Below are 288,358 nucleotides of genomic sequence, written 5' to 3' on the forward strand. Positions count from 1 at the left end.
GTTAAAAGAATCAAAAGTCATCTTCAGGTCTGGGAGAAAATACCACCTCAGGTCAGCTTCTGACTTTGACTTTAGAACTCTTCAGTGGGATATTCACAGCAGCGAGGCTGTAGTCCTGATTTACCTCTGCCATGAGTTGGCCATGTGACCCACAGAGAAGCATTTTTTCTTTTTTATTGTACTTTAAATGAAGAGTTACAGAGCAAACTAGTTTCTCATTAAACAATACACAAATTGTCTTGTGACATTGGTCGCCAGTCCCACAACATGTCTAACACTCTCCCCTTCTAGGCCTTGGGTTCCCCATTACCAAGTTTCCTGTCCCCTCTTCTCTTCTTGTCCTTGCCCGTGGGCTGGTGTGCCCTTTTAGTCTCATTTTGTTTTATGGGCCTGTCTAATCTTTGGCTGAAAGGTGAACCCCACAGGGAACCATTTAATTTATTTCTTCATCACCTCAATACCCCCTGCAACACAGAGAGATCCTTACCTCATCTTATAAAACTTTGTATTCTATAAGAGAAGATTTAGGGAGCTATTTCCTTCCCTTTATGACCATATGTTTATCCATTGGGGGGGGGAGGAATCAAATATTAATAATGTTCTCATTTTCAATAACGGAATTTTGATTTTGAAAGATCAGTGAGTAATTGCAAGGAATCTAATTGGCAGCAGCAAGTTGGGCGATGGGTAGGAGGAGGGTCAGAGACCAAATGTCTTGGATCTTTCTCGGCTGAGTTATGGTGTGATCAACACAAAGGAGCCCCAAAGAAGCTTCCACAGGGCTGTGAGAAACAAATATCACTGACATGTTGAACAAGCAGTGCTCTTGGGGTATAATTAAAAATCAGAAAATAACTTTATATTTTTCTCTCGCCATCCTTTTATTTATTCAGCAGAGGGAGTCCACCCCTGCCCTTACATGTAATCTGTAGGAGGCTCCACGACATTTCTGTTTACCTACACTCATAGGAAGTCTTTGAGTCCCTTTCAGTCATACACATGGTATCAATTCTTAACTTGGTTTGAGTAATAATAATTATAGTTCTGAATTTGATTTAGTCAAAATCTTCTCTTGCCTTAGCTGGAGACTACCATGAGAAAAGGAACCCTGCTGGTACAATGGTTCAACTCTCCGCTGCTAACCAAAAGGTCGGCCGTTCAAACCCACCCATTGACCCAGTGGGAGAAAGACCTGGTGATCCGCTCCTGTAAAGGTTACATGGTGATCTGCTCCTGTAAAGGTTACATGGTGATCTGCTCCTGTAAAGGTTACATGGTGATCTGCTCCTGTAAAGGTTACAGCCTGGAAAACTTTATGGGTCAGTTCTACTCTGTCACATGAGGTCTTATGAGTCAAAAATTGACTCGATGGCACCTAACAATACCAGCTATAAGGAGGGGTATGTGGACCTTTTCTCTTTTCCCAATTACCATTTTTCCTTCTCAGCTAGTTTACCCCTTAGTTCTGACCCCAGCATAGCTGAAGGGGTGGGTAGGAGGAAGGAGGGTAAGGAGGATGGAAAAATCCTTTTTTTTGATTGATACCATTGTAAGATGATTTCATGTTCTCTGGACCTGTTTAAAGCTGCCAATTTCCTTACCGGTGGCACCTGTCTTGGAAAATGGTCTCCCTGCTGCTGTTTCTTTAACTTGGGGATATGAACCTTATTCCTCCAGGACTTGGTGTCATGTGTCCAATTTCCTTTTGACTGAAGTCTCGTAGACCCTTTACATGGTGCCGTGGACCAATTTTCTCCTAGGCATCTTAACCACATGAGTTCATCAGAAACGCCCATATAATTCCTTGCCCATATCACTGTGGATATGGGGCTTTCTGTGGGCAAAGGAAACTCTCTGTCTCTCACTTTGCCACCAAAGTAGTTCACGTCTCTGATTTCCTGACTGTGAATTGACACAGTCTACCTTATCCTCATAAAACAGGGGATACTTATCAAGCTTTCTGAGTGGCCACGTTGAAGTCCCTCTCACTAGATTACGGAGAAAGGCAGGTACCCCCTCTCCCCAGGGGGAGGTATCACGGGGGTTGGACATCACAGCATAGCTCACTCCTAGGAAATCTGCTTCATTGGATCATATCTGTTTCTTTCCCATAGACTACCCTTTTAATCCTCACAGTGGTGAATTGGTCAACCTAGTGCTCAATGGTCATCCTTCTTACCATTCTCCTTTATAGTACAGTGGTTAGAGTGTGGGCTTTGGAGTCAGATGGATTGCCTAAATTCAAATCCCACTCTGCCTTTGTGTTAACTTAGTGTTTGTTAGAAAGTTATTTAAATACACCAAGCTTCACTTTCCTCATCAGTAAAATGGGACCATAATACCTCCTTCAGAGGTTGTTGGGGAAATTCAATGAGATAACGCATTAAAGGCCATTCATAGAGTGCTTGGCGCATAGTTAGCGCTTATCAAAATGGCCTATTTTGGTGTTTTCCTAATCTTTTGAGAAAATGGTACCGTATCATGAGAGAAGGAAAATCAAAGATATAAAAGGTACATATTTCTTGGAAGGGAGCCCTGGTGGCACAGTGGTTAAGAGCTATGGCTGCTAACCAAAAGGTCAGCAGTTCAAATCCACCAGCCTCTCCTTGGAAACCCTATGGGGCAGTTCTACCCTGTCCTGTAGGGTGGCTATGAGTCGTAATAGACTCAACAGCAATGGGTTTTTTAATTTCCTGGAGGAGTAATGAGGGACAATGAAAAGGGTAGGATTTGAAATAAGTCTCAAAAAAACTGAGTAGGATATGAGGGAATTGCAGAAATAAAGCCTAGATATTTCTCATGTGTTATGGGAACAGATGAAGTAGGTGGTGATACTAATAATTATAGCTGAACTTACACTGTCTTTGCTGAATTTTTACTCCTCACAGTGGCTCATTGGAGTAGATATTATTAATCACATTATCAGTAAGGAAACTGAAGCTCAGAGAGGTTTAGTTATTTTAGTAAGTAACTCAATGCACTTGGTCATAAATGGTGAAGGCAGGATTTGAACCCATGTCTGTCTGTAGAGCTCAATCTTCTTATCCATTATGACATGGCCAACATGAAACCCTTTCCGAGAACCTATTTGCATTATACCAAGGGCAGTATGGAGCAGGAGTTTCCTAATAACTCAAAGACCAAAAAAGAAGATGCTTGGAACTGTGAACATTTGGAGTGTTCCTCTAATTCACAGTGCCTAGGTAATATTCTGCCCCTAACCACAGATGAAGAAGAAAAGTCTGATGACCTGTTTCTCAAAACCAGCAAATGAAAACCCTGTGGATCACAACAATCTCACCCACAACTGATTATGGGGATGGTGTAGGACCAGGCAGTGTTTCATCCCGTTGTGCGCGAGGCCAACCCAACAGCAGCTAATAGCAACAGCCCACAGGGACTGTAACCCTTCTAAGGTGGCTTTAAACAAAAGATGGTCTCCATTCTCCTACTTCCCTAGACCCTAGGCGGAATCTTGAATTCCTAATAACTGCTGTGTTTACAACACGTACAACAAGAAGAGTTGACGGGGATTTTTCTGTATAACTGCTATTAGTCATAAAATTTCTGTTTGTTCCAGGGTTTCACAGGGCATTGTGATTATGGTGTAACGGTCTCTGTCATGCAGAAGGCCCCATCAGGGCAGAGAGAAGTACATTTCAGGAATGACCTATTGTATACACACTGGGTTCTAAGCCAATGCAAACGTGCTGAAAGTTCATCAGAGTTTGCACTGATTTTTCCTACAGGACCAATCCAGCTCTTGAGAACTCAGTTTCCATTATTCTCCTCCAAGCAGCAAACTTGCCAGGGACCTGGAATACAATTTAGGGTGCAGGCAGATGGAATTTGCACTTTGTCCAACCCTGAGAATTCACTCCTTGGCTATTATTTTTCACTGTATTGAAAATAGCAAGAGGCAGATGAAAAGGTAAAAAATATGTTGGTTGGAAGATACTTATTCTTGCCTACCTAGGGTAATCAAGGGGAGACATCAGCTCCAGATTTGGTAAGCAATAACTCACGTTTGACTTTAATATACCGTGATAAACTTTGAGGAATATATCTTTTAAAATATAAAATGCTTTACCTCTGATTTAAAGTTTGGGGGATTGATCCTGCACCGCAGGCAGGTTAGATTTAACATCTCTGGAAATTCCAGAGCAATTTTAAACTACTCTTTTTGATCACTTGCTACAGCTCCAGCTTTCAAAGAGAATGAGATGTTTGGGGAATGAATTGTGATGGACTTATATGAAAATTTATATGACCAAGAATTGGATTTGTTCCTCTGGAATATTACAGATTATGTTTTATGTCAGAATTACATCAGTGTGCAGAGCAGCAGAAGGCTGGCTTAATGTAGCTAAAAATATACCTTGACTTTCCACTTGGAATAGAACTCCCTCCCCGCCACACGCTCACCCGTTTCTCCCCTAATGAAAATAATGGCTTCATGACTCATATATGTGATAGACAGGAGGGAATATTTGAGTCTTAAAATAAGAAGAGTTTGAGAAAAGACTAATGGTCCTTTTCTAATTTCTTTCCCATCTATCTCTTCCCTCTTGTTGTCCCTGTCACCATCCTATTTCAGGCCATCAACATCTCATGCCTTATAGCAATGGCTCCTGTGTTCACCTCCAGTCTCTCCTTGCTTTAATTTGTCCTGTACACTGCTGCGTGGTCTGTCTTCCTCCCACTCTACTTAAATCATGTAATTCCCTGCCATTCTTCATCGGTCTTTTCATCTGCTTCTAAATAAATTGTGAACTGGCATCCAAGACCTTTCATGGGGATGACCCTTGCTTCTGCTTCTCCCTCCCACAGCTACCATCTTGGTCCAGGCCTCTACCAGCTCTTACCTGGAGTTGGATGGTAGCTTCCTACTGGTCACCTATCTGGTCTCACTCTTGTTTTCCTTTAATCTAGTGTTTCCCAAAATATTATCCAAGTACCATTGGCAGCATATAGGATGGTTTTTGGTGGTGTACACACACGTTTTTATTCTCAAAATTATTTCTAACACACAGCTAATGCATTATTCTACCACCCATCTGTCAGTTCGTCATACTGTGGCGGCTTGCATTGCTATGATGCTGGAAGCTATGCCCCTGGTATTTCAACTACCAGCAGAGTCACCCATGGTGAACAGGTTTCAGCAGAGCTTGCAGACTGACACACTAGGAAGAAAGTCCTGGGGATCTGTTTCCAAAAACCAGACAGTGAAATCGCTGTGGGTCACAACAGAATATTGTCCAATGCAGCGCTGGAAGATGAGCCCCCTAGGCTGGAAGGCACTCAACACACACAGTGGCCATAGCAATGGACTTGAGCATATCAGTGACCATGAAGATGATGCAGGACTGGGCAATGTTTTGTTCTGCTGTAAATGGGGTCTCCATGAGTTGGAGCTGACTTGATGGCAACTAACTACAACAATGATACATTATTATAAAAATGTAGCATCCCTTATTCTGACACATAGCTGCCCTATAGGACAGAGTAGGACTGCCCCATAGGGCTTCCAAGGAGTGGCTGATGGATTCAAACTGCTGACCTTTTGGTTAGCAGCCATAGCTCTTACCTACTGCTGAAAACTATGCACTCATGCATATTATTGCTTAGGATGAGGGTCAATACAAAAGTGAGCTAAAAGATAACTTCACGGGATCTGAGGATCTGTTGTTGAAGGCTCTGCAGCCCCATTGCCATCCCTCCTCCCAGGGCACAGTCCCACAAACTCACATCCTGAGCCACGGGGTTTACTGCCATGCCTTTATTGGTATTTATATACCTGTAACAATGGCAGAGTGGTGACATTGGCACCATGCTTGCTACTTGCCTCACTCCTCCAGTGCAGGGACCTGCATCTAGTATTGTAAAATTCCCCAACAGTGATTTCAAAGGTTAATGCTGCTTTCCAAAGAGCCTCAATTACACATGATGAGTAGCTTAGCTACTGAGAGAATTGTGTTCAATATTCTTACTTTATTTTATATTTTAAAAATTTTACGGGAACTTGTTATTAAATGAGGAAACATGGACAGAAAGTGCTGAAAGAGGAAACAAAGAAGATGCTGCAGAGTGCTGAACTCAATGAAAGCTCTGTATCCACAAAATAAGTTGTGGCTTTGAAAATTCACTCTAAGTACATTTTAGAAACAATAAACCATAAAAGAGGTTGCGGTGACCTTGGATTCTGCAGAGCTTTTGAGATAAAAGGTCTAAGTCTCAGAACGCATTTGGTTGACCATAGTGGTGTTGACTGATTAAAAACAATTCATGCTCCTAGAACCCTCTGGTGGAATGCTGATGAGGGGCTGGCCTGGGTGCCACAGTCAGGAAGGACTCTCTTGCGGCAGAGATCAAAGCTGCGTTGCTAAAACGGAACACTAAAAGGTAAGCCGCCGTAGCCATAGCTGAATGCGGCAAAGCTACTGACATACAGATTAAATTGCAATACGTTGACTTTGCATTTATTACTTAGTGGGTACATATCTTAAAAGCATTTTGAAGATGCTCCAAATTCTAATCACTGCACAGGATAACAACTTTTAAAACATTTACTACTATCCGCAGATGTGTTTCTTTGAAAATGGGCATTCTATTTTTCTGACTGCCTTAAAAGTGAATACTTGAGCTTTATCTTGATTTGATCATTTTCCACATACAAAACTTGTAGGCTTAGTGGTAACAAGCACTGGCTTTGGAATTAACAGACCTGAGCTCAAACCTTGTGACAATTGCTTTTTTGTTGCGTGACCTTGTATAAATTACTAATCTCTTTAAGTTTCTGTTTTCCCTAGTCCCTGGGTAATGCAAATGGTTACCATACTTAGTTGCTAACCAAAAGGTTGGAGGTTCGAATCTACACAGAGGTACCTCAGAAGAAAGGCCTGGCAATCTAATTCCCCCAAAATCAGCCATTGAAAACCCTGTGGAGCACCGTTCTACTCTGGCACACATGAGGTCTGCATGAGTTGGGGTCAACTCAGTCGCAACTGGTTGGTTGGTCCTTGTTATGGATTGAACTGTGTCCCCCCAAAATGTGTGTCAACTTGGCTAGGTCGTGATTTGTAATATTTGATTGTCTACCATTTTGTCATGTGACGTGATTTTCCTATGTGTTGTAATTCCTACCTCTATGATGTTAATGAGGCAGGGTTACAGGTAGTTATGTTAATGAGGCAGGACTCAGTCTACAAGATTATGTTGTGTCTTGAGTCAATCTCTTTTGAGATATAAAAGAGAGATGTGAGCAGAGAGACAGGGGGACCTCATACCACCAAGAAAGTAGAGCCAAGAGCAGGGCATGTCTTCTGGGCCTGGGGTCCCTGTGCTGAGAACCTCCTACACCAGGAGAAGATTGGTAACAAAGACCTTCCCCCAGAGCCAACAAAGAGAGAAAGCCTTCCCCTGGAGCTGGCACCCTGGATTTGGACTTCTGGCCTCCTAAAGTGTGAAAGAATAAATCTGTTTGTTAAAGCCATCCCCTTGTGGTATTTCTGTTATAGCAGCACTAGACACCTAAGGGAGCCCTGGTGGCACAGTGGTTAAGAGCTTGGCTGCTAATCAAAAGGTTGGTAGCGTGAATCCACCAAGTGCTCCTTGGAAACGTTTTGGAGCAGTTCTACTTTGTCCTATAGGGTTGCTAAGTCAGTATCGACTGCATGGCAACAAGTTAGATAATTAAGACAGTCCCCTTGGCAAATAGGAGTAATGATAGAATCTGTTTTATAGAAGTGTTGAGAAAATTGAAATTGTATATATAAAACAATGATATATTCTCTGTGCAACACTTTTTTCTCCTCTGTAAAACAAATGGGAATAATAATAATTGCTCAGCCTCTCTGGTCCACCTCTAACTATAGACTAAGTACATAGTGTAGTTTGGGGGGAGTAGATGGTATTACAACCCAGGACCAAGAAAGGTCTCAATATCGTCTTCCCGTTCACCCCTTCCTTCCACAGGTCTCTTGACAAAGGAAGCTATATGTAAAGGAAAATAGGTAGGTAGTGGGGAAAAAACTGCTTTATAGCTGTGCGAGCCTTTCTCAAGATAGGTTTTTTTTCACAAGACTAAATCGGAAAATGTGATTTAGGCCTCAAGACCTAAGAAAGGACTCCAGATTTCTACCCCTTGAATGGAGACAGCCCTTGGTTGAGGGGCCTCCTCAGTTGCCAGTTGTGATGGGAAGCAGAGACCACAAGACATGGTTAGCTTAATCTGAGGCAAAGGGCCCTGGACAAGCTGAGGCAGGGAGGAAAATGCGAGTGTCATGCTTGAAGCTGATCTTTAAGACAGGCTTCCCTGATCTGTCTTCAGTTCAGTTGTACTATGTTGTAAAATGTGGCTCAATGAATATCCTGGCCTTTGACCAAAGAGATAAACAACTCCACCTCTCTTGAAGTCTGGGAGGGAGCTGAAGCATTATCAGTTCCTTAGATCCTGTCTCAAAATATGGAGCCTTTTGAGCTAAAGTTGCTAGATTTAGCAAGTAAAAATAAAGGGCACCCAAAGAAATTTGAATTTCAGATAAGAAATAAATATTTTTAGCATAAATATGTCACATTCAATATTTGGGATATACTTATACTAAAAAAAGTTCCTCAAATTTAAATTTGACTGGGTGTCTTGTATTATAACCGGTAACCCTTTCAACAGACTTTTTTTTGGTCCTAAAGATCAGAAATTTATTTTCTGACAGTTCAGGAGGCTAGGAATTTGAATTCAGGGATGTGGCTCTAGTGGGTGGTCCCTCTTTGCCTGTTTCAGCTTCTAGGAGCAGCCAGCAATCCTTGGCGTTCCTGGCCTTGTAGATGCATCTGCCAAGTATGTCTGTTTTCAAATAGTGTCTTCTTCCCAAGTGTGGTGTGTCTCTGTGTCTGTTCTACTCTTTTCATAACTCAGCACCAGTGAGGTGTAGGGCCCACCCTACTCAGGTATAAGCTTATTAATATAACAAAAGAAAAACCCTGTTTCTAGCCAGGATCATATTTACAGGTACAGGCGTTAGGATTTCAACATTATATACATACATAGACACATACATTATATATATACACACACACACATATATGTGTATGTATAAATATAAATATATAAATACATACATTTATTGGAAACCCTGGTGGGGTGGCGCAGTGGCTAAGGGGTATGGCTGCTAACCAAAAGGTCAGCAGTTTGAATCCACCAGATTCTCCTTGGAAACTCTATGGGGCAGTTCTACTCTGTTCTATAGGGTCGCTGTGTGTCAAAATCAACTCAACAGCAACGGGTTTGGTTTTTGTCTTCTATGCATATATATATGCATACACCCACACACGCATATATATATACTTTTTTTTAGGGTTATTTTTCCCATTTTACAGATGAAAATACAAAGGTCAACAGTTTCTTAAGGTAAATTTGGTGATGGTTTGTCCAGACAAATGAAAAAGCTTCAGAGCCTTGACACTATTGACATTTGGGGCTGGATAATTCTTTGTTGTGGGAGGGACTGCCCTGTGCATTGTAGGATATTTAGCAGCAACCCTGGCTTCTACCCACTAGATGCTAGTAGTACCTCCCACTGCATGGTGGCAATCAAATATATCTCCAGGCATTGCCATTTGTTCCCTGGGGGGTGAAATGGGCCCCTGTTGAAAAACCACTGCTTTAAAGGTAGTGGGAAAGATTGTCATGCATATCCAGACGGCAGACCAGGAGGTGGCACTTTCATACAAATCGTGATACAGGTCCTGCTCCTGCCTTCATTCTGCTCTCCTCCTCACCTTCTGGGCTCCCTCCCTTTAATGGCAGGAGCTGGCCAGGCCTTTGTTTGAGGAGCCCAATAAGACAGTTTTAGACATGTGTTGATCACAATCACTAGAAAATCATTTAACTCTCTATCTACTTTGCCTTTCTACACAGCCCACAGGTGCCCATATGTGGTGACTCTTGAGGCTCTGTCTCAGATCTCTTCTTCAAAGAGCCCCCAACACACCATGAAATCAAGTATTTACATTTTATCAGAGGACACCATTGTATAGCCTGGGGGAACTTGGCATTTGATGGGCAAATCTCTTACAGTCAAGCTACTTTACTTGGTGTACGTATTACTCTTTTGCTCCATTTTGTAGAGGGCAAAACTCAGAAGCATTGGGTAATGAATTCTGTCCTTCACACATTTTCTGCCTGTACATTTATCCTTGAAAAAAAAAAATGCTGATATGCCCCAAATGATGTTTGCTATTTGTAATGTTTTCCTGCCTGAATATGTTTTCTTAGCCCTTCGGGGGGGAAAAAAAAAATGAAGCGAAGTTCGCTCTATTAACTTTGATTGTCCGGGATTGATAATTAATTTTGTAGGCCTATCGGCTTATGCAGTGGGAAAATTTCATTAGCAAGTTAAATGTAACTTCAGTCTTTGCTGCTTTCCATATTTCGTAGGCTTTTAGAGAAGCAGTGGTTTTATAAAAATCCATTGAGCAAAGCAAAGACAATGTAACTATCTGGTTATATTGCTGTGGCAAAATCTCCTTTCCCAATTTGCTGTAAAAGTTGTATATTCTCAAATCTCCTGTATTCTAGTGTGATTCCTTAAAGAGGAACAATCTGCTCCTTAAATAGCCCTAGCTGAAAGGACAGCAGTATCTTTATTTGTAATCACAAGCTTTCATCACTGCAGAAAATATCTGAGCGTTCTCAGATTCTGATATTTGTATTTAATCAATAACCACATCCCGTTTTGATCTGTCTTACCTCAGCAATTGTATTTTCCCAGCTGCGGATGTTTTATTGTGTAAGAATTCAATTGAAGGAACCATTCATGTTTGCAAAAAGGATGATGTTTTATTATTGGTGATAAAGAAAAGAAATTTCACACTTTGTATAGCCTACCCTTTCTGTTGTAGCACGGTGAATTCTGAAAGTGAGGAACAAGTTAACAAACCGTGGCAAGCAAGGCCGTGGAAAGATCTTGCAGTATTCTGACCACATTATAAAATAAAACCTGGTGGTTTTTACACATCTAATTGACAAGCATTCAATTCAAATTTGAAATGCACAATCTTTGTGTAACTTGAGGGTATGTAGACTAGAAAGCATAAAGGGAAGAAGATCAAAATCTGTAACTCCAATGTGACATGTTTGATCAATGAGGCCAGGTACCATATTACTGGGACAGGGTCCTATAGATGCCCCTGCAACACCAGGTGTTACTCCTTTAGTACTTGGATCCTAGGAAGGCGGGGTGGGTCCTTGGAGAGGGGCCAGGATAGTTCCGGGAGAGGGAGAAGCACTAAGGAGGTTCAAGCTAGCAACTATTTATGAACCAGCCTGGTAGTGTTTTCCTGTTTTAACAATTGGGGCAGCTGTACCCTTGTGTAGCAGCTGGACTAAGAGGTGGAGAACTATGGAGTGGAACAGTACGGTCAGAAACCCGGAGCCTGAATTCAAGTTCCTGACACTGTGCAGTCTTGGGTAAGTTCCTTCACCTCTTGGAGACCTGTATTTACTCTTGCCAAAAGATGAGAACACTGAATAGAATAGCCCATGTTCCCTTCCTGCTCTATGAGTCTACTTTTTTTTTTTTTTCTATTGGTCTGTAGGTTCTACGCATAGAGTAGACAGTTGTGTCTTTGTGCTTCGGAAAAGCAGACAGACTAAATTGTTGGTGATCCAGTGTGGGGTCGCTCTCTTGTCCTGAGGTTTGTGAATACCATGATAGTTCAACGGAAATGAAGCCAGCTTTAACCATGGCCGCGTTGTGTTGTTGGGAGCAAGTCAAGGGGAGTTCAGTGCTTTTTTAGAGGCAGCTTAACAATATTTTTTTTTTAAGATTAATAGTTTTCAGTGTTTGGGGGAAATTATTGTGGAGTAGAAAAAATGTGCTAATATGCTACAGAAACAAACAAAGGTTGCTTTTCCCTGGAATTACCTAAGTCAGGCCAATATGGGTATTTCAGATATTTTGTTAATTGTTTGAGTAGATCTCAAAAAACTCCTCTCAGTTCTCCATCTCACGTTACTTTTCTTTCTTTGGTTATTGATAAGGTATGCTTTTTTTTTTTTTTTGCTCAGTAAATATATTGGAATACCTCCTTGGGAATATACAAGCACAATTACTGAGCAACCTATTTGCCTAGTGACAGTAGAATTGCAAAGAAGCACCGAAAGCAGATTCCGAAGTAACTTCAACCTAGATGGGGGTTCCCCTCCAAATTGTTTGTTTTAATTTATTTGAGTAAAAAATGACTTTTAAATTTACAGCGTAGCTTTTTAAAATTTTTCTGTAAATGTGAAGATGTGCTTAACATAATTATTAATTCCTTTAATTATCAGAAAAAAGAAACAAATTACCGTTTTGGAAGCACATGCAACGTTAGTGAACTCCATGCTGAATAAATAACTGCATGTGTATTTCTTTTGGGTGCCTATAGAAATGATAGTTTCATAAAACGACCTGATTCGGCTTTAATATCCTGTTGCTTGTTATACCTGACAAACAGAAATGAGGAAAATGAAGAATTGATTTTCTGAGATCGTTTTCTTGAAACTTGCCCATAATTCCCCTTCATGCTCATTAGAATAAAGCAGAGCCTTTCTGTAACAAATGAAGAATGCATAACCTGTTATAACATCGTCATAGATATGTAATAATACGGTCTAGAATGAAGGCACTCTCTTGAAGTGCACCATATTCAAAATTCACTGGAGATGTTTTAGAGACATCTGTTGTAATTACAGGGACACGGCTTCTCATTCATCTAATTCCCTTCCCAACCTAAACTGTACATATAAGTGAATTTTAAGAGACTGTATAAATAAATTTTTAATTACAAAATGATGTTATACAATACATTATTAATAATCACCAACAATGCATAATGTTTATGCATGAGTCCATTACAGAGACGAGCTAATGTGTGTCAATTCTAAAAGAATGCACTCATTTGTCCTGAAGTTGTGAATGAGGTTGGATCCGTGACGTGAGCTGATGAGAACACTAACATGGAGCCGTGTACCATGCTGTTTCCTAGTCAAGAAACACCTTGTACCTACGGTATTTCAAAGGTGTGTAAAATATGCTCATCCCATGTGATAAAGAATTGTGTGTTTCAGCGAGCCATGCAATTGTGAAATTTGGAATAAGACCATTTAGCTGACAATATACTAGCTTTCCCAGACAGGTGCAGAATAAAATGGTCTACGGACCTAAAAAGTGTGTACTGTGCTTACATTTCAGCACATGGAAATCACAGTCTTAGTGTGATGAAGTTTTCCATCATGGCAAAGGGTCTGCCAGACTAGGGTGGCCTCCTCACGCTAGCGGTAACAGATTTCAGAAATCTCCATGGCCAGCTCCAGACACTGGCCAGTCTCGTGGCAGGATTCAAAAAGGCTGCAGTCCAAGTCACAGCTGCAGTTGCAATCATTCTGAGGTTGGTTTTCATCCGAGGTGTGGTGATACCTGTGAGACGGGCAGCACAGGTTGGTACACACAGTTTCACACGTGTCGGGGAGCATCAGGAGACAGTCCCAAAACTGGCAGAACAGACAGGTGAGGATAAGCGAGGCACACTCATCTGTTCAAAGAAGAAGAAAGAACATTACTAGTGGGAACTGTGGTAGGAGGGGGTCTGAGAAGGGCAGGCGCATGCCTGGTATACTTAATAACTTTATTAAAAAAAAGTAAGAGCAAGGTAACTGCCATTGAGTTGATTCTGACCTGACATATGGAGACCCCCATGTGTGTCAGACTAGAACTGTGCTCCGTAGGGTTTTTAATGCCTGATTTTTCAAAAGTGGATCACCAGACCTTCCTTCTGAGGTGTCTCTGGGTGGACTCGAACTGTCAACCTTTTGTTTGGTAGCCAGGCATGTTAACTGTTTCTACCACCCAGAGACTCAGATAATTTTATGACTGATTCTTAATTATTTATCCACATTAGGGGGAAAGCACAGCGCTCTCCTCTCAAGCTCTCCCACCCCCACGCCAGCTCTCACTCTACTTAAGTAATTGCTGTATTAACTTCCTGAGCGTTTCCTGTTGATTCCACGTAACCTGGTTATTTAAAGTGCTGTCACTTTTTCTAAGCTCCTTCATTTGCTTTGCCTGCAGAGAGGCGCTGGGAAGCCGTACAATTAGCTACCTATTTGGAAAATTTGGAATCTTCTGGAAAAATTGCAGGTCCTCCCCAAGTGTGTAAGGTTTTCAAGAGCAGTTAGAGTTGGGGACAAAAAGATTGCAAAATTCCTGCTTCTAATCGCAGTGTTTTTTTTTTTTTTTTTTTAATAGCAAGACTATGTTATTGGTTCAATGTAGATTCTCAGAAAGTTGCCACACCCATATTCAAATGCAAGGGAAAAGCACATCCCCAAATCTAATGTGAGTTTAAAAAAAATAATAATTATAGCTTTTTGGGGGTTGTGTTTTATTTTTAACCCCTGTTTCCTTTTTTCCTCCAGTAATGTAAAGCCTTGCTTTTATGTTCAAATTGTTGAAGTAGAGTACGTCATCATATTCCTAAAAGGGTATAAATCTTATCAACCCTTGTTAAGAAAATTTGTTTAAAAATTTACTGAGCAGACTTGTAAAATTCTGGAAAGTATCTCTAAGGCATTGATGGTAATTGATAATTCTAGCCAAACAGCTGTGATGGGTTATAGATTATTTTATTTTTGTTTCCATAAAGGGAATTAGTTAGAAGATGTAGCAGCTCTCTAGTTAAAATTACAACTTTCTTTTTCAAGTTAAAAATGTCTCAAAAACATATGTTTTATAAAGGGTAGGTAAGTGTTCACGTCATCTAATTAGTTAAAAACAGTATCCTAAAGAGTGTTACCGGTTGTAAGGAACATTCTATCATGATGGGCTTATCAGTGGATTTGAGTTTCCTGAGAGTCCCCCTGCCCAAAAAAAAAAGAGTGTTAATAACTTTTGGTTTTCAGACTTCAGTCAACAGAGACTGCATAAGTATACAGAATAGATAGATTTTGCCCTCTGAGTCATATGCTTATAGCCCCATTTATTTACTTCTAACAGTATTTTTCAGAAAATGTTTTTTTTAGTTGTTCCTTACTTGTTAATTTTTAAGAGAAGGGAAAACATGAAAATTTTCCCTAAATAGGAAAACAATTTACAAAATATTTTGAAAGGAGCCATTTTCATTTCTTGTAAAAACACTGTATCAAGTTCTAGAGTCCTCCATTTAGGTAAACAGAAATCAATTGCTATTCCTTTCCTCCTTCCCTCCCTCTTTCCTTCCCTCCTCCCACTTTCCTTCCCTTCCTTCCTTCCCTCCTTCCTTCCTTCCCTCCTTGTCTCCTTATCTCCTTTCCTCTTTCCTTCCTTCTTCCCCTCCCCTCCCCTCCTCTCCCTTTCCCTCCTCTCCCCTCCCCTCCACTCCCCTTCCTTCCATTCCCTCCTTTTCTGCTTCCCTTCCCTCCCTCCTTCCCTTCCTCCCTTCCTCCCTTCTTCCCTTCCTCCCTCTCTCCCTCTCTCCCTCCCTTCCTTCCTTCATTCCTTCTCTCCTTCCCTCCTTCCCTCTTTCTCTACCTCTCTCTCTCTCTTTCTGCCTGTCCTGCTCTCCCTCCTTTCCTTTCTTCCCAATAAGGTGGTAACTTTTATGACCACTTTGTCACATAATGTTGCAGGTTCTATGGCCATTACTTAGTATTTACATTTTAGGCAGCCTGCTCAGTAATAGCTCTATAGTGTACACACTCATCTCTTTGCCAGGCTTGGGGCCTTTTTATTCACTTAGAGCCAGCTTCTGGTATATGACCAGCTCACCTGTATCTCATAAGTCACCACAAACCTCCCACCAATTCAGGAGTAAGTTAGCATACTACATAGACTCTATTTCACCCCTGCATTTCCAAAGGGGCCATGTTGGTGGTCAAAGATGTGGGACGTAAGACCTCATCAAGTTTTACGAATGCCAAGGTGGCTACTATAGCAGCCCCTGGCAAAGAAGAGGTTCTCAGCAGAAAATATTCCAAGTAAATACTTCATGATCCCACAAGCTGGAGGCTCAGGAGACTTACTCAGGCTTATGACCATATAAAAATGGTCGCACTGGATTCTGTCCTTTATAGATGCCAGGCTGAAAGTTTGGTTTGGAGGTAAATAGGGCTGGACGCAGGGCAAGTTGTAAGGAGAGGAGCTGGTGTTTCCTATGAGAGTATGAAGAACCTGTTTGTAAAATGGCCGTAAAATTTCCTGAGGGCATGTAACCTTTTGGTCCAGTTGCTCTTGCCAATGTCTCCTTAAGTTGGCCGACTCTAGAGGCCTCGACTTCTGATGTACACCATAGATTTTATTTTTTAAAAAATGTTTTGGCTTAATCCTTTGGCTAAATTGGCATTTTTTCCCCCTCCCACCTCTCTATTTTGCACTTGAGAATAGAGCCCATTTTTGCTGTTTCTAAGTCAGTCCTTTTTATTTGGTTATAAAAGGCAGACTCTCTTGCCCAAAAAAACACGGCAACATTAATGAATTGAAAACACATTTTTCCAAACTTTCAGATGTGTTCCATGCTTTTCCTAAAAGGCGTATTAAATAATTCTACACGAGCAGGCAAAACTGTTTTGCGTATGGCCATTTTTGTTTGCACAAAAGTAACATAAGCAGTTCAGGGGAAAATTTGCAACTGTTTGAAGAGAGAGTTGGACTTGCACTTCTCCTAAATAAGTGTATTTTCCTTTGCCTGCATTATTTCACAGGGCTTTAAACTTTAATAAACATCACAGTCAAAGCCATAACGCGTGGTTAGCACCCCTTCTCGTGGTCTAACCTAGGGAGTTTGCCGTGTATCCAACTGTCTGCTTCACTGCTATAATGTCTCAAGAACATCTCACCCTTACCAAGGCATAAATGGGGTTATTGTTTTCCCTCTCTCCCCTGTTCCCCATACCTATCCCTCCTCTAATTTTCTCTCGTGAATGGTTCTCCTGTCCACCCAGATGAATTCACTAGAAATCTATGACTCAATCTTGTCATTTTTCTTCTTTTTCTTCATCTTACTGTCCATCCAATCCATTGCCAAGTACGACTAATTATACCTCTGGTACATATTTGAAATCCATGGACCTGTGTCCACCTCCAGTTCCAACACCTCAGTCCTAGCCACCCACACCCATCATCAGCTCAACAGCAAGAGTTTCCTGTCTAGGACACCCTGCTTTCACATGAACCCACCTCAGATTTATCACTCCCTATGACTCGATGGCAGTAGTTTTTTTTTATGAGAGCCTTATGGAGCACACTTCTACTCTGACACACATGGAGCCGTCATGAGCCAGAATTGACTCAAAAACAACCAGTTTGGTTTTGGGAGGGGGGTGATATTTTTAATTATAAATTGAAACAACTCATTCTCCTCTTAGAACAGAGTTTCAAATCCTTGCCATAGACTGAAAGTCCCGGCGTGATCCAGCTCCTGCCTCTGTCTGACTTCCTGACCTACTCTCCTTGCTCACTGCACTGTAGCCACACTGGCTAAATTTCGGTTTCTGGAATGCACTGAGCCCAGAGCCTTTGCACATGCTGTGCCTTCTGTCTGTGCTGCTCATTCTACCCACAGCTTTATTTAACACCTACTCATTCTCCAGGTATCTAGCTCAGAACATGTTTGTTGTTGCTGTTAGCCGCCATTTAGTCAGCCCCCCAGCTCTCCGCATCCCCATGCACAGTGGAACGATACGTTGCCGGTTCTCACTGTCCCCAATCTCTGCGCCACCGTTTGCGGATTGGACCATTGTGATCCATAAGGTTTTCATTGGCTGATTTTTGGAAGTAGATCATCAGGTCTTTCTTCCCACTCCATCTCAGTATGGACAATTTGCTGAAACTTGTTCTGCATCATAGCAACGTGGAAGCCTCCACTGACAGATGGGTGTTGGCTGAGCATGAGCTTCATCGGTGGGGGGAACTGAACCCGGGTCTCCCACATGGAAAGTGAGAATTCTATGACTTTACAACCCTCTAGAGCACACCCTTGCTGAAACTCTCATAGCATCTGATTTTTTTTCCCCCTCGTAGCACTGACCCCAGGATGACATTAAACTACTACTAGTAGTTCATTAGTTAGTCCCTCCTACTAAAACCTAAGCTACACAAGGCAAAGAGCCAAGTCTCTGTTGAATAGATGAATAAACGAACAATTCTAAGAGATATTATGATCCTCATTTTCTAGATGAAAGGCCTAACATTGGAGATGATCACTGACTAAAATCCTCCCAACCGTAAGGTCCTGGGGTAAGGATTTGAATGTCAGTCTTCTGACTCCAAAGTCTATATACTCTTCTCTCTTTATCCCATTGTTATATGTCAGTTGTTCTGAATAAAGCAAATATACAGTCCTCTACACCTTATATGCATCTTACATAACCCTGAGCTGAGTGTTGTTATTATTCTGATTGTACAGATGTGGCTCAGAGAATATAAGAAACGTGCCCAAGGAAATGGCACCAGGAGGAGGTGAGGCTGTAATTTGAACCCAGGCTGTCTCCCTCCACAGCTCTTACCAATGGAGCTGGCCTGCCCCTCGTAGTTCTCACCACTTCCTTCCTGCTGCCTTTGAGCACAGCCCAGGACCCCACGGGCTCGCTGATGGCATGTGCCCTCCATTCCCAGCTCTTACCCTGCTCTGCTCTGTGTTCATAAGATGAGCAAAGTACATTCTCCAAGCTCCCCTAAGTGGCTTCTGGCCAGGTTCAGTCCATTTTTGTTGTTAGTTGCCACTGAGTTGATTCTGACTCATGGAAACCATATGTGGGCAGAGTAGAACTGCATTCCACAGGGTTTTCAAACCTGTGACCTTTCAGAAGCAGATTGACAGGCTTTACTCCCTTTTGGTTAGTAGTCCAGGGCTTAACCATTTGCGCCACTCAGGGCCTTTATTCTGTCCATGGGAGGCAGCAATAGGAAATAGAGTGGGAGGAAGGGAAAACCCAGGATAAAATCCAAGACAAAGCCCTCCCCTCTCTGCTTTGGGGGAAGACAGGCCTGCCAATCTACTTCTTAAAGATCAGCCACTGAAAACCCTATGGAGCCTAGTTCCACTCTGATCCCTATAGGGTTGTCAGGAGTTGGAGTTGACTTGAAGGCAACTAGTGTGGTCTGTGTGCTCTACTTTGGATGGTGTCTCAGGCAGTGATTGTATCTTCTCTCTGGTTTCATTGCTCTCTGAAAATCTCTTTTCTCTGTGGCTCCAGCTAATACTGGGTTGTTCCTACTTAAGGTAGGGGAGGGACAAAGGGAAGAGGTGGTAGAACCTTCCTGTGGCCGCTAATTTCTGGGTTGCCTCAATGTTCCCTTATTTGACTTTTCAGCTCTTCCAAAACCTTTGCGACAAGTTTCCCGTCCATTAAATCCCCTCCGTTTGACAACCTGGCATCCCAGCATAGACTCCAAGTATTGCTGTCTGAGGACCCATCTGGCTTTCCCACCTCTTACCTTCTTAAACATGGATTAAAGAATTGTGGTGGACCAGAGACCTGCAGGCCACAGAGCCACAAATGGTTTGGCTGTGAGCAGAAAGCCATGACAAACATCCTTGCAGGGTTGTTTTTTCCCTAGGCTATCTTTTTTAGGACATGGAGGCTATAATGTGCTAAATGGTACCCTGATGACACTGAAGGATTAATGTAGCTTCCAGAGGTGCTAAGTGTACAGCTGGGGATTGGCTAATTAATAATAGAATCTGCCTCATTAGAAAGGAGCATGTTTAATTACAGTGGAAAAGTCAGCGGTGCAAGGAGTTTCCACAAAGGTATATGTGGTCAGCCCCACGGTCCTGTGCTCCCTGACTTTGCTGTTCTAGCTTTACATCTTGTCACCAGGATGCTCGAAATAAGGAGAGGGGACAAGAGGCAGCTTTAGCCACCCTCGGTAGTTCGTGCACCATTGCTCAACTCCAGAAAAACACCCCATGCTACCTTGGGGACCATTATCCACAATAGCAAGAATATGATTCTTCTAGAAGGGACCCCAGGTAGACAACACCCCTCCTCCACAGAGCAAAGGGACAAAAGTCCCAAACTGGCCGAATCCTCTCTCGTATTCTGATAAATTAATGTGCTATTCCAGAGAATTCAGCATAATAATGAGATTCATGACACATTAGCTCCAAATGAGTACCGAAAGTTTTTGACCAAAAAGTATAAAAACTCATTCTCACTCCTCCAACATCTAAGTTCTTAAAAAAAATCTGTAATGTAGAATGGGAATAAATAAAGTATGACTGAATGCCTTTCTCCAGCTGGAGTATCATCCCTGATGTTATCAATTTTAATAGATACTTAAATATGTCAAGATCTATTTAAGTTCAGACAAGCACAAGTAACATTCCAGTCAGTTCTTTAGAACTAGAATGACTGGATTTGGGTGATACTTAGTAAATTTGTGCTTATGTTTTTTTCTGAGCAAATGAACTGAAATAATTATAAAATTGAAACATTTTATAAGGTGCCACTACTGCATTTAATTGTATGAAATTTACAGTGTAGAAAATGTAATCATTTTATTCAGTAGTCCATGGTGTAATTAAGACTATTCTTTTGAGGGATCTCGTAGTTATGATTTTCCTCTTCCACCTGGATGAGACGTCTGAAATTCAAAATTATACATCAATTAGGTATATTCTCAGGACTTTTTTTTTTTTTTTTTAAGGAGGCTGATTTCTACTATCATGGGGGTCCCTGATTTTATCATCCACAGGGATGCTTTTGCAAGCAGAAGAGGGTAGAAACCAAAGCAGGGACGCAGAGAGTTCTTTGGACTTTTTCCATTTTATTCGGGAAAGGGACCACACATGATGAACCCCAATTTCATAATAATGTTGCAGCACATAGGCTGTGATGTGTAGTAAAGAAGCTTTTAAACTCCCATCAGAGCACACTCCATGAACTGTGCTGACGGATGTCACGCATTTTACAAAATCTGCCTGTGTGAGGCTTTTCCATCCTGTTTTAAATGGGGCGATGTATATAAATAATAAATATTAGCAATTAAGCATCCACTCCTTTGCACTCATTTATACATTTAAAAAGAAATTAACTACAAACTACATAAAAGTGGATGTAATCTGCTCTTTTCCCTTCTGTTTTCCCTGCTGTTCCCAAAAGAGATTTCTGTATTTATCTCAGTACGAACAATGACCCCAGCGCTCAGCTTCTGCATCCTTAAATTAATTAACTACCAAAAATTCCCCAAAAATAAAGTGAGTCCGATTTAACCTTTGTTTTTGTTGCTGTTTGCTGTTTAGGATAACGAACATTTTCTATCACTATTTGTGGGTCTTACTCTGGGTGTCTCCCCCCCGCCACCCCCCATGTCTTTCATCCGGGTCCCAAAAGCTCTTACCGCTATTGGGGAATTTTCACATTGGGAAAAAGGAAGGATGTTGTCAACTTAAAACTTAAATTTCCTGGGTGATACTGGCTTTAGCCCAGGCCATGAGAAAAACAACCTAACTCAGTAATCCTCATGAATATCCTTTGCTTTTTTGGATAAAGAGCAGTCTGTCGTTTTTCTGCATGAGGCTTGTGAGTATCAGTTGCTATTTTAATAGAGCAGTCATTTTGACCCTTCCCTGAGAATGCAAGGTTTCAGGTAGCATGCTAGCTGGGTTGGTCTTTTTCATTCCCAGGACCCCAGATAGGACAGATCAGAGTGGTTCTGGAGAGGCACTATGGTTTACTGTGCGCATATGTACAGTGGTGGGTCCTAAGTCTGGGATCACTAGCCAGAGACACACAACAAGCAAGATCCAGGCATCCCTGATACAATCCATTAAAATGCTGTAGCATCAAAACGTTCTTACAGATTATTTTAGGGCAATAGTTTCAGGGGTTCATCCAGCCTCCATGGCTCCAGGAATTCTGGAGTCTATGAGAATTCGAAATTCTGTTCTGCATCTTCCCCCCTTTTGATCAGAATTCTTCTATAGACTCTTTGATCAAAATGCTCAGTAATCGTAGCTGGGCACCATCCTGTTGTTCTAGTCTCATAGCAAAGGGGCAGTTGTTCATGGAGGCAATTTGCTACACATTTCATTTCCTTCTCCTATTCCTGACTCTTCTTCTGTCGCTCCAGACAAATAGAAACCAATTGTTATGCCTTGGATGGCCACTTGCAAGCCGTTAAGACCCCAGGCACTACACAAGGGAAACTATTTCTCTGAGATAATTTTTAAACCTTAAACCAAAAATATCTCCCGAAGTCTTCTTAAAACCAAACAGTAGTTTGACTTAACTACTGGAGAATGTCTGCCTTGAGCATTGTGTTCTTTTAAGGTTTATCTATATGGGATCAAATTGACAACAGCAACTCGAAAGTTAGGCAAGAAGCTTAAGAGGCAGTGAGTGAATTTATGTTAATGGGGAGGGACAATTCGGAAAAGGAGGGTGAGAAAGGTTACTCAACTCGAAGAATGTAATCAATGTCACTGAATTGTACATGTAGGAATTGTTGAGTTGGTGTGTGTTCTGCTGTGTATAGTCTCAACAACAACAACAAAAATTAAATACATGATTTAAAAAATGCTCTTGTAGAGGACTCTCCTATATTACCTGTTTGGCATCAATCTCTACCAAAGCCAGAAACCTGGGCATTATCTTGGATTTGAGGTTGTAACCTGAGTCTACAGGCTAAAGCTGGCCCAAAGATGTGTGTTGTTTGGAGGGCCTGAGGCTTCAGGAAAAAAAAAAAAAAAAAAAAGATCTAGTTGTCAACCGTTGAAAATCTGAAGATTTCGCAGTATACGTCAGGTCTCCGGTTTTACTTGAAAAACATGACTGTCTTCTAACTCTGGGCCTATATTTCCTTCTGGCAACAATTAGCTGGAGCTGAGTGGAGGCAGCAACGTTTACATCCGAGGTGTGCCTCTTCAGTTTGCCACAATCCTCACCAACCCTGTTGTTTACTTCTAGCTTACTTCATTACTCACATTATCTCCTGACAACTGCAGATAGTTGAGTCTGTAGCTTCTGGTCTAAAGCGTTCATGACAATTGCCCAAGACACCACAGGTTAGAAATCTCTCTCCTTCCTTTCTAAAACCATAATGAAAATGAAAGCTAAATCTGAGTGCATAATATATGCTAATTTCTGTACTAGATGCTTTACAGGTGTTACTTCATTTGATTCTCAAAACACCCTGTGGTGTGTTAATAGCCCCATTTTACAACGGAGAGACTGAAATTCAGAGATGATCAATAATTTTTCCAGGTTTATGCAGTTAATAAGCTTCAGAGTTAGGAGTTAAACCAATGTGTTTCTAAAGTTCCTGTTACACCAAGTTTATTTATTTAGTTCTTCTTATTTTCAGAAAGTAAATATACACTTAAAGACAGACAAGAAACTGTACCCTGTTGCATTTTCCTTTGGGAAACTCCAGGCTTTCTGTAAGTGCAAATGTAGATATGGAACACTACAAAATTCTTGAATGGTTTACGTCTCCTGTAAAGGCGCCTGCAAAATGAACCTGAATAAAATTCCTTAAGTCTTGGTATGGAGCCCTTGACTTTGAACTTGACTATGCTGACAATTTACCACCAAATCAATTGTAAATTGGCTTTGCAAATGGAATGTGCCTTTTATGTCATGTACGGGGATGGTGTGGTCTAGGTTTCCACCAACCAGAATGCCTAGGGAGTGATATTGCCTACAGAAACCAACCCTTTTTCATAGGCTGCTGATGTAAGCATCTTGATGGTTTATACAGTCTATATATATTTCCAGCACCTAAATACCATTATGCCACCTTCTGTTTGCCTGGAATCACAGGCTGAATAGTCCCAGATCCCGGAAGGGAAAGAAGTTTGTCATTTTTCCTCTTTTGTTTCATAGTCCTGTAGCAAGAATGCTTATACCCAACCCCAGCTATTTAAAGTATGTTGCCTCTGATTCCCGGCTTTGAGAACAATCTACCAAGCACCCCATAATTGCAAAGTGACCCTGACATGTGTCATTCACCAGGGTGTTCAAATCGAAGCCTTCCTGTTTAATATTCGTAGAGACTTTTTGTCCAATAGCACATGTGACGATTTTACAGGAACTGGGGGTTGGGGAGCTTTATTTAAAGATGGGTTGAATTCTGAGAAACGTACCCTCGGTGTCTCTCTGATGAACTGCAGTATCAGTTTGGAAGTAGGAAAATCTTGTTTGGCATTCTTCAAGGGAGGACAGTGATGTGCTGGAGTCTGACAGTTTTTTCTCATTGGGGGTTTCTTTGGCTGGTCCATCTGTGATAGTGAATTCAGATACTGAATTTATAACGATAGCATTAAAGGGTTTCTCGTCCGCATGCTTTTCGTTTGTGAGTTGTGTATCTAGACAAAAAAAGAAAACACACATACACAAACCCTCTACAGTTTGCAAAGCCTAGCGATCTAAGAATGGATATTGGTAGAAAAGTTCACATTCTACTCTTTTATAAGAAGGAAATCTTATTTAAAAGAATAAAGCATTATCGAACAGGGTATTTTTGAATGAAAAATATAAATAAGAATAAAAGAGTGCAACAATTATAAAGTTTAGCACACATTAGGATTTTCTCCTATTGCAGTAGTTTGTAACAGTTATTTCTAGTTTGGGTTTTTGGTGATGAGTGGGGAATCAAGTAATAGGTTTACTTCGATTAACAAAATCTCTTAGTGTGTTGTCACATTCTGTCATAGGCTATCATGGAGCTGAAAACTAATAAAAGGGTCTCAGATGCTGGATATCCCTGCTGAGTAATTTATATGGCCGCAGTCAAGTCACTTTGTTTCTTTGCCTCTATTGACCTCAGTTTTCTCCTCTACGAGAAAAGTGGAAATAGATGAAAAGTCTGTAAGCTTTTTTCTACTTCTGCTCTGAAGACTCCACTTTCTCTGCCACCCCTTTCTCTGCCTTCGTGTGTGTTAAGTGCCTATTCAGATGATAGCCTATACAGCCTTAGGGTATGTTTCTTGAGAAGACCCTTGATTTCTGTGTAACTGCCTGGAATAATTGTTAGAGACATGCAGGGAGCTTTTAGGAAAGTTCTTGACTGAGACTTTGGTTTGCAGGGGCATGGAGAAGGTTGGGGTTCCCAGAGTGGTGCAAGCAATTAACATGCTGTGCTGTTAACGGGAAGGTTGTAGGTTTGAGTCCACCCAGAGGCACCTTGGAAGGAAGGCCTGGTAATCTACTTCCGAAGGATCAGCCATTGAAAACTCTATGGAGCACAGTTCTACTCTGACACACATGAGGTCACCATGAGTTGGAGTCAACCACACAGCAGCTGGTGTAGTGCTTCATATGTTTGAGAGCTCATGGATTCATTCACTCATTCCCACATAATAATTGACAGTCTGTTATGTAACAAGCCCTGGGCTGGGTTCTGAGGTTACAGTAGTGACTAAGCCAGGCATGGTCCCTTGCCTTTAGGAGCATCAAGCAAGGTAGCAAACTGATACCAAAACCAGACAAAAACACCACAAGAAAAGAAAACCACAGGCCAATTTCTCATATGAATACAGATACAAAAATCCTCGACAGAATACTAGCAAACAGAATCCAACAGCAGGGATGATTCAACATTAGAAAATCAATCACGTAATACACATCAATAGAACAAAGGAAAAGAACCACATGGTCATCTCTATGGATGCGGAAAAAGCATTTCATAAAATCCAACACCCTTTCTCAAAGAAAACTTTAAAGAAGATTGGAATAGAAGGGAAATTCCTCAATATGATTCAAGGCATACATGAAAATCAAATAGCCAATATTATACTTAATGGAGAAAGACTTAGACCTCTCCCTTTAAACCTGGGAACAAGACAAGGGTGTGCGATCTCACCGCTTCTATTCAATGTTGTATTAGAAGCCAGGGAAATGAGACAAGAAAAAGAGATTAAAGGTTTGGAAAAGAAGAGGAAAAATAATCTCTATTTATGGATGATATGGTCTTATATATAGAGAATCCCAGAGTCCATAAGAACTTCCAGAGCTTATAGAAGAATTTAGCAAAGTTGCAGGGTACAAGGTCAACAAACAAAAATAAGTTGAGTTTCTATACGCCAGAAATGAGAAATCCGAAATGGAAATTAGGAAAACAATTCTATTTGCAGCGGCATCTGAGAGATTAAAATAAAAAATACCTAGATATAAATCTAACCAGAGACAGGAAGGGCTTATACAATGAAAATTATGAAACAGGGCTGAAAAAGATTAAAGAAGACTTAAATAAGTGGAAAGATGTGCCATATTCTTGGGTTGGAAGACTTAATATTGTTAAGATGTCAATACTACTCAAAAGAGTCTACAGTTTCAATGCAATTTCAATCAAAACTCCAACAGCCTTCTTTACCAAAATAGAAAAGGCAATCCACAACTTTATGTATAACAGCAAGAGGCCCCGAATAGCTAAAAAAGCAATGTTAAAAGAGAAGAAAAGAGTAGGAGGACTTTCACTTCCTGATTTTAAAACATACAGCTACAGTAATTAAAACAGCCTGGTACTAGTATAACAACATACACATAGACCAATGGAATAGCTGCTAACCGAAAGGTCAGTAGTTCAAACCCACCAGCCTCTCTGCGGGAGAAAGATGTGGTCTGCTCCCATTACAGCCTTGGAAGTCCTATGGAATGGTACTATTCTATTATGTCCTATAGGGTCGACTTAACAGCAATGGGTTTAGTTTTTGATTAGGTTGGCTGAGATTAAAAAAAAAAAAAACAGAAAATAACAAATGTTGACAAGGATATGGGGAAATGGGAACCCTTATCCATTACTGGTGGGAATGCAAAATGATACAGCCATTGTGGAAAACAATGTGATCGTTCCTCAAAAAAACTAAACATAAAAGTACCATTAAAAAAAAAAAATGCCTTTGATTTGATTCCGACTCATAGTGACCCCATAGGACAGAGTAGAACTGCCCACTAGGGTTTCCAAGAAGTGGTTGGTTGATTCAAACTGCCGATCTTTTTGATTAGCAGCCAAATGCTTAACCACTGAGCCACCAGAGCCCAGTGGAAGTACCATGTTGTTGTTGTTGTTAAGTACCATCCAGTCGGTTCCAACTCATAGCGACCTTATGCACAACAGAACGAAACACTGCCTGGTCCTGCGCCATCATTACAGTCGTTGTTATGCTTGAGCCCATTGTTGCAGCCACTGTGTCAATCCACCTCGTTGAGGGTCTTCCTCTTTTCCACTGACCCTGTACTCTGCCAAGCATGCCATCATTCTGGCCGCACTTCTTCCAAGACAGAGTTGTTCGTTCTTTTGGCAGTCCATGGTATATTCAATATTCTTCGCCAACACCACAGTTCAAAGGTGTCAACTCTTCTTTGGTCTTCCTTATTCATTGTCCAGCTTTCACATGCATATGATGTGATTGAAAATATCATGGCCTGGGTCAGGCGCACCTTAGTCTTCAACGTGGCATCTTTGCTTTTCAACACTTTGAAGAGGTCCTTTGCAGCAAATTTGCCCAATGCAATGCATCTTTTGATTTCTTGACTGCTGCTTCCATGGCTGTTGATTGTGGATCCAAGTAAAATGAAATCCTTGACAACTTCAATCTTTTCTCTGTTTATCATGATGTTGCTCATTGGTCAAGTCGTGAGGATTTTTGTTTTCTTTTTGCTGAGGTGTAATCCATACTGAAGGCTGTGGTCTTTCATCTTCATTAGTAAGTGCTTCAAGCCCTCTTCACTTTCAGCAAGCAAGGTTGTGTCATCTGCATAATGCATGTTGTTAATGAGTCTTCCTCCAATCCTGATGCCCTGTTCTTCTTCGTATAGTCCAGCTTCTCGTATTATTTGTTCAGCATACAGATTAAATAGGTATGGTGAAAGAATACAATCCTGACGCACACCTTTCCTGACTTTAAACCAATCAGTATCCCCTTGTTCTGTCCGAACAACTGCCTCTTGATCTATGTAAAGGTTCCGCATGAGCACAATTAAGTGTTCTGAAATTCCCATTCTTCCAAGTGTTATCCATAGTTTGTTATGATCCACACAGTCGAATGCCTTAACATAGTTAATAAAACACAGGTAAACATCCTTCTGGTATTCTCTGATTTCAGCCAGGATCCATCTGACATCAGCAATGATATCCCTGGTTCCATGTCCTCTTCTGAAACCAGCCTGAATTTCTGGCAGTTCCCTGTCGATATACTGCTGCAGCCGTTTTTGAATGATCTTCATCATATGACCCAGCAATTCCACTCGTAGGTGTATACCCAAAAGACTCAAACAGGGATTTGTACACCAGTGTTCACTGCAGCACTATTCTCAATAGCTAAAAGATGGAAACTACTTAAATGTCCATCAACAGATGAATGGATAAACAAAATGTGGTACATACATGCAATGGAATACTACTCAGGCAGTAGAAGAAACGAAATCTTGATACGTGCTACAATATGGATGGAGCTTGAAGACATTATACTGAGTGAAATAAGTCAATCACAAAAAGACAAATATTATATGACCTCACTTACATAAAAAGACAGGAAAAGGCAAATGTATACAGACCAGGGTTTATTAGTGGTTATCAGGGCAGGAGGGAGGGGGAAAGGAGAGGTTAATGGTGATTGAAAAATCTCATTGATTAAGGGTAGGATTGCACAGACAATTATTGTAATTGCTGTCAAAAGTTGTATATCTATAAAAAGTTGAATTGGAAAAGTTGTGATAGATATATTAACAGCAACAACAGAAAGCTGCTGAGACTGCTTATGTACAACTAAAAATATCACGAGATTTGGTTCCTTGGTTCGGATGTTTAGGGTCAGAGTTTCATGGGATATCTCAGTTAATTGGCTAAATAACATATTTAGTGCTTCTGTTCTACCTCCTAGTGTTTTGCATAGTGCCTAGGGTCTTAAAAACTTGCAAGCAATCATCCAAGTCATGACAGTTGGCCTCTATTTACCTGGAGCAACAGAAGAAGGAGAACCAGGAATAAGAGAAGGATATTGAACATGTGGCTAATTGCCTCTGTGGTCAGTTGCCTCTTTTGCCATGAGACCAGGAGAACTGGATGGTACCTGGCTACCATTACTGAACATTTTGATCAAAGATTCTGTAAAAGAGTCCTCATCAAAAGGGGGAAATGTAGAACAGAATTTCCAGTTTTAATGGACTCCAGAGTTTCTGGAGACATGGGGGCTGGATGAAATCCTGAAAATATTGTTCTGAGATGATCTTTGAAATTTAAACCAGAAAATATCCTTTGTAGCCTTTCTATATGGGATCAAAGTGATAACAGCAACTTGAAAGATTGGACAATGAACCTTAGCGGGCAGTGAGTTTATATTAATGGAAAGAGGAACAACTTAGAAAAGGAAACTGAATATGGTTGCACAACTCAAAGAATGTAATCAATGTCACTGAATCTTACACATAGAAATTGTTGAATTGGTGTATGTTCCGCTGTGTATACTCTCAACAACAGCAAAATAAAACAAAGTAGCAAAGAAATAATTGCTTAGGTTATAATATTGAGGAATATATTAAAAAGCATACCATGAAATCATGTTAGAGGTACAAGCAGACTATGTATGGAACAGATTAATTTTAACTCATCTACACCTATTAAGAGTAGCCGAGTGGTACAGTGGTTAAAGCACTTGGCTGATAACCCAAAGGTTGGTGGTTGGAACCCACCAGCCACTTCACTGGAGAAAGATGTGGCAGTTTGCTTGCATAAAGATTAACAGCCTTGGAAGCCCTATGGGGTCATCATGAGTCGAAATTGACTTGATCGTGCTGAGTTTGGTTTCTCTGAAGATAGAGAAGAAGCCCTGGTGGAGCAGTGGTGAAGAACTTGGCTGCTAAACACAACGTTGGCAGTTTGCTCCTTGGAAACCTTGTGAGGCAGCTCTACTCCATCCTATAGGATCACGATGAGTCGAAATCAGCTCAACAGCAATGGGTTTTGGAAGATGGGAAAGAGTTAATAGAAGAATGTATTCTCAAATGTGCAGCCAGGTTTATTGATTCCAAGGACATCTTTAGGTCTAAGCCATGGGCAGTCCTGGTGATTTGGTGGCACTATTGGGAGGTGATGAAGATGCGTTCTGCAGAACTGCCTCCCCTTTGCTAGCCCAGTGCCAGTCCCATTCAGTAACGACCACTGAGCGACTGGGACAACGAATAAAATTGCCAACCTCGTTTGATTTTATCAGGCTCATGCAGTTCAGTGCAGGAAATACATTGTTGCCAAGTTCATCATCCTTGTTCTTTCAAGGGTTGCTGCTTTAGTTTGGCGCAGATGAAAATCTCCACTTTGTTCTACCCAATACGGCTGTGGTTCCAAGAGTTGTTTGCGCATTAAAATTACCTGGGGAATCTTTTTAAAATCTGGAATTTTTAAAGCCCTAACAACTCCCCAAGACGTACTAAATGACAGTCTATGGGGGGATTTTTGAAGCTCCCCAGGTGATTTCAACATGCAGACAAGTTTGGGAACCACTGCCCCAACAGTCTCCTACTTTTGAGAATGAAGGAAGGAGAGAGAGCATCCCATTGGCTTGCTCATTAGTGATGTTCAGAAACTAATCACGAGGTAATTGCTTTCTGAAGGGTTCCAACCGCACCAGACCTAACAGTATGGGGCACAATTGTCTTAGATCATTTTTGCTTGTTTCTCATTCTGCAAACAGCCTTGGTTTGGAACAATGTTTAATTTTCCTTTCCTTCCCCTTCTGCAACATGCATTAAACCTTTAAACTAGTTGTGGTTTCATATAACCTAAAAGGGAATAGGGTTGGATCAAATAGGGCAGAAATAGGTGTTCAGGAAAACATCTATTGTATGAATGTTATTGAGTACTTGATAAAATTGGCTAAACAGATCGGGAAACTGCAGGCTTCCTTTAATCCCAAGAGGGATTCATCAAAATAGTGATGTGAGGATGACAACAATGCTTACGATGGTAAAAAGAATAAGTTTATTTTTCTTACTTGGGCATCAAAGCAACCAGGGACCAGCTAATATCACAAACACATGGCCATTCACGTTATGCCTTAGAGCAGAACTTCTCAACCTCAGCACTGTTGACATCTTGGGCTGGATAATTCTCTGTTGTAGGGCTGTTTTGTGCATTGTAGATGGTTAGCAGCATAGCTTCCTCTACCCACTAGATGCCAATAGTACCTCTCTCCCCTCATGCCCAGTTATGACAATCAAAAATGTCTCCAGTCATTGCTAAATCTCCCCTGTGGGACAAAATCACCAGGTTGAAACCATTGCTTTACACACACACACACACACACACACACACACAGAGTTATGTACATTTTATGTCAAACTCGATGGTCCCACTCACATATCTTATTGAAATTAAGCATCACGACAACTCTAGGAGGTAGATATTGTTCCCTGAATAGATGGGAAATGCATGAATTAATATCCCCAGTTAACAGATGAATGACAGTAATAAAGCTTTAAAGGTCTTATTTGGGTAAGTTACACAAGGTCTCCTAGTTAGTAAATGGAAAAACTGGTATGTGAACCCAGGTCTATCTGGTGGATTCCAAAAGCTTACTTTCTACACTCGTGTCTTATATTGCACAACGTTTTCTCTGATTTATTCTTAGCTTTTATCACTGACTCCTAACTGCTGAGACTTCACATCAGCAAAACACCCCTCACCCTAAATCCCATGATATTTCAGCTACCCCAAACCGAGCCTTGCAAATAACTTCGCTGTACAGATGTGCCTTTTTCTGAACAGTCTTGCAAAGCGAGGCTACCTTCTTGCACACTCAGGGAATCCTGCCTGTTCAGTTCCAGCTGCTCTATACCACACGTTAAAGAACAGTTCAGAAAAAGCTGATAGATAACGAAACCGTGATGAGTGTAGAGATTGCAGCAGCTATTTACTTACAGCGTTAATTAACAATCAGCTCAAATTATCACACGTAGTCGGGCTGTATGTAATTTAAATTGCTTTTGCACAAAGTAATTCGGTAACCAAAAAAAAAAAAAGTTGGATAGAGGTTACTGGAATGTAAGAACATGCGGAGAGTACAGTATACAGCCAAGTGATATATGATTCTCTTTTTGAATTTTGAGACAATTTTAAGTACAGCATTTTGAATGTAAGTGGTGCGTTACATGAAGCAACCATTTGGAGCACACTGGGCTTGTACTGAGAGAGTTTTCTGGAGAAGTTAAACTGCCATTCATAAAGTTATTTTAATTCCATAGCTCTGTTTATATTTTTATTTTTTTTTTCTTTCCCCAGTGGGAACTATGTTGCTCATTAGCAAATCATCTGACATACACATATTTCGGAGCCCAGGCTGTTCAACCCAGGATTCTAACATCTGAAGTGAGTCACACACAGTCTTTGGATGAATGTTACTGACAAGTTCCATCTTTTATAGATGGAATGCCAACAATAATTCCCCCAGATTTCTTCCTTTGCGGGGTTATGTGACTTGGTCCTCAAAGTATTATAAAGTAGCATAATCTAGAAGAAGAAACACATATGAAGAGGTATCATCTTCTGCTGAGAAAATTATTTTGGAATTAAATATGGAGCTTGTCAAACTATATTTGGAATGTCATACATAGTTCCGGACATTAACTTACAGGGAATCATGTTTTTTTATTCTACAGAAAAAAATAAACCAATATGGGGACAAATATTAGAAGCCCAACTATATTTCTTTGAAATAAATTGAAGTGTATCTTAAAAGTTAGTGAAATAGAAAATTCATGTTTGGGCTGGAAGTAATTGCAAGAACCAGTGGGCATAAACTTAAGTAACAGAAAAGACAGACAGTTAATTAATTTTTTATTACCATTGAGCAAATGTTATTAATTTAATTCAATTAACATTTATTGAGTACCCACATGCAAGAGATGAATCAAAGGGACAGGAGCTGTTAATTTATTTACTTTAAGTTATTAAGGAAGCATTTTAATGATTTTCATTTTGGCTGACGAAATGTGCCTTTGCATTTTTGGTCTTCGCGTAGTCTCCATTTGAGTCATTATATACAAAAGCGTTCAGATGATGAATAAGTGGTATCTTCTCTTCCCTGCCCCTTTGATTTCTATTCTTTTTTCTCTCCCTTTTTTTTCTTTCTCTCTCTCATTCACTGGCTGATCTCCCCAATCTCTCTCATTGACTTTTTTTTATTTTCCTCCAATGCCTTCAACATGTTTGTTCTCCAAGACTTTCTCCTCTGTTCTCCTAGTTCCTTTCTTTGTACTGTACCCTTGAAGGTCATAGTCACACCTTCAATATTTTCTTTGTGAAGTTGTTCCTCAACCTCTATGCAGACAGCCAGGCATGTAGGCAGTATTTGCTAAGCATAAACTATGTGCCAGGAGCCCTGGTGGTACAGTGGTTAAGCACTTGGCTGCTAACCAAAAGGATTGGCAGTTCAAACCTGCCTGCCAGCTGCTTCATGGGAGAAAGATATGGCAGTCTGCGGCCTTAAAATTACAGCCTTAGAAACCCTATATGGTGGCTCTGCTCTGTCCTATAGGGTCTCTATGAGTTGTCATCAACTTGACTGCAATGGGCTTGGGTTTAAACTATGTGCCTGGTTCTGTGTTAACCAAACCAAAACCAAACCCAAACCCAGTGCTGTCGAGTCGATTCCGACTCATAGTGACCCTGTAGGACAGAGTAGAACTGCCCCAGAGAGTTTCCAAGGAACGCATGGCGGATTTGAACTGCCAACCCTTTGGTTAGCAGCTGTAGCACCTAACCACTACATCACCAGAGTTCTGTGCTAAAGGCTGGGCAATTCGAAGAAGAATAAGAAACAATTTCAAGAGGCTCACAATTATCACAAATTGCCATCTCACACTAGTCTAACTGACTATTGGATATTTTATTTGGGTTAATAGCCAAATCCTTACAATTATTGTGTGTCTTTCTACTAAGCCCCCATTCTTCTCCCCAAACTGAATAACTCTGGATATTCCTGGAGATGTCACCGTCCATTTTCTTTTCATTGACTTGTCATTTTTCTAGTTCCTCAGGCTTAAAAATATTCTTGATTTGTTCCATCCTTCCATCCCAACATTTAGTAGTTTTTATCTATTCTTGCAAGAAACCCTGGTGGCGCAGTGGTTACTAGCCAAAAGTTTGGTTGTTCGAGCCCACCAGCCACTTAGTAAAAGACCTGGTGATCTGCTCCCAGAAAGGTTACAGCCAGGGAAACCCTATGGGACAGTTCTACTCTGTCATTTAGGGTTGCTATGAGTCATAATTAACTCAATGGCACACACCACCACCACCACCAAGATCATCCTTGCTTTCTCTTTCTTGGGGCTACCACTCAGGCTTAATCTTTTGTGCCTCAAATCTGTAGTATTTTAATTGTCGCTAGTCTCAACCAGAATAACAGCCTTCTCCACGTCATCCTATACACCGTAATCAAAATGATATTTTGAACAGTATTCGTCTGATCAGAAACCCTGCTGGAGTGGTGGCTAAGAGCTACGGCTGCTAACCAAAAGGTTGGGTCGACAGTTCAAATCCACCAGATGCTCCTTGGAAACCCTATGGGGCAGTTCTACTCTGTCCTATAGGATCGCTGTGAGTCAGAATCAACTCAACAGCAATGGGTTGGTTGGTTGGTTGGAGTCATCTGATCATGTTCGTCTAGTAAAAAAAACAAAGCAAAGCAAAGCAAAACACACACAGATATCATACATACACTCATATAGACAAAATGCTAATGGCTCACTATTACCTGAGTATTTTCCCTTGCTGTCAACGAACCTACCCATCCTACTGCCAAACTGCCTTTTGAAACAGGTAACATGTCACTAAGTTTTTCTTGTGAGATGGAAACTTTAGAACGCTATATGAAAATTATGAGATAAGCCTTTAAGGCAGTGTGGTTTTAATTTTAATTCCAGACCAAAATATTTAAAGTAAGTATATATTTCAAATATATGGGCCGTTTTTTAAGCTATGATGGTGAATTATATTTTCCCTTGGATTTAAACTATAATTTTTTTTTTATATATTTCAAATATATGGGCCGTTTTTTAAGCTATGATGGTGAATTATATTTTCCCTTGGATTTAAACTATAATATGCCTTAGAATTTACTACTGTAATTATCCATGGTTGAAATCAGATCAAGGCAGACAAGTGACATTTCAAGGTGTAAGTTACCAAACCATTAACAAATTATTATGGTAAGTAGAAGTAGCTAATTGAAGTCATACTGTAGAGGGGGAAATGCCTTTGTGTGTGAAGTTTGTGAAGTTACCACAAACGCCAGAAATGAATTCAGGTTTTGTTAGACTATATGGACTACATTCTCCACAGTCATGCATCCAACATAAGCAAAAATGGTGAAAACCATTAGGAAGAGTTGGAATCACACTTTCTAGACTTTAGATAACTATTATACCCAAATTGAGTAACATTTTTGAAAACTGATATATGGCTGAAGACAGATCAAAACTAGAATGATGAGAGTAGAGGGTCCTGGACAGAGCCGGAGAAAAATGTAGAACAAAATTCAAACTCACAAAAAAAGACCCGATTTACTGGTCTGACAGAGACTGGAGAAACCCTGAGGGTATGATCCCTGGACACCCTTTTAACTCAGTACTGAAGTCACTTCTGAGGTTCACCCCTCAGCCAAAGGTTAGACAGGCCCATAAAACAAACAATAACACACAAAGCTCAACCATGTATATGAGACTAAGTGGGCGCACCAGCCCAGGGGCAAGGACGAGAAGGCAGGAGGGGACAGGAAAGCTGGTAATGGGGAACCCAAGGTCTAAAAGCAGAGAGTGTTGACGTGTCATGGGGTTGGCAACCAATGTCACAAAACAATATGTGTATTGTTTAATGAGAAACTAATTTGCTCTGTAAACCTTCATCTAAAACACGATTAAAAAAAATTAGGGCGATAAAGATTTCTCAGCACTGACTAAAGTATAATAAAAGGTGATTGATACAAAAATAAGCTCTGTTTAAAAAAATAAAAACACGTTTCCTTTTTGGCAGTCAAGTGGGATAACTTTTTCAAACAGAGGGATGAAAGCTTCCTAAAAATATTCTCACCTTTTTGAAATGAATGGGAATGAGTAATTCATGGCATGTTCAACTGCTGTATCCTGTTTCTTCAGCTGGACAGAACAAAATCTTGGGTGCGTTAAATTTAATTTTTGAGAATAAAGGAGATAAATATAGTGGACATTTTTTCTTTAATTTTCAAATGCCAGCCCTTGTGGGAAAATGTCCTTTAAAGACATTCAAGTCACAGCAGCCTTCTCATACATCATCATTTTGATTTGTCTTCTGCAGAGCTTCAACTAAAACTCTGACTTGAAAACCGTTAGATGAAATGTTTATCAGAGACTCTGACAAGAGGACCTTTTAAGCCTTTTCCATCAACCTTAGTAAATCTCTTTAAAAAAAAAGAAAAAGGAAAGGAATATTATTTCTCAAGAAATAATAGCAGTGAGTCTTCAAGGTGGAAAGGATTAAAGGGTAAGAAAAACAGAGAGGGTTGAATGTGATCCATTCTCCAAGCTTCCTCAATACCTGCAGTGTTTGGGGCTGAGGTGGTTTTTTGGCCTAACCCTTCTAGATAATTACCTTGGGTTTCTGCTGGCTGCCATACTTTGCAGTGTAGACAGACATACCCATCCCTGTCCAGTTGATTCCAACTCATCGCGACCCTATAGGACAGAGTAGAACTGCCTCATAGGGTTTTCTAGGCTGTAATCTTTACAGAAGCAGACTGTCACATCTTTCTCCTGCAGAGCAGCTGGTAGGTTTGAACACCAGCCTATCTATTAGCAGCTGAGCACTTAACCACTGTGCCACCAGGGCCCATTAGACAGACATGGGACAAGAGATACACTTTGATAGCTAGATTATAATCTGTTAAGAAGGAGCAATTTGCTCCTAGGGGTTCTTTGAATCTTCTTCAGGCATGAAATTAGTGTCTCCAAATATGTCTCCATTTCATTTGTATTTATTTACCTTCACTTTCACATTTGTATAGTATGTCTCAAAAAATAAAGATTATGTTATCCCAGCCAAAAAAAAAAAAACCTTAGCGGTTCTTACAGCTTGATGCCACTTGGATTAGTAATACAGGTTTAGGCTCTGAAAAAATAGAGAAAACCAAGCAAGCTCTAAAACTCAGGCATAATTGGTATTATATACACAGTTGATATTTTATTTTTACTGTCAGTATTTAAATATAAATGTCAAAAAATTAAACTATAATTATTCTAAGTCTTCTCTATTATGTTAAAACCATTGTGATTTATTCATCCCAACCTTTTGAATGTCTTTTAAAGTCTCTTCCTTGCATTATCCCATTTGAGGCTCACAAGAGTTCTGTGAACTAGATATTATTATCACTGTTACTTCCGTGAGGAAGTGGATGAGGTCAGAGATTTTAGTGCTTTGCCCAAGATTACCCAGCTGGTAAGGGGAAGAGCTAGTACTTGAACTTCTGCCTTCTAATTCTTACGGCGGTCACACTCGGCATTTGCAGACAGCTTTACGAAGCCAGGCACTCTTGCTGTGTGCTTTTCTGGAGGATAACTCCTTTGTCCCTTCTGCCTTTCCACTCTGCAGGTTAACTGATCTTGCTGCTGTTTGATTAAGAGGCATTTTATGTGCAGTTTCAAAACTAGAACTCCTACTTAATAAAGAATAATTGTGATTTCCAGACGTACCCCTGAGAGCTCAGTGCAGTTGTCATCTCATCCGCAAAGATTCCTACAACAATCCTAACCCCACTGAAATTAGCTGTTCCCTTTGGGGGCCCCTAGAGACCTGAGTTGATATCTTCATGAGAAGCCCTTGCTTTATTTTATTGTACTGTGGTTAATTGTGGATCTATTTCTCTTCCTCTTTCTGTTGTGAGCTCCTTGTGGAAATGCGTGCCCCATTCACCTTCGACTTCCCAGCACGTGCATAGCACTGTGTTGGGTAGATCCAATACCAGTTGCCGTTGAGTTTGACTCATCTGTTATGAATTGAATTGTGTCTCTCCTCCACCAAAATACATGTTGTAAAACCTAACCTCTGCTTGTGGTTATCATCCCATTTGTGAATGGGTTGTGTTTGTTATGTTAATGAGGCAGGATTAGGTTATGTCAATGAGGATTAGGTTATGTTTATTATATTAATGGGCAGGATTAGGGCATATCTTGAGTCAATCCCTTCTGAGACATAAAAGAGATTAAACAAGCAAGCAAGCAGGCTGAAATGGAAGAAGAGAGATGCCAAGCCACGTGAAGATCGCACAGGAGCAGAAGCTCAAAGAGACAAGCACCTTCCTCCAAGCCAACAGAGAGAGAAAGCTTTCCCCTAGAGCCAGCACGCTAAATACAGACTTTTAGACTCCTAAATGGTGAGACAATAAATTTCTGTTTGTTAAAGACACCCACTTGTGTGTGTTTCAGTTATAGCAGTGCTAGATAACTAAGACAACACAGCCACCCCATGTGTGCTGGCGTAGAACTGTTCTCCACAGGGTTTTCGCTGGCTACTTTTTCTGAAGTAGATTGCCAAGACTTTCTTGTGAGGCATCTCTTGATGGACTCAAACTTCCAACCTTTCAGTTAGCAGCTAAGGGATTTAACTATTTGCAGTACCCAGGGACTCTGTCAGATCCCAGTGCTGTCGAATCAATTCCGACTCATAGCAACCGTATAGGACAGAGTAGAACTGCCCCATAGAGTTTCCAAGGAGTGCCTGGCGGATTCAAACTGCTGACCCTCTGGTTAGCAGGCGTAGCACTTAACCACTACGCCACAAAAAGGGTTTCCATCTGTCAGATAGCAAGTGTAAATAAATCTCAGCTGACTGATGAACTGACAGAATAAATGTGGGGTATCTGGATTTGCAGTTGACAATGGGCTCATCTTCTCTAGGACAGGTTTTCTGAACACATCGTCTGTCTATCTTTTCTCTGTCAGTCTGGACATGCCAGTTGATCCTGGTGAAAGTCTACAAATTTCTCTCTTTTTTACTAAAATATATGTTGATTTTTATTTCATTTTGAAAGCAATATTTGCATTTGTATCTGTATCTGTAAAACTGTAAAACTAAAACAAACCCATTGCTGTCAGTCGATTCTGACCCATAGCAACTCTACAGGACAGAGTAGAACGCCCCCATAGGGTTTCCAGGCAATGGCTGGTGGATTCGAACTGCCGACCTTTTGGTTAGCAGCCAAATTCTTAACCACTACAGCAATGCGGTTTTTTTTTTTTTTTTTTTTTTTTTTTGGTATATCCTGTTTATTTATTTGTTTACTTGCTTATGGTAGGTAAATCTCTCCCACTCTTAACTAAAATGCAACCTTTATGAAAGCGGAATTTTTGTTAATATTAATCAGATGCTGTAGCCTAGAAAATGCCTGGGACATAAAACCAAAAGTCCAAGCCCACTGTCATCAAGTTGATTCTGACACATAGCGACCCTATAGGACAGAGTAGAACTGCCTCATAATGTTTCCAAGGCTGCAAATCTTTACAGAAGCAGACTGCCACATCTTTCTCCTGTGGAGCAGCTGGTGGATTCTAACCACTGACTTTTTGGTTAGCAGCCGAGTGCTTTAGCCACTGTACCACCAGGGCTCTGCTAGGTACATAAGAAGGAAAGAATGCATAGATAGCATTTCTTGCATGACGTCTCTTAAATTATTTAACAATTCCCCTATTTAAAGAAATATATATTGTTTCCACTTTTTATTGTCATAAATATTCTTGCAATTATTTTCCATAACCTTCACACGTATTTATTTGTTTATGTAGGTTAAATGCATAGGATAAGACTTATCGAATATGTCTTGGAAAATAGTTGCTGGAACTTATTCAATAAGTCCTGTCCTATGCATTTAATTTTCGTAAAGATCTTAATATAATTTGCCAATTATCTGCCAGAAAGATTGTGCCAATTCATATCCATACCAACAGTTATTGGCAATAATTTGTTCATTTCTCTGACTAAATCTAGGTTTTACAATTAAAATAATTTATTTTTATCAATTAGAAAGGAACTTTGATTCAACTCTCCAATTTTCTATAGCTGAAAGAACAGCCTTCCACTACCACAAGCAGTAGAAGGCTTTTCAGACCCACTGCCTTTTTTGGAGAATTTTTGTTCCACAACTAGATTCCCCGGTAATTCTGAAATCTCTTGCGTAATACGGCATTGGAAACCCTGGTGGCGCAGTGGTTTAAAGCTACTGCTGCTAATCAAAAGGTTGGCAGTTCGAATCCACCAAGTGCTCCTTGGAAGCTCTATGGGACAGCTCTACTCTGTCCTATGGGGTAGCTATGAGTAGAAATCGACTCAACGGCAGCGGGTTTGGTTTTTGGAATATGGTATTAGGCAGTTAAAAGACACTTGTTCTGGGTTTATTGACCATTACAGTCTTAGGAAAAAACATTTGTTGAATGATTGATGATTGGATTTGACTTATCGACTCAACTGCAGTGGGTTTTTGCCTTCAGGTATGGAGCCCTGGTGATGCAGTGGTTAAGTGTTTGGCTGCTAACCAAAGGGTGGGCAATTCGAACCCACCAGCCACTCCGTGGGAGAAAGATGTGGCAGTCTGCTTCCGTAAAGATTTATAACCTTGGAAACCTTATGAGGCTGTACTGCTCTGTCCTATAGGGTATCTATGAGTGGGAATCGGCTTGATGGCAATGGATTTGGTTTGGGTTTTTTGTCTTCAATTCATGAGGGCTCTGAGATGACATCTGCTGAGGTAGTTTGGAGGCTCCCTGTAGGTGGATCAGCTTTGAAGAAGTTAGTGTCAATTGTGATAAACCTATACAAATGTAGGACAGAGATAAAGTTTAGACAGACCCTGGGGAAGTTAGAAGTGAAGCCACCCTGGGCAGAAGGATAAGAGAGTGTGTGCCCCATGTATTATGTAATCTAAGGGCCTAATGGGGGTGGGGTAAAATCTATTTTACTGGTTGCCCACCTGGTGGAAAGTGTAGCCCAGTGATCTCCACAGTGACATACCTAGGGATGCACAGTTCTGTCTAGGGGGTTAGAGCATTTATTTGTATTTATATTTTTAAATCCCAATATTATAGCTATTTTGCATATTTTATAATGTACATAGCAATTAATACGGTAACATGTATCTATTGAATAAATAAATAAATATACACGTATTAGGTAGACTTGCTATTTTTCCCTTTTTTTTTTTTTTTTACTAGTAAAAGTTCATAATAACAAGTTTGGAGACTGCTGTTCTATGTAATCGATGGAGGTCAGCTCTCTCTTGCCCTCTCGGACTAAGGGTGACTCCACTTTCTTATGCTTCTTCTGGCACCCAGGGCGCGGTTGCTGGAACATTTACAGCCACCGACAGCTGCAGTAGTGGCCTGAGTAGACTTCTCCTCTGAGTTTCTATAGTGGTAACAGGATTAACAGGCTCTATTCTGGAAGTACTTGGGTGGCATAACACCTCCCAGCAGCTATTCCTGACAAGGATGTGCAGATGGAAATGCATATTTATGTCACTTAAAGCCTACAAGAGACACAAGGATTTGAGCTATAACAATAAATAGAAACAAAAATTCTCTGGAGTTTTTGGTAACCCGTACTCAAGTGCATTGACTGTGCTTGGCGCGAGACCTACAGTGTGCTCTTTGTCCAAGCATAAAATATTCAGCGCTTAGGCATGTTGAGGTAAACTATTCCGAATATATTTTAGAGTGTTAAAAGTTACCATAAAGTTAGGTTAAAATTTCAGGTCTTAAAAATAAAGGACAATTTTATAAAACATTTGGGCTGTTTCAAGGAAAATAAAAAAGTCTTTAAAAAAGACTGCTCATTTGTTCTATTAATCAATGACAGACATTTAAAATTTATTACCAAAAGCCCAATAGTCACTGTAGTCACAGCTTCCAAGTTTAAGTTAATGTCTATACAGCAGCCCTTGATACAACCTCTCCTAGCTTCCTTCTACAGCCTCTATGAAAATACAGAAAGAGAAGAATGCTCACATGAACAATATTGGAGTTTGACAATCCTGGGAAAAATTTACAGTAAATATCAAGCCATTAGAATTGAACTGGAGAATTTAATCGGTATGGCACTCAGGCTAGCTATGCTGAGTAAAATGAACAATTTTTGTTTTCTCTCTGCTCCTCTTCCGAGGATCCATGTTCTATGTCAATCAGAAAACTGGCTACTGTCTCTTTTGAACAGGTATTGCTTTTTGATGTGACCAGAGACTACAGCTCTTTTTCATGCTAACCAGTCCAGAAATGATTTGTTACAGTAAACAGAAGAAAATTTTCGAAAGTTGTTTGAGGCTCTCTTTAGGTTGCAAGAAAACATGAACTCTAAGAAAAAAAAAGAAGAGATAATCTTAAGGAGAAAAAAAATTGAAAAGACAACAGGACAGATCAAAAGGACATGTGAAGTAAGAAAGATTCTGAAGAAGTCAAGATTTTAATTACAAAATTAAAATCTGCTGTAGGGGCAGTAGAACACAGAATCAATACTGCAGAAAATATCATTAGTAACACAGAGAGCAAACATGAAAAAGCCTCCTCTGACTCAAAAATGTTAAAGTTATAATGATAAAAATGATGTTAAATGCAGAGGGCGGGGCACATAGATCTTACCTGAGAGAGAGATTTTCCTAAAGAAGAAATTTAAATACAAGCTGTATTCAAAGCAGGGCTTTGAACCAGTTCATTCTGGTTCACCCTCCTGCTGAGAACTTGCATTTCCATTCCAGATATACTGAGTCAGAATCTACACTTTAAAAAGATCCCTGAATCACCTGGGGATCTTGTTAAAATGTAGATTCTTATTCAGTGTATCGGGTGGAAATGCAATTTCTCAGGGTCAACCCAGAAGGAACAAGTTCTAAGCCCTAATTCAAAGACAAACCTGAAGAACCTGTCCTGAGTACAGTTTTTGAGTGTATACCTCAATGCCTAAAAACCAGTAAAAAGGGATCCACAATCCTGGAAAATATTTTGAATTACAAAAATAAAGAAAAGACCTGTTGCACACCCAGATAAGCAAAACTGGATCACATAAGGACCATCCACAGGTTGGCCCGAAATCATTCTTACGCAAAACTAAGTACTGGAAGTACCAGTGGTGTAACATTTAAAAAATTTTGAATAAGAGAATTAGATGATATCTCAATAATTTTATTCTCAGTGTATCTTTTATGTGTGAAAATACAATAAGGTATCATCATGTATTTTCAGAAGAAAATATACTACCCTGAAAAAAAAAAGTTCTTGAAAAATCTATTTGAAGTCATATTTTAGCTGACTGAAAGAGCAAAAACACAAATTAAGAAATCAGATTTTGAGAAGCTGTGGCAAGAAAAGAATAAGAAATTGTCCCGAGGAACCATCAGTAGGTACATTAAACTTACTGTAGAAATATTGAGGTGAATTTCAACATACAAAACTAATCTTGACTTGACACAGTCAAGAACCAGCAGGTACATGGAGGGGTTTGGTCTCCTTTCAGGCTGGCATCTGAGTATAATTTATAAGAAAATGTTTTTATTATTAATTTTTATTCTTCATAGGGCAGTAACTTAGAAACTACACTTAAGAAAAATTCTCTGAAAAACCCTGTACCCTCAAAAATATTCCCTGAATATTCCACATTTTCTTAATGAGAATGAGTTTTCCAAATTTTCTGAATATTCCAATCTTTCGGAATGAAAAAAAAATTTCTAATGAGCATTTCAATGCAAAAAACCCTACAGTGTTGTAGAAAAAAATATATAATTTCTTCATTGAAGAAATATTCCTTTTAAAAACTACAAATATAAAATGAGGATTTGCAAAATGAGTGCTGCAAATACTAATGTGATGATACAAAGCCAAGAGAGTCAGCTGGAAACATTAGTGACCAGAGTGATCAGTGCACATATATTGATCATTTTCTTCTTTGGAAAGTTTTATGAACATTTCCTTTGTTTAATGAAAGGAACGGTAAAGGCAAGTATATGTCTTTATCCTTAATTATTCTCTAAAATATTTTCAGAAAGAAAGGAGGACATGAAAATTAGGGCATTTTGGAGAAGGCCTTGGAGGTAATAAATGTTTTGAAGAGAAAGCAACTTCAGGCTGGCTGTATGGTACTTTCAGGAGTCCCTGGGTGGTGCAAACAGTTAAGTGCTCAACTACCTGCTGAAAGGTTGGCATTTGGAAACCACTCAGAGGTGCCTCAGAAGAATGTCCTGCTTCCAAGATGTCACAGCCTTCAGAACCCTACGGAGCAGTTCTACTCTCCAAGATGTCACAGCCTTCAGAACCCTACGGAGCAGTTCTACTCTGACACACACGGACTTGCTGTGGGTCAGAATCAACTCAAGGGCAGCTAACAACAACAGCCCTTTCAATTCACAAAGTGTTTTCATATTCACCACCTCACTTGAATCCACATTTCCTTCTGCCAGCACCCCCATTTGTATCTCCAAATTCTGTGGCTACCCTTTAAAGATGCCATTCTTTTTAGTCAGACTTTCCTTTTTCAAGTCTTACCTTACTGAACTGCTAATCACCGTTCAAGACTTAGCTGAAATGGTACTTTATTTATTCAACAAATATTTAACAACTGCTACTGTGCTCCATGCTTTCAAACTCTGCCAGCTACTATGACTACCAGAATAAATAAAACCCATTTCCTGCCCTCATAGTGATTGTATCTTCTTTGAAGTCTTCCCTGACTTGTCAGCGAAAAGGTGGTTGTTTCCATGACATTCTGTTTATCTGTGTGTCTTTCTCGCTATGAGGGAAGGGAACTGCACCTTGGTATACCCGAGGCTACACCACCAGGTCACCAGTTGCCAAGGTGTGAATTCCAACTCATGGCAACCCTGTGTGTGTCAGAGTAGCATTGCACTCCACAGGGTTTCCAATGGGTGACTTTTCAGAAGTAGATCACCAGGATTTTCTTCCAAGGTGCCTCTCAGTGAACTTGTTCCCCCAACTTTTGTCTTAGCAGCTGTGCACATTAACTATTTGTACCACCTGGACATGAACTTAGCATAGTACCTGGGATAAAGGTCGAATGAATGTAGACATGCAACGGCTTACTCAGTAGTACCCGATGGAACATTTACATTCTGGCTCTCTGGGTTCTAGGCCTATGTACATCCCCCTATATTATATTGCATCTACAATAGACAGAGTTAATAGCCAACACTGGTGAAATAGTTTCAGATTAGAAGTTTTCAGATATGAGGTTTTTGGGAAACTGAGTAGAATTATAGAATTTTTCATATGGGATAAACTGTAGGTGTCCATCAGTTTCATCTCCCACATACCCATCCATCCATCCATCCATCCATCCATCCATCCATCCATCCATCCATCCATCCATCCATCCATCCATCCATCCATCCATCCATCCATCCATCCATCCATCCATCCATCCATCCATCCATCCATCCATCCATCCTTCCATCCTTCCATCCTTCCATCCATCCATCCATCCATCCATCCATCCATCCATCCATCCATCCATCCATCCATCCATCCATCCATCCATCCATCCATCCATCCATCCATCCATCCATCCATCCATCCATCCATCCATCCATCCATCCATCCATCCATCCATCCATCCATCCATCCATCCATCCATCCATCCATCCATCCATCCATCCATCCATCCATCCATCCATTTAGTGCCTGCTATAATAATAAAAATGATAGCTAACATTCACTTCATACTATAGGAAGCTTTGGCTAAGTGCCTTAAATGAATTCTCATTTAGTCTTCACAATAACCCAACGAGAAATGTATTCTCCCTTCTATTTTCCTAGTAGGGAAAATGCAGCTTCGAGGAGGAGGGTGCCCTGCTTATTCATGGTTGTATTCCTAAACCATTCACGGTTGGAGTAAGAATTTGAATTTAGGCATTCCAAGGCTACAGACTTTCCCATTAAGCACTGTGGTATATGCTGGAGATACAAAGATGTATGAGACATGGTTGTGCTTTGGGGGACTTTATGGTATATTTTGAGGAAGCAAACATGTCAACAGATAGATTGCCTCACAGGCATCCATGTATGCCATTTCTCTAACCTGATTTTTTCAAACCTATATAATCCCCCTTAATGACTTATGCCTGGCTGGAACTCTAGCAATGGGGCTAGATTCAAGTGAAGGGGGAGGAAGGACAGTGAGATAGTGTCTTATATGATAGGACCCAAAGCAATTTGGCCGTGGCTCTACTCCTGGGACTTCGATGCAGAGGATTCTGCCAAACTATCATTTTAAGGCAGTTGTCTGTATTTACAGGGCGTCACTAAATGAGATGATGAGCGTTAGTTCTCATCCCATCAGTCGGGTGGATTAATCACTCGATTCCCCCTGTAAGAGCTTTTATTAGGTTGTCACAGGAAAAAAAAAAACCAGTGAGCCTGGCTGAAATCCCAGGTGTCTGGTAGGTAAGTGTTTCAGCTGTACCCACTTAGTAAATAACATTAACTATTAAAAAATTTATTTTTTTTATTAGCGCACCCACCCTGTATGCGTTAGATCTGTCCAAAAAAAACCCCACCAAACCCACTGCCATTGAGTCCATTCTGACTCTTAGCGGCCCTATAGGACAGAGTAGAACTGCCCCACAGGGTTTCCAAGGAGCGCCTGGTAGATTCAAACTGCTAATCTTTTTAGTCAGCAGCTGTAGCACTTAATTACTACACCACCAGGGTTTCCTAGATCTGTCCAGCTGCTTTGATACTCTACATGCTCTCCCCAGAAACAAAAAGGTAAGAAGTTCCCTTTCTCTGTCTCTTTCTCTCCAACCAAAGTCCGGCAGAGCAATGGAGAGCTGTAGGCATGGGTAACATCTTGAGTTGTTCTTGGCAACTGGAGATGAAGGCTCTTTGAAATTTCAGTGGCTTCGCTTCTAAAATGCTTTTAAGTTGCCATAAAGATAAAACTAGTCGTTTTCCTGTACTGTGAAGACTGTTGGCCTTTACGTTTTTGTCAAATGAGTAATACAAAATGATGCATTTTAAATCAATTTAAATAATTGATATTTATTGATTTGTTTGTGCCTATGTACTTATTATTTAGTTCTTTGGATGGGTAGGCTTTCAACAAAGCAATTCTTTAATACTCCTAAATCTACTTTGAACTAATCTCACTTTGACTGTATACCAAATACATTTGCAGGAGCTCAAAAGGTTACAAACAGTAGCAGAAACTCTCAAGGAATAATACTTAAGACAGAAAATTATAGGGCTCCCTGGGTTATGTGCACTTCCTTACCACTTAGCTAAGGAAATATTTAAACCTGAAATGGGCAAGCCAGTCTTTGTTTGAACTTGTCCCTTGGTGATACAAACAAGTGTAAAAATACCAGGTGACTCCAATTCAATAATTGCGGTAGACAGAAAAGAGACTATTTTTCTCTCCCTCGGAAAGTCATCAGAAGATACAGCTGTTGCTTTACAGGAAGTAAGTCTACTATCATGAAGGTCGCTCTGACAGGTGGTCAAGGCGATCAGCTTGGTGAGTCCAAGTGCTGTATGTGTAGTTTACACATCATGTTGGCACAAGCCCACCCTGATTTTGTTCTACAATGCCCAGGACAGTGGTTCTAGCATTCACCAGGATCACCTGGGGTGCTTGTTAAAACACACCGCTGGGCTTTCCCTTCAGAGTTTCTGATTCCATCAGTTTGAATTGGGGCCAGACTTTTGATATGGGATAAATTTTGGTAGTCAGGGAGCGATGGGAAGCCTTGGCAATCTTATGGCGACACTTAAGGCACCTGCTTCTGATGAGTCTCATTATCCTATCCTACCCTTTTAGTCTGTCTGCGGGAGGATGTTAATATAGGAAAGCCACACTTTTGACCAAAAGTTTTCGTTTATTGTGTACCCCTTTTTGAACCAGGTAGTTTGTTAGTGGCTGTTGAGTTGATTCCAAACTCATGGTGATCCCATGTGTGCAGAATAGAACTGCTCCGTGGGGTTCTCAAGGCTGTGACCTCTCAGAAGCAGTTCTCCAAGCTCGTCTTCTGATGCCCCTCTGGCTGGGTTTGAAACACTAACCTTTTGGCCAGTAGTCGAGTGTTTAACAGTTTGAGCCACCCATGAACCAGGAGGCAACTGAAATTCAGAAAGATGAAGTAACTTGTCCAAAGCCACACAGCCAAGACTCAAGACTTTGTTCTGACTGCAAAGTGCTATCTCTTGCCATCACCTCTGCACAAATTCCTTAAAATCGACTGAGTTAAGTGCAGAGCACTGCCAAACACTTGTATTTAATAACTTGAGCTCTCATATGTTTTAGGAGATGTTTGAATAAGAATTAGGAAGGATTCCATCTTTTCTGAGCAAAGTTACATTCTAGATTTTAAGGAAACTGGTGCAGTGCCTAAATGCAGAAAAGTTGAGTCTCTGTACCCTTATAAACTGAGAAATCTATGGACAAATTACTGTATTTAGGGCTGTTCTAATGAGTCTTGTTTACCCCCCCTCCTCTGTAGCACCCAATCTTAATAGCATCCCAGAACAAAACCAAACTGGTTCTACAGCACCAAAAAACCAAAAAACCCAGTGCCGTCGAGTCGATTCCGATTCATAGCGACCCTATAGGACAGAGTAGAACTGCCCCATAAAGTTCCCAAGGAGTGCCAGGTGGATTCAAACTGCTGACCCTTGGGTTAGCAGCCATAGCACTTAACCACTACACCACCAGGGTTTCTGGGTCTACAGCAAGGTTGGATGAAATCAGTGTGATTTACATACAAACGGAAGTTAGGCTGCTTTGGATTCTTTTAGTGGTTTTCTCAGAGGTGAATTTGTTTTAAGGAGACCCTGGGGGCATAATGGTTAAGAGCTACTGCTGCTTAACCAAAAGGCTGGCAGTCTGAATCCAACAGGCGCTCTTTGGAAACTCCTATGGGGTAGTTTTACTCTGTCCTATAGGGGTGCTATGAATTGGAATTGAGTTGCCGGCAATGGGTTTGTTTGTTTTTTTCTTTAGACCTAATCTTTGGTTCTCCTTTATTACTCTCAATCTGACTTTTGTACCCTCTTTTTTTCCTATCTTTGTGGTTTTCTATCTTTTTTTTAATCTTTATTATAACCTGATATGCTATCAAGATTGTGTATCTATTTATCTATGTATTTAGATATATGATGATATCTATAGCCTTTATATATTTTCCGTGTATCTTAATCTTTACTCGTTATCACAACAGATTTTGTAGAAAACATCAGGTTAGTGTGAAAACCAAATACCCACGCGTGTCTTTATCGCTAACAAGCAGAAGGCAAATGGTTGAATGTGGATGAAACTAGACTGGTAAAATGGAAGAAATAGCCGAAATATATTCTAAGTTTGTAAGTAGGCCTTTTACATACTGATCCCAGCTGAGGACTCCTCATAGACCATCCTGGGTCTTCCAGGCACAGTACAGCGGTGGATGACTCAGCCCAGTGCCGGCAGAAATGGTCCATGCTGCAGCGATGTTGCAGCCTCAATGGCTGTGCTCTTCTGCTTCATTATGTTCTGCCGCCTATTTTGGAAGCCCTTTGGATGGGCTCCAGATGTTCCATAGAAGGTGCCACTTTTTATAAAGAAAAACGCTTAGTTCTCTTGTTGGCAGCACTTAATGAGTGTGTTCTCTGAAGATAGGAAAGCACCCTGCAGAGGGCACATTTAACACAACGCTATAATTTCCGCAATGCTCACTAAGTGTCTGACTTTACAACTGCCCCTTTGCCTTCACGAGGGCCAGAGGCAGTAATGGGGTCAGCTAGAGAGCTTCTTTTGACACTTGGGAGTCTGCCCTCTGAGACTTCAGTGGACTTAAACATCGGGAAAATTCACCCCTCTGTGTTTATCATTCATTTAGAGAATCACTCAGCAAAATGCTATTTCCAATTCTGCTCTCTATTAAAACACTGATGCTGATAACGTCCCTGTAATTTTTGCAGGTTTCTCGCCCCCCTTATCCATCCAACAAAGGAAGGCGATGGATGAAAATGTATGTTGAGTGAAAACATAACATTATATCTTCTTTTACTTTTGCGAAGGGTGTTAAAACAGATTCATTAGTTTTGACTAAATACAAGGTTTGCATGAAGATTCCCAGTAAGTGACATGACAATGTCGATACGTGCGCTCAAGACAATGGAGGTTAAGACTGTTTGGAAAATATGTTTCTCTATTATATCCCGGGTGTTGGAAAAGTTACAGAATAAATACATAGTAGATCTTCCTCAATGTAAGAAAAGGGTTTTTGAGGCAGGTCTGTCTTTTCATGCACTACCTTTTGTGCCGTGATGAGCTGGCCCACAAAAGAATTTTTTTGGTTTAATAAGAGAAAGTAATTTATAATAGTGATATGTCAATATGTTTTCCAGTAAACTTTTCCCCAGATTTCCTTGAATTCTCGTCAGTGGAAGGATTATAATTACATGTCTTCCTCCCACTTTGAAAGTGGCACAAGGTGCTCATTTGCAGAGTTCTGCCGTTCAAGTCGTCACTAGAATAGAAATGTCATGACTCAGTTAACAATGCTTTATTCTTCACGTTGATCTTTTTTTATAGTGTTCTTTATCTCAAAAACATGGTAAATCAGATATCTACCTCCCACTCTTTTGTTCATTTGCAAATTTTTATTATTCTAGCTTAAGAAAGCAATGGTGTGTCAAGAGTCAGTGTACACTGTTGATGCTCTTCCTGCTTAAGAATACTTTTCTCTGTAAAAAGTGAAGATGCCAGAAGCATGCCTAATTCCAACTTCTTTATACACATTTGCAAGAAAATGTTATTTCTCTTCTCAAGCAGAGGGGTTTAGTGTTTCTTGAGCCCAGAAATATTCAACAATGACATGAAAATATATTTTGACAATTAGAACAACCGTACTTTGGATTTATGGCTATTATATGAAATGTCATTTGCTCCTGCCTCAGTTTCCCCCTCTTTTGCTATGTACGTGGTATTTACTGGAATAATACCATTCTTCAGCTTAAGATATATGGTGGCGCTACTGTTGAAATGACTCTATAATAAGCCCCATTTAGACAGATGTTGCTGGTGGAAAGAGTGCTGCTGGCCTCCCAGGATTTAGAAATCATGGTATAAATCTTCTATCACCAGCTATGGAGATGTCTTTTGATATGACGAATATGTTATTGAAAAGATGTAGAAAGAGTGTGAAACGTAGCCTGTATTGAAGAGTGTGGTAGGCAAGTTCCAGTGTGGATTAGCCAACATTCATTAAAAAAATAGATATGTAACAGTTCATCACATCCCTCAGAAAACAACATACAATACTTCACCTATCAGAGCAATTAGAAGCAAGACCCACCCAGTAAGCAATCAGTAATTCAGTCACTCAACACAATCATTTGTGAACTCTTTATAACGTGCCAGGCAGGATGTTAGCTGTTGGTAGATATACAAAGGTGGATAAGACCTGGTCCCTGTCTTCAGAGTTCACTTTTCCATGAGGTAAGGTGATAGTCCCCCAGACAACTGATTTCAATAGCATATAAGTCATCTAATAGAGTCATACATAGTTCTGTGGGGGCAAAACCAGGCATATTCTATTTATACTTTGTGGAGCGTAGAAAGGTGTCTTGGAGAGAAGAAATTTTCACTAGATCTTAAAAAGTTGTTACTCAATTTCCAGTTGGTGTTAAGAGTAAGGATATACCAGGCATAATAAATGTTTGTGTAAGATGGAAAACAGTACTTAGCAGAGCATGGTAAGAAATGGAGGTGGGTGGAGGTGAGAAAAGGGCGTGGTGGAAGTTAAGGTGAAGCTTTTTACCCCTACTCATGGATTTTAAACTTTCGCCTATAGTCAATAAAGAGCCATTGGAGCAATGGTTCTTGATTTGGTGTGATAAGACCCCAGTAAAATCCATAAATCTTCTTCCCAGAAAAATGTACACATACACAAGTATACAATTGATTTCCCACCCTCAGCCTCCCAAACACACCAATTATATTCAATTTCCTTTAACTGTCATTGAAGAACCTGAAATAGGGGTTTTAAACAGGAATAAAACAAGATTATATTTTTGCTTTAGAAATGCCAATATGGAGGGTGAATTAGCAGGGAAATAGACTGAGCATCTAGTCGTTCTTATTTGACCTCTCTCCCTCGTATTAACCTGTAACAACAGCCTTTTCCTTCAAATCGTTTCTCCTACACTGCTTTCATATTATCCTCCCTGGTTTTCTCCATCTCTCTTCTCCTTATCCAGGAGATGAGAACATTTCAAGAAAAAGGTTGTGATTAAAGGACTAGATGCTGCAAAGAAGGCAAGGACACTTCAGGATGGAAAACAACTCATTGAATTTGGCTTGAGGACATTTGGTGACCTTCGCTAGAACAATTTCAATTTTGGCGGGGGGGGGAAGGATAGAGACAGATTAAAATGAATTAGATGGAGGAAAACAGAAATATGAAAGTAGAGAGGATGAACAAAGATTAGTCTGTCAACATGTAATAATAGCTAAATATTACCTGTTTTTTATTGACTATACAAAGGCATTTGACTATGTGGATCATAACAAATTATGAATAACTTTGTGAAGAATGGGAATTCCAGAACATTTAATTGTGCTCATTAGGAACCTGTACATAGACCAAGAGGCAGTCATTTGAACAGAACAAAGAAATAGTACATGGTTTAAAATCAGGGAAGGTGTGCATTATGGTCGTATTCCTTCACCATACTTATTCAATCTGTATACCCAGCAAATAATCCAAGAAGCTGGACTATATGAGAAGAATGTGGCATCAGGATTGAAGGAAGACTCATTAACAATGGGCTATATGCAGATGACACAACCTTGCTTTGTGAAGGCAAAGGCTTTAAGCATTTACTGATAAAGATCAAAGACTACAGTCTCCAGCATGGATTACATTTCAACATAAAAAAAAAAAACAACAACATAAAGAAAACAAAAATCTTTACACCGGACCAATAAGCAACATCATGATAAACAGAGAAAAGATTAAATTTGTCAAGGATTTCATTTTACTTGGATACATAATCAACACCCATGGAAGGAGCAATCATGAAATCCAATGACATATTGCATTGGGCAAATCTGCTGCAAAAGACCTCCTTAAAATGTTAAAAAGCAAAAATGTCACTTTGAGGACTCAGGTGCACCTGAACCAAGCCATAGTATTTTTAATCACCTCAGATTCATGTGAAAGATGGACAATGAATAAGGAAGACCGAAGAAGAATTGATGCCGTTGAATTATGGTGTTGGCAAAGAATAATGAATACACTATGGAATGCCAGAAGAATGAGCACATTTGTCTTGGAAGAAGTACAGCCAAAGTGTTCCTTGGAAGTGAGGATGGTGAGACTTTGTCTCACATACTTTGGACATGTTATCAGGAGAGACCAGTCCCTAAAGAAGGTCATCATGCTTGGTAAAGTAGAAAGTCATCAAAAGAGAGGGAGACTCCCAATGAGATGGATTGACACGGTGGTTGCAACAATGGGCTCAAACATAGCTATGATGGTGAGGATGGTACAGGACCAGGTGGTGATTCATTCTGTTGTATATAAGGTCACTATGAGTTGGGACCGATCTGATGGCACCTAACAACAATAAATATTTCTGAAGGCTTTCTATGTACCTGTGTTTTAAGATTTTCAATGTATTGACTTCTTTAATCCTCAAAATAACTCTGTGGATTAGGTACTATTATTATCCATTCATTTGTAAATGAGGAGGCTGAGGCACAGAAAGGTGAAATGAGTTGTCCTTTATAACTATAAATAGTAAGTGGCAGATCTGAGATTTGAATCCACAAAGCCTAGTTCCAGAGAAGAACATGATCTTTTAACTACTATGATACACTGCCTCTGATAAAGTAAACTTAATTGGTAAAGGAAATAGTAAGTTGTGTAGTAGGTGTGATATACTAAGCAATATTGATGATATAGTAATAATAATATTAAATATGATAATAGTAAGATAGTGTATAGTGAGATAATGATAATAGTAAGACTTGCACATATCAGTTTGAGTAGGTTACTGCTATTTTTAGAATAATGCATACTAAATGTTTCAAAATATGGATGTGAATAAGGTGCTAACAGTATACCTTCTAACCCGAAGTTTTAGAAGTTTAATATCAAGAAAGACGTTTTCATGGCTATCTACAATAAGATAAAAAATATTACCAATATTACCAAAGTACTAAAGACAATATATTATTTTGCATTTTATTGTGAATGGAAAATCTTGACAAAATATCATTCCTTTAATCAAAGTTTAATTTGAAAAGTAACCCATCTTCAGCCTAGAGATTTTCCCCTACCTCTCAGAAGGAACTGTTTGTCTTATAAATGATGTTAGACTGCCAAAAAAAAAAAAAAAATTCCCTAATAGAGATTCGGAAATGTGCTCTGCTTCATGAATACAGCGCAGACATTCTGGAAGGAGTCTTGTTGTGCCTGCTTTAAACTGTGTGTTCTTTTTCTGCCTCCCAGATCCTTAAGTAAACTAATGCCCATAGGAAAGAAAAATATTTCCAAAGTCAATTTATTGGAACCTGGTGAAGCACTTAAGGTTGTTGATTTATTTATTTTTTTTAGTATAGGGCCAAAAATTGAAAACAAAACAAAAACTTTTTTTTTAACTTTTATGAAAGAAAAAATATATATCCTTCCCACTAAATTTTTTCATGATAGACCACTTTCAAGTTTTCATTGATATTCTGGTTTTCTTTACTTACGAAGATGTACAGCTGGGATGTACCTCTAACATCCTTAATTCACCCAGTAAATGATCAGTGAGTGCCTACAACATGTGGTAGGGCACCTGGGTGGTGAACACAACCAATGTGCTTGGCTGATAAACAAAAAGTTGGAGATTCAGGTCCACTCAGAGCGATCTACTGATCTACTTCCAAAACATCAGCTGCTGAGAAGTCTATGGGGACGGAGCACAGTTCTACTCTGACACTCATGGGGTTGCTGGGAATCAGAGCTGACTTCCTGGCAAATAGCATACTCTATGGCAGACAGGAAAAACTGAGATTAAAGGCATAATTCAGCTTTCAACTCACTTCTAGTCTGCTGAGCAGAACCCAGTAACAACACTGAAAATAGTGTGAAGTAAATGCAATGGCAGAGGCTATGGAGACACGGAAGAGGGACACTCAGCTCAGCTTCCACAACCAAAGAGGTCTTCCCAGAGATGAATCGAGAGCTGCGTCTTGAGGAAGGGTGGAAGGGATGCTTGTTTTCTTTTGTAAAAACCATAAAGCTTTTTGTGGATTTTTTTTCTCTCAATTATCAGCATTCTCAGACACATTGAAGAAAAGGAACCAGCAGAGGGTCCTGAGCAGGAACAGTCAGGAAGTTGCAGAAAAATCCAGGTGAGGGTATAAGAGAATTTAGTGGTCAACAGCATCAGTGCTTATATTAAGAACATTATGTATTCAGAAAGCTTCTTATTTGCATATGCTGGTGTCTTCAATGCTTCAAGCCTGGCTAAAGAAAATACCCTCTACTATACTACATTTTATACTGTATTTAGAGCACAAAGATTGATGTCGGTGACAGAGACTGGCTAGATGCATACCAGACCTATTTCCTCATCTGGCACACAGCTACACTACATTTTCCAGCACCATTGCACCTAGGCGGGACCGCACAAATAGCTCCGGCGAAATGAATGTGGGCAGAAGTGGTGTGCCTCCCTTCGAGGTTTGGCCCCTAGAATATCCCACGTGATTTTCCACACTTTGTTCTCTATATATTGGCCAGCCGAAAGCAGAGAAAAGAATACAGGAGAAAACTCTGAAGCTCCCCTAGGGATGGTAGAGCCATAAGGTAGAAAAAACCTGGATCTCTGAGTCACCATGTGGTAGCCCTGGGTGGCCAAGAATGAATTTTATTAAGCTAGGCCACTGAGATATGAGGATGGTTTATTACATAATCTAATGTTAATTGCTCTCATGTCTAATGACATGTTCATTTGGAATGAAATATATCTGAATTAACCCAAGAAATCCATTTCTGTATTTATTATTGAATAATAATGATAAAAATATTTTATATTAAATTCCAGAATTTGTACAACATATATTTTATTATCTAATTTTATCCTGTAAAACATTTTATGAGTTAGGTACTATTACTGCCATTCCTATTATAATGATTAAGAAATTGGGGCTTAGAGAGTTGGAGAAATGTGGTTGAGATCATAGGATTAAAAATGGTGGAGCCAGGCTTTGAATCTATGCTGTCTGACGCAAGAGCCATCCACCTAATTGCATATTGCCTTCTATTGGTAGATACCATAATATATGTTGAACAATTAATATTTCACATTATTCCTTTCAGGCAGATAAACATAGTTTAACAACACCCGGTACAGTTTCCTTTATTCTGTAGAATCATTTAGGAGATACATTTCACCCTAAGTATAACAATACAGATTTCTTTTCACCAAAATATCCTTTCACAAACTATATTTATTTGTGGGCTGGTGTCAGACCGTAGTTTTTGACCACCAGGGCTATTATTTTTTGATTTTATTATTTTGATATTTGAGTAACAACGGAAGTCTTTCTTAAAATTGGCTGATAGAAGTTGTCTATTACTTAAAATCTGGTTTCATTTAACAATAGCAACAAAAAAATGGAGTTGTGCTAACATCAAGCTGTAATTTAGTCATCAAGGAATCTAGTTTTTTGGTGGATGCTTCTTTTAAAGTGTTGGTTTGTCTAAGGAACAACTGATCCTCAACCCCTCATCCCCCTTGAGTCTTGAAGACAATGATCCAGGTAAAACCAAGGACCAAACACACATCCACATAAAGGACATTGTATGTTCACCCATCTCTGTGTTCTCATCCTCCTCCTGGGCTGGAGAAATGCATTGAACAAAGCTCGTTATTGAAAAGAAGAACTTGAGGTTGAATAAAAAGGCCACAACGTGATCACATTTGGCTTCTTTTCCCTGTTCCAGGGGCTGGATTGAACCTTAAGTGAGGCTCACTGCCATGAAACACAGCGGCACTAGACCATAGTTTGTCTTGCCATTGCTCTGCATTTGTAAGAAATACTCTTCTACTTTTCCTGACGAAACAGCCCCATTGTTATCAACTGTAAATGTATTAAGAACACACAAGAGCATTTTAGTATGTGTACCATGTGTGAAAAATATTATTGCCTGACAGGCACCAAGTGGCAAGTGAAAGAGGTTTTCTTGAAGGAAATGGCAGTAGCAAACAGCTAGCAGTGTGCGAGGATGATAATTGTTCCTTTAATGCTGGCAGCACATGGTTGCTTAAAACAAAGCCTCCTGCCCCTGCCTCATCCACACCCAGAGGATCTGCTAGACACGCAGCCAGCCACCTCTCTCTGGGATCAAGCTGTCAATGCAAACTTGCATTCCTTCTCTCTTTCTGAGCTAAGCTCTACCCCCAGAGCTCCTGACGCCTTCCTGAGTGAAAGCTCCAAGAGAGCTCCCTTCTAAATTGCATCACACACCTTCCATACTATTCACACTGACAGAACAAAAGAGCCAAATTCCAAAAGTCTGGTCTGAGTGACTTGTTAGTTGCGCTGGGTGATTACTTCTTAATGGGATCTGAGAAGAGACTGCTGTAGTTTAGATGTTGCTTAACTAAACCTTACAGAGTTCTTTCCTAGTTAGTTACTAATCAAGCTTGAATTCCTTCATCAGTGAAAGAGACAGAGAGGGAGTGAGAAGGGGGCAAAAGGATGTTCCACTACTTTCCCTCACCCCAACCAATGAAGGGCAATATCATGAAATCACTTGGACCAGGAGTCACAAAAATAATTTCTTACCTGGAAGGACTAAACAAGCCTGTTGTGGTATGTGTGTTTTCTTCGAGAACTGAAGTGACACCAAAGAATAGTCCTGTTTCCTTGATGGCTGTTTAGCGTTGTAAGATCCCCAAGCCTTATTGTCTGCTCCTTCTGCCCTGCTCCCCCCTAACTGTTAATGAATATGTTCAACTGGCGAGGGTCATTTTATTATTCTGACATAATGAACTGGGGGATATGATTTCCAAGTTCTGAAGCTGATGCTGGCGAGACAACGTTTTCACCTCAAAGTGCCCCAACTGTATATTTGACACACTTGGAAGAATAAATATTGATCTGCTCTGTGAGGATGTGTGCCATGTGAAATGCTGGTGCTTTTAAATGGCTTTGGATATACAAAGTAGCTATTATTACCGCTATTATTATAGGGTATAAAATCTCAGAGAGTATCTGATCTTTGCCCTTTATCCTCATAATTAGTGCACATTTGTTGAGTGTCCACTGTATTCACGCCACCACTCTCGTGACCAGACATGACAGTGACAATACAAGACAAAAGACATTGATTCTGAGACTCCTCAATGAGGGAGGCAAAGATTACTCCCAACAATAAAGTGAACACATACTGTTTTGGGGACTATGGATAACAAATGTTTATTCTCTCGCAGGGCTTCACTTGTTATTTTGGGATTGGAGATTTTCTGTGTCTTTCCTGGGTGATTCATTCTTTTCATACAGAGAAAAGACAAAAAGATTGCCATTTAAAACCTTAATTGGCTATAAATGTTTGGGATTGAAAAACAGGTGGGGTTAATATCTGACCTTTGATTTGGCAAAATACTGGGGTGGCTTGGGTATAGAAAGTGAGTCCCTTCAAGCCATGGTGTAGGATATAGTCATAGTTAAACTGCCCTACATAAGAAATAAGCTAAAATTTGTAGGGTGGATTGTACTGGTGAAATGTGAGGGAAATAAGAGCACAGCAAGATGGCAGGAGGCAAGCTCTTAATATAGGATAATGGTCAATGAGAATGTCCAAGTGAATACGGAGATTTCATATCTTATTTTAAACCACTTGGTAGCTAGTACTTCAATGAAAAAGTGGAGCCCTGGTGGGACAGTGGGTAAAGCAAAAGCACATATACCCGTTGTTTTTTCATATTTCTTAACCTTAATCTAAATCTCATACACACACAATTTAGTATCGTTGGCATAGAAGAGTAAAGAGATTGGAGTCATATCCAATGATGCCAGCGGAGACCCAAAGTAGATTTGAGTGGGCTGTTGAGAAGTATTTGCACAGAATGACTTGGGATTGGATCTGGGACATTTCTGCTGTTGTCGAGTATTCTAGAAACTTGAACAGAGGGCATAGGATGAGACCTCAGTTAAAAAGTCATTTATTAATTTATTCATTGTACTAATGTTTCTTGAACATCTACTGTGTGCCAGGGACTCTGACGGAGACTGGCGATACAAAAGTGAACAGTACTGACGAGAGCCCGTTGGTTAGTAGAGCTGTGTTCAGAAATAACATGATACTCTTATGTCTACTTTGCAGCAATTGGGCAACTTTTAAAGATCCTTTGTGATCTGATCATGGACTGGCTTTTCTGTTTTCTCTCCCATTTCCTCTTTGCTTGGTTTGCTTTAGGCAAATTTATTTGTTTACTGTCTCTTAGTTTTTTTTTAGATTCTGCTCATGTTCTTTCCACCTGGCTAAATCTTGCTGGTTCCTCTTTTAAAGCCTACATTGGACATCCCTGGCCTGAAAAAGCCTCAAGGTTTTCTGATTTTATTCATGTGAAGGGTAGCCTGGGTATCAGGATTTTAGTCACTACCAAGATGGTTCTAATGTGTCTGTAGAATTGAGAACCCCTGTCCAAAAGTGATTTGATTGGTAGTTTCTAATGACTGCATTTTACTGCAAAATGTTTCTGTTTTTTTCATATTTCTTTTCATCCCCTATCAAAGAAGTTCCCTGCTCCTGTCTAAGGTTAACCTCTGCATTAGTGGTTTGGAGTCCTACCTTTTTCTTCATCTACAAGATGCCTTTTTATCAACCATCATCCCCATTCCTTGGTATTTTCAGCCTCCTACTGCCTCCGTCCTCCTTCTGTGCACATGCTTAGTTGTACCAGAGCCTAGCAATCCTTCTTGCACTAATTTTCCCATAACCAAATTCCTCAGAAGAGTCCTTAACACATACTATTTCATTATCTACTCACGCCCTAATCCCTCACTATTGGCCTCTGTCCCCACTCAACCAAAATAGATCTTTCAAAGCTCATGCGATAATTCGTGCTAGGTGCTTAATAAGTATTTGTTGAATGGTTGAATAAAGGAATGAATCCATGACTTTCTAATCACCAAATCAATGGTCTCTCCTCTGTTGGAGGCTTCCTCCACATGTGTTAGTCCGCTGCGTGGCTCTGTCCTTTTCTTCTGTAATGTAGAACGCTGGTTTCACCCCCCGTCCAGATGTTTCTTCTGTGATCCCTGCACTGGTCACTTTTCAGGAGGCAGTGATACACAATGTTTAGGGGTTCCAGTGGTAGACAAAACTGAGATTCAAATACAGTCCCTACCACTTTATATCTGTCTTAGGACAAACTGCCCCACCTCACTAAGCCTTGTATTTTTATCCATACAAAGAAGATAGTAACTGTCTATCTCAAAGTTAATGTGATAATTAAATGCCACTTGCAAAGACAGCAAATAGCTAGTCAATGTTAGCTATTGCTAGCCTTCCAGTAGATGGAAACTCCCTATGGGCAGTGACCATCTCCCTTTTTTCACCATTCTGTCATCAGAACCTACACAGTGGTTGGTACATTGTGCTAAAAAAAAATATTTAGTTCTGAAAGAATGAGCGAATGCATTGTTCCCCTTCTCTTATTGGATAATCTGTCCTGGGGCCTTAAATTCAACTCTCCTCTCTTTTTCTCTTGCTGTCCTCATTTGTTCCCTGATGATCTCTTGATCTCATTTCTTCAAGTATCACCTTCATGGATATAACTTCCAAATCTCAACTGCAATCAGACTCTGCCCATCTTGGTCTCCAGACCCAGATTTCCAGTAATCTTTATGACACTTGCCAAAAGAATATCCCCAAAGACATCACTTTGGTGCTTTAAATTCCTTATATTTAAAAAAAGAACTATTTTTCTCTCCTCTCAACCCTTAGTGTTCATTCATAGATATTTATTATATATATATATATACTTGTTTTTATACATATTTTTATAAATAGCCTCCTATAAAAAATGCATGTTTAATTTATATAGGAATAGACTCGACGGCAGTGGCGATTGATTGATCTTAATTAATGTAATATTTATGTGTATATATGTTTGTGTGTATATATATTTTTGTGTATACACATATATGTGTATGTCTATATATAAGTCATGGTGGTGCAGTGGTTAAAGTGCTTGGCTGCTAATTAAAAGGTCAGTGGCTTGAACCCACCAGCTACTCCATGGAAGAAAGATGTGGCAATCTCCTTCTGTAAAGATTTACAATCTTGGAACCCCTATGGGGCAGTTCTACTCTGTCCTATAGGGTTGCTATGAGTTGGAATGGACTCGACAGCAGTGGGATATATATAAACACCACATATAAATATACGTATATTTGAAATAACCTTCAAACAGTGCTACCTGCCTTTTTATTTATTGACTCTAAGATAACCCCATCCACAAAGTGTTATTCTTTGTAATGCATAGCTCAATATATTAGGCACCTGCCTCACTGACAATCGTAAATGATAACATTTTTTTAAAAAGCCCACACTCCTTATCCTGCAAATAATTTCACCCTTATTTTAATAAAAAACTTCCTTTTTATTTATGTGAAAATATGTCTTTAGTAAGCAAACAATAGAGACATTTTTTATCATGGAAACACAAAATAGCTCAAGCAACAAAGAAGTACAAAAGTAAAAGTAAAATTCTCTATTCGCCACCACTGCCTGCCCCGTTCTAACTACTCTTTACAGAGGCCATTAGTTAGTTTGGGGTAAATCTTTCCAAGACCTTTTACATACATTCATGAACATATGCATTTTTTTTTTTTTTTTGCTTAATGAAAAACGAGCGATACTGTATTTCTTATGCTAAAGACCAAACCTCTTGCCGTGGAGTCCATTCCAACTCATAGCGACCCTGTGGGAGACAGTAGAACTGCCCCATAGGGTTTCTAAGACTGTAATCTTTACGGACACAGATTGGCACATCTTTCTCCTGAGGGATGGTGGTGGGTTCAAACCACCAACCTTTTGGTTAGCAGTGGAGCACTTAACAACTGAGCATCAGGGCTCCTTTTTTATTATGCTAGGTGCTTAATGAATATAAACGTACAATGGGATTCCCCAACCCCTTATTAATATGTCTTGGAGTTGTGCTTATTTAGTTCTGCTTAATCCTATAGAGCTGCTGCATAGTCTTCCCTAGTACAAATGCACGATAATATTTTTAGGCAAATCTTTATTGAGAAATGTGTAAAAGCTACCTTGCTGTTATTTCCCATCTCTGCCGTAACCCAAACCCGTTGCCGTCAAGTCGATTCGGACTCACAGCAACCCTATAGGACAGAGTAGAACTGCCCCATAGAGTTTTCAAGGAGCATCTGGTGAATTCGAACTGCCAACCTTTTGGTTAGCAGCGGTGCTCTTACCCACTATGCCATCAGGGTTTCCATCCCTGCCATAGGTGTAAAGTTTTAACTAAATGAGAAAGCACACATCGATCTTTTCTGTCTTGGCCTTTTTTTGCATGTCTTCTTTTCCTATTCATTATAGTAAAATGTCTACATAGCCTTCAAAACTCAACTCAGATATTAACTTATACGTGGAGTCCTCTATACTAACTCCAGGTCAGAGTGATCTCTTTGAGGACAGAGACTGAAGTTTTTGTATTCTCAAAAAGCTAAACATGGTGTCCTACATATGGTAGATACTGGGTCCTTTATTGCATAAATGACTAATGATTTTAAACTTTTTTTATCCAACTTGTATGCACAAATAAATTATAAGTGCCTTTAAGGTAAAAAAAAAAATGTTTATATCTCAGTGTGCCATGAAAAATGTACATATTTGATTATTTACATGTTAGTGCTATTGCAACCTTATTGTGGGCCTGGACAGAGATGGAGCTCTTTTCTTGTATTGGACCGAAAGTGTTTATCACTAAATACAGGAAGGCACTGTAAGAAAGTGAAATGAACTTACCAGGATCTTCAAGAGTATTTCGAATTGAGCCTGGTAATCCTAAAAGGAAAATAAACATTATTTAAGTGGATATCTTTTGTGTTTTTGCCTGTCCAGGATTTCCAACCTCCCACCCGCCCCCCGCTTTTTTTTTTTTTCGGAAGGAGAATCCCATTTTCGAGTGGAGAACCTATCCTGTGAGCCCAGGTGGGAATGACATTGCCCACCCCTGCTGCACACGGACACATGGGTAACCGGAACTGCCATCTCCTAGCCACAGTGGTTTGTTCTGGGGATGGTTATCAGACTCAGTGCCAGTCAGGGTCTTCCCTGAGACTTGACGTTAGCGTGCTGCAATGAGGGTTCCTCTCCTCCTCTGGGTGGTGTAAATGGTTAGTGCACTTGGCTACTAACTGAAAGATTGGGGTTCTAGTCCATCCAGAGGTGCCTCAGGAGAAAGGCTTAGTGATACACTTTTGAAAAATCAGCCACCGAAAACCCTATGGCGTATGTGTCTACTCTGACACACATGGGGTCGCCATGAGTTGGAATTCACTTGACAGCAGCCGGGTTCAGGTGAGATGTAAAGATGTTGTGGGCTTGGGACTGACAGAGGCCATCTTCACTGCCATGTGTAAGAAGTCTGTCTGAGAATAAAGCCAAAACATGGGGCCAAAGACAGCCAAGAGAAAAAGGTAAAGGCAGGGTGCTGAATTTATCACTTGAGTCCCTGGATTTAGCTGTTTCTTAAGTCTATCTACTCCTGGACATATTGGACATGAGTCTAAAAATTCTGCTCTTACCTATGCTAGTTGAATTTCTATAACCTGTAATAGAAAGAGACTCACAGAATTATATAGCAGGCTTAATTAATTTTAAATATTTCTTCTGACTGTGTTTTCTTCCCTTTTCTTTTTTTAGAGGATTGATACTAAGGAAATTCTCTAAATATATTGTTTTGTCTTTGCCTTCTAACTCCCAAAATATTCGCAGAGTGGAAATGTTCAATTTTGTGAAGGTATGCCAAAAAAAAAAAGAGAGAGATCTACAAAAATGGCTCAAAAATGGAAGCTAGAATTTACAATAAAATGACTGGTAAGGAATAAAGGAACTGAGATGAGTTTTCTACTGACCTGGTTATTCATCAGGTCTATCCAATTTATGACAGAGAGAAAAGGAGATGGAAAATACATTTGTTGAGTACCTACTCAAGTCAATGGTTTCATGAAATTTACCCTTGTAATATAGATATTGTTATCCTATCCTGATGTGAAAGATTAAAAAAAAAAGAGTCCAAATGATTTTTAGAGCTTCATTCCTGCGCAAGGTCACCTGGCTATCAGGTGCAGTTAAGGAGGATTAGGACCCAGCCAGGTGTGGACTTCTCATCTCCCCTCCCCATCATCCTAGATGCCATGTAGTTAGCATGGATATTCACACTGTTCTCCGTTCTCAGAGCACATTCCCAACTTTAGGCAACTACCTCGGAATGCGTGGTCAAGTTAGTCCATCATTATTTTTAAGGGAGAAAAACAAAATCAGTCCTTTTCCAGGGACAAGTTATTGCTATCTAGAGAATATGAGATTTGAACTTGAAGACATGAGTTCGAGTCCTACTCTTTTCCATCAAAGAGTTCTGTGATATGGAACTTTTCTAGCCCTGAATTTCCTCTTCTGTGAAGTAAAAGGCAAAAGAATGGATCATCTTTCAAATTTATTTCAGTACTTTTCTCCTGCTAGAAACAGAACCTTGTATTTCCCCTATTAGAGATCATGTCATTCTGTATTATGATTGTTTGCCAGATACAGTGATGTCTTGTTCACCTCTGTGTTCCCAACCCCAAGCACAGTGTCTAGCAAGTAGTAGATGATCAATAAATTCTCATCGAAATGAATGTGAGAATGAAATCCATTCACGTTTGTCCACAGAATACTCTCTTTTATTTTATTTGCTTTTTATTATTATTATTTTTACTGCCCAAAGGAGTGATTTCTAGAATTGCAAGAAAAAAAAAAAAAAAAAAAAAACCTCTAATTCACTAGTAGAGATTAAAAAAAAAAAAAAAGGTGAATGATAAATTTGAATACTGAAATGTTCTATACATCAGCATGGATTTTAAAGAAGACTTTCCTTTAATCTAAAGCTCAAGATGGGCAAAGAGTTAACACAAAATTTTAAATAGAAGACATATCTTAAAGGGTAAAATGTTCATTTCAGATGGCCATTCCAATTCAACTTTTATGGCTTGGTAACCAAGACACCTGGGTAAACCTTTGGTGTGAGTGAAGCATTCCTAAATCGGCTTTTCCTGTATTATTTCATCCCAGGAAAGAAAAGCAGTAGCTAAGCCAGAAGCAAGCCGGAAAACAAAAAAGGAGTCTGTGGCCAAAGCAACAGAACTACTGTCTTTTTTTTTTTTTTTTTTTTAAATCTCTTCCTTGAGTTAGTAAAGGAGAAGTAAGCATCATGGTTTTTTTGTCTTTGTTTAGACATTGGACAATAAAAATCACAAAAGCATATATTTTTGACATACTATTTTTTTGGTATTCCTTGGAATTTGGACCCTAATTAAAAAATATGTGTTTCCTAGCCCTTCTTACTGTGAAAATCCTTGGCAATATAAACAGATGCAACGGTTGCTTTTAATTCTGACACCAGACTGTCTGAAATAATAGCTCTAAGAAAGTGTGAATTCTTTCATCCCGCAAGCTTCAATTATAAGTACTTAATTTCTTTTCTTTCTATTACTGGTTATAGCACCAATCTGGTTTATCTATCATCTGGCTAAACATGGTACACCTTAGAAGCATGTCATTTTGAAAAGTTTATTCTGCATGGAAACAGAGAGAAATAGGCTGCAAATTTGAGTTATTTTTATACTCCCCTGTAATTTAACAATTAAGATATTAAGCAGTGTTGTGAAAATTTCTGTAACAGGCCTGTAAGATGACAGAATTAGGATCCTTGATAAGCAGTTTGAAGACACTAAATATTTCCCATAAAAGTTGATTCATCATTTGAAAAATGAGCCAAGTTAATAGCATACTAACTCATCTTGACCTTTCACAGTCAACAATACTCCTCATTTTTTGTGTCCACCATCTTTTATATCTTGTAACCAAGATGCCGTCACAACGTTTTTAAGCCGCAGGATTTGACTGTGATGATCCTAAATGTTCTATTGGACGAGGTACCACAGATGGCACGTTAGCCAGATAAACACCATCAGCTGCTGGAAGTCGGGATGTTTTGGAAGAATTGCTTCCCATAAGTTTGATCTTTGTAAATTTTGTCATGTTTCTATTTTTAAAACTCTGCTACCCAGAAGTGTGTTTTTATATTTTAGGTTTAAATGTAAAATTAAAAAAAGGCAAATTATTGCTGAAACATTGTAAATATAATGCTGAAAGCCTTAGGCTTTTCACCCAATTGGTTTTTTTTTCTAAGCTTCCCTATATTTGTGCGTCTACATATGCGGATATTTCCACCAATTATTCTGGAACCAAATACTAAAGAAGTTTATGGGTCATTTTTCATTATGAGCTGTAGTTAAAACTTGTTAAGCACTTTATCTTTACTAGCTTATACTAATCCTCACAACAGTTCTAAAAGGTATTATTATTATCATCATCCCCATTTTAGAGGTGAGGAAACTGAGATTTGACAAGGTTAAGGAACTTAGAAATTCACAGAGCCAGGAAGTGGTAGAGGTTAGGATTTGAATCCAAGGAGAGCCAGAATGTTCAATTAGGTCCTCTCTGCGTCTAGGCACTACAGTTAATGTACCTAATGCTTTACACACGTCATCTCATTTAATCCTTCTGGTGGCACAATGGTTAAGTGCTTGGCTGCTAACCACAAAGTTGATGGTTCGAACCCACTCAGTGCTCCGTGGGAGAAAGATCTCGCAATCTACTCGCACAGCCTAGAAAAACACTATGGGGCACTTCTACTTTGTGACATGGGGTCACTATGAGTTGGAATTGGCTTGTCAGCACCTAACAACAACAACAACAAAAACCATTCATACAGGGATTATTATATCCATTTTACAGACGAAGAAACCAAAACTAAAAGAAAATTGCTCGAGCTCACACTGTTCGTAAGTAGTGGCGATGGACTTAGCCTTGAACGATGCCCAATTGCAGTAACTCTGTGCTCATGACCTTTCTTTTAAACTGCATGATAACATTTGTGTAGGGCTTTAGAGTTTATTCCTTAAACCTAGTGGATAGTACCAGCACAACTCTTCAGCCCTCAGGGACTGAACAAACTATCCTAGATACCGGAAAGACTTGAGGCAATTTCCTGTTGAGGGTAAAGGCCAATGACATATACTGCTGTTCTTGACATATTTATAATGGTGATGAAAAGGAGTCTGGGGAGATACATATTTCCAGTAGTAAAAGCAGACTTGGGATTTGGGCTTCCTGGTTTATTTTTCCAACCTTCTTTTACATCAGTTATCATTTAATTCCTTTGCCTCCGATGAATCTGCCTTCAAATCAAGTTAGCCACGATAACGTCTCTTCAGGAATTGTGGTTGAAATGCATGATGACATCCTCTTGATCTTTTTGTAAAAATAAGACAATTCTGTACTCCCCCCCCTTCCCTTTCTCCCCATGTGTAGAAAATTTCTTGGTGTGGAAATTGAATTTTTGAAAATTTTTTAAATCAGTAGGCTTTGGGATTCGTGACCATGTTTTGGAGCGAGAGCTTGGAAAACCATGATCGATTGCTGAGTGGCTTCCTGTTTCCCTTGGTCTGGATGGCCATCCTTGCCAAAACTTCCCTTCTTCTAGGCTGCATTAGTAATGCAAAATGGAATTCATTGTGCCCATTCTATCTGTTAAATTGTTTCCATTTTAACTTGAGAAAAGTGTATTGACGTTCATGTATTTGGCATGGAAAATGTGTATATCTGACGAAGATAGCAACTTGTCTGTTGGAATTACAGTGCATTATGTATAATGCTGCTTTTAGCTCTGCATGTCCATTTCCTGGAATCTTATTGTGTCAGAGCTTGGAAAGTTTACACAAGCATTGGTAATCTCATTTTTGTCTCGTGGGTGGCTGTGGAAATATGGAGTATTTGAAAAAGCAAATGTCTTAGGCATATGTGTCAGGGAGTGGTTTGGTAGCAGGGGTGTCTCGTCAGGTGGGTAAAAAACATCCATCAAAAAATGGTAAAAATATTGCCTGAGACCTAACCAGATATGAATTATCCAAGAGCAGAAAGATAAAACAGTTACTGTGACACGGGTTTTTAGCAGGCTTGGGGTTATTCTCTTTTTTAGGGGTTCTAATTGTAAGGTTGCGGAATCTGTTTTATCTCTCTCCTGCCTCTTGAGGATAATCCTTCCCTAGACTATATTGTTTCTTGTGTCTTTTGTCTTCAGCGGACATGAGTCTTTGGCTCATGAACATCTTGTTAAGGTCTGCTGAGGATTAGGGGCTGTGAAACAATTTTCTTGCTGAGTCTTTTTATTGGGGATTTTTCAGCTGGTTTGTCTTTGGAGGTCTTTGAAATGTTCTATCAAGCAATGATTTTCATTTCTCTTTGTTCTCTTCAAAATTGGGGTTGTATGTTGCTCAACTGTTCTGGGGTCTATGTAATGAATTGTATTATTTAGCAGGCGAGTGTGAATTTCTGCGTGCAGCAGCTGTATTGCTGCCTGCTTCTCAGCATTGCTTAAATCCTACTAACAGCACTGCTGCCGAACTGTGGTGGAGTTTTTGTCTTTTAGCTTTACGTGTGTTCTAACCATCCATCCAAAGCCGGGTTTCTCAGCCTCAGCACTGTTGTTATTTGGGCCTGGATAATTCTTTGTTCTGAGAGCTGTCCTGTGCATTGTAGGATGTTTAGCAGCATCCCTGGCCTCATCCTACTAGGTGCCAGTAGTATGCACCCTCGTCTCCCCAGTTGGAACAACCAAAAATGTCTCCAGGTATTCCTAACACCCCCATCCCCCCCTCCCGGAGCGAAACCACCCCCAGCTGAGAACCACTGATCTAAAGCAGTTGAAAGAAAAGGATGGCGTGATGTAAAGGAATTGCCATAAAAAGCACTGAAGTCAAGCAATGCAATGACAACGCTGAGAGAGCCTTGTGTCCTGGAGGGTACGTGGAGAAACTGTATCACTCATCCCTGGAGAAAATGCTGTCATAATTGTCTATAGTTTCTTAGACTAAGTACCAGACGAGTTAAGGGTCACCTTTTAACTGCTTTGCTTCTGATCTGCTAATTATCTTCTCACCCTGCGATGCCTTTTATCTCCCCACTAAGCAACTTGACTCACCTAAGGAAGTTTCAAATTCTTCTCAGACTTGCCACCTTAACTACTTTTCTACCCTCACCTCCCACTCCTCCATTTCCCCCCCTGGTTTTCTTTGGCTCAAATGGGAACATGGTGCCCATTTATTTCTTTAATCTACTTCACCGTCTAATAGTACCTTTTATTCTGAGAATGGATTCTTACAATATGCTTTTGACTCTGTAATGCACTCCAGTAAAGACCTAATGTTTACCGCGAGGAGTATCCTCTGTTCTTCCGGAAGAGAGGAGATGCTGGCCACAGCAGTGTAGACTTTTTGATGCTAATCTTTTTCTCAATGCGTCTTTGAGTAAGTTACATTTATTATAGTGAACGGCAATCTTATGGCCCTGTCAAAAGGGCATTTATTTTCTACCAAAGTAGCAATTAGGATAGAATGCAAACAAATAATCAAATGGATCTCATGGATAATATCAAGATTTTTTTTTTCTTTTTTTTTGGTAATGCTGTGAAAGGTGTGGAGGTATGCTAACAAGCCTATTTGATCAATATATGGGATGTAAAAGGAAGAGGAGACAAGATTGACTGACGAATAAAATGAAATTGACACAAACAGGCTGACAGCCAGCTGCAAGTCTCTTTAGGGCAAATGCAATTAACTTAGAATAATAGACTCAGATCTGATGGTTAGAAATGCATTTTTATTAACAATCACAGGCTGAATCATTATGCTTGTATGAATAAAATGGTACTTATAGTTTGTGCGTGTGTGCATGCATATATAAATACATATACGTATGTCTCTGTACATATACATCCATGCCTCTTACATTCCTATGTGCCCTGCTTACAATTTGGGTGAAAAAGTTGATTTTTAGAATAATGTACTTTAAAAAAGGAAATTCATTCATAAATTATCTCCAGGACTATAAATTCTGAATATTCTCCAAAATTACGTATATAAAAATCATACTACTTATCTGGTGCTATTAGACATAAAGTCAGTGAGCCCTGGTCCCAGAACTGCTGGTCCTTTGGGGATTTGGAATTGCAATCAGGGATTTACAGATTTCATTTTGAAGAGGAGAAGTCATTACTAGAAACCTAAGCTCATTTCCTCTCCTTTAATAGCTATTTTAAATCATTCATTTAGAAAATACATTAACTATTTAAGGTACTTGCAATGTGTTTCGCTTGGCATTAAGTCTGGATTCTTTAAAGAATTTTTTTCTCCCTAAAATGCCTTCAAAAGGAGCTGAGAATTAGGGGAGAAAAGGACCAAATACATTTTTGGTGATATAAAATTACTTTCAGTAATGTTTTCTTCTATCATTACGTGAGGAGAAACAATGTAGAACTTTCACAAAAATATTAGAATATTAGCAAACCCTTTTAATGCCACATTGGCGTTAAAAAAAAAAAAAAAGCACGTTGACACTTGGAAAACAAATGAACTTTGAATATGATTAAGAAATGGCATATGGTCTACTGCATTTTTATACAGATTTGTTAATAATCGAAATAGAAAACAATTTTCATTCCATACTACTTACTTCCTATCGATACCAACCTTAACTAGTAACTGGGCAATAGAAGGAAAATAGATTGCAGTCAAAAATAAGTAACTTCATAATTTCCACAAGGAATTCAGAATATGGAGTCTTGCATAACACTTTGCAAACTGCTTTATATATATATTTTTAAATGCAAAATAAAGTTCCCTGAATTATGTAATTGCTATTCTTCAAAAGGACATCCTGAAGGTTGACGCTTCAAAATGTACTCTTCCTGTCAGCCTCCAATTTTTTTTAATGTCTGCTGATGGCATTCAAAACAATCTTCACAGAAGAGGGGCCGCCATTGCCAATTTAGGACACTGGCTTTGTTATTAGCGTAGGCACGTTAGATCATCCTCTTGCTCTTCCTGCCTGCTTTGTTCTTTTGATATGGCAGGGAACTGAAATTGACAACAGCCTACATTTATATAACAATAACTCGCATTGTTAAATATATATGTGTAGATAGACAGATAGATAGTTCTTTTATTCCCCAAAGATATCAAAGTTCACTACACCCCATTAAAAAACCACAGAAATATGCAGATGCTTCTGGGGTGAACCATAGCAACTATTTAAAAGCATAAAGTATTGACAGCCTCAAGATTCTTAGAATAGTTCATAGTCATTTTTAATTTTTGATACTTTTACCAGTGTTAGGAAAAAAATTTTTTTTCCGTGAAGGAGGGATGGAGGTCATACTTGGTTACTTGTGCAATAAACCAGAAGCAGTTTAGGGAAGTTAACTAGTGATGTCTAAGTCTACGTGCTTGAAAAACACTGCTGTTGTAATCACAAGGCGAAGAGGGCTGCTTTGTATCTCAGCATTGTGCCATTGCACTTGTTAAAACAACATAAGTGAACTCAAAGTGTGGAGTCTGATGTTTGGATGGAGGTTTCTATAAATAGGGTTGCCAGGCTTAGGGAAAAAAAAACTAACCAAAAGGTTGGCAGTTCAAATCCACAAGAGGAAGATGTGGCAGTCAGCTTCCGTAACGATTTACAGCCTTAGAAACCCTATGGGGCAGTTCTACCCTGTCATGTGGGGAGGGTCACTATGAGTCAGAATCGACTTGATGGCAATAGGTTTGTTTTTGTTTTTGCTTTAATATATATGTATATACACACACAGTAAAAAAAACAAAAAACAAAAAACAAAAATGGGAACCTATATAAGGCAGAAACCTATCAGAGAAGGAAAACTCACGTATCTTCCACTAAATACAGAACGATAGAAAAGTGGTGACTGCACCTTGTCGAAGGCAGAAAACTTGTGAGACCCAGAAAAAAACAAGGCAATCCTGTTGAATTCTGGCTTTCACAGGTTTCGCTATACACACACGCACACACACACACACACACACACACGTATATGTATATGCACATGTACATCCACACGTATACACATACACACTAAATACACACAGTGTATATATACTGAGTGGTTTAAAATTAGGAAAGGTGTGCATCAGGGTTGTATCCTTTTACCATACTTACTCAATCTGTATGCTGAGTAAATAATCTGAGAAGTTGGTCTATGTGAAGAAAAACACAGCATCAGGATCAGTGGAAAACTCATTAACAACCTGCCATATGCAGATGGCACAACCTTGCTTGCTGAAAGTGAAGAGGACTTCAAACATTTACTGAGGAAGATCAAAGACTACAGCCTTCAGTATGGATTACGTCTCAAAGAAAACAAAAATTCTCACAACTGGATCAATAAGCAACATCACGATAAAGGGAGAAAAGATTGAAGTTGTCAAGGATTTCATTTTACTTGGATCCAAAAATAACGCCCATGGAAGTAGCAGTCAAGGAATCAAATGATGTATTGCTTTGGGCAAATATGTTGCAAAAGACCTTTTTAAAGTGTTAAAGATCAAAAATGTCACTTTGAGAATTCAAGTGCACCTGACCCAGCCCATAGTATTTTCGGTCACCTCATATGCATGTGAAAACTGGACAATGAATAAGGAAGAATGAAGAAAAGTTGATGCCTTCGAATTACGGTGTTGGTAAAGAATATTGACTATACTATGGACTGCCAAAAGAATGAACAAATCTGTCTTGGAAGAAGTACAGCCAGAATGCTTCTTAGAAGTAAGGTTGGTGAGACTTTGTCTTACATACTTTGGACATGTTATGAGGAGGGTCAAGTCTCTGGAGAAGTATATCATGCTTGATAAAGCAGAGGGTCATTGAAAAAGAGGAAGACCCTCAATGAGATGGATTGACACAGTTGCTGCAAAAATGGGCTCAAACATAGCAATGGCTGTGAGAATGGTGCAGGACTAGACAGTGTTTTGTTCTGTTTTTACATAGGGTTGCCATGAGTTGAAACCAATTTGATGGCACCTATCAAGAACAGCTATGTATATATATTTATTTATACACGTGTGCGTATATATGTATATGTGTGTGTGTATGTATGTATGTGTGTATGTATGTATGTATGTATGTATGTATATGTGTGTGTACATATGTATATGTGAGTGTGTGCATATATATTTGTATATATAGGATGCTCATTTTAAAATGAAATTCATACAAAAGGTGAATAGTTTTCCAGTGTAAGTATGTCTCATGCAATATGTGAAATGTACTCAATACTGGAATTGACAACAGCTTACATTTTTATATAACAATATGTGTAACATAATACTAAAAACACGAATCATTTATTGGAAACAAAAACTTAACTGGGCGTCTTGTATTTAATCCAGCAATCTGACTATCATCCTGTATTTAATCTGGCAAACTAACTATAAAAGCAAGATTTTGTGGAATCTTTTAGATAGTGGATTATACTTCGGGTGAATAAGTTTTTAGAACTCTTTTTTTTATTCTTAAAGCAATCTTATGATTTTAAAATTTTGTAAATTTTTATTATTCTTACAAAATCGCTGTTGCTGTTGGTGGTATTAGGTTCCATCGAGTTGGTTCCAACTCATAATGACCCTATGTACAACAGAACAAAACACTGTGCCGTCCTCACAATCATTGCTACGTTTGCGCCCCTTTTTGCAGCCACTGTGTCAGTCTATCTCACTGAGGGTCTTCCTCTTTACACTGACCCTTTATTTTACCAAACGTCATGCCCTTCTCCAGGGACTGGTCCCTTCTGATAACATGTCCAAAGTATGTAAGACAAAGTCTCGCCATCCTTACTTCTAAGGAGCATTCTGGCTGTACTTCTTCCAAGACAGATTTGTTCATTCTTTTGGCAGCCCATGGTATGTTCAATGTTCTTCATCAACAGCGTAATTCAAAGGCATCAGTTTTTCTTCAATCTTCCTTATTCTTTGTCCAGTTTTTGCATTCATACGAGGTGGTCGAAAATACCATGGCTTGGGCCAGATGCACTTTAGTTCTCAAAGTGGTATCTTTGATTTTTAACACTGTGAAGAGGTGTTTTGCAGCAGATTTGCCCAATGTGATATATCGTTTGGTTCCTTGACTGGTGCTTCCATGGTCGTTAATTGTGGATTCAAGTAAAATGAAATCCTTGACAACTTCAATCTTTCTTTTATCACTGTCTTAGTCATCTAGTGCTGCCATAACAGAAATACCACAAGTGGATGGCTTTAACAAAGAGAAATTTATTTTCTCACAATCTAGTAGATTACAAGTCCAAATTCAGGGTGTCACCTCCAGGGGAAGGCTTCCTGTCTCTGTCGGCTCTGGAGGAAGGTCCTTGTCCTCAGTCTTCCATGGTTGAGGAGCTTCTCAGGCACAGGCACCCCGGGCCCAAAGACGTGTTCTGCTCCTGGTGCTGCTTTCTTGATGGTATGAGGTCCCCCACTCTCTGCTTGCTTCCCTTCCCTTTTATCTCTTGAGAGATAAAAGGTGGTGCAGGCCATACTCCAGGGAAACCCCCTTTACCTTGGATCAGGGAGGTGACCTGAGTAAGGGTGGTGTTACAATCCCACCCTAATCCTCTCATCATAAAATTACCATCACAAAATGGAGAACAACCACACAATACGGGGAATCATGGCCTAACCAAGTTGATATACACATTTTTGGGCGGGCATAATTCAATCCATGACAATCATGGTGTTGTTAATTGGTCCCGTTGTAAGGATTTTTGTATTCTTTATGTTGAGGTGTAATCCACACTGATGGCCGCAGTCTTTGATCTGCCTTAGTAAGTGCTTCAAGTTCTCTTCACTTTCAGCAAGCAAGGTTGTATCATCTGCATATCACCAGTTGTTAATGAGTCTTCCACCAATCCTAATGCTGTGTTCTTCTTTATGTAGTCCAACTTCTTCAGACTTATTGCCCAATAATTCATGATTATGGTGCTAGGTAAAATGTTCCTGAAAAACACAAGGGTCAGGTCATATAATAGTAGGTAGTTGCTTATCTCCCTCATTGTCCATGACAGGTACAGATTTTCTTTTAATTTTTTTTTTAAGTTTATTTTTCTGTGTGCCAGACATCGTGCCAAGCAGATGGTAGAAACTCTACCCATGTTGCTTGAATAAATTTATCCCCTGGCCATTGAATTAATTTTTTTCTCCTTTCTTCTTTTTATCATTTCTTTCTTTTTTTACATGGTGCTGATATTCCTTCTGTGGTTTCATTTCCATTCAGTGATATTCTTTAGTATACCAAACCAATCCCACTGCCGTTGAGTTGACTCCGACTCATAGCGACCCTATATGGGGCACTTCTACTCTGTCCTATAGGGTCGCTATAAGTTCTTTAGTATATCTAGGGTAAAATTTGAGACCTTCTTATCAGTAACAGTGCCTTTCTCTGGCAGTATTTCTCACAAGATTGGGGGTAGAGGAGGCCTGAATGGTTGAGGGTAAATCTCCTAGCGATGGAGAGAATTAAACCCAGGGCCGTCGAGTTGATTCCGACTCAAATTAGTGTAGTATTTTTTAAAACCCGCCAAGTAAGTTGTACTATAGAAACTTGACTTAAATACTGTAACTGTGCTCTTGAACACTTCATATGTATCCTTTATTAGACAACGTGTACTGTCTATATGTATGAATGAGTTAAGAATTTTCTAGATGACTCTAAATACATAGAATTTTTTTGTCTTAGGCACTGTAATAACTTTTGAACCATAAACGCATCTTGCAACTTCATTTTACTAGAATTCTAATTGCAGTATATCTGTTTTAAGACTCAGAATTTTAAGACTTTCTAATAGCCAAAGGCAAGTCCTATTATTCCATTAACATTATTGATTTTATTCCTACTGTTTATATGCTAAAAGCTTTTGCAAAGGAAATAATAAGTGAAAGAGAGGGGGTACAGCAAGGAGAAGAGTGAGATAGAATCTTAAGGAAGATTCAAGGTTACAAACACACAATATAGGATTATAATAACCAAGAAAACAAAGAAACTAAAAGTATTCAACAAGCACAAAAATATCATATATTATTTTTCTTCTAAAGTATAAGTTCCTGTTTATCTGTTTTGAGCAGTGAAGAGATGCTTACCTTTCCTTTAGATTCGATTAGACATTAGATGAACAACAAATAACATGACCAGTTAACATGACCAATATAGAGTCTGAGCCAGTGAATTTAACCCATGTTTTTATTATTTTGTAAAGTGAGGAAGAGAGGTAGAGGAGATAGGCTAACATGTATTGAACACCTTCTCTATACAGGCACTATAGTAAGCACTGAGAATATTATACCAATGTCTTTGACCTAAAGATTTCACAATCTGATGGGAAAGACGCACAAGGAAGTAAACGATGGCAAGGCATTGTAATTGCTTTAAAGTGCAGAAATGGTCTAATGTAAATATTATCAATCTCCTTAAAAGATTGTAGGAATGGCAATGCTTAAGTTAGGGCCTGAAGCAGTTTATCAACTAAGCAAAAAGTTAGAAAAAAAAAAAAAAAAGGCATTTTACGTAGAAACTAAAAAACCAAGCCTGTTGCTGTGAAGTCAATTCCGACTCATAGCAACCCTATAGGACAGAGCAAAACTGTCCCATAGGGTTTCCAAGGAGCAGCTGGTGGATTTGAACTGCTGACATTTTGGTTAGCAGCCAAGTTCTTAACCACTGTGTGTAGAGGGCACAAAAATTGCCGGAGTTTTCAGTTGTGAAGCAGCATTAGAAACAGGCTGGTTTGACTGGAAAGTAAAGTCAAAGGCAGGAAGAATTTCAGGGAATGAAACTTGAGAGGCAGATACAGCTCAGAACTTGAAGAACCTACCTATATATCATAGAAGGAAGAATTTCAAGCAGGAGAAAGTGTGGTCAAAAGAGCATACTAGCAGCAGATTGGAAGAGACAAGTTTAGGTTAGAAGAGCAGTGTTTGGGCTCTTGCAATCAATAGGTCAGGCACGAGGTAATGAAGGCTTAAACATGATGTCCATTTGTGACTGGAGATGGATAGGATGCAGCTGATTCAAGAATTAATGACCCCAAGAGCCCAACAACTCAGCATCCTGGGGAGTGGTGATAAACCTGCGTAGTAGAAAACAGGGTGGTGTTGAGTAGGGTGCTGTATGTGACGTGTTTTCTGATGGTGGCCTGTATGGCTCAGGTGAAAGGAAATCAAGAGAAGGGATGCAAACTGACTTTGTTGACCAGGAAATGGGTGAGGTAGTTTTATACACATTCTTCCAATTAACTTCACGGTGATCTTTTTTCCTAGGGAGTTTTACCCCATTTTGCAGAAGAAGAAAACTGAAACTCAGAGATGTTAAATGTCGTATTACAAGTTCACAGAGCTAGGAAATGATGGGGTAGGGATTTCTTACTGAAGCCCCTCTAGACTCAAAGTCCCTGACCTTTCTTCTAAGTTGCATAGTATAAGGTTGGCTTCATACCTGTGTGTGTGTTTGGACCAAAGTTGGACAAGGATTTAAGTCTACGTCAGACATTTCCCATGGAGGTAGTTTCACGAGCTTTGGGTTTCCAATGTTTCCTAGCCAATTTCAGAAGACAGGATTGATTCATTCATTCATTCTCAAGATTTATTTAGTGCCTTCTTCCATATTTCAGTCATCATGTTAGGGCTACCTCAGGCTTTAGGGCCAAAGGGAAGAACTTATCTTGCTGCACAATTGTAACAATTAACAGATGCTTCCATTACTGTGGGCTTTAGGTCACAGGAGAAAAAAAAAGTAGAAAATAATTTAACATTTCGATCTTTCCCCTTACAACCCCCTCTTTTGATTAATCATCCCTTTTCCTGCCTTCTTTGCATCTTCGCCTTTAGTTCTGAGTAAACTTTTTCCTAAAATATATCATTGCAGGTGCCCCTGCTGTGAAAATGGAAAGAAATGTAATGTTTTTGGTCACAGGAGAGCTGCCAAGTCCACAGTACCAGCACGAGGAGAGTCATCCTCCTTTTATTTTCCCCCTTTTCCTTTTTTGGATGTTGATGGGACACTCGTGTGGCATGAAGCCTGTTTTCTGCTGGCTGTATTTATTTTGTTAAGATTAGAGTTGCTAAGATACGGTAGTTATTTCAAATTGCAACCGCGGAGGCCAGTGGTCATAAAATCAAAAACTAAAATTCCTTTATTTGCTAACTCTAATAAAAAAAAAAAAATTCTTGAAGGGGCAAGGGCATTTTCTTACAAAAAAAAAAACAAAAAAACACAAGAACAGAACACCGAGTGGCCTATGTGATAGTACATAATTAGATCCAGTAGTCTTGCTGATGTTGAGCTATTTGGCTCTAAAATCTAGAGGGAACTTCAGACTTCAAGCTGTTTATTAAATTATTGTTTTTGAACCAAGGAAGTGGTCACATTGTGCAAATTTTATGTCCATTCTTCTATTTAGTGGTTTAAGCCAGGGAATTTGTTTTTCAATCTGTTGTTAATTATTGTTCTCTGTTCAATAAATATTTTGAGGGATTTGGATTTTTAACACTTTCTCTAAATTTCTTGAGTTGGGTCTCTTAATTTTTCTCCTCCTCAGGGCTAGCTAAAGCAGTAAATATTTCTGTTGGTGACTCTGTGAGTACATAGTTTTTAAACTACTTGTAACTTTATTGCTGTCAGTGGCATTTTTGGGGGAATTAAGAAGCTACACCCTATGTTTCATTTTTTATTGTTCTTGACAAGACAACCTTCTGTATTTTTCTTCTTGATGCATCATTGTTTAAAGAATTCAGACTATTTTCCAACCAAATTTCAATTAACTCTAAGACATTCCTTTGAGCTTGTAGGTAAATATTTTCAACTAAGCCTTAAAGAAAAAAAACAAAAAAAAATGAAAGTATTTGGGTGGAAAAATGGTCTCTGAGCAGCCAGTTTGGCAAAGGTTTGTTCTGTGAATGTGTGTAATTTCAAATGACTGTGTGCTTTTATAACACCAAACTTTCCAGCTTCCCCAGAACCCTTCAAATACTAATATCCAGAGTTTCCACTGGCAATTCCTTTGTTTGTCCTGGAAGCATCTTGCAATTTGGGACCAAGAAAATGTTGTGTTCCTTTTGGATTTATAGACATAAACATATGTATTTCTTCATCAGCACACAGTTCTTTTCAGTGGAAGCCAGGTTTAATGGGCAGATTGTCAAATAGTAAAAAGGCTTCATGAAAACTATACAGCACATTTGGCTGGCAAAAAAAGTGATCTTTGAGAAAATTTAATCTATTTAAAGAAAGATAAACTATTAAAAAACGACATGTTCCGCTGTGGTTTGATTAAAAGTAGTGTTTTGTAAAATCATCACTGGAATACCTTTCTAGAGAGACTTGCAGAATGTGTCATACACTATTGAATTGTATTCATTAAGCTGAATTTGTTATGCCCAGCGGAGCCTTCTTCCACAACAAGCCTGTGGTTAATTGTAATTCCATTAGAGAAATTGCAAAAAGGTGGTTTCTGCCCACATCTTTGGAGACAAAGTGACTTCTCAGATTCTGTGGCGATTGCTGTCTCAGGATTTTGTGATGCCAGTACTTCGTAGAGTTTTAATTCTAACATCTGAGTTCTCAGAATCTCAGGGATCTACCACGTCTCCATGTTCTGTGTTGTTGATTGACCTTGTTGGGCACCATCTGAATTTTATTTTATCTGACTATGCTGCCCTAGAAGCCCTGGTGGTGCAGTGGTTAAGAGCATGGCTGCTAACCAAAAGGCTGGCAGTTTGAATCCACCAGCCCCTCCTTGGAGTCCATATGGGGCAGTTCTACTCTGTCCTATAGGGTCACTATGAGTCGGAATCGACTTGACAGCAAGGCTTTGTGTTTTTTTTAATGCTTCCCTAAGATTATAGATATACAGATTTCTGTCTGCCATATAGTGTGTAGATTGAACTACTGGTCTAAATTTTTTACTCCCCAAAATAGTATTTTATATTCACATCCTTGCCATAGACTCATGAAGGTGCTCCCTCTTGCCCTTTTTTTGGCTTAGTTACATCACTTAACTTGGCCAATTTAGTGAATACAATGGTAACAATCTATTTTCAAATTCCAGCTTGCCTTCTTATGCCTCTGCCTTTTGTACTGAGAAGAAAATACCTAGACAGTTGCTGAGGGACGTGTGGAGCTGACCTGGACCCAACCTGCAGCTTTGAGACGAGCTCTACTGTGTCCAGCCTAGATCTTCCAAACTGCAGCTGACTTATAGACGTGTACCAGTTGCCATGAGTCGATTCTGACTCACGGCAACCCCATGCGTGCGGAGTAGAACTACACCTCATGGGGTTTTCAAGGCTGTAACTTTTTGGAAGCAGGTCACCAGGCCTTTCTTCTGAGGTGCCTCTGGGTGCGTCTGAGCCACCAATCTTTCAGTTAGTAGTGGAGCAGCGGAGCGCTTGCTTGGTAGCATCACCCATAGGCATGCAAACAGGAAATACTTGTTTGCCATTGAAGTCAGGGCTAGTGTGTTACACAGTGTTACACAGTGTTACTGTGGCGATAGTCGACTGATACAGTGTACCCAGTTGTTTCCTTCACCAGTGTTTCCGAACGACTTTCTGCAGAGCAGAGGAGGCGTTGTTCTCAAGAGAGACATCTCTCTTTTTAATGAAATCCTTTGGTTCTCAGCTGCCTGTAGAGCTGCAGTTTGACTTCAGCTTGTGTAAAAAACATGGAAAACTTCAATAAAGAGCCATGTGTAATTGATGTATGCCCAAAAGCTGTTGCTTGGTGAAATTGAACAAAATAGAGGGGTTTTGAAAGCTTGAAATTATTTTTGAAATGGTGGTGCATGTAGTCCTGATGGAATTCTTGCCCAGTGTATTACTCAGGCTTAAAATGTAAGTATTATATGCTGTGATATTACATGGGGATATGATGAGGTATACCAGCATCCCATAAACCTTTCACAGTTGTTACCTTATTTGTATCAATGTATGACCTTTTTTTATCCCCCCATGGGGCATGAGAGCTTCAATGGAGGATATAAGCTACTATAGTAATGTCTATCAAGTGGGTTATTGAGATAAGTAGTTCACTTAGGTAGGTTAGAGAGATAATAGGTTAGAAGCATGATTCAAAGGTTATGATCTCAAAATTTAAGTGAAGCCAAGAAAGCAATGTAAATCAACAGAGTGGGCTTGGAAATAGGAACAGAGGCACCCATGGTAAACTGAAGAACATGTGCACTGTTCGTAAGAGTAGCTATTTGGCTCCAACTGGTTTTTTTCCATGCAGGCACTGAATTGCTTTTTATTAAAAACATATTTTTTGAACACTGACTCTTATGGGTTGAATCGTGTACCCCCAAAATATATGTTGAAGTCCTAAACCTGGTGCCTGTGAACATGACCTTGTTTAGAAACAGGGTCCTTCAAAATGTGACTAGTTACTAAGAGGACATACCAGAGTAGTGGGGAGCCTAACTCCATCTGAGTGATGTCTTACGAAACAGAACACACATGAAGATACACAGAGACAGGACAGCCATGAAGATACGCAGAGACAGGACAGCCATGTAAAGATGTATCTATAAGCCAAGGAAAGGCAAGGATTGCTGGCTGTCATCACAAGCTAGGAGAGAGGCCGAAGAGATTCTCTCAGAGCCCTCAGAAGGAATAAACATGGCCAACGCCCTTATTTTGGACTCCTAGCTTGTAGAAGCATAAGGCAGTGTATTTCTGTTCTTCCAAGTCACCCAGCTTGTTGTATTTTGTTACGGCAGCTTTAGGAATCTAATATACCTGCTATGTACCAGGAGCTGTTACAGATTCTGTACAGTGAACAAAACAAACAGAGCCCCTCATGGAGTTAACATTCTGGCTTATGAAATAGACAGAAATGAAAATTATTTTAGATGTGGTAAGTGCAACAGAGAAAAAACACAGCACCGAAAGCAGCCATAGCTTTTTAGAGAGAGTGGCAGGGGAGGTCTCCCTGAGAAGACGCCTTTTTAGAAAAAGACCTGTATGAAGAAGTAAAGCGAGCCCAGTGGATTGGGGAAGTGCATTTCATTCATAGGGTATGGCAAGTGCAAGGATTCAGAGACGGGAGTGTGCCTGGTGACCCATGGGGAGATCAGTGGGGAAGGAGCAGAATGAATTAATAGACAGAGGTCTTGGCTGCTTTAGGTTGCAAAGGGCCAGGGCTATCTATGCACCTTGTTTCCGCACTGAAAAGGTTTCATCCAAACCTAGAACTCTGAACTTTTAATAAAAACCAAACAAAACTATGTATCATAACCCAGGTGGAGAAGTTTGAAAGTCTTGGACCAATAAACCTAAGCAAAAATTTTTGTTCCAGTAGATAAAAATGTTTAAGTATATTAAATATACATAATCACTTCTTAAAACAAAAACACAGAACTTTTCTATTATGGTCATAGGCATAATATATCTAGTTTAGTAGAACAACAAAAAAAGGGGGGTTAACAAATGCAGAGACAAGATTAATTATGAATCTGCATCATTTTATTCAAACAACTTAGTTATTTAGTAGTCATATTTATATTTTTACATTCTTTTCAGAGCGTCATTTTTTCTTTTCTTTTTTTTTTTTGGTAATTGTACGTAACAAAAAACAGTTCCAATTACCAAAAAATTGTATGCTAAATAGTAATGATCAAACATTAGTGTCAATTGCATGATTTTAACAGCTGTGAAGTCTGTATTTGAATTCTGTTGAATTTAATGGATAAATTAAAGTCACATTTTAAGATTACTTAAAAGAAGCTTAAAAAAAACCTCAGCCCCAAACATTCTAAAATTGCTTATTTTTATTCAATCTATGTAATTATTCTCAACGATTATTTTGTTTTGTACAAGTTTTACATTATTATAAACAGATGTGAGTATGAACTGAACTAATAGAATTCATCTTAGATACAAAGGACACGAAAGAAAAAAAAACAGACATTCTTTCAGGCTTTGCTTCCACTTGACTTTGGGGAAAATTAATTTTCATTTAGAAAGCTTTTGGAGCAATAAATACAAGTGTCTTTTCCCTAATGGGAGGGCGGCTGAGGTAGTCAGACTTAAAAACTGAAAAGAGGAAAGCAGTTTTCCTCTATGAAATCAGGTATTGCCAAGAAGCATATTACTTAGGTTTATCACAGTGATACAAAAAGATAGTCTTTTTCTAGATATCATAAAATGAAAAACAGAAATCCTGTCTTGCTTTAACCACTCCACCTCTACAGAGACATCCAATCACCTCTCCATAGTAGTAAAACTATTCACAGTTTCCATATTTTCTTCTAGGTATTATCTGAGCATTCATAGCCTCTCTTCCCCATTTTTTTTTTTTTTTTTTAATTTAAGAAATGAGAGCATATTCTATGCAGTGGTCTTTTTCTTTTGTTTACTCTTTAGCATTGCCTTTTCGTGGTTTCATATTATTCCTATTATGGATATACAATTGTATCTGACCAGTAGCACCCTGATGAACATTAAGTTTGTTTCCTACAATTTTATAATAACATTTTTGGAATGAGTGGAGCAGGGCTTCAAAGCGGTTTGTTCTGGTTTGAACCCTGCTGAAAATTTGCTTTTTTTTTTTTTTACCCCAGATATCAGGATTTACATTCTGATGAGATTCCCAGGCGATTCTTCTGTTATGATAAATTTTGAGAATCACTGCCCTACCAGTGGTTCTCAGACTTGGTCCCTAACCAGCAGCATTAGCACTGCCTGGGAATTTATTAGAAACGTAAATTCTCAGCAGGGGTTCGAAGTGGAATGGAACCGGTTCAAAGCCCTCTAGTGGAGAACCAGCTCGAGGAAGAGAGAAGTGCAGACGAAAGCTGTAGACCTACGAAAGGCGCGCGGTTTAACCAATGGAAAAGAGCGCCCAAGTGAACTTTTTAAACCAGTCGTTTGGTAACAGTATCCTGAGGCGTGTCATTAAAAGAAAAGTGAAAGGAATTTAAAAGTGAGCTAAAGGATTAAAAAGTAAATTGGGGAGTTAGAGATACTTTTTTTTTTTTTAAATAATGTGAGACATCTATGAAACAGTATTTTCTCATTTTAAAGGCATTGCAAACGCACAAATAAAGGGGCCAAGGATGAGGCTGGGCTGTTTGGTATGTAATAGGCCATTTGGTATGTAATAGGCAGATACAGAATGGCATGCTGGGTCTGTGACTCGGGGGTATAGAAGCAGGCATACTCTCAGCTATGACATACATGTATGTATAAAATATATATGTATACACATACACATGTGTAGGGACAGAGACAAAAAGAAAGGCTGACATTGCTATAACCCTTGGATTCAGCCATGATTGAAGGTAGCTCAGTTCCTAGACTACATAAGAGACCGTAGAGTCTCATTTTTAAGTTACTTTGAGCCAAAACTTCTATCAATTGCAAATGGAGAGTACTGACTAGCACGATCTTTTAAAATATTCATATGCTCTAAGCCAGCTCTCGCACTATTGGAAATTTACAGAATGTAAAAAAGAAACTATACAGTCAAAGCTGTATGTGCATCGGAGCACATTTTAAGTAGTGAAAACACTAAAATTATATAAATGCCCATCAATAGGGAAATGGAACCACATAATAAAATGTTATTAGCCCATAAAAATCATTATTTAAACTACTGTTCAATGAAATGGAAAACGTATATGTTACAATAATGCTGAGTAAAAAAAAGTAGAATACAAAATTATATAAGATATACTTTCACAGAGTTTACACATACATGTTACTGGAAGGAAGGACATGTACAAAACTAGAAGGAAACAGACAAAAATGCTGGTAGGATAGGGGGTGATGGCCCTATGGTTGATTTTTTTTTTTTCTTTAATAGTTTTTTTGTTATATTCTAGATTTTGTACTGTGAATCTGTTATTTTTATAATTGAAAATGACACATAAAATTGAAAAAACTACTAAAACGGTCAAGAAAGGTATAAGAGATCTAATAGAGAAATATACTTAAGTTAGAGCCAACCAGCAGGTCAACAGGATGTATTCATTGGATCAGTCTCCAATTTATAATTAATCAATGGCTCCCAGCAGTTCTCAGGTTATATTCCAAATGACACAGAAAAGGCCCTTTGTTGTGTGGCCCTTTGCCAGGTTCTACAGCCTCAGACCTAGCCATTTCCCAGAATACATTCTGTTCACCGTCAATGCTGGAAACTGAAGAGGAAGAGTTAGTTTCACACTAGCCTTCAAGACCACTGACCTTTATCAGTCTAAAGAAGTCATCAATCAAGTCGTGCACTGAGGTCTGGGCTGTGTTAGCAGCAGCGTGTAAACACTGCAGGGCAGGGACCCTGCCTGCTTTATTCACTACTGTGTGGGAAAGTAGAGCTGAGTGGGGCTTTCCAGATAATCCCCCCGCAGGGTACTGTGGTTATTTACTCATTCAGATTTATTTTCTATTCTTTTACAACCTGAAAGCAGTGTTGTCGTTAGTTGCCACTGACTTGGCTTTGACTCATGGCGACCTTATGTATAACAGAATGAAATGTTGCCCACCCCTGCACCATCTTCATGATTGTTGGTATGCTTGAGTTCATTGTTACAGCCATCGTGTCAATTCATCTCTCTGAGGGTTTTCTTTGGCCTCACTGTCCCTCCACTTTACTGAACATGGTGTTCTTCTCCAGTGATCAGTTCCTCCTAATAATGTGTGCAAAGTAAGTGAGTTGACGCCTCTGACAATATTCTGTGATCCATAAGATTTTCATTGGCTAATTTTTAGAAGAAGATTACCAGGCCTTTCTTCCTAGTCTGTCTTAGTCTGGAAGCTCTGCTGAAACTTGTCCACCATGGGTAACCCTGCTGGTATTTGAAATAGTGGCGGCATAGCTTTCAGCATCATAGCAACATACAAGCCACCACAGTACAACAAACTGACATATGGGTGATGAGAAAGAGCAAGGCAGCCCATTGAAGACTGCTTCAGTAGGCTCCCTTGCCCTTCACTTTCTGGCTGTGTTAGGTCAAAGGCTAGGGGCCACTATCATGAAATCAGAGGGTAGAAAGGGAAGATGGCCTGGGTATTTTATTTATTCTTGTCTTTTTTCGTTTATGGTTTATTCCTCCATGACTACAGCCTCTTTCAGACAGTCCTTTCTATACAGCTACTCTTGCAAGACAGAGGTGTTCAAAACTACTTCCACCCCCTTTTTTTTCAGACCTAGGAGTGGTAATGACTCATTTCCCCACTGCTAAAATCCCCATGGTACTATGCTCTCTCGTTGGTTTCCCCAATGCTGCTTACACTTTTATAAATAGCCCTTTAATGAAACTCTCCTCTGTTACCCAGTTAAAGGATGTGCTGCCTTTTCCTGCTAGAACCCTGACTGATGTACCCCCATGTGATGGATAAACTGAGTCCAGAGAGGAGAAGCGATTTTCCAAAGGTTGTAAGATTTGCCAAATTTTAGACCCCAAATCCCTTGAAAATTTCCCTTTGGCATGAAACAGACTCGGTGGAAGCTATTCAAATAGTAAGAATATAAGCCCTTCAGAGGTTTCATTTCAAATTCATTTTCCATTAATTTTTGATACAAGTATATGTGCTTGCATATGCGTGCGTGCACACACACACACACAACAGATGAGCATGGGCAGAAAATGTATTTTAGTTTAGTTCTTCTCTTCTGCACTGCCTGAAATTTAGTCAGAAGACTTGGGTGGTCAGAGCTTTGAATCACTCACAAGAATTGGTCCTGGATTCTTAAAATCAAAAGCTTCCTTGCTCATGACTGCTACTTTTAATTAAAGGACTGAGTAGAGTGGAGCTTTCTCCTTACTGTTCTCTTGGCCTGCCCCTCCTTCATCCAACTCCGACAGCTATGCTTCAAAATAAGTGTGTATGCAACAAGCGTGTGCTAGCTCTGAACCCTCAGTGCGTCTCCCCTTGCCATTGCCTGTGGCCTTCCAATAGTTCAGGTTTAACTGCCCTTGACAGTTATGACTACATTTTTCCTCCTCCGTTCCCTATATCTTAATTGATAATCTAGACTTCAATCTTTTCCTCTTGAAAATAAGCCCACCGCCACACCTGATGTTTCATGAATGTTACACTCAGGCATCTGGGAATGTACAGAGGCTGGATAAGATAGTGGTTAAAAGCATGGACTTTGGAGTCAGACAAACGTAGCTTGATCCCTGTGACCTTGTAAAGCATCAAACTTTTCAAGTCTTATTTTTGCTTCTCTGCAAAATTGGGAAATGCTGCAACTGACGCTGTTGCCAAGAAGATTGCGATCCCGCATCTGAGGGCCTTAGCACAGTCTCTGGTGCATGTTGTCATTTGCTGTTCAGTCGGCTCTGGCTCATGGTGGCACCACGCACAACAAAGAGAAATATTGACCAGTCCTGAGACATCTTCATGACCACTATCATGTTTGAGTCCATTGTTTTGACCATTGTACAGGACTTTCTGACCTAGGGGACTCATCTTCTAGCACTATATCAGTGTACTCTATAGGGTTTTCACTGGCTGATTTTTGGAAGTAGATGGCCAGGCCTTTCTTCCAAGTCTGTCTTAGTCCGGAAGCACCACTGAAGCCTGTGTACCAATAGTGACCCTGCTGGTATTTGAAATGTTGGTGGCATAGCTTCTAGCGTCATGGCAACACACAAGCTGCCACAGTACGACATGTCTACAAATGGGTGGTGGCTCTGGTATATAGGGGAGTTCAATGGATGAAAGCTGTTTACATAAAGTGGTATTGGATGGGCTTTTTTCCATTTCCAACAATGTCTACCTTCAATGGAACAATCAAAAGAGATGAAAGAAGAAGAAATGATGGGAATAGAGAAATAGTTGTATCAAACACTTTAGACTAAAAACAGACACCAGGACTAGAACAAAATTTAAATCTGAGATTCCTAGCAGCCAAAGGAAAAATAGAAAATGTTGTTTGGTTAATATGCACCATCTGATAAAATAAGTTGTGATGAGGAAAAAAAAAAAGTAGAATTTAAGTAGCTACTTTTTACTTAAGTCGTTAAAAAGCATGATGGATAATGTCTTCAGCAAACGTTCTTTAAAAGATGCAGAAATAATATTAATAAGACTCTTTCTATAGAAATTTAAAAATACCACCTATAGTAAATGTGACTTTAAATATATCCCACCTGAATTTAGAGACCATCTCAAGAACAGATTTGATGCATTGAACCCCAATGACTGAATACCAGAGGGGTTGTGGGATGGCATCAAGGACATCATATATGAAGAAAGCAAAAGGTCATTAAGAAGGCAAGAAAGAAAGAAAAGACCAAAACGGATGTTAGAAGAGACTCTGAAACTTGCTCTTGAACATTGAATAGCTAAAGCCAAAGGAAGAAATGATGAAATAAAAGAGCCAAACAAAGGATTTCAAAGGGTGGCTCAAGAAGACAAAGTAAAGTATTATAATGAAATGTGCTAAGACCTGGAGTTAGAAAACCAAAAGGGAAGAACACACTCACCATTTTCAAGCTGAAAGAACTAAGGAAAAAATTCAAGCCTTGACTTGAAATTTTGAACAATTCCATGGCCAAAGTATTGAACAACACAGGAAGCAGCAAAAGAAGATGGAAGATACCTACTATACAGCCATGGTGGTCAAAACAGCCTGGTACTGGTACAACTACAGACACATAGACCAATGGAACAGAATTGAGAACCCAGACATAAACCCATTAGCCTCTGGTCAGCTGATTTTTGACAAAAGACCAAAGTCCATTAAATGGGAAAAAGATAATCTTTTTAACAAATGATGCTGGCAAAAATGGATGTATATCTGTAAAAAAAAAAATGAAACAGGACCCACACCTCACACCATACACAAAACTAACTCAAAATGGGTCAAAGAGCAAAATATAAAACCTGAAATGATAAAGATCATGGAAGAAAAAATAGGGGTAACACTAGAAGCCGTAATAAGTGGCATAAATTCAATACAAACCATAGCTAACAATGCACAAACACCAGAAGAGAAAATTGATAACTGGGAGCTCCTAAAAATTAAACGCTTAAATGTTCATCAAAACAATTCATCAGAAAGTAAAAAGAGAACTGACAGACTTGGAAAAATTTTTTGGCTATGACATATATGACAAGGGTCCAATCCCTAAAATCTATAGAATACTTCAACACCTCAATAACAAAAAGACAAATAATCCCCTTGAAAAGTGGGCAAAGGTTATAAACAGACATTTCACTAAAGACATTCAGGCAACTAAAAAACACATGAGGAAATGTTCGAAGTCATGCAAATCAGAACTACAATGAGATATCATCTAACCCTGACATTACTGGCACAAATCAAGAAAACAGAAAATAACAAATGTTGGAGAGGCTGCAGGGAGATTGGAACTCTTGTGCACTGCTGGTAGGAATGTAAAATGGTATAACCACTATGGAAAATGAACCTCCTTAAAAAGCTAGAAATAGAAATACCATATGATCCAGCAATCCCACTCCTAGGAATATATCCTATAGAAATAAGAACCATCACACAAATAGGCATATGGACACTCAAGTTCATTGCAGCGTTATTCATAAGAGCAAAAAGATGGAAACAACCTAAGTGCCTATCAACAGATGAATGGCTAAATGAATTATAGTACATACACACAATGGAATACTACCCAACAATAAAGAATAACGATGAATCTGCAAACATCTCACAACATGAATCAATCTGGAGGGCATTGTACTGAGTGAAATAAGTAAATTACAAAAAGATAAATATTGTATGATACCACTGTTATAAAAACCCAAGAAAAGGTTTGCACACAGAAGAAAATATTCTTTGATGGTTATGCAGGAGAAAGGGGTTGGGAGGAGAAATCATTAACTAGATAATACCCATTGCCATTAAGTCAATTCCGACTCATATCAACCCTATAGGACAGAGTAGAACTGCCCCATAGTATTTCCAAGGGGCGGCTGGTAGATTCAAACTGCTGAGCATTTGGTTAGCAGCCGAGCTCTTAAACCACATGTTACCAGGGCTCCAACTAGATATAGACAAGTGTTAACTTTGGTGGAAGGAAGGACAACACACAATATAGGGGAAGTCAGCACAACTTGACCAAGGCAAAGCCATAGAAGCTTCCTAAACACATCCAAACGCCTTGAGGAACCAAGTTACTGGGGCTGAGGTCTGAGGACCATGGTCTTGGGGGGCACCTAGGTCAATTGCCATGAAGAAGATGTTCTATGTCTGACTTTGATAAGTAGCGTCTAGGGTCTTAAAAGCTTTTGAGTGACCATCTAAAATACAGCTATTGGTCCCATCATGTTCAGAGCAAAGAAAGTTGAAGAAAACCCAAGACCCAAGGAAAATACCAGTCCAAAGGACTAATGGACCACATGAACCACAGCCTCCAGCAGCCTGAGCCCAGAACTAGATGGTGCCCAGCTGGCACCACTGACCACTCTGATGGGTAGAACGTTCCAAAAAGAGCAGAAAAAAAAAAAAATGTAGAACAAAATTCAAATTCACAAAACAAGACCAGACTTACTGGTCTGGCAGAGACTGGAGGAACCCCTGAAACTATAGCCACTAGACGCCCTCTTAACTCAGAACTAAAGCTGCTCTCAAAGTCCTTTTCAGCCAAAGATTAGATAGGCCTATAAAAGAAACAACACAAGTGAGGAGCACGCTTCTTAATTCAATCAAGTATACGAGACCAAATGGATAACACCTACCAAAACCAAAGACAAGAAGGCAGGAAGGGACAGGAAACCTGGAAGAATGGACACAGGGAACCCGGATGTAAAGGGAAAGGGGAGAGTTTTGACATATTTCATGAATTGCAACCAGTGTCACAAAACAATTTGTGTATAAATTGTTGAATGAGAAACTAATCTGCACTGTAAACTTTCACCTAAAACACACACACACACACAAAAGATGGAAGGAATACACAGATTCACTGTACCAAAAAGAACTGGGCAATGTCCAATCATTTTGAAGGTAGCATGTGATCACGAACCAATGGTACTGAAGGAAGAAGTCCAAGGTGCACTGAAGGCATTGGCAAAAAACAAAGCTCCAGGAGTTGACAGAATACCAATGGAGATGCTTCAACAAACGGAAGCAACACTAGAAGTGCTCACTCGTCTATGTCAAAAAATTTGGAAGACAACTGCCTGGCCAACAGACTGGAAGAGACATATTTGTGTCATTCCAAAGAGAGGTGATCCAACAGAATGTGAAAATTACTGGAATAATACCATTAATATCACAAGTAAAATTTTGATGAAGATAATTCAAAAAGTTACAGCAGTACATCAACAGAAAACTGCCAGATATTCAAACCAGATTCAGAAGAGGACGTGGAAGGAGGGTTATCATTGCTGATGTCAGATGGATCTTGGCTGAAAGCAGAGAATATCAAAAAGATGTCTACCTGTGTGTTATTGACTATGTAAAGGCATTCAACTGTGTGAGTCACAGCAATTATGGATAACATTGCAAAGAATGGGAATTCCAGAACACTTCATTGTCCACTTGAGGAACTGTACATAGAACAAGAGGCAGTTATTCGAACAGAACAAGGAGATACTGTGAGTTTAAAATTAGGAAAGGTGTGCATCAGGGTTGTATCCTTTCCCCATACTTATTCCTTCTGTATGCTGAACAAATAACCTGAGAAGCTAGGCTATATGAAGAAGAACATGGCATCAGGATTGGAGGGAGGCTCATTAACAACCTTCAATAACCAGATGAAACAACCTTGCTTGCTGAAAGGGAAGCACTTGCTGATGAAGATTGACTACAGCCTTCAGTATGGATTACACCTCAACATCAAGAATACAAAAATTCTTAGAGCTGGACCGATAAATAACATCATGATACAAGGAGAAAATATTGAAGTTGTCAAGGATTTCATTTTACTTGGATCCACAATCAATGCCCACGGAAGCAGTGGTCAAGAAATCAAATGATGTATTGCATTGGGCAAATAGGCTGCAAAAGACTTCTTCAAAGTGTTAAAAATCAAAGATGTCACTTTGAGGACTAAGGTGTGCCTGACCCAAGTCATGGTATTTTCAATCACACACGGGACAGCTGGACAACGAATAAGGAGGACCAAAGAAACATTGATGCCTTCAAATTATGGTGTTGGTGAAGAATATTGAATATACCATAGACTGCCAGAAGAATGAACACACTTGTCTTGAAAGAGGTACATCCTTGATGGCGAGACTTCGTCTCATTTACTTTGGACATGTTATCAGGAGGGACCAGTCCCTGGAGAAGGATATCATGCTTGATAAAGTATAGAGTCATTGAATAAGAAGACCCTCAACAAGATGAATTGACACAGTGGCTGCAACAATGGGCTCAAGCATGGCAACGATTAATAGGATGGAGCAGGACCAGGCAGTGTTTTGTTCTGTTGTACATAGGGTCACTATGAGTTGAAATTGATTTGATGGCACCTAACAACAGTTGCAGAGGAACTTAGTGTTTATCATGGGAAGTAGCTGGTGGTTGCTAAGAAGGCCATTTTACCTGAGTCTTTTTTTGCTGAATCTCAAAATAGAAGAATTTAAATTTATTTCTGAATAAGATTTTATGCAAAATTTGTACAGAGATGATACTGCAAAATTTAACACAAGTAGCCATTCACTCTTCAATCTTACACTTGTGTCACATAATTGGAAATTCTGGTGGTGTAGTGGTTAAGAGCTATGACTGCTAACCAAAAAAGCTTGACAGTTCGAATCCACCAGGTGTTCCTTGGAAACCCTATGAGGCAGTTCTGCTCTATCCTATAGGGTCACTATGAGTCTGAATTGACTGAATGACAGTGGGTTTTGGGTTTGGTCACTTAACTGGACTTTATGATTTGTGGCACATTATGCTTATTCTGCTTGTGGTCCATTGAGCTATTTTTATCTGTGAGTTTACAGTTTTCACCAAATTTGAAAACCTTTAGTCATTATTTCCTCAAGTATTTTTATGTCTTCAATCTCTGTCTCCCTTATTACCTCTAGTTATGCTTTAGACTGCTTAATACTATCCCACTTGTCAATAAGCCTTTTATTTATTTATTTGTGCTTTGCTTTGGATACTTTCTGTTGCTACATCTTCAAGTTCATTTTTTTTTTTTTTGGGGCAATATTCAATCTGCCATTAATCCCATCCAGTAAAATTTTTATGTTAGATATTGTATTTTTCATTTCTGGAAGTTTCATTTGGTTCCTTTTTATGTAGCTCATCTCTCTCATTATTTTTATGTTTTCTTTTACATATTTGAGCATATGAAACAGATTTATAATAGCTTTTTAAAAACATTCTTGTCTGCTAATTCCATCATTATCATTTGATTCTGTTTTTAATCAACTGATATTTTCTTCTGATTATTGATCACAATTTCCTGCTTGTTCATACATCTAGTATTTTTCGTTGTATGCTGGATATTATATATTTAACGTTATTGAGTGATGGATTTTTTGGTATTCCTTTAAAGTATGTTAGATTTTGTTCTAGCAGGTGTTTAAATTACTTATCGGCTTGATTCTTGCAGGGTGGGTCTATTATAATATTTACTTGAGGGTTCATTTATCCTCTCTTGTAAGGCATGGCTCTTCTGAGGTCTTTTCTGGAGTGCCTGTGTACTGAGAGAGGTTTCTTCACTCTTGCTGATGAGAATTAGAAAGATCCTTAGGCCTGGAAAATGTTTGGAAAAAATATATAGATTGGATTATAGATCCCTGGTTATTGTTATTTTCTAGAATGTTTGTCTTACCTGGCCTCATAGGGTTTTACCCTGCACATATAGATGGTATGTTGCCAATGACTCTAAAGACCACTATACAAATTTCTGGAATTATTTACCTACATGGCTATCTCCTCTTGGGTTCCCTGCCCTGCGTATTCTGGCCTCTTTGGCTTCCCTGAACTTCAGTCTCTATCTCCTCAACTCAGTAAGATTGCCTAGTTCCTCTTTTTGTATCACAGTTCAGAAATTACCTCCAGGCAGAAGACTTGAGAGATGGTAAGATCCACCTTGTTTGTTTTCTCCTCTCAGGGATCGCAGTCCTGCACTTCTTGTGGTCTAGTTGCTAAAATAGTTCTTCCCTCTATTTTTTTCAATTTTGCAGTTGTTAAGGGCAGAATTCTGCTAAGGGCAGAGGGATGATTCCAGACCTTCCTACTCGTGTGTCTGGAAGCAGTAAGTTCATTATGAGTTCTTTTTTTTTTTTTTTTTAATTCTGTGATTATCTTGTACCTAGACAATCATTTTGCATTATATCTTTTTGCAGAAAGCATTACTTTTTGAATAACTGCAATATAAATATTTAAAATGTTGCATAGTTTTTGCAACAGGGTTTGGATTTTTTTTTTTTTTTTTAAATACTCAGATTGCCTCAGAAAATAGTATTGCCTTGAGCCTTTCTGGACTTTCCTTGACCTCTAAAAGGCCCTGGTCTCATCAGGAGGAGATCAGCTCTCTCCCTAGTTAAGTTTATTTCAGTAATTTTCTACAGTTTAAGGCTTCATTATCTTATCATGTTAGAAACCTGCTTCTGTCTACCCTCTAAAAGTGGATTTACATTTAGGGGACTGACTCACAGCCACCAGGCACATCTAGGAACTGAGTATCAGCTTGCAAACTTACAGAACAACCACAAGGATCAAAGTGTGTGAGCCCACACGAGCAGAACGGTCTCTCCCTATAGGAGATGCCACACATGAAGACTTATTGGTAAGCATGGAATCTGAGCAACGTAAGTCAGGTGAATCAAATAGTTGCTGACATTAGGCCATAAAAATTAAAAACCAAATTCCTTGCCATCAAGTGGAATCTGACTCACAGTGACAATCTGACTCACAGTGACACTACAGGACAGAGTGGAACTGCCCCGCAGGTTTCTTTATGGAAGCAGACCACCACTATTTCCTCCTGGGGAGCAGCCCGTGAGTTCCAACTGCTGACCTTTTTGGTTAGTAGCTGAGTGCTTCCACCACTGCACCACCAGGGCTCCTGCATTAGGCTATACAAGTAGGCATTTATCTAACCAATATTTACTGAGCACCTACAACATGCCCTTCACTTTTGTTAGACTCACTTTACTAAAACAGTGAGCATGGCAGAGTCAGTGCCATGCTACGAGTTCTTAGGCGAACAGTTAACAGGAAGTGATAGCAGAGAGATGAACCTCATGATAAGAAAAGTAGAGGGAGCTATGGGAACTCCAGGGAGAAGGGGGAGTTGTCAGCAGGCTAGGCTTCAGTTAAGCTGTTTGGGAAAGCCATATTTTAATTGAGATATAGAGGATTAAAAAAATTACCCAGTTGAAGAAGACAGGAAAACTAACATAGTGAAGGAGTCCCCCAAAGTGTAGTATTCTGTGTACCGATGGTAGGCAAGACCCAGGTTGGGCATAGATTTGGGAGCATGTATGAAAAAAAGAAAGAGAAGTAGAGGAATCAGGGCATCTCTTTTGACTCTGGGACTTTGACGCCACCGCCACCACCATCCCTTGCCCCTTGGCACCTCCATACACCATGTGTGCACACGCTGACACACATAGCTCCATAAATGGGCCTTTCCAACCACCTTGGGATTTTTGGGAATAGGGCTGGACTATCAAGCTTGAGGTTAGTTGGAAACAGTAGTTTCTGGATCCCAGTATCTTTAAAAAAAAAAGGGCCCCTAATTATGTCTGACCCTTTATCCAGGGGATTTAGACTAAGTTATTTGGGAAAACCAAGGAGGAATTACAGCCTTGAAATATGACTCACTAGAGGGCAGTAGTTAAAAGCACAATCCTGAAGTTGAAATAGTCTAATGTGTTGCATGACTTTAGGCAAATATTGGGCTCAGTTTACCTAGGTGTATAAAGGATATAATAATGTACCCACTTCAAACAGTTATTGTGAGATTTAAATGAGGTGATATAAATGAAATGGAAGTGAGGTCTGTTAAACCATAGTGGCTTGTACCTAATAGGTGCCTAGTAAATTAAAGCATTATAATTTTATCTTGCATCAGAGACAATACCCCCAAGGGACTTAATAGAAAGATTCTATTAAACTCATTCATCCATTAACCAATTGACAAGTATCAAAAGCCTTTTCCTTCTCTGAACAGCCTCATTTTAAATCCATCTGAAGAGCTCCATGAAGTTGTTTTGCACATTATATAGAGACACTGGAAAGAGGTGATAAATGTGCTACCTTAGTATTATTCCAAACTGAAAGGCAACAGTAAATGGATAAGAAATATTTTCCACATTATTCTTTGTACCTTACCAAGTAAGTCGACATTTTCTGAAGACAACAGAAAACATGGAGAGCTCTTCAAATGTCTTTTCAAACCAAAAGTTTATTGAACAAAAGCTTCTTAGGCTTTTTTTTTTTTTTTTTTACTGCATCTTTGTCTTCATTTAAGTAGCCTTAAACAGAATGTCTCTTTATTATAAAATAATTCTTTTCTATTGGGTAACTTATTTTTTCGGAAACAACCCGATGGCACTAGTTTTTTTTCAACTTATTTTTAACTATGAATTTTTGTAAATTGATTCAATCTATAATTTGTTGCTTGTTATTAGTTGCCATTGAGTAAATTTCAACTCATGGAGACTGCCATGTGTTACAAAGGGCTGTAATCTTTACAGAAGCAGATTGCTAGACCTTTTTTTCCACAGTACTACTGAGTGGATTCAAACCACCAACCCTTAGGTTAGCACTCTAGCACAAATTGTAATCTATAGTTACTTAGATTTAATTGTTTGTTCCTAATGTTAAAATTTTAATTTATAAAGATTAACAATATTTTGTGTACAGTATAATCATTTTTTAATGTTAACTGCTTTTCATGGCAACCATAACTGCTCTGATTTTCTACCCTATCATAAAGATTCATAGTTTCCTTTTTAAATATAGTTATTCAAGATGTGAAGCATGAATCAGTTTTCAAGGAAATTAGGAAATATCAGTCTAAATAGCACACATATATGGCAAAAATCATTAAGGTAGAAGTTTGGAGAACATGGATCTGATGTATCCATCTTTACTAGAGCCATGGCCTCCCAGTGGGATAAGCTAGGGTGGACACTGCCAACATTTGCATCTCATAGTTCTCTTTATCCAGGCTGTCATGCATGACCAGTCTCAGCTACCTTCTCAGCAATGCACTTTTCTTTTGTTGTGTCACAAAATTAAGTTGGGCCACCCTCCAAAGTTGTTGGCTGAGGGTAAGGAGTAAGCTTCTATTTTCATAAATTTTCTTGGATTGATTAGGTGATGGTCTTATACTTAATTTTACTTTATTTTTCAGCTGGTGAAGGAAGGTTCGTTTTTTACAAAGGACAAAAGGTAAACCAAGAACGGAGGGATAAATCTTAGTGCTGTGAAAGTGTTTCTATCTTGTTCTAAAATAATGTAGTCCAGGTATAAAGTTTTCCACTGGGCTTAACTTCATACGATTGTAAACTCTAATACAGACTTGTTTTTTTTTTTTTTTTTTGATTGCATTTTCATGGCAACTACATAATGGATAATTTAAGATAAAAGGGTCTCACCAGGTGAGATCTAAACCATTTTGTAGGAAGCATGTTTTGTTAAATAAAAACAGGAATGTGACATGGTACTGATTCATTCAGAGGACAAGTTCACCTTTTGAAAAGTGGGCTTGAGAATTGGAATCTTTGCTCAAATTTCCTAGATCTTGTTTTCAAACCATTAAAATTCAGTATCCATTTGATTTTTTTTTTTTTTTACTTGATTAAAAAAAAAAGCTTTCCTTAAAAATTCATCGATTCTGGCAACTCTTCTAGAAGTACCTCGATTAAAGTATCCACTTCATGTCGGTTATTTGCATCAGGAATTTTTTCTTTTTCATTTACAAAAGAATTTAAACTATTATTACCAAATATTTATTGTCATTAGATGTATAAAAAAAACTCAGGTTATGAAAATAATTTTTTTCTGAGGTATATATTGTAGATGCCCAATATTAATAATTAACAGTGGAAGCAATTATACTGTAGCACTCTCCTTTGAACTAGAAAAGCCTTCAGCTTCTTGTGTATTGCAAAGGTTAAACATAAGAAGAAATAGAAAAAAATACTACCATGGTGGGAGATTTTAATATCTCGTTATCAATCTGTCAGGGTGCTAAAATATATATATATACTTATATACAAATAAGTAAAGAAATAATGGAATAATATAACTAATAAAGTTGAATTATATCAGAAAACATATTCTTCTTAAACATATATTCCTTTTAAACATCTGTGAAATATTCATTTGGAATGCCCTCATTCAATATTTATAAAAATCAATAATTACCCATCACAGAGTAGGTTCAAAGACAATACTAACAAATTCTAAAAAGCAGAAAATGTACAGACCGTATTTGACTACAGTGAACTAAAGCTAGAAATTAATGAAAACAGTTTAAAAAAGAAACGCCTAGACAACTGAAATTTTAAAACATGTACTCCAAATTGCATTAGGACAAAGGAGGAATCAAAATAAAATCACATGGTGTTTAGAAAACAAAGACAGTGATACTGCTGAATGTCCAAACTTAAGGTGTGAGTTAAATGTAAACTTAGAAAATTTTCTATTCTTCAGTGACAATACCTACAATAAGTATTCAGCTCAAGAAAATTGAAAAAGAAAAGCCACACTAAGAAAACAGAAGAACTGGAAAAACAGATTGAAGCAGGAATTAAAGGGTTGGACAAGAGTACAATGATAAATAAATCCAAGAGTTTATTTTTCTTGCAGGGAAGGAAGGATCCAAGTAAAAAGGACAAAGTTCTGGGAAGTTGAATAATGCAAAACAGGGTTATCCTAATACATTAGGCATTTTAGATTATTTTTAATTTTGGAAGATGTAGGCAAACAGAATAGACTAATAACTTTGGAAAAAGTGGTTGATGTTCCAATGACCAGTCAGTTTTACGGATGAGTTCTTTCAGACTTCTGTGATACAGCGAGTTCCAGTACTTTCTAAAATATTTCAAGGCATGGAAAAAAAAAAAAAAAAGAACAGTTTCCATAATGATTTTATAAAGAATATACGACCTTGATCTCTAAGCTGATAAAGAGAAAAAGAAATTTTTTTCTTTTTTTCTTAATTTCACATGTAAGTATAAGATCTGTATCAGGGCTATTTTGTGTTTCGTTCACTTGTCAATCGGTGCCTGGCTATCACAGCTTAAGTACTGAAGTACTTCAATTATGAAACTTTCTCTAGTTCTAGGCTTCTTTAGCCCTAGACCAGTGTTTGCAGAAGGATAACTAGACTTGCACAGCCTGGCAAGTTCTTTCTCTGAGGATACACAGGAGAATGTGACTTTGTGGGATGGGTTTTTGTCATCGTTTTTGTTAGTTGCCCTCTCAGGAGCAGTGTAGAATTTATCTCTGCACGGTCCACTCAAGGCACAGAGACCAAAAACCAAACCCAGCCTGTTGCCTTCTAGTTGATCCTGCCTCCTGTTGACCCTACGTGTTACAGAGTAGAACGGCCCCATAGGATTTTCTTCGCTATGATCTTAACAGAAGTAGATCGCCAGGCCTTTTCTTCTGCAATACCGCTGGGTGGGTTTGAACCACCAACTTTTAGGTTAGCAGTTGAACGCCAACCTTTTGTGTCACCCAGAAACTGATTTTTAATATACTACAATATTATTCCTAAAATTAGACCATAGGGCATTTATCAAAGCTGCGAAGTTGTTTACCTCCTGAGGGTGTTAATCGTCATTCATCACCGATCCAGTTTTAGGGTCGCAAACTCAAAATGACTCCAGAGGCAAGGCAGGGATGGAAATGATGAAGGGAGCCTGGCATGAACCACACAACCCGGAGAGTATTATTCATAGGTTAGAAGGAGCGAGGCTACCCAGTTCCAGCTAAAAGGTGCCATTTGGGAGGAAGATTCAGTACAATATTGTCAGATATTTGTTTTTCAAGCTAAGCCAGAAACCTGAATTTTTTATGAGAAATTTCTGATTCTTAAATATTGGAAATGAATTCAAATTTTTAGCAAACATTGTTCTGGCCTAACAAATGTTGCCAAATGTGACTATGGGCCTCAGTATGCAAACTTTAGCCTAGCCTATTACCTTCATTTTTTTTTTTTTTTTTATTACCTTCATTTTAGGGCTGCGAAAACTGAGACACAGGTTAAGTAAACGCTCCAGCTAAGGAGATCTCAGAGAGAGAACCAGGGCCGGGCCTTGAAATTTAGCCTCTGGGCTCATTTTTGCCAAGGCCGAGTTACCCTGAAATCCAATGGAAAGGCACAGAAGAGTGACGTGGTAGCCTTGAATTACAGTGGCAAAATTTTTAAGAGATAATAACAATTCCTCTCACAAGCCAAGGGTTGCTTTGCCTTTTATCTACTCTTTATTTTGTTCAACTTTTGCTGTTATTGTTGGTTACCGTTGAGTTAGCTCCAGCTCATGGTGACTCCAAGTACAACTGAACAAAATGCTGACTGGTCCTGCACCATCTTCCTGATCACTGGTATGTGTTATGTATTCTGAATGCCTTCCAACCTAAGCACTCTTCTTCCAGCACTATGTTGGACAATCTTCTGTAGTGATCTGTTGGGTTTTCACTGGCTAATTTTTGGACGTGAAGCACCAGGCCCTTCTTCCTCATCTGTCTTAGTTACCACAGGTGGTCCTTCTGGAATTTGAAATACCAATTCTGGTGGCATAGCTTCCAGCATCACAGAAATGCAAGCCACCATAATAGGACAAACTGACAGACAGGTGGTAGTCAATTTTATTGAAGTATAATTTACATGCAATAAAGTGTATCCATCCTAAATGCATAGTTGAGTCTTGACAGATGTTATATTTAGGTACCATAGAGTCATTTCTGACTCACAGCAACCCTAAAGGACAGAGTAGAACTGCCCCATAGGGTTTCCAAGGAGTGGCTAGTGAATTTGAACTGCGTGTATGCACTTGTAAATACCACCATGATCAAGAGGCAGAACGATTCTATCTCTCCACAAACCTTCCTCACGTTCCTTGCAGTCAGCCACTCCCCCACCATCCAGGCCCAGGCAGCCACTAGTCTGCTTTCTGCCACCGTGGATTAATTTTGCCTCTTCTAGAATTTCATGTAGATGGAATCATACCGATGTATTATATCTGGCTTCTTTCAGTTAGCGTAATGTATTCGTGATGGCACTGGGTTTTTTTTGTTATTCGTGATAGCCTAGTGTTTTTGAGTCATCCACGTTGTGGCAAATCATTAGTTCATTCCTTTGTAATGCTGAGGCATAGTTCATTGTATGAATAAACCACAATTTGTTTATCCATTCTTCTCTGACAGACATTTGAGTTGTTCTCCGTTTTGGGCTATATGTATAAAGTTGCTATGAACATTCCTGTACAGGTCTTTATGTGGACACATGTCTTCACTTCTCTTGGGTAAATTCCTAGGAATAGAATTGCTCGGTTGTGTGGTAAGCCTGGAGTGCCGTGGTTAAGAGCTCAGCTGCTAACCAAAAGGTCAGCAGTTCAAATCCACCAGCCGCTCCTTGAAAACCCTATGGGGCAGTTCTACTCTGTCCTTTAGGGTCACTGTGAGTTGGAATTGACTCCAAGTGCGGAGTTTTTGTTTATGGTAAGTGGAAGGAGCCTTGGTGGTGCAATGGTTAAGTGCTCAGCTGCTAGCCAAAAGGTCAGCAGTTTGAACCTACCAGCCGCACTGTGGAAGAAAAGACCTAGCGATCTCCTCCATAAAGATTACAGTCTAGGAAATTGTATGGGTCAGTTCTACTCTGTCGTATAGGGTTGCTATGAGTCAGAATGGGCTATACAGCACAAAACAGCAACATGCTAAGTATATGTTTAACTTTATAAGAAGCTGGTCAGCACACTTTGCATTGTGAGTTTAGATAGGATATATAGTATTGCTGGCATATATAAACCCTATTATCCATCCTGAAATTCTCCACGCTTCCCCCAAGTTCCCACTGAAAATCAAAAATTCACATATCCCATGTCACAGTGTTAGAAGTTTCAGCCAGACTGGGGAAGGAAAGGCAGTGAAAGACATCAGAGAAACTCACTCAAAATAAACAACCGAAGGGTCAGCTAGCAACTAACACTCCAAAGACACTCTCAGAAGAGCCAGGCACCACCCTGTGTCTGCTAACCGGCACGTTAAGGTCTCGGCCCAGGTCAAACAGTGTCCTTCCTCCTCCACCCCCCTGCAGATATTCTTCTCACACTCTTGCCCACCTGTCGCCTGAGGGAGTCCATCCAGAGACTCGGATTTTGTCTGGGAAAGGCTGCCGGTACAAGGAAGAGGAATAAGATCCTAAGGGGACTGCCAAGTCTGAGATTTACCCCAGTGATCAGAGACTTGAAAGGTATGCATGAGGTTTCATGCAGATGTGAATGTCCATCCCCAGAGGTGGAATAACAAGCTTGCTAAGCCCAGCTAGTTCATTAAAACTTGCTCAACTCAAACATTTCTCTGAAGATTACTCTGAAGAAAATATGTGTTTATATAGTACTTATCACCTCTTTTTTCTTCTTAAAAATGAGATGCTAAAACCTTTAATCCAAGGGGAAGTCTTAAAAGCTTCAGGATGAGATCACAGAATTGTTTCTCTCCAGGAGTAATTTGGGATGTTTGCCATCACCCGGGAGATGCTCCAGAAAAATCCTTCCTAAAACAGTAAACTCCAGATAATACCATAATATCACCTAATTGGGGAAAAGGTCAATCCTAGTGAAAAGTCTGAGTTATGAGGACGTCAAAAGAAAAGAAATGCAGGTTTTGTTTTGGGTTTATAAGAGTATTTTAATAGGGTCAGAGGAGAAAAGGGCAAGATAGGGGCATGCTTGGCACTCATATGCTGCCGCTCCCCATGTGCTTTGCCGGTGGCAGACATTACTAATCGATCATAATTTTTAAAAGGGAGCTTTTTTGGAGTTGTTCAGTAATGAAATACAATGTTTTCCAGATTTTGCTTTTGATTCCCAAGCATACTGCTGTTGCAAAAGCAAGCTTTTGCTGCAATACTTTAAATAAAGCAATAGCTGCATTTTTTTGTTTGTACAGAAGGAATTCCTTTAGGAAATATTGTGTATGTACAACTTCACAATATTTCCTAAAGGGATATTTCTTAATAATCTCAGGGAGTTCAATTAGGCAATTGGTGCTTTTGACTGTAGATCAATTACCACTGGTGCAAAGGAAACAAAGTTAGAGCTGTTGTATTCAACAAAATAAACTTAACTCTTTCCAAATCTGGAGTGAATATCTGACAGAGATGAGCCCTGGTATGTAAATTTTAATGACATTGTTCATCATTTTGTTATAAGCTACATTTGAAAATTATTTCTTTCCAAATAATTAATATTAAACTGATTGAAAAACTTAGTCAAGAGCCTCCAAATTGAATAAGCATTAAGGAATGTTATAAAAATCATTAGGTATTGCTAGTGACTCAACATTCAAATCTAATTTCCTGCTTCTTCTGTAAGCTATGAATTAGTTTCGTTAAAGTTTTTTTTTACCAGTTTTGCAGAACGTGCTACTTAAAAGGGGAGAAAAATTCTATTACCATCTGAAAGTACTTTCTGTGAGAATGACGGACGTTTCTCCGTAATTTGTCTCCCAAAGCAAACTACAGAAATGAGCCCCCTTTTCAGGGTGATATAGCCTTCAGCTGTCATTCATAACCTTTAAACGAGAATTCCTCTGCTTTCCAGAAATGCCTTGTCCTCATTCTCATTGACCTTATAACTATGTCAATAATACTAATAAATTGTTGTCTATTTATATATTGTGTTTCCAAATAGTATTCATCTAGAGAAACAACATGGTACAATGATTAAGAATGTAGGTCCTGGAACTGCACTGCCCGGTTCAAATCCCAGCTTTGCTACTCATAGCTTCTGGACTTCGGGCAATTCACTTAAATGCCACGCCCCATGACTCAGTTTTCTCATCTGCAAAACAGGATAACAGTAATGCCTCATTATTATAAAATAGGATAATAATAATAATACCTCTTGTGAGGATTAAATAAGTATATATTTGTGAAGTACTTACATTAGTATCTAGCATGGTGGTATATGAGGGTCTGGTAAATAAAGTAAATTTTATTTGAAACAAGGACTTCTCTGCCAAAAATTTTGAAAACCCATGCCTTACCCTGTGAGTGCTTAATTAGGTGATAATTATTTAGAATCAAGCCATTCATTATTGATGCATGTTGTAGTAACCAATCAGCTTCTATATTTTTCTTAAATATATTCAACTAATTTAAATGCTTTTCTTTGTACACTTAGCTTATTATAAATATATTTTATAAGTAAAATATATACTTACATATATATTTATATATAAACATATTATGGAGCCCTGGTGGCACAGTGTTTAAGAGCTCGCTGCTAACCGAAAGGTCAGCTGTTCGAATCTACCAGCAGCTCCTTGGAAACCCTATGGGGTGGTTCTACTCCGTCCAATAGGGTGGCTGTAAGTCGGCAATGGGTTTGTTTCATGTGTCACATACTATATATATATATGCTCTTAATCCAAATGAAATAAAATTACTCATGATTTTATTACCCCACAATTAATGGTTTTTAATATTTTGATGAAGAACATTTCAAACTTTTTAAAAAACATGTATATATAATCTTTTATTTCAAAACTGTAACCATGCTTCATTAAGATCGTATGAGAATATATGCTGTATGTGGACAGAATTTTTACCTGTTTTGTTCCTGTTGCATGTATCTCAGTGTCTAGAATAGTACTTGGACTTTAAGAGCTGTCCAATACATACTTGTTCAATGAATATACTTGTTTTTAATAAAATTCACTTAATATAGCTGAAAATGTTTTAAAGGCATTAAATACTATGCTTCTAATATCACACTTCATATTTAATGATAACATAACATTCCATCTTACGAATATACATATTTTCTTTATCCAATCCCCCCCTGAGCACTTCCATTGTCTGGCTATTATAAACAAATATTGTGACAAAGTAGCTAGTTAATGAATTATGTAGACTTTTATGGTTATGATTCATTTAATATTTATTTGGTAAACAGTTGCCAAATATCTATCCTGTGTTTAGTGCTAGCTACCTACCTGGGGAGACCATGGTGAATAAAGCGGGCATAGTCCTGTCCTCATGGATCTTATAATCTAGTGCAGGGTTTGGTAAACTATGGCCCAGGGGCCAAATACAGCCTACTACCTGCTTTTGCAAACCAGGTTCCACTGAGACACAGCCACACTCATTACTTTATGAACTGTCTTTGGCTGCTTTCCCACTATGGCAGTAGAGTTGAATAGTTGTAGCAGAGACTGTATGGCCTACGGAACCGAAAATATCAGCTATCTAGCCCTTGGCAGAAATGTTTGCCAACCCTTGGTCTAATGGATTATAATTTTTTGCCAAATTACACTCCAAAAAGTTTATGTTCTCAAATGTCATCTATAGGAGGTGCTCACATTCACAAGGTAAAGGCGTCTTCATTTCCCCTGGATTTATTTTTTCCTCCCTTGAAAGAACTTCTTACAAGTCTTTTTAGCACAGCATGCTTGAGTAATCGCCAAATCTGAAATTAATGGAATCAGAATCATTGAGATTTTACTTTATATGAGAAATGAAAAATACCGACTGAACCGGTGTGATTGGAGGAGCTGTCTACAGGGTTATCGGACTTTCCTTACATGCTAGAAAGGACCTAGAAGGCTTGGCCAACTAAAGTAGCCTGTATCTTCAGCTGCCTAGAAATAAAATACAAACAATGCTGGAATTGTTCAAAGCGATACTATATCATTTTACATTTAGAATCTACTTTGTTTACTCTAAAGCTAACCAACGTTACCTTAATGACTTACGTAACCGGAAATATCTGTTATTTGACGTTTTTCCCCCAGCACTGGCCTCACACAGGCAGGCTAATGATTATTTCTCAAAGTCACACTGTTTGCTTACAAGGTATGAAGGCTTTTTAGACACTATAATGACGGCTCTTGATTCACTTGATAATATTTAGAATAAGCCATAAAAGCTGATCTCGGAACAAACAGACCGCTTTTATTGGCTTTTAGAGCTATTACTGCTGTCGTAAGTGGAAAATTGGCCTAATGTGAGCAATATTGCTGCGTCATACTGCAAAACCACTGCTTGGTTTTCTAGTTTATTTCTTTTAACGAGAATATGATGAGGTATGAGGGGGTTCTACCACCTCCTGGGGTGCAGGGTGTGATGTCACTACAATCTATGGGACACCTCTGGAACAGGGAGGGAGACACCCTGAAGATGGGCAGGAACTTGATTAACAAAATAGCCATATGTCCATAATTGTTACATAAGTGCTTGCTGGATCCTACTATGTGCCAGGAGCAGGGGATAAAATGGTGAGACGGATCTGGTTAAGATGGAACTCTATCTTGATGGCAGATTGCTGGCAAATTTTACTGGCCTTCTGTGTTTTAGATTAAATTTTTATTTAAATATAACTTTTATAGAATAAAGTGCACAAATCTTGTGTGCCGCCCCATAAATTTTTACGTATGGGTACACCCATGTAACCACCACATGTCAAGATACAGAACACTCCCAGTATCCTAGACAGCTTCGTCACACACCCTCCCAGTTGGTACCCGGGCCCCAAGGATAACCACTATTCTAACTGTTAATACTATAGATTACTTTTGCCTGATCTTGAACTTTATACAAATGGGATCCTATAGTGTGTATTCTTTTAACCATAACTTGGTTCGCACTGTCTTATCTGTATGATTCATCCATATTTTTGCACAGAGCAGTACTTCATTCCTTTTATTGTTTTGTAGCACTCCATCGCAGGATTACTCTGCAATTTATTTTCCCATTGTATCGTTGGTGGACTCAAACATACCAACGGACTTAAACATACCAACGATCATGAAGTTGCAGCAGGATTGGGTAATGTTTGGTTCTGCTATACTTAAGGTCACCATGAGTCGGAGCTGCCATGATGGCAACTAGCAACAACAATTGTTGGTGGACATTTAGATTATTCCCAGTAATTGTCTGTTATGAATAAAGCTGCGACGGGCATTCTTCTATACGTCTTTGATGGATGTAAACACTCATTTCTGTTTGGTACAAACCTAGGGGAATCGCTAAGTTGTAGAATGGGCATATTTATACCTTCGGGTGGATATTGGCTAGCAATTTTCCAAAATTTGATTTCTAATTTATACATCTACCACAAGCACGTGAGCCTGCTTTGTTGTTGCCAGCACTAGGTACAGTCAGTCTCCATATTATTTTAATAGATTTGAATACCTTTATATTCCGCATGCACAGAAAATTCAAGAAAAAGATATTTCACTTTGGAATATGCTTGCTTTCTATGTACACTTGAACATGTGTGGAGAATGAGATGGACCACAAGGAAGTGATGGAAACCCAGGTTTTGGGATCAGAGAGGTTTGAGTTGGAGTTTCTAGCTCTGCCAGTTAATAACTAGGTGGCCATGGTAAAATCACTCACGTTCCCTAAGCTTCAGTTTCCTCTTCCGTAAAGCACAGTAAGACACCTCAAATCAAAGGGCTGTTTTGAAGATAAATGAGATAAAATATGTACAGAGCTATTGACTGGCACATGGCTGGGGCTCGTGTTCTCTTCTTAGTGGTCTGAGTGGTTAAGCAGAATAATGAAGCTCTTCCAAGATGACCCACCTATATGTAGCTGCCCTTGAGCATCCCATTTTCTACCTTGCCAGGATTTTTTCCTCACCCTGATACCCTCTAAATGCCCAAGCCAGACTCTTCAATGTCACCCTAGATTCTTTCCTCTGCTTTACTCCCTACATGCAGTAACAACAGCAATAAGTAACATTCCAATTTTTATTTAGCACTTCCCTGGGTGGTGCAAGTGGTTTGCAATCAGCTGCTAGTCTAAAGGTTGGTGGTTTGAATCTACTCAACGGTGCCATGAAAGAAAGACATGGCAAGGTGATCTGCTTCCATAAAGATTGTTGTTGTTATGTGCCATGGGGGTGATTCCAATTCATATGGACCCTATAGGACAGAGTAGAACTGCCTCATATGGTTTCCTGTAATCTTTATGAGAGCAGATTGCCAGGTCTTTTCTCCTGTGGGGTAGCTGGTGAGTTGGAACCATCAATCTTTCAGTTATCAGCCAAGCAGCTTAGCCGTTGTGCCACTAGGGTTCCTCCATAAAGATTACAGCCAAGAAAACCCTATGGAGCAGTTCTACTCTGTAATACATGGGGATGTCATCAGTGGGAATTGACTTGATGGCAAGAGGTTTGGTTTCTGGTTTTATATACTAGGTGTTGTAATAAATGCTTTACACACATAGTTTCATAAGAACCCTATAAAGTGCATATGGATGGAGAAGAAATTGAGACTCTAAGGGACTGAACAAACTATCCTCAATTACATGGAGATTAAGCCAATGCTCATCCGATTAAGTACAACGCTTTACAACAAACAGTCCTCTTGACTTTATCTGCTACGCATCCCTGAGCGTTTCCATTCATCTTCATCCCTGTATTGCACAAAAACCTTGATTTTCCCACTGCATCCTTCTTGCCAAAGGAGTCATCTACTTCCCAGGTAACCTCGCCATCACCTTTGCTGGCACCTGTGGTGAGTTCCTCTTTCCAGATGAAATCTGAGTTGAAGCCTCAGGCTAGCTTGGGTCTCTTGTACCATGTGGTGAGTGCTATTTGCATTCGATAGCTCCTCTATTTCTCCATTTACATGAAATGTACACCATGGGGTGGGGTCAGGCTTCCTGAGTAGTTGCCAAGGGGCTGGATAATGCAATCAGAAAGATTTTCTGTTTTTTTCAGTGCCTTCGAGTGGGTTCTGATTCTTAGCGATCCCTTGTAGAGCTGTGCTCCATAGGGTTTTCAATACAGCCACCACTAATTTCTTCCAAGGCACCTCTGAGTGGCCACGAACCTCCAACCTTTTGGGTAATAGTGGATCGTTTGAACTGTTTACCCTACCCAGGGATTCCATTAAGCAGATAAAGCCCCATTCGTTTACCTATCATGGACTTCTCTAAGGTGTGATTTCTTCTTGCATTCCTTCTAGAGAAATCCCTTGGGCTGCTCGGCCACATTTGCCAAGCCATCTGCTGCATTTTGTCACAGTTCTCTGTAAAGAAGTGGCCAGCACTAAGACATCATGACACATTGCATCACATAGGTTTGCATTCTTTCTTCATTTACTGACTTAGCTACCTAGGGTTGCTGTGACAAATTACCACAACTTCGGTGGCTTAAAACAACGGAAATTTAGTTTCTCACAGTTCCGAAGGCCGGAAGTCTGAATTCAGTATCGCTGGACTGAAATCAAAGCGTCTGCAGGGCCACGCTCCCTCTGCAAGATGTAGGGGGAAATCCCTGCCCTGCTGCTTCTGGTGCCTGCTGGCCTTCCGTGGCTTCTGGTTGCATGGCTTTCATCTCTGTCTCCATGGTCACATTGCTTTCTCTTCTGTATGTGTCAAATCTCCCTTTGCCTCTGCCTTATAAGGACCCTTGAGATTGGATCAGGTTTGAACCCCTGCTGAGAGAATTTGCATCTCTAACAAGATCCCTGCTGAGAATTTGCATTTCAAACAAGTTCCCAGGAAGTTATATTTAAGAATCACCTGGGGATCTTGTTACGTTGTAGATTCTGATTCAGTATATCTGGGCTGGAAATGCAAATTCTCAGCAGGAAACTTGTTAGAAGTGCAAATTCTCAGCAAGGGTTCAAACAGTACAAACTGGTTCAAAGATCTGGATTGGTTTTAGAGCCCACCCAGATAAAACCAAACCAAACCCAGTGCTGTCGAGTCAATTCCAACTCATAGCGACCCTATAGGACAGAGTAGATCTGCCCCATAGAGTTTCCAGTGAGCACCTGGCGGATTCGAACTGCCAACCCCTTGGTTAGCAGCAGTATCACTTAACCACTATTCCACCAGGGTTTCCCCACCCAGATAATCCAGAATAAACTCTCCATGTTCAAATTCACACGGAGAGATTATCACAATAATCACATCTGCAAAAATCTTTTCCTCCTTGTAAGGGATATTACAGATTTCAGGGATTGGGACCTGATATCTCTAGGAGTCCCTGAGTGGTGCAAATTGGTAACAGGCTCCGCTGCTCATAAAAAGGTTGGAGGCTCATGTCTACCTAGAGGCACCTCGGAAGGAAAGCCTGACAATCTACTTCTGAGAAATTAGCAGTCACACACCTCCCAGATAAGGCATTAACACTTAAACTTGCCACAGGCTGTGCGTTTTAGAGGAGCTGAACTAAGCCATTGCCTTTGCCATTAACGCCTTTCTGGCCATCATTACTTCTTGCTTATATTCTTTCTGCCGAAGGAATCATATCAAAACTCACATCTAATCGTGGCGCTTCCTCTTACAGATTTCTTTAAGACAGCATCCTGTGGATTTTGTGTCAACATTTAAATACTTTGGCTTGTATGAAAGCATTCAGGGCCTCCTCATCTGATCCATTATTTCTCAAACTTCATTATCTGACTCTTCTCAGTATACTGGTGAAGACCATAAGCTTTAGAATGGAACCACATCTGCTTGGATCCTGCCTCTATCATTCACTAGCAGAGTAATCTTGGCCAGGCCACTTTGATTCTGTGGCCTTTGCTTCCCTTAAATTTCCTTTTACAGTAAGTAAGGTGACAAAATGAGGTCACATATGTGACTGGCACAGAGGAAAGGCTTAAAGCATGTTGCTCCAGTTATGCCAAATCACATGGAGGACTCCAACTGTCTGCACACAACTAGTCTCCACACATCCCCAGGTCTACATCCATGATGGTTCCTCTCTTTGAAAGATTCTCGACACCACTGTGCTGTGCCTCTCTTCAACAGTTAATTCTTTCTTGCCTTTGAAACAAAAAAATCTACTTCTCCAGAAAGCTTTCCTGATTCCAGCTGTTCTCCACAATTCTTACATGTGTAAGTACCAGGGGGGCTTGTTTAAAATGCAGATTCTCTAGCTCCAGCCGTAGATCTTTTGGCTCATCGTATCTTGGGTGGTTTCCACACATCTTCAGTGTTAAAAAAGTTGCTTGGGTGATTCTAATATGGGTGGTTCTTGACAATTTTCTCCCACTCTACACACTGTACATGGCAAGTGCTGGTTTGAATGGAAGCCCTCCTGGACAGACACTTCCCACTTGTGAAGATGTGTCTAACCACATGGAATCTAGAGTCATCACCACCAAAATCCCAAACGCTCACATGTCTTATCCCTACAAACCAAATTTCGTGAATCGAATCATGTTAAACACACTCCTGAGTTCCCATTCCTCTCAGCCTAAAACAAAGTCTTATCACAGTCTACAAGGCCTTCAATGATGTGGCCCTATCCTCTCTGCTGGCTCATCCTACTTCACTGACCTTGAACATGCCAAGCATTCTCTTGGCTCAGAGACATTGCATTTACTGTTTCCCTGGTTGCCCAGTGGTTAAGAGCTTGGCTGCTAACCAAAAGGTCAGCAGTTTGAATTCATCAGCCACTCCTTGGAAATCCTATAAGGCAGTTCTACTCTGTCCTATAGGGTCACTATGAGTTGGAATCAACTTGACAGCAATGGGTTTGGGTTTTTTTGGTTATGCTGGTAATAGGAGTCCCTGAGTCATGCAAACAGTTAAGTGCTCATCTACTAGCTGAAAGGTTGGTGGTTCAAACCCACCCAGAGGCGCCTTGGAAGACAGGCCTGGAGATCTTCCAAAAGGTCACAGCCTTGAAAACCTTATGGAGCAGGTCTACTCTGCACACACAGGGTTGCCATGAGTGGGAAACGACTTGACACCAGCTAATGACAACAACGCTGGAAATACTTTCCCTCCAGATATAACATGGCTTTCACCCATATTGAAGTTCCAGTCTGTGCTCGGAGGTTGCCTAATCAGGGAGGCCTTCCTTGACTACTCGGTAAATAGCACTTGTCCTATTTTCACTCCTTAGCACCTACCATCATATGGAATATTATATACTTGTTTGCGTATTCCTGCCATCCCCCACTAAAATAAAATACAAATTCCATGACTATTTGTTTCTTATCTTCACAGTTCCTAGCACACTGCCTTGGAAAGGTTGTGGTTGTTAGTTGCCATCAAGTTGGCGCCAACTCTTTCCAACCTACAGAATGAAACATTGCCTGGTCCTGTGCCATCTTCATCACCACTGCTAAGTTTGAGTTCATTGTTGTGGCTTTTGTGTCAATCCATCTCATTGTGCATGTCCCTCATTTTCACTGACCCTCTACTTTACCAACCATGATGTCCTTTTGTAGCCACTGGTCTTCCCTGATGACATGTCCAAACCCAAAAACCAAACCTGTTGCCATCGAGTCAATTCCAACTCATAGCGACCCTATAGGACAGAGTAGAACTGCCCCGTAGGATTTCCAAGGCTGTAAATCTTTACAGAAGCAGGCTGCCACAACTTTCTCCCATGGAGCAGCAACCTTTTGGTTAGCAGTCAAGCTGACATGTCCAAAGTAGGGGTTAAACAAATATTTGTAGAATGAATGAAACTGCCAACATCCCGTCACCAATATGAAATAGGAAAATAGTGATAAAAGATGAGGCTTATAACAATTGGGTGTCCAGATAGACTTCTCTTCCCGACTAACTCAGGCAACAAGACAAAACAGAGCAGGAGTCTGAAGCAGTAGAATACATCCCAGCCATCAAGACATTGAGACTAGTGACTTGGATATCTCAGTATGCTTCCCTCCACCAATGGCTTTTGGGGTGATTTAATAACCAAACAATGGAATTCATTGTTCTTGACACTGGCAGCAGCACTTGGTGGTGGGAGGTGCAAGCGGTCCTTTGGCAGGAAATGCCTGTGAATTCCACATTTATTAGAAAGAAAGACAATGGCACAGATTTGTGGAAGCCTTGTAAAATCATACAGTCCTATAATTGATCGCTTTTTGTTTTCAGTGAACTGTGCCTGGCAGATGGTAGTCATTTAATGCTTCAGCAAGTCTCCTAACCTCTCCTATCCTCCTTTACCTCATCTCTACCAGGTGCCGTCAAGGCGATTCTGACTCATGGCAGTCCCGTGTGTGTCAGAGGAGAGCTGTGCTCCATAGGGTTTTCAATGGGCCATTTTTGGAAATAGATCATCAGTCCTTTCTTATGAGGTGGTGCTGGGTAGACTTCAACCTCCAGCCTCTCAGTAAGTAGCTGAGCACGTTACTCATTGCACCACCCAGGGACTCTATCTCATCTGTCCATTGGGCTTACCTGTGTCACCCAGTTCCCTGGTGCTTGGGCATACTAAAGGGAGTGATGCCTGGGTCAGGTTCTTCATAGCTATTGTCATAATAAATACTGTTTCAGGTTAGAATTCTGATTTCATACAGAGTAAAAGTGAATAAAGAATATGAAATGCTTATTTCTTAAATAAAAAAAAAGATAAGAAGAAAAAAATCTGTGGCAAATATGGCCAGATGTTAATATCTGTTAAATCTGGGAGGTGAGCACATAATATATTTTTTAAAACAATGTGTAAAATATCAAAACTTAAGTACAGGCAGTCCCTGGGTTATGAACATCCGACTTATGTACAACCCATAGTTGGGAACCAATCTCTGAAAAGCCTATTATATTAAAAATTGGAGTTACATACAGTGGTTTGTAATAACAATCAGGGTTACTTTGCAACACAATTCAAAACGTTATTATTAAGATTATTGCTGTATTATCAGAGATGTTTCAGTGTATGTGGAAGTGTTTCTTTAATGTTTTTTATGCCTAGAAAGGTATACCCTATCCCTTTCATTACTACGTTTTTTTACTTAAATTTTTAAAAATATTCTTGGATGGCATGTGTTTTCAGTATTGGAATGGATGCTTACTAACTGCATGTGTTTACATTTTTGGTTGGTAATACAGATTTTGAGGAATACAATTTGGTAACACGAGCTACCAATGAGGCGATTGGCACTGTGGTGCCACTGATGTGTGGCATGATGGTATGCCAACGGGAACTAGACATATAATTTATTGTGTGCACCTTTCTATTAGGTTATATGGGGAACCTCTGGTTTTCCAAATATGACACAGAAAAACCAAAATAAACCCATCAGGGCTCCCTAACTATCACACAGGAGAGCCATAATTATGCTTGCAAGCCTTATCTCACAGAAATAAAGGAAAAAAGTCAAAAGTTTACAAAACTAACACATTTATGAAGCATCACCTACTGCAGTAGGCTTCACCCATTTCAAAGGGACCCACCTTGCCACAAATGCGTTAGGACTGGGATACTGCCTTACCTCTGAGGCCCAGAGGCATAGAAAGGGATACAGTATATACTACGACAAACATTTGACTTACTGATGTTAGTTACAAACTGTACATAACTGTTTTGACTTGGGTACAAATTTGACTTAAAGACAGATTCCATGTTTTTTCAGTCAGAGATACTGGCTACGGCTTTCTAAAACACTGGATGAATTTGAATTTTATACCCATTTAGGCTGGTTTTCATGAGTGCAACTGTGAAAACTATTACCTCGTTCTATTTAAGGTTTCATGAAATCAGGGGTCATATTGTGTTTCATTTATAGTTTTTATCTCATTTAAAAAACAACAAACAAACAAACCACCCATTGCCATCCAGTCCATTCTGAGGCTGAATGAACATTAACTGGCAGGAAAAATGTTAATGGTAGTTTTCACAAGGCCAGGATATTTGTACTTGCTAATCCCTATGATTTATGTCTGTAATCCTTTCCTATAGTTTTATAGAGTGACATTAGTCTGATCCCAAATTGTAAACTAGTAAAATTTGTATTTAACTCTTCAGTGAAGCTCTGTTAACCTTTCTGAAAACAAAAGCAAACACACAAGAAAGAGTCACTTCTGTCTTTGAAGAGTGGTGAGCATCGAGAGTAAATGGAATCGATACAGCTGATCACTGTGTTTTTGAAGTTTCATTGACAGGGCTACGTAGGTTAAAATCACTAATCGCTGAAATTCCAAATGGCTTGTTTCTTATTAAGAAGAAGACTATTCTTGAAGTAATTTATTTGTCTCTATAGCCACTGCTGTTGAGTTGATTCTGACTCACGGAGATCCTATAGGACAGAGCAGAACTGTCCCATAGGGTTTCCAAGGCTATAAATCTTTATGGAAGCAGGTTGCTACATCTTTCTCCCAAAGAGTAACTGGTGGGGGTGGGTTCGAACCAGTTGGTTAGCATCGAGTGCTTTAACCACTGTGCCACCAGAGCTTCCAGTATTCCTGTCTACAGGAAACAAACAAACAAACAAAAAGATCCGTTGCCATTGAGTTGACTCTGACTTACGGTGACCCGTACATGTCAGAGTGGAACTATGCTCCATAGGGTTTTCAATGGCTGTGACCTTTTGGAAGTAGATTGCCAGGATTTTCTTTCAAGGTGTCTCTGGGTAGGCTTGAACCACCAACCTTTTGGGTAACAGCAGAGCACTTTAACTGTGTGTACCCAGAGGCATTTGTAGGAAACATACATAGTGCATAAAAAGTATTTTTCATGTATTGTAATGAGTAATATCTCTGGAACCAGACCATCTGGGGTTTGAATCCAGCATCCTCGTTTACCACATATTGGTTTTGGGCAAGTTACTTACATTATTTAGAGCTCAGTTTTTTCATCTATAAAATGGGTGTAACGATAACAACTACCTCATAGGATTTTTCAGAGTGAATTAATACATGTAAAGTGCTCAGGACACTGGAAAAATTGTAAAGGCTCAATATTGCTTGTTATTGCACTCTTACTGTTGTTACTATAACTAATTAATTGAGTCATTGATTTCTCCCAACAGAGCTCATAACTCTCTTCTCTGGACTGACCCAGTCTCCTGTATCTAGCTCTGTTCCTGGGCTCTTCACAGTGTATTATACTGTTTCTGTTACATGATCTCACCTTCCACTACACTCTGAGATTCTCCTAAGGAAGGACAATATCCTTAATACAGTGCATGTCACATGGCAAACCCATGGCAAATGAGCTTTTGCTATCCCCTCTTATTCATGAGAGACTCGATACCCTTATCCCACTAAGAATCCTTGTTGGTATGACACTCCTGGGAGTCACTGGCAACAGCTTAGAACCAAGCAGGTCAAGGTGAAATGTATTTGTTACCTATACAGTAGAGGTTCACCAAATATTGAATAATAGATAATATTTCACCTGTCTTTTTAATACTCTTCTTCCAAGGTGCGTAGTCTGTAGGCCTTGTCTTTGGTCTCCTGGCAAGATAGGCCTTGTCTTTGGTCTCCTGGCAAGATGTAGCAGATACGTGTTTCCTGTTTTCCCATCTTTCCCCTTGTGATGGTTGAGACTGTGCGTAATTCTCAGTGTTTATGTGTGATCACTCCCATGATTGAATCTGCTGTGAGTAGCCAGTCAGTTGAAAGGGAGCCTCCTTGGGGGTGTGGCCTATATCCAAATATAAGCAGAAGTTCTGGCTTTTTTGCTCACTCTGGATCCTGTGCTACCTCCTGTTTGTCTGACCTCCGGCTCTTGGCTCTTGGGACTTGAGCTATCAGTTTATCTGCAGATCTTGGTATTCAGATCCTGCAGCTGACCTTTGGCTCTTGGGACTTGAGCTATCAGCTTATCTGCAGATCTTGGAATCTATGGATCTTCATAGCCTGAGAGCAGGAGCCCCGCTCACTCTCCAACCTGCCTTGGGTTCACCAGACCCTGTGGCTAGCTGAATTGAGAGAAGCCTCTATCGTGATACAGGGGCTTGGGACATTTCAGACTACGATTGTGTGAGCCGTTTCCTTGATATAAATCTCTCTCTCTATGTATTTAGATGCTTTACTGGTTTTGCTTCTCTAGAGAACACAGCCTAAGACACCCCTCTTATGTAAATTTTGTCCATTGCTTTGCAATAGGCCTGCTTTAGTGCTAAGATTTATTCATTCGTTAAGCTTTACCTAACTGGGCTGCTAACCGAAAGTTCAGCAGTTCAAATCCACCAGCAGCTCCTTGGAAACCCTATAGGGGCATTTCTTCTCTGTCCTATAGGGTCACTATGAGTCAGAACTGACTCAACAGCATGTAACAACAATGTTATATATAAGACATTGTGTTAGATACCATGATGGTTTTCAAGATGAATTAATAAATGGTCCTTTCCCTTAAGAAGGTATACATTATTACACATAAAGCTATTACTTTATGATTAGTTTTCTGTATTTCGACCTCTCCAGTTATACTGTTCTCTCTGGCCCCCCTAAAGTAGTAGTGTAGCGTGGCCCCTTACAAACATGGGCTAATTATTCCATGTCTCTGAATTCATGCTTCTTTTATGAAATACTTACAAAGTTTTAAGGATAAAGTTTGATAACACACACTGTGATTTTCTTTTAAGATATTGATACTAAAACTCTTTTGACCCATTGCTGTCCAGTCAATTCTGACTCATTGAAACCCTATAGGACACAGTAGAACTTCCCAGTAGCATTTCCAAGGAGTGGCTACTGGATCCAAACTGCCAACCTTTTGGTTAGCAGCTGAGCTCTTAACCACTGTGCCACCAGGGCTCCAACACTAATTGCATTGGATACTAATATTGACACTAATATTGATATTAATTATGTTTAAATGGTTATTTATAATACATAATATCTGCCTCACTGGACAGGAGCCTCCGAGAGCTGAGAGTTATTGGTACGCCTGCCTTGCTCACCTACAGAGCTCCAGCTTCAACCATTATGCCTGGCACATAGTAAACTCAACTACCGCTGCTCACTAACCATGACATCACTGTTAACAATAAAAAGCTGAATCTGCAAACAGCTGGAAAGATGGAACTGGAAATCAAGTCATATGCATCTGGCTGTTCTGGTTTATGGGACATTGAGAAATTCAGTTCATAAGCACATGATCATTTTTTATGTTGAAACGCTTAGTATCTATTTCCCATTGGGGTCGATTTTCCTTCTCTTTGAGAAACAGCTCTTTCAAAACCCTTACAAATTTGACAAAAAACCAAATTCATTTCCAGTATGACAACGTATTATATGTTTTCTGCCTTATAATACACAAATGTTTAAACATACATCTTTGATGATAAGTGTGTGTGTATGTACTCACCACTCACATATATGTGCACACTTATATGTAGTCTACAGACAAAGGAAGAATTCCTTTTCATGGTTAAACAGTGAAATTGTTATAAAAAAAAGCACTTTTGTTCAAATGTTTTCCTTTCGAAAATAGACTCACTCCGGTAGATAGAAATCCTATACAATCAACTTTTTCCATAAGAAGTTTAGGATATTCATGATTCATAATTATCTAAGGAGAGAAATATGTGTAAAATTTGTTACTAAATGTTAAAATATTTTGTTATTTTGAAAGAATTAAAGGCTGTCTATTGGTAGTGCAATTGCAGGACTTTGGTTTTTGTTGTTTGAAACAAATGTAAGTGACATATTGAATGAGGTTCAGCATCAGCCACCCCCCCCTCCCGTGAGATTTCTGGAAGTGTTTTGCTTTTTTGTGTTCCTTTCGTTTAAAGCTCCTTAACTTGTGTGTGTGTGTGTGTGCGCGCGCGCACCATGGAAGTCTGGTGAAGCCTATTGACCCTTTCAGAACAATGTTTAAAATGCATAAGGTAAATATATAGAATGACAAAGGAAACCAACTACACAGTTGTCGAGATTTTTAAAAAATATAAGATATAATAATATATGTACCTCTTTTTTTCTTATCAATCTATTAAATACTAAGACCTAGAAGTTGAATAGCTAATGCTGGGATGAACATGATTTTTTATATTGGTAGCAATTGTAATATGACATGAAAATGTCAGGGGTCTCTTGGTGACGAAGCAACAGGTATTGCCATACTACTATTGTGATGTTGTCTATATTCATGATTGAAGAAAATTTTAAATTTTAGTTAGAGGTTAGTTAAAACAAGACACCTATACTTTAGTTGAGTGCTACAGTGAAATAGAATGGTATTAGCTTGACTTTTGCCCCCAAATTAAAAAAAAAAAATTTTGTAGGCTTGCTTCTTTCCTTCCCATGTTCTCTTTCCAGCACAACACTCTCTTTCGTTAGATGTAACAGGATTTCTTAATGGCATTAATATCCATCCAGATCATCTTCAGATAGAAAATAAGGTGAATGAGTATCTGAACCTTACCCAAAAGAAAGAAAAAAGAGCCTTTTATGGTCCTAGTTATATTTACTAATTGCCAAAATTAACTGTACCTCCTTCTGTTTCATTACTTTAGAGCCAGAGAAAGAATTGTCTGATGAAGGAGGGAAGCATACAAACATAAAAACCTCAAACTATCACTGAGGATTTAAGATCAAGGTTGGTACTTTGGGCAACAGTTGAATGAATTTTTATTATTTATCAGTTTTTATTAGGGCATAGCTTGGTTTTACAAAGACATTGTGACAGTTTAAGTTTTCTCATTTTAGTTTTTTTTTTTCCTCAGTGCTTTAGAAATGTCAGTTCAAAATAATCCTGATCTTAAAAAAAAAAAACTCATTGCCATCGAGTTGATTCCAACTCATAGCGAGGCTATAGGACAGAGTAGAACTGTCCCATAGAGTTCCCAAGGAGCAGCTGATGAATTCAACCTGCCCACCTTTTTGTTAGCAGCCAAGCTATTAACCACTGTGCTACCAAGTATGGCTGGCTCTAACAAAGAGGAATTTATTTTCTCACAGTCTAGGAGGTTAGTGGTCCAAATTCAGGGTGTCAGTTCCAGAAGAGGGCTTTCTTTCTCTGTCAGCTCTGGAGGAATGTCCTTGTCATCCATCTTCCCTTGGTCTGGGAGCATCTCAGTGCAGAAACCTCAGGTCCAAAGGATGCCCTCTACTCCCAGCGCTGCTTTCTTGGTGGATGAGGTCCCCAACTCTCTGCTTACTTCCCTTTCCTTTTATCTCTTGAGAGATAAAAGGTGGTGCAGGCCACACCCCAGGGAAATTCCCTTTATATTGGATCAGGGATGTGACCTGGTAAGGGTGTTACAGTCCCACTCTAATCCTCTTTAACATAAAATTATAATCACAAAAAGGAGGACAACCACAGAATACCGGCATCATGGCTTAACCAAGTTAATACCCACATTTTTGGGAAGACATAATTCAATCCATGACAGGTGGGATCCTGAACAAACTGAGGTTCCTTTAGGAGAGAAAAAGGAGGGGGTGGGGGGAGAATGGATGTGTGTAGGTAATCAACTGTGCCTGCTCGGTAGCCATTGTTATTCTTGGTTTTTGCCTTTGGAAACTGAGGCTCAGCGATGTTAGCTGATTTAACCAAGGTCAACATCTATTAAGTAATAGATTCAAATTTCAAATGCAGTTCTGTGTGGCTCCAAAGAACTCTCATCTTTGACTGTACCATCCTTAGGAGTATAAAAATGTCAGTAGAAACATTCATAATTGCTCTATCATTTGATCCATGTTGAATATCTTAGGCAAAGGCATTGCATTTTAGTGTTGATATAGGGCCTTATTTTTGTGAAAACTGAATATGGTTTAATAGAAACTTGTGCCCCTATTTTATTTTCTCCTTATTTCCCGTACTTGCTCATTCTGTTCTTTAGTCTTCACGGAAATAGTAAAGCTAAACTATGTGTAAAAATAGAACCAACCCTGACTTGCAAACCTCACAGCCTCCTAGCATGCCATTTAAGACTGTGTCTAATGTGTGTACCAACTTGTTGAAGGCATCAACAGAATTCCAGTACTGTTTTGCATGTCGTAAATCATTCAAACATAGCAAGTAACATTTCTACTGAAGGAGAAAGAGTGAAAGCCTTCCTTATCAAGATATTTTCTTCACTTTGTAATAAAGAGGTGGCATATGATCAGGAACCAATGGTGTGAGGGAAGAAGTCCAAGCTGCTTTGAAGGCATTGGCGAAAAACAAGGCTTCAGGAATTGATGGAGTATCAATTGAGATGTTTCAACAAACAGATGCAGCTCTGGAGGTGCTCACTCGTCTATGCCAAGAAATATGGAAGACAGCTTCCTGGCCAACTGACTGGAAGAGATCCATATTTATGCCTATTCCCAAGAAAGGTGATCCAACCGAATGTGGAAATTATAGAACAATATCATTAATATCACACGCAAGCAAAATTTTGCTGAAGCTCATTCAAAAACGGCTGCAGCAGTACATCGACAGGGAACTGCCAGAAATTCAGGCTGGATTCAGAAGAGGACATGGAACCAGGGATATCATTGCTAATGTCAGATGGATCCTGGCTGAAATCAGAGAATACCAGAAGGATGTTTACCTGTGTTTTATTGACTATGCAAAGGCATTCGACTGTGTGGATCATAACAAACTATGGATAACATTGAGAAGAATGGGAATTCCAGAACACTTAATTGTGCTCATGAGGAACTTTTACATAGATCAAGAGGCAGTTGTTCGGACAGAACAAGGGGATACTGATTGGTTTAAAGTCAGGAAAGTTGTGCGTCAAGGTTGTATTCTTTCACCATACCTATTTAATCTGTATGCTGAGCAAATAATCCAAGAAACTGGACTATATGAAAAGAACAGAGCATCAGGATTGGAGGCAGACTTATTAACAACCTGCGTTATGCATATGACACAGCCTTGCTTGCTGAAAGTGAAGAGGACTTGAAGCACTTACTAATGAAGATCAAAGACCACAGTCTTCAGTATGGATTACACCTCAACATTAAGAAAACAACATCCTCACAACTAGACCAGTGAGCAACATCATGATAAATGGAGAAAAGATTGAAGTTGTCAAGGATTTCATTTTACTTGTATCCACAATCAACAGCCATGGAAGCAGCAGTCAAGAAATCAAAAGACGCATTCCATTGGGTAAATCTGCTGCAAAGGACCTCTTCAAAGTGTTCAAGAGCAAAGATGTCACCTTGAAGACTAAGGTGTGCCTGACCCAAGCCATGGTATTTTCAATCATATCATATGCATGTGAAAGATGGACAGTGAATAAGGAAGGCCGAAGAAGAGTTGATGCCTTTGAGTTGTGGTGTTGGCGAAGAATATTGAATATACCATGGACTGCCAAAAGAACGAACAAATCTGTCTTAGAAGAATTACAGCCAGAATGCTCCTTAGAAGCAAGGATGGCGAGACTGCGTCTTACATACTTTGGACATGTTGTCAGGAGGGATCAGTCCCTGGAGAAGGACATCATGCTTGGCAGAGTACAGGGTCAGCGAAAAAGAGAAAGTCCCTCAAGGAGGTGGATTGACACAGTGGCTACAACGATGAGATCAAGCATAACAACGATTGTAAGGATGGCGCAGGACCGGACAGTGTTTCGTTCTGTGCTGCATAGGGTCGCTATGAGTTGGAACCAACTTGATGGTACCTAACAACAACAAACAACAAAATGAGTGAGACTTTTACATCATGTGCTAAGCACGGATTTCCTTTTCTCACAAGTGTACAAGTAAGTTCTACTTGGAAAACATGAGATGCTATGACATTTAACTCAAATACTATGCTCCTTTTCCCTCTCCAGGTTGTCAGCTTATTGTGTCCCTGAGTAACATACTGAAACAAACTCTAAACATGACACTTTCTTACTATTAACTACTGCTTCCAGAGCCTGCTAGAAGTTATGATGGCCCTAAGTTGAGCGGTAGAATTCTTGCTTTCAGTGTGGGAGACCTGGGCTTCATTCCCTGCCAATACAGCTTATGTCACCATCACCCATCTGTCAGTGGAGGCTTGCATGTTGCTATGGTTCTGAACAGGTTTTAATGGAGCTTCCAGGCTAAGACAGACTAGGAAGAAAGACCTGGTGATCTGCTTCTAAAAATCAGCCAAAGAAAACTCTATGGATCAAAAGAGTCTGATTCGTAGCTGATCACGGGAATAGCACAAGACTGGGCAGTGTTTCTTTCCATTGTGTGTGGGGCCACCATGAACCAGAGATCGACTTGGTGGCAGCTAACAACAACAAATTTAGTTAACCAAAGTCCAAGAAACACTCAGCCCCAACTTCTAGAACCCATCATCTTAAAACCTCACCATCGGTTAACATACTCTTCCAAATATGGCCATTTTAAATATTCATTTAGTTATTTAAGTCATGTCAGGTGGAGTCTGCTCTACATCTCGTCCTGTGCTTCTGACTGAGTAAAAAGCATGATCGTTTACCCAGTGACGTGGGCGCTGTCCTTGACATCTCCTCCCTCACCACCATAACCAGTTTACCCGGAAGTCCTGATAGTTGTGATTTTCAATGAATTATCAAATTTCTGTCTTCCTCATTCATATTATCACTTTCTGAACTTCTACCTCAGCTGCTGCAAGCCCTCCTACCTGCCTTCTCCCCCTCTGCTCCCCACTCCGATGTGCACAACAGCCACAGTGGTCTTTTTAAAAGGCGAGCCTAATAATGGCCTTTTTGTGCTTTGTGCCCTTTAATGTTTTCCCGTTTCCCTTAAAGTTCTTACTCGTGGCTAATAAGTAAGTCTTGTGTGATCTGACTCGGCTTCTCTGGTCTAGTGTATGGCTAGGATAATGCACAATGCTATTACCCAGTGTATATAACAGCTTAACCAGCATTTGTTGATTGATGCATTTGGGAATAAAAAGGTTCTTCTGAAATGCTACATGCCTATTTCCTTTTGAGCCCTGCTTTCTTTTAAAAAGAAGACAAAACTAATTTATATTTCAGCAAAATACTCTGCTAGTCAAATTTAAAATCGTACAGTTTTTAAAATTGTACAAATTATTTTGCTCAGTTCCCTGTAGATAACTAGCTATTGTAAAATGAGTCCATACACAAATAAGGCGAAAAAACCAAAGGGTCTGCGTGTTTATTTAAATGGTCTAGGGAAAGTTGAGCTAGAGGTTCTAAAATGCTTGCCCCAGACCACAAAAAGACTGGCTGTCTTGGTGGAAATTAAGAGTTTGGATGTTTGAGCCTCTAGAGAGCTGTCTTTAGACTACACTTCTGCTTAACCCCCAAATTGTTCATTGAGTTTCTCTTGCTTCTCCTTTTTCAGTTGGCTGGTCCGAAACACAGATGCTTATTGTTGCATATATCCGGATACCCTGTGGAGCAGTAGGAGTATCTGAGTAATCAGAACTTTTGGGGGATGAGAAAATCCTTGCTTAGTTTCCTCTTTTACGTAAAATGTAGAGCGAATTAAAATACTTCTTCCCTCAAGCCATTTGTTTTTGCTATTTTTCCTATTATGGTTAGGTGTTAAGATTCAGGTAATTTGTAAACTATCATCTAGATTACCTAAAAAAAAAAAAAGTTTATAATTTTAATGAAAAAGTATTATTATTATAAACTTATAGGCTTCTGACCACCAACGTATAACAATTTAAATCACAGTTGAAAAACAATATGGATAGAGTATGCATTATGGCTAATGTCATATTTATTTCTGGTTTAAAGTGTTACCAGAGTGGTGTCTTTTATTCTTTGCTAAATCCCAGTATTTAAAGATTAAGGCAACGAATTTTTTAAAAGTCTAAATATAACAAGGAAAATCAGGGCCATGTCCAAGGTTGATGGTGGGGATGCTACTTGCAGAGTATGGGAAAGCAAGACTGTGTGTAATATAATTTTCTTGCTGGAGAGATGGTATGACCAGATAGGGGTATTTGCAAATTAAAGTTAGATTTGGCATCCAAATATCCTTAGCTTTGCAGGTTTTTGATCTGTTTATTAGCCATGCAAAAATATATTGCTGTTCCTTAATCTGATAATAGTTGATTCTGCCACTGGAGTTATTTTTTCCCCCACACTTTGATATGATATGTTTTATTTTCAAGAGCTTGTTTTACAAAGATCAGCAAACAAAATAAGATTTCCATTTTCCTCCCTCATCAGTCATGTTTTTGTTTAGTTAGCCAATTTCAGTGGGAAGATATCAAAATGATTAATCCTTATAACTCGGTTGTGTCTTAAATGACTGGATATTATGGGAGCCAAGCTCCAACTTTTATCTCTTAAATATGAATGCAGCAATATTACAAAGTTGTAATTCATTTTGAACTATTTAATCACAACAATCTATAGATAAGCCAGCTTCTGAATCTTTGCCTAGTGTCATAACTAAGTCCTCTTTCCTATTCAAATCACTTATGACTGTGCTGAAGATATGTGTTCAGAAAACTCACCTAAAAGAATAATAGATTTCATGGGGTATCATTGACATTGATTTTCCAAACTTTTCCAGTCTCCTGTAGCTTTAGTTGCCAAGATGAATGCAAACAAGGGGTTATTGGTTTTCTACCTTCAAGTATATTTCAAAGCGGGGTCCATGATAAAAAAAAAGCATTGGATTTGGGATTAGAAGACCTAGGCTTGAGACCTGGGCTTGCCATCTATTACATGTGTGACTTTGAACCAAGTTATAGACATTCTCTAACTTTTATTTTCCTCAGCTGTGGAACCTGCATGACAGGAGCGTGTGCACATGGCTTTAATGAAGCTGAACTGAGGTTCAGATATGCAACTGCCATAAACTGTCACATGAAAGATAAGGTGTGCGACTCCACCTGGTTTCTTTGGTTAGTCAGTTTATAAGGAAATGCCAATATACGTTGTAATGTATTCCTTTGAGATTCAAAGGCAGAACGTTTTAAACAACCTGGATATCTAAACATAGAGAGTTGAGTGTATATATTTTGTTACTTTGATGGTAGAATACTATGTGTGTAGTCATTGAAATGAGGCTGTAAATCTTTATTGACCTGGAAAGGAATTCACATTCTTTTATGATAAGGAAAACACATTATTAAATATATTGCATGATAATATTAAAATTTTTATTAATGCTGGTGTGTGTATATTATGTGCGTGTACCACATACATTGGTACTTGAATATAAAGCATTTAAGATAATACAGTGGCTATCTTTGGGTGTTGGGATTTGGAGTATTTTTTTTATTTGAATTTTCTGATTTTTCTACATTGAACGTAGATTTCTTACATAAAGCCACATAGCTGTATTAAATTCCAGTTTCAATCCAAAGACATCCTATAGAGAGCTCCTCTCTCTTACCCCTTAATATTCAGCCTATGGCCAAGGCCTTGAGTTCAGCCATCTCTTGGGTACCAGCCCACTGGTTCCCATTGCCCTGGAAGCCATGATACTAGCTCAGAAACCATTCTTATTTATCCATGGATGAAATAGACGTCTAACCAGTCACTCTATTTCCAGTTTCCACCCTTCCAATCCATCTTCATAAAGATCTTCCAGTCACGATTGTTTCCCAAAGAATTGTGCTTCTGATATCTTGAGGTGCTGCCTGCCTCCCTGACTTCAATCCCAGATATATTTGATGATTTCCCTTTACCTATAACATTCAGCTTGCAGTCTTCAGCCTGGTATTAAAAGTCCTTCGCAATACCTTATTGTTGTTTTTGTTATGTGCCATCAAGTCAGTTCTGACTCAGAGTGACCCATAGAGTCAAGGTTTATTCCCCAAGTCTTCCACACATACCCTTTATCCAGCCAAACATAAGCACTGTTCTTTGAACAGGATACACCCCAGGTTTTCTGCCTCCACACTGTAGGCCATCCTATTCCATTAGCTTGTAATGCTCCAGCCTATAGCAACTTGACTCACAATCTATAACCCAGCTAAATTCCACTTTTTCTGAATTACAGATGTGCTCTTTCCTACCTCTAAATCCCATATCTTCTTTGAAGTTTATTCATTTATTCATATAATTTTTGAGCATCTTCTATGCTCCAGGGGCTAGCTGGGTGCTCAAACACAGAGCCGTATAAGCTAGATACATCCTTGCCCTTACATAATTGGCACTCTATTACTTAACATTTCTTCTTCTTCTTAAGTCTATGACTCATGGGTGATCTTTTCTTAACTACCCTCCCTCTCTCCCAGCATCACACCTGCACTGATTATAGGCACATGAGTGTTGTGTATGTTTGATTCTCTCAAGCCCCCTACCATGTTGCCTTGAGACCAGTAGGTGTTTAGTAACTGTATTGTTAGAAGGCCAGAGAAAAGGACGGAATAAAACATTTTGCTCCAACAACATAGTTATATCTATATTACCCATTTAACTTTTTTCTGTTCAAAGTTCCTGAAAATTTGACTCTTAAATTAGCATTATTAATTAGCATTATTAATTAGCATTATTAATTAATTATGAGAACAAGTCATTTCTCCTAGTTGTATCTAGGGGAGTCCAAGACAAGGCTGAATTCCTTAAGTAAAGCTGAAGCAAGAAGTACGTTCTTGTGTTAGAGAATCAGTTATGTTCTAGAAATCCTTCTTGGTTGCTTGACTTAGGACTCAGAAGCCAGTGAGAAACGGGTCTTAATTAATGTGTGTTAGTCTTACAGAACTTAGATGTTTAACAATATACTGAATTTGGACACTCCAGTGTATCCACGCCCTATAAATGAACCAGGCCTCCAAGCTATGCTGTCATTTAAAGAAAAAAACTCTTAGTACCCTGTCCCTCCTATTCCTTCTAAATCTACTAAATAGAAGATTTACTGCAGAATTTCCTGTGGAAAAGTGAATCCCATTACTGTCTATTAAGTATGTTTATCCTTTTATGTTGTAGTGTTCCAGCTTCAAAATGAGGATGCTAGTTGTTTCTTGAGTATGGGAATCATAATATATTCTTTGCCTAAGTCTGCCTTACAGGAAGTCAAAATATTTGTTGATTTCATTTCTATTTGATTTTTTGTTATCTTATAAAACAAATGCTTGTTTTTTCACATGAATGGTTTGTCTTCTAAATCTGAATTTATACAGAGTGGTTTAAGAAATTCTAAGACACACATGTGAAGAATGGAGTCTGTTATGTTTTTATTAACTTGTGGTCTGAACATAGACTTTTGACGCATTGTGCAGAAAAGTATGTAAATTCAAGGTGCTATAGTATGAACACATACCGTTTGTTAACGCCAGAAGAAATTTGCTTTCCGATCTATAATGCTGAATTCTCTGAATATAACAAAGAAATTTGTTGTTGTTGCTGTTAGTTGCCATCAAGCCAGTTCCGATGCATGGCAACCTTACACATAACAGTGGCCCAGTTAGCAGTGGCTGCCAACGAAAAGCTCAGCAGTTCAATCTACCAGGCGCTCCTTGGAAGCCCCGTGGGGCAGTTCTACTCTGTCCTGCAGGGTCACTCTGAGTCGGAGTGGACTCAATGGCAGTGGGCTTGGTTTTTGGTTTTCGTGCCACCTTCGTGATTGTTGGTATATCTGAATCCGTCGTTGCAGCTGTTGTGTCAATCCATCTACTTTATGAAACACGATGCCCTTTTCTAGTGGTTTGTCCTTTCTGATGACGCGTAGATTTGGTAAATGAAAGAGGAGCTAAAATGTAAATGTTCCTCTCCTAATATCTGGTTTTTGGGATTACAAATTATGAAACACTTCCCTTACCTCCTGTAATGTAGCTGTTTCATTTTAGATTCTGGCAGCTGTGGGGATTCAGCTCAAGAGGGAAAAAAAATGCCTGATGTCTTATTTAATACTACAACCTCTCTGAGTTGTCCTCTACTTTTTCCTGAAGTTACACACTGGTGAAACTACTGTCATTGCCCTTGCTTTTCATCGTTGCTGCACATTTACTTCTCGCCAGGCCTAAATAATGGCTAAAATGGTTAAAAAGATTTATGACTGTAGAGCGATGTCTTCATTTGCTCTATTCACACCCCCTTTTTTTTTTTTTTTTTTTTTTTTTACTAATGGTCTGGTGAACACCTAGTGTAGGTGCATTTTATTAGAGAGTATATTCCCTCTAAATGCTGCTCCTAAGCTGAAAGAAATGGGCCATAATCATATAAAAATAAAGTATCTCTTTGTAGAATTTACAAGAAATGGAATGCTCTTCTTCCTGAGGCATAGAACATAGAGACTTTTTTCTCTCACTCTAAGACTGCTCTTTATACTCACGTTGATTAAGTGTATCACATCAACAGCTACCTTGATGTAGAGGAAAATGAAGGATTCTACTGAAAATTTCTTATTGAAAGGAGTGAATCCCTTGAAGTTTGTAGTTATCAACAATTCTTTTCTTCCTGTTGAGACAGGAAGGATTGATTCCCAGTCTCTAAAGATTGCTTACACTCCTAGTTCATAAAATTGCAATTAATAATGGTGAACTAAGATCATTCTGGATTTGATATACTGCCTATCATCATCGAAAGAGAGTCTTTAAATCTGCTGTTTAACAACTTATGGGGACTTCGCATTGATTAATTCATCCGGGCATAATCTTAAGGCTGACATGGCATCTTCTAGGCCTTCCATGCCACTGGGATCAACATTATCATTGTATAAGAAATGGATGTAGTACTTTATAGGCTTAGTTGGAAAGAAATTTCAACCATCAGCTTATAGAATATGCCACTGGAATTTAATTTGTTGACCTATGAGAACACAGAAGATCTCATCTTTTACTGAACTTTCTAAACATAAAATAAGGTTATCAGAGAATCAAATGATTCTGACATTTGAACTTCAGTAGAGGCCAATACATTTAAAGTAAGTACTCTCCTTCCTGAAACGTTTAGTGCTTCATCGAAAGCATATGTCAGGTTCTTAAGAAAATATTATCCCTTGTGGGGAAAAAACATTGGAATTCAGGTCATGGCTACTAGCTTTTCAGATAGACATTATTTTGGGGCCACTTGACATCTGTTCTCTGTTTATTCTGCTATTAGAATGTTGAATTCCCTCTGTAGAAGTTTCTCTCCTCCATTGTGTGATATTGTCAGGCAAGGCTCTCTTCATGGCAGGGAGTTGATTCATGGCCAAAGCTATTGAGCTTTCTTCCTCAGGATTTGGAATCCTGGGTAGGGGGATGAAAGGAAAGTAAAAAATGGATGGAGCTAGTTTATTCCTGATGTGGTGACCTAAATGTCCATTAAGACTTCCTATCTGGATCGCCAGAGCTACATTAGTTCCTGCCCTCCTGAACATGGATTATCCTTCTAGACTGTAAGCCATTCCCACAGCTTTCAGTAAATTCCCCTTGTCATTAATTTAGCCAGAATCAACACCTATTGCTTCCCAAATCTAATAAAAACTATTCTGTAATTGTTAAGTTTTGAAAGTATTGTATTGTCCTTTGATAGTTCTTTACCTTACATTCTTTCGAGAATAAAATGTAGTGGGATATATTTTACTACAATTTAAAACATGTATTTAGTAGCCATTCCCAAGATAAAGAGTTTATTTGAATCTAAAATGTTGACCCGGGTCTATGAAAACCTCTGTGGTCTTTTCGCAGCCAAACTCCTTACTCTCATCCAATGCCATCCTTTGCTTGGGTCAAGATGCTCCAGCCACTCTTGTTTTCTTTCATTTCTCAGAGCATGACATGTTCTTTTATGCCCCAGGGCCTTTAAACATGCCATTCATTCTATCTTAGAATTTTACTTCCCTCACTTTCCATATTAACAGGTGATTTCTCTTCCTTCAGATTGAAGCAAATAATCTGCTTTCCCAAGGAGACTTTCCCTGTCAACATTTTTCAAAGTAGATCAACTGTTCCCCAAAATCCTACTGCCCAGTTTATAATATTCATGCGGACGCATCACAAGCATTTCACACGTAATCTGCCCCACATGAATCTTTTAGCTCTACAGTTTCCAGCCAGCTCATCTCTCTTCTCTATTTAGCATCATCGTCTTCGCAGTATCTCAAGACTTAACTCCCTTCTTTCTCTTGTCCCATGTCCACACACCTGCCAGTTCTGTTGGATCTACCTCCAAAATAGATCTCGAGTCCATTCTGCCTTTTTCATCTTGACAGCTTTATCCCTATCCCAGTTATCATAGATTGCTTGGCCAATGGCAATTGCCTCCTATTTTGTTACTGCTTAGTCTCTTTACCTCAAACAGTATAATGGATTGATTATATCGCCCTGGCTAGAACTTCCAGTGGCTTCTAATTCCATATAGGAAAAAATATCTGAACTCCCAACTATAGCCATCAAGGCCTTGCATTATTTCCAGCTAAAATGCCTTTCTTTTCCAGCCTCCATCCCTTCACTTCTCCCTCCATTCCTTTTTTTTTTTTCTTTTTAACCTCCATTGCCTGCTTCCTGCCTGCCTGCCTTCTTTTCTTCCTTCCTTCCTGTCCAGTCATTCTGAGCCACATTATCTTTGCATAGGCTCTTTTCCCCGTTGGAATGTTCTTCCCTAGATTTTTGCATGCTGGCTTTCCCTTGTCATTTGAGTCTCAGATCAAATAGCTGTCCCTCAGAGATAACTCCCTTGACCATTGATTCTAAAAGATAGTCCCACACCAATCTCCATCACATCAACTTGTTTTAAAGCTTCAAACAATTTATGTTTGTGAAATTACCACGCTCGTGGGCTTGTTTTATTTATTTTTATGACTTACAAGGACATGTTTTCACATCCAATTTCTCCTATGGGACATGCTTAAAAACAAAACAACATTCAATGTGGCTATTACCTTGTCCTCACCCCTATATTGGTTATTATGTAATTCTTTCACAAGTTAATGAAGACTACAGAAATAGGAGCTAATGATTCTATTTCCTGGGTGTACATACTAAAAGGAATCTCAAGATACCTCATTTGTGGGAATTAACAATTTAAAATCCACATTATTGTGGCTGAATTTTTAAGCTAGGCACAAAAATTAACCCTTCTAAAAGTGAGAATTATCTGAGTGAGAATATTAGCATGGATTAATATTTACTCGTTGTAATAAAGCACTTACATACATGAGTTCCCTGAGAGCAAGAACTGTGGTGTTTTCACTCCGGATATCTTTGTTTCTTTGCCTAGCCTGTTGTCTTGGGGTCAAGAGGAGCCCCATTAAGCGGTTGTTAAAATGAATAAAATGCATATTTCTGAAAGGAGCTCTTGCAGTGTTCATGCTCTGGAATTGCTTTTTGAGCAAATGAAGTAAACTACGTTCACTTCAATTTAAACAGAAGTCCAGTGCATTTGTCAGTGTCAATAAATGTGCACAAGATTCTCATTCTCTCATCTCATCTGCAAACATGGTGGTGGGGAATGAGGTGGGATTCTTATACTGAGTAGTGAATTTCTGGAACATTACTCTAGGACTTCTGTTTTCCAGGTCTTGTGTTATTAGTCTATTCCCATTCCATTGCTGTTAAGTCGATTCCGACTTATAGTGGCCCTATAGGACAGGGTTGAACGGCCCCATAGGGTTTCCAAGGCTATAATCTTTACAGAAGCAGACTGCCACGTCTATCTCTAGTATTAGTTTATAATATCCACTAGTTCTGATTAAACAATAACCAGTGTAGTCAATGTGCCAAATCATTGGCGACCTAACTCCGCTGTATCAACACTGTGTAAATTTAGGGGAGTTTCTTCTAAAATGTAAATGAAGTATGGTTTTGATATCACCAAGGATTATAGTCATCATGTGAATGCTTACAGAAAAGGAGCTATACTTACCTAAAAATAATTATTGAATTCATACCTTCTTTTTTTCTGACGCTATAGAAGATGAGAGAAGCTTGTTCATTGCCTTTGAACAAAATAAAACCTTTTCTCTAAGTACAAATTTTCTTATTGTGATGGGACACTGCTGGGGCACCACCCAATATTAGGCCAAGCAAACATCTGGTTAGAAGATCACAAAACAACTGCTTTGGTGCATAAAAGGTACACTTGTGACGTGGGATGATTTTGTTCTTCCTTCTATTTATTACACCCATGAAGAGAATGCCCTACTAAAAGACTTACAAGTAGCTAGTCTTTTGAAGAACCAACAGTTTGATTCCAGTGTTCTTAGTTTCATATTTTTTAGGACAGTCGGTGCCTAGACTTTGCTTATACATATAAATATGCATCTCTCCATCTGTCTGTCTGTCTGTCTACTCATCCATCCATCTCTGTGCTGATACAGCAGCATTTCTACAAAACCAGTTTTCGGGAAATTGTAGTAGGTTTTGTTTAGAGATACAAGCTCTTAGGATAGAAATTACAAACTGGTAGCCTTTGGGCTGAAATAGGCCCGCGCAACCTGATCTTGTTTGTCCTGCATGCTACTTTTATTATTATTACTTCTTAGCATTTAGAAATCAGAAGTTTTCACATATTTCCATCTTCTCCTGAAAGATCAGGAGACACTATAAGAAGTTGTAGCACTATAAAAAATTATGTGGAGTTCAAACACTGGCGAAGCTGTAATTTTTAAACTGCAAATGGTAACAGTTGAAGGGCTTCCATCCCTGCATTTTGATCTTCTTCCATATCAAATGGTGTACGGTGCAAGCACTGAAGTGCTTACCCAGAATGCTCCCTGGCTTAATGGGATATTACACACCATCTTATTCCACCTGTAATTTTTCCCCCCAGCTTCTATGTTATGTCGATTTTTCCTACGTAAAGTGTTTTTTTAAAGTGTTTCACATTTGGGCCTATTTTCTTCCTCTCCTCATTATGACCGTTATCCAGGTCAAGTTTTCCTCATCCCAGGGCTGCTGAAAGTATTGCTGTCTTAGCTATCACCAACTCTCTTCCTTTAACATTTCCTCTACCATCCCATTCTGCATGCCAGTTACACATTTGTAGCCCCAACCCATGTTTCAACATATTAGTCCCTGCCGTTAACCTGCAGTGACAACACAGAACCCAAGTCCAACTGTTTAACTTACAGTGGGAACACCATCTGGCTCCTCCCCCTTATTTTGTGCTCCTCCATACACAAATAACTTTGGCCAATGTGCCCATTTCCCTAGTACCAAAACTGGCGTCTTCCAAACCCTCAGCATTTTCTCCTCCTCCTCTGTACCTGTGCAAATAGCTCCTGGCCACCTGCCTTCAAGACTGGCATTCCCTTAAACCTTAAAGCAAAAACATCCCCTGGCATCTTCTTTAAACCAAATGAAAGTATAGCTTGTTAAACAATGTCTGTCTCAAGCATTGTGCTCATTTAAAGAACTTCCTTGTTGTTGTTAGGTGTCATAGAGTAGTTTCCAACTCATAGCAACCCTATGTACAACAGAATGAAACACTGCCTAACAACACAACTCTCTATATGGGATCAAATTGACAACAGCAACTTGAAAGGTTAGATAGGAAGCTTGGCGGGGAGTGAGTTTATGTGAGTGGAGGAGAAAAATCTCAGACAAGGAGGGTGAGAATAGTTACACAACTTGAAGAACGTAATCAATGTCACTGAATTGTATGTACATGGAAAAATTGTTGAATCGGTGTATGTTGTGCTATACATATTTCAACAACAGAAACTGGCCATCTTGGTCCACAGCTACATAGTACAGCTCAGCTGAAACGAACAACCAAGCCACTTGCCGTTGAGTCAATTCCAACTCATAGCAACCCCATGTGTTGCGGATGAAAACTGAACTCCACAGAGTTTTCATGGTTGTGAACTTTTGGAAGCAGACTGCCAGGACTTACTTCTGAGGTGTGTTCGAACCACCAACCTTTTGATTAGTAGCCATGTGCTTAATTGTTTATACCACCCAGGGACTCCTGGTGCTAATTTTAAAATCGTATTTTGATTCTCTGATTATCTAGAAACAGGGTTTCTCCAAGCTTGATCTCTGGACCTCTTACCCCAGAATCACTATTCTTGTTGTTAAGTGCTTATTCCTGGCCTTCACCCTCCCGAATTAGAATTGCTTAAGTTGAGATCCAGGAATCTGAAGAATCTAAACTTGGAGAGTTCTAGAATTTAAAGGCAACATGGCTCATATGGGTACAAGAGTGCTTGACGGTTTGACAGAGGGCAGAACAAGCTTCAATTACTTTTAAAATAAGTGCATTTTCAAGTCACCAGTGGTGTTTCTCAAACACACTATTTACCCTAATTATTGATAAGAGTTCTGGGTGTGGCTTTGACCGGCTCTTCAACAGCACCAAAGAGGCCATCAGTCCCATGATCCATCTGGGTGAAAGTGGAGGGTAAGTAAGAGCCTCTTCACCTTTCAGGCAAAAGGAAGACAATTAAATAAGCTCCTTGAGTACAAGGGTGTGTTTGTTTTTATTGTCCTCTGTCACTCATGCCCTGTGTCTACCAAGGCCGTGATTAATACACGTTGAATTAAATTGGATAAATCAAATGCATTTTTGAAGATGAGAAGTTAGAGACAATAGCAGTCTGTACTCAGGATGGTGATGGTGGTGTTAATTCCTATCAGTGGCCTGCTCACTCTGAGGCCTGGTGCTGTGCTCAGAGCTTGGTGTGGATTATCTCAGCAAGTACTCGCACTGACCCTAGTAAGGTAATACTGTGATTACCCACATATCAGCAATGGGGAGTAAGTATTTTGCTGGAGTTCCAGAGGGAGGCAAGAAAGGTGTGATGTGTGAAACAACTGTTTCTGTCATCCCTGAGAGAAACGTTTTGAATTTTAGAGCGTCTACTTCTGTTTTGTAAAGGAGGGGGCAGTTAATTAATTTAACATACTGATAGAAAACTGTTGGAGAACTCACGGTGATAAGGTGCTTTGATGAAAAGGACAGAATTTGGAAGGAGAAGACCTGGGTTCAAGATCCAATTTACCACTAAACAGTAATGCAAGTTTGAGCCAGGTCCCATGTCTCTCTGAGCTCCAGTCTCCTAACTTGGAAAACAGGGGCAATATTACCTGCATACCAAGTTGATGTGGGGACCAAATGAGGGAATTTACATACAATACTGTAAAAATATACACTGTTGTTACTATTACGGAGTGCTTAAAATATGAGCCAGGCTTAAAAAAATAACCATGTTGTTTTGAATCATGCTTTAAAGAGAAAGAAATACAGAAATTGTATTACCACAGTTAATCCCCACAACCTCATGAGGCAGGTATAAAAGTCCCCAACTAAGGAATCTGGGGCTCAGAGAGGTTCGGTAACATGCCATCGTCACACAGATAGTAAATAGCTGAGCTGAGACTCAAAATCCACACCTGCCTGATTTCCAATGCCATATTTTCCCCACTGTACCCACTTGCCTTTTTTTTTTTTAATAAGCCAACATGTATGCTTTTTCTTAACATTAAAGAAAAAAAAAGACATTTATGTTCTAAAACGAACTCATCCTGATAATTCCCAATTAAGATGTTGTCATCTAACATCTGACCCAATTTGCTTTTATGAAATATAGTAAACATAATTTGAGTGTAGCTTAAATGAAGTGTTCAAATGGACAAAACAGGTCACCTGGGAAATTAGATTTTATGGATTACAAAAATTCAGTGACTAACTTTTACTTAACGGACAGTTTTTTTTTTTTTTTTAAAGAAAATACCTTCTGGAAACATTTGACTGGTCTATCAATTTCATCATAATTTCCATGTGATACATCTATAAAACCAAACACACTGCTGTCAAGACAATTTCAACTCTTAGCAGCCCTATAGGACAGAGTAGAATTGCCCCCATGGGGTTTCCAAGGCTGTAAATCTTTACAGCAGCAGACTGCCACCCACATCTCTCCCAAAGAATGGCTGGTGGGTTTGAACCACCGACCTTTTGGGTAGCAGCTGAGTAACCACTGCACCACCATGGCTTCTCAGCACATCTATACCACGAAGCAAATAAAGTATAAATAACATAAACTGCACTAGCCCTGGTGACGCAGTGCTTAAGAGCTTGGCTGCTAACCAAAAGGTCAGTTCGAATCCACGGGCAGCTCCTTAGAAACCCTATGGGACAGTTCTACTCTGTCCAATAGGGTCTCTATGAGTTGGAATCAACTCGACAGCAACAGGTTTGGTTTTGGTTTCATGAAAACTGTATTTTATGCAAATAACGCCTGCCTCTTACACGTTCGTTTGCCAACCACACCCTCTCCCCCATGAAGTATTTTCATGAGTGCCTCCATGCCAATTTTTTTTTTTTTTTTTTTTTTACGTGTTGCTGTAAAAAAAAAAAAAAGTTACGCACTTACAAAAATACCTTGTGCAGGGAGGGCCAGTTTGGCAAACAAACATAGAAAGCACATGTTATTTGAGTAAAAATATGGTAGTAATGAAGAACCAGCTCTGTCTTCATGGATTTGGCATTCACTAGAAAAACACAGGGGAATCTTAGAACCAAGTTCAATATTTTACTTCTACACATTGTTTTTTTAAGGATTCTATTTAAAAGGTCTTATAATAAAAACAAAATTAGAGAATTTTCTAGCCCTGTGGCTTTTCGAAGGAAACAGTTCCGAGAATACTTTATGTCAGTGTCAACTCTTTATCCTGAAATAGAGACTCTCTAAGGAAAGAGCCTCCAATAGTAAATTTGGTTGCTCAGCAGTTGAATAGAAGGAATGACCTGGAACTTTGAAAAAGTAAAGATACTTTAAAAATGGTGATGGGTTAGGGTGGGATTATTAAGGATAGGAGTGGCTATGAGTATTTGTATAAAGTGTCAGTATTGACTAAAGCACCGTAGGAACGTGTCTTTTGAGCATAAACCATGTCCTGAAAAATAAAGTTTTCTTCCTTAGGAACATGGTAGTTAGTACACATGCCGTGAAATCACACAACCCGGGGATGAATTCCAGCTCTTTAGGGAAGTTACTGATACCCTTTAAGGCTCTGTTTTCTCATTTGTAAACTAAGGGATAATAACTGCTTCATAGGGTTGTTAGGATGACTCAACATGATCATCCATAAACATCAATAGACATTGTCTTCATTGTCGGTGTCCTTGTTCTTGTTTTGGTAGCGTATAACTTACCTGACGTAGTTATTAGGGTTTCCTCCGACCTTATAGAACAATTTGCAAGAATGGCAACTACTTTAAGAGCTGCCCTTTTGCAATTTATTAGATTCGTGAGATGGTGAAAAAGACTGGCATATTTATTCAGATAAAATATCAAATCATTTTCATTTCAGAGACAGTAAGGGTGCTCATAGAATCAAGATTATAAAAGCAAGCCTTCTAGTAAATAACCGTGAGTTTATACGTATTTTTAAAAGGGCACAAATTCTTACAAATGATAGGAGAACATATCGATTTCTGTGTGTATTTCAAGCAACCATCTTGGCCACATTGTGCCCGTGACCAACAGCATTCTCCCCTGGGAAGGTGGCTTCTCTAATTGTAGTGAATGACGATTCTATTTGTAGACCTTTTTCCTACAGCGTGCGTTCCTTTATATAATTATTATTTTAAAAATACTTGTCCTCTAATTACTTAGCCTTTGTGGTTACGAAGCAGGAAAATCTCCAGCATCACCCAGAACCTCACAGATAATATATGTGTGAGTTAAAACAAATCCGTATCAAGTCTTAATAAAATAAAAAATCTCAGCAACAAAATAATTAGTTTTCCTGCAACCCAGGGACTACAAGACACTTTTCAATATAGAAGATCCTCAACTACAACTTAGGCCATGTACACGTTAAGAAAAAAATAAAAGAGAGAAAAATCAGAGCACTAACACTGTTTGAACTGCCAGGGTATTTTTTCCTCTTTCTCCCACACCATCTCTTGCTTATAAACAAAAGCACAACTTTTACACCAATGGAAAATCGACGGCAGTAGGACTTACCTTCCTTTAACCAAGAAATGTTATTTTTATCATTTTCAAAATGCTCAGCTGTTCTTACTTTTATCTTTTCCGGCTCGGTTTCTGACATCTAAGTGGAAACAGAATTTGGGATATAAAGAATTCTTTAAGAACCCAAATTTATAAAATTGAGCTTTATATTTAGAGACTACTGCCATATCCTGGGAAAATTTGTATCTAAATAGTTTTTCAGTTTGCTTTCTTAATGCTAGGTCTCACATTTTATTTATTTGTATTCTTTTAAAACATTAACATTATAAATTAACTTCATGTATTTCATTTTTCAGCAATAAAGATTTCTATAGAATCTGCTAATTTCTGAATATGGAAGAATAACAGACGAACACTGAGCCACAGATTTGTAAAAAAGCCAAGAAACACACAGTTGTTGTTTTAACGTTTTTTAGTAGGAAAGCATGCTGCAAAGTGATATACAAAGATGTAAATAATAATAAGACACAAAAGGAACTTTCTGGCAAATTTATTGGGTCGGATGAGGACCTTATGGCCTGAGACAGGCCAAGTTGCTCTTTCTAAAGGTTTTGGAAGACCTATCATGCACCCTCAATTCATTGAACTTGACAGTCCTGGCTTGCTCACAATGAGCAAGGATGCCCCCCTTGAGCACAGTTAGCGAAAGCACCGCCGTGTACTGACCTGTGTATTCCAAAAGGAGAAGGCCCAAGGTGTGGGACTGGGGGGCGGCTTGGTGATGCTCTGGGCAGCCTCCCTGTTGTCTCTGGACGTCCAGCATTCCTTTACCCGGACAGGAGTGAGCAGAGAAGAAAACACACTCCCTCCCTGGGTGGTGCTAGATTTGTCTTGCTGCCAGAAGCATCCAACTTGCGGCTGAGAGGTTTTTTTTTTTAAGGTAATATAAAGCCTGTGGTTCAAAACAATAAAAACCTTCTCCAGACTAGCACTTATTTAAAATGACACTCTGCAAAACGGGGTAAAAATAATGAACTCTTTTTGTATAGATGGAGTTTCTTCACTCCCGTTCTTCCAACAACCCCGTTCATTACTTAGGGTTAATGTTAAAAGATGTAGAAAAAAATACATTAAAAAATGTACACAGACTATATAGATTCAAACAAAAGGAAAGGAAACCTTTAAAGCTATATTCTCTGGAAGTTCAACCTGCAGCTGATATTTTGAAAAAGACTTTTTCTAACTATTTGTAGGTATCAAGATAATAGGAAAAACATTTCAAGTTCTTTTGATAGTCAGTAGGTATTCCAATGAGGATTTTGAATAACATTCCAAAGAGGACTGGTAATGAGATTCTTAGGCAAAGTTATACTGTTTTCAATAAAAGGTTAAAAAAGGAAACATAATCCTTGGGTATACGTGATGGAAAATAATGTTCAACATTCCTAACTGTTTTCATCATAGAAAATATATATATATTCTTTGGCCCAAAAAGGTTAACCTTCTACAGTGTCTTTACCTAGACAACATTGTAGCCTGTTACCAGATTTCCTTGAATCCATTCCACTTCCTTTCCCAACTTTGTTTCTTCTTGTATTTTGCTCCCAATACAATTATCTTTTAAAAACTATCTTGATCAGCCAGTTTTCATACCAAAATAACTTCTAGTTCCTTCCATTATCAGTAAGATACATTCCGGATTCCTTAGACAGCTAAGGAAATCTTGAATGGTTGGATTCTATAATGTGATTTTCTAACTCTGGCCCACAAAGTCTTAAGGTTTCTGGGAAATGGTGAGCCTTTTATGCCAGTGTAATTGAATTGCTGCTGTTCCTTGAACATACCTGTTCTTGTTATTAACCATTCCTAGAAATGTTTTCTCAAAATCCCATCTCCTCACCTGGCTTGAAGCCTTCTTGATCTCTTTCATCTGGAAGTGATCTTTCCCTTCTCTGGCCCCACTTGCATTTCCTGGTATGATAGGTCTCCATTTTGGTCTTATGTAAACCTGTGCTATATTTCTAACAAGATTATAATCCCCTTGAGAAATCAGCTGCTATCTCTGTATCATTTCTCAGTATTTAACATGATCATCCACAAATTAATGATTGCTGGATACATGAAACCCACATATCGAAAATTGACAGTGTTTTCTTTTGTGCAAAGTCCTAGAATATACCTGATTACTAATTTTCTTTAATTTGCCTCTTTACTATAGTTACATCTTTTTATGCCCCTTCTTCGTACATTCGGAGACCTAATCTCTCTTAGTAGTTTGGCCATTGTCCTTTGGACAAACAAGTTATTTGAATTTTATACATTAGTGGAGTCAGTAAGATAGTTAGAAATAAGAAATCACATTGATTTTAAAGCAATGAGTAGAGGCAATGCATGAGCTAAAGTGGAAATATCTAGATAAAAAGAGATGACCAAGTGCCCAGGAGAGGATGGATGGGCCAGGGGCACAGCCGGACGTGTGATTCCTTTAGTTTGCTTTCAGTTCTATTCTGTTATTAGACCGTATGATTGTTAATATTATTCCTCAACAGAAATAATGTGTTTCTGAAGTTTCAAGATGGATTTTGGTCCTCCATCAGGTTAGAAGTCACATAACCCCGTCCGCCCACATACTTTTTTGGGGGAGAGACCCTCTCCTACCAGGGAGCACCATGCTTCCAGGTTTATGATGAATTTTCTTGGACATTCTGTGATCATTTTTATGTATTTTTCTTTGGATCCAACTAAACTATTTTCCAATTATTTTTCCCAAGAGAAACGCAGCTTTCAAATCCTTGCCCACATTTATTACTTTGGGGATTATGCATTACCCTTCGACTATAATTTACTCTTTAATTATTCTTGATCTTTAAATGATTTTTCACTGTTTTTACACCTGTGATTTAAAAAACCAAAAAACCAAACCAGTTGCAGTCAAATTGGTTCTGACTCAGAGCAACCCTATAGGACGGGGTAGAACTGCCCCATAGGGTTTCCAAGGAGCGGCTGGTGGATTCAAATTGCAGACCTTTTGGATACTGCTATACAACTATCTGAATCCCTATATTGTTTAATTAAATTACAAACTTTAAAATTGTGCAAGATTTGTTCTGAAAAAAAAAGTGAGGATGGAATTTTTATGAAAATAGTGGGCAAGTTAATATGGAAATATCATCTACTTCTGGTTTGTGTATTTTCAGCATGTGGTCAGGTCAAACACTTGAAATTTTTCCGTTGTTTCGCTTTTCTTTATCATTTTTCTCTGCCTGGCTTCCATTTCCCTCTGATTTTGCTCTTGTTTTTTGTCCGCAAGAATATGTGACATAGCTTGCATTCTTTTTTTTTTTTTTCATTTTATAGAGTCCCATTCTAGAAGTTAGAAAACTAATCTTGAATTCCGTTCTTTGCGAGTATTTGTAATCATTCTTTATGAGATCTGTGAACTCTAATCAGCATAGTATTCTTTTTTTTTTATTTTTAATCAAGACCATCAGTAAAGATACAGTTTTTTTTCTGAATCAATTGTGTATCACTAGTGTCCTTGTAAGACATTGCATAACAGATATTCAGTATTGAGGCCAACTTTCAAACCATGTATTCACCCACCTAGTGATATTGTTGGGCCACAAAATGGTCTGTCTGTGTGATGGACTCTCAATTCAACTGAGGTTTTAGTCCTCTGAACTTTACTGGACCTTGACATGAATGTAGTGAACCCACATTTGACAGCAGGGAGTGAAGAGAAACAAGTCTGATGAGTACCAGGTAGAGTGGCTATGGGACATAATAGATGTCCTTGAGGAATCTGGCTCATGGTTAAAAAACTAATGTGTGATTTTTCAGACCTTATCCACAGGCAATTACAAAGGCTTTACCTGGCAGGCCTCAGAGGGGAAAGTTGCCCTCCACAACCAGACCTGGTGCACAGTCAATACATTGCGGTCTCTGAACAGAGTTACAGTTGAGGACTGAGGTCCCCTGCCAATCTGCCATGTTCTTTCACATATCTTCATTCCTAGTCCAGGTACTTCACAGACCTTTGGCAGGGGCCTTCCTCAGGTACCTCTGCTGGATCCTCTTTGTCATGGGGAAGTCGGGAGGAGCTTGAAGACACGTTTTTTCACTCTGACAGAGTATTCAGTACTTTTCCACTACTATCCATTCTCCCCCGCAACCCTGGGGTCCATAAACCTGCAGGAGCCCTTTGTTAGGGGCTTGCCCGGCAGTAAGATGGATCCCCATATCTGCACTGATCCATCTGTGGGTCCTTCCTGCAGAAATATGGAAAGACAGGACAGGTGCCTTCTCTCCGAGTTTGATCTCTTGCTGATACTACCGTAATATGTAATTAAAGACTTGATGGTTACTTTCATTTTGACTAGTTGAGACACCTAGCAATTGAGCTCTGCTCTTTCCTCAGCTCAGCTCCCGACAGTCCTAAATGTAACAAGCTCGTAAGTGACAGGTCATCAACCAGTCTGATTAGATTCCAAGGAGGGTAAACACATTTTTTTCAGAAGAATCCCCTGTTCAAATAATACTTATTGTGCTCATTTAAATTAATGAGCTAAATAATTCAGGTGCAAGAACGTAGTGTCAAGGCTTAAGTTTTCTTAAATTGTTGTTTGTTTTTTTTTTTTGAAATAGAGGTAATTTGAATATATATTTTTTTATATTTAATAATTCTTTCTTTTGACTCATCTGTTAGTATGTCCTGTTCCTATTCAAAATCTGCTCCAGAAATACAATCTTTAAGGGTAAACCATCCAGCAGAAGACAATCTTTGCCAAGAGAAGAACCTGCAAGGTCAGCAAATGTTTCGTGTTCTTTTTTCTGTTAAAATATAATTGAATGCATGCAGCTAGGGCTTTCTGTAACAAACAATTAAATATGTCACTTGCCATCATTTTTAAAGCAATGACATTTGTGTATAACAATATGATATTAATCAACATGTAGATAAACTGCTAACTCAGATGATTGGATTCAAGCTCTCTGAAGGTTTCGTGGAATGGGCTCAAAGCAACCCATATAGGAAGGTGTACTTCCTTTTTGAAAGTAGGTTTTCTGCTACAGAATGGAGTCTCCATTATTTAATTTATCAAATTTTTTCAATAGCCATTTTAGTGACCAGTGTATAACAACAGATATTTTAAATCTTTAAAAGTCTTTTTGGAGTTTCATGGCCGTGGCACAAGAATACACATGGAGTAAACAGACATTGGTCCATAGTATCAAAGGCAAAGGTAAATAAAACAAGAAGCACATTCGAATTTGTGACACAGGATCACCAGGAGGAAAGTTACAACTAACTTCACAAGGCAGCATATCTATTTAAGGGTTTATTAGATGTTACATCACATCAAAAGTTTAGGTAGGAGAAATAACACTTACGGATATAAAATGCTTTAACTTTTATCCTTGTATCATGTCAGAGAATTAAATTAAGCTGCTTGCCTTGACCAAATTATTTTTACACTTCACAGAGTTGTTCTTACTGGCTTATATCTCGACTGACATTGAAAAATGACACAGGAGTAAATATGTGAATTTATTATTTTCATATATTTTACCTGTACAAATGCTATAATCACACAGTGCAGCGTTTTACACACACACACACACACACAAACATAGGCACATACACATACGTGTATATCCACTACCACCAGTTGCCGTTGAGTGGATTATAACTCGTGGTGACCCCATGTGTGTCAGAGTAGAACTGTGCACTACAGGTTTTTCAGTGGCTGACTTGACAGAAGTAGATCACCAGGCCTCTTTTCCAAGGCACCTCTATATAGCTTTAAAAAGTAAATTGCCTTTTAAAGATATTAAGAGAAGAAAAACAAAGTTAATTTTTATATTTTCCACATACATACCATTTCCGATTCTCTTCATTCCTTCTAGGAGACCTGAATTTTCATCTGGTAACTTTACTCTTCAGCCTAAAAAATTCTCTCAAGCATTTCTTTGAGTGCAAGTCTTCAATGACAAGCTCCCTCCATTTTTATTTATCTGAAAATATCTAGTTTATTCTCATCCTTGAAAAATATTTGTACTAAGTATAGAATTCTTGATTGCTAGTTTCTTTTGTCCTCTTTTTCTTTTCTTTCTTTCTTTTTTTTTTTTAATACCCTTCATAACATTGTTTCCCTATATTTAACATATCTTTTTTTCCTCTCTGGCCACTTCTAAAATGTCCTCTTTTTTCTTTGGTTTACAGAGCTTAACTATGATGTGTTTAGGTGCCAAGCCCAAGCCCAGTGCCATCAAGTCAATTCTGACTCATAGCAAACCTGTAGGACAGATTAGAACTGCCCCATAGAGTTTCCAAGGAGCGCCTGCTGGATTCAAACTGCTGATCCTTTGGTTAGTAGCCGTAGCACTTAACTGCTACACCACCAGGGTTTCCGTTTAGGTACTGTATTCATTATATTTTTATTATGTTTGACGTTCAGTGAGATTCTAGAATTTTTAAGTTGATATTTGTCTTAGTTTGGACACTCTAGGGAAGGAAAATCAGTGAAGCATGTATATGTACCTATCTACACCTGTATCTATATATATGCAGAGAGAAAGAGAGAGATTTATCTCAAGAAAATGGCTCACAAGGCTATAGAGGCTGGAAAGTCCCAAGTCCGTGGATCAGGCTTCAGGCTGGATGATTCTCCTGACTCACATAGCTGCATGATGAACCCAGGATTGGCAGGTCAGATTGCAAGCTGCTGGCTCACAGGCAATGGAGGCCAAAGAATCCCAAGTTTGGCAGGCAGCTGGCTCAAGTCCCAAGAACCAGAGGTCAGATGATGATCAGCTGGTTGTAGAATCCAAGCAAGCTTTACCAGAATGTCCACATATATATTGAATGCAGGCCACACCCCTGAGGAAACTCTCTTTACAACTGATTGGCTGATCACATCAGGTCACATCATGGAGGATGATTACATCATAATATAACTGCCAAACTTCATCATCACATACTTGCCAAATCAATGAGAATCATGGCCCAGCCAAGTTGACACACAAACTTAACCATCACAATATTCCTCACTAAATTTGGGAAATTTATGGCCATTATTTCTTAATGTATTTTTTTCTGCCCTGTTTCCTTTCTCCTCTCTGTCTGGGGTTCCAGTTACACATACATTAGGCCACATGGTATTTTCACAAAGGTCACAGAGGCTCTGTTTTTGTTTTGTTTTTCCTTTTCTGTCTGTTGTTGATATGAGATAATTTACGTAGATTTGCCTTCAATGTAATGAACTCTTTCTTCTGTAGTCACTGATCTACTGTTAAGGTAATCTGGTGAATGAGAAGCAACAGCTGTAAAATCCATTAATAATCAGAATGTGGAATGTACGAAGTATGAATCTAGAAAAATTGGAAATCATCAAAAATGAAATGCATAAACATTGATATGCTATGCATTAGTGAGCTGAAAAGGACTGATATTGGTCATTTTGAATCAAACAATCGTATGGTCTACTATGCCTGGATTGACAAAATGAAGAAGAATGGTCTTACATGAGTGCAGTGCTGTCAGTGAGTGGATAATATACACATACTTACAAGGAAGACTGGCTGATATGACTATTATTCAAATTTACACACCAACCACTAAGGCCAAAGATGAAAGAATTGAAGATTTTCATCAACTTCTGCAGTCAGAAATTGATCAAACGTACAATCAGGTGCATTGATAATTACTGGAGATTGGACTGAGAAAGTTGGAAAAAAAAGAAGGGTCAGTAATTAGAAAATATGGCCTCAGTGATGGGAATGATGTAGGAGCTAGTATGATAGAATTTTGCGAGACCAATGACTTCTTCATTGCAAATACCTTATTTCAACAACATAAACATGAACCTCACTGGATGGAATACACAGGAATCAAATCAAATACATCTGTGGAAAAAGATGATGGAGAAGCTCAATATCATCAGTTAGAACAGGGCCAAGGGCTGACTGCGGAACAGACCATCAGTTACCCATATGTAAATTCAAGTTGAAGCTGAAGAAAATTAGAGCAAGTCCACGAGAACCAAAGTGTGACCTTGAGTATATCCCACCTGAATTTAGAAACCATTTCAAGAATAAATTTGATGCATTGAACACTAATGACTGAAGACCAGTTGAGTTGTGGAATGATGTCAAGGACATCATACATGAAGAATGCAAGAGGTCATTAGAAAGACAGGAAAGGAAGAATAGGCCAAAATGAATGTCAGAATAGACTCTGAAACTTGCTCTTAAATGTTCAGTAGCCAAAGTGAACACAGGAAATGATGAAGTAAAAGAGTTGAACAGAAGATTTCAAAGGGTGGCTCAAGAAGACAAAGTAAAGTATTATAACGACATGTGCAAACACCTGGAGTTAGAGAACCAAAGGTTTTATCACTTCTCAAGCTGGAAGAACTGAAGAAAAAATACAAGCATTGAGTTGCAATATTGAAAGTTTCTGTGGGCAAATACTAAAAGACATGGGAAGCATCAAAAGAAGTTGGAAGGAATACACAGGTCACTAATCCAAAAAGAATTGATCAACATCTGGTCATTACAAGAAGTAGCATATGATCAAGAACCAATGGTATTGAAGGAAGAAATCCAAGCTGCACTGAAGATATTGGCAAAAAACAAAGCTCCAGGAATTGACAGAATACCAATTGAGATGTTTCAACAAATGAACACAGCACTGGAAGTACTCATCTATGCCAAGAAAATTGGAAGACAGCTACTTGGCCAACCAACTGGAAAAGATCCATATTTAGGCCTATTCCAAAGAAAGGTGATCCAACAGAATGTGGAAATTTTTGAACAGTATCATTAATATCACATACAAGTAAAATTTTGCTGAAGATCATTCAAAAGTGGTTGCAGCAGTACATCAACAGGAAAGTGCTAAAAATTGAGGCCAAATTCAGAAGAGAATGTAGGAACAATGGATATAATTGCTGATGTCAGATGAATCCTGAATGAAAGCAGAGAATACCAGAAAGATGTTTACCTGTGTTAAATTGATTATGCAAAGGCATTTGACTGTATGAATCATAACAAATTATGGATAACATTGCATAGAATGGGAATTCCAGAGTACTTAACTATGCTCATGAGGAACCTGTACATAGACCATGAGGTAGTCACTTGAACAGAACAAGGGGATACTGCATGGTTTAAAATTAGGAAAGGTGTGCATCAAGGTTGTATCCTTTAACCATACTTATTTGATCTGCATGCTGAACAAATAATCCGAGAAGCCGGAATATGTGAAGGAGAATACAGCATCAGGATTGGAGGAAGACTCATTAACAACCTGTGATATGCAGATGGCACAACCTTGTTTGCTGAAAATGAAGAGGACTTGAAGCACTTACTGATGAAGATCAAAGACTACATACAGCCTTCAGTATGGATTACACCTCAACATAAAGAAAACAAAAATCGTCATAACTGGACCAAAAAACATCATAATAAAAGGAGAAAAGATTGAAGTTGTCAAGGATTTCATTTCACTTGGGTCCATAAGCAACACCTATGGAGGCAGCAATCAAGAAATCAAAGGACGGATAACATTGGACAAATCTCCTGTAAAAGGTCTCTTTAAGGTGTTAAAAAATCGAAGATGTCACTTTGGGGACTAAGGTGTGCCTGACCCAAGCCATGGTATTTTCAATACCTCATATGCATGTGAAACCTGGACAACGAACAAAGAAGATCAAAGAAGAATTGATACCTTTGAATTACAGCGTTGGTGAAACATACTGAATATACCACGGACTGCCAAAAGAATGGACAAATTTGTCTTGAAAGAAGTACAGCCAGAATGCATCTAGAAGCAAGGATGGCAAGACTTTGTCTCACATACTTTGGACATGTTATCAGGAGAGACCAGTTCCTGGAGAAGGACATCATGCTTAGTAAAGTAGAGAGTGAAAAAGAGGAAGGCTCTTAAGGAGATGGATTGACACAGTGGCTGCAATGATGGGCTCAAGCATAACAATGGCAGTGTTTCCTTCTGTTGAACATAGCATCGCTATGAGTCGGAATCAACTAGATGGCACCTAATAACAACAACAATTATATTTGTCCTTTTGTGATTGACTTATTTTTCTCAGCATAATTCCCTCTAGATTCATCCATGTTGTGAGATGTTTTGCAGATTTCCTTTAAGTTCTTGCTCATATTTGTTATAAATATTTTAATATCATTGTCTGGCAACTCCAACATCTGGGTCTTCTATCAGTTGCTTCTTTTCATGGTTATAGGTTATATTTTCTTGATTTTTCACACTTCTAATAATTTTTTATTGTATGCTTGACTTTGTGAATGATACATTGTAGAAAGTCTGGGTTGTGCCATGTTCTTTCAAAGGGTGTTTACTTTTGTTCTGGCAGGCAGCTGTATTACTGGTGAGCCTTTTTTGATCCTGCCAAGTTTGGCTATATTTTTTGTTAAGATGGGTCAATTTCAATGTTTTTCTTGGTCCTGGAGTATGGCCTATGCTTTAGAAAACCAAAACCAAATCCTTTGCCATCAAGCCGATTCTGACTCATAATGACCTGGTTATTATTCCCAAGGCATGTCCTTTCTTAGGCTTTGACTAAATGTTCAAATTGCACAGTGAGGTATCTCCACTGCGGTTAGGCCACAGTCCTTTCACACTGTATTACCTCTGTTATTTCCACTCAGCTCTCAGCCCCACAGCAGCTACTTTTTCCAAGGCTTTGTTAAGTCTCCTTCCATGCATGCACAGTCCAGCTGATATCCAAGAACACCTGCGGTGAATCCTGCTCCTTTCCTTTGCTTTGCAGTTCCTTCTTCTCCAAAGCCCTGCACTGCAAATTACAGCCACTTCAATAGCCCAAAACTGCAGTCTTCCTGCTCAATTCAGCACGTCAGCCATTCCATTCGGCCTCTACCACCCTGCATCATAGTAGCGAAAGCGTTCCCAAGAGACAAAGCCAATGTGTGGCCCATCTTTTGTGTTTCCCCACTCTCAGGAATTACAGTTCTGTTCTTCCTGTTGTCCATGCTTGAAACAGTTTTCTTATGTATTTTGTCTGGTTTTACATCTATATATGAAGGGATGCAAATCCAGTTCCATTTACTTTATCGTAACCTAAAGTGGAAGACTCTGTGTATTAAAAATCCCTTTACCTCTACCCTTCTCATCAATCTAATATTAGAGACCACTTTCTCCATATACACTGTCTCCAGCGAAGGGCAGGGCAGCCTAAAACCAAGGGTGGCTCAACGTTGAGATTCAAATTCCATTTTAAGTTCAGAGCTGAATCAGTAGTATTGAAAGCAATCTTATCATGATAAGTATCAAAGAGTTGAGATCCTGTTTAAACCATAAATCATGTATCAGGAAAGAATGTTAAATTACTTACAAGTGTTCAAGCTAACAGCCCTCCAAATTAAATTTTGGCCAGTGGGTAGGAAGGAGATTTGAAGGTTTATGAGTGCCTGCGGTTTAGATAAGGAGCCCTGGTGGTGCTGTGGTTAAGCGCTTGGCTGTTAACCAAAAGGTCAGTGGCTTGGAACTCACCAGATGCTCTGTAGGAGAAAAGGCGGGACAGCCTGCTTCTGGAAACCCTATGGGGAAGTTATACCCTGCCCTATAGAGTTGCTATGAGTTGGAATTAACAGCAATGAGTTATGGCTTAGGTGATAAATTTTATTAAAAAGGGGCTCTGACTTATTGTTTTAGATAATCCTGGGAACATTGGAGCAATACGATCCCCAGATAAGCTGGGGAATACAAGAGCAAAAAAGACCTTTACCCAGTGTCTTAGTCATCTATTGCTGCTATAACAGAAATAACGCAAGTGGATGGCTTTAACAAAGAGAAATTTATTTTCTCACAGTCTAGTAGGCTACAAGTCCAAATTCAGGACGTCAGCTCCAAGGAAAGGCTTTCTCTCTCTGTTGGCTCTGGAGAAAAGCCCTTCTTGTCACTCTTCTCCTGGACTAGGAGCTTTTCTGTGTAGGAACCCTGGGTCCAAAGGACGCGCTGTGTTCCTGGTGCTCCTTTCTTCGTGGTATGAGGTTCTCGCTTCTTTCTATTATATCTCAAAGGATTGCCTCAAGACACAATCCAATCCTGTAGACTGAGTCCTGCCTCACTAACACAACTGCTGCCCATCGTCCCTCATTGACATCATAGAGACAGGATTTACAACATATAGGAAAATCATACAATACCGGGAATCATGGTTCAGCCCAATTGATACACACATTTTTGGGGGGAGATAATTCAATTCATGACACCCAGTCCCTGGAAATACCTTAGTAGATTTTGAGACTTTCAGAAAAATCTCTACATATAACATAGCGCCTGAGTATCAAATGGCAGATGGAATCATCTAGGTGGAAGGACTTGAGGGAAACGTGTTATGGTGATACCTGGAGAGAACTTCAACTTCCTCCAAGTTTGCAATAGGTACCAAGGGCCAGGAAAGAAGAACAAGGCTCTTGATTGCAGCAAGAATACCGTTAGTGGATGTTGTATGTACTATACCAGCTACAGGCAATGGAGGGGTTGCCTGTAGACATTGGGAGAAGAAACAGTAGGGAAAGAGACCATCCTCAAAAGCCAGCAGGAAGCCCTCTACATACGTAAATACCAGCAATGACAGACAATTATTATGTATTGGGTGTGTCACCCAGGGGAGAAGAAGGATGGGGCTAAGTTTACCCTTTTTAACTGGAAGATATTACGTAACCTTGAAGTTTTGAGTTTGTCTTCTACCATCAGCAGAAATGTTGGCTCAAATACTAAGTTAATATCAGTTATGGAGAAATAAAGATATTATTTATTTTGTTAATCTGAACATATAACCTTGCACTGTACTGTTTCTAGGCCCCTCTGCTCTCCTGACAGCCATAAGGTGAGTTCACCAATGTCATCAACACTTTCGGAGTCCTATTTGGAATTGCTTCCTTCTCAGATAATGACTGCCGTCACTCACAGATGTGGGTCCAGCACCATCAGACAACCTTTTTGCTTGACCTTGGCCTCAACAGATTGCCTCATAAATGGATAATTCAAGGTAGCCAATACAGTCCTCTCTCCAAAATTTGGAATTGGGATTCAATCAGCCAGCATCTAACAGCTTAGGTCATCTAGAGTTATCTAGGTCAGCTACAGTGGCCTTGTTTGGGTTGTGGAAAAGTAGAGAAAATAGGCAGTTGGGGGAAAGCAAGTTGTAACCTCTCTGTGCCTCAGTTTTCTCATCTGTAAAATAGAGATGATAACACTGTTATTTACTTTTGGGTACTATAAATAAAGCTATTGTAAGCATTTACATAAAAACACATACAAGTGTATAATTTTACTGTTTTGTGGTTTCAGTATTTATCAAATTAAATATTTTAAGGGGAAAAATGAGAAAAATCCCAAAATAAATAAAACTGTCATTGGCAAGTATAGTTTTAAAAATAGTCTCCATATCCTACAAAGTTAATTTTATCCTATAGTATACAACTTGACCTTTAAAGGGCTAGTTGACATCCAGTTGGAGTTGACAAGTATTTTGTCTTCGTATTTGACTACTATGGGGTCTTCTTTTGACTAAAATCTGCTGGAAAACCCTCTAAAGGGAAAAAAGATGGTTTATAAAATTCGAGACAATAAGACCAGATACTACTCTTTAACTTCTCGAAACTGCATTGTAGTGATGAAGAGGCATATTAGTTGCCAGTAAGTGTGGAATATTATTTTAAAAAAACATATTAAGCTTTTAGTGCATTTGGAGGGGCAATTTATGTTATTTTGCAAACAAATTACTCTCACTCAAAATCTTGATGCTTTTGAAATACTTGAATGAGAGTGATTGCAACAATATAGAATGTCGTTTACTCTTAAAATAATGTGCTTTACTGTGTTCATATCTAAAATTACTTTGAAATTATTTATTAATAAGAAGGTGTTGATTTATTGGCTTCTTACAGTACAGTACCTTTTCCTACGTTCTAAATAGTCATTCAAAATAATTATTTAAAGACTTCTTAAAAGTGTTAAAAAGCAAAGATATCACATTGAGGGCTAAGGTGTGCCTGACAAAAGCTGTGGTATTTTCAATTGTCTCATATGCATGTGAAAGGAAGGCCAAAGAAGAATTGATGCCTTTGAATTATGGTGTTGGCAAAGAATTTTGAATATACCATGGACTGCAGGAAGAATGAACAAGTCCGTCTTGGAAGGAGTACAGCCGGAATGCTCCTTAGAAGCAAGAATGGTATACTTTGTTTCAAGTACTTTTGTCATGTTGTCAGGAGGAACTAGTCCCTGGAGAAGGACATCATGCTTGGTAAAGCAGAGGGTCAGCGAAAAAGAGGAAGACACTCTGTGAGATGGAGTGACACAGGTGCTGCACCAATGGGCTCAGACATGTAACAGTGACTGTGAGGATGGCTCAGGACCAGGCAATGTTTTGTTCTGTTGTATGCAGGGTCACTATGAGTTGGAAGCGACTCAGTGGCACCTAAAAACATGTAAATGAATAGATCTTATTGACCAAGATATGATGATATTTAAAATAAACTTCTCTTGAATCGATACAACATGTTAGTAAAATTTATAACAACCCCATGTGTTACAGAGTGCAATGCTCCATAGGGTTTTCTTGGCTGTAATCTTTATGCATCACCAGGAAGCAGATCACCAGGCCTTTATTCCATGGTACTGCTAGGTGGGTTCAAACCACCAACCTTTAGGTTAGTAGTTGGGTGCAAAGCATTTGCCCCACCCAGGAACCTCGAAGTGGAGATAAACAACCATAATTTCTTTCATACAGATCTTTGAGTTCTACATTCATCAGTGAGAAGTGCTGCCTTTTTTTTTTTTTTTTTCTTTTTTTCCAAGCCAGGAGGGACAGGAAAGAAAAAAAAAAGTGTTATCTTGATCAGTTTTTTGTCTAGACCATCTCTCATGGGTCAGTCTTAAAGCAGGGCATTTAAATAAATTGAACTTCAAATACAATTCCAGTCTAACAGAACTTTTGGATCCAAAAAGAAATTCTAACATTTGATCAGTTATTCACAAGTGATGTCTTTGTACCCTTTAAAGAACTATAAACCAAATAAAAAGTTGTAAGCTGTTCTATTTGATGTTATATGAGATAAAATAATTCTTTGAAGAGCCATAGAGACTAATTGGAAAATATCAGAATGTCCCTAAATTATAAAATTGATAAGGTAAAACCACATAGGACTTACACAGGTAATACTACAGAGATCTAAGAATACACACTTGTTAATGTAATACAAATTCTAAGGAAAAAATAGAGATCTCTGGAAAAGGGATAATAAAATTTTTAGTGGGCAGAGGAAAAATATATGGTCAAAGGTAGGAAAGGGATTGAGTGGAGATGGTAAACGCAGAAATTGCCCCTTCCATGAATTAGATTAAAATGGCATTTTCTTTGCTTCTCTGATAAATAAAAAGTATTAAGTTATTTGTCTTGAATTGTAAATTTCTTCTAAGATGCGTAAGACAATCAGAAGGAAAAAAGATCTGTCCTTTTTCTCATAAACCTTGTTTGACGTTAAGAAAAGGGTAAAATTCACCCAAGATTATTATTTGAGAAAGGTATAAAGGATTAAAACCTTTATGAATTTGTTCATTTCATTATTTCACACTAGTAATTGGTAGAATTGGGATTTGCATCGAGGCTTCCTGGCTCCTAAGTGGATCCCATTAGAAAGGAAATTATCAACATTGCTATCCCGTCTCTCCCAATTGCCGTCTTCTTTGAATAAGCATGGTGTCGCTAGTATAGTCTGTTACATGGCCATGTACCCCTCTTCTAGCCTTTATCGCAGTGGGACTGTTACAGCAGTTGTTTGATTAGTGTCTTTGGACCGACATGTGGTTGTACAGGCTGTATACTGCAGAGCTCTAGGGTGCCACTGGTGGCTTGGTAATGTCAACTTGGCTAGGCTGCGCTACGTTTCCCAGAATTCCCCAGTTAGGGTGGGCCATAAGAAAGATTCTTATGGGAGAATTGGGGGCAGATGTGAAGCAGCAGTTACACTGTTTCGTACACTGGGAAGGTTGAGCTCAGCACTTTTGTAGCTCATGCAAGTCATTTCTTCTCTGCTGGCTCACCTTGTTGGTGTGGTACAGCAGCTGGCCTGAGGCTATCCATCTTCCCTGAATCCTTCTTCAGCTTCTCTGACTCCTAAGCTGCCTATGTGTTCAACTCCATGATCAAGGCCACCAGCTTCTCCTACAGGACACCCACTTCATCAGAGTTGGAGGCAGTAAGAACCAACACAGCTTCCAGGCCAAACTCATGGGTTCCAACTTGTCCTTGCTCTCTTCCACTTTATATCGACCTTTTCTTCCCTACCACCTGCCCTGCCAATTTGAAGCTTCAGAATCAGAAGCAAAGACAGTGCCATTACAGAGGCCTTTAACCACCTTCCACAATTGTGTGTGGTCAAATCCCTGTAACAGATCTCTTTACACATATATACGTGTATGTGTGTATATATGCACACACACTCAAATATATACATATGTACACACATGTATGTATACTTATATATGTATATATAACTATACATACATGTGTGTTCCTACTGGCTCTGTTCTCTGATTGAACCCTGACTGATAGAGTGCATCATTCACATTGTAGTTTCTATAAATGACACCCCCATAGGTGTGCAGTACACTGCTTGTGGGGCAAATGGGCAGCCCTCCATATCTATACTCCCATAGCTTAAGCTGCATAATGGCTAGACTATTTTTTCTCTTGTTCATTGCTCTAGTTAGCAGCTAACAGAGTAGATGGCATAGACTTAATATATACTTGAAAGTAGATAAATAATCATTTGTGAGAAAGTTAACTCCATGGTCAAATATGTTTGGGAAACACTGAAATCATCTCCCACCCTTGCCTTGAGTTCCTAATGCTTGTTGACATCATAAAGTCTCTGTTCAGTCCAACCTTCCCCAAACTATTTGACTATGGAATCATTTTCTAGGCAGCGCTTGTTAACACAGCCGGGGAGCTACAAACACACTTTGAAAAACCCTGGAATACTTTCTGATAAGCTCCATCATTTAACATTTAACTCTCATCATTTCTAAGTGCTATCCAAGTACAGAGTTAATGTAACTTAAAATCCCATTTAGCCAGTAAAAATTAAATGCAACCGGGGGACGTGATAATAAGAACGTAATGAAGAACAATGCTGGCTGATGTGTAGTGTAATTCATTCTGACACTTTTTAGAAGATCTTGAACCACAAGAGAAAGGCTAGTGGTGGAAAATGCATGCTGGCATGGAAAGCCATAGAGTATTGTGCCATAGTGATCAGCAGTGGTGATGGAGGAGATTATTGCAGAGCTTTTTCCTCTCTCCCATTCCTTTTCCCTCTTAGTGATGACTTAGAAGATCAGTCTGTGAATGGCAAAAAGGCAATGAGATCAGGAAGAAGGTGTCAACTAATGAAAGCTGAAACTGGATTAGCTTTGAGGAAAATGGAGGAAAGCCGGGCTTAGAACAGTCCACACCTTTCATTTGTACCTTAACTCAGGCATTTACTGGTAGATGAGATGTTTCCTTGGCACACTAATTGCAGGGCCAACCCAAGAAAAATCGTAAAATGTTGTTGTTGTTGTTGTTAGCTGCCCTCACATCAGCCCCCAACATGGTGACTCCAGGCACAGTGGGATCAGAGCATTGCAACCCAGTGGACGATTATTTGGCAATAGATCACCAGGCCTTTCTTCCTAGTGTGTCTTAGTCTGGAACACTGCCGAAACCTGTTCAGCATCATAGCAACACACAAACCTCCAGTGACAGACAGGTAGTGGCTGCCCTTGAGGTGCGTTGGTCAGGAATGAAGCTGAGTCTCCCATAGAAGGTGAGAATTCTACCACTGAACCACCGCTGCCTCCCTTAAAACTGTAAAATAGACCAGGTTAAATTTTGATGCGCTTGGTTTCCCTTGGTGAAGCAAGCAGTGGTTCTCAAAGGAATTGTTTGGGTTCTCATAATGACTGAAAAACATTACTGGGATTTTGAGGAGAGGAGGCTGGAATGCTAAATATCCTGTCAGGCAAGGAAGATCCTGCCCGATAAAGAACCGACCTGCCCAAGGTGAATCATCGCTCCACTGAGGCCCATTGGAAGCATTCCATCTGGTTCCATATATTTCCTTCACCATTGCCATCACCTCACCCATGGGGGCTGTGTCTATCTCAACTCTGTGGATCTGACTAGCTGATAAAAGTTATCACAGAAAGATTGAATAAGGCTCAACTTTCAAGTATTCATTTACATTTCAAAAAAGGAAATAAACAACTCCAAAGGATCTCTAACTAATTGATGCTCTGAGAAAGAAAAATAAAATTTTTTATCAGAATAGTAATATAGTCCACTTATATGGACTATATTTTTATATGGACAGAAATTTTGAGACTTGTTCATTTTCATTTTGCTTTTTTCAAATTCTACTGCCTCCTCCCTATCCCTCTACTCATGTGCTCTCTTTCCAAGGAATAAAATATGTGTGGTTCATAGTGCATCTGTACAACCACAACCTTAAATCTTTGTGAATAGGTGTTTATAAAAACAGAGGGCTATCACTTGAAGGGAACTGTTGGCACAGCAGACTAAAAATACCATTTCTGTCAATATAAAGGAAGTTTTGTCTGAACTATTAAACTCTCTTTAAAAATAGGTGTACAGGTAAAATGGCCATCTCATATCTTTCCTTCCCGCTTACACATGACTAAAACAAAAATACTTAATGTCCTTGCCTGGTTTATGGCTTAGTAATCCTTTTCTGTGTTAGTACTTCATATTTGGAAGTTAAATTCCAAAGGAAGAAAAATAGAATTAGCCAATCAGCAGTAGCACCACCTGCTTAAATATGTATGTATGGAAACTGGAGTCCCTCGGTGGCACAAATGGTTACCATTCTCACTGCTAACTGAAAGGTTGGCAGTTCAAGTCCACCTAGAGACTCCCTGGAAGAAAGTCCTGGCAATCTACTTCCAAAATGTCACAGCCATTGAAAACACTAGGGTGCATGGTTCTACTCTGACACACATGAGGTCAACATGAGTTGGGGTGGACTCAATGAAAATTGGTTTGGTTTGGTTTTTTATAGAGAAATTCTGCATTCTTAAATGTGCCACTATCTCCATTTTAAAGATTAGGAACCTGAGGCTTATAAGGGTTAACTAAAGAATGCAAAATGCTAAGAAATAGTGGCAGTCAGAATTAACCCAGCTCTGCTTGCTATCTAAACTCATACTTTCTTCATTACACCCTGCAGTATCCAGGTCTTTTTAGTTTGCTTTATATGGTGTTCATAACGGGACCCATGTTATAGATACCTTTTGATTACAACCAGCTGTTTAAGGGGCTTCTCTAAGAAAAGTATAAATAATGACCACCATCACCAAAACCAGGGAGGTTTTGCTCCGGTTAGAGAGATGTTACACTTTTGCATGCACAGGGAAGCTAACCAAGAAGATGTGGCGGAATATAATTAGTGCCAGGTGAGAGGCACATTCAATAATTCTGTAGGATTTTAGCAGAGAGAGAGCACACTATGAGTTGACGTGGTCAGTGAATGCCTTGTGAGCAATAATAACCCCAGTCTGCTCACTAAAAAAAAAAAAAAAAATGTGATGAGGATCTATTATGTATCAGACCCTGAGCTGGAACCTGGGGATACAAGGATGAACAAAGCAGTGAAGGAGGGGCCCAACCCATTAATGGAGGAGGGGTAGGCAGGGATTTATCCATCTTGTTATCCCTCCATCCCCAGTCTCCAGCATTTAATGTATGCAAAGAATCACCTGGGCATTTGTTAAAATGCAATTATTGACTCAGGAGGTATGAAATAGGGTCTGAGACTCTGTATTTCCAACAAGCTCCCAGATGAAGTCCATGATGGTGGTCCAGAGAAGACACTTTGAGTTTCAAGATTCTAGAAGAGGGAATAGAATGAATAAATTAACGGTGAGCATATGAATTTAGCAAAGAGAATTGAAGGTTCCTTAAGGGAGTGTAGCCATCTGTGATAGACTTCAGCTTCTATCTCTACAAACAGACCAGGCTACCACTGCCATCTTGGCATGACCAGGATAAGCCTAAAATATCAGAAAAATCTCACTGGCTTCTTCTAGACCTATATGATGTCCATCCGTCTGTTGAACAATCTTTTCCTCATATACTTGTAATCCAGTTGATTGTTACATTTTTTTTTATACATTTTCTCACTTTTGCATTCCTAGTCCTATTCTTAAAATCTTGCCAAAATTGATCTGATTTCAACCACACTCTGATCTTCTTGATATTGGCACAGAGCATTTCTGAGTTCTATGAATTTCTAATCTCATTTTTTATGTTTTTTGTCCTCTTTCCTCCCTTCCTTTCTCCTCTTTTCCTTCTCTCCCTCCCTCCCTTCCTTTCTTTGTTCTTAATCCTCAAAGTGTAACTTTTACAATTTAGTGGAGATTCTTCATATAGCCCCCAAATGATGAGTATGACATCCCAGCTGTACCACTTACTAGTTATGAAACTTTAGGCAAGTTACTCAACTTTCCTACAGTACAGTTTCCTCATCTACTAAATTGAGATGAGGATAGTATCCATGTTGTCATTATAGGATTAAATGATTAATAAATGTTAAGTGCCTAGAACAATTGTTAAAAAAAAAAAAATTGCTAGGACATACGAAATACTTCGTGTTAGTAGCTATTGTTGCTATTGTTACACTTTCTTCTTTTTCTCTCTTGAGTAGAGAGCAAATTTTCTTTTTGACTTGATAGTCTAGAAATTCATGACACTAAAGTACAAAGTTCAGTGCAGTGGCTGCCTCTTATGGTCTGAGCAGACACTTGAGAGGCCTAAAGGGTTATACCAGAGTTTTTATCCTTTCATGCCTTCTTCTTCTCTCTTTTTCCATATTTTGGACATTTTTTTTTTTCTTTCTATGTCATATATGATTAAAAAAAATTACCTTTATTTTTGTTATTCAGTTACCTCGTGAACGGGTATTTGAAGGACATGTAGGTTATGTCATAAGGGCAAGATAGTCATGCATGAATGTTATTTTTACCATTTTCAGACATTATGTAAATATCCGATTATTGTTATTATTACCTATAATAATAATAACATCTATTTATGAAGTATGTTATAAGGGACTTGGGTTTATAGCCATAATGAAGTAAGAAGGACTGAATTTACCCTACTATCTTAAACAACTAAAAAAAACCCAGAAAAATATATAAAAACAGTAATTATCAGACATTAGACAATACACAGAATAGGCCGTTGATCTCAACAGAAGAAAAGCATGTAAGATGAGCCTCATCATTGCCCTAACTTACTGCCTAGAGAGAGTTTACAGGTTCAGTGCAGGCTGAGAAACCTAAAGAGAGCCCAACAGTCTAAAAGAGTTGAGGAGACAGAGTACAGGAAGCAAAGGTAGATAGAATTCACAAGCAGGGTACACAAAGAGCAAAAAATTTCCCTCAAGTCTTCAGCTGAATACTGACCAGTGTACACATGTAATGAAACCCCAGACTCCAGGAAAGACCACTATAACAGAACAGAATGAGCAATACCTAGAGCCAGGAATGGTTTTTGTTCCTGTCAGCCAAAGTGAAAAGACCTACCACACTGGACATTAAGTCTTAGGAAGTGTATCGTCCCAGTAATAGTGGTAAGTGAGCCCTATACTAAAAGCTGTACTACATCATTGTAACAAATATTAGAGGAAAGCTACAAAAGGATCAAAGTGTTTTCTAAATAACCGTGTCCTAGAACAAAAAAAGAACAACAACAACAAAAATACGTAAAGAAATACATGAAACTTAGTATGTTTTTCAAAGAAAAATGACAGCAGACATGTCATTAGAAACAATGGAAGCTAGAAAACAGTGGTGTGACTTTTTTAATATTGAAAGAAACAACTTCAAATTCTATACTTAGCAAAAATATTTTTCTAAGATCTCTAAAATCTATATGATTCTGTTAAAACTCAACCACATAAAGACAAACAACCCAATCAAGAAGTGGGCAAAGGATATGAACACACACTTCACTAAAGAAGATATTCAGGCAGCTAACAGATACATGAGAAAATGCTCTCAATCATTAGCCATTAGAGAAATGCAAATTAAAACTACAATGAGATTCCATCTCACTCCAACAAGACTGGCATTAATCCAAAAAACACAAAATAATAAATGTTGGAGAGGCTGCAGAGTGATTGGACTCTTACACACTGCTGGTGGGAATGTAAAATGGTACAACCACTTTGGAAATCTATCTGGCGTTTTCTTAAAAAGTTAGAAATAGGATGACCATACAACCCAGAAATCCCACTCCTCGGAATATACCCTAGAGATACAAGAGCCTCCACACGAACAGGTATATGTACACCCATGTTTATTGCAGCTCTGTTTACAATAGCAAAAAGCTGGAAGCAACCAAGGTGTCCATCAACAGATGAATGGTTAAATAAATTGTGGTATATTCGCACAATGGAATACTACACATCGATAAAGAACAGTGATGAATCTGTGAAACATTTCATAACATGGAGGAACCTGGAAGGCATTATGCTGAGTGAAATTAGTCAGAGGCAAAAGGACAAATATTGTATAAGACCACTATTATAAGACCTTGAGAAATAGCATAAATTGAGAACACATACTTTTGTGGTTACAAGGGGGGGAGGGAGGGAGGGTGGGAGAGGGTTATTTACTGATTAGTTAGTAGATAAGAACTACTTTAGGTGAAGGGAAGGACAATACTCAATACATGGAAGGTCAGCTCAAATGGACTGGACCAAAAGCAAAGAAGTTCCCGGGATAAACTGAATGCTTCAAAGGTCAGCGGAGTTAGGGCTGGGGGTTGGGGACTATGGCTTAAGGGGACTTCTAAGTCAATTGGCAAAATAATACTATTATGAAAACATTCTGCATCCTACTTTGACATGTGGCTTCTGGGGTCTTAAATGCTAACAAGCGGCCATCTAAGATGCATCAATTGGTCTCAACCCACCTGGATCAAAGGAGAATGAAGAACACCAAGGTCACATGACAACTGTGAGCCCAAGAGACAGAAAGGGCCACATGAACCAGAGACTTACATCATCCTGAGACCAGAAGAACTAGATGGTGCCCGGCCACAACCGATGAATGCCCTAAGAGGGAGCACAACAGAGAACCCCTGATGGAGCAGGAGATCAGTGGGATATGCAGACCCCAAATTCTCATAAAAAGACCAGACTTAATGGTCTGACTGAGACTAGAGGAATGCCAGCAGTCATGGTCCCCAAACCTTCTGTTGGCCCAGGACAGGAACCATTCCTGAAGACTACTCATCAGACATGGAAGGGACTGGACAATGGGTTGGAGAGAGATGCTGATGAAGAGTGAGCTACTTGTATCAGGTGGACACTTGAGACTGTGTTGGCATCTCCTGTCAAGAGGGGAGATAGGAGGGTAGAGAGGGTTAGAAACTGGCAAAATTGTCACGAAAGGAGAGACCCGAAGGGCTGACTCATTAGGGGGAGAGTAAGTGGGAGTATGGAGTAAGGTGTATATAAGCTTATATGTGACAGACTGACTTGATTTGTAAAGGTTCACTTAAAGCTCAATAAAAATTATTGAAAAAAAAATTAATGTGAAATACTTTTGAGAGATGCCGAAAGCTGAGAGAATTCATCACCAGTCTATCAACCATTACAAACATGTGATAAGGCACTGTGCTAAGCTCTTTTTATGCTTTACTTCATCTAATCCTCTATCAAACCTTATAGAGGCTGTCAGCATCTTTATTTTGTAGGTTAGAGAACTAAGGTTGTGAGAGCTAAAAGTAACACAGCCACTAGGTGATTCAGCCAAACTACAGAGCTTGCACTCATAGATTATAAAAGTCTACTGTTCTAATATTTTTCTTAATCGTCGCTCCTCGGAAACTCTATGGGGCAGTTCTACTCTGTCCTATAGGGTCACTATGAGTCAGAGTCGACTCGACGGCACTAGGTTTTAGGTTAGGTTTTAATACCTAATTTTACATCCAGGGAGAAGTGTGTCTAGCTCTTGGAAGGGGCTAAGGCAAAGACCATCTGAAATGAAATCAAATGTCCCAAATTGCTTTTGACATTAAGGTGTTTATGTTACTATTGTTTTAAAGAGTAGTCATTATTTACCAAGAACTTAGTCATCAGAACTGTTTTTTAAAGAAATTCCTTTAGTAGTTATATTTACATTGTATCTATGCTGTCAGTTTTAGGCAATCAGTTGCTTCATATAGTCAATCATATTCATTTATTATATTAAAATAATAATAGCAATAATCTTTCTAAAGTATTTAGAACTAAAGAAAAAAAACAGAACTCCTTAAGCATTTCAGTAGAAACTTTCTGAATTAAACTGAAGGATTAACCTTAATGTCTTTGATAAATTATTTGATTTTTAAGGCCCTGTTAACACTTACCTTTGTTATTTTTTGACTTGGAAACTCTAAAAAATATTATCTACAAGTCATTTCATGGTTAAGCTATTTCACTATCATTTCACTGTGTTTATCTAAACACTATTGAATTGGTATGTGCTGTAAGAGAGGTTTGTAACTCAATTTATGTGTGGTTGCATTAATCGATTAGTAGTAACCTGACCCTACATTTTGAATCTCATTTAGAATTTGCGCAAAATTATTGTGAAAATATTGTATCATAGAAAAAAAATTAGGGGCTTGCATAATTGAAGATGTAATTTCTACACACAAGAATTCTAATTTAACAGAAAAATTTTAGTGATTTCAATATACTGGAAATGGAAAATAGAAAACATTGCTAAGAGAAAAATTATAACATGAGGTATAGCATAGTTCACAAAACTCATTTGTAGATACATTATTTGAGATCAAAGGAAAACTGCATGTTAGAAAACATTTTACAGATTTTACTTTTTTTGGTTTGGAGGTTTTTTTTTACTTTTTTTGTTTTTTTGGAGTAACAACTAAGAAATTTCCTCTCATTATTTTCTTATTTGAAATTTCTCAAAATGTCAATGAAATAAAAGTCTTCTAATTGAATAATGAGAAATATTTAGAGAAGAAACTTTCATCTTTGTATTTTATAAATTACTGAAGACCACTTAGATATACTCCATATACCCATCAAGTATTGGTAGATCCTGAAATAATTTTGTATGAAGAGAAAGATACTGAATAATTTAAAGGTTAAAAATTCAAGAAAAACATAATCTAACACTATATAAATAAAAAAAATAGACAGCTGTAAAACTTGATCCCAATGTGAAGAAGGACTAATAACTCTGTCTCATAAAAGAGAATAATTTGTTAATAAGTATATAAGTTCCCTAATTAATATTAACCAATAGTAAGCCTAATTCAAAAAGAATATATAAACTTTAAGAGAAACCACAAAAGTTATGAAAAGAAATACCTATAACATTAAGATGTATAAATATGTTTCTACATTTTTAAAAGTCACATCATTTAAAAATCTTAAGATGAGCTGATAGTTGATCTAAATCTTTCAAAACCCACATACTTTTTTCTACAATTAGTTATAGAACTTTGAGTGCATATCAGTAATATGATGTACATGAAAATTGAAATGAACAATTAACATTAAATGGCATATTCAGACAAGCTATCTTTATCTTTGTGGTATACCTATATTTGTCTTTATATAATACCATTGAATATAGCATTTAGGTTTCCTGAGGTCTTCTATAGTTAATAATAATCAAAGAAATAATCAGAAAATAATCAAAGAAGGAAAAAACCCAACACCCGTTCTTCTGTATTTAAAAACAAGTATTACATCAGCTTATTTATTCATTTAATCATTCTTTCACTTACAATGTTTTCATCAACTTAAAAATAGTTGTAGATGTATTGGACTTGATACTTCTGTACTGTAATTTATGCTATTTGAGTCAATGCTGTTTGTTTAAAGGTAACTAGGCCATTTATAAGGGGGATGTTTTGGCTTTACAATTAAATATAAACATATCGACTGCACTGGCTCAATGGTAAATTGTAATGAATAGTTAATTCAATGCTATAATTCCCTATCTCAATAAAACATTCTGATTGGAATCTAAACAAATAATTGAAATTTGTGTAGAAAATACTACAAAAAGCCACTTGCTGTATAAAATCTGAATGATAAACATGAAAATGAATTACAGACAATTCATTCTATAAGGCTTTATAAGCTTATAAGTGACTATAGAACATAATTATATTTAGATCAGGACAAGTTAATGTATTACATATTTCAATCAATTTGGCTTTTTTTCCATTAGTATGCATAACTGTCCTATGCAGTTGTAAATCTTGAGAAAATGAAGATCTAAACATTGAAGCTTTCTTCGTCTTGGACAAAATACAAATACTTCAATGCATGAGATGTGAAAAATGTGTAAATGTGTCCATGAATCTCATCCTACTTGTCAGGAATTTCTTCTGTAACATTGTGTTTATTTCCATCCCTCTTCTCTATTGTCTCTCCAATGCATGGTTTCCTGCTACTGTCAACCCTCCTACTTGGTCCCATAAAAAGGTAGTCCCATGAAGTAACTGGTGCTGGTAGATGATGTAACGCTAGTGGACAGCTAGAGCTTATCAGATTGTGGGACTCCAGGGAGGGGAGAAATGTATGTTTTCTGTTTCCTTCTTATCAAACAAGACTTGGGGCCACCTGATGTCAGACCCGAGATTTCACCTTCCCCACAAATTCAATTTATTCAATCTACGTTAGACTTAAGCATTCCACATAGCCCTCAACACCTCACTGTACCTTCTGATAGATAAGGCAGAAAATTCAAGCCACTGTTGATGAAAGTAAAACAACAAAGTCTACACGTGTAATTATTGTCAAGGAAGAATGTTTGACCATTTCAGAATGCAGAATTCACCTACTGAAACCTTTCTAAGCAGCCTGTTTATATACATGATAGAATAAAGTTGTTTTTGTTTCTACATACCCAGTGCCGTCTACATAGTTGTCAGATAATTTGCATCCCTGCCCTTTATCTATTCTATTATTGAAGTATTAGGGAAATAAAGTTCCATGTGCTTCTATTCACACAAAAAAGTCATATTCAGATAATGGCACAATTTAGAATTGATCAAGTACCAGGAGATTATAAAAGTTAACTCAACAAAATGGCGTTAGAGTGAGGTTTTTGGAAAATCTCATGAGATTTGGTACAGTAACTTCACAATTAAATTGCTATGTCACTACTGTATGTTCCGAAAAGGCAAGAGTGGCATTTGTAAATTCAGTACTGATAGATCTTATGAACAATCTAGGATGAAAGGCTCCGTTGTTTGCATCAGTGTGACTCTTTTCACAGTGTTGCTTTCTCTATATTGTCCAAATATTCAAAGTGAACGACAGAGCAATGTAAGCCAACTAAGCAGACATTTTAGAATGACTTTCTTTAATTCAAACCACACAGTGAAAAAGATGAGTTTGGAAATCCAAGTACTATTACCAGAAGTTCAGTTCACATTTGTGTTTAGTTTTCACTTCACTAAAACACTTATAAAAATAAGCTACTGTAGAATTCATTTCAGGTGTTGAAATGACTTGGTTTATTTCCCTCTCTGATGCTCCAGGCTAGCAACCCATCCCTAGTCTAAGCACCTTCTGAATACCTGCCGGGTACCTCCCTCTAATTCTCATGCTGGCTGCATGCCACACTTCCTGTCATGGCTTTCTTTTTAGATATCCAGGTGTCCTCTGTACTCCAGACTGAATGCCTTACCTTTTCTGGAAAAAAAAAATTACTTAAAATATATCATTAATTGGATTAGAGTAAGAATTAAATAAGACAATGAGGCACTTAGCACAGTGTCTGGCACTGTGGAAATGCCTAATAAATGCTAGTAGGTATTGCTATGAGTAATAATATGCTTGGATGTAGTGGGTCCTGCTGTGTTCTTTCTTTTATGTATGTTCTCTCTCCTTGATCACTCAGCCTCGGAAATATGAAGCCATTTTTCATTCTCCTGTCATCCTCATTTAGGCTGGCCTGCTTGGTTACAAATTCCACTAAATCCTACCTTTTAGGGATATGTTTTTCTTTCATTCCTATGGCTTCCACCCTTTAACCTTAAACTATTGCCTAACCAACAGCCATTACCCACTCCTTCCTTGTCAACAGAGCTGTTTCTAGCTTGGAGGCTGAAATACTGTATACTTATTTTCCCATCCTCCTTTGCACCTAGAGCAGAAGCATGTGACCCAATCCTTCCAAAGAGATGTGAGAGGGACTTCAAAGGAAGGTAGTCTTGAAATTTTTAATTAAAATAAAATAATTAAAAATGAAATCATAACAAAATAATATGAAATAGTTAACTCATAAAAATGAGTATATAATTTAAAAAGACTTATGAAAGGAATTTTTTATTGTTTACTTTTCTTCACTGGAAGTTGTCATGTCTAAATGTGCTACCTGTAACTGCTACCAAAAAAAAAAAATACCATTGCCATGGAGTAGATTCTGATTCATAGTGATCCCATAGTACAAAGTAGAACTGCTCCATAGGGTTTCCAAGGAGCACTTGGTGGATTTGAACTACTGACCTTTTGTTTAGAAGCATAGCTCTTAACCACTGCACCACCAGGGTTTCTGTGTAACTGCCATTCTGATGTTACAAAAGAAAACATCACCTTAATGCAAGATGGTTGAGGAGGAAGATGGAAGCCACCTGGCTCTGTATTTTACTTTATTCTTTTCAAACTTTTATACAGAGTCTTGAGTTGAAGCATTCTAACTGGTCGTTTCATCTTGTCTTCTTGTTTCTTCCCTTTCCAAATAATCCTATATGTTGCTGCTAGATAATATTCTTCAACTTCTCCCCGCCCCCCTTTATCATGTCTCAATCTGGACTAAATGCCTTTGGCAGTTTTCAGCTTCCATAGTAGCCATCTCTAAGTGGAGTGGGTATGGAAAACAGTCCTTCAAAGCATGTGAAGAAAATATTAGAAATTACACATAGAGAGAAATGAAACATTCCCAATATTTTGTATATTGATTGGCAATGGCTGTCTCACCTGGTTCATTTGTCTGATGGTCCCATATCATGTAAATATCCAAGGTGGGTGTTCTACAGTGTGGGTGGATTAACGAGGTAGCCTCCACTGTTCAGTTGCTTTCACAATATTTTGACATTTTACAGATTACCTGTGCTCAGCTAAACAGATTTACAGATGATATAATCCAGTTATATCTAAACTAGCTTTCAAAAGTGGCTTACAGGGATTCCTGCAAAGGCACCGTAGCTGAAGATGATAGAAATTATACTAGTATTCTTCTCCAGGTTAGGGCATGGGCTCTGTGTCAGCCTCCCTATAAGGAATAAGTCTGCTAAAAAATCAGAATTATCAAGAAGACTGCTTGTAATATGGATTTATATCTAATATCATTAATGATGATGCCACCCTTTGGAAATAGAATGGCTTGAAATGTTAGCTTACAAGTATATTTATGTAATATATAAAAATATATAGATGTAAACTGGGGTATAAGCTCAAGACTGTGCTTCCCTAGTGAAGATAAGAGATGAGCCCCTGTGACCTACAGGACAAATTCTTTCTTGCTACCTTCCTAACTCCTGTCCCTTCACTACTATAAATAAGTGTTCACATTTATCGAATGCTTAATTATATACCTGGCATTGTGCTAAGACCTTAACATGATAACATTTATTTTGTTCAATACAACAACCTCATAAGCTAAGTATCATTACCCTATTCTATATATCTTACATTCTTTGGACATGTTGTCAGGAGAGATCAGTTCCTGGAGAAGGACATCATGCTTGGTAAAGTACAGGGTCACTGGAAAAGAGGAAGACCCTCAATGAGATGGATTGACATAGTGGCTGCAACAGTGGTCTCAAGTATAACAACAATTGTAAGGATGGCGCAGAACCGGGCAGTGTTTCGTTCTGTGCTGCATAGGGTCACTCTGACTTGAAACAAACTCGGTACCTACCAACAACAATGCATCAAGAAACTGAGTTAAAAACCCTGCCCAGAATTACCTTGCTAGTAAGTTAAAGACATGAAATCCTGGTTACTTTTTATTATTATAATTGTTATAGTATTTTAAAATTTACTTTATTTTTAGAGCAGTTTTAGGTGTACAAAAAATTGTGGGGAAAGCAGAGATCCTATACGCTCCCTGTCCCCCAGGCACAGAGTGTCTCCTAGGAATGTTTTGCATTAGTGTGGTACATTTGTAAAAATTGATGAACCAATATTGATCCATTATTATTAACTAAAGTTCATAGCTTATATTAGGATTCGTGTTGTAAATTCCTAAGGGTTTTGACAAATGCTTAATGTCATGTATCCACCCTTACAATATCATGCGGAAGAGTTCACTGCCCGAAACACATCCTGTGCTACACCTATTCATTCCCCCTCCCCCCGCCTTTCTACCTGCACCTCTGGCACCGCTATCTTTTTACAGTCTCCATAGTTTTGCAGATCCAGGTTACTTTTAAGCCTTAAATGCTACTCTAAACCATCTCTTTAGCTTATCTCAACTCCTATGTTCCCTGGGAATGGCAACTAATAACCAAATGAACAAACAAAAAGTATATATGAGCATATGCATGGGTACTGGGTATTTTAAATGTTTCTAATTTGATATTTTTAGTAACCCTGCTATTCAGTTGGCATGGTGGCCAATTTATTTCAGGTGAAGGAACTGCAAAGACTTACTCTACCATGGTCCCATCCCACTGGAATCTTTCCTACTTCTGAAATATTTCTCACCAATGATGCCTACCACTTCTTTGGTGCTTGCTTAATTGTATCCTTCCTTGTGACATTTTTTTGAATGTTGTTTTTACTAGTCAAAGCCAATGTGCTATGATGGAAGGAAAATGAATTTGGTCCCAGGCTAACCCAGAAACCAATCTTAGTGCCCCATCCATAAATGAGTCACTTTGGGTAAGAAAACAGCTCCTTCCAATGCAGAATGGGTATAAAAGACCCTCTTCAAATCAGTAAACATCTGGGGCTTTGTGAACATACGTAACTTTCTCACCTGGTGGCTGTGTCTCATCTCCAAAATGGACTGCAAGTACCTTGAGAGCAAAGTGTGGCTGTTTCACTGTTTACCTCATGATACTACGAACGCAATACGTTTAGTACATGTTGATGCAACACTGTGGCTACCTTCTGGATTTCTCAGATCTCCAAACACTGTTTTGCATTGTTTGGAGCTGATTACAGTACGAAGAACAAAATAAATATATATGCTCAGGTTCCGTATGTTTATAATCAATCAACACGTGATCATATACATGTTTTCAGAAAATTTCCATCACAATTTTATATAACAAGATTTTTTTTTCCTTACTACCACACACAATATTTCTAAGAAGGAAAGAGCTCAATTGAACTTGACCATTATGAGGTCAAATAATCAAAGAAATTGCTTGGAAAACAGCACAACCCACCTACTTAGCCACTGTGGGGCGGTCCTGTGGTATAGTTGAATGACATTGACATGCTGTTGGTATCTTGAACTTGCGCCCCCTCATGTCTGGGTAGTTTTTAGTCAATATCTTGGGGTTATACTGGGTTTTTGAAGTACAGCAGTTAAATTCATATTGCCAGTAAGTAATCAGTTTAGTATGGCATCAACAAAGGGTAAGGGTGCCTCCTCTGATTTCTTAAAAGTAAGGCTCAGTTTTCAAACTCCTCAAACAATAGATCTGATATAGGCTATTAGTCTCAAATTGATCCTTCCTAGTATGTTGTGTTTTAGTGTGATGGTCTAGTCGTATCAAAATAGGGGGCTCCATCTTGGAAAACAAAAGAAATTCCAATGCCTAGAGAGTATCATAATCTAAGCACACACTCCTAGTATAATAAGTTTCAGGCTGAAGTTAGGAGTTGGCATTACTAGTAAGACTGAGCCTCCTTCCTTAAAGGCAGCCTCCAGTTGTGAATGAAGACACACCCCTGCACTCACGGAGAAATTTATATTTAAAAGAATCCTTGTACCAAATAGGATTCAGTACCCAGAAACATTTGTGTGGTTCATCATGTCCCAGTCTTGCAACTTACTTCAGTAATCTATCTTGTGGCATGGCATGGACTTAAGATTGTGAACAACTACTTTGAACATTGAAGAACTTCATGTTCTATTATTTTAAAGAAAAAGGTAATTAGAACCAGGATTTTTGAAGGCAAGGGACAATTCAATGAAATACTGCCATTTTGATATAAGTTGTTTGGAAATTGAGGGCTTAACAACTACTGTTTTGTACTGGTGATAATAAGACAAGATTAATCAGGATAGCTGTGGGTATCTCTAAAAGTTATACTAGAATTTACATCCTTTCCTGAGTTTTCCATGTCATACAAAGTTCCTCTTTCCCACTCAAAAACATATCTGTCAATCTTGGAGGTTTGTGGGAGAAAGTTGTGGGAGTCAGAAGATGTCAAGCTTCAAGAAACTAACATTTTCTGTTTCTTTCTATTGGTACGGACATATGCTTATGAACAACTTTTGCTCTTCATCAGCCTTGCAAAATATAAACCACAGCAGTATGTTGTGTAAGATGGGCCCTGGTAGAAGAATTCAGTAGTTGAGTTTATTAGGAACATTTTATTTTTTTTTATGTCCATACCTAAAGAATCCTTCCTTTAGAGAGAATCATGATCTTTCCTCTGGAATGATATGTTACAGGAGGTAAAGGTATTGGAGTGATTCGTTGTTGTTCTGAGAGAGCGAGAAAAAAAAAAAAAGAGTAGTTAATTGAAGAATAAAGTCCTTACCAGGAAGTAATATTTGATCCATTGCTAACTATTCTCAGACCACCACCAGTGAATCAAATGTTCTTCGTGTTATAGAAAATTAAAATGATTTAATAATCATATCTAAACTTAATAAGGAGTTTTATATCACATGATCTTAAGTATTTAATTTAAAAATAATTGCTCTGGTGTTCCAGGGTTTAGAACAGTAAACATAATAGCAATGACTCTTTGATTCAAAGCTTTCTGCTCTCAGAATGCACCACTGGAGTTGGAATGGAGCTACCCTGTTAAGTGCTTATTTTCCCTATTGTATATTCTGCACTGTGGCTAAATTTCAGCTGTTAGTTTTCCCCAAGGAAAAAGCAACAAGGAAAGAACATGAATAAATAAATGTTTAACATTCTGCATGCTCAAAATTTATTATAATTTCTTGCAATGATGATAGAAATTTTGCAAGCTTTATTTAGGAAAATTTCATCATTGCATAACCAAACCATATGCCATGACTGATATTTGAAGTTGCCTTATGGGGCCACCATGAGTTCGAATCAACTGTGTGGCAACTAGTTTATTTATTTATTTTTTTGGCGGGGGGGCGGAGTGTGGGGATCTATTCCTGCTAGCATACGGACTTATATGCTAACTTAAATAACAATAACAATGGTGTATTTCATAAATCTATCTTAAAAATACAGTTCTGTAAATGGAATTTTACTAGTCATGTGCTTAATGAAAAATTACATAAATAAAATTCTAAGCAGTCACACTTATCACAAGTTACCTTTTGTTTATGTAGGTAAAGAATTTAACTCTACCCAAGTGATTTGGTCTTTGTCCTTGGTTCCTGCGATAACCTCAAAGACCTTGAAATTTCCCAAGTGATGGAATTGTCTTTGATGAGGCCTGCAGACCTACACCTGAGGGTTTATGTTAATGAGGTGACTCAGGTTGGGGCTGGCCAGGAAAAAGAGCACCTCATGATATTATTAGCCCACCTCAGGTGAGTGGGCATAATTCAATCAACTGTGTCTATGTAATGAGGCCCCAGTAAAGGCTCTGGACTTGGAAGCTCCATGGGCTTCCTCCTTGGTAAAAAACATCGATGAACGTGGGAGGGTCACACATCCCAGACAGACTTTACCCTGTGCCACTCTTCATTTATATCCTTTGTGCTACAATAAAGTTGTAATCGTAAGTGTGGCACTTTCTGTGAGTTTGTTGAGTTGTTCTAGCTAATTATCTGACCTGAGGAACAGTGGGAGCCAGCAGGTCAGAAGTGAGGGGCTGGGGACTCCCAAGCTTGCAGCTGGCGTCTGAGGTCCCCAGGTAGACTTGGTGGTCTGGAAGACTGTGCTCTTTTCCTTGTGTTGTCTGACCTACTTCCAGGTGGCTAGGGTCAGAGGAAGAAGTGCTGCAAGTACAGTTGAACAGAAGTGAAATAAGGGTGAACAGAATTGTAAATTGATTTGACTAGATCAGCACAGTTTGGGGGCAGGGAAGTAAGAAGTTGGTTTTTTTATCCTGGTAACTTAATAGTTGATTTTGTTTTTATATTTTAGTTCTGCATAGATCTCATTGCACACTGCAGCTCTAAATTAATCTCAAATGCTTTGTTTTTTATTTAAAATTTTATTTCATTTCATTTCTTTAGTTCCTTTGAAATACTGTGCCACCAGGATTCCATATTAACTTGTAAAGACCAAAAATTTGTGGTTAAAGTATTAAACCCATTTGATTGTACACTTCTCAATATGTAATGATTGTATTCATATATTTTTATTACTTATTGACCAAATTTATTATATATATATATATATCATCAACTTCACAAAGGTATGTGGTTTAATGAGGGAAAATCAGCATTAATGTTTGGTCAAGCCTGTGTTAGAATCTCAGGTCTGTCACTTCCTCAAAAGGATCACTTCGTGAACTTGGGTAAGATACATAAACTTTCTGACTACCTATTTTCTCATAATCATTGTTAGATATAGATACCTCCATATCTACTACTTCTTTCCTTTTAAATGTTATAAATTGCCTTTAGCTGGCATATGAAAACAGAAGACCCAGCTTCAAGTCCAAGTTGAAGTGTATTATAGATATGTATGTGATTGTGCAAAAAAGAGTTGACAGCAGGTCTGAGACTGACTGCTATCTTTAGAAGGTCCTGCCTCTAAGGTTGGCCCTTGCCTAGTATCTGAGATCTTAGATTTTAGGAGATTCCCACCACCCTAACTGATAAGAGTGGCTCAGTGTGCCTCAATTGTTTATACAAATAATGTGGTTTATGCTGAACACCTGTTTTCCTTCTATGAGTCAGGAATTTTAGTACATGTCAGGTATAGGATGTCTGTGTGACCAGTCTCTAGGAAAACTCTGGGCACTGAGTCTCCAATGAGCTTCCCGGGTAGACAACCTTTCACACATGGTGTCAAAAGTTGTTGCTGGAGGCGGAGCCAACATGGCACCGTAGACAGATTCACCATGCCGTCCCTCTGCAGCAAAGACCTGCAAAATTAAGTAAAACATAAAAACATCAATCCTGGAACCCTAAGCATTAAATGAAGGGATACAGAACTAGACCAAACACTGGATGGAAGAAGAAACTGACAGAAAAGAGAGAACAAAAAGAGATATGGAGTGGAGGTTCCCCTGCCAACTAACACAGCACAGTGTTGTCAGCTTGCAGTGCAGCCAGCAACAACCCCAGACAGGGAGCATGGGAAGGCAACTTCACAGAGCTCCCAACAGGAAACAGCACCTGGCAACCAGAGAAACAGGCTTTTCCATCACTTGCCCTTCTGCCCTGTATGCTACCTCCAACCTTTCCTCATGGGCCAAGCTATGTTGCTCTTCTAGAGAGCCACTAACACTGCCACCCTAGGTCTGCCCCACCTCCACCCACCAGCTTCTGCCATGCCATCATTTTTGTTTTTCCTTTTATTTCCTTTCCTTTCTTTTCCTTCTCCCTCCCACTCAGCCCCATATGTCACCTCCCATCCCTTCCATCTGGCCCTCAGACCTGCCCCACCCCACCTGTCAACTCCCACCACGCCACCATATTTTTCCTCTTTATTTCATTTCTTTTCTTTCCTCCTCCCACCTAGACCAATAAGCTACCTCCTCTCCATTCCCACTGAATCTATCCCACCCCTACTCACTGGGGCCTGCTGAACCGCCATTTTTTTCTCTATTTTTTAATTTCTTTTCTTTCTCCCTCTGACCTAGCCCATAGGCCACCTTCAGCCCCTGCCACACCACTGCAGATTGAGTGCCACCAGCACACCAGCCCACTGCTGCCTCAGATCCAGGTCATACTCAGCCACTGGCCCCCTCTGTGCCACCATTTATTTTATTCTCTTTTCTTTCTGACTCCCACCTAGTCCTGTACACCACCTTGCACCCCTTCCCTCCAGCCCTCAGGTCTGCTCCAGCCACATCTGCCAACTAGCTTTTTTCTTTCTCTCTCTTTACTTTTCTCCCTCCCTCCCCCCCCGCCCCCGCCTAGCCTTGTACGCCACCTCCCCTTCCTGCTAGACCCTGCCATGCTGCCACAGCTAGAGCATCCCCGGTGCTCAGGCCCACCGCTGCACCATGTCCATACTACCCCTCCCTCCCCACCACTCGACCAGCTACTGAACACTGGGAAGCAAGCTGGTACCACTCTCTGTTGGACACCCCTGTCTATCTGACAAGGGGCCATATAATATAAGAAGAAAACATCAAAATGAATAAACAGTTAGAAATCATACAAAAAAAAAGATAAACAACAAAATTTCAGAAATGGACAATTCAATGGAAGATTTTAGGAGCAAATTTGAAACAATGTGTAACAGAATCAGTGAGATTAAAAACAAATCAATGAATGCCACTTTGAGGAAAAAAATCAGATGAAAGAATGAAGAAAAAGGAAGAAAACCTAAGAATTATGTGGGACATAATCAAGAGCAAAAAATTTCATGTTATTGGAGTTCCAGAACAGGGGAAGAACATGGAAAACACGAAGAAGACTGTTAAGATTTGCTGGCAAAAAAATTTCCCAAATATCATGAAAGATGAAAAGCTGACTATCCAAGAAGCTCAGTGAACCCATATAGGATAGACCCCAAAAGAGAGTCATCAAGTCGCAACATAATCGCACTTGCCAAAACCAAAAACAAAGAATCCTGAGAGCATCTTGAGACAAACTTACATAGGGGAAACAATAAGACCAAACCCTGATTACTTGGCAGAAACCATGCAGGCAAGAAAGCAATGGGATGGCATCTATAAAACCCTGAAAGAAAAAAAAGCTGCCAACCAAGAATAATATATCTTGCAAAACTCTTTCTTAAATACGATGGTGAAATTCAGACATTACCAGATGAACAGAAATGCAGGGAATTTGTAAAAACCAAACAAAACTTATAAGTAATATTAAAGGTAGTCTTTCTAGTAGAGAACAAACAACATCAGACAACAACCAGAATCTAGGACACAGGACAGCATTAGCCAGTACTAATCTAGGTTAAGAACTCTCAATTATAAAACAGAGCAAAAAAACTTACAACAGAGAAACAGAGATGTCAGTCTATTAATGATGACAACATGAAAACAGTAAAAGTGGGAATAAACGATGTAGGTGTAGAACTTTCAAATGGAGATGAAGTCAAGGAGATATGCAGTAATAAAAGTCTCATTAAAACAAAAGAAGATAAGGGCAAATTTCAAGGTAGCCACAAAGAAAGTTAACAAACCTACTCATTAGAATTAAAAAAGAAGAAAAACACAAAGACTCAGTGAACACAAAATCTATAATAATGAGAGAAAAGATGAGAAAATCAACAAATGAAAGAACTCAGCTCAGGAAATTAAGAGCAACAAAGAAAATGTCAGCACCACACACACAAACACAAGACAGCAAGAAACATACCTACGGATAACACACTGAATGTAAATGGCTTAAATGCACCTGTAAAGAGACAGAGAGTACAGAATGAATAATAATAATAAAAACTAATAATATGCTGTCTGTAGGAAACACACCTTAGAAACAAAGACATAAATATTTAAAAAATCAAAGAATGGAAAAAATATATTAAGCAAACAGTAACCAGAAAGGGCAGGAGTAGCAATACTAAAAAAAAAACCCTCAGATAAAATAGACTTTAAGGTAAAATCAACCATAAAAGACAAGGAAGGACACTACATAATGATTAAAAGGACGACCCACCAAGAAGACATAACTTTTTTTTTTTGTCGTTCTCTATTACCAGCTTTCCTGTTCCTCCTGCCTTCCAGTCCCTACCCCAGGGCTAGTGTGCCCCTTTAGAAGAAGACATAACTTTAATAAATATACACACACTCAACAATAAACTGAAAACCAAACCTGTTTCCTTCAAGTTGACTCTGACTCATAGTGACCCTACAGGACAGAGTAGAACTGCCCCATAGAGTTTCCAAGGAGTGCCTGCTGGATTTGAATGGCCGACCTTTTGGTTAGCAGCTGTAGCACTTAACCACTACACCACTGGTGTTTCCACATCCAACAACAGGGCTCCAAAATACATAAAACAAGGTCTAACAGCCCTGAAAAGAGAAATAGACAGTTCCACAATAATAGTAGGAGACTTCAACACACTACTCTCGGTGAAGGACAGAAAGAAACTCAACAATGATACAGATGATCTAAAGGCCAAAATCAACCAATTTGACCTCATATACATATATAGAATACTCCACCCAACAGCAGCAAAGTATACATTCTTTTCCAACGCACATGAAACATTCTCCAGAACTGAGCATATTCTAGGCCACAAAGCAACCCTCAGTAAAATCCAAAGCTTCAAAATAATACAAAGCATTCTTTCTGATCACAATGCCATAAAAGTAGAAATTAATAACTGGAAGATCAAGGAAAAAAAATCAAATACGTGAAAGCTTAGTGAACCATAGCCTCCACCAGCCTAAACCCAAAAGAACTATATGGTGCCCTGCTACCACCACCAACCACTCTCACAGGGATCACTATAGTGGATTCTGGACAGAGTGGGAGAAAAATGTAGAACAAAATTCAAATTCACAAAAAATGACCAAGCTTACTAGCCTGATAGAGACTGGAGGAACCTCAGAGACTATGGCCCCTGGACACCTTGTTAACTCCGAACTGAAGCCACTCCCAAAGTCCACCTTTCAGCCAAAGATTAGAAGAGCCTATAAAACAAAAACACATGTAAGGAACACGCTTCTTAGTTTTCAAACAAGTATACAACATCATATGGGCAACCACCTGCCCAAGAGCAAAGATGAGAGGCAGGAAGGGACAGGAAAACTGGATGAGTGGACACGGAGAACCTGGAATGGAAAGGGGGAGAGTGCTGATACATTGCAGGGATTGCAACGAATGTCACAAAACTATTCATATATAAATTTTTGTATGAAAAACTAATTTGTGCTGGGAATTTCACCTAAAACACAATAAAATTTAAAACAAAATCTGGGGAAAAAAAAACTTGTTGCTGGAGGAATTAAAAGCATTTTGTGTCGCTCCACTGAGAGAGGATTCTTGGAAGTTTGCACTTGGTTTCCTCTGCACTCCGCCCCATTCGCCTTTTTCCTTTGTTGATTACATTCTAGATCCATTGTCTGTGATAAATCATAACTGTGAGTACAGCTGTATGCTGAGTCCTGTGAGTCCTCCTAGTGAATCATTGAACCTGGGTGTAGTCTGGGATCCCCCTGACATGATGATCTTGAACAAATAAACCCGAGTCTGTTTGCAAAATGTGTATGATGCTGCAAATAATACCTGCCACTCAGGGTAGCTTTGAAGTTAAAATGTGATTGTGAATATCTTGCAAAGTGCCATGCATATGTGAGTTATTGCTATCATCATTGTCATCATCTCCTTTGTGTTAGACCCTCTTTCTGGTTTGGGGGGATGTGCTTTTTTGAGGCAGTACAAGGGGAGGGGAGAGGCATCAAGGCACTTCCATTGCTCAGATTGGCTCCGCTATGGTTCCATAATTAGCCCACAAGAGACCATGGTCCATGAAAGGACAGGTGAAGCTGGAAGGACTTGCACAGTGATCAGTTCTGCCCCACTAGCCTCTGGAAGCGTGTGGTAGACCCTGTCCTTTGCCTGCTCAACAGGCAGTCAATACCAGCCTGATTTCCAGGGTTTAGAACTATGATGATTTTTTTCATAGAGGGGAAGACTCCTTAATTTCAGACTCCTAGCCCAGCTCAGAGGTTGAATCCTGACTGGTCAAAACAGATAATCTCAGTCCTCTTGGCCTATCACTGGTCTAAGAGTAGATAGGAGACAGTGTTCTGAGTTATGAGATGGAAGAGTAAGATGACTGGGAAAGGTTTTGCTTCTTAAATAAAAAGACAAATCTTCATGAGGAGAATGCTTTTCTTCCACTTGACTATTTTCCCTCATCCTGCCAAGAACATGAATGTGATGGCTGGAGGCCCAGTGACCATTTTGTATCCATGAGGACACAAGCCAGCAAGATAAGTATGGGAAAGCAGAAAGATAAAAAGAGCTTTGACTTAGCCACATCCTGGAGCAGTAATGTTTCCTTATCGTGTCATATGTCCAACACATGATAGGCACTCCAGCAAGAGAAACTTTTAAAATACTGCCTTATTGATATTGGTTACATACAAAAATGATTATAACATACCAGAAGTATATAAAGTCTATGGATAGATGTCTCTAGGAATCAAAGAAAGTATCAAATCCAAAATAAACCTTTTCATGCATGATTATTGCAGGCATGAAAATGCAGCTGTAAAACTGTCCTGTACTCTCAATCCCAAAACAGAATTCTTGTTAAATTAGTACAAGGAAAGTGAGCTCTTTTAGAGCAAAAGTAACATAGCCTTTTATAGAAATGTTATCACTTTTCTGGTTTTAAGCATAATTACCATTGAGTGTTTGGGGTCAATTTGAGGCAGAAATAAAATAGCGATGACAAAAAGTACTTTCTTGTCTTTGCAGAAACTGGGGAGGAGATCACATGGTGTCTATAATAAGAAACATTTTAGGTGACTCACTTCAAACTCATATCTTCAGTAGCAGCAGTAAACACCTGCTGTCATATTTGACGCTGCTTGATAATAAGTGGAAAAATTTTAAAGTATCTATATCTTAGCATAACTGCTTAGCCAGCCTAAGATTAGTGAATAATTGATGACAATTTTGAGTTGATATATATTGATGGTGCATACTGGGGTAGTTGGCTTTAAGCTATCCTCTTTCCAAAGTATTCCTCTCAATGTCTGATTAACTTCCAAGGAACAAAATGCCACTTCTCCTTCACTAAATTGATTGATTAATGGCTAACTGTAAGCTACATTTTCTGAAGGAATCCCAAGTGTCCTGTGGTCTTTTATGAACTCTGCTGAAGAATACAACAGGGAGCTTGTGAGATATAAAGCCTTTATTTTCAGAAAGGTCATTGTTAGGCAGAGGTAAATGACCCGTGGCTGAGGGCCAGTTAGCATTGTAGGAAGTCACTGTTGGTGAGCCTGGTACTCTCAACATAAATGTGCGTGTGTTTCTTCTCTTTCATGTCTTTCTCATCTTCCAGTTTTCCTCCCTTTCCCTTTTTCCTTTGGGCAGGATTTGGGTATTGTGGCACAGAGATGTAAAGACGTGACTGTTTCCTGTTACATTATAGTTCAAGTTATTCAGCACTTGGCTAACGTGAGTAGCAGGCACTGTTAACAATAGGTGAAAAATGCCCTGAGCAGTTACAAGTGTGAAGAAAGAAGAGAAGATGCTCATATTTTAAGGAGGGCAGCTTTGTACTTGATTCCAATGTCTTCCTGACATTTCTTTAAGTAATTTTATTTTAGAATAGCTTTAGATTTAAGGAAAAATTGGAAAGATAATTCCAAGTACTCCATTCCCACTTTCCCCTATTGGTAACATCATATATTAAAAAAAACAATTAGTATTGTATATTTGTCACAATTAGTGGGCCGATTTTGATGCATTATAATACATTATATAATAATTTACATAAAGTTCATACTTTATTCAGATTTCCTTGTTTTTTGCCTAACGTCCTTTTTCTGTTCCAGGATACCACGTTACATTTAGTCTTTGTGTCTCCTTAGGCTCCTCTTGGCTGTGACAGTTTCTCAGACTTTCCTTGTTTTTGATGATCTTGACAGTTTTATGAGTACTGGTCAGGTATTTTGCGGGATGTCCCTCAATTGAGACATTCAAATTGTCCTCAGCCCCAGTAGCTCCGTCCCTCTAAGAGTTTGCATGTATGTAGAAAAAGTCTATGACTTTGTCTTGGTCAAGTTGTGCTGCCTTCCTCTATATTGTATGTTGTCTTCCCCTTCACCAAAGTTAACACCTGTCCACTATCTCTTTAGTGATTTCTCTTCCCTACCCCTCCCCTCCTCATAACTATCAAAAAAAAAAAATAGTGTTTTTCTGTGTGTAAACCTTTTCTTCAGTTTTTGTAATAGTGGTTTCATACAATATTTGTCTTTTTGTGATCGACTTATTTCAACTCAGTATAACACCCTCCAGATTAATCCATGTTGTGAGATGTTCCCGGATTCATCATTGTCCTTTATTGTTGCGTAGTATTCTATTGTGTGTATGCACCTTAATTTGTTTATCCATTCATCTGTTGATGAGCATTTAGGTTATTTCCATCTTTTTGTTGTTGCGAATAATACAACAATAAACATGGGTACGTGGGTTCATGGGTGTATGATTCTTACCACAACGTACCTAGGTTGTATCAACATGGCTTATCACTGTTGATGTTAACCTTGATCACCCGACTAAGGTAGCAATTGACTGGTTTCTCCACTGTAAAGTTCTTCCCTTTCCATAAGGAACTGTTTGGAAGGAAGTCACTATGCACAGCCCAGACTTTAGTGGGGAGTTATGTCTCACCTTCTTAAGAGCAGAGTATCTACACAAATTATTTAGAATTCTCCTGCATGGAAGATTAATCTGTTTTCCCCCATTTATTTATTTATTCAGTCTTTTTTGTTTTTTCTTGTAAGATCAGTACAGACTCATGGATATTTGTTTTATACTTTGGGTTATAATCCAACACTTCTTTGTTTATTTGGTTGTTCAAGTTGTTCTAGCTTTGGTCATCGGGAGCTCTTTAATTTGGGTCCTGTGTCCCATTGTTGCAGACTATTTTAACACTGCTTTACTTTCTGGCACTATAAGATACTTCAGGCACATCTTGTATGTACTTAGCCCCAGTCTTAGAGTTTGCCATTTCACCAAGGTGTCCCATTTCCTTTTATTAAGGGATGGTATTAGCAACCAAGACCTGGGTTCTAGGTGTGCTCATTGCTGCTGGGGCTTTTTTTCTAGGCCTTCTGAGCTTACAGAGCAAAGAAATATATATGTGTATAAAAACCCTTGAATATACATGTATTTCAGGAGGCCTAGTTGTATAGTGGTAAAGGACTCGGCTGCTAACCAAAAGTTTGCCAGTTCCAACCCACTAGCTACTCTATGGGAAAAAGATGTGACTATCTTCTTCCATAAAGATTACAGCCTCAAGAATCCTATGGGGCAATTCTACTCTGTTCTGTATGTTCACTATGAGTCAGAATCTACACAACAACAGTAGGTTTTTGGGCTTCATATATTTCTATATGTAATAATCTATGTCTGTATTAAAGTAAATAGAAGACCATACTGGTGTCTCCAACTCCAATCCATTACAACATGGATCCTTCTAACTTCCTCTCCTTTATCCATAACTGCTCACTCTACTGGTGAGAAACCGGGCTCCCAACATTTGCCATCCATTTACTTAATAGTTCACTCGAGTATACATGTATAATGGTTTCTCATGGGAGTGTAACCTGTACTCCCATGGGAAACAATTTTATTAATTAGTATGTACTGTTTATGCATAGTTCACATGTTTATGCACAGATACCAGCTATATCCATTGTTACTTAGGTCAGTACCTTTTTCTCCCACTCCTTCAATGAGGTAGTTTCATACACTCGTAATACAATAAGATTGTTTTATAACATTCTTCATTTCATCCTGGGATGCCCTGACCCCCTAAATAATTTGTTTTGTAATTTGCATATGTTATAATTCACTCTTTATGCTGTAAAGTTCTACACATTTTTACAAATGTACATTGTCGTGTATCCACCTCTAAAGTCTCATACACAGGAGTTTTACTGTGCTAAAAAATCCCATGTACTGGGTACATTTAACCCTCCTCCCATGACCTTCAGAACTCCTGGCAACCACTGATCATTTTGCCATCGCTATAGTTTTGGCTTTTACAGAAAGTCATATAAATAGAATCATACATTATGTAGCCTTTTCAGGTTGGTTTCTTACATGTAGCGGTAGTATTTAATGTTCATCCATTGTCTTTGTATGACTTAATAGGTCATTCCTTTTAATGCTGAACATTCCATTGTATGTACCACAATTTCATTATCCATTTATCTATCTTGGTTTTGGCATTTATGAATAAAATTGCCAACTACGTTCATGTGCAAGTTTTTGTGTGGATGTAGGTTTTCAAATCAGTAGGGGAAATACCCAGGACCACAATTGCTGGATAATATAAGACTATGTTTAGCTTTGTAGGAGACTGCCAAACTCTCTTTCAAAGTGACCGTGTCATTCTGCATTCCCACCAGGAATGAATGAGAGTTTCTGTTGCTCTGCATCCTTCCCAGCAATTGGTATTGTCATTTTTTTTTTTTTTCGGATTTTAGCCATTTAATAAGTTTGTAGTGTTTCTTATTGTTGTTTTAATTTGAATTTCCCTAGTGAAAAATAATGTTAAGCATTTTTTCATTTGCTTATTTGTCACATTTATAGCTTTTGTTGTAAGGTGTCTGTTGAGATCATTTACCCATTTTTTAGTTGGCTTGTTTGTCCTCTTATTGCAGAGTTTTAAGAGTTTCTTGTATATTTTGGATACAAATCCTTTATCAGATAAGTTTTCTGCTAACGTATTCTCTCAGTCTATAGCTTATCTTTGTACTTTCTTAACAGTGTCTTTATCAGGGTAAAAGTTTTTCATTTTAACAATAATAAAGTTCACCATTAATTTTTCATCATGGATTGTGCTTCTCGTGTGAAATCTAAAAATTCATCGCTAAACCCAAGGTCAAGTAGATTATCTTTTATTCTTTTTTTTAGAAGTTTTTTATTTTTGTACTTTACATTTAGTGAATGATCCATTTTGAGCTAATTTTTATGTAAAATATAAGGTCTGTGTCTAGGTGTATTTTTTGCATATGGACATCCAGTTTTTAAAGTACTGTTCATTGAAAAGACTATCCTTTCTCTATTGAATTCCCTTTGTACCTATGCCAAGTATCAGTAAACTATGTTTGTGTCACTTTATTTTGGGGCTTTGTATTCTGTTCCATTGAACTATGTATCTATTCTTTCACCAGTATCACACTGTCTTGATTACCATAGCTTTATACTAGCCTTGAGATCAAGGAGTGCGAGTCCTTCTTGAATATTTGTTCTTCTTCTTCAGTATTGTGTTGGCTATTCTAGATCTTTTGCTTTTCCATATAAACTTTAGAATTAATGTCAATAAATACAATATAACTTGTTAGAATTTTTACTGGAATTTTATTAAGTCTTTAGATCAAGTTGGAAAGATTTGATGTTGAATCTTGCAATCCATAAATGCAGAATATCTCTCCATTATTTTAGATCTTCTTTGATTTTTTTCATTTGTATCTGGAAGTTTTTCACATGTGAAATATCTGTTATAGATTGAATTGTGTACCACAAAAATGTATATCAACTTGGCTAGGCCACGATTCCCAGTATTTTGTGGTTGTCTACCATTTTGTGACCTGATGTGATTATCCTACATATTGTTAATCCTAACTTCTATGATGTTAATGAGGCAGGATTAGAGGCAGTTATGTTAATGAAGCAGGACTCAATCTACAGGATTAGGTTATATCTTGAGTCCATCTCTTTTGAGAAATAAAAGAGAATTGAGCAGAGAGGATAGGGACCTCATTACTACCAAGCAAGAAGAGCTAGGAGCTTGCATAGTCTTTGGACACAAGGTCCCTGGGTTGAGAAGGTCCTAGATCAGGGGAAGATTAATGACAAGAACCTTCCCCCAGAGCCAACAGAGAGAGAAAGACTTCTGCTGGAGCTGGCACCCCGAATGTGGACTTCAAGGCTCCTAAACTATAAGAGAATAAACTTCTGTTTGTTAAAGCCATTCACTTGTGGTATTTCTCTTATAGCAGCTCTAGATAACTAAGACAGAGTTTATACCAATTTTGTAAGATTTATACCTAAGTGTTCATTTTTTTTTATGGTAATTGGTACATTTTTTATAATTTCACATTCTAATTCTTTTTTTTTTTTTAATAAGGAAAGCAATTGACTTTTGTATATTGACCTGTATCCTGTGACTTTACTATACTCACTTATTAGTTCCAGGAGTTTTTTGATATTATCTTTGGAATTTTCAAAATGATTTCATCTGTGAATAAAGATAGTTCTATTTATTTCCCTATGACTCTTTTATATTGGAAAAAAAGGCCCTTCTCTAATTTTCTTACTACGTTTCTTCTTAAGTTTTTTGTTTGTTTGTTTGAAAAATATCAACACAACTACATTTAAACTTTCCTTCATACTAAGTACACTGAAGAAGAGGAAAAAGTTGTCTTATATATTTATTAAAGAGGAAAAAAAAAATCAAACAAAAATTTCATCGGAGGAAGGAAGCAGCTTAGGGAAGGTGTCATAACTCTTCCAGAGCTGATTTAAGCTCCTCCAAGTACTCATCTTTCATAAAGTAAGAGACAACTATAATAAATTTTATAATTTTAAGATTCTTATAAAAGATATATTGCAGTCTGTGTTTTCAAGAACAAAACTGGATATTATGCATGTAATCTATGGTTAGTATTTTGTGTATTTGTAGTCCAGCCTTAGAGCATTGCTTGTTCAAGGGCAAAAAATCTCTGATGGGTTACACTTTAGCTTTGAGCTGTTGACTCCTTTCAGGATTGCACAAGCAGATCTTGCAATGAAATTAATGCATAACCATTACGCAAAGACCTGTGCTGATTACACACTGAAGACGTATTGATTACAGATCTTAGCAGAAGAGAAATGGAGATCACCACATAACACACGAAACGGGCCATTAGGTGAATTGCAACATGCTAAAATAAGATCCATGAACACTGACCTGTAATGTACAGAAATTAATTTAATAGCAAACCAGACTGACTGAGATAACACAAGCAAGTAAATACATCGTCAATCTGAATTTCTAAGAGTAAGCAGAAGCATTAGAAAAATTCTGTACTTTGGGGCACATGCCTTCAGTTAAGCAAAGTTGCATTTATTCATTTAACACAGGCTTATGCATTGTGTGCAAGACCTGACAGAACAAGGGAGGATAGTTAAAATATCGAAATAAACTGAGCTTGACTTTTGCCATTTAAAATGTATCAATTGGAATCTTAGTTTCAAGTCATTTTACTTTTTTGGAGCCAGTTTTGTGTATACTGCCAAAAGAATGAGTAAATCAGTCTTAGAAGAAATAATAACCAAAATGCTCCTTAGAAGCAATGATGTGAGATTTGGACTCACTTACTTTGGACACGTCATCCGGAAAGTCCAATCACTAGGAAAGGACATCATGTTTGACAAAGCAGAGGGCCAACCCATACGGGGAAATCCTCAGTGAGATGGATTGACACAATAGCCTCAACATGGACACACACATACCAAGAATTTATAAAGATGGTGCAGGGCCAGGCAATGTCTCATTCTGTTATATATAAGGTTGCCATGAGTCAGCCAACTTGACAGTAACTAACAACGACGAGCTTAAGCAAAGGAAGAAGTTTACCTTACATATACAGGAGTGTCTTACACAGCAAGGATCAGGCTGGAGAAGGACCTCAGGAAGGCTGTGGTGCCACAAATTGGGACACGAAAGTATAGCAAGTTCTCTCCCCCTTCATGTCATCTCTGACTGACTCCTTTTTGCGTCTGTCTAGCTTCAGGCCTGTCTTTTCTGCTCCTCCGTGCACACAGTGGAAAATAGCTGTTTGTTTACTCATTCAACAAATATCTATTGAGGGGTTGTAGTTCCTGGCATAACTCTAGGTACTTCAGTACAGACAGCAGTGAACAAAAGACAAAAATACCTGTCCTTCTCGAGCTTATATAGTAATGTGGGAAGGCAGACAATAAACAAGAAACATTAAAAAAATAAGCTATAATGAAAATGTTAGACTGTGATAAGCACTAAAGGTAAAAATAATTAGAACAGGCTAAAGGAGACTGAGTGTGATGGGGATAGAAGACGGATTTCGCAACTTGAAACAGAGTGGTTAGAAAGGGCCTCATTGATAGAATAACGTTTGTAGCAAGACTGAAACAAGTGTGAGATTTGGCTGTGCAGACATCATGGGGAAGAGCATCATAGGAAGGGGGAACAGCCAGTGCAAAGATGCCAGATGGTGGGTGATGGGGTGGTGCAAGGCAGTATGAAGCCAATGTGTCTGAAGGGACAAGCAAGGGGAAAAAGAATTAGGAGAGGAAATGAGAGAGATAACAAGGCCATATGCTACGTATGGCCTTTCAGGCTGTTATAAAGATTGTTGCTTTCTTTTTCTGAGAAAAATGAGAGGCCATGCCAGTGTTTTGATTAGTAATGTGAGTGATGAGCCCACCACCTGCCTGTCAGTTTGTCATACTGTGGTGGCTTGTGTGTTGCTATGATGTTGGAAGCTATGCCACCAATATTTCAAATAGTCACCCATAGTAGACAGGTTTGAGAGGAGCTACCAGATTAAGACAGACTAGGAAGAAGGACCTGGTGATCTACTTCTGAAAATTAGCTAATGAAAACCCTATGAATCACAACAGAACAATGTCTAATATAGTGCTGGAAAATGAGCCCCCAAGCTTGGAAGGTACTACACGATAACTCCAACAATGGACACAAACATACCAGCCATCATGGAGATGGCTCAGAACCAGGGAATGTTTTGTTCTGGTATACATAACAAATGTCACCATGAGTCGGAGCCAACTCGACCGTAACTAACAACAACGACAACAACATGAGTAATGTGTGATATGATGAGTAATATGATTCAATCCCAACTTTAGAGCTTATTGTTTGAGCTATGTGAAGAGAGACCAACAAATTAATGAATCAGCCTCTTCCCTTTTCTCCTTCTCTTCAGTCTCTGCTATTCAGGGGAGAGGTTACTTGCCTATCCCTGGGCCATTCATTGTGTCCAGAGGAGCTTGGCAGGCAAACCTGGATGTTTGCCCCTTCGGGAGCCCTGTGCCTGAGAATAGGGGAGTGGAGTGGGGAGTGCAATTTTCAGAAAACCGGCAGCAGTTGGCAGAAAGAGTATGAGACCAAAAACACGTTAGTTGTTCACCTCATGGCAGTTGAAATCTAACAGAATATAATGTGTTTATAAACATTTTCTCATGCGTATTATAACTATTGTGGATTGAATTATGTCACCCCAAAAATGTGTGTATTAACTTGGTTAGGCCATGATTCCCACTATTGTGCGGTTGTCTTCCATTTTGGGATTGTAATTTTATGTTAAGAGGATTAGAGTGGGATTGTAATACCACCCTCACTCAGGTCACCTCCCTGATCCAAGGTAAAGGGAGTTTCCCTTGGGTGTGGTCTGCTCCACATTTTATCTCTCAAGAGATGAAAGGGAAGCAAGTAGAGAGTTGGGGACCTCATTCCACCAAAAAAGCAGCACCAGGATCAGAGCATGTTCTTTGGACCCGGGGTCCCTGCACCTGACAAGCTCCTTGACCATGGGAAGATTTGATGACAAGACCTTCTTCCAGAGCTGACAGAGAGAGAAAGCCTTCACCTGGGGCAGATGCCTTAAATTTGGACTTTTACCCTACTTTACTGTGAGGAAATAAATTTCTCTTTGTTAAAGCCATCCACTTGTGGTATTTCTGTTATGGCAGCACTAGATGACTAAGACACGAACTATATAAAACGCAATGAAAAAGTGTAAGGGGATGTTGAAGAGGGAAAAATCACTGTCTCTGTGGGTAATTAAGGTACTTTAGCTTGAAGGACAGTTTGAGTTTGGCCATATAGAGAATGGGGATGGGGATGGGTTTGGGATGGGGATGGGGATGGGCATGGGAGAAGAAGTCATTTACTGTAGAAGAAATGGTATGAGCAAGAAGCCCCAAATGTTCCCTCCCCCAGACAGAGGGCCATGTACAGTCCTGTAGATAATACATTACCCATGAATTTACTCAGGGGGCTGCTAAGCTGCTCGACAGTAATGGGTAATTGCCTTAGCAAACTCATCCTCCTATTGCTCATGCACCCCAACAAACACTAGAAAGAAAAGGTATTAAGAACAAATGTCAATGGAAACATATTATTTTTATGAATGTGATTGTCACATTCAACTGTTGCACAGCACTCTTCTATTAGAAAGGCTATGGGTACATCGACTAAAGACGTAGGAAAATTTCCACGGAAACTCCTTCCTTTTGGATACCTAAACTTCATGCCCATGCTGGTGACATATTTTGGTCCAAATTCTAAACTTCATACCCATGCTGTGACATATTTTGGTCCAAATTCTAAAAAGAATACCATAGGTGCTTGCAGAAAAACGTCTATTTTAAGCCAAAGAGAAACCTCATGGTCCATTAAAATCTCCATATTGCAAAAATTGTTCCCCAAAATTATTATTTCAAAGCGTAGTTCTTTTGTTCAAACTTTTTAAGATCCCCTAAATTTTTTGTATTAAAACTATATTTAAAAAATTACCTTCTGGGGCCTTCTGTTTTGAGGAAAATGTGTAAAAAGTGCTATCTCAGCATTTGCTCCCAATATTATACAGGGACTTCTTATTTTTCTTTTTTAAGAATAGTATTGGTTTCTAAGGCCTGTGTTTTTTCTGAATATATGCATTTAAATAGATTTGTATTGGAAACATTTGAATCCAATATGATACTATGAGTTAAGATCTACTTATGAAAGACAATCCAATTTATAAAGTTTTTTCAACATTTCCTCACTCAAATTCAAAATTGGCAAATTAAATACAAAGCTCTTTTATGATATGTGTCATATTAATCTTTCTTTTTTTTCTCTTTCTCTTTCTTGTACATGGTTCCTTCTTTATCATGCTTATGTTCTATAGAGAGAAAATAGAAAAGTATGCAAATAAATTAATAAGATAATTTCAAATACTGAGATATGCTATGAAGAAAATTGCATAAGATATTCCAATTCCATTAATCACCAAAAAGGCATAGAAATTCAAAATGTCTATTAATAAAATATAGCTATAAAATATGTGAAGCTAAAACTGATAGAACTGAAAGAAGAAACAGATAAATCCATAAATAGAGTAGGAAACTTTAAAACCTCTCTCTCAACAATTCATGGAACAAGTGAACAGAAAAGCAGCAACAACATAGAAGACTTGAACAGCATCATCAACCAGCAAGATCTAATTGACATGTATATAACACCCCACCCAACAACGGAATACACTTGTTTTTTCCCCCAAACATGCACGGAAGATAGATACACCATGAGAGACCATATCATGGACCATAACACAAACATCAACAAATTTAAAAGAATTGAAATAATACACAGTGTGTATTATTCCACAATGGAATCAAATTAGAAATCATTAACAGAAAAATCTCTAAACACTTGGAAATTAAAAACACACTTCTAAAGAAATCTATGAATCAAAAGGGAATTATCAAGAGAAATTAAACACCACACCAAACTGAATGAAAATGAAACTGATATTTATCAATATGTGTGACACACAACTAAAATGGTGGTGAGAAGCAAATTTATAGCACTAATTGCACACATTAGAAGAGAAGTCTCAAATCAATAGCTCCCATTTCACGGACCAGTGCAGTGAAGGCCAAAATTAACCCAAAGCAAGCAGAATGATAATAATAATAAAATAATAGCAGAGATCAACTAAACTGAAAAACATAAAAACAATAGAGTTAATAAATGAAACTTAGAATTGCTCTTTTAAGAGATCAATAAATTTGGCAAACTTCTAGCAAGACCAACAAAAGAAAAAGAGAACAGATATAAATTACTAATATTAGAAATGAGGGGATATCACTACAGACCCTGCAGACATCAAAATATAATAAGTGAATACTACAAATGAGTCTACACACAAATTTGATAAATGAAATGGACCGATTCATTGAAAAGCACAAACTACTACAACTCACCAGCACGAAATATATAATTTAAATAGTTTTATAACTATCAAAAAACTGTATTTGTAATTAAAAACCTCCTCCAAAAAATGAAATCTCCAGGTCCAAATGGTTTCACTGGAGAATTCTACCCAAAGTTTAAAGAAGAATTAACATCAATTCTACACAATCCTTTCCAGAAAATAGAAAAGAGGAGGGAACTTTTCCAATTCACTTTATGAAACTAGTAGTATCTTGATATGAAAAGCATGTAAACATTATACCAAAAAACAAACAAACAAAAACTTCCATGAATAGAAACACATGCTTATGAAAGACATCAAAGATCATTGAATAAATGGAGAGACACTATGTTCATGGAATGGAAGACTCAACATAATAAAGATGCCAATTTCCACCAAAGTGATATACAGTTTTAATGGAAACTAATCAAAATTCCATATGCATGCAAAAGCTGGACAATGAATAAGGAAGACTGAAGAAGAATTGATGCTTTGAATTTTGGTGATGGTGAAAAATATTGAATATACCATGGACTGCCAAAAAAACAAACAAATCTGTCTTGGATGAAGTACAACCAGAATGCTCCTTGGAAGCAAGGATGGCGAGACTACATCTCAAACACACTTTGGACATGTTATTAGGAGAGATCAGTGCCTGGAGAAGGACATCATGCTTGGTAAAGTAGAAGGCCAGTGAAAACAATGAAGACCCTCAGCAAGATGCGTTGACACAGCGGCTGCAACAATGGACTCAAGCATAACAATGATTGTGAGGATGGCGCAAGACTGGGCAGTGTTTCGTTCTGTTGTACATTGGGTTGCTATGAGTCAGAACCAACTTGACGACACCTAATGACAACAATCATGAAAATTCCAGAAGATATTGACCTGATATCTAGATGTGTATATCTAGATATAAACAAGAGTGTCCTTAAATTGTTTTCAAAAGTAAAAAAAAGCTAAAACAATTTTGGAAAAGAAGCATCTTTCTATCCATTTCAAGACCTCTTATATTGCTTGTTCTTGTTGTTAGGTACCATCAAATCAAATCAATTTGGCTCTTTTGACTCATAGCAACCCCATGTGACATAGTAAAACTGCTCCATCTGATTTTCTAGGCTGTAATCTTTATGGGAACAGATTGCCAGAATGGATGAAACCACTGGCTGGGTTTGAACCACTGATGTTTCAGTTAGCAGCCAAGCATTTAACTGTTGCACCAGTGAGGCTCCTTATATAGTTACAGAAATAAAACTGTGTGGTATTGGTGGAGGAATAGATACGTAAGTAATGGAACAGAATAGAGAACCCCAAAATAGACACATACAAACATACCCAACTGACTTTTGACACATACGAAACCCATTCAATGGAAGGGAAATAACCTTTTCAGCAAAAAATATTAGAACAATTGGATATTCACAGGTAAAAAAAAAAATGAACCTCTACTTAAATCTCACACCTTAGACAAAAAAACTTGTCTCAAAATGGATCACTGACTTAAATGTAAAACTTAAAAAGTAGTTAAAACAATTTATGTATGCTAAAACATGCATTTAAGGCTACAACAAGAGTTCTTAGACTTGACACCAAAAGCACAATCCATAAAAGGAAAAAATAAATTGGACCTCATCAAAACTAAAAACTTTTCTCTGTGAAAGGCCTTGTTTAAAAGAGGAAAATTCAAGCTACAGACTGGGAGAAAACACTTGCAAATCACATATCTGACAAAGGATTAGCATATAAAATGTCTTAGGCTGGGTTCTCTAGGGAAGCAAACCATTGAAGCATGCACACACATATAGAGAGAGAGGAAAAGAGAGAGAGAGAGATTTACATCAAGGAAATGGCTCACACGGTTGTAGAGGCTGGAAAGTCCCAAGTCCATGGGTCAGGCCGAAGGCTTCTTCTGACTCACATAGCTGCAGGAGCTTACAAACCCAAGATTGGTAGGTCAGACAACAGGCCTCTGGTTCATAGGCTACGGAGGCTGACAATCCTAAAATTGGCAGGTAAGCTGCTAGCTCAAGTCCGAAGAACCCAGTGGTCAGGTGAACAGGAACCAGTTGCAGGATCTGGGGTGAGCAAAAGCCTAAAAGCCTTGCCAGAAAATCCACCTATATAGGATGCAGGCCACATCGCCAAGGAAACTACCTTTCAACTGATCGGCTACTCACATTGAATCCCATCATCACTGAAGTGATTACATCATTATACAACTGCCAAACTACATCATAACCAACAAACCACTGAGAATCATGGCCAAGCCAAGTTGACATACAACCTTAACAATCACATAAAATATATAAAGAACTCTCAAAAATTAGTGTTAAATAAACAATTCAATTAGCATGGGCGAAACACCTAAGCACTCATTTCACCAAAGAGGCTATACATATGGCAAATAAGCACGTAAAAAGATGTTCATGAAACATTAAGGAAATGCAAATTAAAACCACAATAAAATATCACTACACCTCTACTAGAATGGCTAAAATAAAAAATAGAGACAATACCAAATGGTGCAGAAGATGCAGGAAACTGGAACAATCCTACCTTGCTAGTGGGAATGTAAAATGGTACAATCACTTTGGAAAACTGTTTGGCAGTTTCTTTTTTTTTTTTTTCAAACTAAACATACAACTACCATATAAGTTAGGAATTGCACTCCTGGGCCTTTATTCCATGGAAACAAAAAGCTTATGTTCGCACAAAAAAACTGTACATGAATGTTTATATTAGCTTTATTCATAGTAGCCGACAACTGAAAACAACCTAGATGCCCTTCAATGGATGAATAGCTAAACAATCAGTGGTATACCCACATCGTGGAATACTGCTCAACAATTAAAAGGAACAATTTAGATGAATCTCTAGAGATATATGCTAAGTGAAAATGTGTCAATTTGAAAAGGCTACATACAGTATGACTCTATTTATAAAACATTCTGGAAATGACAAAATTATAGAAATGGAAAACAGATTAGTGATTGTCAGGGCATAAGGAGTGGAGGGGAGTAAGAGAGACATTGTGTGTTTGTACCAGAGTAACCCCAAGGATTCTTATAATGACGGAAATGCTCCATGTCTTACCTGTATCAATATAAGTATCCTGGTTGTGATATGGTTTTGTAATGTTACCATTGGGGAGAGCTGGGTAAAGCTTCCACATGATCCCTCTGTATTTTTTTATAACTGCAGGTGAATCTACAACTATCTCAAAATAAAAAGTCCAAGTTTGGGGCCCTGGTGGCACAGTGGTTAAGAGCTATGGCGTGCTACAGCTGCTAACCAAAAGGTCAACAGCTCAAATCCACCAGCTACTACTTGGAAACCCTATCAAGCAGTTCTCTGTCCTACAGGGTTGCTATGAGTCAGAATTGACGGCAATAGGTATAAGTAAAAAAAAATTATAACAGAAGTAAATTTTAGAAAGCATCTGCTTGTCTTAGGCTGTGTTCTCTAGAGAAGCAAAGCCAGTGAAGCCTGTATCTATATGTATATAAATATATATATGTGCGTATATACATATATATAGAGATTTATATCAAGGAAATGGCTCACACTGTTGTAGAGGCTGGGAAGTCCCAAGTCCATGGGTCAGTTGCCAGGCTGGATGCTTCTCCTGACTCATAGAGCTACAGGGGCTGATAAACCCAAGATTGGCAGATAAGACAGCAGGCTGCTGGTTCAAGTCCCGAGAATCAGACCTCAGACGATGCAGGATCCATCATGGTGGTGATTACACTATATCAGATCTCATCATGGAGGTGATTACATTGTTACATAACTGCCAAACCACTGAGAGTCATGGCCCAGCCAAGTTGACACACACCCTTAACCATCATACTTCTTTATACTCAAAATTCAGGAAAAAAAAAAATAGACCTTTTCAAAAAAATCAAAGACAAGATCAAATGAAGATGAAATTGCAAACTGTATGAAAAAAATCAGAAATTGATTGAAAATAGTTTATAGATAATAAAATGTAAATATAGAATTAAAATCAGGAGCAGAAGCAATAAATCACAGAATCAACACTAACCAGTGACATGGAGAACATGATGAACATTGTGGTGGTCATGAGAACGCTCTTTCTGACCTGCAACTGCAGAGAGGGTAACTAACCAACAGCCTCAGGGCTGTGCTCTGAAATGCATTACTGCTTGTGTGAGACTATGCTTCATATAGGTTTTCTCAGCTAATGACCACTGATGGCAGGAAGACACAGATCTCCTTTAAGGCTGATTTTGGCTTGATGGCTTTCTAAGAGGCTAGTCACAACTTCTTTGGACTGCCCATATTCTATCCTTTCCTTTTTCCTTCACTGGGGGGTCAGACTTGCTTCGTGGTCTGATGATTCCTCCAGCCTTAGCTAGCTCTTTCCCCATTTTCTCTCACACGTGGTTTCTTTAATAAAATCCTTGGACATTAATCCCGTCTAGGCTTCTGCTTCTTGGAGGACCTGAACTAACACAAAGATCTACCAGGATTTTGAGATGCTACGTACAGTTGAGGGCTGAGATAAGACATGTTAAAAATGGTATAAATTGGAAGTTATAAATTAAAATTCAATAGTTGGAAATAAGGCAACTGTCCCTAGCCAATGAAAAGAACGCCAGAGGTCAGATGGCTACTCCTCAGGCAGGTTTCTTTTCTGGTTCAACTGAACAGCTCCCCCAGAAAAGATCTCTACGAACTGACATTTGAGATCTGGTTAGGAACATGACATTACTTCTCAAACAACAGGCTTTACTGAGATTCCAATTGGTTTCTGATATCTCATTCTTAAGTACAATGGACCAAGGATCATCGGCTACTGAGGAAAGCCTCTAAAAAGGAAGAAAGATGTTGAAATAAATAAATGGAAAGGGCCAACTGGAGCAATCACAAAGTAGGAACCAGAAAAAAAAGTCTTAAAAGAAAAAAGTAATTAGAATTCTCAGATACATACATTACTTCCATAAAACAAAGATAGGGTGCTACTTTTTAAAATAAACAATCAGAAACTCTAAGAGAGTTCTCAGAAATTGATAGGAAAATGCTTTCAAAAAACTCAGTTTAAAAGTTGGAAGATGAAGGCAAGGAAATCTCTCCCAAAGCAGAACCAAAAGGCGAGGAAATGAGAAAATAGGAGAAAAAAGTCTTAGGACTTCTTACGGATTGGATTGCGTTTCCCAAATATATGAGTTGTAAATCCTAACACCTTTTTTTTTATACCTGTGGTGGAGCCCTGGTGGCACAGTGGTTAAGAGCTACAGCTGCTAACCAAAAGATCAGTGGTTCAAATCCACCAGCCGTTCTTCTCTGTCCTATGGGGTTACCATGAGTCAGACTCGACTCTATGGCAATGAGGTCTTATACCTGTGTTTATAATCTTATTTGGGAATAGGTTTTCTTTGTTATGTTAATGATCCAGTATCAGTGTAGGGTGTGTCTTAAATCAATCTCTTTTGAGGTATTAAAGGGCAGATTGAGCAAGCAACCAAACAAGCAAGCTCAGATGGGAGAAAATAGATGCCATGCCACATGAGCACTCCAAGGAACCAAGAAGCGGAAGCTGAAAAGAGACAAGGACCTTCCTCCAGAGCCAATAGAGAGAGAAAGCTTTCCTGTAGAGCTGGCAACCTGAATTCAGACTTCTGGCCTTCTAAACTGTGAGAAAATAAATTTCTGTTTGTTAAAGCCACCCACTTGTGGTATTTCTGTTACACCAGCACTAGATAACTAAGACAGGGCTGATCTAAAAGGAGATTTTAAAGTGAAAAGAGAAACATAGAGACAAAAAGTTATAATACAATTTATAACTTAAAAGTTTATGACACAACTTATAAATAACACAAGCAAAATTTTCCAGAACTGATAGATATACTCTACAGATTAAAAGCATTCATTTAGTGCTCATCATAAGGAATTGGAGGCGGGGTGGGACACATTGTTGTAAACGTCCAGCAAACCAGTGGAGTATCTTAAAATCTTTCATGTGAAACAGTGCAGTCAATATCATACATGTTCTATAAGTTTTTGCATAAATGTGCATTTCTCTAGGGAGACTCAGAGCTTCCAGAAGCTTCCTTGATAGGTCTGTGATATGAAGGAACAGATAGAAACACACATGGATAGATGCATACACGGATGGATGGATGGACAGACGGACGGACAGACGGGTGGGTGGGTGGGGGCATGGACGGGTAGGTGGGTGGAGGGAGGGAGGGATAGATGGAGGAATAGATAGAGATGTAGATGGATAGATGATGGATGGTGGATAGATGGAGAGATAGATAAGTTAGATGTCAGAAAGGAAACATGAATACTTCTCAAATGATATATCCAAGATTTATTTTTTCTTTTTAATTCAATTTTATGATTTGGACTGCCTTGGACTCTATTGAAGCTAGAGATAATACAATTAAGATGCTACTTATCTAAAGCGATCTATTTGACAATATTACCTATTCAGAACATAACTCACCAACTCGAAAATCAAAACCAGAGAGTTTTACAGCTAAGCTAAGTATATGAAGATCTAAAATAACTGGCACTCTTTTTATGATACTGTTTATAAACCACATTCACAACCACGATTTTGTTTGCTACTCCAACAGTCTTTTGATTTATGTAATCCAGGTTTTCTTATTACAATTGATTTACAGCTCTTCACCTGTTTTAAGAAAAGCTCAACAGGTAAGTGGTCAGCAAACCAAGAATGACAAAAGGATGTGAATTTGTCAACCTTTATTAAAAAGAAATTTAAGTCACTGTTCATCAGTGGGAATGACTGAATAACTCTGAATTGATTTGTTCCTTGTTTTTATGAATCTGAATTACTAACACCTTCTTGAAAGCCCAACAGTAATGACTCAGTGACATTAAATGAAGCAGATATTATTTTTAACCAAAGTTTTTGAAGAAATTAAGTTATTCTATTCCGTCACAAAATTTTTTTTTACAATGTGTATTGATTTTATGGACTATAAAATTGCATTTTTTAAAGAAAACTTAGAATTTATCACACAAAAGAATATAAAAATAACCCATGATCTTAAATACAACAATACTGAGATTTTGTTACATTTTTTTCTAATCTTTTTTTCTGCATAACAAGATCATGAAATTTTGTATACTTAACTTTAAATATGTTAATAAAATATTTATAAAATGTGTTATACAGTAACCTGTCTAAACAATAAGATAATGAAATATATTTTACTTTCCTTGATAATTCTGGGGTCTGATTACAAATTCTGATTGTTGTTTAGCGACATTCTCAACAGAGTCAGCTGGCTCCTTGCTCTGGTGCTCCTCACCACTCTTCTTTTTAAAATACCTGTACATGATTGTGGGTTTTTATAGGTTGTTTTCTGAAGTATGAGCCAAAAATTTAACTGATACTTCTTTCTGCCAGAAGAGAACTGGTCCCTGGTGATCTCTGTTTCTAATTTAATGCCTCTAATTTGTTGTGGGTTAGAAAATCACATAAAAAACACCAAACCAAACCTGTTTCTGTTGAGTGGATTCTAGCCCATAACGGCCCTATGGGACAAAGTAAAACTGCCTCCATAGTGTTTCCAAAGAGCAGCTGGTGGATTTGAGCTGCAGACCTTTTGGTTAGCAACCGAGCTCTTAATCACTGCACCACCAGGGCTCCACAAAATCACATAGCTAAGCTTGTTAATAATCATAACAACAACAACTAGAGCTATTATTATAGGTGGTATTTTTTGTGCACTTACTTCATCCCAGGCAATTGCTGCTATAAATGCTTTTAAGCCTTGTAATAATTGAATATGAAACTCAGGATTAGCAGAAGCTAAGTAATTTGGCCAAATTCATAGAGTAAGACACCTACTTTTGAATTCGAATTGATAGAGCCTAAAATCTGGAAAAGAGAAATGGTATTTTGGGGGTTTTAATTTTGAATAACTGGTAGGATGGCTATGCCATTAATAACTAGGAATATAGATCTCTGTGGAAAGTGAGATGATTTTAGTATGCAGTTAGAGGTTGTATGTACAAGGACATTGACAAGGCAATAAACAACACATAGTGAGACAGTCTCTTTTCAATTCTGCTTCAATTTTTCTGATTATCGCAAGGAAAAAGTCTCAGCTGGTGCTAATATGTTTTCAACACCTTATTCAAACTTGCCAAAGTATCTATTTGACAAAAAGAAAGCAGGTCTCAGATATAAAACCTTCAACTTGCTATAGCATCTAGCTAGAATATACTCACATTTTGCTTTCATCATTTATTTGCAGGGATAATGCCAACTTATTAAAAATGTTCATGATTTCCCCTTTATGGATGTTATGTTTTTCTTTTTAAATAAGATGATTTAAATTTTTAAAAGTGAGCTAATTTTTAAAAGTTAAATAATAACATAGATGGCTCACAAATATGGCAGAAAAAACCACTTGGGTGGCACATAAATGATTAAATAAAAAAATATGGACCTAGTAGAAGAAAAATTAATTTTAAAAGTGAGACTATATCCATTGGAGGGAGATAATTTTCCATGCCTACAAAACGTGAGTGTAAGTCTGATGAGGTGCTCTAAATGAGAAGGCTGCTGATTCTCTTGACCGCCATGTTTCCTGCCCTGCTTCTCATAGGTTTAAGTCCCAGAAGGCCTGGTGGTTCGTGGTGTGCTCGAGTCAGTTCATACCAGCTCGTGAGGGATGGTGGCTAAATTTTCAAGAATTTTGGGGGCCACTTGTTAGACGCAGAGATTATTAAAAATTACATTATACAAACTTCCAATTAAAAAATTATATTGAAAACAAAGGTAACAAATACTCAAAACTCACTCATTATTTTCCTACATTTTACTATTGTCTTTTCTCTTGAAGTGTTTTATGCCTATTGTATCTGAAGGCCACTATGAGTTAGAATCGATTCAAAGGCAATGGGTTTTTTGATCGGTATCTGGAGGGTAGAAATACAGTATAATGGTGAGCTACTACGCATCTCTTCCCAACTCCAAGTCGAGTGACTTCACGGTGGTAGTTTGAAATTGAGCAGGATGGGAGTATTTACACCATGGTAATCAGCGAAAACTACAAATTAGTAATTCCCCCCTCCACCCCCGCCACCAGAAAGCCAGTTGTTACACATTTACCCAAACACCTTTAGGTATAAGAATAAGTAAACTTCTATATCCCTGGCAGGTAATACCTAGTGTGATGTTTCAAGTTGTTGGTAGCGAAAGCCCTCTTTGGAAAGGAACGTTGTTGTTAGCAGCCTGATGCGTAATAGAACAAAACGTTGCTCAACCCTGCACCGTCTTCAAGATCATTGAGTCTACTGTAACCACTGTGTATTTTGAGTTTCTTCCAGCTTCAGGGGCTCCTCTTCCAGCTACATCAGAAAATATCATGTTGTGACCCATAGGGTTTTCTTTGGCTAATTTTCAAAAGTAGATCACCAAGCCTTTCTTCCTAGTGTGGAAAGGAATAGATGGTAACTGAGAACTCTGGCCAGGCATAAATGGTAGATTTTAATCATGTTATAACTGGCCATTTTGTGGATGAGAAGCTCCACTTCTTATCTCCTAATTAAGAAGAGAGGTTATATCTTCTATATATTTTTTTTCTCATGACAAAGGAAGCCAATCTCCTTTTGTTTACATTATTACTCTTTAATTAAAAATGCATTTATTTCAAAAATTTCTTGGTAAAATGTAGTATTCAAAAGTTTGATTACTTTCCTCGGTGCTCTGAACTTATTCATAAAATCCACAAAATGTAAAAGAAGCCAAAGTAGAGAGTGATGAAAATGTCAGTTGTCGTAACAGAATTTATGGCTTTGGTTTTAATACTGGGAGTGTTTTGAAAATATCTTGTCTCTTATCTTCTGCACACAGTGGCTCTTATTCAGCTGAGAGAGAGGTTAAGTGAGAAATGAGTTGGCTGGCTAAGGATACATTTGTTCCACCCATCCCCCCCACCCTCAACACACATATACACTAACACACACACACTCTGATGTTAATTGGATTTGAAAAAATATCAGGAAATATCATCAATTTCTCCTCTTGCAGAAGTGATTATTCTTGCTTGACTGCCCTCTGCTGGAATTCCTGAAATATACACTTTGCCTCGGCTTTCAGGGCCAAGTTGTAGGTGGTATATATGTAACTCAATAACGTGAGCAGTCTTTTCAAGGCATATTATGTGCCGAAGTCCAGGTATGCAAGATGAGAAGTAAAACTGAGTTAAGCATTAAATGCAGCGGTCAAGTGTTGATTTAATTAGCCATGAAAAATAGCCAGGTTTTGAATGGATCAAAGAAAACAATTATACATAATGGGTGAGCTGAAAACAATTGGCTGTTACTGAAAGAGAGGAATGCTTTAATTAAACTAAAAGATATACCTAATGTTAAATGAGGTGGTTAACAGAAACTCCACAGAAAAAGCTCCTTTACTACTGAGTATAATAAGAGAGATCAGAAGGAGTGTTTAAATGTACCTAATAAAAAAATACGACCTTATTAAATTGTATTACTGTTATTTAAAACTATGGGAAGTCTTCTCTCCTGGAAGCAAAGCCGCCACATTTAAGAATATGTTTAGAAAATATTTAGGATTCTCATTTATCATTAATTCCGATACAAAGATATTTTGTCTACTTAATAAGATTACCTTTCTTATGTTATTTCAAAAAAATTGTTTTAGAGAGAATAATGATTATGGCATATCTGATCTTAGAATGTCCTAGTTTAGCATATACTTATCTCTGTATTTGTAAGGCTGTCTGGAATTAGAAAAATAGAGATGAACTGTCAAATAGGTTGAGTTGGTGGTCCATCAGGCGCCATGGGACCCACATTGGAAGAGGGTCACTGCAGAATGTTTTTAATACAGAGATCAAATCCTTCGTCTGAGGAATCTGAGCTAGTAAACGGAGCAGACTTCTACTGGTGCATTTGCTGTTCAAAGCCTGAACCTCTATTTCCTTCGCCATAATCCTTTTATGTCATTGTCAGTGCAAGAAATGAACAAGAGAAATGGAGAAGAAGGGAGGGAGGAGGATGCAGAAAAGCGAAAGAATTAACACAAAGGAAAAGAGCGAAGGACCCTCCTTTGACGCCATTTTGTTTCCTCCTCGGCCGCGTGTGGCGCGGACTCTGTAGACTTAAGCTTGTAAACGGCCAAGTGTTCCAAGTTCAAGACGCGGTATCTGCGTCATTGAACGTTACTACATAAGTATACAATAAGGACAGGAACCATTCTGGGAAACAATGCTAATTAAGTGGTTATGGATGTTAATTCTTTTGCAGTAAAAGCTGGTAACTAACAACTAAGTCAATTTTCCCACTGTAAAAATGACAGTTATATACTTTAAACAAAGGCACCAGAGGGAAATAAGAGGGTTATAGAAACTTCTTCACTTCCCTAGACAAAATGCTCTCTATTCCATCGCTACCTCCCCCACAGCGATCACCCAGCTAGCACGTTTCTGATACTAATTTGAAAGAAAAATCTGACGGCATAGTCAGATGGCAGACATGGAATTAGATATAACTTTTTGAGTGTCATAAGAGGAACACGTTATTAGAGTTTTTCTATGCACTATAACAAACCAAGACTTTGCAGAGTAAAATATGGTAAAAGTCCATAATATAAGTGGAACTATACATCCAGATTTGGGGAAAGTTTGTGCATGCTAAGCTTTTTGGAATTATTGATTCATATTTCAGAGCGGGAAACACTGGCGGTGTAGTGGTTAAGGGCTATGGCTGCTAACCAAGAGGTCAGCAGTTCGAATCCACCAGGCACTTCCTTGGAAACTCTATCGGGCAGTTCTACTCGGTCCTATAGGGTCGCTATGAGTTGGAATCGACTCGACGGCAGTGTGTTTGGTTTTTGGTTATTTCAGAGTGGGGATATTAAAATACTGGTCTAATGTCTTGCTTTTTAGATGAAGAAGTAGAACCGATTTTATTCAAAGGAGAAATATTAGTAGAGTATAAACATAACGAATAAATACAATGTATTGCATTTTAAAAGGTCCCCACTGCTGTGCTAATCACTTTACCAGAATTATATCATTTAATTTTAGAAATTAAATGAGGTGGGTACTTAATTAGCTCCATGTTACAGATAAGAAAACTCAGCCTCGAAGGCCCAAGATTACACAGACGCTAAATGCTAAAACGTGACTCTAACACAGCTCTTTCTGACTCTGAGGGCAAGGCTCTGAAATCCATATTGCATCAGTGATATTATTCTCTCTCTGAGAACACCTGTAGTCTCCTCCCGTGTCTCTATCCTGGTGGTGAGGACAGTGGTGCTTCAGTGGCACAGTTCTCACCTTCCATGCCAGAAACCCAGGTTCGATTCCCGGACAATGCACATCACATGCTGCCACCACCCTTCTGTCAGGGGAGCCTTGGGTGTTGCCATGATGCTGAATAGGTTTCAGCAGAGCTTCTAGCCTGAGACGCGCTAGGAAGAAAGGCCTGGTGATCTGCTTCTAAAAAGTGTTTAGTTCCATTGTGCATGGGGTCACCATGATGACAGCCAACAATCCTCATTATAGATCGGGAATAAACAACTCCCATCTATTCAGGTGCTTGGGAAAAGGGGGTGCTTGGGTTCTTTTAATACGTTGGATAACTAAAAGCAACCACATATGACATTGCTAGATTACCAATGTGAAAGAATTAGAAGAAATTATACACAATCCTGAAACAGAATGGAAGAGAATTTTCATCCTTTTGGATACATTTCCATTGTCTACGGGCCATCATCTTTGTTCATGTTTCCAGAAAACTATTCTGGGGGAATGATCTGACAGACAGTCACTCCCCAGGCAGCAGGCCCCTTTCTCCACTCCGGTCTCCCTGCAGCATCTGCATTGGGCATGAGCCCGGATCCATATTTACGAGACATATGTAGACACTTTTCCCTTTCTTGGCAAATGCATAAATAGAATCCTAATGTCTACATGTAGGTACTATATAAATACAAAGTTGTGCATACTCTGGGGATGTCATGCATCATTTATCAATGTATTTTTAGCGTCACCAACACATTTACATATGCTGTCACGTTTCAAACTGCACCTCAACAGAGTGCCTTTTTCAACATGAACTCGGCAGCAGGCAACATCATCTTTCTAACATTTTCACCAAAAAAGAAGATCAAAAAGCAAGAAAATAAACCCAGAAATAGAAGACAAATTTAAAATGGATAGCACTTTATTAATATGCTCCAAAGATACCATAGAATTACCCAGAATGGAGGACAGAATCTTTTGCTTTATAATTAGATTCAGGCAATCATTTAAATGGACCTATTATGCCAGGGTTTCCAGGATGAATGTTTACACCTCTCCGTTGTCTAGAGAGGATAGGGTTATGCAAACCACCATTTACAATTCTGCGTTAAATGCCTGTGAAGTATTGTAGCAAAACCAGAAGGACTCTTTAAATGTGACTAAGAGGTTTTTTAAGAGGTCAGAGACCCTTTGCCTGGAGGGATAGCATTTGGGTTTACTCTTGGAGGATGAGTACAGGTTTGGTTTTTCTTTTGTATCAAACATTGGGAAAGCTACAAATGACTGATCCTGATGGATCAAGTCCAAGCTCAAACATTAGAAATTAGTTGACCTAACAGATAAGGTCCAAGATGCTTGCATTTCTTAACAGATGTTTGGAATTTTTTAAATTTAGCAAATTAGAAGTGGAGTAACTCTTTGCCTTTCTTTCCCTTATTGAGCCCTTAGCATGTCTTCCTTTGACTGTATATTACTGTGTGCTGTCAGAATGGCAAATCAGTTTAAGAAGTTCATGGTAGAACTATACCAATAGTTTTTCAAGGCTGCTTCCTTGAGAAGCAGAATATTTTGTTAAATGAAAATGAATATTACTTAGGACACTAAGTGTGAAAATCCCTGGACTTGGTAAAAATTGTATTCTTTCACTATTTCTGTAAGTTCTTGAATTGCTTTTAACTCACAGAGTTGCATCTGAAAAAGCCTGACTCAGACCGAATATGTTTAACCTGCTGTATGGAGTTTCGCAGACCTAGGAAAGATCGTTGTCCTCAATCTCTTTCTTTCCTCCAGGGGTTGCTTCAGTGGCGAGTATTATGCGCTGGGTTCAACAGTGGCCTTCAAAGTACAGAGCAAGCAAGAATCCCCCAAGAAACATGTTAGAGACAGATTCCCGGGTCCCTTCTCCAGCGCTATTGATGGCAGTAGAGCTGGGGCGGGACCCAGATACCTCTATGGTTGGTGTGTACTCCAGGTCATTATGATGTTGTGGCTTATTTCAGGGAGCAGAGTCTAAAGTATAAATCCCAGCGAGGACAAAGGTGGTTGAAAGAGTAAAATAATAAATTGAAAGGAAAAGAAGCATAGAAAAGAGAAAAAAGAAGAACATATGGTAATTGCACAATGCCAACAAAAATTGCCTGGCAGGACCCATGGTAAAATTGACGCCAATTTGCCAACCTCTCCTTTAGGACAATAATTAAATGTCAGATAATAAAGATCCTTAGATAGGCTTTTCCAAGTTACAAGCATTCAGTCAATCTCTCTCTTTCTCCTTTTCCCCTTCTCTCCCTCTCTCCTTCCCTCTCACTACCAACCCGCTTATCTACCAACCCACCTATTTATATATGTTTGAAATGGTATTATTGTGTTTTTTAAACAGAAACACTGCAAATCTTTCGGCGAACACATTCCAGAGTTTAGTATTACATAGTCTTTCGTTAGATGTATTTTATGTAGCAGCAATCAGAATATACATATATGCCAGTTTGAATCCTGCTTTGTCTCTCGCGTTATTTCATAAGCACTTTCTACATGGTTTTGCACCTTTTTATAGCACCTACATTATAAAAGTATGAAGATTCAGTGATTGGATGCATGTAAAACATTTAATAGTCTGAGTGGCACACAGCAAGTATTCGATGTATGTAGCATTGTTATATGCCCTTTTCCAAATTTGGGATTATTTAATAATGCCCAGAAGTAAGATGCCCAGAAGTGGGTGAACATTTTAAGATCTTAGAACAAGTTTTGATTTGATATTTGATACATTGCTTTTCAAAAGAGTTGTTTATGCCACTAACACTACTTGAGAATATCCATTTCACTGCTCTTCATTAGCGTGTGCACTTTATTGTTTCTTTAAAGCTGGTGTTTTTTAATTGCATTATTGCATTGTGTGTGTGTACGTGTGAGAGAGAGACAGAACCATCTGTTTATGATCTATTCCTATGTATTTGTTGAAATTTTAATATTTTCTTATTGTTTTACATTGACCACGTAATAAAGACATTCATTTTTTATCATATGAGCTGCAAATATCTTTCTAGTTTCCCCTTGCCCCTATTAAGTCTGGCTATGGGCTTTTTAAAAAAGGATGAATGTTTTTAATTTTTCTTGAGATCCTATCTGTGGGCCCTGGTGGCTCAGGGGTTAAGCGTCTGGCTGCTAACCAAAAGGCCGGCAGTTCAAATCCACCAGCCACTCCTTGGAAACTCTCTGGGGCCTCTCTGCTTTGTCCTATACGGTCGCTATGAGTCGAAATCAACTCGAAGGCAACGGGTTCTTTCCTAATACTTGTTATTTCTATTGTTCCTTCATTGCAGATCATATAACAATTGTATTTTGTTCTTTACACCGAAGTCCTACACTCATTTCAGTTTTATTTCTATAGTTAAATCTGTCAGTGTTCTCTAGTTGCCTTTTTGCCATAGTTTCTCCAACTATCTCTTTATTAGAGGAAGTTTGTCTTTTTTCAGTCTCATCAAAAAAGAGATCATGAGAAAAATATTTTCTGAGTCCTTGAATATTCAAATCTGTATGCACGTATGGGTGTGTATTTTAACAGCCTAATTCTTGAAGGACAGCTTGGTCAGATATAAAATATTTCAATAAGATTATACTTCTTTGAGTATTTTGTAGTGTTGCTTGACCCTCTTTGGATGTTAAAAATGTCAAGTTTGATTCTCCCCCTCTTTATAACTGATTGACCTTTTCATCTGACTGCTTCGAAAAATTGCTTCTTTAAATTTTCTATCTTTTAAGTCTAGGAAACTGACTAATATTTATCTTGGTGTTGACCATTTCTGGCCAGCTTTCTATGACATGTACTATGAACTTCTGTTAAGGAGATTCAACTCTGTTTTCTTGTATTAAGTCTTTAAATATTTTCATTTCCCATTGTTCTAGTCTTCGTACGGGGGGACTCTAATAACGCAGACGTTGCATCTCTTTGTCTACATCCCGCATCGTTGTTATTGCTGCTAGCTGCCGTTGAGTTGTCCACCAACTCATAGCGACCGCATGTGTTACAGAGTAGAACTGCTTCAGAGGGTTTTCTCGGCTATAATCTTTATGGAAGCGTTTCACCAAGACTGTCTTCCATGGAGCCACTGGGTGGGTTCAAACTGCCAACCTTTAAGTTAGCAACTCTGATCACAAATCACTTCTGCCATCCAGGCTCCATCCTATGGCTATCATTTTTTAATGTAAACTTTCTTTTCACCTAACTATATTTTCTCATCCTTATCCTCCCTGATGCCAGTTTGCCAACAGCTGCTTTGGGACAATAATTACAGGAAGCATAATAAAGACCCTTAGATATGCTTTTCCAAGTTATAAATATTCAGTCAGTCTCTCCCCCTCTCACCTCCTATCACATTTCCACAGTGGCTGTTTTCCGTCTTTTTTATGCTCATTTTTTCTTATAATTTTGTGGATTTTTGAAAAATGAAATTAAACTTTTTTTTTATTTTGAGATAATTATAGATTCCCATGCAGTTGTAAGAAATAATACAGAGAAATCCCATGTAGCCTTTACCCAATTTCCGCCAATGATAACATCTTAGAAAACTATAGTACAACATCACAGCCAGGATATTGACATTGAGACGATCAAGATACAGATATTTCCATCACTCAAGTGTCCCTAACATTGCCCTCTTATAGCCACACTCACTTTGCTCTCAACTTCTTCCCACAGCCATAAATCTTAGCCCCAGCAACCATTAATCAGCTATTGTTCTCTATAATTTTGTCATTTCTAGAATGTTAAATAATTGAAATCAATCAGCCTGTGTCTTAGTTATCTAGTGCTACTATAACAGAAATACCACAAGTGGATGGCTTTAACAAAGAGAAATTTATTCTTTATTCTCTTACAGTCTAGGAGGCTAGAAGTCTGAATTCAGGGTGCCAGCTCCAGGGGAAGGCTTTCGCTCTCTGTTGGGTTTGGGGAAAGTCCTTATCATCAATCCAGCCCTGGTCGAGGAGCTTCTCAGTGCAGGGACCTCAGGTCCAAAGGAGGCACTATGCTCCCAGTGCTTCTTTTTTGGAGGTGTGAGGTCCCCAGTCTCTGTGCTTGCATCTCTCTTTTATATCTCAAAAGAGATTGGCTTAAGATATCACCTAATCTTGTAGATTGAACCCTGCCTTATTAACATAACTACCTCTGATTTTGCCTCATTAACATCATAGATGTGGGGTTTACAAAACATAGGAAAATCACTTCAGATAACAAAATGGTGGACAATCACATAATATTGGGAATAGTGGCCTAGCCAAGTTGACGCATATTTTGGGGGGACACAATTCAATTCAGGACAGTATGTAACCTTTTGAAATTAACTTTTTTGACTTGGCATAATTCTCTGGAGATTCATTCAAGTTTTCGTGTATACCAATCATTCATTCCTTTTTATTGATGAGTTTTTAGTATTCCATTTTTTTTTATGGTATAGATATACCACAGTTTAACTATTTACCTGTTGAAAGACATCTGGGTTGTTTCCAGTTTGGCGATATTACAAATAGAACTGCTATAAACATTCATGTGCAAATTTTTTTGTGGCCGTTTACAGAAAAGTTTGCTGAGTCCTGCTGTAGTCGGTGCTGGACTAAACTAGCAGAATTCCTGCCAAGTGCAGAAATAAGAAACCAGAAAACCAAACCAGTTGCCATTGTTGATTCTGACTCATGGCTACCCCAGTGTGGAGAATAAAACTGCCTTTCTAGGGTTTTTTAATGCTGTGACCTATCAGAAGCAGATCGCCAGGCCTGTCTTTTGAGGTGATGCTGGGTAAATTGGAACTGCCAACATTTTGGCTAGTAGCGAGCATGTATATACGTACATATATACATGTACACGCTCGCTCAGAACTGACTCGATAGCAGTGGCTTTATACGTATACAGACAACACACACACGCACACACAAAGACAATTACGCAACTATGCCATTCCTGCAAATATGATGCATCTAGGTGGTGATTTGTATCACCCCACCTCATCTGCTTCTCTGAACAAAGCTAGGTGGAAAAGCTTTCAGTGATAGCCCTGTCTACTTCATGTCCTGCTCTCTTATTGCTGATACAGGATATAGTATTTTCAAGGGTGAGGCTCTCACCTTCAGGAAATATATTTTTGCTAGCTTTTCCTGAGATCTTCTGTTGCTGGGCCCTCGTAAGAATCTCATTTTTTATTCTCTTCACTTCTACCCACTGTAAGCTGGTTTTGGCAGATCATATACATGCCTCTGAGTTATATCTATATCTTAGCTTCACTGCAAATGGAGTTTGCTGGCTTTTTTTGTTTTTTTCCTAAGTTTCTGTCTTCTTGTTGCTGTTATATGGTTTCTAGGAGGAGAATGTAAAAAAAAAATGCTGACTTAGGGAGACATTTTCGTAGTGGAAATTTTCAACCTACGTTTATTGAGTACCTAATGTTTCCATCTTTCATTTTCATACTTGAAAAGAATCAAAAGAAGACATATTGGTAGATGAGACAACAAAGAACGTGTTGATAGGGTTTGTTCAGGGGTAACAATTTTCAGTTGGCAATTTAGCCTTCATCAAAATACTTTCCAGAGAATTCACAGAAATTTCCTTTGCGTTAGTTAAACGTTTTCTCCAGTTCATTCTTTGACTAGTTAGTGATTTCAGGTAAAGTGCTTTCAAAACTTCCATGTGATGCATTTATTATATGTCAAAATGAAGTTATAAATGCCCTATATACTAATTACTATTACTTCCCACGAACACCAACATAATGCTTATGTTGGAAGGTTGAACTGGTATGCTTATTTTAGAGTGTCTGTTTTATAAGGAAAGAAATGCTCTACATATATAATGGTGCTATGTAATTTGACTGAACCCTTCAGACACCTTGTCATGGAAGGTTTTTATAGGTCCTTCTGTGACAAAATTGGACTTTGGCACACAGCGGGACGTGCCACTTATTTTATCACTATTGATTCTAGAATTCCTACTTCACAACCTCTTTCAGTAGGCAAAATAGGAGAGTATTATTTTCTTTTTTTAGCCGGAAACATGCCCTGAGTCTAACCCACTATTAAAAATTTAAGAACGGTAGAAAATTATACATGGTTAAAAAAAAAAGGAAAGATCATCACATTTTCCACCCAAACTTATCCCATTATTAATATTTCAGAATATTTCCTGTCAGTTTTTTCTGTGCATTTTAACTTAATTGGCATCATGCTGTCCAGATGATTTTGTGTCTTTGCTTTTGTTTGGTTTAATTTTATGTTTTTCACTGTCATTAAAAATCTTCACAAATTTATTCTAATTACTACATGATTTTTTCTTAGTCATAAAATTAGACCACGAGAAAGTAAAGGCTTACCATTTTTAGATAAAATGACAGGTCATAAAAAGTCAATCATCCAAAAATTAATATGTAAATAAAATATAGTCTGAATTAGAAGTCCAAAAGTTCTTTAAATTTTTTCACGAAAATGATAAATGTTCAAAATACATAAAATTGTGTGAGATGAGGAATTCTAGAAATTAAAAGCTATTATTTAGAATGGTAATCAAAATAATAAGTTATTAGCAGGAAAACAGATCAACAAATCTGTGAAAAAAAAATCTGTGCACACTCAGTAAATAAAAATAGAATAAAGATAGTGCTTTAATCCAGTAGAGAAAGAGTGGTTTATTTACTAAATATGCTTTCACGACTGGCCATCCACCTGGATAAACAGCAATCTTGGACCCCCAATCTCACACACTAAACAGAAATAAGTTCCAGATGGATTCAAAGGCTAAATGCTAAAAAATAAAAATAAAAAACCTGATAAGAGAATTTAGGAGCATGTTTTTATAACTTTACAGTAAAGGAGAACAATTTAAGCAAGACAGGAAACTCAGCATAAAAGAAAAGGAAACATTTAAATCCATAAAGAGAAGATATTTTTGTACATGGCAAAGTGTATCAAAACCAAGTCAAAAGACAAGTAATAGACTGAAGGAAAATACCGCAAAACATATAAACAGGAAAAGGATAATAGCTATAATATTATAAAACTCTTAAATTTAGGTAAGCAAAAAAAGGTGACTGTCGTAATAAAAAAATGTTAAAAGAATATGAACAGACACTTGACAGATGAAGACATTCAAAAGGCCAGTAAACAGACCGGAGAATCTATGAAAGAACACTTCATCTCAGTGGTAACAATTAGATACTCCTTTCACCCATCAGATTGGCAAAATGTTTAACAAAAGTGCTGGTGAGTACATATGGGGAGGGCATTCTTTTACACTACTTAAAAAAATAATCTGAAAATATTTATTTCACATTAAAAGTAGATTCTACTTGAGCTAGTAATTCTGTTTCTGAGAATCCTTTCAAAATAAAAGGGCTACTAGTAGTAATATGGATTAAAATAAAAAAAAAAAAAACCCAAACCATACCCATTGCCCTGGAGTCGATTCTGACTCAGAGTGACCCTAGAGCAATCCTGTAGGACAGAGTAGAACTGCCCCGTAGGGTTTCCAAGGAGCAGTTGGTGGATTTGAACTGTTGATCTTTTGGTTACCAGCCGAGCTCTTAACCACTGCACCACCAGGGCACCAAATATTCAGATTGTGATCTCTAAATGACATTCTTTTCTAAAAGAACCTTTGAAGCATTTGTTGCCTGAGAAAGCAAGGTAGTTTTCAAAAACCAATGTGATTGTGTTGAAAGGATATATGTGCCAATTCCTCGCTATGAATACTAGCAAACAAAGAGAAAGAAGTAAGTATTTATCTTGCCTTTCCTGTGTGAACTAACTGTATTTCAGGGCTGCCGAATAAGCCTGGCTGAAGAAGGAAAATTCTGAAAGAAGAATTCTAGCTAGTCCATGTGGAATGAATGATAGAATTAGAAAAATCACCATTTTGTAGTCCTTGATGAAGTAATTCAGGCAACGATTATCAACAGAGTCTCAAACCATGAGATGAAAGATGGATGAGAAATTGAATAGTTACAGGCTACCCAAAAGCCCCATCAGGGATAACTTTAAGTGACAAAATGTAACTTTACAAAGGAGGTATCATGTTGGTGCCACAAAAACCCACTGATGCATCTTAGTATTACAAAGTGAGACAGCCAGATTTTGAGTTGTCCGGAATGCGCTACCGACAAACTGAGTTGAACCTGGCTGTAGCCAAGTGTCCAGCTGTAATGAACAAACTGCAGGCAATAAGGGAGAGAGAGAAACAAGTTAAAGGGCACCACAAAGAAGAAATCAGACAAATCCAGAGTCTGGTGTATTCTAAAAGAAATCAGAGGAAACAGATCCAGTTTTTCAACAAGTCAATTTTATTGTAGGATAAAAAGGAGAGGGGGAAAAGGGAGATTTGAAGGGCATCAACAACCAAATCAACTTGCTGATGCTGTTTTGATTCTGAATGGAACAAGCCACTGACGCAGACATTTTAGGAACCATTGGGGGAATATGAAACGGACTGTTAGATGATGTTAAGGAATTACTAATTTTGTTAGGTGTAGTTGTGATTATGGGGAAAATGTCCTCATTTTTTAGGAATACATAATAAATATTTAGGGATAAAATATAATGTTTAAGATTTGATTTTTTAAAAGGGAAGGATGAAACATATGTGAAAATATCAATAATTTTGAATCTCAGTGATTAGTATATGGAGGTTCATTTTGTTATTTTCTCTGCTTGGTGTATGTCTGAACAATTTCGAATTAAAAAGTAAAGAACTAACAACAACAACAAAAAAAAAAAACCCCCACTTACCTGAGATTTCATTTTATCACAAATATTTTCTTTTCTCTTACCTTTCAATTTGGTATAAAAAAACTAGTGCATTACCTCTTAATTCTTAGATTTTCGTTTATAACATCCCTTTCCTAATTCTGCCCAAGCATATACCGCCCTTCCTACCTCAAAGGAACACAGGCATACCTTGTTTTGTTGCATTTTGCAGAAATTGCAATTTTTACAAATTGAAGGTTTGTGACAATCCTGCATCGAGCAAGTCTATTACAGCAAATTTCCCAACAGCATGTGCTCACTTCGTGTGTCTGTGTCAAATTTTGGTAATTCTCACAATATGTCAAACTTTTTCATTATTATTGTATCTGTTATGGTGATCTGTGACCAGTGATCTTTGAGGTTACGATTGTAATTGTTTTGGGACACCATACACCACGCCCATATAGGATGGCGAACTTAATCGATAAATGTTGTACGTGTTCTAACTGCTCCACCGACCGGCTGTTACCTACTCTGTGTTCCTCTGCTTATTGTTGTTGTTAGGTGCCTTCTAGTTGGTTCTGACTCATAGTGACCCTATGTACAACAGAAGGAAACACTGCCCGATCCTACGCCATCCTCACAATCACTGTTATGCTTGAGCCCATTGTTGCAGCCACTGTGTCAATCCATCTCATTGAGGATCTTCCCCTTTTTCACCGACCTTCTACTTTACCAAGCACGATGTCCTTCTCCAGGGGCTGATCCCTCCTGATAACATGTCCAAAGTATGTGAGACATAGTCTCACCGTCCTTACTTCTAAGGAACATTCTGGTTGTACTGCTTTCAAGACAGGTTTGTTTCTTCTTTTGGCAGTCCATGGTGTTTTCAATATTCTTCATCGACACAATTCACAGGCATCAATTCTTCTTCAGTCTTCCCTATTCATTGTCCAGCTTTTGCATACATAGGAGGTGACTGAAAACGGCATGGCTTGGGTCAGGCATACCTTAGTCTTCAAGGAGATATTTTTGCTTTTTCACACTTTAAAGAGACTGTTTGCAGCAGATTTGTCCAGTGCAATGTGTCTTTTGATTCCTCAACTGCTGCTTCCATGGGTGTTGATTGTGGATCCAAGTAAAATGAAATCCTTGACAGCTTCAGTCTTTTCTCTGTTTATCATGATGTTGCTTATTGATCCAGTTGTGAGGATTTTTGTTTTCTTTATGTTGAGGTATAATCCATACTGAAGGCTGTGGTCTTTGATCTTCATCAGTGCTCAAAGTCCTCTTCACTTTCAGCAAGCAAGGTTGTATCATCTGCATAACGCAGGTTGCTAATACATCTTCCTCTCTGTGGGCCTCCCTATTTCCTGAAACACGACAACATTGAAATTAGGCCAATTAATCACCCCACAATGGCCTCTAAGTGTTCAAGTGAAAGGAAAAGTCACATGTCTCTCACTTTAAATCAAAAGCTAGAAATGATTAAGCTTAGTAAGGAAGGCATGTTGAAAGCTAAGATAGGCTGAAAACTAGACCTCTTGCACCAAACAGTTTGCAAAGTTGTATATATAAAGGAAAATTTTTCTGAAGGAAATTAAAAGTACTACTCCAGTGATCACATGAATGATACAAAGATGAAGCAGCCTTATTACTGATATGGAGAAAGTTTTAGTGGCCTGGATAGAAGATCAAACCAACCACAACACTCCCTTAAGCCAAAGCCTGATCCAGAGCAAGGCCCTAAATCTCTTCAATTCTGTGAAGGTTGAGAGAGGTGAGGAAGTTGCAGAAGAAAAGTTTGAACCTAACAGAGGTCAGTTCATGACATTTAAGGAAAGAAGCCGTCTCCGTAACATAAAAGTACAAGGTGAAGAAACGAGTGCTGATGTTGAAGCTGCAGGAAGTTATCCAGAAGGTCTAGCTGAGATAGTTGATAAAGGCGGCCATGCCAAAGAACAGATTTTCAGTGTATACGAAACAGCCTTGTATTGGAAGATGCCGTCTAGGACTTTCATAGCTAGAGAGGAGAAGTCAATGCCTAGTGTCTTAGTCATCTAATGCTGCTCTAAAAGAAATACCACAAGTGGCTGGCTTTAACAAAGAGAAATTTATTTTCTCACAGTCTAGTAGGCTGTGAGAAGTCTAGAAGTCCAAATTCAGGGCGTCAGCTCCAGGTGAAGGCTTTCTGTCTACATCGGCTCTGGAGGAAGGTCCTTCTCATCAATCTTTCCCTGGACTAGGCGCATCTCCATGCAGAAACCCTGGCTCCATAGGACACGCTCTGCTCCTGGCACTGTTTTCTTGGTGGTATGTGTTCCCCCGTCTGTCTGTTCGCTTCTTTCTTTTATGTCTCAAGAGACTGTGTCAAGACACAATCCAGTCTTGTAGATTGAGTCCTGCATCACTAACACAACTCCTCCCTCATTAATACCGTAGAGGCAGGATTTACAACATTTAGGAAAATCACACAATACCGGGAATCATGGCCCACCCAAATTGATACACACATTTCTGAGGGGTACATAATTCAATCCATGACACCTAAATTCAAAGCTCCAAAGGACAGGCTGACTCTCTTGTTAGGGGCTAAAGCAGCTGGTGACTTCAAGTTAAAGCCAATGAGCATTTACCATTCTGAAAATACTAGTGTTCTTAAGAGCTATGCTAAATCTACTCTGTTTGTGTTCTATAAATGGAACAACAAAGCCTGGATGACAACTCATCCATTTACAACAGGGTTTACTGAATATGTTAAGCCCACTGTTGAGACCTCCTGCTCAGAAAAAAAGGTTCCTTTCAAAGTATTATTGCTTCTTGACAATGCACCTGGTCACCCAAGAGCTCTGATGGAGATGTACAAGGAGATTAATGTTTTTTCATGTCTGCTAAGGCAACATCCATTCTGCAGCCCATGGATCAAGGAGTAATTTCGACTTTCATGTGTTATTATTTAAGAAATACATTTTGTAAGGCTATAGCTGCCATAGATAGTGATTCCTCTGATGGGTCTGGGCAAAGTGAATTGAAAACCTTGTAGAAAGTATTCCCCTTTCTAGATGCCATTAAGAACATTCGTGATTCATGGGAGGAGGTCAGAATATCGATATTAACAGAAGTTTGGAAGAAGTTGATTCCAACCCTCATGGATGACTTTGAGGGGTTCAAAACTTCAGTGCAGGAAGTAACTACAGATGTGGGGGAAATACCAAGAGAACTAAAATTAAAAGCGGAGCCTGAAAATGTGATCGAATTGCTGCAATTTCATGATAAAACTTTAAGTATTGAGGAATTGCTTCTTATAGATGAGCGAAAGAAGTGGTTTCTTGAGATGGAATCTACCACCAGTGAAGACACTGTGAACATTGTTGAATTGACAAAAAAGGATTTAGAATATTACATAAACTTAGCTGAGAAAGAAGCAGCAGAGTTTGAAAGGATTGACTCCACTTTTGAAAGAAGCCCTACTGTGGTTAAAATGCTATCAAACGGTATCACATGCTACAGAGAAATCTTTTGTGAGGAAGAGTAAATCACTATGGCAAATTTCATTGTCGACTTACATTAAGAAATTGCCACAGCTGTGCCATCCTTCAGCAACCACCACCCTGATCAGTCAGCGACCATGAGGATTCGGTCAAGACCCTTCACCAGCAAAGAGATTACTACTCGCAGAAGGCTCAGATTATAGTTAGCATTTTTTAGCAATAAAGTATTTTGTTTAATAAAGCATGTATATTGGTTTTTTTAGACATAATGTTATTGCACATTTGATAGACTACAGTATAGTGTAAACGTAACTTTTACGTGCACTGGGAAACCAAAAAATTGGTGTGACCCACTTTACTGTGAAATTCGCTTTATTGTACTGGTCTGGAACCAAACCTGCAATATCTTCAATGTATGCCTATATGTCTCTCAAGCAACCTTTACCAAACTGGAACCATTTGACATCGAGTCAATTTGGTTACACCACGTGTGTCAGAGTAGAGCTGCGTTCCACAGGGTTTATAATGGCTGTAATCTTATGAAGCTAACATCACCTGACCTTTCTTCCGTGGTGCTGCTGGGTGGATTTTAACCACCAATCTTTTGGTTAGCGGTCAAGTGTAAACCTTTTGCATCACACAGGTTACTATATATTAATAGTTCTCAACTGGGAGCAATTTTGCCCCTCATGGTACATCTGGCAGTCTGCAGACATTTTTGGTTGTCTCAGTTGGAGGGTGCTACTGGCATTTAGCGGATGTTTGTTAATTAAGGAATTGATGAAAGAATGAAAATCAGAATAATCTGGTATGGTGAACCAGGAAACTTTGAATGGAGAATGACTCTCCTCTGATGACTCTTTAAAATTTTTTATCAGAATATTTTTTCAAGGAGGTAGCAATTCTGAGTATCAACAGGTAGATACTTGAGTAATAATTTACTTCAAAATGGGAGTTCGAGAGGCTGAAGGTTTTGTGTTGTAAAGGGTTTACCATCAGCCAAAATGGGTTAAAAAATGCCGAAATTCTTAACTCCGAAGTCTAATTTAATTTTCATTCTTAATCTGTAGTTGGACCAGTCTCAAAAATTTCCACAACTGATATTCTACCATAGTTCAAATGTGCAGCTCTCGGTCTAAATTATATAGTTTTCAGAGTCTTTTCCTTTGTTTACATCATTATGAGGATGGTTCATTTGAGAGAAAAGAGTATTCCAGTTTGGAAGACAAGGTTTTGTTTTTCTTTTTTTTAAATGTTTGTTTTGGGAAACCCTGATGGCATAGCAGTTAAGAGCTACGGCTGGTAACCAAAAGGTCAGCAGTTCAAATCCACCAGGCGCTCCTTGGAAACTCTTTGAGGCAGTTCTGCTGTGTCCTATAGGATAGCTATGAGTCGGAATCAACTTGACAGCAGTGGGTATTTTTTGGGGGGGCAGGGGGGCGGTGTTCTTTTTTACTTCTAAGTAAGTGAGAATTGTTCCTTCCTTTCTATCCCCTTCTCCTTCATTCCCATACTCATCCTCCCATAGGTAACGTCCCTTGATAAATCCTTTCTCTAGGAGACTGGAGGTGGAGAATATCAAAGCATAAACCTCTAATATGATCTTTCATTGTTTTTATATAAATCTTTTCAATTTAATTTTTATGCCTCTGAAAATCATAAAGTTACCAAATAATTATAAATAAAAAGACCTATCAATCCACCAGTGCCCAGAACAGCTTCCTAGGCATTTGTTGGCCATTTTGCATAGTTAAAAGTGTAGGCATGTTTTTATAATTGTTTTCCCTTAAAAAAAAAGAAAAGAAAAAAAAATATTATGGTCCTCTTAAGTCTAACAGGTAAAAGCAAGAAGTCATATGGGGAAATAGCTTTCATTTTCCTAAATGCTATAATTAATCATTTGAGGAATAAAACTATGGCTGGGACCCCTCATGTTCTTTGAAGTTTCCACGCCCACTTTTTGTATGAATTGGGGTGTTAAGTCCTAGTGTCAGTGCCAATTCTAACTTAGAAATTACATTCTTCCCACTCAGAAATTCTTCCTGGAGTTTCAACAGGCAAAATTATTCTTCATTTTCTCTCCTGAAAACTGTTGTGTAATATTGCTGGCAGAGAGAGGTTGTTTGGTTCCACCCCAAAAGTAGCTGGATTTCAGGGGAGGTTGAAGCAGTATCTATATATAGTATGTAAAAAGCCTAAGGCTAACTGTAGATGAAAAGCACTCTAGATATGTAAGGTATTATTACTACTAAAGCATTATTATTTTAACTTTGCTACAAGTTACAATAAATTTTTTTTCTTTTTTTTTTACAAGTTACAACAAGAAATCTGCCCAACAGTATTGCGGCAAGACAGGTTTTCTGCTTTAAGTTCTTTGCCTCTAACAGCCTTGTATCAATCAACATCACCTGTCAATTTTTATTAAGCAGAGTAATTGGAGACATTTCTGAATTTTTTTTTAATCTAGATGTTCTTAGTGGGAAGTGAAATGACCAAAAACACCATTGGTTAAAGCTACATTGTTTGAGCACCACTGAACAAAGGGGCAAAAAGCAAGTCTTGCCCAGGGACAAAAAAAATTAGGAAAAAATAATCTGCTCTAGTCACGCTGAGTCTTAAACACGATTTGGTTGCTACCTGCTGATTTAATCAATCCTTTTCAGTTAAAAAACAGAAATTGGAGTGTAATATGCATGATGAAAAATTTTAATAAAACACATTGAGAGTTTTTTTTCTCCTTAATGGAAAATGAAAATGATCTGAAGGCGGCCAGTGTACCTTTTAAAACCTCCTGAAAAAGGAAAACCAAGTGGTATGCATGCATCGAAGCCTGTTTGCAGTTCTATGTATTTATTATAACGTAGAAGGCTTTAGTGCTTACCTCTTGGGGTCAGAAATATAAATATGGGTCAAGCTGATGACCGAAAGCCACCCTTTAGTTGAGGTATTTTGATTCTGATCTTTGAGAGGAACACATAGTTTTGTTCTCCCGTGGTCACAAAACCAGTCAGCTCACTTTCAAATTGCATATTTGGAAGTAAGGGGCAAAGAAAAGGACCTGAACACAAATTACTGTAAATCCATTTCCGTCATTACTGGCAAGTAGAAGCATTGTACCTGTGATTAGCAGGGGGTCAGCAACATCTATAAACAAAGATAGAACATTCTAATCAATAGGCCAAATGAGAAACACACCGTTCTTTGTCAAAATCAAAAACGAGCTTACTATAAATAACCTCTCCTCTGTCATCTAAAAGTGGTAGAATTCAGATTTTTCTAACTAGAGTCCTAGAAAATATGGATTTGTTTTTAGGCCAATGTTATCCAATAGTGTTATGATCTGTGATGACATTTATGTTCTCTGTGCTAATAAATAGTCACTAGCCACATGTGGCTCTTGATCACTTACTGTGATTGGGAAACTGAATTTTCAAGTTTGTTTAATTTCAATTAGTTTTTAATTCCAATAGCCATATATGGTCAGTGGCTGTCTTGTTGGATAATGCAGTCTAGGCTTTAGGTGAGTGAATTAGCCAAAATGGTAGGCATCTCCAGCCCAGAAGTTATTCTCCCTTTCCAAGGAAATACGAGGGTCATGGACTTTAACAGACCAGGTGATGTAGAAGAAAGAGCAGGGACTTTGGAGTCTGATCATCTGGGTTCTACTCCTGGCACTCCCTGCTTTGGGCAAGTTACTTCTTTAAAGGTGAATTTTTGTAAAATGAGGGCAATACTACTTACCTTGTTAATTTGTTAGGAAGATTGACAGAAAAAAAAAATTTTTAGGACACCTAGCACAAGGCCTGCCACATAAGAGGTGCTCATCAAATGTTCAGTCTTCCTCATAATTATTATAACTATGCTGATTGAGGAGCCTGGTGGCACAGTGGTTAAGAGCTAGGCTGCTAACCAGAAGGCTGGCTGTTCAAATCTACCAGCCGCTCCTTGAAAACCCTATGGGGCAGTTCTACTCTGTCCTAGAGAGTAGCTATAAATCAGAATCCACTTGAAGCCAATGGGTTTGGTTTTTTCGTTTTTTGCTGACTGAAGACCAAGGCCCAAACTGGACATGGCTATTAGCCTAAGGGCACTTATTTGTTATGGGCATGGGTAGATTCCTGGGAAACCATTCAATATGTATCAACTTATTCAGAGATTAGGTTTATTCCATTCACTCCTTGAATATATACTTCAGCGCCAGGTTGCATACAAAACTCTGCTAGGTACTGTGGCAGGAGTGGGATACCAAGGCACAGAGGAGATATCATGAATATTTCCAGCTGTTGAGTTGTTATGATATGTCGCTCAGGACATTTTATGATTTCTTGAGTAGGGAGGTTGCAGCAATGGTAATGTCAGTAGTAAAAATGTTGGCTACAGGCACGACCTGGTTGGTGATGGATGTCAAAAACGGCATCCCTTCATGGCTACCTGATTAGTGGCAGTAACTCAATAGATTTTCTTTCTCTTCATACTTGTCCTTTATTGATTTTAAACTTCTAAAGGACAGATACGTTGTCTTAACTTGATTTACATAGTGGCAGAGCTCACATCTGGTTTCTTGAAAAATACCTTTGGCTGATACCAAAGATGAACAAGTATCAAACAGTGTTTGAAGAATACTACTCATGGTCTCTTTTCAGCAGCATTTTTTATTCTGAGTTTTGAACTAGTAGTATAATGCCCAGGACAAACAAGGTAAGCTTTTGAACAAAACTCTCAACTCAGGGTCACAAATCTGTGAGAACTGGGACCATGATTCACTGGGGGGAACAGCACTGGGAGCTTGACTGGGTGCACAGGGCACAGGACCACACAATACTGTTGGCAAGAGGGTTTTGAAGCAGCTTGGAAAATGTGAGTGCAAATCTCAGCCTTATGCTGTCAGGTCAACAATTTCAACTGTAGCCAGACATATAAATGACAGAAGCTCCACTGATTGTCAAGGTCTCTGGCAAAGCCTAGTCTCCCATCTCAAAGTCGACAACTCTGCTTGGCTGCCTGACTTCTAGAGGGCATTGAGATAGCCACTGCCCTGACTCCTCAGGCACTTTACTTGAGGCAACTGGAGACAGAAAACATGTGCTGCCGGGATTATATCCCCTTTATGAAGGGATTTAACTTTATTTTAAAATGTGTAAAATGAAAAGATTAAATTTACTTGAACCTGAATGCATAGAATAATTGATACATGAGGAACCCAGCCAATGAAGTAGAGATTATATATTGTCCTTCGATATCAACTATTCTAACTCAAGGTACTACAGGGATTAGACTATGATTCATATCATGTTAAGTTTTTGGCAGATGGAAGATTTGGAGGTGTCAGTTAAGCCCAACGTAATTAAAAAAATAATGTCTGAAATTTGGAACAGGAACGGCTATTAACTGAGTCAGATGCTAAATTCTCATAGAAAGCTCCGGTGTAGACACACAAGGGGAGTTTCAGCTGCTGGGTCTTTTCCTCTACCTTGTAACAGACATAATAGGGTAAAGGGAGGTGGTTTGGAAGAAAATGTCCAAAAAAGTTTTATATTTAATGAAAAAAAAAAATGACACATAAGAAAATCCAGGCATGAAGCAGTTGATTTCTCAGCTGGGATATATTTCAGGAAAAGATGGCAGCGTGCCTTCTCCATCAGGAGTTGGTAATCATTCCACTATTCATGAACAGATGCCTTGGTCAGATCCCCAAGTGTAAGTGAATTCATTAAAAGATCTGGGGAATTGGGGTATTAATTCTAAATCATTACATATTATAGATTTTCTGGAAACAAGTAGGGGGCCATAGCAAGCAGAGGAAATGGTAGAGACTATACCTAACTCTCCACCAGAAGCGAGTCTCATGAGAGCACCCAAAGAACTCTTTTAAAGTTAGAAGAAAAAAAAAAAAAGATTTACGTAGTCATTGTCATAGAATAGAAAGTTGCAATAAGACAAATTAAAATCACGGATGTCGCATGCCACATATGGAAACCCCTAGAAATAATCTACTGGATGAAGAAGAGTGCACAAATCATTTTTTTTTCTTTGCATACTTTCAAAAATAACTTTTCTGATATAATTATTCTGAAGGAGACTCTGCCCTGCCGAATGTTTGAAGTGATGGTGTTTGTAATAGTAAGCAATGCTCTAAATATACATTATGGCACATTTTTGAAATTTGGGCTGAGTTACTCTCTTTCCAGATTTTTATTTTTTCATGCAGACAATTTGGCACTGGTTGGCGTGTGGGTGGATATATTTTCTCACCTGCACAATTAACTTGAAGTTATTTTTGGAATCGTTTTCATTTTGAGCTCTTATGATGATACCATACTTGGAAAAATGCCGTTGAGTTTGAGTTCAGAGATTCTGAATACCTAAGGGCAAAATGTAACAAGCAGGTCACATGAAGAACTTCAAAATAGCAACTGAAATTGTTTTATCAAGGATAAAGTTCTTGAATACACAATCGTTATGGGCATATACTTTCTTGTAGTATGGCTATGTTTACGTAAGTCCCATCATAACATTCTTATAGAGCAGGAACTGTCTTACATGATTCTATATACCCCTCAAAGGAGCCCCAATGTTGCAGTGCTTAAGCGCTCAGCTACTAACTGAAAAGTCGGTGGTTTGAACCCACCAGCCATTCCAGGGAGAAATATGTAGCAATCTGCTCCCGCAAAGATTCAAAAAAAAAAAAGCAAAAAACAAACCCATTGCCATTGAGTCGATTCTGACTCATAACAACCACATAGGACAGAGTAGACACGCCCCATAGGGTTCCCTAGGAAGGAAATCTTTACAGAAGCTGGTCACCAGGTCTTTTTTCCCATGGAGCCGCTGGTGGGTTCAAACCACCGAGTTTTCCATTAACAGCCAAGCACTTAATTAACTATTGCACCAACAGACCTCCTTTCCCATAAAGATTACAGCCTTGGAAACCCTATGGGGCAGTTCTACTCTGTCCTGCAGGATCTCTATGCGTCAAAATCGACTCGACAACAATGGATTTTCATATGCCCCTCAAATGACATAACATCATCAAGATTTGGGAGTTGCTTGAATGCCCCATATGAAGTTTGATTGTAGAACATGACTGAAATGCATTATCAAAAATGTTCTCTTCTCATAATGAAATCCTAACTTAACATTTCCCACAGAACTGGATCAAATCTGTTATTGTTTGTTTGGTTTGTTTTTGCTTGTTTTTTGCTCCCCTCTCCCCTCCTTACAGAAATGATTTTGTGAATGTTTTTTGACACACTGGTCACAAATAGGAAATTTGGGTTTTAGAGACTGCCCAACCCATTTGAGTAGAGGTGTGGGGCTCTGAGGAGATGCAGGGGTTATACATCTGTCTGTTCAAATTATTACTTTAAAACAGGGGTGAGTAATCTGCCATTTACAGCCCAAATTCAGCCCAATGACTTTTTTAAGTAAAGTTTTATTTACATATTGCCTATGGCTGCTTTCCTGCTACAATGGCAGAGCTAACTAGTTGTGACAGGAATAGTGTGACTCACAAAATCTAAAATATTTACTCTCTGACTTGTTACATAAACAGTTTTTGGACCCCCTACTCGAAAAGGGTTGAAATCAACTCATTGGGAACTAGTTGGTAGTACTCTTAAAGATAGTTTTTTTTGTTTCTTTTTTTATTTGGGTGTTGTTTTTGTTTTGTTTTTAGAAAGATGTAGTAAACACTATAGGTTCAATATCCCAAAAGATAGCCCCACTCTTTTCTCCATTAGTACCTCCAAAATGAAGTCTGGAAAAATCTAAATACTTGTTTTCTTATGTTCTTCTTAGTTAAGGGCAGTCGTATGACCCAGTTCTGGCCCTTGATAAATGCATAAAAGTTGGCTGTGGGTTTTGGGAAACAACCATGGCTGATACCACCCAGGCTTACTTTCCTGCATTGAATACAAACATGATACCTTGAGTTGGGACAGCTAGCTTCAACGATGTGAGAAAGCCCAAGGAAATAGCAAAGATACCGTTCCTGACATCTTTGCTTTTGTTCATTGCAGTCACACGTATGCATTTCTAATACAAAATGGTAATTAAAATCTTATGTAATTTTTTTCTTGGCAGGGAAGAAGGTAGGGAGGGAGTGTTGCCACAAACTCAACCAAAAATATAAATAGGTGGTTTGAATTTTTCTATATAAACATACTGTGCTAAATTATGACTAATCTCTCTAACTGAAACGTAGTTTCCTTTATCTCTTCTTATCCCTTTTCCCTTCATCCACCTGTTTAACTTCTATTTAGTTTTGAGATGTATGTCAAAGTCTCCAAAAATGGCTGACCGAAGCCTCTTCCCTCTTTATAGCCTCATGCAGCACACTGTCGTCCATTTTCCCTCCCCTTGAATCTAGACTGACCTTGTGACTTGCTTTGACCAATGACATGCAGTAGAAGGGACATTCTGGGACATCTGAGCCCCAGACCTTAAGAGAGCCAGTAGATTTTCTTGAAGCCAAGAGAAAAAAAGGATCTCAAGGAGGATGGAGGGATCAATTGCTTCAAATGCTGCTGACAGTTCAAGCAGGATGAGGCCCAGGAACTGGTCATTGGATTTAGTAATATGGATGCCATTCACCACCTGGATTATAGCTAACTGGAGTCCCTGGGTGGCACAGATGGCTAAGCATTCTACTATTAACTGGAAGATTGGTGGTTTGAACCCATTCAGAACTGCCTTGGAAGAAAGGCCTGGCGATCTGCTTCAGAAAGGTCACAGCCTTGAAAACCCTATGGAGCACGGTTCTACTCTGCACACATGGGATCGTCATGAGTATTAATTGACTTAACAGCAACTGATTTCATTTTTTGGTGGCCTGGTCTGGGCAAAATGCTATTTGAAGTGGATTTAAGAAAAATGGGAAGAAAGAAATTAGAGAAAGAGTGAAATAACTCTTTCATCTCTTGTTGAAAATCCAAGAGCAATGGGGCAGTAACTTAAAGGAGATAATAATATACCGCAAGAGGATTTTTTTAAGATGGCAAAAAATAGCGTCAAATTACCTAAATCCTGTAATACATTTCTTAGGTTTAACCTATAATTTAAAGACAGTATGACCTAGTCATAAAAACAAGATTCCTAAAAGGAAGGTTAATGTCTGGCATAGAATATCCTGGCAAATTATCCTACTTGTGTTTCAATTTCTCCATTTGTAGTATGAATAAAAATTATCATTTTATGAAGTAATTACCCTGATAAAATTTTCTTCCTTTGTGGTTTTAAGTTTGATAGTTCTCATTGTTTCAAAGTTTTCTGTTTGAACTTGGTAGAAAATATACAAATTTATTTCAAAAAATATTATTTTAATAAATAAGATTTTTTCCCCTCCACTTAAGGGAATAAAGTACCAAATAAAAAATAAGGCTTTATTCTTACAATTTCCCCAAATTTTAGAAGGATATTAAGTTACAAAGTGTGAGGGACGTATATGTGGCTGGGAGATGAAAATATTATAAACAATTTTTAAAGTGTTTATTGTTTGTCATACTTAGAAAAATAATATTTTGATAAATTCATGTGAAGTTGACCTTATTTTCTCCTTAGGATTTATGAAAAATGTTACACATTTGTTCATGGTCAAGCCCAGGGGCAGATTATCCAATAGCCAAGGTAAGCACAGTGCTTACCTTGCTTACTAGATCATTTGTAGTGAACAATATCTCATTTTTTTTTTTTTTTTACCACATCAAAGATTCTGCTTCTAGGTCTGGCTGACGTCTGTCTCTCTCCCAATGCCACAGCACCTTCCTACAGAATCAAAGGCTCTTTTCAAATTTATAATCCCTGACAGGGGCAGATGACCAGCCAGCAAGGTAAGCATGGACTTACATGTGCTTACTTACTAATCTGTAGTGAAGTTGTTCACTACAGATGACCTGGTAAGCAAGATAAGCACCATGCTTACCTTGCCTATTGGGTAATCCACCCTGGTCAGGCCATATCTTGGGTACCATATATTTATGTTGTTTCTGTTTTGTTTGTTTGTGGTCACATCTGAAGACTGTTGTTTACTAAAGAAAATTCCTATCCATCTATTGGAAAAATGTAATTAAAGCAGAATAAATAATTAGAATATTTTAGACTTAAAGAGCTCAACTTATATGAGTAAATACTTCTGATCATTTTGATACATTCTTTAGAATTATGCCACTTTATGGCATAGACTAATATTTTGTGTACATTTTCAGGTTCATTTCATGTTGGCACTTGTTTTATGGGGTCTTAGTGGTACAACATGTGTTACCAATAGTGTTTTTATATGGTCTTTTCCTGTAGTATTTGTAGGGAAATTCTCTTTGTGGTTAGAAGGCAGAAGTTGAAGTTATCTGTCGTCTGCACAGTGATATGTGCATAATAGTATTTACCATAGTGAACTTTGAATTGTCACCTGTCAGTGGGATAAGGGTAATGTTTTGGTTCCTTTTTATCTTAATGATTAACTGCATTTCCTTCTGATAATGGAGGATTAGTTTGGAGCTTCTAAGTTTTGTTTTATCTAAGCTTTATCATTTCAATTTCCTGAGGTTTAACTAAAATATATCCCATTATATAAAGAATAAGACTTTTAGTTATATTAATTAAAATTGCTATGCTTTTCTTGTTATATGAAGGAAACATTGCCTTTATGGCAATTACCAATGGGAGGAGATTTGAACAATTTTGTGTAAAAATAATGATGTCTATTCACTTCTGAATAAATTCATGTGACAATAATTAGAAAATTTATTGGTCTGTCTTAGCATGGCAAATATCCTTTTATTCCATCAGGAGAGCCCAGCTATTCATCTCCATGAATGGTAATCTCACCTGGTTAGATGCCAGGTTTTCTCTGTCCAGTGTTAGGAACAGGCAGGTACATCACCACCCAGGATAGCGCTTGACCAGTTCCAGAAGTTGATGTAATTAGGTCCTTAGAAACTTCTTTCTACTTTCTGAAAATTTAAATAGAGGACTGAAAATGTTTAAGATCTCAATCTTAATAATTTCATTTTTGGATATTTATCCTGCAACAAACACCATACAACGTGCTTTCCGTGCTTTATCTCCTTCGAGTTGCACCTACCACCGTACGGGGTAGATACTTTTTAAAAAAAAACCCAAAACCACATCAGTTGGGAAAGAGTTGATTCTGACTCGTTGTGACCCCAGGTGTTGCAAAGTAGCACTGTACTCCATAGGGCTGATGACTGTGACCTTTCAGAAACCAATTGCCAGACCTTTCTTTCCAGGCGCCTTTGGGTGGGTTTGAACTGCCAAACTTTTGTTAGTCATCAAGCACTTAACCATTTGCACCACCCAGAGACTCTGATAATATTTACCTCCAGGAAGTTGAGACTCAGAGAGGTTATATAACTTGACTACAGTGACTCAGATAGGAAGTGGCAGGAGGCACAAGCCTAATTTTACCTGACTCCATAACTCCTGCAACTAAATAAGGTGCATGGAGCCTCTCCTGAAGAATATTTCACTCATAGCTGACTTTCTCGGCTTTGTAGCCTCATGGGTGGCTACTCTGCTTACTTACAATGCTGGCACAAGGCCATGCTTGCTTTAGAGCGACTGTTTATCTCTCACACCAGTGCAGGAGAACCCCTCTGAAGAATGTCTGAAGTGAGTTTGAGGAGTTATAATGAGGGTTCTGACATTACTCCGGTTGTGTTCAGATCCTGGCTCTACCACCTGCTTTGTGACCCTGACTAAAAGACTTAATTCCTGTTATTTGTTTTTTGCTGTTATGAGCTGTCGAATTGATTCTGACTCATAGCGGCCCAGTGTGACAGAGTAGAGCTGCCGCATAAAGTTTTCCAGGCTCTAATCTTTATGGAAGCAGACCACCAGGTCTTTCTCCTACGGATCTGCTTGGTCAGTTAGAACCAACAACCTTTCAGTTAGGAGCCAAGTGCTTAACTTTTCCACCACCAGGGTTGAAATGAGATTAAACTTGGGATGATTTTGACTGAGCACTCTTAACTCAGGACAGGCAATGACATTGCCATACCAACCCCCCCCCTAAAAAAAAAGCACAACCAGTTGCCACTGAGTCAATTCTGATTCATAGTGACCCTAAGGACAGAGTAGAACTACCCCATTGGGTTTCCAAGGAGTGGCTGGTGGATTCGAACTGCCAGTCCTTGGGTTAGCAGCCAAGTTCTTAACTACTGAGCCACCAGGGCTCCTGCCGTATCAGCCAGATGCAATTTTTAACGCATTAAGGACTCAAATGGCAGAAACAATAACGGTATGGAATGGTGGAAGAGAATAGGGTTTGGAGCCAGGCAGATTTTAATTCACATCACAAAGATAATATTTAGAAAAGCCAATGCCTGTCTTTTTCTTAAGAAATGTAATTAAAACAGCAATGGAGTAGGGACTAATTGAAATGCTTGTGACTTAGAGAGCTTGAATATATGAATATGATTTTGATACATTTTTCAGTAGTGTGCCATTGCATGGCCTCAACTATGAAATATTTTGTGTAAGTTTTTATGTTCACTTCATATTGGCACATGCTTTCTGGGTTTTAAAAAACCGGTATACCAGTTTTTAATTCACATCACAAATCTCAACTTGCAGTGCTCTTGGCTTTGGGCAAGTCCCTAAAACTCCATGAGCCTCTGTTTTCTCACATAAAATTCAGATATTAACATGAGATAGTACGGGTAAAGTGCGTTATGCAATGCCTAGCACTCAATAGCAACAAATGGTGGCTGTTTTACTATTTTTCATAAAAGCTCCATCATTTGTTTATTCATTCATTCAACAGGATTTTTGAGTCCCTACTCTATGCTTTTTTTTTTTTTTTACTCTATGCCAGGGCAATCTACTTGTGAATGTTAGCCAGTGAAAACCCTATGGATCATAATGGACCAATCCACAACCAATCCTGGGAATGGCACAGGATTGGACAGTATTTTGTTCCATTGTGCATGGGGTCACTACGAGTCGGGAGCTCACTTGATGGCAGCTAACAATAACTGTTCCACATAAGCAATGCTAAAAGGTTGGGAGACAGTGGTCACTGCAGGAGTAGCACTTGCTTTCCATAAGAGGAGATGGAAAATAAATAAAGCAATAAATAACCCCCATTGTTGCATTGATTCCAGCTCATGGCAATCCCGTGTGTGACAGAGTAGAACTGCTCCATCTGGCTTTCTCAGCTGTAATCTTTATGGAAGCAAATCGCCAGGCCTTTCTTCTGCAGTGCCGCTAGGTGAATTCAAAGTGCCGACCTTGCAGTTAGCAGTTGATTGCAAGCTACTGCAATGCAGGGACCTGTAAAAGCAATAAATAGAGTAAAATTATTGCAGTAGGCTTGTCATAAGAGCTTCTAAAAGCATGAGCTGTAAAAGAGTAACAGGGTGTTCATCTCTAAAGAGATGAGATTTCAGCTGAGGTTGGAAGGGTAAGAAGGGGTGAGCCATGCTAAGAGCACAGGGAACAGCAAATGCAAAGGCCTAAGGCGGGAACTATTCCAGTCTTGGCAAAGCAAACACGTAACTCAGAGACAGAGGCTGGGTTCAGAGAGGTGGGCTGGGCCCAGACAATGCAGCGTTTGCAGAAGACTTGGATTTATTCCACATATGCAGAATAGTCACTTATAAATTTTAAGCAGGGAAGTGACAAGATCCAATTTTTTTTTCTTTTTAAAGGTGACTTTGGTAGTTGTGTGGAAAAAGGATTAGGGGGAGGAAAGTACACAAGAGACAGGAGGCCTTTGCAAGTGAGACCAGATGAGGGGCAGTGATGGTTTGATTTGGACAGTAACAGTAGTGATGAACAGAAACCTTTTGGAAGCTATTGGAGTCTGAACCAATCTGTCAGATGGATTGGGTGTTCGGATGGTAAGGGAGCAGCAGCCAGGGAGTTGAAAAGACTCATTTCTAATCTGTGATGTAGTGAATTGTTTTAATATGGCCCTTCTAGCCATGGTCTTGTGACTCCTCCAAAATGATTGGCTGGAGCTATGCAAATAAGGAGCTTGAGGTCCACCAAGGGGTTGGACAGCCTGCTAATAATGCAAATAAGGTACATGGAACCCTTAAAGGGGGTGAGACTATACAAATAAGGTCCCTGGAACCCTTGTAGGAGTTTGGTCAGTTTTGCCATCCTGCTACACTTAAAGGAAGCCAATTCCAGAGGTGGGAGGAGGGACCTCACTACCATCAAGAAAAATAGCCAGATTTTTTAATGGGCTGGAGAAACAATTCACTGACTTTACATGGAAGGGGAAGAGGCTCTGGATAAGTAAAGCATTACTGAAGAAGAGCAAAGTGGGAGGCCTCACACAACCTGATTTTAGAACCTGTTATACTGTTGTGGTAGTCAAAACAGCCTGGTACTGGTACTGGTACAACAACAGACACGTTAAAAAAAAAAAAAAAAAAAAAGGCAAAACCAAACCCATTGCCGTCAAGTGGATTCTAACTCATAGCGACTCTATAGGACAGAGTAGAACTGCCCCATATAGTTTCTGAGGAGCGTCTGGTGGATTTGAACTGCCGACATTTGCGTTAGCAGTCATAGCTCTTACCCATTACACCACCAGGGCTTCCGACAGACACAGAGGCCAATGGAAAAGAATTGAGAACCCAGATGTAAATCCATCCACCGATGAGCAGCTGATATTTGACAAAGGCCCAAGGTCCATTAAATGGGGAAAAGACAGTCTCTTTAACAAATGGGGCTGGCATAACTGGATATCCATCTGTAAAAAAATGAAACAGGACCCATACCTCACACCACACTCAAAAACTAACTCAAAATGGATCGAAGGCCTAAACATAAAATCTAAAATGATAAAGATCATGGAAGAAAAAATAAGGACAATGCAAGGGGACCTAATACATGGTATAAATAGTTTACAAACCATAACTAACAATGCACAAATACCAGAAGAGAAACTAGATAACTGGGAGCTCCTAAAAATCAAACACATGCTCGTCAAAAGACTTCACCAGAAGAGTAAAAAGATTACCTACAGACTGGGGAAAAAATTTGACTATGACATATCTGATAAGGGACTAATCTCTAAAATCTACAAGATACTGTAATACTTCAACAACAAAAAGACAACCCAATTAAAAAATGGGCAAAGGATACGAACAGACACTTCACCAAAGAAGACATTTTTGGGGCTAACAGACAAATGAGGAGATACAATCATTAGCCATTTAGATAGATGCAAATCAAAACTACAATGAGATATCATCTCACCCCAACGAGGCTGGGACTAATCCAAAAAATACAAAACAACAAATGTTGGAGAGGTTCTGGAGAGATTGGAACTCTTACAGACTGCTGGTGGGAATGTAAAATGGTATAACCACTTTGGAAAATGTTATGGTGCGTTCTTAAAAAGCTAGAAATACCATATGACCCAGCAATCCCCGTCCTAAGAATACATTCAAGAGAAATAAGATCCGTCACATGAATAGACATATGCATACCCATCACAATATCAAAAAGATGAAAACAACCTAGGTGCCCACTGACAGACGAAAGGATAAACAAATTATAGTACATACACACAATGGAATACAATGCAATGGTAAAGAACAATGATGAATCTGTAAAACATTTCACAACATGGATGAATCTGGATGGCACTATGCTGAGTGAAATAAGTCAGTCACAAAAGGACGAATATTGTATGAGACCATTATTATAAGAACTCAAGAAAAAGTTTAAACACAGAAAAAAGCATTCTTTGATGGTTATGAGGGTGGGGAGGGAGGGGGAGGAGAAATCATTAACTAGATAGTAGACAAGGGTCAATTTTGTTGAAGGAAAGGACAACACACAATACAGGGAAAGTCAGCACAACTGGACTAAAGCCAAAGCAAAGAAGTTTCCTAGACACATCCAAACACTTTGAAGGACACAGTAGCTGGGACTGGGGCCAGGGACCATGGTTTTGGGGAACATCTAGGTCAACTGGCATAACAAAGTTTATAAAGAAAATGTTCTACATCTTACTTTGGTGAGTAGTATCTGGGGTCTTAAGTTCAAGGAGTTTGGACCTGGAGGGACAGCCAGATAATATCTTTAATGGCATCATCCCACTAGGTAAGTTTAAATAAGCTTATGGTGAAGGATGAAGTGAACTGGGCCAGGGGTCAACAGTCTGGGTTCTATCTATGATCACTGAAGGAGGGGCGAGGGTCTTCATTAGGAAGCTGTATGGCATTGTTAGTTGCCTTGGAGTTGGTTCTGACTCACGGTGACCTTATGTATCAAAGAACAAAAGATGGAGCCAGTTCTGCTCCATGTTAATGATCATTGGTATGTTTGAGTCCATTGTAAAGGGTATTGTATCAATCTATCTCACAGAGGTTTTTTTCTCATTTTTGCTGACCCTCTACTTTACCAAACATGATATATGCTGTCCTTTACTAGTGATTGGTCTTTCCTGATGACATGTCCAAATTAAGCAAGACATGCCTCCTCATTTTCACGTCTAAGGCGCATCCTGGTTGCATTTCGTAAGCCTGATCTGTTCGTTTCCCTAGGAGCTCATGAGATATTCAACATTCTTTGTCAACACCATAATTCAAATGCATTAATTCTTCATATGTCCTCCTTTTCATTTATTCAGCTGTCACATGAATCTGAGGCAACTGAGCCACCTTAGCCATCAAAGTGACATCTTTACTTTTTAGAACTTATAAAAAGGTCTTTTACAGCATAGTTGCCCAATGTAATACCCATTGCTATTGAGTTGATTCTGACTAACATAGGACTCGACAGCACTAGGTAACATAGGACAGAGTAAAATTGCCCCATAGGGTTTCCAAGGCTGTAAGGCTTTATGAAAGTAGACTGCCATCTCTTTCTCCCACAGAGCAGCTGGTGAGTTTGAACTACCAACCTTTCAGTGAGCAACCGAGCACTTTAACCACTTCACCACCAGGACTCCTCTGCTCAATGTAATATGTCGTTTCATTTCTTGGCTGCTGCTCCCACAAGCATTGAAATAGGCTCTTCACTAAAAGGTTGCATAGCATGGTGGTTAAAGACATGAGTGGGAGCCAGATGACCTGAGTCTGAACCTTGACTCATCTACCTCCTCCTTTGAGATACTGGGATATTGCTTCACTTCACTAAGCCTGTTTTCTCATCTTCAAACTTCATTAATAACTATAACCCCAGCTTAAAAGGCACCTAGCTCATAAAGACACTAAACTAATTCAATCCCATTTCCTTTCCGTTCAAATGTGACTGCCGATGATTGTATCTAGCATGGAGGGTTATGATTATGAATGCAAAGCGCTGGGCACAGAGCCTGGCACACAGTAAGTGTTCAATAAATGATGGCTATTATTATTTTCTCCAGTTATGACAGAAAAAGAATCTCCCATGAGTGATTCATAGTTTGTCGAAAAACTAAGGTATATAATAACTATGAGATGGCTTCATATGTTACATAGAACTAGGCAAATATAAGGGATTCTTTTGCTATGATTTCCAGATATCATTCAGCAACTGATAACTCATTGTAGCGCATTCTAGAAAGTAATCAAATCCTTTAATAATCCTCAGCCGTGTTGAATTGTTCTGTGACAATTACAGGAGCCCATGAGCCCTTGGGGCAATCATTTATGTATTTATTCATTTGGCAAATATTTAATGAGTACCTACTATGTACCAGGCATTGTTCTATGAGTATGGTGGTGATTAAAACAAAGACAGAACACTTTAATCTTTGGCTATACCAAACCAAAACCAAACCTGTTGCCATCGAGTTGATTCCAACTCATAGGGACCACTGTGAAATACCTAAAAGTATCCAAATTAAGATTCAGGGGGCAGCTGAATATATAAGTCTAGAATTCTAGAAAGAGATTTAGGCCAAAAATATAAACTTGGGAGTTGTTGAGTGCAGTCATGTGGATTCCGATTCATAGTGACCTCATAGGAAAGAGCAGAACTGCCCCATATGGTTTCTTAGGCTGTAATTTTTACCACTGATGCCTTTGAATTGTGGTGTGTGCAAAGAATATTGAATATGCCATGGACTGCCAAAAGAATGAACAAATCTGTCTTAGAAGAAGTACAACCAGAATGCTCCTTAGAAGCAAGGATGGCGAGACTGCGTCTTACCTACTTTGGACATGTTGTCAGGAAGGATCAGTCCCTGGAGAAGGGCATCATGCTTGGCAGAGTACAGGGTCAGCGGAAAAGAGGAAGACCCTCAACGAGGTGGATCAACACAGTGGCTGCAACAATGAGCTCAAGCATATCAACGATTGTGAGGATGGTTCAGGACCGGGCAGTTTTTCGTTCTGTTGTGCATAGGGTCGCTCTGAGTTGGAACCAACTTGACGGCACCTAACAACAACAACAACAATCTTTACCAAAGGAGTTCTGCTAGCACAGTGGTTAAGTGGTCAGCCACTGACTGAAAGGTTGGCAATTTGAACACACCAGCTGCTCTGTGGGAGAAAGATTACCAACACCCTATCTTTTGGTTAGCAGTTGAGCATTAGCCATCGCATCACCAGGGCTCCTTAACTTGGGAGTAGGCAGGGCATATAAGGTATGCAAAGTGAAGCTAGGAATCATCCTAAAATTTAACCCTAAACCCTAATCTTCTCTAAATTCAAAAACTGATTTTTTTTTTTTCTCTTACAAGGAACAAGAAAGCAAAGAGATCATCTCATGTGCTTAACCTTAAGTGTTGGGGGGAGGTGGATTGGGGAAAGAAGGTATAAATCACTCAGGGGGAGATAAGATTATAATCTAAATAAAGGAAGAAGGTACTACTTGTTTATAAATCTTAATTTGGCTTTGGGGAAAAAGTAAATTTCATAAACTTGGCAAATAATTAACGGGTACTTATTTTGGACTATGTTCTATTACATAAAAATATAAAACAGGAGGTGGGGCCAAGATGGCAGAGTAGTCAGGTGCTTCTGGTGGTCCCTCTTACAACCAAGACCCAAAAAGCAAGTGAATCGATTATATGTGACAGTTCAGGAGCCCTGAACATCAAAGACAAAGTTAAGAAATCAGACCGAGTGACGGGGGAGGGGAGATGGTTTAGAAACAGCGAGGACTTGCCAAAATTCACCTGGTAGGAACAAGCAACTTCCAGGCTGGATTGGCTGCCGAGTGTGGTGAGGTAAGCAGTGGTATTCAGGATGCATTTTCCACACAGGGAAAGACTGAGTGGTGGAGAGTCTGCTCAACTGTCCAGAACCAGAGATAAGTGGCCCTCAGTTGGCAAAAGATAAGTACATGCATCTAGCCTACTGCGCAGATCAAAAAACACCCCATTTAGGAAGAACTGCTCTCCCTGCTCCCTCTCCGCTCTGCACCGGGTCCCTGGCTGGCTTTAGCAATTGCTGATTCCACTTCCCCTGGGCCAAAAGTAAGGCCCCATCATGTACCTTGAGCCATTCTCCCAGCCTGAGAGAGGGACAAATTAACAAACGCGAAAAAATAATCTGCCACTCCCCTAAGCCAGGAACTCAGAGCAGGTACGGCTCCTTTGCGTAGCCACAGGCATAAGAGGTCCACAGACTTTGAATGCTTTTCATCCCTTCATAGACCTGAGTGGGCCCATTTCAACAGTGTAGGCCCTCATTAGCACAGTACAACAGGGTATACACCCGAAGCCTAACTTCACTGTATCACCTATGTGGTGAAGTGGCAGGTTTGTGACATTTGACACTGCTTTACATGGAAACCCTGGTAGCATAGTGGTTAAGTGCTACGGTTGCTAACCAAAAGTTTTGTGGTTCAAATCCACCAGGTGTTCCTTGGAAACTCTGTGGGGCAGTTTTACTCTGTCCTATAGGGTCGCAATGAGTTGGAATTGACTCGATGGCAATGGGTTTGGTTTGGCTTGCAGCCCATTAAGCAGGGTCCTCACCTACCCACATCAGGGGCCTGATGACTGGTGGCTCCATCCACGCCACTTAGCGACCTGCAACAGGGGTCCAAGAATAAGTGGTATCTCCCAGTCCTTAGAGACAACAGTATTGGGCGCCCATAGTCCAGCTGCAAAACCCACCCACCTGTGCACTCTAGGGAACAGGGACACACTCTCCTCCCAGACACTTGGGGGCAGCCATCAGCCCCTTGATTTGCTCAGCATGTGACCCCCTATTGCAGCCAGATACCTGTGCCTACTCCAATCACCCCCACCCATCTAGGAATGTAGGTGAGAGCCTGTACCACACATTTGGTGAATGACTATTTGGACACCTGAGCTGAATCCATACAAGAAAAGTAAGTGGACTCCTAGGCTCACATACCTAGTAACAAATCTAACCACCTGGTGACTGAACATTACAGCTTCAAAAGTGCCAGTAATCAAACTAGCTCACATGAACAGCCTATCTGGGCATAGCAAAACAAAACAAAACAGAAGCTAGGGCACAGTAAGCAGACATAAAATAAATAAATATAATAACTTATTGATGGCTCAGAAACAACAGTCAATATCAAATCACATAAACAGGCAGACCGTGATGGCTTCAGCAAGCTCCCATAACGAAGAATCAAGAAATCTTCCAGAGGAAGATACTTTCCTGGACTTACCAGAGGTAAAATACAAAAGTTTGTTTTATGTATTTTGCAGTACTGTCTTTGGGTGTGTAAATACAAAAAGATTAATATACAGAACTCTGCAAGAGATCAGGAAGGTGATCAGGCAAAACAAACTCTAACAGCATTGAAAAGAGAGTTAGACAGCAGGACAATAATAGTAGGAGACTTCACCATACCACTTTCGGTGAAGGACAGAACATCCAGAAAGAAGCTCAATAAAGACATGGAAGGTCTAAGTGATACAATCAAGCAACTTGATCTCATAGACATGTACAGAACACTCCACCCAACAGCAGCCAAGTATACTTTCTTTTCCAACCCACATGGAACATTCTCCAGCATAGGCCACATATTAGGTTGCAAAGCAAGCCTTAACAGAATCCAAAGCATTGAAATATTACAAAGCATCTTCTCTGACCATAAGGCCATAAAAGTAGAAATCAATATAAGAAAAAGCAAGGAAAAAAAAAAAATCAAACACATGGAAACCAAACACCTTGCTCAAAAACTACTGGGATATAGGACAAATGAAGGATGGAATAAAGAAATTCACAGACTTAAATGAGAAGGAAAACACATACTACCGGAACCTTAGGGACACAGCAAAAACAGTGCTCAGAGGTCCATTTATAATAATAAAAAGCACACATCCAAAAAGAAGAAATGGCCAAAATCAAAACATTAACCATACAACTTGAACAAATAGAAAGAGAGCAGTAAAAGAAGCTCTTGGGAACCAGAAGAAGGCAAATAATAAAAACTAGAGTAGAATTAAATGAAATAGACAATAGAAAAACAAAGAGTTAACAAGACCAAAAGCTGGTTCTTTGAAAAGATCAACAAAATCGGTAAGCCATTGGCCACACTGACAAAAGAAAAACAGGAGAGGAAGCAAGTATCCCAAATAAGAAATGAGATGGGAGATACCACAACAGATCTAACCGAAATTAAAAGAATCAAAACAGAATACTAGGGAAAATTATACTCTAACAAATTTGAAAGCCTAGAGGAAATGAACAAATTTCTAGAAACACACTACCTACATAAACTAAAGCAAACAGAAGTACAGCAACTAAATGAACCTATAACAAAAGACGAGATTGAAAAGGTAATTAAAAAGCTTCCAACAAAAAAAGCTCTGGCCCTGACGGCTTCACTAGAGAGTTCTACCAAACTTTCAGAGAACAGTTAACACCACTACTATGAAAGATATTTCAGAGCATAGAAAAGGACGGAATACTCCCAAACTCATTCTATGAAGCCAGCATATCCCGATACCAAAACCAGGTAAAGACACCACAAAAAAAGAAAATTACAGACAAATATCCCTCATGAACATAGATGCAAAAATCCTCAACAAAATTCTAGCCAATAGAATTCAACAACATATCAAAAAAATATTTCACCATGAGCAAGTGGGGTTCATACCAGGTATGCAGGGATGCTTCAACATTAGAAAAACAATCAAAGTAATCCATCACGTAAATAAAACAATAGACAAGAAACACATGATCTTATCAACTGACACAGAGGAGGCATTTGACAAAGTTCAACATGCATTCATGATAAAAACTCTCAGTAAAATAGGAGTAGAGGGGAAATTCCTCAACATAATGAAGGATGTTTATACAAAGCCAACAGCCAACATCACCCTAAATGGAGAGAGTCTGAAAGCATTCCCCTTGAGAATGGGAATGAGACAAGGATGCCCTTTATCACCACTCTTATTCAACACTGTGTTTGAGGTCCTAGCCAGAGCAATTAGGCTAGAAAAAGAAGTAAAAAAAAAAAAAAAAAAAAGGGTATCCAAATTGGTAAGGAAGAAGTAAGTGTATCTCTATTTGCAGATGATACGATCTTAGACACAGAAAACCCCAAAGAATCCCCAAGAAAACTCCTGGAACTAATAGAAGATTTCAGCAAAGTACCAGAATACAAGATAAACATACAAAAATCAGTTGAATTCCTCTACACCAACAAAGAGAACTTTGAAGAAGAAATCGCCAAATCAGTACATTTACAGTAGCCCCCAAGGAGATAAAATACTTGGGAATAAATCTTACCAGAGAACGTAAAACACCTATACAAAGAAAACTACGAGATGCTACTGCAAGAAACCAAAAGAGACCTACATAAGTGGAAAAATAAACCTTACTCATGGATAAGAAGACTCAACATTGTGAAAATGTCTTTTCTGCCCAAAGCCATCTAGAGACACAATGGAATCTCGATCCAAATTTCAATGGCATTCTTTTATGAGGTGGAGAAACAAATCAAAACATCCTGGTACTGGTACAAAGATAGATACTAGACCGGTGGAGCAGAATTGAGAATCCTGACGTAAATTGATCCAACTATGAGCAGCTGATATTTGACAAAGGCCCAAAGTCCAGTAAATGAGGAAAAGGCAGTCTTTTTAACAAACGGTATTTGGATATTCATCTGCAAAAAAAAAAAAAGAGAAACAAGACCTATACCTCACACCATGCAGAAAAACTAACTCAAAATGGATCAAAGACCTAAATGTAAAACCTAAAACGATAAAGACCATGGAAAAAAAGATAGGGACAATACTAGGAGCCCTAATAACGTGGCATAAACAGAATACAAAACATTATAACAATGCACAGACACCAGAAAAGAAACTAGTCAACTGGGAGCTCCTAAAAATCAAACCCTTATGCTCATCAAAACACTTCATCAAAAGAGTGAGAAGACAATCTACAGACTCGGAAAAAATTTCTGGCTATGACAAATCTGTCTAATCTCTACAATTTACATGACGCTGCAAAACCTCAACAACAACAACAAAAAAACCAATTATAAAATGGGCAAAGGATATGAACAGGCACTTCATCAAAGAAGACATTCAGGCAGCTAACAGATACATGAGGAAATGCTCACAATCATTAGCCATTAAAAAAAAAAACAAACCCAGTGCTGTTGAGTCGATTCCGACTCATAGCGACCCTATAGGACAGAGTAGAACTGCCCCATAGAGTTTCTAAGGAGCATCTGGGAAATTGAAACTGCCGACCCTTTGGTTAGCAGCCATGGAACTTAACCACTATGCCACCAGGGTTTCCATAAAGTGAGATTGTGGACATTTCTCCTAGACTCCCGACTCAGGCCCGGTGCACTTCCAAGTCGCATTGTTTGTGGGCCGGGAAGGGGTCCAGGCCTTGAACCACTGCCCCTCCTTGTGCCAGTCTGATTCCTTCCCCGCTCGGCCAAGGGGAAATGCAAATCAAAATTACAATGAGATACCATCTCACCCCAACAAGGCCAGCATTAATCCAAAAAACAAAATGGTTAATGCTGGAGAGGTTGTGGAGAGACTGGAACACGTATACACTGTTGGTAGGAATGTAAAATGGTAACACCACTTTAGAAATTGATCTAACACTTCCTTAAAAAGCTAGAAATAGCAGTACCATACGATCCAGCAATCCCACTCCTTGGAATATATCCTAGAGAAATGAGAGCTGTCACACGAATAGATACATGCACACCCAGGTTCACTGCAGCACTTTTCGTAATAGCAAAAAGATGGAAACCACCTAGGTGCCCATCAACAGATGAATGGATAAACAAATTATGGTATATTCACACAACGGAATATTACGCAATGATAAAGAACAATGATGAATCCGTGAAACACCTTGTAACACTGATGAATCTGGAAGGCGTTATGCTGAGTGAAATTAGTCAGTCACAAATGGACAAATATTGTAAGAGACCACTATTATAAGAACTCAAGAAAAGTTTTAAACAGAGAAAACATTCTTTGATGGTTACAAGCGTGGGGAGGGAGAGAGAGGGGCAATCACTTGCTAGATAGTAGACAAGAATTATCTCAGGTGAAGGCAAGGACAACATGCAATACAGGGGAACTCAGCACAACTGGACAAAACCAAAAGCTAAGAAGTTTCCTGAATACAACCAAACATTTTGAGGGACAGAGCAGCAGGGGCCATGGTTTCAGGGTACTTCTTGGTCAATTGATGTAACAAATTTTATTAAGAAAATGTTCCACATCCCACTTTGGTGAGTGGCATCTGGGGTCTTAAAAGCTAGCGAGCAGCCATCTAAGATGCATCAATTTGTCTCAACCCACCCGGAGCAAAGGAGAAAGAAGAACACCAAAGACACAAGGAAAATACCAGCCCAAGAGGCTGGAAGGGCCACATAAACCAGAGACTTCATCAGCCTGATACCAGAAGAACTAGATGGTACCTGGCTACCACCAATGACCGCCCTGACAGGGAACACAAAGAGAGTCCCTGATGAAGCAGGAGAAAAGTGGGGTGTAGAACTCAAATTCATGTAAAAAGACCAGACTTAATGGTCTGACTGAGACTGGAGGGACCCCGGAAGACATGGCCCCTGAACTCTCTGTTAGCCCAGAATTGAAACCATTCCCGAAGTCAACTCTTCAAGACAAAGATTAGACTGGACTATAAGACACAAAATGATACTCGTGAAGAGAGTGTTTCTTAGCTTAAGTAGACACATGAGACTATGTGGGCAGCTCCTGTCCGGAGTTGAGCTGAGAAGGCAGAGGGCGACAGGAGCTGGTTGAATGGACATGGGAAATCTGGGGTGGAAAAGAGGAGTGTGCTGTCACATTATAGGGAGAGCAACTAGGCTCTCATAACAATGTGTGTATAAATCTTTGTATGAGAAACTAACTTGAACTATAAACTTTCACGTAAAGCAGGATAAGTAAATAAATAAAATAAACATAAAACAACAAGAAACGTGTTCCAGATTGTTAAATTCATTCTTTAGTAGATAATGTGGTAGAGAGGGTAACAGCAATCATCCCAAATCCCATCACTAAAAGGCTAATTACCATTAAAAGGTTGGTACATTGATACGGAGCCCTGGTTACATAGTGGTAAAGAGCAGTTCAAATCTGCCAGTCGCTCCTCGGAAACCCTCTGGGGCAGTTCTACTGTGTCTTATAGGGTTGCTATGAGGGCAATAGGTAATGCGTACATTGATATATTTTTTCCCAGTTTATTTTTTATAATTGTTATATATAATTTTTAAAACAAGTTTGGAATCTTGCTATATATTCAGTTTTATACTTCATTTTTAGTTTACTATTTATTATATCAGAAGAGTCTTCATATGTCCTCTAATATTCCCGAGAAAAAGGACTTTCAGCATTTGGTAAAGATTTACTCAAGGGGATGTGCCATCATCTACTAACCATTCCTGAATTGTTGAAAACTGAAGTTGTCTCCACTTCTCAATTAGCAGTGTGTGTGTGTGTGTTTGACTTCCTCTGATTTCCTTAGAAAAAAATCTTAAAAGTAAAATTGGTGGATCAAAAGTTGTAAATATTTTAATATATATGATCGAATTTCTTTGAGAAAGATCGTACCAATTTATACTCTTCAGTATCAGGGAAAAGAGAGCCCAAATCACAAAAATATAATATCATAGTCTTTTATTTGTACTTTTTTTATTTTGTATAATGTTGAATGGGCTTGTTATTTGTGATTTATCTCAGCTTTTCTAACATCATTTTAGCAAATATTTGTAATATTATCACCTTATTTCTGATCGTTCTACATGATCTTTGTCTCTACTGAATCATATATAATTTCCAAAATAACGTTAAATAACAATGGTTAGAGTGGCCTATATCCAGAAGCAAAATCTCTGGAAATAAATCTACCACAGTGATTATACCTGAGCATCTTGGAAATAAAATTACATGAGTAATAGAACAGATATTGAAAGCAAAATATAAAATTATCTGTTTCTCTGGGCAGTTTCAATATATTTGCCACTCAAAATATTGGCTTTATCCTGAAATCTATTTTACTGATCTCAGCTGAGAATGAATAAGGTTTCCTGTACGTTTTTTTTTAACTAAAGTAAGTTAGAAGCTTTTTGTCCAAAGGGGTTCAAAATAATTTTGTAGATCGTATCTTAACATTTATTCCTGGCTGTTTCCATAATTTATAAAACCTAGTTTCTTTAACAAACCAGCGGACAAATTTCTAAAACAATGTATTCTTTTTAAAAATTCAAGTAAACATAGCACATTCTGTTCTAATTTCCTTCTCAATAGCACCCATCTTTGTGATCCTTAACTAAACTATTTGTTTGACCACTTTAAGTCGATAGAAGGTAACTCTGAAGCATTTATTTTTTCATATTAAGAGTACACGTTAGAAAATAGCTTTTACATGACCTGAAGTTACTCTTCACAATTTCTGGAATCCAAAAGATGTCCTGAAACTGTTACACTCATCCTTTCAAATTTGACTTTTTACTCCATCAACCACATAGAGAGTGCGTGGTAGAAAATGTAAATGCCCGATGTTCTGCTGAGACACATAAATATAGAATTGTTGGAATTACTACAGCTATCTGTCAGCTGCGTGGCTTTTAAAGCCCCAAATTCCCTAATTCCAAAATTATGAGCATGTGACAAAATGTGACTTACATTGCTTTGTGAGACTAGAGTCTCCATATATACAAGTTATAGACTGAAATAGAGGACTTGGGCTAAAGAGCAAGTACATCTTAATCCATCTTTTAGGAATCAGTTGAAAATATGGGTCTTAGACTCACAGGCTTATTCGCCTTTAAAGCTAGAAGCATCTGAAAGAAAATATATGAATCTTGCATTTGTTAGAGAAATTTACAATGGAAATAGACACAGAAATGCCTTAACTTGGAGTAAGCAACCACCCCACTCTCATTCCCTTTCTCTGCTTTTCTCTCTGCTGGCTGGCAAGCCCACTCATATTCCACAACACCTCGTTGCTTATTTTAATTTTTAGAGGGAGGCTTTGTAATAGGACAGTTACTGGGCAAATTCCGGTTGTATAATCCTAAACAAATTGTCGAAATTTTCTGAACCTGAGTTTCCTCATTTAAGTGGAGAGGGGGGTGACCAAGGTATCAAATTCATCAGGTTATCACGTGAATGTCCTTGGGTGGTGCAAAAGTGCTCAGCTATTAACTGAAAGCTTGGCAGTTCTAATTCACCTGGGAAAAAGGGCTTAGCCATCTACTTCTGAAAGATCGCAGCCATTGAAAACCCTATGGAGCGCAGTTGTACTCTGCACCCATGAGGTCACCAAGAGTGGGAATCAATTCAAGGACAACTAGTTTTTTTTATCATGTGAGTAAACTATATTTAAGCCGAGAGCCTGTTATGACAGTATCGGGCATGATAGTATCTGACAAAGGGAGTTTATTACCCTTTACTGTTAGAACATCCATGAGTCATAGACCAGTTAGAGGTTGATGTAATTAAAAGGAAACCTCAACAAATATGTTTATTGATATCATTTTAGTAAAATGTTTACATTCGAAGATATACATTATGGATGTTGATATGTCTTATGAATGTGAAGCATGCATTTCTAACATAGGGTAGTGTTTCTTTAAGTGGGGTAGAGAGAGTACATAATGACTGTATGCGATAATAGTGATAAACTTCTTTTTTTTTTTGCTTTAATAAGACTGTTTTAATTTTAGTATATATTCAAAAGGAAACCCTGGTGGCGTAGTGGTTTAAGTGCTATGGCTGCTAACCAAAGGATTGACAGTTCAGATCTGCCAGGCCCTCCTTGGAAACTCTACAGGGCAGTTCTACTCTGTCCTATAGGGTCGCTGTAGGGTCGCTATGAGTCGGAATCGACTCGATGGCACTGGGTTTGGTTTTGTTTTTTTTTATATATATATATTCAAAATATAACTGGAAAACCAAACGCCTGATTTCCTGGTGAAATTAAGTTTTCTTTTAAAATACATTTAATCAAGAAAAAACAGGACGATTCAAAAAATCAGTAAATAATAGTAGTAATTGCACAAAGATGCAGCAAGAATTGTAAATTTGGTACAAGATGACGGTGATTTGGAAAACATCAATCTAAAGGAAAGTTAAAGGAAATCAAGAGTTGTCATACAAAATCTGAAGAGAAAATTTAATAATCATTCTGTATTTTACCTAAGGTTTAGTATCAAAATATGGTTCACCAATGTTTTAAATCATTCTATGAGCCTTCATTCTTTTTCTATTTCTCTTTTTTCCCTCATTCTTCAAGGAAAATTTTTGTCTTGTTCACAATGGTAATTTTTATAATAGCTGATACTTTCTTCCCAGGGACAAAAGTTTTAACATACTCCCTGTCAGTCATTATAAATTAGTAGAATCCAAATTAACAGAAGGTCTCCCTGCATAGTCTTTCATACCGTTATATAATACAAGGTTGGAAAATCAAAGTGAAAAGCTACAACTCATTGTCTATTTTAGCCAATAACAGGTAGATACTGAATTGTGCGATGACAAAAGAAATTCCAGATACTCCCAGAATATGCAAGTTTCAGTTTGGGGCCTTCGATAAAACAATCGCTAGTACTTTGGATTAAAAGAAAGAAAAAAATAAAATAACCTGGCGTGGAGCAACACAGAAAGGACAGTCAGGAATAGAAGGAGGGAAATGGAATATGTGGCTAATTACCTCCGTGAACAACTGCCTCCCTTTCCATGAGACCAGTAAGAACTGAATGATACCTAGCATTTTGATCAAAGATTCTATAGACAAATCCTGATCAAAAGGGGGACAAATGCAGAACAGAATTTCAAATTCTCATAGACTCCAGACTTCCTAGAGCCATGAAGTTCGGATGAACCCCTGAAACTATTTCCCTGAGACAGTCTTTAAACCTTAAACCAAAAATGTCCCCTGAAGTCTTCTTAAAACCAAACAATAGTCTAGCTTAACTAGTAAAAAAATGTCTGCCTTAAGCATTATGCTCTTCTAAGAACTATTTATGAGGGATCAAAATGACAATAACAACTGGAAAGATTAGATTGGAACCTTAGGGGGCAGTGAACTTATGTTAATGGGGGAGGAACAATTCAGAAAAGGAAGGTAAGAATGGTTGCACAACTTGAAGAATGTAAGCAATGTCACTAAATGGTACATGTAGACGTTGTTGAATTGGTGTGTTTTGCTGTGTATATTCTCAACAACAACAAATAGAATTAAAAAAAAATTTTAATCTTGTTTGTGTTCTTTGGGTAGAAAAATAGAAGGCAATCTTTAGTAATTTGGATAAAATGACTTAGTTGTCCATTCACTATTTATTGTTCTCTCAAAATAATACGAAATGGAAATACAAGTAAAAATCAGTTTATTTCTCAAGAAAAAAAAATTGCTAATTTCCAATTCTAATTTTTCCACAATTTTGTTCCCATTTTTTCTGGAATTCTTTTTCCTATTTATTTTCACTTCTTGAAATTTAAAAACATTATTAAAACTGTGGCTAAGATTCAGTCTCAGGATCTACTTCTCACTAAAAGAAATATACCTTTTCAGCTCAGGTTTCCTTTTTGAAAAACTCAAAGCCAGTTTATTGGCAAAAATGTCCCTTTTGCCTGAGGCAAAAACTAATGAAATTTTGCCATGTGAAAGAGATTATTAAATATTATATTTTGCTTTTTTGAAAAAATTTGTGAGCAAACATTTGTAAGATTCTTCTTTACACTGGAGTTTATTTTTATAAACCTTTGGTAAAGAACTTCTTGCCTTCCTCTTCCTAATCATATTTCTTTAGTATGTCTTTAGTGCTTACTAAAATTCTGCAGATAATTACTCAGCCCCGTTTTTCCAGGTTATGTAAAAGTGTGGCCCTGTATACTCTTCTGAAATCCTGCTTTATTACGTCCTCGTCCTTCACCGTTATCCATGGTCTCAAATCTGTTCTACAGCGTTAACATGTATATTTACATAGAATGCCTTTTGGGATTACTTGTGGCTATTGGCAGAGTTTTGGTTTCTTTATAACTTCAGTTATTCGGCTGGAGCAAAAGAACGAGGTTTGAGGAATAATAAAACACATATTTCTTGCTGAAACACCATCTGGAAAATATACATTTTATTCCATAAATTGAATTGGTTGAGTTGGTATTATTTTCCTGTGTTTGAAATGTACAGGTATGAAAATTAACATTTGAGTGTCTACTATATGCTAGGCACTGATATGAGTACTTTATATATGTTCTTTTAATTAAAATCTCCCAACTCATTGTGGATGCTATGCTGTTTTATGAAGTCCATCCTATATGGGTTAAGTTGGTGTATTTATCTGAAAGCCTTAAAGAAACATTTTAACAAAACTAGTGGAGTACAGTATATAATCTCTTAGCAGAATTTATTTCAAAATTATAGACCATGTTTATGACGTATATTTTTTCCTTAATCTAGTTGTAGCTAAGACTTCTAATTTATGGTCACAGATGTCTGGTTCGTAAGTCATTTCAGTTTTGCTTTTTCAGAATGTCAGTTTATAGAGGTACAGAAGAGAGAAATGATGTAGATAATGTTATTATGCTACTTAATGATCTGTGAAATTCAAATGATGGTCTTAAGAGTTCATATACTTACCCCCCACCTTGACTTGGGTAGATCCCTCCAAAATTGGCCTACATAGAAAAAAAATCATGTTTGAGCAATCCATAGCAGGAAAAAACAGAGACAAGAGGCCCAGTCAAAGTTTTTATTGAGAATTATTGGAAAGACCAAACAAATACCCAAAAGCTAGGCGTGGGGACCAAAAAGGAAGTTGGAAGAAAGTACAAAATGGATTAGAAGGAACAGATAGAAGAAAATCTAGGTTGGTTTCTAGAAGCGGCTTCTAAGTGTCACCAGTACCCTGTTGGCATGGGTATAAAGGCACACAAGTTGGCAGTATTAATGGTTTAAAGCTGACCCTAGAGAATGAATCGATCTTTAGGTGGCTTTAGTACTTTTGATTTTCTTATGCTATAGGAATTGACACACTCTGGTTCATGGGCAAAATATGGCTCACTACCCTTTTGTGAATAAAGTTTTATTGGAATCCAGCCATGCCTATTCATTTACTTATTGTCAATGGCTGCGTTAGCACTGTAATGACAGAGTTGAGTACTTGTGACAGAAACCGTATGGCCAACCACTCTAAAATAATCACTAACTGGCTCTTCACATAAAGAGTTTGCTGACTTCTGCTGTAAGTGACATCTTGTAATAAGATACCAAATGTTGCTCATTTTGATGTTCTGATTAAAGACATAGGTACAGAAGTTATAGATATAGATACGTATCTGCATATGTGTGTGTGTATACGTTTACGTGTGTGTTTGTATGTGAAGGAACCCTGGTGGCACCGTGGTTAAGCGCTTGACTGCTAACAGAAAGGCCAGCAGTTTGAACTCACCAGCCATTCCTTAGGAGAAAGATGTGGCAGTCTGCTTCTGTAAAGATGACAGTCTTGGAAGCCCTCTGGGGCAGTTCTACTCTGTCCTAAGGGGTCGCTATGAATTGGAATTCAACTCAATGGCAAGGGGCTAAGGGTATGTATATAAGTACACGGAAACCTGGAGGCATAGTGGTTAAGAGTTTGGCTGCTAACCAAAAGGTTGGCAGTTCAGATCCACCAGGAGCTCTTTGGAAACCCTATGGGACAGTTCTACTCTGTCCTTTAGGGTTCCTATGAGCTGGAATCAACTTAACAGCAACGGGGACGTAAATACACACAGAGTGTATACATGTGTGTCTTAGCTAGTGCTGTTGTAACAAAAAATACAAATGGATGTCTTTAAAGAACAGACATTTATTTTCTCACAGTTCAGGAGGCTAAAAATATGAATTCAGGTGGTGGCTGTAGGAGAACATCCTTCTTCGTCTATTTCAGCTTCTAGTAGTTTTGGGCAATCCTCAGTATGCCCAGCCTTATAAATGTATCTGCACGTGTGTCTGTACTCACATGGTGTCTTCCCCACTGCGTGTAAGCCTCTGGTTCTATTCTGACCTTTTTATAAGACTCCATTCAGAACAGTTTAGGACCCACCCTACTCTGCTATGACCCATTAACAAAAAAAACTATTTCCAAGCAGTGTTATATTCCTGGGGGCACAATTTAATTTACGGTGTTGTTGTGTGCCCTGAAGCCAATTTCCACTCAGCAACACTATATGACAGAGTAGAACTGCCTCACAGGATTTCCTGGTTGTAATCTTTACAGAAGCAGATCGCCAGGTTTTTCATTCTCCCAAGGAGCAGCTGGTGGATTTGAACTGCCCACCTTTTGATTAGCAGCCAAGTGCTTAACAATTGCACCACCAGGGGCTTCTTAATTATACCAGTGTGCATATGTGTATGTGTGTGTTTTAGTAGAAACTTCCTTAAACTTGAAAAAAGATGTTTTCTAACACAGAGTAGATATTTTGCTTTCTGTGAAATTTTACTTCTAGTGAAATCTGTATGAAATTTTCAGATCTTAACAAATTAGTTCATAGCTCTTAAATGATAAGCTCCATGTCTAGAAGTAGTCTGAAATGTTTATATTTTGCATTAATGTGCAAAATATTGATTATATTGAATCATTAAATCAAGTTATGAATTAATATTTTTGGCTCTGTCTTAAATATCTGGGTGATTAAAACTTTTTACTGCTATTACACTTAAGCTAGTTTAGCATCAATCATCTTGTTTTTTTTTTTTTTTTTTACCATTTTTATTTCCTGGATATTGTTGTTATCATTGTCACAAATGTTTGCTCATATTCTTCTTTTGGGAATATTGTTGTTATCATTATCACAAATGTTTGCTCATATTCTTCTTTTGGGATTAGTTGATATTTAAGGTCATGTGATCAAAGAGTACTTCCTTATCCATAACTTTGAGATTGAGGAATGCTGTGCATCAAATTTAGCCTAGATAGGACATTAATGGACCTTATATTGACCTGAACCCATGTAGATGTTCTTCCATATGGCAGCTTTGATCTTGTCAAGATTCAGAGATACCCAGTAGGCACAGAAGACCAGATGGAAAGGAGCTATGCTGACTTGATAAAATTAATGTTTTGGGGATTCAAGCATAAGAATGCAAACCATAGAAAGCATTGTATATAGTTTGAATGAGTTTAGATGTTCTTGTATTAACTAAGTATGACTTGCTTCTGCTTCTTCCAAGCATAATGAAGTAGTACCAGATTTGCACTCTTGTCATAAACAATCAGAATGTGGGCAAAATCTAAGACCCGACATTGGATAAAATGCAGCACAAAAAGACTGTGATCCCTTAGAGAAAGGAAACAAATAGCGAACCCTAGGATTACCTAGATTTCTACTTGAAGACCCTTTCCAGAAACAGAGCAGGGAGGAGAACCTAAGTAAAGCACAACAGTGTCACTATATTGAGGAGTCAGAACTTAGAGTTTGGTGAGCCTAAAGTAGCTAGAATTTTCTGGGCAGAGTACTGGAGAAAAGAGAACTAAGGAGCTCCAGACATCTGCAAAGAGATCACCTTGAGTCTTTGGCTCAATATTAACCTGTTCATGTGTAGGGAGAGATTCCATGAGGCAGCAAAGAAGACATACCTGGTAGCTGTAAGCTGAATAATTTCCAGAGTTCACACAGGGCTGGAAGACATTCAATTTCCAATCAACTGGAGTGATCAAACCTCATTAAACAGTGGGGCATTTAGTAGATATCAAAGAAGGGTCACACCATAGTAGCAGTTTAAAGAAGCTCTAGATTAAAAGTTATTCCAGCCCTGCCCTACCAGCGATGGTTAAAAACTAACTTAAAGAATAAAGTTTAGCTGTCTACCAGGAAAAAAATTTTAAAACAATACTTTTTAAAGATATCAAAATCCAGGTACTCTACAATATTTAAAATGTTTTAGAGCCAATTGAAAATTACTGCACCTGCATAGTCTAGCAACAGAAGCAGAAAAATGTAACCCATGACCAGAAGAAAAACCAGTCAATAAAAAAAGACCCAGAAATAACAGAGACGATAGACTTTGGAGATAGCTATTATGAATATGTTTAATGATTTAAAGGAAAAGATGAACACGATGAGAGAAAGAAGCTATTTTTTTTTAAAAAAACTAAATGGAACTTCTAGAAATGCAAATACAATAACTAAAAATTCATTTGATTGGTTTAATACAAATTAGACACTGTAGGAAAAAAAAATCAGTGAAATTGAAGACATAGCAATAGGATAGAAATCACTTAAACTTAGGAGCAGAAAAAAAAAGAAAAAACCTGAAAATAATGAATCTCCATTATTGGGATTTCTGGCACCATATCAAGCAATCTAACATATATGTAGTTTGAGTCTTAAAAGGAAAGTAGAGAACAGGAAGCAAATATCTATATATGTATATATATAATTAAAAGAGATATATAATTTCTTCAAATACACACCACATACACATATATATGCATTTGAAGAAGTAATGGCCAAAATTTGTCTGAAATTTATGGAGAACTGTAAGCCCACAGAGCCAAGACGCTCAATGACTTACAAGCAGAATAAACACAAAGAAAATTCAAGTCACATCATAATCAAATTGCTGTAAATCAGTGAAAAAGAGGAAAATCTTAAAAGCAGCCAGAGAAAAGTGTATATTAAATATAGGGGAACAAAGATAGTAATTATTACTAACTTGTCATCAAAGACAATTCTAACCGGAAGACAAAGAAACAAACACCTGGCAATTTTGAAACTATTTAAGCGTTGATCATGGAACGTGTAGACACATTCTGGTATCAGTACTGCAGCTAAGTAACTTCCTGAACTTGTCCGTGTTGTTTCAGCGCTCTGGTATTTGGTCTCCTCTTTGCCAGAATGAGAGAGTGGCCCATACCATTAAGGCAGTTTGAGCCCAAATTAAGATCAAATTAACAAGAAATTACAGAGCTTTGGCATAAAAAAATCGAAGATCCCAGTGTGCTCTTCTGCGCATTATCAATATTATATTAATCATGATCCAATGTTTTTAAAAATGTACCCCTGCATTTATTTATTTATTTATTCACTTTGGAAATTAGAAAAAGAAAGCATGACACAATGTGAAAAAAATATATTTAACTCTGGTGTCATTAACGTCCTTCAGAGCCTTGGCTTTGGATATTCAAGCCTCAGGCTTTGAACTCGCAAACCTTTTCTCCTTGTTTCTTTGTGGGTCAGCATCCATATATGACCCCCTCACTAGACCCCTGCTTGTGAAATCCCTCCCGCAATCTGTCTTCTGCCAAGCTGAGTGCAGTGTTCTGGTAAACCAGGGAGTCTGTACGGTCTCAGGCTACAGAAATGATGATGATGACCCAGGCCCTTGTCCTGATACTTTGACTGTCGCCCAGATTTACAGCCTAGTCACGCTCCCAGGCTTCACATCCCCTAGGATATTTTTTTTACAAAACACACGCAAGATATCAACAATCAATTGGAGCAACATAGAAGGCAATTATGTTATGTTTTTCAAGGAACCCTAGTGGTGGAGTGGTTAAGATCTTGGACGCTATCCATAAGGTCAGAAGTTTGAATCCACCAGCTGCTCCTTGGAAACCCTATGGGGGCAGATCTGCTCTGTCCTATAGGGTCACTATGAATTGGAATTGATTCAACAGCAACGTTTATTTATTTATCTCATTTTGAACATGACTTCTAGGAGGACTAAACATAAGGTACTTGAACAGGGAGAAAAAGGCTCCAGGAATAAACAAGTTAGAAAAAACAATGGGTTAATTCAGGTTAAACCGATTTCTTTACTGCAGAATTTCTTGTTGCTGTTGTTATTAGGTGCCAATGAGTTGGTGGTGACTCATAGCCACCCTATATATGACAGAAGGAAACACTACCCAGTCCTGTGCCATTCTCATATAATCGTTGCTGGGTTTGAGCCCATTGTTGCAGCCACTGCATCAATCCATCTCCTTGAGGGCCTTCCTCTTTTTCATTGACTCTCTACCAAGCATGATGTCCTTCTGCAGGGACTGATCCTTCCTGATAACGTGTCCAAAGTTCATGAGACGAAGTCTCACCATTCTCCCTTCCCAGGTGCACTCTGGCTGCACTTCTTCCGAGACAGATTTGTTAGTTCTTCTGGCAGTTCACGGTATATTCCATGTTACTGGCCAACACTGTAACTCAAAGGCCTCAATTCTTCTGTCTTCCTTATTCATTGTCCAGCTTTCATACGCATATGAGGCAATTGAAAATACCATGGCTTGGGTCAGGCAAACCTGAGTCCTCGAAGTGACATCTTTGCTTTTCAACACTTTTTTTAAAGTGGTCTTTCCGAACAGATTTGGCCAATGCAGTATGTTTTTGATTTCCTGACTGCTGCTTCCATGGGCCTTGATTGTGAACCCAAATAAAATAAAGTCCTTGACAGCTTCAATCTTTTCTCTGTTTATCATGATGCTGCTTACTGATCTAGTTGTGAGGATTTTTGTTTTCTTTATGTTGAGGTAGAATCCATTCTGAAGGCTGTATGTAGTCTTGGATCTTCATCAGTATTTCAATTTCTCTTCACGTTCAGCAAGCAGGGTTGTGTCATCTGCTTATCACAGGTTGTTATTGAGTCTTCCACCAATCCTGATGTCACATTCTTTGTCATATAGTCTGGAGTCTTGGAATATTTGCTCAGCATAGAACCATGATGCATACCTTTCCTGATTTTAAACCACACACTATTTCCTTGTTCTGTTCAACTGACTGCCCTTTGGTCTCTGTACAGAGTCCACATGAGCACAATTAAATGTTCTGGAATTCCCATTCTTCTCAACGTTATCCATAATTTATTGTGATCCACACAGCCGAATGCCTTTGTGTAGTCAATAAATCACAGGTAAACGTCTTTCTGGTATTCTCTGCTTTCATCCAAAATCTATCTGACATCAGCAATGATATCTCTCGTTTCACATCCTTTTCTGAATCTAGCTTGTAATCTCTGGCAGTTTCCTGTTGGTGTACTGCTGCAACCATTTTTGAATTATCTTCAGCAAAGTTTTATTTATGTGTGATATTAATGATATTATTCAATAATTTCTGCATCCTGTTGGATCACCTTTCTTTGGAATGGATACAAATATGGATCTCTTCCAGATGGTTGGCCTGGCAACTGTCTTCCAAATTTTTTGGCATAGGCAAGTGAGCACCTTCAGCACTGCATTAATTCATTGAAATATCTTACTTAGTATTCCTTCAATTCCTGAAGCCTTGTTTTTCACCAATGCCTTCATTGCAGCTTGTACTTCTTCCTTCAGTACCATCGGTTCTTGATCATATACTGCATCCTGAAATGGCTGAATGTTGACCAATTCTTTTTTGCTACAGTGATTCTGTGCATTCCTTCCATCTTCTTTTGACGCTTCCTGCATCATTCAGCATTTTGCCCATAGAATCCTTCAATATTGCAACTCAAGGCTTTAATTTTTTTTTCAGCTCTTTCAGCTTGAGAAATGTTGAGTGTGTTCTTCTGTTTTGGTTCTATAACTCCATATCTTTGCACATTTCATTATACTTTACTTTATCTTCTTGAGCTGCCCTTTCAAATCTCCATTCAGTTCTTTTATGTCATCATTTCTCCCTTTTGTTTTAGCTACTGTATATTCAAAAGCAAGTTTCAGAGTCTCTTCGGACATCCATTTAGATCTTTTCATTACTGTCTTTTTAATGACCTTTTGCTTTCTTTGTGTATGATGGCCTTAATGTCATCCGGCAGCTTGTCTGGTCTTCAGTCATTAGTGTTTAATGCATCAGATCTTTTCCTGAAATGGTCTCCAAATTCAGATGGGAGATAATCAAGGTCATATTTTGGTTCTCATGGACTTGTTTAAATTTTCTTCAGCTTCAGCTTAAACTTGCATAGGAGCAATTGATGGCCTGTTCCACAGTTGGCTCCTGGCCTTGTTCTGACTGATGATATTGAGCTTTTTAGAACCTTAAATATGCTGGTTTTCTTATTGTGCAATGATGATAAAATTCTAGCTGCACAATTTTATAACTTGTTACAACACTGACATTTGGTGAATCTGTAGCTTAAAACAAAGAAACAAAGTGATTGTAATTTAACCCTCTGCCTACAGTCATAAATAGAAATATAGAGTAGTTATGATGAAACCTAGGATTCCTCTTTGGAAGAACAAGACCAATGAATGACTTAACCAAAAGTATTGTCTCAGTTCTTTGAATCTCCAGAGCAATTTACACCTTTCATTTTCTGCCTAGATCTATTGATATCAAAACCACTTATTAGGTTGCAAACTTCTTGAGAACCTGAACACTGTCTCATTCACTGTTGAATCTAAAAAGCCAGGGGCATTGTGATATTTTAACACCAATGAACTTCCTTCTATTCGCCCTCCCCACAGGATTTTAATTCCTTTAGAGGTTGCCATTGGTCTACCTAAAGTAGCACAAATACAGGTTGGAAAGCTGATGTAAGCATAGTACCTTTAAGCCAATGGAGAACAAAATATTGCAGAAATATTTAGACTAGAGAAGAAGATTTATTGGAATTTAGGGTGCATTTCTAATGAGGTATTTACATCTTCTTAAGCAGATACAGTTAATAGCAGGACAATTTGTTTTTGATAACTTAGATATAGTTCTTTCTAGAGGTAAATATTTTAAATAAGTGAACTAGTTCTAGATTTGTGGACAGAGATTTCTTTTATAGGAGGATGTTCTTGAATATTTGAACAGCGAGCTTTCCTCCACCTGTGGTACCATTAGTTAGATGAGAAGCATTCAACATGTCCAGCCATGATAGCAGAATCAACAACTATTTTCTTCATCTTAACTTCTACACATTTTAAAGTTTTGCTTCTTGTATTGTTAACTAGATACTAGAATATGTGCATAATGAGGAAAATGAATTCGCTTAGGTTTAGAGATGATGGAAAATGTATGTATAAGTGAAAGTGTAACAAAGTACTTTGAATGTTTGCAAATGAGAAGGACATTTCTTCATGGTTATGAAGAATTTTTAATGATCTCACAATTCATTTTATTAGTTTCTCCTTTCACGTTAATGAGGGGAAGCTTTTAAAGGACTAATTCAGTGCTGATGAATTAAAAGAAGCAGTTAAACTTCATGAATTGAATATGTAAAAACATATTACCCACTATGAACTTTTCTAACCAGATTTATCAGATGGGCTTCTTTACATGTGATGTAGCATAGGAATCAGGTCCACATCACACTTTGTGTCCATCTTAGTTTAAATGTAACAGATTGGCAACTTTTCTGTAATTTCATGTCCAATATTTTCTTTGTACACAGTGTTTTTAACAAAACATTTAATCATATGGTTTTTAAAACAAATAGAAGAGTCAAGTGCCTAAGTGCTTACTTTTTATTTAAACTTTGGGAAATCTTGCTGTATACAAAGTGGTAGGGCCAAAAGGATATTTCAAATGTATAAAGGGTTGTCAGTTTACTAAGCAAATGCTTTGTTTATACAATAACAAAGGGTGCAGAAATATTTGCTAATAACTTATACAATAAGACAAATAGTCTACATGAACCATGGCCTCATGTACCCTGGGACCAGAAAAACTAGATGGTGCCTGGCTAGATGGACACTTACAGAATGAGAAAAAAATGTAGAACAGAACCTCAAATTCTTGAGGGGAAAAAAAAAAAAAAAAAAGCCAGACTTACTGAACTGGTTGAGACTGGAGAACTCCCCGAAAGTACTTCAAACCTTGAACTGAAACTAATTCCTCTTGGCTTAAAAAATAATGAATATCATCCATAAGTACTGTGCTCTTTTTAAAAAATCGCAGTGAAAACTTTCTTTAAAACAAAGATGAGAACGTAAGGAGGAAGGGAAACTAGATTAATGGAAACAGGACAACCAGAATAGAAATAATGAGAATGTTCACACATTGTGAAGAATGTAACCAATGTCACTGAACAGTTTGTGTAGAATTGTTAAATGGGAACCTAAACTTCTGTGTAAACCTTCACTGGAAACACAATAAAATATTTTTTAAAAAGTAAAGTACAAGTAATTATGCTTTCTGGGATCTGATTAGGACTTTAGCAACAAGATCAACAGAATGTTCCTTGTATTAAGTATTTCCTTTTCCTACTTTGTTGCCCAGTGATGCACCTGCTATGACACTGCAGAGAGTAGACAATATAGCTTGTAGGTTTGTGTCTTCTTAGAAACCCAAGGGGCCTCTTTTGTATACCTAGAATCTGGGAAGTTGGTGACACCCTGAATGAAGTCTGGGGCTTAAATTGCTATTCTGAATAAAGGTTCTGTTAACATATCACTGGAATTCTTGTGCCTCATTTCTCCTAGTGACTGGATTATATATATATATATATATATATATATATATATATATATTCTTAGCTTGACCAATTACAAGATATTTCATGTCAGAATTGAGGCCTGGCAAAAGACTTTGGGAATGACAGCATCTTCAACTTCATAGTTGTTTTTAACATAGAATCCACAGTTCTTAAAAAAAAAAAAAATTCCAAAATTGTCTTTAAACACATTTTTCTTAAGAAAAGTGGGAAAAAAAGAATCAAAATATCAAACAAATGGAGGAGATGTCAAATATCTGGTTTACTCTGCCTCTGGAAATTAAAGGAATATCTCTTTGTTCAGAAGATTCCTTGATTCTTTGTTTAGGGAGCTCACTGAAGTGATCATGGTCTGCTCTTTTACGTGATTTGATATAAACTGTTGTCTCCGAGCTATCTATAAGTTACTGTATTAATTTATTTTATGTTTTCTTACTGTGTCCTAGCTTCTTGCTCTGTATGCCCAAATAGGCTGCTTGAGTGAGCTAGCTTAATTATTTGCACCTTTGAAGCTCTAACGTCCTGTCACCAGATGGCTAGAGCTGTTACCAGGTATATGAGCCTAGGTCCATTCACTTTTCTTGTACAGATTCATTTCAGGTGTCCAGGTTGTCCGTCACCAAGTGCATGGTGCAGACTCCCTCCTAGAGGCTTAGAGGGGCAGGGGTGATTGGTGTAGGCACAGATAGCTGGTTGCAGCAGGGGGTCATGCTCTGAGCAAGTCAGAGGGCTGACAACCATCCCCCGAGTGTCTGTGAGGAAAGCACGTCCCTATTCCCTAGAGAGCACAGGTGGGTAGGTTCTGCAGCCAGACCATGGGCACCCAGTGCTTTTGGCTGTAAGAACTGGAAGGCACCACTTATTGTTGGATCCCTGTCACAGGTGGCTGAAACAGTTGCAGTGAAATGTCAGGCACACACACCGTTGCAGCCTGCCAACAAGGCCCTAAGCTGCTGAAATGGGCCCACACAAGTCCATGGAGGACTGAAAGGCATTCAAAGTGCATGGGCCATTTGTGCCTGGACAGGAGCCACTTCTGCCCTGAGTTCCCAGCTTAGAGGAGCCAGCAGATTATTTTTTCCCTGTTTTGTTAATTTGTTCCTTCTCCAAGGCCAGGAGAATGGCTCAGGGCAAGCAGCAGGATCTATCTCAGGCCCAGGGAAATCAACAGCCACTGAAGCTGGCTTGGGGGACTGGGGCAGAGGGAGGAGTGATTAGCTAAATGGGAGAGAGTTCTTTCAGAAGGGGTGCTCTTTGATCCATGTGGTAAATTAGACGCAAGCACTTATCTTTTGCCAAGAGCACTGTTCTTCACTGATTCAGGAAGCGTGGGTAGGCTCTATACAGCTTGCTCGTTCTCCCTGAGGAAACCGTTCCCCGAATGCTACCACCAGCCCCACCGCAGTCATGCCAGTGGATCATGCCTGAGGGGTGCCAGTTCCCACCAAATCTGGTCCGGCAACTCCTCACCACTTCTGAACCATCTCTCCCTCCTCCTGCCAGTCCAATTTCCTAACTTTGCCTTTGATGTCCAGGGCTCTAGCTTGTCATATACATAATTGATTCATTTGTTTTTTCAGGTCTAAAAAAACAATTTTTTTTCTTTTTTTTGTAATAAGAGGGACCAGAGGAAGCGTCTGTGTACTCCACCATCTTGGCCCCACCTCCTTACCTATCTGGTTTACTTTGAAGCACCTCATCTGAAAACCCTTTTTAAGACCTGTAAGTTGAGATATCCGTAAATGGAAATCCTTTAGCCTCCTTTAGTAACCTATTCTCTATCCTTTCTCTACATCGCAGTGACCTTTTTGTTGTTTCGGTAGTCATTTAGGCTATACTTCAGTCTGGAAAGAGTCCCTGGATGGCACAAATGATTAAGTACTCAACTACTGACTGAAAGTTTGGAGGTTTGAACCCCCCAACCCAAAGGTGTCTCAGAAAAAATGCCTGGAGATCAGCTTCCAAAATGTCACAGCCTTGAAAATCTTACAGAGCACAGTGTTCTACTCTGCCCAGATAGGGTCACCATGAGTTGGAATCACCTCAGTGGCAGTGGTTAGGTTTGGTTTTTGAGTCTGGACAAACATTCCTGTGTGAGCTGTTCTATGTAATTAAGCTTTCTAAAAACTCTATATGTGATAGCACAAGTAGATTGGTGCTAAGTTACTTTGAAAAGGACTTGAAGTAGGAAATCAGTGCCTATTGGAAGTGCTTCATTGTAAGCCTCCCTTATGGAAGCCAAATTAATTGTAAAAGCAGAAATGTATGCAGAGTAATCAAAATACAACATCAAATATATTAAAATTACTTAAAAAGAAACTGAAAGCTGCATTTCCTCCAGAGGGCACAACTAAAAATTGTCCTCAAGACATTCCTGAGACAAAAGAGACCCAAATACTCCTTACAAAACATTTTCTTGAGATTCTGCTTGCCATGCATATTCTGTGTATTTTCAAAAATTGTGTGTATAAATAGCATATCAAAAGAGGGCACTATTTAGGGAAAATAATAGGCATTAATTAAAATATGGACAATAGGGAATGAAAGTTCTTTGGTTTCTAAAATTAGAGGAAGATGATTCAATAATAAATAGCTCTGCCATTATTCGTTTATGGGCCCTTCTGTTAATCGTACCTTTTGTTACCGTTACAGTCTGTCTAAACATAGTGTGCCTTCAAAGCCTGATATTGTTTTCTAGCTAGTCCTTTATGGAAACTGTTCTGAAGCTTATCAGGCAAAGAAAATGTGGGGGGAGGGGCTGCTGTGAGAGATGCTAGGCTTTTGTAGTAAAGAGCTTAATAAATAGAATAGTAGAGTGATTTTTTTTTTTATATATATCTCCTTTATTTGTCTTAGATAATTTTACTCTCTACAAAACTTTCCGACAATGTCTAGCTTTTGGACATTAGACAATTTATAAAGTCTTATATGAGGCACAGGCTTTGACAAGTACAAAACTGCTTTGCTCTGGTCCGTAGCAAGTAAAAAGCCATGATCACGAGTCATTTCAGCTCATTCCATGACGTAAGTATTGAAGAACAATCTCTGGCTTATTGCTTACTAGATTCATGGAGCTTCTAAATATAATAAAGATCTAAATAAAACAGGGATATGGTCTTTACCAAAAAGATTATTAATTTTGGATTTAAGGGGAAATTACTGAAAATGAAAGTAGCAATACCAATGTGGAATATAAGATGAGAATTTATATATTTGTATAAAGAACCTACCTATTGCACCATCACAATAGAAGGGTGTCCCGTGGGAAGACAGCTATACTTGCAGTTAGCAAGGCTGTCACTTACTCTGCGACCTTGGGTGAATTAATTATCTTCTCAAGCCCTCATTTCCTTATCTACAAAGTCGTAATAGCTAATACCTAGTTTTCCCATGAGGTTTTGAAAGAATCGTAATCAGAGTGCAAAATATAACTGAAAATAGCTTGCTAAACTATGAGAGACTGAAAGGATGTTAGATGTTTAATGTGATGACCTTGGTTAAGCCACGTAACCTCTCTGGGTTTTCTCATTTATAAACAAGGATGTCATACTAGATGTACCCTGACAACTTTTAATATTAAAAAATGAAATCATTTTAATTCAGGTGTGTGAAAATAAATATTTTTTCAAAACAAAAAGAAATTTTAAAATTCAGCATGATTTCAGTTAAGTGTATTTGAAATCCGTTAAAAAAATTCATGGTCACAGTGGGTGGCAGAAACTAGACAAATGTAACTTTATAACAGAAGAGAAGAGGAATGGAGAATATAAATAAGAATATGAAGATAGGAAAAAGATGAACAGAATTAAAGAGGGGGAGACAAACCGCGATAATTTCTGTCAATTGTAAAATGGGGAGGGGGGTCTCCAAGAGAGAAAAATGCAGGAAATTATACCGCTGTTGACTTCTGCAGACATAGCCCCTTCTGTTCTAGGGAACAAAGGTGACTGAAGCGTGAGTGATAATATTTAAGATACTATGAATTCATTTGGTTGACAAAATTTGGACTGAGCACGAGGACTCATCAGTCACCATCCCATCTTCTGTCAAGCACACGTTGCCCTTGGCAATGGATCTGCTGCTACTAATTTTGTTTTTGTTTAGAAGCTTGCTTTTCCTCTTTGGTTCTCTCCGTTGCTGTGAATAATAATAATAATAAAAAGTCACAAAAGAAAAATGTCATTGATTGATTTCTGATGGTGGCTTTGACACCCTTGTACTTACTGTCGGCACCAACCTGATTGTTTGATGTTTATTACATAGGTGAGTGGGAGGAGCTCCCCTCCCTTTCTGTTGCTGCTATTGTTACAAGACAGGATCTGGTTTTTAGTTTGTTCTGGGAAAAAAGCAGTAGTTATTAGCCTGTGACAATGGGGAAGACCCAGTTTTGTTTTCAGCCTTTCAAGGTGGTAATATTTATTTTCTAATAACTGTTGGGTGAGGTCAATGTCCTCATCAAGTTGCAACTGTTGGTAGCCCTGAAAAAATTTTAGACACTTCTAAGATGTGGGTGACAATCTTCTAAAGATTAATCTTAGAACCCCCAATCCTGCCCAGAATCCTAGATAATTACCATATATACTCAACAAGGGTCATGTTGTTAAATGTTAAACCCTGGGCTACCCTTTAATTATAAAGCCTTTAAAATGGCCTTTTTAAACAATCTTCTAGTATAAATTTCACTTTTTTTTTGCTGTCAGTTTTGAATTCTGTATACAGCAAAACGCCTATCTTGCTCTTCTATCTATTTCTATTTTTCTGTAAAGACAGCGGAAGATCTATTTTAAATTATTCATAAGCTTTAGATAGAAACCTAAGCAAATTAAAATATCGTCCAACATAGAGGAAAATGATAATGGGCATATAAGTATTTGTAGCTACTGTAGCTTCCATTGGGACAATCATAAAATTAATTTCCTACCTTGCACAGTAATTTCAATGGGAACAATTTCTTAGTTCGTGGTCAAACTTGTTTCCAACACTGATGGAGATGAGCACTAGAAAAAGTATTGAATTTTCTTTCTAATTAGCTTTTTCTTATGAAATAGCTTCTTAATAATTTCCCTTCATGTCCAGTACATAAAGGTATCTATTCCTTTTAAAGTGTATGTGAATTTAATTTATATGCCAATGATGTTTAATGCATTGTCTTGTCTGCATCTCATTACTGTCATTAATAAGCACTGGAGTACATCTAGTTACAAGGTTAATTGGGACAAATCTGGATTCCTTCTTTCTACTGTAAATATGCTGTATCTTAGCAGTATATTACTCATGGGTAGGTGGTAAAAGTTACGGTATTTTACATTGTGTTCTTCATTCCGTTGTTGTCCTAATCAATCTAAATATAATATGAAGTGTTTTCTTTGCATGTGTTGTGCAGACCTCCGCCAGGTTTCCTTTTTTTTTTTTTTTTTAACCAGCCGGATAATTTTATGGCTGATTTAAATAGAATTGCCACTCATCTGAATATGGCACAGAATCTCCCCAGCCTTAACCCCATTTTAAACTATTCAGAAGAATATCTATCACCAGTAACAACCCCATTCAATTGGGTGAAACTCATAAGAATTTTCCATGATGAAGTTACATGCTTTTAGTTGTAATGTTTGATATTGCCCATGTCATTTTCCTCCTGGTAGAAGCTACCAGGAACTGTTGGATTTTATCACTGCCCCTGGAAATTCATGTTAGAATATCTTTTGAGAACCAGAGGCAACAGCCAGTGTAGGCATAGAAAAAACACTTGGCAGGGATCTTACCATTTCCCTATTCAACTCTTCCGACAGACATCACTAATCGGCTGAAGCTAGCATCAACTGAAGCCAGTCTGTTGAGCTCACACCCAGCTTCAAAACACTTTTCTTTACACTGTTTCAGGCAGCCTCCATTGATCAAATAGATTGTCACATGAGTAAAACCTAGTTTACCTTCCCGAATTAGGGAGGACCGTGGGTGGTGGAAGAAAGGCCCGTCGATCTGCTTGCATAAAGATTACAACCAAGAAAACCCTATGAGCAGTTCTGTTAACACATGAGGTCGCCATGAGTCAGAATTGACTCGATAGAAATGGGTTTGGTTTTTTTTTTTTTTTTTTTTTTTTACCATTCAGAGTGTATCATCCCTTTGCCAGTGGCAGTCTTACTTTGAACCTGGAAAGCCTAGAACCAAGAAATCAGTTGGGTAAAATTGATTTAGGACTCATTTGAGATCAATGCTATTCATTAACTCATATCATTAACTGACATACAATTACATAAGTTTTACTCCCATAACTAACTTAATATTTGTTAAAGCCCCAACCACCTGATGGTGGAAAACTTAATCTAGCAACTCCAAGTAAACTCAGTCACTTTTGTGTAGTCACCATTTCAGGTCTACCAGGCATCAGTTTTGAATTTCTCTTATCTGTCATCCTTTTCTCTAGGGTGTGAAGTGCTTATGTATTATCTTTGAGTTAGGCAGGTATTGGGGCATCAGCACGAGGACCGACTTCTCCTCCTGTTATCTCTGCTGAGATCTAGCTCTTTCCCTTGGCTCTTCAATGTAAAGACTCTCCCATACTGACATCAACTGGGGCATTGATGAACAGTCTACTTTTTTTGTCTTCTCCTAATCCCATTCATCAGACCATACCAAATCCAACAGCCATCCCTCAGCCAACTTCTCTGTTCACCTCACTGGATGGGGACATTCAGCTGCTATTCCATCTCCCCACCCTCCCTTCCCTCTAGGGGTCCCCTCTAGAAACAAGGTAGGGTATAAGCCCCATTGTTGGAAACCCAGCAGAGTATAAATCTCTCTCTTGCTTTCTAGTGGTTCTTCTCTAATCCAGGCAAGCACTATCTGGCAATAAAGTGATCAAGTAGGATCCTCTTTGTCCAGTATTTATAAAATCAACTTTAGCCCTATTGTGGGTGTTCCACCCAGGTCTACAATTCAGGACAGATGTACTTATCTCCCAGCTGCTGGGAATGATGGCAGTCTGTGGCTCACAGCAGTGTCCCTTGAACAAGTTTACGTCCGCTTCCATAGAGTTCCTGTCAGCCTGTGACTATCCCCTCACGGAATACAAGGCACAGACACTTCTCCTCAGTTTGGGACCACTCAGAAGGGCCTTCCCACCTCCAGAGATCCCAGTGAGGCCTCACATGCAACCAAATTGCAGGTCAGCTTCTCGCTCAGCCCAGTCCTGCTTTCTTTGCGTCTTTTACAGATGTAAGTCCCAAGAATGTTCCCCAGTAAACCTCTGCAGGCAAACTTCTAACTGCAATATATGATGTGCTCAGATTTTTTCAAGAAATGCTTTTGATATTCACAATTAGTGAATACCAAAAAAAAAGTGGTCTCTCACATGGCTGAGCTTAGCAAGTCAAAAGAATTCTCTCTCTTTTAAATATCAAGAAAGTATGATGGAGATCACAATTCAAAAGTTTGACTCTTCTCCAGTCCATTTAATCCCTCCATCTAGTCAAAGAGGTAACGCATCAGGGTAACAACCCTCGCTTAAGACCTCAAAGTATCATCCTACCAAACAGTTCTCACTCCCAAATGGTTTTCTCTCTATTCGATCTGTCTTTTGGTTGGCTCTAAGTTTGGATGTTTCTGTGTTTGTGGCCTCTGCACTGATAGGAGGAAGGGTTTAAACCTGCTCATTTTGGCAGGTTTTGTGGGCTGTTGAGGTGAGAAAGTCAGTTTGAAGTTCTAGGTTATCTAGGAAATGAAAACACTCCCCAACATGTAGAAAACCAACCACAAGAACACTCTCTGTAAAATAGTATTATGTATAAATAGAGCTTGTTGGCCTAGTGTTGTCTTCTTCACTGAGGAAACATAATAATGTTTTTCCAAAAACTATTTGAGGGAGAAACCGGAGAGACCAAGGAGAAACATATGCCCTCTATGAAGAACCTTTCTGAGTAAAATAGGACAGGATTTTATGGCTAATAGTCAATGTCTTTGGTAGTGTAGGCTTACTTACTCATAATAAACTTATACAGTGAAACCTCTGAGAACTGGGACTCAATGGGCCTGTCTTGTTTTTCTGAGTCTTACAAGTTTTCTACCGTTGCCATAGTGTGTCTTGCTACTTTTCTGTCACTCTCCATTAGTGGAAAATATTTGAGTTTTCTTTCTCTGACACGTTTCTGTCTAACACAGGTCCCACTTTCCAAGGTTTTGCTGTCTTAGAAGGAAACCCTGGTGGCATAGTGGTTAAGAGCCATGCTGCTAACTGAAAGGTCACTAGTTTGAATCCACAAGGCGCTCCTTGGAAAGCCTGTGGGGCAGTTCTAGTCTGTCCTACAGTCTCACTATGAGTCGGAATCAACTTGACAGCAACCGGTTTGGGTTTTTGGTTACTGTACTAGAACTGCTAATCAGGTCCCGTGTCTTCTTATATACCTGGTGGTTTTTGTTCTATTTTCAATAGTTGTTTCTACTAAGTGTTGTGAAACTCATTCAGTACAAAATTGGGAAGGTAGTCTGTGAACTTTCCCAAACTCACCACAAAGGAGTTCACTGCGTGTTTTAGGGGAAAGAGCCATTTGTTTCCAGAATTGTGCTAGTGGCTGGAGGTGCCATGATTTGACTGTGCTCAGACAAAGAGGATGACTGCCTTGTAGTGTACATATTTTCCAGGAATCAATGTATGATAAGCACCAATATTTTTATAAGCTGTCATTGGCTGTAAATATAGTTGAGTGAATTATACAGCTATTTCCATTGAAACATGTTCATAATGATCGATTAGGAAAAAAATTTTTCCTAAAGTCTATTTGAATATGTTCAATGTAGTAAAATTATAACTAAATTGCTTGTGTATTTTAAAAATATGTATATTTAAAATATTATATGAATAAAAATCAGATTTTTGCTGTGCTAAAAAAAAAAGAAAATCATCCTGACATGTTCTACCTCTGTCTTCAAGATGGGAGGCTGTATCTTGTTTGCATTTAGGGCAGTTCAGGATGGTCTAGTTCCAGAAATAACATACAGACAGAGATGATGGGAACTTGAATAGGGATAGTTGGTCTATTCGCCAATTCCTCATTGAGGAAAATGGAGTCCTGGTGGTTAAGCACTGGGCTAACTGAAAGGTTGGCAGTTTGAACCCACCCAGCAGCTCTGTGGGAGAAAGACCTAGCAATCTGTTCCCATAAATGATTACAGCCTAGAAAACCCTATGAGGCAGTTCTACTCTGTCACGTGGTGTCACTAAGAGTCAAAAATCATCTTGACAATGTCAAACAACAGCAAACATGTTGAGAAAAGGTACTAATATTTTTTCCAAAACTACATGAACTGGCAATAGATAAGGTTGAATAGAGACGTATGATCATTATGGGGGACCTAAAGCAAGGATTAAGGAACAAGGGGATACTGATTGGTTTAAAGTCAGGAAAGGTGTGCATCAGGGTTATATCCTTTTACCATACCTATTCAATCTGTATGCTGAGCAAATAACCCAAGAAGCTGGACTATATGAAGAAGAACGGGGCATCAGCGTTGGAGGAAGACTCATTAACAGCCTGCACTATGGGGATGACACAACTTTGCTTGCTGAAAGTGAAGAGGACTTGAAGCACTTGCTAATGAAGATCTAAGACCACAGTCTTCAGTATGGATTACACCTCAACATAAAGAAAACAAAAATCCTCACAACTGGACCAATGAGCAACATCATGATAAACAGAGAAAAGATTGAAGTTGTCAAGGATTTCATTTTACTTGGATCCACAATCAACAGCCATGGAAACAGCAGTCAAGAAATCAAAAGACACATTGCATTGGGTAAATCTGCTGCAAAGGACCTCTTCAAAGTGTTGAAGAGCAAAGGTGTCACCTTGAAGACTAACGTGTGCCTGACCCAAGCCATGGAATTTTCAATCGCATCGTATGCATGTGAAAGCTGGACAATGAATAAGGAAGACCGAGAAAGAATTGACGCCTTTGAATTATGGCACTGGCGAAGAATATTGAATATACCATGGACTGCCAAAAGAATGAACAAATCTGTCTTGGAAGAAGTACAACCAGAATGCTCCTTTGAAGCAAGAATGGCAAGACCGCATCTTATATACTTTGGACATGTTATCAGGAGGGATCAATCCCTGGAGAAGGACATCATGCTTGACAAAGTACAGGGTCAGCAGAAAAGAGGAAGACCCTCAACAAGGTGGATCGACACAGTGGCTGCAACAATGAGCTCAAGCATAACGATGTAAGGATGACGCAAGACCGGGCGGGCAGTGTTTCGTTCTGTTGTGCATAGGCTCGCTATGAGTTGGAACCGACAGCACCTAACAACAACAACAACGAAAGCAAGGAGCATACACTCAACAAGCCTACAGTGGGCACGCTGATGACTTACAAGCATGAACAAGGCCAGATGTAAGATCACCATTGTATTTTTTAATTCTGTGCAAGCCATTTTATTCCTGCCTGAATTATTGAAAGTGCTGAAAATATTTAGATAAATAATAATTACAGCTCTCATTTATTGTCTAAAAGACTCTAGGATTTTTCATACACCTATAGTTCTCACATTTAATCGTTTCAGCCCCTCCAACAAGAAAAGATCTTCCAAAGAATTGGAAAAAGTAATTTCCTCAGTTTCAGTTAGTAAAGCCATTTTTACTGTAATGTAAGTGTCTTTTTTATGCTAGCCGTATTAGCTGACTCTACATGTAAGGGAAAACAATAAAACATGAAATGCTATATAAGCTCAAATTAGAGAAAAATGTATGCATCTGAGAATCAGCTTTACATCTAGAAATACAGCTTCATAGTAACTTGCACACAGGCTAAATTATATGTTAATTACTACTGCCACATGAATCCCTTTCCTAAAGAACCTCTAGTAGTTCTTACCCTCCAGTTGACATAGAAAAGCTAGATCGTAGGAGGATTTCTCTCTAAACTCAGAGTATGTTATCCATGCAAGTTTCCAAGGGCCAACAAATAAAGTCTAATCAGTTCTGAGAGCAATCAGGTCCAGCCAATCAGAAATGGAGCTGTGGGGCAGAAAAAATCAGAATTTAAATAAAACTTGCAATTAGAACCCACAGATCTGGCTTGACACTCTTTTACGTTCCCAACGCTCAGAGACAGTATGAAAATTACCTCCACAGTAGGAATAAGAAGAGCTGCTGAAGGTTTTTGCCTCCTGATAGAATATTGAAAATTATCTTCATCAGTGGGTTAATTGGCTTAATTTTCCTTCAGATGGTAACTTTCAAATGCTTGGTCTTAATTAGCATGGGTAAATGAGAAATGTAGGTGATTCACACTTTTCAGTTTTCTTGTTCTCTAGAGATTTCCATTCCTTTCCCTCAAGATATTTGAAATGGCTGAGGGCTACATTGATTAAAATAAATTATGCTTGTATTTTACACCAGTAAAAATGTAGAAGAAATTGACTCATGCCGGGTCCATTAAAAAAAACACAACCTACAAACATCATAAAAGAGAAGCTATAAGCCACTTAAGTCACAAGTAAGTTTCTATTTACTATGCTAAATATTATAAAGTAATTTTTCAGTACTGGGTTAGAAGATGTAGGACATTCAACTAACAAAAGTAAAAAAAAAAAAAAATCAGAGACACTGTGTGTTTAACAAAATGCATGTGAGAGAAACTAGTATTAAAAAGGAAGACGTAGGCATAAAACGAGAAAGACATTTTTTGTTATTTTGGGTTAGTTTCCTCAATTCCCAAGTGCTATTACCTCCCAGCTTCACCTTTGCCTGTAACAAACATTATGCACCAACATTATGCTTGTAGAATCTGAGAATAGATTTTATTTATCTTCATTAAGTATCACTTATGATATGATGTCTTTCTTTTTTCATATTAGTTGGTATCTTATTCTACAAAATGTGTTACTTATTAATCTCTGATTTAGAAAAATACTTTTAGATTATAGAATTTGAATGAGAAGAACACTTAAGAATAGTTTGAGTTTTTTGACACAAATTTGCTATGTGAAATCAGAAAAGATATAATATCTGCATTGTACTGTATACCTTATAAAACTATGTAAATTGTCTAACAAATGTAAGATTTCTAATTTTATTTTCATTTAATTTTCTTTTCGGATATTCTAAAATTGGACATAAATGCAAGCGAGTACAATGATATCTTTGAAAATGATATGCACCAGGGATCAAAATACAGCAAGATCATCTAATAAGATTGTTGTCGCTAGGTGCCATCAAGTTGATTCTGACTCATAGCAACCCTAGGTTCAACAGAAGGAAACAGTGCCCCACCCTGAGCCATCCTCACAGTCTTTGCTACGTTTGAGCCCATTGTTGCAGCCATCGTGTCAGTCCATCCCATTGAGAGGCTTTCTCTTTTTCCCTGACTCTTTACCAAGCATGTTATTGTTCTAAGGCTGGTCCCTCCTAATAACATGTCCAAAGTACAGGAGATGAAATCTCGCTATCCTCACTTCTAAGAAGCATCCTGGCTGTACTTCTTCCAAGACAGACTTGTTCATCCTTCTGGTAGTCCATGGTATGTTCAGTATTCTTCACTATAATTCAAATGCACCAGTTCTTCTTCAGTCTTCCCTATTCATCGTCCAGCTTTCGCATGCATATCAGGCAATTGAAAATATCATGGTTTGAGTCAGGCGCACCTTAGCCCTCAAAGTAACGTCTTTGCTTTTTAACACTTTAAAGAAGTCTTTTGCAACAGATTTGCCCAGTGCAATATGTTGTTTGATTTTTTGACTGCTGCTTCCATGGGTGTTGATTGTGGATCCAAGAAAAATAAAATCCTTGACAATTTCAATCTTTTCTTTGTTTATTATGGTGTTGCTTATTGGTCCTGTTGTGAGGATTTTTCTTTTCTTTATATTGAGGTGTAATCCATACTGAAGGCCGGATCCACAGTCTTGGATCTTCATCAGTAAGTGCTTCAAGTCCTCTTCACTTTCAGCAAGCAAGGTTGTGTCATCTGCATAATGCAGGTTGTTAATGAGACTTCCTCCAATCCTGATGTCCCGTTCTTCTTCATATAGTCCAGCTTCTTGGATTATTTGCTCAGCATACAGATTGAATAAGTATGGTGAAAGGGTACAACTCCAATGCGCACCTTTCGTGATTTTAAACCACGCAATAGCCCCTTGTTCTGTTAGAACCACTGCCTCTTGGTCTATGTACAGGTTCCACATGAGCACAATTAAGTATTCTGGAATTCCCATTCTTTGCAATGTTATCCATAATCTGTTACGATCCACACAGCTGAATGCCTTTGTATAATCAATAAAGCACAGGTAAACATCTCTCTGGTACTCTCTGCTTTCAGCCAAAATCCATCTGACATAAGCAATGACATTCCTCTTTTAACATCCTCTTCAGAATCTGGCTTGAATTTCTGGCAGTTCCTTGTCGATGTATTGGTATGGCTGTTTTTTAATCATCTTCAGCAAAATTTTACTTGTGTGTGATATTAACGACATTGTTGGATGATTGCCACATTCTGTTGGATCACCTTTGTTCGGAATGGGCACAAGAATGAATCTCTTCCAGTCAGTTGGCCAGGTAGCTATCTTCCAGATTTTTTGGCATAGACAAGTGAGTGCTTCCTGCTTTGCATCTGTTTGTTAAAACATCTTAATTGGTATTCTGTCAATTCCTGGAGCCTTGTTTTTCTGTCAACACCTTCAGTGCAACTAGCACTTTTTCTTTCAGTACCCGAGGTTCTTGATCATATTCCACCTCCTGAAATGGTTGAATAGCAACATTCTTTTCAGTGCAGTGACTCTGTATAGTCCTTACATGTTCTCTTGGTGCTTTCTCATCATTCGATATTTAATCCACAGAATCCTTCAGTACTGCAACTTGAGGCTTGAATTTTTTCTTCAGTTCTTTCACCTTGAGAAATGCCAAGCTTGTTCTTCTCTTTTGGTTTTCCAATTGCAGGTCTTTGCAGATTTTATTATTATACTTTGTCTTCTCAAGTTGCCCTTTGAAATCTTCTGCTCAGCTCTTTTACTTCATCATTTCTTTGTTTTGTTTTAGCTACTCTACATTCAAAAGCAAGTTTCAGAGTCTCTTCTGACATCCATTTTTGTCTTTTCTTTCTTTCCCGTCTTTTTAATGACCTTTTGCTTTCTTCATGTGTGATGTCCTTGATGTCATCTCACAGCTCATCTAGTCTTCAGTCATTAGTGTTCAATGAGTAAAATCAAATTCTTAAGATGGTCTCTAAGTTCAGGTATGATATAGTCAAAGTTATACTTTGACTCTCATTGTGGACTTATATTAATTTTCTTCAGCTTCTACTTGAATTTTCATATAAGAAATTGATGCTCTGCTCCGAATTCTGTCCCTGTCCTTGTTCTGACTGATGATATTGAGCTTCTCTATCGTCTGTTTCCACAGATGTAGTCGATTTGATTCCTGTGTATTTCACCCTGTGAGGTCCATGTATATAGTCACCATTTATGTTGTTCAAAAAAGGTATTTGTAGTGAATAAGACATTGGCCTTGCAAAATTTTATCATGGGATCCCTTGCATCATTTTTATCAGTAAGGTCATATTTTCCAACTACAGATCCTACCTGTTTGTGTCCAACTTTCACATGCCAATCACCAGTAATTATCAATGCATCATGATGGTATGTTTGATTAATTTCATACTGCGAAAGTGGTAAAAATCATCAATTTCTTCATCTTTGGCATTAGTGGTTGGTGTGTGGATTGGAATAATAGTCATATTAACTGGTTCTCCTTGTAGGTGTATGGATATTACTTTATCATTCACAGGGTTGTACTTCAGGATAGATCTTGAGATGTTCTTTTTGATGATGAATGTGATACCATTTCTCTTCACTTTGTCACTTCCAGCATAGTAAACCATATGATTGTGTAATTCAAAATGGCCAGTGTCAGTCCATTTCAGCTCACTAATGCCTATGGTATCCATCTTTATGCATTCCATTTCATTTTTGACAACTTTCAATTTTCCTAGATTAGTGCTTCATACATTCCACATTTGGATTATTAAAGGATGTTTCCAGCTCTTTCCTCTCATTTTGAGTTGTTCCACAGCAGAAAATTAAGGTCCCAAAAGCTTGATTCCATCCACATCATTAAGGTCAACCCTACTTTGAGGAGGCAGCTCTTCCCCAGGCTTATTTTGAGTGCCTTCCCATCTGAGTGGCTCATCATCTGGCACTATACCAGACAACGTTCTGTTGCTATTCATAAGGTTTTCACTGGCCAATTTTTTTAGGAGTGAATCACCAGCTCATTCTTCCTGGTCTGTCTTAGTCTGGAAGCTCCACTGAAACCTGTCCACCATGGGTAACCCTGTTGGTATTTGAAATACCATTGGCATGGCTTCTAGCATCACAGCAACACAAAACCCACGGCAGTATGACAAACTGGGAGACAAGCGGTAAATGAGAAGATTATCTCATTACTATTCACATTTTAACGCATCATTAGTTAAACCTTATTTATAATAAAGTTTATCATGAAATTCATCTTTTTTAAAAAAATAAAATTCACAACCCATTTATAATGGAGTTGTGAAAATTTTTGGTGATGTGGAAAGGATATATCATTTCATGGAAAAAGTAAGTTATTAAAAATTATGTATACAATTTTTGCTAAAAATTTAGTTTGATTAAATAAATATGTGTATGTATAAAAACGGAGAGAACAATAGACATGGAGAAAGAGAGAAAGAAATTGAAAGAGAGACACTTAGGCCAATATATCAGCAATGTTTACCTGTGGGTCTGAGGATTACAGATATATTCTGAGTTCTTTTTGTGCTTTTCTCTATTGTGCACATTTTCTAGAACATATTTGTCTATTTTTTTAAATCAGGTAAAATGTTATAAAAAATACTCCTTTCTTTTCCTTTCCATAGAGAAATAGGATCAGTGTGGTTTTATTACCTGTTAGACTTTTGCTTCTAGAAATATCGCTGCATCCTTCAAAGTAGGCATGCAGAGCACACAAGCATGGATATCACATTATACCCTTCTCCTAATAGCATCTACGTTTCCAGATTGCTCCCCAAATAAAAACAAGCATTGAACTTCCAATCAGTGATGATAATTTAATTTCCCTCTCAGCTGTAAGTACCTGAAAACAGTCAGGCAATCAGTGAGAGAAACGTGTTCTCCTGGTTTATTTTTACATTAAGTAATTAACATTTTCCTCTCTAACGAACATGAGATCTAAAAAGTAGAAGTTGAGCTGACCTAAGTGTGTAGGACTTCTTCGAAACAAAACTCTGTGTGTGTTTAGAGGAGAGGAAGGAGAGAAGGGAACAGTGAGGTCTTAAAAAAAAAAAAGAAAGAAAGAAAAGCTTAGAAATGACTCCTGAACTCTTGTGTTAAGGTTTCTTTATCATACAAAAACTTTCAGACTGTCTTGCATCAGGAAAATTTTCAAAGACTTGGAAATGGGGAAAAGAGATTACGAGGTGTCTTTTCAGTGGAGTGCTGGGCATTGCTTAGCAGACCTTCCCCTTATGGGATTATCAGAGTCTACGAGGGTGTGCATTTCTGAAAGTGTACTGCTAGGCTATTTTACAACTCTATGCAGGTAGAAGAAAATTTGCAAGTGGTTTTTGTTCACAGCGATACTGATGGATTTTGTCCAGTAGAGATAAAATAATGCGTTTCAATTCTCTAGTAAAGGTGACTTTAAACATTACATTTTATTGTTCAATGATAGTAACTAGTTTTGTATTTCAACACCCCTGACTAAATATAGGAAACACTGATGGCACTGGGTTGTGGTGGGTGGCATAGTGGTTAAGTGCTACAGCTAAACAAAAGTTCAGCAGTTCGAATCTACCAGATCCTTACGGGAAACTCTATGGGGCAGTTCTACTCTGTCCTACAGGGTTGCTATGAGTCAGAATCGACTGGACGGCACTAGGTTTGGTCTGGTTTTTGGTTCGACTGCATATATGTATGTGTGTGAATGTATGTGTGTGTATCTGTTCTTTAAATTCTTTTTTAACACTTTATTCCTTCATTAATTAATTAAATATTTTTTGACTCATGTTAATTTTATATTTGTAAGAAAGTCACGTGTTTAACTTTTTGAAAAAAAAAAATACCTGAAATGTATTGTATTTGGGGTTATAACAAACAGATTAAAGGTAGTCCATAGAACTCTGGCGGTCTATAGAGGTAATGTAGGAATCTTAAAAATGTTTGATTTGAATTTCACTTTTAAACACATTTTTACATATTTTTCAAATGATACTGAAAAACAACAAATGCAGTAAAATACGTTAAATATCAAGTTTTTCCACACTGGTTGTCGCTGACACATTAACTCCTTATCTTCCTCCTTTTTATTTTCCTCTTCTTCTGAACAAGCATGGTACAGGATATGGTCTGAATTGCTCCCCCCAGTAGTCTTCTTAATTATCGGAATCACTACTGTGTTAGTAGGCAGACCTGCTAGCCACCCGCAGGCTAAAACTTTCACAAGATAGTGTATTTTTTGAACAACAGAGATCCATTGTCCACGATTCTTGGCATCTTCGAGGACTCACCTGCAGAAAGGATGAGTGTGAAACTATGAAGAAGAAAGTTAAACCTGCATAACTACCCGGATCATCCAGAGAACACTCATGATTAATCAGGTGATCTCACATTCAGATCACCTTCATGTTCAAAATTCCCCAAGTAGGTTATATTCAGGTTACCCAAGATAATTATGGAAGAATTTTTTTTTGCTTAAAAGGTATATAAAATCAAGGTATTAGTAGTTTGTGAACCATTTAAATTCTATTCTATTAACTATTCAATCTACACTCAGTTTAAGACAAGGATGAATCTTGTGACTCATGTAGTTAGTCATAAAAAAGTGGTAAGATTGAAGAGATTGGCTAGGAAAGCTTCTAACTTTCGAGTCCCCTATAAGGTAGCAGAGAGTAATATAAAATCTTCATTGGCAGACAGTTCAGGACTTTCTGCATTCAGGGTTGGTCTTCCAAGTATTCATCGATGCGGTCATCCATTCATTCATTTGACCAAATATGATTTGTTAGTAACGCCTATTAACTGGCCTTTGTATAAAGTTTTGAGGTCTACAAAGTGTGTTTCTTCTATGTTGTTTAACTTACTCAAAAGCACTGAACAAAATGGTCTAGTGATAAAAGTGTAATAATGCTTAAAAGTTAATTCTCATAGAAATTTCCCAAAGATATCAATGATTAGCACATATTGTTAAGTCCTGCAATTAGCTATTGTTTTAGTGTCTTCATTCCAGTGCTAACTTCAAAAACTTCTTTACCTATCAATGTAGAGTCTTATTCTTTTATTTCTTGGTAAGGTTGCAGAATTCTATATCAGTGTATAAAATTAATTATATTTCTGTATGTTCATGATGAACAATCAGGTAATAAAAAATTTAAATATTGTTTACGATAGTATAAAAATATATGAAATACTTAGGGATAAATCTAATAAAAGATGAGGAAAACCAGCACATTGAAAAACTGCAAAATATTGCTGAGATAAATAAAGCCTAAATAAACAGAGATATTTACCTTTTCTATCGGTCAGGAGACTCAATACTTTAAGATGCTAATTCTCCCTGGATTGATCTATCAGTTAGATGCAATCTCATTCAAAATCTTAGCAAGCTTTTTTTGTACAAGTTAACAAGCTGATTCTAAAATTGATATGGAAATGCAAAGAACCTAGAATATTGTAGTGGGTTGAGTAGTGTCCCTCCAGAATTCATGTCCACCTGGAACCTCATAATGTGACCTTACTTAGAAGTAGGGCCTTTGCTGATGTAATTAGTGAAGAGGTGGTCGTAATAGATTAGAGTGGCCTTAAATCCAATGACTGGTGTTCTTACAGAAGAGGATAAGACAGAGTCACTGAGACACACAGAAATAAGAAAGCCATGTGAAGATGGAGGCAGGGATCGGAGCTATGCTGTCACAAGCCAAGGAATGCCAGGCGACACCAGAAGCTGGAAGAGGCAAAAAGATTCTCTCCTAGAGCCTTCAGAGAGAGCATGACCTTGATGAGACCTCAGTTTCAGACTTGTGTCCATCAGAAGTGTGAGGGAATAAATTTCTATCATTTTCATCTGCAAGTTTGTGGTAATTTATTGCAGCAGCACTAGCATACCAATACAAACAGCCAAAACAGTTCCAAAAAAGAAAAGCAAAATTGGAGGGCTAACACTACCTGAGTTCAAGAATTAGTAATTAAAAAATGTGCTATTGGCTTCAAGACAAAAAAAAAGAAAGAAAAAAAAATAGATTGATGTAAAAGAATAGAGTCTATCAATAAATCCATACATATATAGACAACTGTTTTTTTTTTTTTTTTTTTTAAACAGAGGCAATGCAGTGGAGAAAGAATAACATTAAACAAACGGTGCTGGAACAATTGTATATCTGTATGCAAAAAAAAAATGAACTTGGATTCTAGAAAATATTTTCAATGGGGATATTATCTGAAACAGTAATTCCTCTCTTCTTGCTAGGATATTTGATATAAGTCACTAGTGTAGTATTTCCTGAAGGCTTTATGTAAGTCATCTTCCTTTCTTCCCATGATGATTCATTCATCCAACAAATATTTATTGGCTGACTACACAATGCCGGAGACAGGACCTATGGTGATGAGCAAGATAAGCACGAACCCTGCTTTTATGGATCTGTGGATACAGTTAAGTAGAGGAGACGTATTAAGCAAATCAGCACCGTGCTAGACAAGTGCTTAACATTATAGTAAGTTCAACTGGAAATTACAAGTTGTTATGAGAACTTACGTCTAGAGATCAGTCTATTAGAAAGGATTGGGAGACCGGTTGAGAAAGGCCTCTTGGAAAGGGAGATACTGAGTTTGAGCCCTGACTGGGAGTTAGTCAGGTAAAGAACATGGAGAAGAACATATCTGGACTCCTTAATTTGACGGACTCAAACAAGCAATACAAGTTTTAAACTGTAAGCATCTAACTTCGAAATCATTCAAAGAAAGGTTATTATTATTATTTTTTTGTTTGTTTATTTGTAGCGGCATTCATGGTTATTTGCTAGGCACAAACTCAGACAAAGTCAAGTTTTCTAATATCCTTCATCCCGTCAGATTCATCAAGAATTTGGTTGACATTTACTATTCGATATGGCTTTCATCTGTGGCCTTATCCCCAATATAGTAATACTTTCTATTCTATCTTATTTTACCTTTACATTTTAATTTTGAGACAATTCCACCAGGATTTTGAACTAAGAGAATATTTAATGCAATACTTGGGCTCTCTTTCAATTTTTCTTTTCTCTTTTTTAGTCTGAGAAATGGATACTTTTCACCTGTTCAGTGGTTGGATATGGATGGATAGTCCCTGGATCTTTCTTTAAACTCCTGCTGCTTAGAGAATAGTTTGGACAATTTATTGAATTCTTGATTTGCTAGAAGTAGTATAAACCCACTTAAACATGTTAAATTTAGAAGAAGAAATAATTTACAAAAATATAAAGAGTCCTCAAGAAAATCTGGAAAAGCTTGAAATACTTTAATGTGGAAGAAGTGTCCCTCTTCAGCGAAAGTTCAGCCCTCACTGTTGATTCTTCCTGTGAGTCTTAAACCTCTGGTATTAAGGTCCCATAGGTCAGAAATATGACTACACTAAATCACAGAGGTTCATCAATTTGTCTAGTGTGGGTTGAAGCTAGATCAGTGAGACATTTCATCAGGTACAACATACGTTTATCTTCGACACTTTGGTGTATTACTTGGTTCTCTTTCAAGGCACTTGGTTTTGCTTGCTTTCATATAAAATGAAACTCTCTCTAGATAAGAATCCCTGAGAGCAATGGGAATATAATAAAATATTTCAATCTGCCTCTAAAATAGTTTGAGAAGTATTTCCAGATTTTAAAGAAGGGACATTTTAATTCACGTGAATATATATTACTGTGTTGCATACAGTAAAATGCACAAGTCTTAAATCTTCAGTTCAATGAGTTTTGACAAATGTTTGTGCCCATATAATGATCAACCGAAAAAGATAGAATATTTCCGAGAAAGTTCCCTCATGGCCCTTTCTAGTCAATTTCTCTTACAACTATGATCTAATTTCTTTCACTGTAGATGTTTTACTTGTATTTGGATTTCATATAATTGGATCACAAAAAATATATTCTTTAGAGTCTGGTTTCTTTTGCTTATCAGAATTTTTTTTTGAAATTTTTACATGACAAGTAGTTCATTCTTTTTTTATTGCTGAGTAGTATTGCGTTGTACAAATATACCACAACATATTTATCTATTCGCTAGTTGAAGAATATTTTATTTCTACTTTTTTTTTAACTATTATGAATAATTCTGCTATGAATATTCACATATATGTCCGTGTAGTAACATACATCTTCATGTCTTTTGAGTGAATACTAAGGGGAAGAATTGCTTGATCATGGTGTGAGAAGGTTTAATTTTCTAAGAAATAGCCAACCAGTTTGCCAAAGAGATTATCATTTTGCATTCCCATCAGCAATGTTTGAAAGTTTCCATTTCCCCATATTCTCAACGTTTGGTGTTTTCAGTCTTTTATAATTTTACTCTTTCTAGTAGATGTGAAGCATTAACTCATGGTGAATTTTTTCATGTGCGTATTAACCATTAAGGAGCCATGGTGAAGCAGGGGCTAAAGCGCTTAGCTGCTAACCAGAAGGTCAGCCATTCAAATCCACTAGTCCCTCCACAGGGGAAACACGTGGCAGTCTGCTTCTGTAGAGGTTACAGCCTTGTAAACCCTATGGGCCAGTTCCACTCTCTCCGTCATTGTGAGTCAGAATTGACTCAACAGCAGTGAGATTGGTTTGGTTTGGGTATCAGCCGTTAATATATTTTCTTCTATGAGTTATCTGGTCTCTTCTTTGGTTCATTGTTTATTCAGCTATTTATCTTTTCTTACTGGTTTTTAAGAGTTCTTTGCATAGTCTATATACAATTCCTTTGTATACTATATGTATTGGAAATATGTATTTTTTCCCAATCTGTAGCTTACCTACTCATTTTCTTGAGCTGTCTTTGAATGAGCACAATTTTAATTTTGAGGAAGTTCCGTTGATCAATTTGTTTCTTTTATGGCTCTTGCTTTTTTGTGTGTTGTCCGGGCTTTTTCTTAATGGGATTCTGCTTTTACTACTAATGAGGAAATAGCGGTAAGTAGATTAGGACTTTTTAACAACAATATTTCAGTCCATTAAAAATTATACAGAAGGAATTCCTTTATAACACATTACAATAAACAACTGCAGTAGTCCCCCTGCCCCCGTTCCTTGGTTTTGCTTTCTGCAGTTTCAGTTACTCGCAGTCAACCACAGTTGAAAAATGTTAAACGAGTTTGTAGCATGATAAAATCCCATGTCATCCTGCTCCGTCATTCACATTAATTTTATTACAGAATATTGTTACAATTGTCCTATTTTATTATTAGTTTTTGTTGTTAATCTCTTACTAGTGTTGCTGTGAGTCAAAAATCGACTCAACGGCATTTTTGTTTGGCGTTTAATACATAAATTAAACTTTGTCATAAGTATATATGTATAGGACAAATCATAGTATACATGGGGTTCGATACTATCCACAGTTTCAGACACCCACAGAAGGTCCTAGAACATATCCCCCACAGATAAAGAGAGGCTACTACATAGGAATTTAAAAGGAACAAAACGTTGACGTTAAACCACAGAACCTGCAGTAAAACAGTCAGGGCCTTTTTAACTTCTTGATCCTTCATCGTTCTCTTTAATTTAATGTCATGTCAGTCTGGCAGAGGAGACCTGAAATCTAGCCTACTGTCCACTCAGCAGCCCTAGAGGCAGGGGCACCATTTTCTAATCAGCCAAAGGTACCATACCTCATGAAGGCCTGGAACGGGACGACATTGGCCTTGAGGATGTTTATCCAATTCTTTTAACAGCCAGTTGTCAGAGAAAGGCTTGTACAAATCTTGAGTTGAAAACCAAGGCATACTACAGCAGTTGTGTTGTAATACTCGTTTTAAATATGTGATTTGTTCCAACAAGATTGTTATGTTAGGGAATGATTTGAGCATAATGCAAATCTTTCATTTGTTATGCTCAATTTCAAGAAACATTGAGTAAATGCAAAAAACTGCACCCAGTTGAACTGAGCCATGTAGGAAGACAGAAAATGTACCCCCAAACACGCCTCAAATGTTTACCTCAGTTTACCACCTGTGTCCTGTGCCACACCCACTCCCATCTGTTGTGACCACTTCAGGTCAGATTTCAGACAACCTCTTTCCACCACTTCACAATAACTCACAAGCTGCAACCCTTCCAATGCCCTCTCCCACAAGCAAGCTTTAGTTTTTCCCCAAGGTAAAGTGCCATATTTATTGTATGCATCTTCACCATTTAGTATATGTAAACTGTGCTACCCTTTTTATTTGGGTCCCTTTTTTTTTTTAATGTACCACTGTCAGTTTTTGAGTGTTGTACCTCTAGCCCCGTTTCCACATAAACCCTGTTTTTATTGTATGACTTTGCATAAGACAATGATTTTTAAGAATTCGTATCTCGCATTACCGGAGAAATGATGTATTTCATTTCATCCAGGAAAAAACTATTTCCTATGAAGAAGCTGTTTCCCAAACACAGTCTGAAGACCTAAAGTAGCAGAAGTTATCACAAGAGGGACAAAGAGAGAGGGTGTATGTATCATCGCTTTTGGGGTGTGAGAGTGGGAGGGAAAAGGCTATTTCCCATCTTTGATGCCTAAAGTCCTCCTCACCTTTAAGGCCCATCTTGGAGGTTCCACAGCACAGTTCACATGACTCGATCCTGGCATTTACTCCTTCTGCTTCATGTTGTGGTGATTCATAAGGAGTCCTGCTGGCACAAATGTGGTTAAACACTCAGCCGTTAACCTGAAGTTTGGTGGTTCGAATCCACCCAGTGGCTCCGTGGGAGAAAGTTGTGGCAATGTACTTCCTTAAAGATTATAGCCAAGAAAACTCTATGGGACATTTCCCCTCTGTCACATGGGGTCTCTATGAGTTGAAAACAGCTAGACAGCACCCAACAACAACAACATATCTGTTCTTCCTCCAGTACCGGAATGTAAGGGTAGGAATTGTCTTTTCTTTTCTGCTATAGCTCCTTTCAAGATATGCATCCTCAAACAATGTCTTGTGTAGAATTGAAAGGGCTCACCCTACAGTTAGAAGGGCTAGGACATCATCATGGGTGAACCAGAATGAAAGTACCTAGTATAGAAAATGAGAAGTTTATGTTTAAAATCCAGGCACGTTACCACTTGACTGCCAAGCACGGTGCTTGGGGCAATGAGGCAATGAATGTACTCAAAATATGTGATGAAAAAATTAATGAATGGTTATGGCAGTGACTTTTAGCCCATAAAGCTATTTAAATATCTCAGTTCCCAAAAGAACTTGGAAGTTCAGAGATAATAAGAAAATGTTCCATAAATACGGTGTAGTAATATCATTTGGAAGTAGAGAAACAAGAGCAACACGGGAACAACTATTATGGCTAGGAGCAAGAAAAAAGAAGCTGTAAGAGTTTCGTGTAAATTATGCTTTTTAAGAGAGCAGTTTTTCTAGAATTTGCTCTTAATCTGAAAATAGGAGTGTTACTCCAAGTAGTTTCTGATCTCCAATTAGCTTTACCTAAGAAAAGCATGAAGTTATGGGTAGAAGATTAAGAATTGTATTAAATTAAACCCAGGCTATGCGACCATCGTGCTGCCACTGCTTCCACTCTGGTTTGAGCTTCCATCCCCTCTCCACTGGATTCCAGCTGTCATCTCCCTGCTTCCATCTATGTCTCCTCAGAGCCCACTCCCAAAGCAACACTCAGCGGTTTTCTTAAAATGTGAGTGAGATGAGCTCCTGCCTCTGTCCAGCACCCTGCTGTAGCCCTCCATGTTACTCAGAGAAGAAAGCCAATGTTTTTCCATTGCTTTGCATCCTCGACTCTCTGACCTGCCATCATGTCTTCTACCCCTCTTTTCCTTGCTCATTTGGCTCCAGCTCAATGCTTGCTAACCCTCCTACACACCACAACTGCTTCCATATTTTCTGTGCACTGGCTGTTTCCCTGCTTGGAGCATTGTCCCCCAGACACCAAATGGCTCCCTCCCTTACCCACTTCCTTGACATGACATCTTCTAAATAAACCCTACCTAGACTGACTCATAGGGTCGCTATGAGTCAGAATCGACTCGATGGCAAGGGGTTTGGTTTTTTTGGTTTAGACTACAGCAAAGAGGAGCCATGGTGGCATAGTGGTTAAGTGCTACAACTGCTAACCAAAAAGGCTGTCAGTTTGAATCCAGCGGCCACTACTTGGAAACCATATGAGGCAGTTCTACTCTGTCATATAGGGTCATTATAAGTCAAAATCAGACTATACTGAAGGAGCCCTGGTGGCACAGTGGTTAAGTGCTCAGCTTCTAACCTGAAAGGATGATGGTTCAAACCCATCAGCTGATCTGCAGGAGAAAGATGTGGCAGTCTACTTCCGTAAATATTCCATAAATATTCCAGCCTTGAAAAAACTTACGGAGCAAATCTACTCTGTCCTATACGGTTGCTATGAGTCTGAATCGACTTGATGGCGTACAACAACAACAACAGACTGCACTATTTAAAGTTTCAGTTCCCCCACAACTTCCCATCCTGGTTTCCTTTATCTTTTCCCTCCCTGTAACACTTACACTTTCTAACCTACTATGTGGTTTATTGATTTACTGTGAGTTTATTGCTCATCTTTCCCCTGCTTGAATATAAGCCTCCCAAGAACATGGATCTTTGTGTCTTTAGTTCAATGATGTGTATCATAAAGGCGTTAGAATGGTGCCTGGAAGATGATAAGTGCTCAATAAATATTGTGGAATGAATGAATACATAAATAAATGGAGACCATTAATCAACATTTCACAAATCTTTCTACCATTTCAGGGGTAGATTTCTAATGCATTCAAAACTCAGCACCAATATAGCAGGCTTGGAACTAGGAGGATAATGATGAGATGAAAAGCAAATGTTTTTTTAAAAATCCAGTTTCAAATAAACTCAGAGCTAGTGCTAAAACTTTGGTTTTGGTGACGAAAATGCTGGACTAGGGATCATTTACAATACTAAGCAAAAACCTAAAATCTGCAGGTGTTATTAAGATGATAGGTCACAAGCATACATACAGATTGTCTTTTTTTCATTTTAATTACTAGGAAGTGCTGATTCTTATCTGTGAGGTCACTCCCTCCCTATTCTTATTAAAGATAAAGATATATTGATTATAAGAATATTGATCCAGTTCTTTCAAAAAGGAAAGAAAAACTCCAGCCTGTGTTTTTCCATTGGGACTGTGTTATTTAAAACAGTATGGCAGAAAGCCATGTGAGCAGAACTGTTTAATTACAGTAGAACACGCTACCAATTCAACTATTGATTATACTTCATTTACCGTCTTGTAATATATTATATACTTTTTCTCCCATTCTCTGTGTGCTCAGTATAGAATTTTATATTTATAAATTGGTTTAAATATTTAATGCCTTCTCATTAGGTTCTTAAATCAAATGTTTTCAAATAGACTAAAATAATTAGCACCATACAGAAAACTGAGGAAAAAGATGTAGAGATAGATCAAGACTTCTGATAATATAAGAGTTTTTAGAAAACACAAAACCAGGTATCTGAACACTGAATGTGTCAAATTATATGAATTAATTAGAATTTATGGATTAATATAATAGAAACTCTGTAATGGTGTGAATACAGTACAGCAGTATATAATGAAATGTAATTTATACATTCAGGTAACATGGAAAGTGAAATGTAAATTTATGTGATTTAATAAGCTTGTTATTGAACAACATATAAAAATTGAACAAGAAAAAGCTTGGCTTCATTAGCATGTGGTATAAATTATTTTTAAAATTCAGTTTGAAACGTAAATTATGCTGCTACGTACAAGCATTCTAATTCTCTTGGATAACAGAGCCATGATATTTTAAAAAAGTAAAAAGATTATGACAATGAACTGAATATCAATATAAGCATTTTATTTGTATATACACACATATATACACATACCTACATATATATTCATATATACATATACATACATTTACATATATATATAAATATATATGTTTTAGGGCAGGTACCAAACTTACAACCACAGATGTTTTATAACAGTATTAAATGAACAAAACTTCCATATATAACCAAGCAGGTTGGCAACAGCATTTAGTCATTTGTTAAAACTTGCAAACTGGGGGGAAAAATCTGAAAAATATATCACTGTGTTATTCAGCCATACCACTTTGGCCCTGTCTGCGGGTTGTTTTCTTGATCTATGAAGGCATTAGGGAATGGCCACTAATTAGCGTTATAAGACCAAACGATGGTAATATTGGGTGCCACCCAGGCTATCTAAGTTGCTAATGTACAATCCCATTCCAGAAGAGCTGTCACTATAAAACCAGGTCAGCATGGTGGCAGAAATCTATAAATATAGTGCCTTTTGTCGTATCCTATCATCTCTGGAAGGAGCAGGCACCCTGTCTTTTTAAAAGAGGCTTCCAGATGCCGTCGAAGACATGTGTGATAAATTAAGCACTTCTTTCTAGACACTGAAAACATAATAGTGATATAATTAATTACAGTCATATTCTTGTTAAAATTGTGCAGAAAAATTACACCTTTTTCGATTAGCGTGAAATATAAGTGTCAAATCTGTAATAAAACCCTGATCAATAAAACAATAATAATTGTGTTGTTAAAAGCGGACATAGAAAGGTGTTCGTGGCAACATATTTTAAAGGTTAGAAACCCTTTTAAAATAAACGGATTTCATCTTTACACTATGTTATCTAAATCATTACAGTGTTAGTGTATACAATTATAATCAGACGATAAATTGCAGCTATTGAATGGATTAAGTCTGCACTTCTTGACCTCATAAATCTGAGATTGTCATAGCTTTAGAAAATGCTTGTGTAACAATCAGTTGATTACATGGCATGAGCAGCTGCGTGCATGTTAACTGGAAAATATGAAAGGGGAAGGGTAACTTAGAGTTCACTGGTAGAACTTTATAACGTATTTGACACTTTTTTTTTTAACGCTTTCAGACCCTTCCTTTGGAATGTGCTTTACATTTTAGTAGGTTTATACGTTTAGTGGAAGAATGCTAAGAAAGTTCAAACTAACAAAATGGGATCCAACTGAAATATCAACATTTATTAAGATTCCGTGAAAATATTGGTTCATATTCAATCACCATGTTTTTGAAAACCTTAAGAGACTGTCTTGAAGAAGTGGTGAGAAATAACTTCATAGTACATTCTAGTTCAGAAAACCAAAAACCAAACCTGTTCCCGTTGAGTTGCTTCCGACTCAAAGTGACCCTCTAAGACAGAGTAGAACTGCCCCATAGGGTTTCCAAGGAGTGGCTGGTGGATTTGAACTGCTGACCTGTTGGTTAGCAGCCAAATACTTAACCGTTGCACCACCAGGGCCCCACATTCTAGTTAGCGACTAAGAAAAAAGTCCTTGCAAATTCAAACATGGCGCTCTGTTTCCAAGTGTGGCTCTTCTCCCAGATGTGCAGTGCTGCTTCAATACAACCTCAATTTATATGTGAAAGGAATGACTCAAAGACCATCTGATATTTTACTTTATCAAAAATTTTTAAAATTGTGAGATTATTATCTTACCACTAATGAAAATTGAATGCCGAAGGCAGCCATATACTAATAGTTTTTGAAAGTGGGTTATGCCTGAATCTGCTGTTTTATGTTTAATTCAAGGGGCATAATGTCCATTTTAGATCTTCTTAAGGAGAATTGGTTTCAACTCAAATTTATCTATTTGTATATAACTTGCACCTTCAAAAATTTATATAGAATATGACTCAATTTTGAAAAGCTCATGTATTAAAATGGTATTAATCACAGATTGAAATAGAATTAGATTATTAATAATGAAGTATTTTCATTTACTTTAATTTTCTCCAATGAAAGGGACTAAGGCGTGCTTTAAGCATTAGTTAGGAATTTACAGCCCACTCATAAAAGTGGCATTTTTCTCATTTTGCTTAAAAAAGCTAGAGTATAGAATCTTTTTTTTTTTTCTTATAGAATAGTTAAATACCTAATCCCAAGGTCACAATGAAAAGGGGAATATGTGGCAGCTAAAAAGAGAATCCTCGACTTCAAGCTCCTGAGGAACAATTGCCTCTTTATAACCCCTATTTAATAACATTTAATGATTAAATTACCATGAAAATAAAGTATCTTGTTTGAAAGGCATTCTAGTGTGGAAAAATAGAAGACAGTGATCTATGATCTGCACTCAACTTTGTTAAAACAGACTTATGACAGATTGGACCCCGTGCACTCGCCACCTGCCTGGAGAGCCTACCAGCTTTCTGAAAGCTAGGATGTCCACATCCTAGAAGGGGTGCGATATCTTGGATCCTAGTCTTCTGACCCAGCTAGTTGATGATGGCTAGCAACTGCACGTATGTGTCATTCTGACTTCTCACATGATATCCACACAGATGACAACTCCATTTGATGTTGAAATCAGCAGTTCTGTTAGATAATGCCAAAGCTCCTCATTTTGTAGACTTTATTAATTATGCAGAGCTGTGCCTGATAGTAATGGCTAAGATTCGAGTGTCAGTCTTTGCATTTGACGATTTGCTTACATGATCTTACTTACTGTTTAAAGCAGTTTGCAATGAAGTTGTGGGGTATCAGTTGTTCAGTGGTACAATTCTCGCCTTCCATGCAGGAAGCCCAGGTTAGATTCCTGGCCAAGGTACCTCAGATGTACCCATCTGTCATTGGAGGCTTGTGTGTTGCTGTTCTGCTAAATAGGTTTCCACGGAGCTTCCAGAGTAAGACGGAATAGGAAGAAAGGTATGACGATCTACTTCTAAAAAATCAGCCAATGAAAACAGTATGGATCACAATGGTACGATCTGCTATCAGCGAAGGGGATGGCACAGGACTGGGCAGCATTTAGCTGCCTTGTGTATGGGGTCACCATGAGTCAGGGGCTGACTTGATTGCAGCTAACAATAAGAGCAACAAGCAGTGGAGTCATCATCACAGCCACCAGATTAGAAAACTGACTTGAATGACCCAAGGTCACAAAGCTTGCTAGCACAGCTAGATCTGAAACACAGATCTTTGAACCTCCAGAGTTCAAGTTATTAACCACTAGGGATTCAGGGCTTTGAATTTCCCAGCCCTAAGTGATTTCCCAAAAGGAGCCCTGGTGGCACAATGGTTAAGCACTTGGCTGCTAACCAAAAGGCTGGTGGTTAGAACTCACCAGCAGCTCTGTGGGAGAAAGACCTGGCGTTCCGCTCCTATAGAGATTACAGCCTAGGAAACCCTATGGGTTAGTTCTACTCTGTCATATAGGGTTGCTATGAGTTGGAATGGATTCCACAGCACACAACAGCAACAACTGATTTCCTAGAGGAAGTCTTGATTATTAAAGCCATCCAGTTGGCCATCTCATAAGATCCACCATTTTAAAAGTGAAACATTTGATAAAAAATTTTTGGTCTAAAAAAGATCCCTGGACCAGTTTTTCCAACCTTATTGATTTGACTATTTGTTTGATGAAATGTAGCTGCTACCAATGATTGGTGTTTACAAGGTTTTTTTTTTTAGGTAAAAAACACACTCAGTTAAAGTTTAACATTTTAGTCAAAGACGGATTTTTTCTTTTTTTTTTAGTAAGTTGTTACAGCAATCAAACAACTGCTGTGAGGCTTTTTTCCTTTTAATAAGGTACTTATCTTCAAAGAAACTGATTGAAAGTAACTTACTCAAAATTTGTCAAATCAGTTTGTCGATTTCTTTGGTATCATTGATATAGACATTCAATGAATTAACTCAATTGATTAACTATTTTAGGTAAATATGCCAAATGAATATGATGACATTTTGAGGTTATTTCATCTCTGCAATTCTATAACAGCAACACAACCCAGTTTCACTTAGTCTATTTTTAACTGAATTAATGAAAGTCTTTGACACCATGATCTCCCTCACTCTCTGGGTTCCTACTACATGTCTCTCTGGCCTTTGAAAGGCCCATCTCTACCTGTACAGGACATTTGTACATGCTTTCCCCTCTGTCTGGAGCATTTCCCTGGCCCCTCGCCCCCTGGTCCTAAGAATCATATAACTTTTCATATTTTTTTTTTCAGATCTCATTTCAATTGTCCTTTTCTGAGGAAAAGCCTCCGGAGCTCTGTACGGTTAAAAGCCCTATTGCATGCTCCTGAAGCTTCTATTCCCTCCCTTCAGAGCAGTAGGTGAGTTACATATTTATTCCTGCGATTCTTTGACTTATGCTTCTTCCCCCATAGTCTGTGTGTTCCCTGCAGGCAGGCACTGTTTCTGCTTTTGTTAGTCATTTCCTACCA

The 288,358-nt window shown here is 38.5% G+C and overlaps 1 protein-coding gene across 2 annotated transcripts; it reads right to left on the reverse strand.

Moving 5' to 3' along the window:
- Positions 1-13,312: 13,312 nt before the first annotated feature.
- Positions 13,313-138,743, reverse strand: MDFIC2 (MyoD family inhibitor domain containing 2). Of its 2 annotated transcripts, XM_049862603.1 has the most exons (4): positions 138,656-138,743; positions 63,004-63,042; positions 24,103-24,324; positions 13,313-13,572 (listed from the first exon to the last, which is right to left on the reverse strand). In XM_049862603.1, exons 1-4 carry the CDS (start codon positions 138,741-138,743, stop codon positions 13,313-13,315), a joined length of 609 nt encoding a protein of 202 aa, XP_049718560.1. The 2 variants fall into 2 exon arrangements, with proteins under 2 accessions (XP_049718560.1, XP_049718562.1); XM_049862605.1 differs by lacking the exon at positions 63,004-63,042.
- Between the last annotated feature and the right edge of the window lie 149,615 nt (positions 138,744-288,358).

Source organism: Elephas maximus, chromosome 20, assembly GCF_024166365.1.
Source record: "Elephas maximus indicus isolate mEleMax1 chromosome 20, mEleMax1 primary haplotype, whole genome shotgun sequence".
In the NCBI taxonomy this organism is placed as follows: Eukaryota; Metazoa; Chordata; class Mammalia; order Proboscidea; family Elephantidae; genus Elephas; species Elephas maximus.

Bases quoted from the DNA above. Each gene is read 5' to 3' on its own strand.
- MDFIC2 (XM_049862603.1), bottom strand. From the start codon at position 138,743: ATGTCAGAAACCGAGCCGGAAAAGATAAAAGTAAGAACAGCTGAGCAT. The intron at 24,325-63,003 runs GTAAGTTCATTT...TTTTTTGTCTAG, and splicing joins AAATACTCTTGAAGATCCTG to ATACACAACTCACAAACGAA. The intron at 13,573-24,102 runs GTACGTTTCTCA...TTCTTTGAACAG, and splicing joins TCATCAGAGAGACACCGAGG to ATGAGTGTGCCTCGCTTATC.